The sequence below is a fragment of the Equus asinus genome, chromosome 6, assembly GCF_041296235.1.
Source record: "Equus asinus isolate D_3611 breed Donkey chromosome 6, EquAss-T2T_v2, whole genome shotgun sequence".
Classification (NCBI taxonomy): Eukaryota; Metazoa; Chordata; class Mammalia; order Perissodactyla; family Equidae; genus Equus; species Equus asinus.
In genome coordinates this window covers 94,243,108-94,526,378 of record NC_091795.1, presented here as the reverse complement: position 1 = coordinate 94,526,378, position 283,271 = coordinate 94,243,108, and the positions used below count along the sequence as shown (strand labels likewise).

Below are 283,271 nucleotides of genomic sequence, written 5' to 3'. Positions count from 1 at the left end.
ACGGCCAAGGCTGCAGAGGCTTGGCCACACTTGCTCAGAGGCCAGGGCTGTGGAGGGACGGATGCTCAGAGGAGACCTGAGGCGGCTGCTCGTGGAGCTGCCACTCAGAGGGCTCCTCTGGGTCCTGCTGGGCCCCTGGCCTGTCCTACCCATGGAGCCGCTGTGGGGCAGGCTCCAGGTTCGGCCTCCACCCCGCCCCATGTGCTCCTGAGCACACCTCCTCTGTCGTGGGTGTGGACCCCACCAACCACAGGCCCCAGCGGAGGATGAAGCCCGCCTCCCTCCCCAAGGCCCATTTCCTGTCTCACAGCCTGCCTCCTTCCCATGTGTGTCCATATATTCCCATATGTGAGTACACAGACTTCGGGGGACCCCCACCCGCAGGGGTGCGCCTGCAATGTCGTGATGTGGTCCAGGATCAGGGCCGTTCCCAACTTCCGGTCCTCCCGTCTTAACTGCCATCTTGTCCACAGTCAGCCCTGCGAAGCTGGCACTTAATTCTGCGTTCTGATCCAGAGAGAAACCCGAGTGGGCCCAGTGAGCTTTGCTCACATGTTCCTGGGTCTGAGGAGCTGAGTAGTCGGCGCCCCCTCAAAACGAAACAGCGCAGACGGTGGGAGACCTTGCCACAAAGTTGGGTCTCATCCTTCTGGCTCGTTTTCTGGGGCTGCGATCTCCCTTCCTGACTGTGCAAACGACACCGATTTTCCACCTCAGCTTGTGCTAAGCTTGCCTTTGGCTCTTGCCGCAAATGCTGGAAAGATCAGGGTGACCCTTCCGGGCTGCAGCTTGGCCAAAAGGCCAGCGAGGGAGAAGTAATTACCTCAACAATGACAGGTGTGCTGCCCCATCTTTGCCCCAGGAAATATCACCCGTCCATCAGGAAGAGCCAAACACTCGCCCACACCTGGCCCGGGAGGCAGGCCGCAGCAGAGAGCAGGCTGGCTGTCGGGAGAAGCCAGCTCATCTGAGTGCATTTACTAAGACATTCGCTCACTCGGTCAACACACATTTACTTATTATATAATCCGAGGGGCAGTGTGGCTTAGGGGAGGGTCTGGGGCCAGCCTGGATGTCTCATTTCCTGACGGCCACCCACTGGCTGTCAAGCAAGTTGCTTAACCTCCTCACGCCTATCTCCCCAACTGTGAAATGGGGGAGAGTAGTGGTGTCTGCTCACAGCTGGTGAGGAATGAATGAATTAATACCTATGAGGGTCTGTCAAACATGGAGTCCTGCTCAAGGTTGGTCGAGGGCATGGGGCACGTGGCCCACGTCAGACCAATCAGACCAGTTCTCCAAGGACACAAAGGCTCAAAACGGTGGATGCTCCCCCCGCCCCCAGGTGTGTCCCGAGAGACTGGGCATGGTGTCTCCATCTGGACCCCTGAGGCTGCCTGGCACACTCTGCTCTTTTCGAAGGCCGTCCACTCTTCGGTGATCCAGAGCACCCCTTAGTCTTCCAACACAGTCCTCTTTCCCCACTAAAATCAGCCAGAGTGGGTTTCTGTTGCTTGCGTCCCAAGAACCCTAACTGATGGAAGCCCCTGAGGTCGAGACAGGCCAGAGGCAGATGGCTTTCATCTGGGGTTTGGCCTCCTCCTCTGGCAACAGAGCCCAGCCCCTGGGGCAGACCCACCAGGGATGGCTGTGGGGACCCAAGAAGAGCCTTCATCTAGCCTGTGGGATCAGAGAAGACTTCCTGGAGGAGGTGACGCCTGGGGTGAGTGTTAAAGGATAAGTAGGCATCAGCCCAGTGAAGAGAACAGCGAAAGTGACTCCAGGTAGAGCGAACACAGAAGAAAATAGGACAAAATGAGATGAAATAGTGAGTGGGCAGCTGTCACTCTGCCCACCGGCAGGGTAATGAGCCGAGGCTCTGATGGAACACACCAGAACGGCCTGTAGGGCTCTCGCCAGCCCTGCTCAGCACCATTCCCCACCCCAGTCTGGGTGCCTAGGTTTGCTCTCCGAGGAGCCTCGGAGGCCATTAGGGACAGGATGCTAATGGATGGGCGCCCCATCGATTCCGCCCGGCTTTTGTGCACAGCCTGCGATGACTAATTTGTTTAATTACCCACTGCCGCACTGGTTCCGAGGTGTTCCACACAGACACTCGGTCTGTGGCTGCAAGCCAGACCTCAGGGTCCTCTTTCCTTCTCCCAGGCAGGCGGCACTGGAAACAGAGCCTACGGCCCTTGCTGATGAGCTCAGAGATGTCACCAGGTGCCACCAACGTTCACGGGCATCGCAGAGACCAACCAGGTGCAGACCTTGGGAGGCCCTGTGGGGTCCTAGAGACAGAGGCGTGGTCCGCGGGGAGGAGTCACAGCCTGAGCATGGCCAGCGGTCGTGGTCAGAAGCAGCCTGTGGGTCCGTGCACCGATAGTCCAGGGGCTTTCTCCTGCAAACCCCTTCTCCGGGGCTGCTTTGTTCTGCCTTCCCTCGTGGTCTCTCTGCTTCTCCTGAGTCTTGGCTCTTGTCCCGACAAGTTCAGGCTGGTAGTCTGGAGTAACAGCCCCGGGCGGGAGGGAGGGGAGCGAGCAGAGAGCAGGAGCAGGGGCTGGGGCTGAGCTGCGAGGAGGGGCTCCGAATCCGTGGCTATGGAAGAGTCTAAGCCAGGGGAGTGAGCACGGACTGGGGCTGGTGGCCTCTCCAGTCGCTGCCTCAGTACCTTCTGTCTGAGCTTCCCTTCCCAGCTCTGAACGGCACTTTGGGCAAACCCCAAGTTTTCTCACCACTTCAGACGCTCGAGTCCAGCTCACTCTCTGCAGTCTCCGTGGCCTTTAGTAATTATCTTTTCCCCTCCCCCCTGTGCCCGTGGACTTGGTCTGAGGGACGTGAGGGGGAGGGGAGGGGTCTTCATGTTTTGCTAACCTACTGCCACCAGCCTCCCAGCATCCGGATGTCCCCCTCCGATTGTTCCCCACTCTGCGGTTGGGTAATCTCTTTGAAATGCAAATCTGATGCTTCTCCGCTCTGTTTAAAATACAAAATGGCATGCCACGACTCTTGGGATAAAACCAAAACTTTTTAACAAATAAGAGTAGGTCTGCGTGGTCCAGTCCCTGCCTGCTTCTTGGACTCGCCTCTGCCTTCCTCTCCCACCCTTAGCCCCTCTGGGCTCTCTGGGTCCCTCACATGTGCCGTCTCCTTTGCCCACAGAGGTGGTTGTCCATGTGTTTTCACTTCATAGAGAGCCCATCCCTGCCTTCTTTGCCTAGTTAATGACACTCTTCCTTCAGATCTCAGTTCAACTGACACCTCCCCCGGGAAGTCTGCCTTGACCTGTCTGATGAGGTCAGCTCTCCCCCACTAAAGGCACACACAGTACCATGGCACCCTCATCTATGACACTTGTCACAGGAGCAATTCACATTTATTTGTGTAATTAATTGTGGTCTGGCTCCCCCACTGGACTTTAAGCTCCAGTAGATAATGGCCTCCCTTTTTTCAGCCCGCCAAGAGACCTCCAGGACTAATACGACAGTGGACACAGAGTAAACATCCATCAAATAATTGTCGAATCTATGAATTAGTGCGCAGTGCCTTCCATCCTGGAAGTCCCCATATGCGAAATTCTAGAATACAGGGATTCGCTTCTTTTTGACAGCCCTGAGAACTCGGGTTCCTGTATAAATGAGCTGTGAGTCAGCACTGTAGGAAATAACTGGAAAAAGAGGGAACCGGGAAAAGAAAGAGAAACGCAGCAGAGCTCGAGTTGTCCTTCTTGCAGCAAAGCCTGGGGGAGACGAAGGCGGTGGGGGTGAGCGAGTGAGGTGTTCGGGGCTTCAGGGTTGGGGCTTCAGGGTTGTGGGAGCAGCTCGGAGACCACCGCCCCGGTGGGGAGGGGCTGGGAAAGGGGCCGCTCAGCTCTGCCAAGCAGGTTAAATAAAGAATGACTCTCCCATTTCGAAAATGTGCAGTTCTTGCTGTTGCTGGAACCGTGGTGAGACCCAGGAGGCAGGAATAAACAATTCTGAGTCATAAAATCATTAAGGTGTCGAACATTTGCGTAGACGAACAGACACCGAAAAAGATGCTGCCTTTACGCAAGTTGTTTGCAACAAAAGCCTAATTCTCTACAGGAACCTCGCTGAACCTCCCGGGGGGGATTCTGAAACGGACAGTCACTGTGCTGTGCGCGTCTTTGTTAATTTAAGATGCACAGGGCCAGCCCTGATGGCCTGGTGGTTACAGCTGGGTGCTCTCACCGATTTTGTGGCCCGGGTTCGGTTCCTGGTTGCAGAACCACGCCACTCGTCTGTCAGTAGCCGTGCTGTGGCGGCTCACATAGAACTAGAAGCGCTCAAAACTAGGATATACAACTACGTACTGGGGCTTTGAGGAGAAGGAAAAAAAAGACGTACAAAGGGTTAGTGAGTCACTCTTTGTTTCATGAGCTACTTTAATATTTAACTTTGGTGAACAGAAATATATATATATACACATATTTTTTGAGGAAGAGTGGGTCTGAGCTAACATCCATGCTCATCTTCCTCTATTTTATACGTGGGATGCCGCCACAGCATGGCTTGCCAAGCGGTGTATAGGTCTGCGCCCAGGATCCAAACTGGTGAGCCCTGGGCTGCTGAAGTGGAACGCATGAACTTAACTGCCATACCACTGGGTCAGCTGCAACAAAAATATCTTTATAAGCATTTTCATGGGCTCACTGGCAAACTTAACCTCCCCTGAGCCACAGACCCATATAGCCAAGCGCCTGTTGGATGTCTGTGTGTCGTGTCCCACAGGCCCCTTACACTCAACTCACCCCCAGCCAACTGCTCCTCCTGCCGCGTCCCCATCTCAAGATCTAGCTGCCCAGAGCCAAGCCAGAACCCTGGACATGCTTCTTGATGCCTCTTCACCCCCGCCCCCATCTGACGGATGCCCCAGTCCCCAGCATTGGAACTCCCTAACACCTCTCCAACCGGAGACCTCCTCTCCCACCCACTGTATCCTGCCAGATCAGACCTGTCTCATCTCCTGCCTGGTTGCCAACCTGGTCTCCCCCACTCTGGTCTTGCCCCTCCAGGCCATCCTCCCCACTGGGGTTCCCGCTGGGGCAGGGGCTGTGGAGAGAGCTGCTCTGGGCAGGGGATCAGAGACCCAGGGAGTTGAGAGCAGGAGGTTAGTCTGGCATGCCCTGGGGCAGCCTGGTGCCCTTGACTGAGACCAGGCCTGCTCGGAGCTGCCTCCTCCTTCCGTCCACGCCTGGGTGAACCTGCTCTGTTTCATGGTATGGGGAAATCACAATATTTATTCATTCAACAAATATTTATCAAGCACCTGTTACATGTGCCAGGCCCTATTCTGGCCTCTGGGGACATAGAGACAAATGCCTTACAGGGGCATTACAGAAATTCTGCTCCTTGACGTAAATCTCAAAATTCTTACAGAGATCCTAAGGAACCATGTTTTTTGTTTGTTTCTTTTTGAGGAAGATTAGCCCTAAGCTAACATCTGCTGCCAATCCTCCTCTTTTTTTGCTGAGGAAGACTGGCCCTGAGCTAACATCTGTGCCCGTCTTCCTCTACTTTATATGTGGGACGCCTACCACAGCACGGCTTGCCAAGCGGTGCCATGTCCACACCTGGGGTCCAAACTGGAGAACCTGGCACCGCCAAAGCGGAACATGCAAACTTAACTGCTGCACCACCGGGCCAGCCCCCAAGGAACCATGCTGATGGAGGGTGTCCATCACAGAGTTGGTGGTGGCCGCCTGGCATCCGTCATAGGCGACACCTGCTGGATGCACGTGGGACTGGATATCCGTCTTTGCTCTTGGCCTTTATTCTCTTCTGTGCTGCAGCCTGGACGCCTGTCAACTGGATGTCCCAGGCTTCCTCGCTAGCTGGGTTCCAACTAGAGCTGGCCAGCAGAAGGCCCCGGCACCAGATTAGGTACCACAGACTGGAGAGCCCAAAAGACAGACCTCTATTGTCTCACAGCTCTGGAGGCTGGAAGTCTGGGCAGGGCTGGCTCCTCCTGAGGACCGTGAGGGAGAGTCTGTTCCAGGCCCCTCCCTGGGGATCTGTTGGTTTGCTGGCATCTTTGGCGGTCCTTGGCTTGTAGACGCATCACCCTGATCTCTGCCTCCATCTTTACATGGGGCTCTCCCTACGTGTGTGTCTGTGTCCAAGTTTCCGTCCTTCATGAAGACTCAGACATATTGGATTAGGGCCACCCTGCTCCAGTCTCACCTCGCCCTAACCAATCAATCTGCAAAGACCCTATGCCCAGATAAGGTCACATTCTCAGGCCCTGGGGGTTAGGATTTCAATGTACTGATTTTGAGGAGACACAATTAAGCCATAACAGTGGGCAAAGGTATGCCCCTGCTCCTGGTGGTGGCTCTGGGGTGGCAGTGGCCCCGGTCTAGCAGCAGTGGACCGAGCTCGGGCTGTGGCCCCAGCCCAGGGTGCTGACAGCTTCCTCACCTCTGCGTGGTACCCCGGCCCCCTCTGCACCTCCAGCCTGGAAGTGACAGCAGTTTCCTGATCTCTAGGTCACACCCCCCTCCCTTTGTCCCCTCCCACATCTTTGTCACAAGCTCCATGCATTAAATTCCTCTTTGCTTGACATATTTAGAGGGGTTTCCGTTTCCTGACTGGCCAGTGACTGACACTCAGACTATGCAGCAGTTAGAAGTTACAGACACAAAAGATGTTCACAAAACGGCACGAGGAGCTCTAGAAAGCAGCCCTGAGGACGTTGTGCGGATGTGCGTGCATGCATGTGTGTGTAAAAACAGAGAAGAGGATTCTAAAATGTGTATGGAAATGCAATAGGCCAAGAAAAATCAGATGACCTTGAAAAGGAAAAGCAAAACTGGAGGATTTATACTACCAGGTTCCAAGATTTATTATCATGCCGCAGCAATTAAGGCAGTGTGCTAATTGCCAAGGATAGACAAATAGATCAATGGAGCAGAACAGAGAATTTGGAAACAAACCCGCACATATAGTGTCGGTGATTTTTAGCAAAGGTGAAAGAGTAGTGTGGTGGGGGAAAGGATGACCTCTCAGAAAAAGGTGTTGGGTTAATTGGATATCCACGTGGAAAAAAGTGAATTTTAATCCCTGCTTCATGCCATTCACAAATGCCAATTCCAGGTGGACTGTAGGGATAAAATTTCAAAGAAAAACAATAAAAATTTTGGAAAGAAACATAGGAGGATATCTTCATGACCTCAGGGTAGGCAAATATTTCCTAAATAAGACACAAAAAGCACCAACCATGAAAGCAATAGTGACAACGTGGACTACATTAAAATTACATCTATTCAAAAAAAGACACCATTAGGAGAGTGAGAAGACAAACCACAGAGTGTGAGAAGAAGTCTGCCATATGTACATTTGACCTAAGACTTGAAATCAGAACATATGAAGAACTCCTTTAAATCAATAAGGCAGATGATCCAACAGACAGATTTGAACAGATACTTTACAAAAGAGCGTATCCACATGGCTAACAAACCTATGAGAGAACCCCACTTTATTAGTCACTGGGAGATATAAATGAAAGCCACAGTGAGATACCGCCACACACCCGCGAGAACAGCTAAAGTTAAAAAGTCGACAATTCCAAGTGCAGGCAGGATGTGGGGCAGCTGCAGCTCTCCCCCGTTGCCCGTGGGAGTTTCTGACAGCGTAAGTGTGAGCACCCCTTGAGAAGCAGCAAGACTATCCTGCACAGACACTCAAGAAAAATGCACACCTGAGTTCACCAAAGCACACGTGCAAGGTGTTCACAGGAACAGTGTGTGTCACAGCCCAGGAAGTGATCCAAATGCTCACCAACAGAGTGATAAGTACATCGTGGTGTGTTCATATGACGGAAAACTCCCTGTCACGTCTCACGTGGTGAGAACGCGTGAACTACAGCTGCAGAGGGGTGATTCCACTCAGGTCCAAGTCAGGCAGCACGGATCTGTCGTATTGGAAACAAGGACTGCATTCTCCCCTGGACGTGAGGGAGCTTCTGCGGGTTCTGACGATGTTTTATTTCTTGATCTGGCAAGTGGTTCTCAAGTGTGCTCACTTTGTGAAAATTCGTTGAGCTGAACTAAATTCTGTACTTTTCAAACAAAAACATTGCACTTTGCCATTTGTGCTCTGTTAAACTCTTAAATTTTATACACAGAATACAATCTAAGTGTTTTCATGAGTGACAGAATTGAAGTGACTCAAATTCATTTCTTGGTTTTGAAAATCACCCTGGTCCACCCCACACCAGGAGCCTCACCACACGTGTGGACCTGCAGCCAGCATGTCCAAGCTCTGCTCCCGCCCCTTCCTGCACAGCCCTACTGGGCAGGGGAGCCCCAGGCCCCGGGTGCCCAGGGGGCAGTCCAGAATGGGGTGGGGAGGCATGGCTCTGAGTGGGTGGTCCCCTAGGCCCTGCACAGCTGGCGGAGGCCCAGATCAGGAGGGCCCCAGTGGCCTGGGGCTAGGGGCAGAAGCAAGGGCCACCAAGGCTGGTGGTGTGGGATTGCTGCCTGGGAACAGCACAGGCACCAATTCCTCTTTCCCAGAGGGTGGGGCCCCCAAAGGAGGGTGTACGACAGGGAGGCAGTATCCCCCTGAAGGAATTCTGCTTGTGAGGTTGGCAGTGTGGGGTGGGAGGGCTGTGCATTTAAATGCAGGCGTGCTGGCCAGGCACATCCTGGCTCCTTCAGTCTCGGAAGCTGGTGACACTCTCAGCCAGTGCCGCGAAAGCTGGCGTTCTGGTCCAGTCCAGGCCTTCCGCATTGCTCCCCACAGCCTTTGCCTCTCACCACGTGGTCCATGCTAGGACACTTGCCTTTGGCTTCAGGTTCTTATCACTGATCACACAAAATTCTTAGTCCTTGCTGACATGTGTGGTCCAATCCAGAGTCCCGAGGACAGGCTGGGTCCCTGTGTGGCCTCTTTGCTGCGGGGCCCAGCAAACGCAATTCCTCTTGGCAGGAAGATGCACTTCCCTCCTGGGATGCAAGTGGAAAGGGGCCCCCTCACTGTGCAGGAACAGGCCAGGGCCCTTCTAGTGCATTCGGATATTATCCTCAGAGACATCACAAGTCTGCGAGAGGAGGAGGCGCACAGGGAATGGGAGGAGAGAGGAGGACAGAGACCGACACACTGACGGGCAGGACAATTCCACACAGCCGTCTGAGCCGGAGAACAATGTTGTGCTGGACAATCAATGTTGCATGCAATCGAAACCTCTCTTAAATTCTCTAGAAAGTCATCTATTTCTGTGTGACCTGGGATAGGACACTCACTTCCCTGAGCTCCGATTTCCTCACCTGTTAGAGGGGGCGCATGCGGCCTTGCCGCCTCCCTCGAGTGTTACTGGGAAAGTCCTCGCGGGGGAGGAACCCAAACCAGCCCATGGCAGGACACACGACTTTTCTTATCTACATGTGAGCTCTTCCAAGTGTGTTCTGTGAATGTCTCTTTATATTAATAGATCTTAATAATTTTTAAAAAGATTCCTTGGTTAATTAAGTTCATGAAACACTAGGTTATACAAAGCGAAGCAGATGTCTTTATTGCAGGACTTCTCAGGGCCTTTAAAACGTTCATATGCATGGTAAATTGCCAAGAGAGGGATATTCCACGTGGTATCTCAAGCGTACTTATCCAGAGAGGGGCGTGTGTGTGCGTGCCTGAGTGCGTGCATGTGTGGGTGCCACATCTCATAGGATTAGTTCTGAGAAATCTTGTGGTGGATTCGAACAGAAAGTGAAGAATGCTGTTCTTAGGGAGAATATCAATATTTCTTGCCCAACGCAGATTCCGCAGTGCTGAGTACAGCAAGGTCCCTCGGTGGGAACATGCTGGTCTGGTCTGACAGGTGCGGCGGCTCCCACTGCTGGGGGAGGGTGGGGCTGCAAGGCCTCCAGACACAGCTGCTGCAAGGATCCCTTCCCTCAGAGGACCTGGGGTGGGGGAGGGCACTTCATTGCTTCCACTGCTTGGAGCAGAACTGCAACATGGAGGCAAAAATGACAGAGGCTCCTCAGTGTGTGGCTTGAAAAGTGTAAATGATTAACAGGCCTGTCGTGGCGAGTTTCTTGGTTCGCTTTTGTTTTGGATGAGGACCAATAAGCACACTTTTTCTAGGATGCAACTTAAAAATGCATTCATAGAAAATATTTTAATTATTTAAATTCCTGCAGGGAAAGGACTGTGTTATTGCAAAGCTGAAATGCCCTAGGTCTTAACTCCTTATTTCCCAGAGCAACAGCTGTTGTCCCAACATGCATTTCAGTGACACGAGCTTTCTTCAGGGCACATCTGGGGTGACACCTTGTATTGTGGCAGAGCAGCTGGGACGGCCACCTCGCTGGGCTGTCCGGGAGACACGGGTCTTCATTCAGTGTCAGGGGGAGCGGGGGACCTGTGCTCCCTCCCTCGGCACATTCTGTCTGCTTCTTCATCCGAAGGAGTGCAGCCTTTCATCTAATTTTGTCACCAATACTAAATGGCCTTTCTATATTCTGACGCACTGAATCACCACGTCCGAATTCGTTTCATTATTTATGACGGCTCAGGCCCGAGATGATGAATCATGGCAGTTCTTCAAGCCCCTGCCTCCCGCAGCGCGCCCTCCCTCCTCCCCGTTCACCACTCTTTGAAGCTGGGCCCCTGGGCGTGGGATCGAGCTGGGAGGTGGGACTGCCCGCCAGGAGCCCGGCGAGGGGTGGAAATGAGATGAAGGGGGAAGTTCTGCGATTTCCCAGGCCTGCCGGCAGGCAGAACTCCACTCAGCAGACACACGATCCTGCGGGAAGGCAGAGCGCCCCTCTGCTCGGGTCTCCATGGCAGCTGGGACCAAGAGAAAATGAGCTGCTCTGCTCTGAGCCCAGTGACGCCGGGACTGCAGGCGTGCCAGAGAGCGGAGCCCAGCCAGCCTCTCCTCCCGCCACGTGCCTGGCCTATGACCGCCCAGTCCAGGGCCCAGAGCCGAGATGCCACTCTCCCGGGAAGACGTGACCTTACACAGCTCAATGCTGGTCTCCTCAACTTCTGTCCCCGCTGTGCTGGGGCAGCTTCCTGGGGATCCTAGACTTCCCTAGGCTTCCTCCGTCTGGTGACCTGGCCTGGGGACACGTGTCCGGGAGGCAGGGGAGGGCCCAGCAGTCTCTGAGCCTCTCCGAACCTCAGCTGGACACTGCCTGGGCCTGAGGAAAGCTCATCAGATGCCAGGCCCTGACCAGCCTGTGAGCTGCCCCTCGCCGTCCTGCCCCTCTTTGGACTCGGTAACCGGCTGCTTTACTTTTACTGCCTCCTCAGTCCTCCCCCAGGAAGCCTCCTGGGACCTCTAGGCTGCGGCACAGTCCTGCCTGTCCCCTCTGCTGCCCTGTCCCGTCAGATGCCGAAGTACCCGTCACTGTCACCGTCGGTCGGAGTCAGCCTCCCCCATTAGACTGGGAGCTCGCCGAGCGGGGGACCACATCTCACTCACTGTCACGCTTTGTGTGCCTCTGAGCACCTAATGAGTCAGCCCGTGTCTGAAGCCAGGCGTCCAAGTCGGCGTGGCTCTTCCAGGGCAGACCTGCCATCCCTGGGAGTGCCCAGACTGCGAGGCTCTGCCCAGGGTGCCCGCCACCCAACGCCACCTCCAGCCGGGTGGCGGGGGCCGGGCCTGCAGCGCAGGAGGCCATTCTGGTGGAAAGGGTGCCCTGGCTGTCCACCTGGAGCCTCGCGGCCACGCTGGCCCTTCTGCACAGGAGCTCAGCTCCCGCCTGCCCACGCCCAGGCAGCTTCTCCTCCAGCGGGCACTTCTCTCAGGACCTGGGCCTTGCGGCGATTTGCAGGGCTGTCATGCTGAGGAGCATGGGCACCGGGCGAGGTCTTGGGCACCCGGCCCCGGACGTCACCCCAAATGCCCCTGAGATCTTGGTGCTACCGCTCTGGATGATCATCCCAGGGGTGCGGCCTCTCACTCTGCAGGAACTCCTATTTAGGTCTGAGCTCTGCTGAGCACTGACCCCTCCTCTCTAAGTCTGCTGGGAGCAGGGACATCTCCCAGAACGACCCACCGTTTATGACCCTTTAGGCTACCATTTGCTTGGGTCTTCATAGGAGTCATCTCATGTGATCCTTGCAAAAATGTAGCGAAATGGGTCTTGTATTCCTGTTTCCAGAGGAGAAAACTGAGGCACAGAGAAGTTCAAGGCTCAGCATCCCAGAGGTAGTGAGCGGCAGAGCTGGGATTCAAACCCACATCCACCTGCCTCCTGACTCAGTGCACGAGTCAGACTCCAGCAGAAGCTTCGAGGGCATTATCTCTCTGATGAGACCTCACAAAACCTAGGAGAGCAGTACTATTACTGTCTTTGTTTCACAGGTGAGGAAATTGAAGCTCAGAGAGGTCAAGTAACTCATTCAAGGTCACACAGCTAGGAAGTGGCAGTGATAGATGTCCATCCCAGTCTTGCTGGCTGGAACTCTGACCACACTCCCTGCCGCCTCCTGCTGGTCCAGCAGCCTAGAGGCCTCATCCGCAGGGTGCCGGCCTTCAGGCCGCCTCGCCTCTGACCATTGGGTGGACTTGGCGCCACACAATGAGCTGCATTTTCCTACACAGGGAAACCTTGTCCTTCCCCGAAAGGAGCCAACCCTCTTCTTGGTGAATCTTGAGCACAGCCTCGCCCCTGCCCACAGCAGGGCTGCGGCCAGGCTGCGTCAGGCGTGGGCTTCCACAGAGAAGTGTGACGAGGCCTTGGAGCTGTTTGTGCTGATCTTCCGTGAAGCCATTGCTGCCATCAGAGCGAGGCGGCCGGGCTCCGGATAATTACTGGTTTTGCAGATCAGCAGAGTGTGAAGGAGATTCTGCTGTTGGTAAACAGTTTGGCAATTTGAAGAGTAAATTGCGGCTTGCAGGAGCCGGGAGAATGCCAGGCTGTTCCCCTGGAGACAGGGAGTGGGGGGAATAAGCGGTTGTCTGGAGTGGCGGGTGGGGGCTGGCAGGAAACAGGTGGTGGTGGCAGGCAGCGTTGAACTCAGCAGGGACACAGCCTCACTGCCACAAACGTCCGAGCCTGGGCAGGCGCCCTGCTGGGTGCGGAGGGGTCTTGTTCCTGGGATTTTGGTCCAACAGGAGACAGACATGTAAGCAGGTTCTTAAAACACAGCAGCACGGGGGCTGGCCCCGTGGCTGAGTGGTTAAGTTCGCGCGCTCCGCTGCAGGCGGCCCAGTGTTTCGTTAGTTCGAATCCTGGGCGTGGACATGGCACTGCTCATCAGACCACGCTGAGGCAGCGTCCCACATGCCACAACTAGAAGAACCCACAACGAAGAATACACAACTATGTACCGGGGGGCTTTGGGGAGAAAAAGGAAAAAAATAAAATCTTTAAAAAAAAAAAAAAAACACAGCAGCACGGGGGCTGGCCTGGTGGTATAGTGGTTAAGTTCATGTGCTCTGCTACACTGGCCCAGGGTTTGCCAGTTCGGATTCCGGGTGCAGACAGATACACTACTCATCAAGCCACGCTGTGGTGGTGTCCCGCATACAAAATAGAGAAAGATTGGCACAGATGTTAGCTCAGTGACAATTTTCCTCACCAAAAAAACCCACAAAAAACCCACAGCAGCACAACCACAGTGAGATACCATCTCTCATCCCCTAGGATGGGATCATCAAAAAAGGGAAAGTAGCAAGTGCTGGCCAGAGGTGGCAAAACTGGAACCTTTCTGCTGGTGGGAATGTAAACTGGTGCAGCTGCTGTGGAAAACAGGAGGATGGGACCCCAAAAAGTTAAATGTAGAGTTCCCATGTGATCCAGCATTCCACTTCTCGGGGCATACCCCAGAGAATGGAAAAGCTGGGACTCGAAGAGACATCTGTACAGCCCTGTTCACAGCAGCATCTTCGCAACAGCCAGAAGATGGGAGCAACCCAATTGTCCATCGAGGGGCGAATGGACAAACAAAATGCAGTCTGTCCACACAATGGAATATTATTCAGCCGTAGAAAGGGAGGAAGTTCTGGCACATGGCACAAGGTGGGTGAACCTTGAGGACATTGCGCTGAGTGAAATAAGCCAGTAACAAAAACCCCAATACTATATGATTCTGCTTAGGTGAGGCCCCTAGAGTGGTCAGATCATGGAGACGGAAAGTGGACGGTGGTTGTCAGGGGCCAGAGTGAGGGGGCATGGGGAGTTGTTGTTTAATGGGGACAGAGTTTCGGTTTGGGGAGGTGAAAAAGTTCTGGAAATGGATGGTGGTGATGGTTGCACAACAATGTGAAGGCACTTAAAGCCACTGAACTGTGCACTTAAAAATGATTGAAATGGTCGGTTTTACGTTGGATATATTTTACCAATAAAAAGGAATACAACAGTGCCTGGTGGGGACCTGGGAGCACAGAGCCTGCTGCAGGAGCACAGCAACTGGGCAGCGGCCAGGTCCCCCCCGGGGGGCGGGGGGAGCGGGCGACAGGGTACCAGTAAGGAGCATCTGCAGGGAGGGCTGGTTAGTTCATTCATAATCCAGCAAGAAGCGTGACCGGGGCTGGCCCCGTGGCCGAGTGGTTAAGTTCTCGCGCTCCGCTGCAGGCGGCCCAGTGTTTCGTTGGTTCGAATCCTGGGCGCGGACATGGCACTGCTCATCAAACCACGCTGAGGCAGCGTCCCACGTGCCACAACTAGAAGGACCCACAACGAAGAATATACAACTATGTACCTGGGGGCTTTGGGGAGAAAAAGAAAAAAAAAAAAAGAAGAAGCGTGACCACACCTATGGAGCACCTGCTGTCTGTGGGACCCTGGGACACGGCCCCCCTGGGCCCCCAGCCCCCAGGAGATGGTGCAGGCAGGGATGGAGGGAGGGGGAAGGAGGGGCCTCCCAGGCCGTGGGGGCCGCGGGCCCTGCCTGCCTTCAGGGCTCCCTGCGGGGGATTTGTGCCCTTCCCATCAGGCCCCCATCAATAGCGCAAGTAATTTCGGGTTTGGCTGAGAAGAACGCACTCCATCAGCGCAGCTGTCATTTCCAGTAATGACTGTGTTCTGATCTCACCATGAGATGCCCTGAAGCACTTATTTTCTTGAACTCCGGAACAGCTGCGGGCCCGGGCGGGGGCTCCTGTTCCAGGGGTCGCGTGGCTCAGGTCTCTGTTTCTCCTGCAGGAACTCAGCTGCCAGTGCTGGGCGGATGGGGGCCTGTGACGGTCGCTGCCTCCTGAGTCACCTGCTGGCTGCCACTTGTGGCCTCCCTCTGAGGAGAGGTGTTAATCAGAATGATGACGAAGATGACGATGACGCTCCCAGGTCACAGCTCTTTCTGGTTTATGCCGCACGTTCCCAATCGATGTCTCATTTCATCTTCACTGGCTGCCCTGGGGGTTCAAGGATTATCCTTATTTTCCACGTGAGGCTCAGAGAGGGTCAAGAAAAGCATCAGCCAATTGGTCACCAGTACAGATGACACTCCAACCCTGATGTAACTGATTCCAGGACAGAGCTCGCCCCACCACAATGGGGTTTAGGGACTTTGTGGCTCTATGACTTGCCTTTTGTCCTCCAGAAAATGGTGTGACAGGGCCAGTCCGGGGGTGTAGTGGTTAAGTTTGCGTGCACTGCTATGGTGACCTGGGGTTCACTGGTTTGGATCCCGGGCACAGACCTACACATCGCTCATCAAGCCATGCTGCGGAGGCATCCCACATACAAAATATGGGGAAAATTGGCACAGATGTTAGCTCAGGGCCAATCTTCCTCAGGAAAGAGAGAAAAAAGGTGTGACGAAGCCTTCCCTGCTTGCCTCACAGGCACAAGGAGAGGGACCAGAGATGTGGTGGACAGGCCTGGAGGGCTGTGAAGGGCTATGAGTATGGGAGATAAGGGACAGGTGGGCGCAGTTAGGGCTCACCTCATGGACGCACTCCACCTGCCTCAGGACAATCTTGGCTGCTGGGAGTCTGCCTCACACAGAGGAGCGGGCCGGGGCCCCAGGATTACAGCAGTCACAGGTCCATTCGCGTTAGTTATAAAGGGATGGAGACGAGTGGCCCTTCTAAGACACAATCAGGGGAGTTTCAATCAGAGGCCGTGTCCTCGCGGGGGTGAGCAGAGTTAACAGTGTGGACACTGATTGAGACTCTGGGGATGAGGCCGGATGAAGCGTGTTAACAAGCGCCCGCTGCCCGAGGCTGGTCGGCTGCTGGGCCGGCCTGCACCATCCGCCAGGGCTAGGGGTCCGCAGAGCTGACGACTGCATTTGCACAGACCACGGTGACCTGGAGTCAATTCATGAGCTCCTCTGGCTTCCGGGAAGTTGGCTAAGCATGACTAAGCTGTTGTATGTGACTCAGGCCTCAGATGGATCCAGGGTCTGGGTGAGCAGCGCAGGAGGGCTGCTGAGGGCTCCTCAAGGGCCCAGGGAAGGGCGCTTCCCAGCTTGAGCGCCGCAGAACCCGCTCCCTCTCACAGGGACCCACCCCTCCCCAACGTGAAGTCCCCCACCCTGTCCAGAGGGCACCCCGTGCTCCCTCGCCCTGAGGAGTTCCAGAAGTGGGCATGGACCCAGGTCTGACCAACCAGAGCCCCCATCCCGGGTCAGGATGGGAGGGACCCATGCTGGAGCCGTCCCCTGGGCTGGGGCTGGTGGGGACAAGGCCTGTCTCTCCCTGGGGTTGGTGGGTGGTGAGTGAAAGGCTGGAGGTGCAGGTGGGGCCCTTTGCCATCATAAAGAGTGAGCCCCCTCCCATCCAGGTGTGTCTGAATCCAATGCCCCCCGGACTTCTTCGCGTCACGAGCCAATAAATTCCCTTTTCTGCTTTAACTAGATGGAGCTGGGTTCCTCTCGTTAGCAACGAAAACATTCCAACTAAAAATACACCAGGTATTTTAACTTCTTTAAACCTTGCTCTAAATTATGTATTGCTCTTTAAATATAATCATTAGTGGCTGGTAATAATTTATCTTCAGGTCTGTTAATGAAATGTTCTGTTTCACAGAAAACCCTAATTGAGTGGAGAAGCGTTTAATGAAGGCAGCCTCCTGCGACCCGCCTCGGGAAGGCCTAGCCGTGGAGAAGCCTTCAGCCAGCCCCCTGTAGCCGTCTCAGCTCCAGCGCCCACGGGGAAATAAGCCACCCCTGGGGTGGCCGACCTCAAGGGTTGGTGATGGCGAATGAAGTGTCGAGAATGAGAGGAGCCCCTGCTGGGACTTTGGGGCTCCTTGGGGTGGATGGCCCCAGTCGAGGAGGAGGAAGGGAAGGGTTGAGCACAGCTCCGTGTCTCCAGCATCCCTAGGGTCAGGGTCCATGCTGGGCCCCTTAGAGTCTTGGGGTCCTTCATGCTCAACAGCTGGGCTGCAGGTAGATGTCATTGTCCCCGACTCGTTGCCGAGAACCAAAGACTCAGACCCTGCTGATGTCTTCAACTAGTCAGTGGCAAAGTGGGGACTCAAGCCCCATCCCTCTGCCCCCTTTCATGTCCCCTGTGGCTTAAAAGGACAGCTGTCATCTGCTCTGAGGCAGCAGGAGAGGGATTGTGCTCTCAGGCTACAGAGGGGCGAGCTGAGGACTGGAGGGTTAGGTGCCTTGTCCAGGGGACTCAGGACATCCCTGGCACCCAAGGCTCCCTGCCCCCCTGCCATGGGTTGAATTGGGTCCCCCAAAGATATGTTGAAGTTCTGATCACTGTGGCCCTATTGGAAATCGAGCTTTTGCAGATGTGATCAAGGTAAGATGAGGTCGTACTGGAATATGCTGGGCTCAATCCAGTATGGCTGGTGGAGAGACACAGACACACAGAGGGAAGACCGTGTGAAGACAGAGGCAGAGCCTGGAGTGATGCTGCCATAAGCCGAGGGATGCCTGAGGCTACCAGGAGCTGGACGGAGCAGGAGGGGTCCTCTCCTAGAGCCTTTGGAAGGACAACTCAACTTCAGACTTCTGGCTCCCAGAACTGGGAGACAAAGCACCTTGTCTGAAGCCACCCTGTTTGTGGTACTTTGTTAAGGCAGCCCTGGGAACGAACACGCTTGGTGGGCTCAGCGTGACCCGGCACCCAGGCCTGCAGCCGGGATCGCTGAGCAGAGCAGGGCCGGGGACCGAGGGCTGTCTGGGAGGGAGGAGAGCCGCCATTGCCCTCCCTCCTGGGCGCCTGGGCACCGGCACACGCAGTCGCGACGACAGAGCGCCTCCAGCTGCTGCGTGGCTGGGCGAGCTCTCGGCTGGTTGAGGGAGCAGCCACACCAGCTGCCCCTACCAGCTCCCGCTGCTGCCACCACAGAGCACGCATGGCATCTTGCCGAGCTGGCCCTTGAATTGGGAAATGCTGTTTCCCAGCCGCAGCACTGGGGAGCCGGGAGCACAGCATGCTTTCAGAGGCGGGAGCTTGCGACCCCGGACGTTCAGCATTAAGCAGACGTCCACGCACTGGGCAGCCAGGCAGGCTCACGGCGCCAGGAGCGGCCAGGCAGCAAGGACCTCATTCAAGGCTGGTTTGCATCCCAAGCAAAGGCACCAAGGGGCACAGGGCACTTGTCACGGAGACACAGGTCATCTCCCCACTGTGGTGGGGCTAAGATGACCTCTCTCTACAGCTCTGCGTTCAAGGGCTGTCGCAGGGTCACTGGGTGCTGTGCGAAATGCAGCACCTCGGGCCCCACCCCAGACCCGCTGAACCAGAACCTACATTTTAACCAGTTCTGCACATTTGGGAGGCCACGCATAGGGACCTGGTGAGAATGCATGAGGGCATTGGCGCACGACTGTATCAGCAACTCTGGATGTCCTGGATCATGGGAGGGGCAATGAGTAGTGGTCTTTGAAGGAATCCTCTGACGTAGGTACAGGCAGGGAATACTATCTTCAGTTCATAGATGAGCTCAGAAAGGTTAAGTGACATGCCCGATGTCCCACAGCCAGGAGGTGGTGGCACAGAGTCCCTTGGCTCCCAGGTCCAGGCTCTTCCCACTGTCCCCTCCGTGGCGACCGGCTCAGGAGCACCATGCATGAGAAATGGCTGGAAGTGGGCCCTTTGCTGAGGAGTTTGCACCTATCGGCTCACACACTGGAGGCGGGCCCGGTCAGCAGTCCTACCTCCCGGATGATGCTGTGGCCAGTTGGCAGGTGACTGAGTGAGATGCAGACCCAGCTGGGCCTGAGAGAGGCTGCACTGGGCTTGAAAAGCTCGGAGCAGACACAGCCTCTCAGGCCTGTGGGCACCGCTGGCAGCCTCCAGGGGTGGGGTCAGCCAGGCTGAGGAGAGGCCCAGGAGGCAGCAGGGGGATGAGGAAGCCACGGTTCTGGCCCCACATTGCTGTCCTTGCTCCTCCTTTCTTCCCTCTTCTCCTCTTCTCCTTCCTCCCCGCCTCTTCCCTTCCTTCGACGGACACTTTCTTTGCCTTCCCTGTGTGCCTAGCTCTGCGCCAGGTGCCCTGGACACTGCGATGGCAACTGTCCTCGGAGCCCTCGGGACACTGTGGGGACACAGGCGGTGTGTTACTGTCACAGGTTGCAGGCTGGGGGACAAAGACGGTCCAGGGAGGAGCTCTGACCCCAGACCAGGCGAGCAGCGGGCACATTGGAGCAGGCCACCCGAGTCACAAGACAAGTCGGACCTCGGCTCTGCCTGACCCACCAAAGAGGGAAGAACACTCAGGACGACTGGACAAATGGTGCCTAAAATCCAGATTATGTCTTGAATTAAAAGATAATTTTCCTTGGGGCCGGCCCGGTGCCACAATGGTTAAGGTCTCACATTCCGCTTTGGTGGCCTGAGGTTCGCAGGTTCGGATCCCAGGTGCAGACATGGCACCACTTGGCAAGCCATGCTGTGGCAGGTGTCCCACGTATAAAGTAGAGGAAGATGGGCAGGGACGTTAGCTCAGGGCCAGTCTTCCTCAGCAAAAAGAGGAGGACTGGCAGCAGTTAGCTCAGGGCTAATCTTCCTCAAAAAAAAAAAAGCTAATGTTCCTTAGATTTAAATGTCCAAAGTGGACTCCCACCGAGCAGTGAGTCCTTCACCTGGCCTGGGGCTGTGGTCGGCACTCACCCACACAGGGCCCATTCAGTTCTCACAGCTCTGACTGTAGGTGTTGCCCCCTCCCCCAAACGAGGAAACTGGACCCAGAGAGGTTAAATAACTGGGGCAAACTGAACAGTATTCAATGATGGAGTCCAGGCTTGCCTGACCCCAAAACTCAGTGCGCCCGGCCCCTCCTCCCCATCCCCCCGGCTCTTGGGCACTGTTAGGGCGCCCACAGTCCTTTCATGGTGACTGCTCTTGATCAAAGGAGCAGGAGTGAAGGAGGACACCAGAATCTTCCATCATCGCCTCCCACGATGCCCTGGGGGCCTGTCCAATTTGATTTCGTTGAGTCCTGTTCTCTTCCTCTCTCAATGCTCCATTAAGAGAGTTTTTTAGAAGTCCATTTTGCTACTCTACAGATTAGTGGTTACCAGAGGGAATGGGTTGGGAGCGGGCATAAGGACTAAAGGGGCACATGTGAACGGTGATGGACAAATAATAATGTACAACTGAAATTTCACAGTGTTATAAACTATTCTGACCTGAATAAAATAAGAAAATAAAAGCCAGTTTTGCCGGTCTTGAAGTGTGAGCCTTCGAACACGGCACAATCTGGGGGGGCCCGTTTTCCTGAGGACGCATCCAGCCATGGGCCCCGGGGACAGGCCGCCTCCCCTGCTCCCCTCGCCTCCTGCTGCGGCTACCGGCTGTTGCTCTGTTCCAGGGCCCTTGTCCCCAGCCTGGCTCCTGTCCTCTTGCTGAGAAGCCCTGGGCTGAGGCTGCAGTCCCTTTGCACCTCGAGCCCCCTCCCAACACCCTTGCTGACCTGGGTCCTTTTTTCGGCTCCTGGTGGGCACGCTCTATTCAGAGGTCTCCCTGAACCACTGCTCCACCCTCTGCGAGCATGGCCAGCACGTGGCAGCACCAGGACCCAACTAGGTTTGCCTGACCTTGTGTCACCCCCCAGGCGTCCCCAGCCCGTGAGGTTCAAGGGCACTAGAGGCCTGGGCGGGCTGCTCCCACGCCTGACCCCACGGCCTCATTTGTGCCTCTAGAATCTACAGTTGGGCAACATTGCGCACGGCCCTGAACTTCACGAACCTGGAAACACCAATTCAGGTACCACCCAGAAGCTTCTTTTCAGAAAAGTACCTAAATCGTAAGTGCGGGAGTAACCACTAGCCTAACTTCTAATGCGTTAGCTTAGTTTTGCCTGGTTTTTAAACTTAAGTGGAATCGCGCAGTGTGCATTCTTTCTGCGTGCATACCCCTTCTGTCTGCCTCCTTTCAGCACCATCGCGTGTGTGGGATTCATCCGCGTTGTTACGCGTGGTTCTCGTTTCTGTGCAGGATTCTGTTGTATGACTGTGCGACTGTGTATTTATTCATCCATTCTACTGTTCTCTTGTTGATGGGTGTTGGGTCATTTTGGGTTTGGTTATTACAAATAGTGCTGCTGAGAACGTTCCGGTGCGTGTTTTTGGTACACAGATACACACGTTTCTGGTGGGTACAAACACAGCAGCTGGCTGGGGCAGCAGGTAGGCATGCATTTCAGAAGGCTGTTGCAGGATCCTGTGGTCCTGGGGTGGCGGTGGGAGCCCCAGCAGTGGTGAGAGGGCGGGCAGAGCAGCCTGCTGGGCCACGCCCAAGACTCCCCTTCACCTTGACCCTGAGACGCTTCGGGGAAACACCGGCGCTTTGGCTCCTGGGCTGCCTGCTGCCCAGGGCCCCGGGCACTCACTGCTTGGGGGACGGCCTGGTCCTCTGGGGTGAGGGAGGAGTGGGGATTTTGATTGGAGATTACAACTAACTGTTGTCACATGAAAACAGAAGCTGCAGGAGAGCAGGGCCGAGATGCCAGAGGCTCCATTCCTCTGCCTCTGCCCAGTGAACCCAAGCTTGCGACTTTTCACTGAGGGGAGGGGTTCTCCCTTCCTGGGCTCAACCCAAACTTGTCTGCACATTGGAATCACCTGTGCAGCTTCAAAGATCCTGATGCCAGGCTCCCACTCCCAGAGATTGGCATTTGATTAGTCTGGCGTGTGGCCTAGGCTTGGAATTTTTGAAAGACCCCCCAGGTGATCAGTTAAGGTTGATGGGAGAAGCAGAACCACACACACATGTAGGAAGCATGCATGCATGTAGGTAGGGAAGCAGTGTGTGTGTCCGCAGTAGATATGCAGTACATATGCACGTGTGTAAGTACTGTGCAGGGAGGGTGTAGGTAGTGTGTAGTATGTATGCATGTGTGTATGTGGTGTGCATGGACGTGGTGTGTGCATGTGCATGTATGTATATTAAGAGATTTGTCATAGGATTCGACCTTATGTTAAGCAGTCTCTGTAAGGCTGATCCTGGAGCTTCAGGTCCCCAGGAGAGGCAGGTGGGAGGGAAGTTGGATGTCAGGTAGGGAGAGCAAGAATAAGCTGGACCCCTCAAGCATGAGCTGGAGCCCATGAAGATGGACTGAAACTCTCATCGGTTCCTGTTGCCTCTGACCTTGGGGTGTGGGTGTCCCCCAGAACCTGGGCCTTCATCATAGAGTTAAGCACACACATCTCTTTTCTTAATTTTCTTTTTTTTTTCGTTTCCTTAATTTCCTTTTCAAATCACTCATTGTTAGTGTATAGAAACATTACTGTTTTTATGTGTTGACTTTGTATCCTATTGTTTTGCTAAATGCCTTTGTTAGTTCTAATGGGTTTTTGTGAAAGGTTTAGGGTTTTCTACATATAAGACCCTATCATCTGCAAACAGAGATAATTTTACTACTTCCTTTCCAATTTGGATACCTTTCATTTCTTTTTCTTGACTAATTTTTCCAGCTAGAGCTTCCAGTACTGTGTTGAAGACGAGTGGTGAAAGCGGACATCCTTTCCTTTTTCCTAGTCTTAGAGGAAAAGCTTTCAGTCTTTCACCATTGTGTATGATGTTTGCTGTGGGTTTTCCATTTATGGCTTTTATTATGTTGAGGTAGTTTCCTTCTATTCCTAGTTTATTGAGTGCTTTTATCATGAAAGTGTGTTGAATTTTGTCAAGTCCTCATTTTGCTTCAATCGAGATTGTCATATGGATTTTTCCCCCTTCATTCTGTTAATGTGAGGTATCACATGGGTTGATTTTTGTGTTGAACCATCCTTGCATTCCAGGAATAAATCCCACTTGGTTATGGTATATAATCCTTTTAATATGCTGCTTAATTTGGTTTGCTAATATTTTGTTGAGGATTTTTGCATCAATATTCATCAGGGATATTGGTCTGCAATTTTCTTTTCTTGTAGTGTCTTTATCTGGCTTTGGTATCAGGGCAATGCTGGGCTCATAGAATGAGTTAGGAAGTGTTCCTTCCTCTTCAATTTTTTGGAAAAGTTTGAGAAGAATTGGTATTAAGCATTCTCTAAAAGTTTGGTCGAATTCATCAGTGACGACTTCAGGCCCTGGTCTTTGCTTTCTCGGGAGATTTTTGATTACTGACTCAATCTCCCTCCTGCTTATAGACCTGTTCAGATTTTCTATTTCTTCATGATTCAGCATTGGTAGGTTTTGCGTTTCTAGGAATTTGTCCATTTTGTCTGGGTTATCCAATTTGTTGATGTACAACTGTTCATAGTATTCTCTTTTAATATTTTTGCTTTCTTTTTTTTTTTAAGACAAGCAATCTTTTTTTTTTAAATATTGGCACCTGAGCTAACAACTGTTGCCAATCTTCTTTTTTTCCTTTTTTTTTCTGCTTTTTTTTTTTTTGTCCCCAAATCTCCCCAGTACACAGTTGTATATTTTAGTTGTGGGTCCTTCCAGCTGTGGCATGTGGGACGCCACCTCAACATGGCCTAATGAGCGGTGCCATGTCCGCGCCCAGGATCTGAACCGGTGAAACCCTGGGCCGCTGAAGCGGAGCACACGAACTTAACCCCTCAGCCATGGGGCCGGGCGCCTATTTTTTATTTCGGTAGAGTCAGTAGTAATGCCCTCAATTTCATTTATGATTTTAGTAATTTGAATTTTCTCTCTTTTCTTTTTAGTCAATCTAGCTAAAGGTTTGTCAGTTTTGTTGATAGTTCCAAAGAACATACTTTTGATTTCGTTGATTTTTCTCTATTGCTTTTCTATTCTCTATTTTGCTTATCTCTGCTCTGGTCTTTCTTATTTCTTCCCTCTGCTAGCTTGAGTTTAGTTTGTTCTTCTTTTTCTAGTTCACTAAGTTGTAACGTTAGGTCGTTGACTGGAGATCTTTCTTCTTTTTTAGTATAAGCATTTATAGCTACAAATTTCCCCCTTAGCACTGCTTTTGTTGTATTTTCTAATTTCCCTGTGGTTTCTTCTTTGACTCATTGTTTGTTTAAGAATGTGTTATTTAATTTCCACAAATTTGTGAATTTTCCAGTCTTCCTTCCATTACAGATTCCTGACTTCATCCAGTTGCGGTCAGAGAAGATAGTTTGTGAGATGTTTATCTTTTGAAATCTATTGGGATTTGATTTGTTAGCTGTGTCGTCTATCCCGGAGATGCCAGTATCAGCCTGAGAAGAGTATGTGTTCTGTTGTCGGGCTGAGCCTCCAGGAGGAACAAGTCCTGCTGACCCGCTTCAGACTTCTGCCTTCCAGAACTCTAAGAGGATAAATTTGTGTTATTTTAAGCCACTAAATTTGTAGTAATTTGTCACAGTAGCTTCTGGAAACTGGTGCAATGACCATGGCACTAAGGGCCTCTTGGACCTGGAGGTGCCAGAGCCTGGAAGAGGCCCGTGTTCTTGAACCCCAATTCCACACTGGGAGGTGTCCTCCCTGTGACCTTGAACAAGCTGCTCCCTCTTTGCTGCTCCTCAGTCATCCCACCTGTAAATGAGGGAGTCGAACCACATCCATCACTGTCAGATTCCGGGACTCCCAGACCGTAACATGCCCTCTCCCAGCTACGCAGGACCCACAGAAAGTCTCCAATTTCCCATTGTGTCAAGGGAGGACTGTTAAAAAAATAAGCAACTGCCATCCGCTCTCCCATAATTTCATAGGTGAAAGGACACGGTTATTCATCTCAGCACAAAGGCCAGTCCTTTACACTGGACACACTTTGCTGTCCAGTATAGTTGGTAGGAAAAACTCATCCCACCAGCGTTACTGTCATTTTGCTGCAGGCTACCCAAAGCTCCTCTCTCACAGGGTCGGAGCAGCTTCCTGACGGCATCACCCAACCAGCTCCCACCTGCAGGAAAGAGAGGTCTTACCTGTTTTGCTCCCTTGCTCTCAGGTTCAGTCCTTCCCTCCCAACCGTGAAATCCAGTCAAGGCCACCAATTTTAATAGATGGAAACCCATCAAGAACTGTTCACCTGAATATGGGGCAGGAAAGGGAGCTGAGGACACAGGGCCTGCATGCTGGGAATTTGGTCCCATGTCCTCTGCTGGCCTGAGAGCCCGCAGGCATGGCCAGTATCTTCCAGAACGTAGCTGTTTTGTCTCCCGAGACTCTTTGCTTATACTTGACTTCTTAAGTCTGCTGCTGCTCTCAGAGTCACTAATGGGCACGTCCCTGGCTGTGCCAAGCCTTCCGTCTGCTTCTCAGCTGAGCACTTTTTGCGCCTGCACTAAATGACCCTCTCCTGTGGTTTGTCCCCTTGTCATCCATTGTCAGGAAAGCTTTTATTTTCTGTCATCCTTTCCAAAAGTCATTTTTGTGACTCTCGGTTTTGACAGCCTGGAAGCGTCCCTTCTTGTGTTGTGCGCCAGCCAGGAGAGGTCATCCTGCAAGTGCCCTCTGGGTGATGAGATTGTGTGGTGAGAACCCGGTATGAAATTGGAGGAATTGTGCGAACTGGTTGTTCAAATGCGGCACTCGGTGGGAGTGCTCATGCCACTGAAATTGGAAAACACTAAGCACTGGTGTCTGGCCCCATTTACAGTGATGCGGCTCCTGTCACTCTGGGCCTTCCTAATTTAGCTCGGTGGGTTTCGGCTCTTGGGTCACATTGGAGTCAACTGAGGACTTTTAAATCACTTGCCTGGGCCCCACCACAAACCAACAAAATCTAAGTCTCTGGGACCGGGCCCGGGCAAAGGTATTTTGAATTCCCCGGTAATTTTAACCCACAGCTAAGGTTGAGAACAAGACTGGATCCACCTCTTCAGAAGGCTCATTCCCAGCAGCCTCGATGGATAGGCCGACCCCAACCAGGCCCTGCTGCCGGCTGCCCCAAGCAGGGCTGGGGTCAGTCCAGGGAGCAGGAAGCGGCTGCTCCCTAACCGAAGAAAGCATGTTTGTGCTGCAGACCAGCCTCTGCTTCCAAGTCCGGATATTTACCCAAGACTTAACCGCCCCTTTATCTCCAGTCAATAGAAAGCACCATGGAAACTGCCATCAGTGGGGTGGCCGGGCACACCTTTTTCCCAAGAACACAAACACGCTTGTTTGTTAACCTGTCTGGTGACCTTGGGAGAGTCCTGCCCTACCCCGGGCCTCTGCCCTTGGGTGTGAACCAGGACTCACGCTGGGAGATGAGAAGGCCCCTCCAAATTTACCACTGCAGGCTGCTCAGGCTGGACTTACTCGGTCTTTTTTCCTTTCAACAGATGCTCTCAGACAGGGGAGGCAATCCAGACAATGGGAAGCAGGGCTGGGCCTGCGGCCAGTGTCCTCTGGACACCATGTTGCTCTGAGCTGTGGGCTCCAGGGTCCCTGTCTCAGACGGGCCCTGCAAGGAAGCCCCACGGCTGTGACTGCAAGCCTGTCCAAGGGAGTATGGACAAGAAGGAAGGGTGGGGGACTTTGGGGGGGCTGAAGGATTAGGGGGCACATTCCAGAAGTCCACCATTTAGGATGTTTTCACTCCTCTCTCTGACAGAGCCTCAAAGGTTTGAGTGGGGCCATCTCCGTCTTCCTCTTTAAAATGCCCTGATAGAGGTGGGAGACCTTGCTTGGGAAACTGAGGCCCGACCACCGGCAGGCGCTCATTCCCCCCAGTTCGCTCCCGTACTGCTGTCAAGCCTGACCCTCTTTCTTACTTCCTGCCTCTGGAATCATCCAAAGACATACAACTGAGGTTCTCGCTGGAGTCCAGCTAGGGCCCCTGCTAGGTGCTTGTCATGCCCACCAGAGCATATGCCACCATCCCTCCTCCGTGTAGCACTGACTGACCAGCCCAGCCACAGCCACCCGCTTCTGACAGAGAGCCGCCCTCACTGCCTGGCACGTCCCTCTCTGTTCCGTTCCATGTGGACTCATTCTCCCAGTGTTTAGGGTTTTCCCTACGGTGTCTCCCCAGTCACCGATTCAGGCAGCATGCAGAAAAGGCGAGTGAGCTGGACTTGGGCTCAGACAGACTTGAGTCCAAATCCTCATTCAGTCCCTCATCAGTCACCCTCATCCCTCATCAGCAAGCCTCCCTTATTCGTCTCGGAGCAGATGACACCCTGCCGTAGGAGACACTGCACGCTGTGCCCTTTTCCTTGTCTTCCTGGGTGTACTTCCCGGCCCCCATGCAGTTCAGTGTGGCCACATAGGGGAGTTTTAGCCAATGGGATGTGAGTGGACGTGACATGCACAATTCCTGGGTCAAAGATTTTAAGAAGTAGGCACGCCCCCTTCAGGCTCTGTGGTCGTCCTGCCAGCTGAATGCAGATGACCTCAAGGCTCTGGGGCTGGTGGAGCCCCAGGATGGAAGGAAGTGGGGTCTCTGCACGTGCACTGTGAGCGGGTGTGAGTGAGAAGTCAGCCTCTGTTGTTGTCAAGCCTTATACAATTTGGGTCTTTTTGTTATCACAGCTGGAGTTATCCTGAGGGACACGCTGCCTCACAGCCTTGTTGGGAAGAAGAACTAAAGTGAGTGAAAGGGCCTAGCACGGTGCCCGGAATGCAGACAGTAGGCGTACTCACTACATGTTGGTTTCTTTCTTTCCTAATTAGCATGAATTGTTCTCAGGCACATGGACAGACATGGCCTCAGACCTTTCCTGTGACTCTGGATTGATGGCTTGGCTTATTTTATAATTATATTATTAATTAATATGAATTATGATATACATAATCATGATTGTTTTGTAACTACTATAAGCTTCAACTTTGTTAGGATCCCAGTCTTTAAGGCACAACTATTGGATACTTTGTGCTCACAAAGCTGTATCAGTCAAAGAGCTTTGGGTTGCAAGTGATAGAAAACCATTTCAAACTGGCTTAAGCAAAATAAACAGTTGAACAATAAGTAAATACACCAATAGGGACTTACAAGCTCACAATGTGCATGCAGGTCTGGCTGTATCCAGGCCCTCAGATGTTGCCTCAGAGCTCTCTCTCCACCTCTTAGCTCACTTTCCCTCTGCTGCAGGTTACTCTGCAAAAAGGTTCACACGTGAGGTTGGCAAGATGGTCCTGAGCAGTCCTACAGCCACACCCTGCCCATCCAGCTCCCAGCTCAAAGGAAAAGCTCTGTCCTCCAAATATTGCAGTTTGGGGGTGGATATTTAAATTGGAGTGTCATACTTTTGGCTCTGCCCCTGCTGTCATGAGGCAGCCTCACTGAAGTCTCCAGTCCCCTTCCTAAAAACCCAGACCAGAAACACCCTCTTATTCCTGTTCCCTGGGCCAGCCAGATGGGAAACCAGGTCCCAGGGAAAGGAGCTGAAGGAAGTGGGAAAGGCGGAGGCCAGAGAAGAGGAGGTCGTGAGAGCCGGCCTCCATCTGTGCAGAAACGGCCGGTTCCCGTGTGCTGTGCAGTTCCGGAAGGGAGCAGCAGGACCGGACACAAGGAAGCTGGTTTTCCTCAAACTGAGGAAGCCCATCTTGCAAGTCAGGGCACCCGGGTGCTGGGAAGGCGGCCCCGGGGTGGCGAGGGTTGTCAGGGCTGTGACGGGGAGCCGCTTGGAGCCTCCGCGGCAGGATCAGGAGCCTCAGGTGGAGTCCCAGTCGCGGCTCCACTGCGGACCTGCCAAGCCCAGAGTTTCCATCTGTCCAGAAGGGGCAACGACGCCCTCCTTGCAGGGAGATCGAATGAGGGTCATTGGATGGTGCTGGGCAAACAGTGCCACGCTAGACAAAGAGGACCCTACACAGCCCAGAAAGCTGCAAGGACAAAGGGCAACGCGAGCTTCAGGGTCAAGGTGTGAGAGCGGGGAGGGGTGCACACAGCGGGGGTGGGATCAAGGCCCAGGAGGCCAAGAAGGGGCCTGCTGATGGGGTGCCATTGGCTGGAGCTCTGCAGAGGTCTCAGACGAGTGTCTTTAGGTTCCTACAAGATACAGCGGCCGCCGCCCCGCCCTTTAGGAGCTTGCGTTGTGGTGGAGATGGGGGCAGACACTGAACAACGGACACAGTGAATGAGCAAGCTGTGTCGACGAAAGAAGGGGCTCAGCGCTCGGGGGAAGATGCGACAGGATGAAGGAGATTGGAGTGTGTGCACGGGGTCTCTGCAGTATGAAACACTCACGGGCTCGAGGAGAAGCTGGCGTTTCTGCAAGAACACGAGGATGTGAAGGGAGAGTCAGCATGGAAGCTTCTAGTTGGAGCTGGTAGCGCTGCCTGGAAGCCCCTGCTCCCAGCTGTGAGGTCCTTCCCCTAATGGAGCTGAGGTCGGGAGCTGCTGGAAGAGCGGAGATGGGGGCGGGCCGTGGGGCTCTTACTACAGGAGGGTCAAGACTGAAGCTGTGCCAGCAGGAGAGACGTCCTTCCCGTGATAAGTCCTACTGCGCCACACACATGCAGGCAGGAAGCAGGTCACCCCAGGTCACCCCGGGAAGGCGTGGATTCTCCACCCCACCAGCAGGGCCTGCAGACTTCATTTTATCAAAGGCTCAGGAAACACAAACCCGTGTAGGCGTCCCTCAGGCTGCATCCTGTTGGCTGGGCTCCAGGCCAGACCCTGCCTACTTTCCTGGGAACATCCTAGAAGGAGGCTATGGGCTGTAGGGTCGGGCAGAGGAGGGTTCTGGTCTCCACTTGACCCTGGAGCTGGGGATTCAACTTTGGGGTCTTCGATTCCTTCTCTGAAAATGGGGAACGTGATACTTCCTCTTAGGGTCAAATGGGGCGGTAACTAAGGCATTTCGCCCGTGCCTGGCTTGCGGGAATTCTCAGAAATTCCCATTGTCTGGGGATGTGGGCTGGAGGGAGCAGGCCTCCAAGTGGCTCCAGAGGTCTGGATTCTGGCCGTGTCACTGCAGGAACCCTTGTGATCCGCTGGGACTGAGTTTCCTAGTCTGCGGTGAGGAGGCGCCATGCCGATTCCAGCCAGCAGGACTGTTGGCAATGTCCGGGGAAATGATGATGGATGGGGGTCCTCTGGGAAACAAGAGGCGCTACCGAGCGTCCCTGTTCTGGTCTGACAGTCACAATTTTCCCAGAGGCTCCTCCCTAGCTCACTGTCCTCAGAAATGCCCTCTCCTGTCATCCCAGGGCCGTTCCTGAGAGGGTAGGAAAATCACCCGGTGACCGCCTCCCTATCCTTCCGTCCGGGTACACTTGGTTGTGAGGACTTGGCCGTGACTTGTGACTTCTGATCGGTGCTGTACAAGTCGAGTCACATCTGTTCTATCATCCTGCCCTCGGACACCCCATGGGTCATGTCGTACTGTACCCATTTCACACACGAGAGGACCAAGGTCCAGAGAGATGAGGTGCCGTGCTCAGCGGCACACAGCTGGTAGGTGCTGAGCCTGTGCTAGGCCAGGTCTTCCAGACCAGGGCGGGCACGTACCCAGTGTCTTGGATGTTCTGATGTACGCCTGTCACCCAGGACAACGATCGAGATCACCCTCTTTTGCTTTCAGAAGTACCTTGTTTGGATGCTGAATTACACGGCCTAAAGGAAAGCTTATGACGGTTTCTACTACATCGCAGCTGATTTGAAGGGTTCAGCCTAAATGGGGGACCACAGCCCCCCCGTAGACTTGGAGGGGAAGGGGAAGAGGGAGCCTGTTCCCAGATAGTCAACAACCCCCTGCCCTCTGCTTCAGGCAGACCTTTCTCAGTCTGGCCTTTTCCAGCACCCATGGGCAATTCCCTTCCCGCCATCATCCCCTTCACTCCTCCTGCTGCTGCTCCTCCTCCTCCGCAGGGCTCCCAGCAGCTCTGGCCACCTGCTTCCCACAGCTACCCAGGAGTCCACAGGCAGGCACCTCAGCAGATGCCCCTGACTGAGCATTCTCCAGGGACAGCTCCGTCTAAAGATATCAGCATGGTCCATCTGGTCCTAGCCTCCCTCCATCCTTGCCACTGGGGACCCATCTTCATCCAGTTGCAGAGCTCCAGAACCCCCAACCAAGTCAGCCAGATATCGCCAGATGCCATTCCCCTCCCTCCTTTCCAGCCATGCCCAACTAACTCATGGTCCCATAGCACCAATGGACCATCAGATGGATGCTCATGATCCAGGGGGCGGCTGGAGAAAGGAGGAAGGGAGCCCAAGCCTGTTTGGGGTGTAATGGAGCCTGGGGCCCAGTCTGTTGTGGAAGGTGGGTCCCAAACTCAAAGAGAACAATGTTCACAAACATCAGAAGGGTCCCATGGGGGGGCTGGCCCCGTGGCCGAGTGGTTAAGTTCGCGCGCTCCGCTGCAGGCGGCCCAGTGTTTGTCAGTTCGAATCCTGGGCGCGGACATGGCACTGCTCATCAAACCACGCTGAGGCAGCGTCCCACACGCCACAGCTAGAAGGACTCACAATGAAGAATATGCAACTATGTACCGGGGGGCTTTGGGGAGAAAAAGGAAAAAAAATAAAATCTTTAAAAAAAAAAAAAAAAAGGGTCCCAGGGGACGCATGGCTCCTGGCTGAGCTCAGGGAATGGGCTGACATGGGTGCTGGTGAGTCATGCATGCCTCTGGGACAGATCCCCAGGAGCGCCCTGGAAAAGTACAAAGCCGTTATTTACCGGGCAGCGTGACGCTGCGTCTTTGACATCGCTGGTTGTTGGGCTGCTGGTGCTGCATACATTTCTGAAAATGCCTCGGGTGCGTGACATTTATTAAATCAAGTGCTTTCTAGTTTTATTCCCCAAATGCATAGACAATTCTCTTTGTAGATAATGTTGCCAGCCTGCCCAGGCCTGCGCAGCTGAGCGATCTGATTGGAGAAGATGCTATAGCTCCTGCCAGCAGAAGGAAGGAAGCGGCAAGGGAGCTGGGGACTTTGCATGACGTCAGAGCTGGTTAGTCTGTCCTCTCCACCTTTCTCCATTCTAAAGGTAGCAGCATCTGTGGTGATGGGGGGAGAGGTTTGGAGGGTCCTATCCCATTGGCATTGCACACAGATCTGTGGAAACACTGGGGCCACCATGCGCCGTCCTGCATCCACCCCTGTGCACAGGCCACGCTGGGAGGAGCTGGCATGTGTGGGCGGCAGCTGCCCTGGGATAAAGTGCTGTCCAGCCTCCTCAGCTGACAGGGCTCCGCCTGTCCACAGCAGTGCGAGGAGCGTCAGCCCTGGAGCCAAGCACTTGACCTTGACATTATTGTATCTGCTCTTGCTCCACGTACACTGGGGCCACCCCGCTGACCACCCCCTAGGCTGGGCTTGTCCCGGGGCTGACCCTGCATCTCAGCACACGCTGAGGGGCCCCTGGAAGAACTTGGGATGGAGGAAACCAGCCTGTCTGAGACTCAGCTTTCAAACACCTGGCCACTGGCCTTCCAGAAGGCATCCCCTTCTCTGAGCCGCTCTCTAGGAAGGACACACAGAGGTCAAGATGGTCTCAGGTCCTGCGGGCTTCCACTCCTGCAGCTGTAGGGTCTCTCGATGTTCTGGGAGAGGCAGGAGGCCAGTGCTTAGAAGCAGGGTAGCTCTTCCAGAGCAGCCTCTGACAACACCAACAGCAAAGTGCTCCATCCCTTGGGGCAGCACCGCAGGACTGACAGAGCATGGCCACACACCCTCTCGTTCGTGGCTGCGCCTCACCTGCACCATCTGAGGCTGCCAGGGGGTAGAGCTGTGCCCGAATGCAGGAAAGGCAAAGCAGGCCAGATGTGAGACCATGCCCGCTGCCCCTTCCCCGGAAACGAGAGCTCCTCTCTCCTGCCTCTGTGTGGGCGTAGAGTGAGTGAGAGCTGTGGCATCTGAGACGTTTGAGGTCATCTAATTCCACCGCCTCTCTCTGGGGGTGAGACAACTGAGGCTCAGGTGGTGGTGACTTGCCCAGGGTCTCCCAGAACTGGTGGCAGAGCCTCCAGGTGTCCTGCGATCTTGGACAGGTCTCTCCTATCTCTTGTGCGTCTAGGGCTGGGTCAGTAATGGCGATGTGCTCTGGTCGGAGTTGCTGGCCCTGTCCGTCCTGGCGTCCTCTTACCACACACTGCATCGTCGGCCTTGGTCTTTCTAGGGCTGCACTTGGCCCTCTCCCTCAGCAGTCCTGAGTGTCTGGGCTACCTCAGAGCTCTGTGCCAGCCCCTTCCATCATGCGCCTTGCAGAGGGAGGTCAAAGGGCCCCGTGTTCTGGACCAGCCAGGCCTCAGGGCCAGTCTTCCTACAGCCCTCCACTGGGGGACAATTTGCTGGCTGGCAGGCTGCCTGATGAGATATCTTTGTCCCCAAAATGAGCTGTTCTTCTTGGTTGGTTCCCATAACACCGCCTTCCTCCACAGCCCAGCTCTGTGCAGGGTCTCCAGGTGACCCAGGCAGCAGGGGTCACCTCTCCCTGCTCCCTTCAGATGTGGGCCACACTGGTGGGGTGGGCATGTGCCTCCATGGGCTTCCACCCCACCCCCACCCCAAGGCACTCAGGTTGAATTTTCCACACCTACTTAATTCTCTTTCAAATGGAAGGGAAAAAATAGCAAAGGAAAGGTCCCAGAAGCTCTGAAAGGCTTTCACAGGCTCCGAGCAATTAGGCAGCTGAGCTGTGGGAAGTGGCCGGAGTGTTGGGAGGAGGTGAGTCAGGCAAGCAAAATCACAGGCAGAATTTTCCATTACGCCCTCCTCCCCAGAAGTGGGTGTGTCCATGTGAGGGGGGCCCTTGGGGCAGGGGTCACGCTGACCCCTCTGAAGGGGCCCTCAGTGTGGAAGACACACAAATGGCCCTCCCAGAAGGGAGAAGCACTGTCTTTGGGAGTCCCTGACCACCTACTGTGTGCCCTGCCCACTGCCTGCCCGGGGGAGCCAAGGGCCCCACACGGAGCAGAGTGTCCAAGGGAGGCCGGGCTCAAGGTGCTGGCAGGGAAGGCAGGCGTCACGTGCCTAGACCCACCCAGAGCTCGAGGGCCTACTGTGTGCCAGCTGCAGGCAGTGTTGGGGGTCAGAGGCTGCCTGCCCCAACCTGAGGATCCTTGCTTTCTTGGGAGGGAAATGGTTAAAGAGGCAGAGAGCCTACCCTTGAGGAGTAGCCCCTTGGGGGCCCCTCGACTCACTCGAGGGCCAGGTTTCACCGCCCTGCAGACAGGTGCAGGGGCCCCAGGCAGCACTGGACCTGACTAAGAACAGCACACACCCACACGACACACTAATCCTCATGACCCAACTGTACCCCACGGCGAGATGTCCCCAGGGCAGCAGGAGCAGGGCGATGCCTGGGGACCTGCAGTGGTTCCCAACTCCCCTGAGTCTCAGTGTCCTCCTGTCAACTAGGGCTGCTCAGACCACCTCCCTGGGAAGCCCATCGGTCTAGGTGTGCGCAGCCAGGGGCGTGCCCAGCTAGGAGCTGGAGAGGGCAACTGGTGCCATCACACACACACATCTACACCCACGTGCACACACACATTCACTCATGTGCGCACGCGCATCAAAAAATCTACGTCGGGAAGTGGAGGGCTGAGCAGAGGTTTTGCAGGGAAGAGCGAACTGAGCAGGCATGTGGGGACACGGCCCGGCATCTCCAGGTAGGAGGGAGCAGGGAGCCCAGGGGGCTGCTGGGCAGCCTGGAAAGAAAGGCTTGGAGCTCCCACCCTCCAGCTGTGTCCAGGTGAGAGGATTGGACCCGGAGGAGAAGTCAACAAACTGTTCCTGGCACCAGGCCCTCCCCACCTCCCAGCACCGGGTTCAGACAGGGCTCAGGTGAGGCCAGGCGAGCCAAGCGGGGGCTCACGGATGTACCTATAGGTGCCAGTCTGTTTCCAGGGAGCTGGGCCCTTCCACCCTGCCCTCTGGTCCCCAGGGTCTCTAAACACTGTGCTTGGGGGTGTCCTGCTCCCTAAGACCCCAGGGAGATCCCTACACACCCAGCACAGGGTGAGGGGGTGACAAGTCTCTCCAGGGGGTGGGGATCCCGAGCCGAGTGCTTCCCGGGAATGGCTGCCCCCTCCCTCTTACGCGTCTCCAGTAATTTAAAGCCGGGCCCGCGGGCTGCAGTCTTCCTTGTCCAGAGCCCCGGCCTTGGAGAGTAAGCCTCACGTGCAAACCGCCTCCGGTGAGGGGGCCACCGCTGCTGGCAGAGTGAGAGAAGGAGGAGGTGGGGGATCTGGTCTGGGCCGAGCGGGCCTCCTGTGGCCTCTGACGGTGCGGGAGCAGGCTGGGCGGAGGGCGAGGAAAGCCCAGCACCCAGGGGAGCCTGAGCTTTGGTGCTGGGAGGTGTGAGTCCTCACGGCCACCCAGGGGCAGGGCTCACAGAAGGACTTAGGTGGGGAGGCTGGATGGTAGGTGAGCAAATCCACGTTCAAGCCCAACTGGCCGCTTGATGACACCAGTGCCCTCAAAACTCTCCCTGACGACCAGCCCCCTAACCGCTGCCGGCGTCTTCGTGTCCACTCAGGTGGCCTCTTCTTTGGGCGCAGGGACCTTGCAAACCGGGTCAACCAGGGGCACTTCTACCCCACCTTGGGTTCCTAAGACACCCTCAGGTTCACGTGCAGCCTCACCAGTGACAGACTGGACCTGTCCCTCTGCCCTGAAGCCATTACCATGGATCTCCGTCCTGCGCTGCGAGCCAGCCACAGGTCTGAAGGAAATGAAGGGGTGCTACATCTCCTGATTATCAAATGGGGTGTACAGTTTGTTGTGGGTGTCGGGGTGTGCTCCATGCCACGATGTGTGTATGGGGAGGGACCTCACTGCCCTGTCATTCTTCTTGACACTGAATCGCGGGATTGGGGAACAGATTTTAGCTGAATCTTGGCCTGATTAGACAAGCCTCTCTCTGTGCCTCAGTTTCCCCCACTATAAGCAAGGTTGAAGCAGAGACCACTCAGGCCTCTCACAGCTCTGAGTGTCTCTAAAAGGCACAGCCAGGACTCAGGCTGGCGGTCGGCTGAGTAACTCCCTGCCAGGTGGGGAGCCCCCACCAGCCCCTGCCACACAGCCAGGCCACAGAGCCAGCCTGGAGCATGTGTCACTGCCCTGCTCTGCGAAGGTGGGTGTTGAGAAGGGGGGGCCCCGAGAAAACGCATTTGACCTTCACTAAAATTAGGTCCCAAGTCCCAGGGGGCAATTGAAATGAGGATGAAAATGAGAGAACAAATTGAGGGCATTGGAGGATGTTAAAAATATGTGTATATATTAATGGAAGCAATGAAAATGAGGGCTCCCATAGGCGGGCGAAGCACCCATGTGACTGCCATTATTTTAGCAGCAGAATCAGAGGGGGTGGGGTGAGAGGGGTCCCCAGGAGCACCTGCTCCCCGTTGTCCCTCGTCCTACAGACAGGAGAACTGCCCACGGAGGGCAGTGATGTTCCGAGGCCACAAAGAGTGATCCCAGAGCCGGGCACCCACCCTCCAGGAAGCCGGCTGTGGGAAGGACCTCGGGGCCCAGCCCATCTTCCCTGCCCTCTGAAGGGATGGCCCGGGGGGATGGGGGCCATGCCATGCTGGTCACAGTGCCTGACAGACCTGGTCACTGCTGTCATTCTGACTGTTGATCAGGAGTGGAGGGACGTGCGAACAGAGTTACAGGAAATGATCTCTGGAAAGGAGCAGGGTGAGAAAAGCGGCGCTGGCCTGGCCAGGGGAGGCCTATGTTTTGGGCCAGCAGGGACCCAAGGACGGGGTTTGGGGGCTGTGGAGGAGGAACAGAGAGGGTGGAGGGGCCGAATGTGGGCGAGGGAGTGAGGGAGCCGAGGCGATGGCAGGGTTCATAGCCGCCATGGCAGCCACGGTGTGACAGTGACCTCTGGCTGAGCCCCCACTGGGTGCCCACACTGTGCTGGGCCCTCCCTCCCCTGTCCCCTTCAGTCCTCACCGCCGCCCAGACACCATCAGGAGGGGAGCTGGAGTCTCTGTTCAAGCCACTCTCAGGTTCAGCAGCTCCCCCCATTCCTGGGCTCCCCTGAAGCCCCCTGCCCCCAACCCCACCTCTCAGCCCAGCCCTGCTCCTGCTGCCTCTGACCTGAGCCCAGGCTTTTCCTCCGAAGGCCTCGGCCACCCCCAGCGGAGCCTCTGGCTTCAGTCTTTCTCCTCCTGCTCGCCCGCAAAACCTCCCCAGAGCCAGCCAGTCTCCTGGGAGCCTGCAGGGGGCAGTGGCTGGACAGGTGGTACCCCTGCCGGTTCAGGGGCCTCAGGAGCAGGCTGGGGTCAGGCCGCCTCTGGGCCTCGGTTTCCTGATCTGTGAAATGAGCCAGCTGAATTCTCCCTGGATGCCTCCACAAAGAGCAAGGCCAGGACTCTCTCCCGGGTGGATTCCCCAGGTCTAGCGAAGGCTCTGGTGCCCAGGTCATGTCCTCCACTACCTGCTGGGGCCCTGCAGAAGGGAAAAGGGAAACTTTACCCTGCCCCCACTGACTTAACACGGGGAGAGACCAGGAGGGGAGTGGAGTGGAGTGGAGGGGACCCCAGTCGGCCCTAAGAGCCTGCCAGTGGTGGGAGAGCACCCAGGACCACAGCCCCTGCGGGCTCAGGCCCATCGGGGGAGCCGGGCCCCAGGACTCTGGGGAGGGGCAGAAGAGAAAAGAGGAGAAGACCCAAGGAGGGGGCTCTCTTCCCGCCTCTGGGCTCCAGCTGACTCGTCTATACCATCAGGAGGTGTATTGGGCGATTTTCACGCAAATAACAACACTCAGCACTAAGTGACTTACACGATGAGGTCAGTTTGCTGTGTTTGTCTCTCTGTGAAGTATTGCACAGCACAAATACAAACACAAAAGCGAACGCCAAAGGGGAGACCATTCCACAGAACAATCAAGGAGACGCACCGGCCCACAATGAGAGCCCAGCTGCAGCCATTTCCAGGCCTGGCTGGAGGGGTTCCAGCTGTGTCTCTGCAGGTCTCCGGGATCTGCCCTCCCCGTGTGCTGGAGCAAAGAGGCTGCTCTCAGCTGCTGGGGCGAATGCGTCCTCACCCTCTCTGGGGACAGAGGGACTTTCCCACACCCCTGATTTGGGGCAGAGCCCTCGTGAGGTGTCACATGGACAGCCCCCGGGGCATGAACAGGCTGATCTGAGTGGGCGAGGCTCCCGGCCCGGCTTTGCCCCCTTGGCTCCGCGGCACAGGAAGAAGTGGGCCTGTTGCTCCCTGGGGAAGACGGTCATTGCTGATGGTGACCCACGAGCTTGGGCACTCCTGGGCACCCAAAGCCCTTTCCCCCCGACCCCGGGACCTGGGGAGAGTGACGGACAAGCACTGGCAAGCTGGCGAAGGCTTGACCCACTTGTCCATCCCACAAGCATAGACGGAGCCTCTGACACCATGCTGGCAGCTCGGAGAGGCAGAAGCTAAACAGACCTGGGCCAGGGGTCACAGTCTGGTGGAGAAAGACAAGCGCACTAAGAGCCGTGACCCAAGGAAGAGTCAGGGAGGGAGAGGCCCCAGAAGAGGGAGGTCACTCCAGGGAAGGGCCCAGAGGGCTTCTCAGAGGAGATGGCGTTGGCCTCGGGCACACTATCCATATGTGTGCAGGCAGGACAGAGATTAGAACCCATTAGGTTCAGAGAGGTTGTCTGACTTTCACAAGACCACACAGGCAGTAGGAAGGTGGCAGATCGACAGCCAGCACCCTGCCCACAGAAACTTGGACATCATACGTGATCCTTTCATCTCTTTCACGGCCCCCACCCCCACTGCAATCAGTCGCTGAGTGGAGTCATGCTGGGACCACTGCCTAAAACTCAAAGCGATGGAACTCCCTCCCTCGCCCTCCTTAGCCCCGACCGGTCCCCTCACCTGGATTGTTGCCAGATGCTCCCCTGGCCTCCCTGCATCTGCTCCTGCCTCTCTACCACCCTTCATTCCAGCAGCAGCCAGCGTGCTATTTCAAAGTCCTAAATTAAATCACGTCTCTGCGTAAAACCCTCCAGTGGCTTCGATCAGAGTGAAAACCCAGACTCCTCGGTGCGTCCTGTAAAAGTCGGTCTGGGTGGGCTCTCCTCCCTCCACAGCTTCCTCTCCTGCCACCATCGCGTCTTCTTCCCTAAATACCCAAAGCTGCCTCTTCCTCAAGGCCTTTGTCCTAGCAGGTCCCTCTTTCCTCTGACTTTTTTTGCGTGTGAGGAAGATTGGCCCTGGGCTAACATCTGTTGCCAATCTTCCTCTTTCCCCCCCCACCAAAGCCCCAGTACACAGGTGTATATCCTGGTTGTAGGTCATTCTAGCTCTTCTGTATGGGACACTGCCACAGCAGGGCTTGATGAGCGGTGTATAGGTCTGCTCCCAGGATCTGAACCGGCGAAACCCGGGCCGCTGAAGCAGAGCAGGTGAACTTAACCGCTGTGCCACCGGGCCAGCCCCTCCTCCAACATTTGAAATCCAGGTTCTTCCTAACACTCAGGTCTCGATGTCACCTCCGTGAGAGGCCCCCCGTGATGGGAGTCACAGACCTGGAATGTACGGAAAGTTTGGGGTGACAGATGGGACTTGCACGAAGAGTGGCTCTTGAAAGAAAGTACGAGGATGTCTCACGTACCCTCCCCCACGTTCACCTGGCATTAACATCTTACACAACTATAGTGCAATATCAAGGGTAAGAAATTGGCATTGGTGCAATCCATAGAGCTTGTTCAGATTTTACCAATCACTACACACTCATTTGTGTGTGCATGCATGTCTGTGAGTGTGCGCATGTGTGTAGGTCCATGCAATTCTGTCTCACGTGTAGCCTTGCATAACCCCCGCCACAATCAAGATATCAACTGTGCCACCCCGCAAGGCTCCCGTGTGTCAGCTCTTTATAGCCACACGTGCCTGCTCCTCTCCCATCCTCACCCCCGCTGACTAGCCTCCTCTCCATCGCTGTAATTATGTTACTTCCTGGTTGCTACGGGGAATGGTGCAGTGTGTATCCTTTTGAGATTAGCTTTTTTCATTCAGCGTAATTTCCCTGAGTTGTGTGTATCAGTAATTCTTTTCTATTTATTTCTGAATACTATTCCACGGTGTGGATATGGCACAGCTTATTTAACCATTAACCTGTTGAAGAACATGGGGTTGTTTCCAGTTTGTGGCTACCATGAATAAAGGCAGGTTTTTTGGAAAAACCATATGTAGGCTACTAGGTGGAGAACTGATCGGAATGGAGCAAAAACAGAAGCAGAGAGAGCAGTGTCCTTCACCATGGTCCATGGAAAAGACGACGGCGGATTGAACCAGGCTGTCAATGGCGGGATGGAAAAACGGTCAGATCCAGGTGACGCTTTGCAGTGGAGTCGACGAGCCTTGCTGAGGTGGCAGGTGAAGAACAGAGAGGAACCCTGTGTTTTTGGCTTAAGAAATAGAGCAGGTGGAGACGCCCAGGAATTGTCCGTTTGTTCGAGCTCTTGGAGGGCCAGACGCAGCGCCACCTTTAACACGTGGAGGGTGCTCAGCACAGGTGTGCTGACTGAGCAGGGCTGGAAGGAGCTGAGGGCTCACGGCCTGTGCTCGTGGGTGGTGGAGCCACAAGTCCCAGAGATGATCCACTCCGTTCCCATCACCTCTGGCAGCTGTTCCCCCCGTGGAGGCTCTCAAAGGCGAGTGTGCGTGATGGTCACCTGGGACATTCCAGCCAGGCCCCAGGCACTCGGACGGGCAAGGTCTGCATGGGGCTCAGGACTCTGCGGGCGTCACTGGCTCACAAGGCGAGTCTGGTGCAGTGGGGCCTGAGCCGGGTAGGTCTTCCTGTCTTCCCACACTGTCCTGGCTGGTCACAGGGACCTGGGGGAGCTTGTGGGGGGCACACGTGTCCGAGAACCAGAGCCCTGAGCACGCGCGCTGGCTGCCCCAGACACAGAGAAGTCCCCTGGGGGTGGCTCTGGGAGGAAGCGCTGTCCAGCTGTCCGTCCGTATTGGAGAAGCACCTCACCTCGATGGCATGGAGATCTCAGGCCCTGGGGAGGGTGAGAGCAGAGAGAGAGTGGGGTGCGGGGTCTTTGACCAAAAGGAACTCGGCGCCAGCACGGCCACCGTGTCCTCCTTGCCTGGGGAGGAGGGCTGAGGGGTTGAATTCCAGCTTCCAGGATTTTCCTGCCAGTGGCTTCCTCAGACTCCAAGCTCACAGCCTCTGACTGAGCACGTTTTGTGTCCCACATTTCAGGCAGGGTGACAATGCTGGGGACAGCCGCAGGGCTGGCTGGGGGATACAAGCCTCCCAGGCAGTGGGGGAGAATGCTGTGAGGACCCCAGGCTGCGGAGAGCTGGCCCGACACAATGATTCCCAGCGCCTCGTCTGGGAGCCCCGCTCTTCTCGTGAGGTCACCTCAGGTGGGGAAATGCAGGTCTTCCCCAGAGGGTCACCAGCACAGCGGGTCAGGGGACAGGGAGGGAAAGGCAAGGAGGCAGAGGTCAGGCAGGGGCCACACAGGTCGGGGGGCCAGATAAAAGAGGGGAGGCCCAGTTAAATTTGAATTTCAGATAAACACCAAGTAATTTCTTTGTATATGTCCCAAACAATGCATGGACATCCTACATTTTTATTTGCTAAATCTGGCAACCTGATGTGCAGGACACCAGCCGGTGCATCTATGGAGCACCTTTTATATGCCCAGTACTCTGCTGAGTAGACACTTTGAACCAAGCTCTTTGTTCCCTTAATGAGTATTGACGGCGCACCTATTACATGCCAGGACTGTTCAGGGGAGATGGGGATTCAGCAGTGAGCAAAACAGACATAAACCCTGCCCTCTTCGCCCTCACGTTTGGCACTCACATTTGAGGATGGGGGCAAGAAGTAAATAGACAAATAAAAATATAATATGTCAGGTGGTAAAAGGGCTAAGTGGAAAATAGAGCAAGCCAATAGGGAGAAGAGGGGGGCTCTGTTGCTGACCTACATAGGGCAGAAGGAGGTCCTCTCTGAGCAGAGACAGGCAGGAGGTGAGCACACCCTGGGGAGGCACTGCAGGTAGAAAGAAGAGCACGTGCAAAGGCCCTGAGGAGGCCATGCTGGAAGAAGTCAAGGCACAGAAAGGCTGGAACAGAGTGAGCAGGGGGCAAGTGCTAGGGAACGAGGTCCAAGCAGGGGCCAGATTGTGTCAGATGGAGTCGGCCTCTGCAGGGAGTTTAGCTCTGAGCACGATGGAAGCCAGCGGAGGGTTTCAAGCAAAGGAGTAACAGGACTGCGGTCTGGTTAGAAAGCTCGCTCTGGCTTCTGATATTTGATCTCATTCAATCCTCACTGCACCCCTGCGCGAACTTTCCAGATGCCCGATGAGGGTCAGGCCCTCCCAGGGTGTTGCCTGCCCTCCCTCCTTGCTGAACTACAGAAGCCAGTAAAGGACAGGGACCTGGGGCAGTGCCTGCTGGTAGTGGGAAGAAAAATGCTTGTCTGAAAGCTGCTTTCTCATAGTGAGAAAATGTCACTGTCCTCCATAGCAAGGAATGGGGGCGCCCTCAGCCGGGCCCAGGCTCACCTCCGTTACAGCACCGGCCGCAGGGCCCTGTTCTCGGCACCAGCTCCCTGCTGAGAGCAGGCTGGGGCTCCTGAGGGACAAACAGCGGGATCAGCTCGGGGTGGCCAGCAAAGCCCAGCCTGCCCATCCGCCGTCCCCTCCAGGCACGCCGCTCTTCCTGTCCCCAGCTGCTTGGCTGGACTGTGACCCCGGCACCCCTCACCGCCCTCAGGTGACACACAAGGCCTGAAGGTCGCCCTGCTCCTCCCGCCCTGATGCCGGCTGCGCGGTTGGAACCGATCCCAAAGCCTTTGCTTTCCGGGCCCTTTCCCGGCTCAACACGGCCTCAGAGGAACCCCTGGCTGGCCCTGCCTGGTGTCGCCTCCCAGGCAGGGGTGCTGTCCCTCAGGGCAGGGGTGCGGGCTCACAGCGGGCCCTTGACACCCCCACCCCAAGTCCTGGCAAGGTGACTCTGCGGCCTCCAGGATGGCTGTCCTCTCCCTCAGCTGGCAGGGCTCCCGCCAACTGCAACGGGCTGAGCCGCAGCCTGGCGTGGTGGGAGCCCTGCGCCCCCAGCCACCCGCTGACAGCCCTAGAGCGCAAGGCCGGGCACCAAGCAGGCCCAGAAGGGAGACGCAGGGAGCTGCTCGGTTTCCCTCAAAAATTCTCCAGGGAGCTGTCTGCTGGCCTATGTGTGCATGTGTGTGGTGTGTGTGTGCGTGCGTGTGTGTGTGGTGTGGTGTGGGTGTGTGAGGTGTTTGTGGCATGTATGTGTGATGTGGGCATCTGTGGTGTGTGCATCTGTGGTGTGTGCATATGTGTGGTGTGTGTGTGTGGTATACATGTGTGGTGTGTGGTGTATGCATCTGTGGGGCATGTGTGTGGTGTACATGGTATGTGTCCACCTGCTGGTGGGCACTTTGCCTGCGGGGCCCACAGAGAAGACACAGCCTGAGCTGCTGTGTTGTGGGGCCCAGGGTTGGAGGTGGGGCCGCTGGTGGGAGAGGCCGGGCCTCCATCTGGGGCTGCAGGCTCGGGGCCCCTGCTCCAGCTCCCTCCATCGCTGCAGAATCCGGCTTCTGACTCCCCAACGACCCCTGCCACCCGTCGGCTCAGGGTGGGCTTTCACTAGCCAGACCCAGTTACTGTCAGCCTGCCCTGCGGATGAGAAAACGGAGGCGGAGGAAGTTAAGTGGGCAAGCAGGCTGGCTGGGGCTCCAGAGATGGCTGCGGGTGCTTGCTGGGACCTCATGGTTTGGGGCAGCCTGGGCAGGCACCCCGGGCCTGGCAGACGCAGAGGTGGACCCTTCCTGACCCTCACCTCCTCCTTGCCCCCAGCACCCCATCCTAGGGGGCTCTGCCATCTTCACCCCTGCGGGCTGTGCCCCAGCGTCCCATGCTACGGCTGGCGCCTCTCAGATGTGGGGGGCGAGGCCACCACGGAGACTGGCGGCCACAAGGGCGGCATTCTGAGTTACACAGACCCGACTTGCCTGATGGTGTGTCTCCTCCCAGAACGTGCTTTGTGACAGCTCGGCGCCCAGCCTGCTCTCCCCAAACACAGCTCCCCTAGGAGGGACACACCCTGTGTTCCAAGGAGAGGAGTCCTGGGGGGCCCCCTGCCTACGGGATGAGCCCTTACCAGAAACGAATGTGAGGAGGGTGTTCCGATAGGCCGTCTCTCCCAGGGGCAGGCTGTGCGTGCAGCCCGGCGTCCCTCCCCTCTGTGCCCACCTCCACTAGCCTGTCCCTGGCAACAAGCACCAGCAGCTGTTCTCTCCTCTCTCTGTCATTCCAGAAGCCCGGAGTGGAACGAGTTCTTCTCAAGTTTTGCATTTATGACAATGTAGTAGCATTTGACAGGGCTGGACCGAGCCAGGCCGTGGGTTGGAGAGTGACTGTGATTCCACAGCTGGGGTACGTAACGGTGCTGGAGTCTCCGAAGGACCTGTCATCGCAGGCCCAGACCTGCGAAGCCTAGAGCAGACCTGCCTGGCTCCATCCACACTCAGGCTAAGCACTGGAACTCCCTGCACGGAGAGCGCTATTGTCACCACCCCGCCACCTGCTCCATCCCTCTCCATGCTCACCACCCCGTGGTCATCACCAATGTCTCCACCATCATCCCCTTGTTATGTCCTGCACTTGCTGGGCATGGCTTTGCATCTCCTACCACCATATCTTGTCGGCTGTGACACCCCCCAACCAAAAAATTGCAAACAACAGTGACAGGATACTCAGCGACACAATACAACTGGAGCCTTACTCAATGCACATGGCACGGGGACATGATGGGGTGACTGTTCAGAGAAGGAAGGAGGGAGCGAAGGCCTGGCTACCCAAGGCCTGAAGGAGGTTGGCGGGGAGGATGCAGAACAGAAGGCAATTTTCCTGCAGCCCCTGTCATGGACCACTGTGTTCTCACCTCCTCTGGGTCCACCCTCCTCTTGCTTTTGAACCCCGTACAGAAACAGCCAGGGCCCCGCACTGTGTTTCTGTGCTGAGCCAGGGCCCCAGACACCCAGCAAATGTAGCTTCTTAGAAGCTTGTGATGGACTCACTGATCCTGATAGCCCACTGAGGATGTCCGGAATATTCCCCCCAGAGTTCAGAAAGGGATTTTACCCGCCTCCGTGTCCAGGAAAATGACGACCCTCTTGCTACCTGGTGCTGACTTCTCTGTGGACCAGGAAGGACTGACCTGTAGCTGGGGAGGGGTACCCTGCTCTTCTAGAAGAGAGTAAGACTACAATTACTGCCCTGATGGTTTCAGAATCACCAGCGAGGGAGTTCATAGTTTGGGGGGGAGCAGTTTAATGTCTGCTGAAAGCTGAGCTGGCCCTGCAGTACTTAGAACTCTCTGGACGTCAAAATCAGAGCTCGCTGCCCCCCAGTGCGGGAGTCTGCCTGGCTGGCCAAAGGTGTCCATGCCCACGCTTGTCAGATGGCGACCCTGCCTGCCTTCCTGGGCATCTTTGTACACCCTGTGGGCTCCCCTCCTGCATGCAGGGCTGCATATTTTCTGGGACCCCTTCTTGACTGCCCCTCGACCAACATGCTCTTGAGAAATGTCTGGGGGAAATGCAACTGATGTGCCTTCTTATTACAAAGGACACCCACCTCGAGAGCAGGCCCTAAAAGGAGCAGCTCCACATGAGGAGAGGAGAGAAGAGCACAGACAACCAGACTCATGTCTCACTCGAGGCCTTGCCCTCATCCTGGGCCACTACCACCAGGTTGACCCCAGGGAATTGCAGCCAGGGGAAGGCTCCTGTCCAGGAGTGATTCTTGACCTTTAGCTTCTCCGAGCTAGGACGTGGGCATCCACGACCTTGGCTCTTCCTCATGAGCAACACTTACCTCCCATCCCCGCAATGGCCTTCCAGGAGTGGGAGGCTCAGGTCAAGAGGGTTTATACAGGAGCTTTGCAGGAAACAGGCTGCGTTATTATGTATTTGTCCAATACGAGTCTGTTAAATTAGATGGTATTAAATTGAACTAAATGCAATTTATTTATTCATGAAACCAATATTTGTTTAGTGTCTACTATATGTGTGTCCTGGGCTGACCAAAGCCACCAACCATCCTGGTTTGCCCAGGACTGAGGGATTCTGCAGGACTCAGGACTCTTAGTACTAAAGTTGGGACAGTCCTGGGCAAACTGGGATGGTTGGTCACCCTTGACTAAGCAGACATCTCTATCCTACGGGATTTCCATGGGAGGGGAAAGGTGGGCAGGCGGAAAGTAACCCCGGCCTCCACCAGGCCCCTCTGTCAGCATCCCAGATCCTCTCTTTCAAATGTGACTGGTGAGAGGAAGGTGTCCCGGTTGTCCTTCCGGAATTCTCCAGCCCTGTGACCAGGTGGGAAGGTTCCTAATACCTCCACCCACTGTACTAGCACAGAAAGAAACAGGACTTCAATGGCTAACTTGGTCAGTAATTCCTGTTTCTTAAACCACCACAGCAAACAAACCTGGTCAGGCTTGAACCCGATGCGCCCTCCAGGGTCAAGCATCTGTGAGCCCAAAGCAAGCCCACAGGTGGATCTCTTCCCACCCCGAGTACTTGCAGAAACTGCCCAGCGAGGTCCAAGCTCATGCCCAATGACGCACACACTGTGCTGAGCGAGGTTATGGGGTTTTCTGGAACCCTGGAACCTTCCCGACCAAGGAGAGGCTAAGCCATCTTCAGTCTGGGTCTGGACACAGAGCCAGACCTTGGGGAGCCCAGTAGGGATCCAGCCACCACTTCCCCCTCCCCGTGGCCTCGAGGACAGGCCCCAGGCGTCCTGCTGAGGCCCCTGCCTCATCTCCTCAGCAGTCCACAAGGTCGACTTCTCTTCCTGGGTTCCCACTTTGAACACTGGAGGAGGCAGCCAGTGGGGAGTCCAGCAGGTGAGAGCGTGGCCCGAGGATGGCCTCTCTTGGGCTCAGGAACCTGTACAAGGAAGTCTCGGGGAACCTGAGGCCTCTGCTGGGGCCACTGTGTCCCTGGTGTTTGGGGGAGGGCTGGCGAGGTGCCTCATAGGACTGTCTCCCTGGACCCTCACAGCAGCACCCATGAAGGAGGCGTGGTCAGCACCATTTTGTAGAGGAAACAGTCTCAGTGTGACATTTGCCTGAGGTGACGCAGCTAGTAATGAGAGAGCTGGGATCTGAACTAGCTCGCTCTGAGTCCAAAGGGCCTTCTCGCCTGGGGCTGTCATTAAATCTTGGAGCCTGCGCAGGCTGGAGAGATGGCGCAAGAGGCATCTGAGAGCCATAGAGGAGCCAGGACCTCCCAGAATTCTTATGTCCTCCTAAGTACAATGGACTCTCTCTGCCTCAGTTTACCCAATCCAGGGACGTCCTCTTGAAGACGTATAGGAAAAATGAAAGCTAGCCTTCTGAGCTGCAGGGCACAGCTACTTACTAGAAGGGTGATTAATGCTCATTTTTTAGGGCACACCTTGACCATCTGGCACCCAGGGGTGGGGTGAAGAGTTTTGGGAGGGATGTCATTAAAGCTGTTATTGCTCTATTAAATTTCTCTAGGAACAAAGAGCTTCCATCAGCCAGAGACCTGCAATTACAGCAGAACAAATTATCGCCTTTTAAACAATCCTGCATTTCTGCAAAGGCTTGTGCAATGCTTTCCCTGCCAGTAAACCACACCGCGCCCGGCTTCCCCGTGTCCCAGCTCCCAGCTCCCAGTCTGCTCTCCTTTGCCATTTTTCACTGTGCCCCAATTGCATTTGGACATTTTTGTTGATTTTGTAATAAAGCCTTGATGAACTGAGATATGCTGAGAATGCAGGCTTTGGGTTTATTGATCGAAAACGGTAGCACCGTAGAAAGCAAATTGGACTGGAATGAGAATCAGGAGACCGGGGCCCGAGCCCTCCACCCCCTATTGTGTCCTGGGCTTTTACTAGAAAAATGCTGTTCCACCATCAATTGTAGGATCCTGTGACTTTCCTGGTTAAATCAGACGACACTGGACAATTATTCCTGACTGGACACTTATGGTGGGAGGTTTACAAACAGTGATTAAGCACAAGCACTGTGGGGCACCGTGTTGTGCTTTGGAGCTGAGCTAAGTCATTGCCCTTGAGAAGCTCGGTGTAGAGGGAGAAGAGCCAGAAGCTTTCAGTTGCCTGTGGAAGAAACGTAGACCAAAGAGGAATTGTCTTTGGCTCGCGTGATTGGGGAGCCCGGAGGCCGGACGCAGGCCTTTGGTGGACTTGTCTGGGCTCTCTCTGTCTCCTCCGTTCTCAGTTCTGCTCGTCTCTGCCGTCCTCTGTGTGTTGGCTTCACTCTCTCCTGCTTCAGACATGCTCTAGACTTAGAGGAAAAGATGGCTGCTCCCAGCCCTAGGCCAAACCCAAAAGAAAGAAGAAATTGTCATACCCGTTAGCTCTTGCTCCTAGGCAAACCTCCTCCAAATTCAGTGGCTGAAGGGGCGCTGGGTTCAGCTGGGCATCTCTTGCATCTTTGTCTCGGCTCCCCTCTGAGGTTTGGGCCCAGGCCTGCCCTCTGTGTGTGAACGCAGGGGCCCCAGCTGAGGGGCAGCAGCCACCTGGGGAAGCTGTTTCATGCTGATGGGGGGCTGGGGGAGGGCGGGGAGGTGGGTGGTGCAAGAGCTTGAATGGAGACATGCAAGGCCTCTCAAGCCAAGGCTCAGAGCTGGCGATGTCTTTCTCCCGCCCAGTTCCATGGGCTAAAGCATGTCACATGGTACTGTGGTCAGCATGTGTGCCCCCAAGTTCATGTTGAAATCCTAACCCTCAAGGTGACAGTATTTGGAGGTGGGCCTTTGGGAGGTGCTTAGGTCATGAAGGTGGGGCCCTCATGAATGGGATTAGCGGCCTTAATAAAGAGGCCCCAGGGAGCTCCCTTCCACCAGGTGAGGCTACAGAGAAAAGATGGCCGTCTAAGAACCAGGAAGCAGGTCCTTGCCAGACACCACATCTGCCTGCGCCTTGATCTTGGACTTCCCAGCCTGCAGTGTGAGAAATAAAGTTCTGTTGTATACAAACCACTCAGTCTATGGTATTTCTGTTATAGCAGCCTGAACAGACTAAGACGCATGGCCACCCAAAGGGTGAATATGACGTATGGTAGGAGAAACAGCAAAGTCACACGGCAAAAGGTGTGACTATAAGGAGAGGTGAAGAGTTGGGGCAATCAAGCGTGGATCACCGTCATGATTGAACATACGCCATCCCACTGTGATGGGTCAGGTCTGGGTCACCAACCCACCCCAAGGCCAGGGGGACGGCCCCCCAGAACCTCGTGGAATACAGGTAGGGGGACAGCTCCACAGCTGGAAAAAGGCGCTGCTCAGACAGAACCCCACAAACATCCTCCACAGACGGGAAGACAAGCAATGGGCTCCAGGGGACAAGGCTGCCAGCAGGCGTGAACTTGGGGCTCTGGGAACTCAGGGGAGACAATGCTGCCTAGAGTGGCCAAGAAGGCCTTTCCGGAGCAGGTCCCTCAAACCGAGCCTTGAGTGTCGGAGGAGGGGGCGTTTCAGGCCGAGGGACCCAAGTGTCCCCAAGCATGAAGGAGCCCTCCGTTCAGGGAAAGGGCCTGCTGCCTGGGGCCACAACAGGAAGTGAGAAAGGGGACAGCCCAAGAGGCAGGCCGCGGGCAGGTCACAGAAGGGCCAGGCATCAGGGGAAAGGGTTTGGGGTTTGTTCCGAAGGCGACGGAAATCCCTAAAGGCTTCTAGGAGGGGGTGTGACATCTCCCCCCGCCTGCCCCAGGGCTTGTAGGCAGGTGACCCTGGCAGCAACCTGGGGGATAGACAGGAGTGGGGGTGGCGAGACAAAGCCGGGAGACACCAGTCAGGAGCCTGGAGGTGCTGAGGCCAGAACCAGTAAAGAGGGGATGGGGACAGGGAGTAAATCAAGGGACATCTAATGCTTAAAAGGGACAAGAACTGGTTTCCCTCTGATGGGAGGTGAGTGAGAGGGAGAGTCCAGAAGGAAGCCAGGTGTGCGAGATAAGGGACGTTCTCTGCTGTAGCAGATGATCTCACGCAGCTCAGGAGCTCAACACAAAAAACCTGACTTCTTCTCCTGCAGTGGTTCTGTTCGGGTGTCCCCGGGGGGCAGCTCTGCTGGGCAGCTGGCCGCAGGCAGTGACACGGGGACCCAGGTTCCTTCCATCTTGCAGAACTACCCTTTTCAACAGGTGGCTCCCCAAGGTCACCCTGCAGGCTGCCTCCCCTCCAGCCCTTTAGAAGGAGAAAGGAGTGTGGAGGGCCAGGAGGAGGAGGTTTGTGTGGGCCGGGCCTAGAAGAGCCCAGAGTCACTTCTGCCTGATTCCTTGGGCTCCATCTCCTTCGAATGCCCGCACCTAACTGCAGGGGAGCCTGGGAAACGCAGTCCCAACCGCAAGTCCAGGAAGGGGAGGAAGTGTGCTAGTGGCCTCCTCACAGCGAGTGCCACCCCAGCTATCTGGCTTGGCAGAACCAAAGCAGGGAAGACAGAAGGAGCAGGAAGTTTGAGGGGGGACGAGTCTGAGGGTCATCTAAGTGAGCACCCAAGTGAGTGCATTGCGGGCACTGGGGCCACAGCGGTGCAAAGAGCAAAAGTGAGAGACCTGGGGCAGAAGACATCTCTGGAGGCTCCGAGCAGAGGAAGGAGCTCGTCCAGGGGCCTGAGAATTCAAAGCCAGGGAATGTGACCTTGATTCTGGGGACAATGGGGGCCATTGCAGATCTTTGAGCAGAGGAGTGACCTACACAGAGACCTTTGAAGGGAAGACCACCCCTGAGGCTCTGTGGGGAACAGAAGGAAGAGGGTCTGGAGGCCAGGGGGTGGGTCACGTGAGTGTCCTCTGAGCCCCCGACACAGGGAGGGGCTTGGTTCTTGTTAACCTTTCTGGGAAGCTTATTCCTTTCCTTGAAGCTATTTTCACTTCTTGGTTGAAGGCAAATCCACTGAAAGGTTTCTTGTTAAGAGAAAGCTTCAGACACTGGAACTGGGGGAGAGGAGGGTTGGTCTGGACTCGATGGAGGTTTTTCTATTTCAAGTTTCTTTGCCTCTTGTATTAATCTGTGACTGCTGATGTTTTAACTTTTGGTGAAAACAGAGGAGAAGGAATGAAAAAGTCAGGCAGTTGATCTTCTTTTTCCCTAATTGAGACCTAACCTATTTTCCTTTCATTTTCTTCCCTCATTTGTCATATATTTTCAGATCCTATTTTCAGATTCTCTTGTTTGTCCTTTACAAACCTTTCCCGAAGCCAGGCTGCACTCCTACGTTTGTGCTTCATTTTCTCCCTCATTTGACCTTGTTTGGTCCTCCCAAGATACCTGAAGGACCCACTAGACTGGGGAGGGGGAGCTTGTCGGACAAGCCAGGTGTGGGCTGCCCCAGTGTGGCCCTCTGAGGAAGCTTGGAGCCCTGTCAGCCCGGGGGCCTGCAGCTGCAGTCAGAGGAGTTTGTGGGATCATGGGACCCACAGGCCATTAAAGCTATGCTGGTCTGTTTTGAAGGAGTCTGGGGGGAGAAAAAGACTAGAGTTCCAGAAGTCACGGGATTTCCACAATCAGCAGGAAGGGAACTCATGTGCTCCAGGTCTGACCTGTTCCGAGGGTCCCCCTGGTTATGTCCTTTTGCTCTCCATTGTGATCTGATTCCGAAGCCTGACAGTTGTCACCTGCCTTCCAGGGTGCAGGGGGGAGGTCACAGCCTCGGAATGAACGAGGCCCCTGCCCTCCTCAGTCCCACCAGCACCACCAGCTCCAAATGCACGTGGACCCCCTCACCTTTGTTGGGGAGCCCTTGGCACCATCCTTGCCTGATCCTTGCTATGTCTTGCCTTCTGCCCGTCACCTTGGCCCATACGTCCTGAGCTCAGCAAAGTGTCCTAAGTGGGGACACTTGGGCTCTGGTTAATCATGGCTTATCAGACTTGAGGATACTTTCTCCACGGATAGTGTACTCATTTCTTATAGCAGCAGTAACAACCTATCACAAACTTAGTGGCTTAAAACAACACACTTTTAAGAGAATGAGAAGACAAGCCATTCTGGGAGAAAATATTTGCAAAAGACATATCTGATAAAGGACTGTTATCCAAAATGTAAAAAACACTGACTGAACACAAGCGCGGCGGGGCACCGTGCTGTGTGTCGGCAAGGACGTGGAGCAACAGGAACGCTTTGTACATTATTGGAGGGAATGCAAAATGGTGCAGCCGCGTGGAAGGCAGTTTGCTGGTTTCTTCCAAAACCAAACATGCTCTTACCATAGGATCCAGCAATCGTGCTCCTTGGTATTTACCCAAAGAAGTTGAAAATTTACGTCCACACAAAAACCTGCACACAGATGTCTATAGCAGATTTATTCATAATTGCCAAAACTTGGAGGCAACCCAGATGGCCTTCAGTAAGTGATGGATAAATAAACTGCCCTACACTCAGACAATGGAGTATTATTTGGCGCTAAAAAGAAATGAGCTATGAAGCCGTGAAAAGACATGGAGGAATTTAAATGCACATTACTAAGTGAAAGAAGCCAGTGTGAAAAGCCTGCACATGTATGATCCCAACTATATGACCTTCTGGAAAAGGCAAAACTATGGAGACAATAAAAAGATCAGTGGTTGCCAGGGGAATGGGGAGCGATGCCTCAGCAATGCACATAGGATTTTTAGAGCAGTGGAACTGCTCTGTATAATATTATAACGGTAGATACAAGTCATTATACATTTGTCTGAATCCATAGACTGTATCATACTAAGAATGTAAACTGTGGACTTTGGGCAGTAACGATGTGTCAATGTAAGTTCATCACTTGTAACAAACGTCCCCTCTGGTGGAGGATGTTGATAGCGGGGGAGCCTGCCCGCGTACAGGGATAGGGGTACATGGGAAGTCTCTGTACCTTCCTCTCAATTTTGCTGTGAAGGTAAAACTCCTCTAAAAAATAAAGTCTTTCAAAACCAAAAACACCCTACACTTATTCTCTTATAGCGCTGGAGGTCAGGAGTCTGAAATCAGTTTCACGGGCCTCTGGGGAGAATCCGTTTCCTCGCCTTTTCCGTTTTCTAGGGCTGCTTGGCTCACGGCTCCTTCCTCCATCGTCAAGGCAGCAGCACAGCATCTTCCAGTCTCTCTCTGCTCTGTCTCCACATCACCTTGTCCTCTCTGGGGAGAGCACCCTTGGCCTCCTTCTTACAAGGCCACTTGTGGTCGTGTTGAGAGCCCACCGGAGAACCCAGGATAATCTCCCCGTCAAGATCCTTGACTTGGCCACACCTGCAAAGACCATTTTTTCCTGTCAGGCAACATCCACTGTTCCAGGGACTGGGACGCGGTACCTTGGGGGGCCATTGCTCAGCCAACCACCGAGCCAGGGTTCCAGGTACTTTCACCACCAGCATCTCCCCTGCCAGCAGGTTCTCTGCAGACATTTTTCACCTGTACAACTAATTGGCCAGAAGGCAATTTTGCCCTAAAAGATAAAGTCACACACAAAAAAAGAGGGACATTAAAAAGGACACAATGAAACATGAAAAATTAACAACAAATTTTTAAAAAATTGCTGAAAAAATGAAAATACAAAATATTTGGATACAAATATTTGACTATCTAAATGTGTGTAGATTCATGGCAATACTTCATAAAGAACTGACTTTTTTATGGATTGTTACCTAAGCACTCATGTTCCAGGTCTTTCGTTCACAGCACTATACAGGTTTTGTTTTTTTTGCTTGTTGATTCATCTCGTTCAGCATCGCACTTTCTTCTTTTTTTTTTCTCAAATGTCTTCCTTCATTCAGTCCCTCAGCGGCGGGGCAGCCTTGACCCCAGGACCCACGCACCCACTCTGAGGTTCCCCGCTCACACCTGCAACTCCAGGTCCAAAGGGAGGCAGGGTTCAGACACGGCTCTGCCCCCCGCCTCCCCTAAGCTTCTGTGGGAGGCCGCCCTAGAGACCCCCGGGCTTTTGGAGTGTCCCAGGATGGGGGGAGGGCCTGGTTCTTCAATGCCAGTGGCAGTCTGTCCTGTAGCCAGGCTGGGACCTCAGGTTCAGGGTGGAATCAGCTGATCAAGCCCAAACTGTTTTCTCAGGCGAGTTGCCATGTCTCCTGGGGCTCAGTGTCCTCTCATAGCAGGAGGGTGGGCTCTGAGACCCTACCCAGGCCAGCCTCCGATGCCCCGTGGCTGGCCAGCTCTAAACGTGATCAAGCACTGGGCACTGATGAGTTCTTGGCTTTTTTGTGTGTGTGTGTGGGGAAGATTGGCCCTGACTGACATCTGTTGTCAGTCTTTCTCCTTTTGCTTGAGGAAGATTGTTGCTGAGCTAACATCTGTGCCAGTCTTCCTCTATTTTGTACGTGGGACGCCTGCCTCAGCATGGCTTGATGAGCAGTGTGTACGCACCCAGGATCCAACCTGTGAACCCCGGGCCACCGAAGTGGAGCACGTGAACTTAACCACCACACTACTGGGCTGGCCCTGAGTTCTTGGCTTTTAAGGACTCAATAAAGTGTCCTCTCAAACTCTTCACTCAAGAGCCCCTGGTGACACAAGTTTGAGACTGAGTGGGCCTGGAGGTGAGAGTGTCTTAGTGTGTCCCAGGGGGTCTGCCCACGAGCTGGAGATGCCCTTGAACATTTCTGGTTCTAATACGGAACAAACACACACAGTTTCCTTTTTTGCATTCACATCCATTAAATACTCATATTTGTTTTAACATAAAAGTCATGCTTTCCTTCCCAATCTGTGAGCAAAGGATGCCCCAGGAAGACACGACGCCTCTCAAGAGCCTTTGTGTCCTTGCTGGCACCCGCAGCCCCCCTCTAAGGCACTCACACCCCAATTTGAAGAGCCCAGGGTTCTCAGATATAGTGTTCTTTGCAAAAGAGACAAAGAAACAAACAGATCTTCACTGACTTAGGCCCAAAAAGTGTCATTAATATGTGCTTTTAGAAACTATTCCAGGATTGTATTGAAAAACATGCGTATACGGAGGTCTTTTCTGTGCTCCTCACATCACCTGCCTCGTCCACCATCCACACCCTGAGCCCTGCCAGGGAGGATGAAGACCCAGGCCCATCAGGCAGACCTCCCTTCTTTCCTAGGTTCCGAGCAGTGTAGGATGACCGAGGAGGCTACCCTGGTCTCTGGCCATGTTCCTTTTCACCTTTCTTGAAGGCATCTGAGCTTTCTAGAATTTTCCTACTCACAGCTGGCATCTCCACGAGGAAACCCCCTAGGGGCTGCCCCAAGCCCCCCCACACCGGAGGCGCTGGCCTCTGAGGTGCTTTGCCCTGGGGCTTGTCCCTCTGGGGTCCCAGGGCTTTCCACACGCAGTCACCTCCTCTGGAAGAAGGATCCAGTTCACCCCCTTTGAAGGCAGCCTGCCCAGACTCGCCGAGGATTCCTGAACATTCCAGCTGCCTTAGCTTAGAGTACCAAGTGGGCTCCACTTTAAGAAAACCTAACGTAGGAAAACCCACATGAGTCAGCGAAGGCGCCACTATTCTCAGTCCAGGTTCAAACCTCACCCGGCAGCTTTCAATGCACGTTTCCTGGTGCACTTAAAATATTCAGGTCTGCAAACCCTTATTAGGTGCCAAGCGCTGTGATGGGTACTGTGCTGGGGGCCCCAGTGACAACAAGCATGAGAAACTAGGAGAAAGCGGGGAGCTAGCTGGTCCAGGGCAGGGAGAGGCTAGTTGAGCACGAACTGAAAGGCATTGTGGGGGGAGGACATCCCCTGTGCTTCCCTGGGGCCATGATCTTCCCAGGCTGGCTTGCCGCACAAGGATTTCCATCCAACACCTCCGTGTGGAGCAAGGCTCCCCGCCTGCTGGCACCGCCAGCTTATCTGGAGAGGGTGAGGAGAGCTTCCCTCTGTATGGAGTTACAGCCAGCTCCGCTGCATGACAGCTGCCCTGCGTGAACTGCCCCTCCTCGCTCTGCCCTCCATCTGCTCCCGGAAGGGGTCTTTGGGAACTTTGGGTCTTTGGTTTCCTCAGCGGACAGGGCACAACCTGCCAGCCTCCTTTCTCCAACATCTGAGAGTCGGCTCTGTGCCAGGTCCTGAGTTTGGGGACAGGGCTGTAAGATGGAAATGACACTCTCCCCCGCCTCTGGGTGCCCACAGCCAGGTAGGTGGGGAGGCAGACCCATAGACAAACAATGCAGGAGCTTGTCCCTGGATGGTACACACGCAGTAGAAGGAAGGGAGGGTGGCGAAGGCTTCGCGGAAGACAGTGACCCGGGGCTGCAGGTCCGCAAGCTGGCCTGGTTGGGGCTCCGCCTCCACCCTGCCCAGTGCCTGCACCCCAGCCATGGCTCCACTGACATTCTGGTTAACGTGTGCCGGCCCTCGGGCTGAGGCAGCCTGCAGAGTCTCCCGTCAATGATTATTGCATTACAGCGGCCCTGACTCTAAGAGGCCGCCTACTAAAACATGCACCTGCAATTGCAAAAGAGCTTGGAGGGAGGGGACAAACCAAACGCAACTGGGTTAGGATTAGGATTTCACAAATATTGTTGTGTGCGTGTGTGGGGGGGTGCAGTTTAGAATCAAGGAGATGTGGTGAATGGAGACGAGGCAGGAAGCAGACCAGACCTCGGAGAGCGTAGTGCAGTGGTTCTCAAAGTTTGGTCCAAGGGCACCCACCACTGGGGAGCTCCAGGACCCTTTCAAGGGGTCTGCAGACCAAAACTATTTCCATAATAATAGTAAGACGTTATTTATTTTTCTTCTTCTCATTCTCTCTTGAATATAGAGTGGAATCTTCCAGGCGTGTGCACTACTGTAAGAGAGTAAACACGGAATCCTCTATCAAGCCAGACGCTAAAGGTGTTTGCAAAAATGTAAAAGAATGCCACTCTTCTCACTAAATTTGCTTTGCTTTGTTTTGGAAAATATAGGGTGGTGTGTTTTTTTTCATTTAAAATGTTATTATGCTAACATGTTATGGAGTTCTTACTTTTAAGTGAACTAATAGAAATATTTCTGAAATTTTTGTTTTGATTTCTAATACGGTAAATATCAATACATACAACCCCAATACACAAAGCATCTTTGGGGTCCTCAGTAATGTAAAGGGGTTCTGAGACCACCAAGTTTGAGAATGCTGGTCTAGAGCCAGCCCTGGCCACAGCATAAAGCCATTGAGATGTGACATGGGGACGCTGGCGACAACTCTGCACTCGGAGCAGGATAGGAGGGTTTGTGGGCTGTGCCACACCAGGCCCACGTGGCCCTGGCAAGTCGCTTCATCTTTCTGGGCCTCCATCTCCTCGTCCTCCGGGAGGAAGAGAAATTTCATCCAGAGGCATGGAGAGGACCTGAGAGAGGCCGAGCATGGGGACGGGGGGAGCGTAGCTTCAAAGCCGTAGCTCTGCAAATAAGGACTTTATCGCCTCTCCTGTTGCTCTTCCTGCTTCCCCAGGTATCAGCAGTGTGTCACCAACAAGAAGCCAAAACTAGGGAAGCTGTGTAAGTGGCAGACAAGGAGTGGTCTCTCTCTCAGACACACACACATCCCTGTGTGGGAGGTTGCTCAGGTGCTGGCCTGTTTCTGGCCCCCCCAACCCCTGACAAAGCCAGGTGAGCGAGGTTTTCTGCCTTTGAAAGGTGGGCAGGGAGTGAAGGCAGCAGGCAGGCACAGTGGAGGGAATGGTGGGGCGGCTGACAGGACGAGTGACCTTGGGCACGTCCTTCTTCTTCCAGGGCCACAGTCTGCCAATATGGAATGAGAAGCTCGGAGATCTGCTCCAGGGTCCAGAGCCTTCCACGACGCGCCTCGCTCAGTTTTCTATGGGTTTGTCTAGGAGGAAGGTACCCAGGGACCCAGCCTATAGGGCTGCCTGGCTCCAGCTGGCAGATGGGCCAAAGGTGTCAGCCAGGGCCCCCAGCATGCCAGCTGACCCCATCTGGAGCCAACGCCCTTCCTCAGGCCAGCACAGGAGCCTTATCAGGCCAGCCCTGCCCAAGACACCCCAACCCGGATCTTGCAAACCCTGCGTCTCAGACTCAGTGGGAAGCATGTGTGCATGTGTGTGTATCTGTGCACGAGTGTGCCATCTCTGTTTACACCAGAGGGACTTATCTAATGGCTCCTCCTTGACCTCAGGAAAAGGGCAGAGCCAGACGCCTCCCACAGCCTCATCTTCCCCGGGGGCTTGTCCTTGAGACCCAGCTTCTATCTGATGGGGAGAAGGAGGAGCGTCCTCAGAGCCCTGAGTGCCCAGCAGGGGTTCTGGGACCAGGCCCTGAGGCTGTGGGCTCTAGGTGGCGGCTGTGCTGCCAGGTGGTAAAGAGATTTTGAGCTGCACCCGCTGTGCACGTGTCCACCCACTTACATGTTATACACACATGTTCCTGTACTAATGTGTTGTATAAATCATGAAACATCCCCCAAATAGCAATTTTTAATGGATGAGTCACTACGTAGAGAGGAGCCGTATTTCCTAACAGTGGGCTGTCTCCTGACCCCACACCTCCAGCAGGTCCACACTCAGGAGACCCGTACTGTCTTGAGGGGTCCCTCTTTTTGGGGTCTGAGCCCAGTCTGTTTGCTGACTCAGGTTCTGCCCTCCTGGCAGCATCAGCCCTTCCCTGGCCCAGATCCTGGATGCCCCTGAGGTTGCTATGCTGCCAGGAACCCCCGGCCCCCGAAGGAGCCCCTGACCCCAGAGTCAGGCTCAGAGCTCGTAGCCCTGCATGATAGTCAAAGGCTTCCCCCGCCCACTTTAGAGGTGAGCAGACTGAGGCACAGCAAGTACCCGAATGAGCAGAGGCCTGACCAGGTCTGCAGGACTCTGAGCCCATTCTGTGTGTGTGTGTGTGTATGTTCTCTGTGTGTGTGAACACACACACTCTGCTTCCTGTGGGCGCTTCTGTGGCGAGGCTTAGATGGTGAGAAGGGTCACATTATAACCTGCCTTTTCCTTTCCAGGAACTGGAGTCAGACACATGCTACAAAGCTGGCAAGAGGAGACAACTGCCCTGACGTGCAAGGTTCCTTTCAAGAGGGACACGGTCCCACGGGGCCAGACCCCACATGTGCCCCCCCACACACACACACCTCCCCAGGCTGCACACACAAGCAGGAGGGGACTCAGTGCCTCCTGCTTTTCTCTGTTTCCTTCAGACTGTCTGGCCAATTCATATTTTCCAAAAGGCCCCATGACCTCACCACTCTTTATCACTCCTGCGGTTGTGACTGGGTTAAAATTTTTTTTCCAACTTCCTTTTACTCCTTCCAGCTGATTTAACTTTCCAGGCTCAAGGCCAAATTACACACCAGTCACTCCCTCCCCGTTAGCAGTGACAACTTTGGCTCAGGCCTTGGTGGGAGGTGTTGGGTCTGAACGTGGCACTCCCAAGCCCTCTTTCCAGTGAGGTGGGAGCTGAGCCCCTGGGAAGGGAGAAGGCAGGCCTGGGTGGAGGAGACCCAGGGGCCCGTTCTCAAGAAGGAGAGCTTCTCCTGCTGCACGCCAAATTCCACACGCTGAATGGCTGTGATCCCCCATTCATCTCCTACTGTTCACAAGGAGCTCTTCTTGTTGCTGAGTGGGGCCTGCTGCCTGACGCGTAGAAGTCAATACTATGGCACCGGCTTTTGAGAAAAAAAGAGCTTTATTGCAAGGTCAACCGGCAGGGAGACAGGAGGCAAAGCTCCCAAACTGTCTCCCCAATCCAAGGTTTGGGGTAAAATTTAAGGAGTTAGGGGCTGAGCTGCAGCTGGGCCCGTGTGAGCCAGTCTCAAATTAGTCCATATATGGTAATCAAGCTACTTGGGCTGCTGGAGCCGGATTTTCCTAATTGAAGGCCGAGGTCATCCTGGGGCCATGGGTTCCCGCCTGGTACCTGTGCAGTGCCATCTCTGCTGTTGAGCAAAGTTTGATTACTCAATTATCTGTTTTAAGGAAGCAAAGTGGTTTAAAGTGGGCAATGTTTTACGTGCTGTTTCGATCTCCCCACCTCATCACCTTGTTTCCAGGAAAACTCCTATGCATCTGTCATGACCCAGCTGAGGCGATGTCTGCTCCGGAAGCCCTCTTGGATCTCCCAGTTTGGAGTGGATGCCCTTCCCTCCCTGTTAGCGTTAAATTGTGTCCCCTCCAAATTCATGCAGTGAAGTCCTCGCCCCCAGGACCTCGGAACGTGACTGTGTTTGGAGATGGGGCCTTAACGAGGTAATTAGGGTAAAATGAGGGGATATGAGGCTCCATTTCACTGACGCCCCGAAGCCCCTGATGATGCCCACGAGTGCTTCCCCGTCCTGGCCGCAGCGTCTCCCTGGTACGCCCACGTCATTGGGCTGCTACGGCTGGTTGTACCTGCCCACCTGTCAGTCGGTCATGTTCCCAAATCCATTTATGTTAGTTCTGCTTGTTATAATGATGCTGTGTAATTAAATATACACAAAATGATAAAATATGGATTCAAAGAGAGCTGTTTCTATGAAGGCTAAATTAAATGCTTTGACAAAGGTTCACTAAAGATGAGTTGCTTTAAAAATATCGCTGTTGAATCAAGCTTGGCACAGTAGCCTGTCCCACCACGGCGCCTCTCAGTAGCACACCTCTGTGTGGTCGCCTCCCAGCGCCAGCCCTGCGAGGGAGCAGATCCATGTGAAAGCGGCTCCTGCAGCCCCAGCAACCCTTTGCTTGAGGGCAGCACGGGCGCCATCGAGCTGCAGCCTCTCAAGGAACCCCGCGCAGGCCTGTATGGTCCAGTGGCTCCCGAATTTCTGGCCACAGACCCCAGCAGGGACAGTGAAAGACTATTGTTGCTTCAAGGTACTAAGTGCTGAAATAATTTGTTACCCAGCAATAGATAAGTAGCATACACGGGAAAGATATCTGTAAGAGAGCCACAGAAAAAATGGTGAAAATCTATGCGGAGCCTGCCCTCGGCTGGTTTCACGCATGGCTCCAGCTCTCCTTAGACTCGAAAAAAGCAGAAAGTAGGAGTCACAGGGGTGCTGCTGATGCAAGGAAGTGATCCTCACTCATGCCACGTGACCCGTGCCCAGAGAAGGCTCTGCCACTGCGTCCAAGTCGACTGGAGAGGGTACTTCTGTATGATTCAAGTTAAAAATAAAAATTCTGAGATACGTTTGAATTTTTAAAAATAATTTTTCACTTGCATCAACTTTTGGTTGAACTAAACCAATACCAGTCCCAAAAGCTTGGGAAAGAGTGTTTCTGTGGGATTCTATAGATGCAAGTGGATGCCCTGTGTGCAATGACCTGCAAGGTTGAATGTCAGTCAAACTTGAAAACATTTGGATTATTCTGTAAATGTGTAATTAGAGAGCTTCACACAGTCAGGGCCCGCAATACGTCCTTTGACCTAATCTGGGTTCAGGTCCTTCAGAGGCTTAAAAGGGTGAACTTACAATCTGAGTAGGCTTGACCAGAAGCAAGAGAATTCTCCCTGAGAGCTGTCTTCTGCTGGTGCTGCTGTCCCCACCTGCCTTTTCGGCTTAGCTGTCTGCTTGAAGAGAACTGGATATTTCTCCCTTTAAGTTTTCAGGAGTCGAAAAAGTGTTGAGACACGGCCTGGCAGCAATGCCAGCCCCGCAGAGGCGGTGGTCACAGTTTCAGAGCCTCAAGTCTTTGCATGTTCCCTGACGCTTCTCCTCACAGCAGCTCAGCCACCTCCTCCTGGCTGCCAGCCCCAATCATCCCTGCCCGCAGACCCTGTCCTTGTGTATCCAGCCACCTGTGGGTGTCATGCGGATGCCCACAGCTCCTGCCAGGACCACCTTACCCTTACCCAAGCCTCACACCTCCAGTGCCCTCTCCCAGCAAATGGTGCCATCATCCACCCAAATCCTGAGCCAGGAACCTGGGTTTCTCGCCTCTTCTCTCCCCTGCTGGCCACACCTCCAATCAGAGACAGAGTCCTTTGGATCCCCCATCCACCCTCTCCTCTTCCTGCTCTCAGGGATGTGGAGGACTCACCAAGAGTGGCTGCCTTGGGTCCAGGAGACCTGGATCCCAATCACGGCTGTGCTGGGCGTGGACTCTGGGACCTCAGGCTGGTCCTTCCTCTCTCTGACCCTCAATTTTCCTATATTTAAGAATGCTTTCATGCATTCAGCAAGCACTTGCTAAGCACCTGCTGTGTGCCAGGCCTTGTCTAGGCATTGTCCCCACCCAAGGAAGCTCACACCTGGTGGGGGAGGTGGATATTAATCAGAAAATCACACACCTGGTGAATTGATCACAATTCCATGGGATGCTATTGACACATAATAGGCAGAATCTTACCTACTGGAATGAGGTTGTAGGCAGGCTGCCTGACAAGTGACATCTAAGTTGGGACGTAGAAGGAGCAGGGGCTAGGCAGGAGGACAGTGGGGGCCAGGGCACTTCAGCAGAGCCCGTGGTCATGTGGACAGCCTGAGGCTGAGTGTGGGGCGCTGGAGGAACAGGAAGAGCCTGACATGGGCTCTGCCTTGCAGAGAGGGAGGGGAGATGCAGCTGCTGAGGTCATGCCGGGCACCCAAGCAGCAGCCTGTAGGCCATATTTCTGAGAGCGATGGGAGGCTATGAGGGGTTCTAAGCAGGGGAGGGGCATGACCTGTTCATGAGTGAATAGCTGATTTGTTCTGCAGGGTAGTGAGAAAAGAGTGGACACCAGAACCTGAGAGAAGCACTTCCTGAAGGCCAAGTGTGAGATGCAGGCAGTGGTCATGGAGATGGAGAGAAGCAGATAGATGCGAGGAATATTCTGGAAGCTGGACTGTGCGACTTGGTGGCGGATTGGATGGAGGAGGTGAGAGAGAGGGTTGGATCACAGACGATGCTCACGTTCAGGCATGAGTCCTCAGGTGGAGGTCAATGCCAGCTTGGACCAGGAGCACGTGGAAGGTGTGCAGGTAGAGGCCATGAGTCCTTTCAATTTATAGGACATTTGAGAAAGAAATGGGAGAGAGAGACAGGGCAGTGAATGGAGAGCACACGGAGTTCTGGGAAGGATCCGTTGTGATCGTTGTTTCAGATGACAGATAATAAAGGGTGAGTACCCATTACAATTGGGTTTGGCTGTGGGCTGTTATGGGCTGAAGATTTGTGTCCCCCCAAAATTCACATGTTGAGACTTCAACCCCCAGTGTGAAAGGATTTGGAGGCGGGGCCTTTGGGAGTTGAGTAGGACGTGAAGAGGATTAGTGCCCTCATAAGAAGAGAAAGAGAGATCCAAGTTCCCGCTCTCTCTCTTCCCCTCTCCTTTTCCCTCCACCATGTGAGGACACTTGAGAAGGTAGCCTCTGCAAACCAGGAAGAGAGCCCTCACCAAGAAGCAAATCTGCTAGCACCTCGATCTTGGACTTCCCACCTTCCAGAACTGTGAGAAACAAAGATCTATTGTCTAAACCACCCAGTCTGGGATATTTCCTTATAGCAGTCTAAGCTGACAACTTCAGAGACGACCACAGAGTCTCAAACTCGTGTCACAAGGGGTTGTTCTGCCAGGAAAGAAGTTTAGAGGTTGGCCGTCCAGGGTGGGAATGGTGGCGACTCCCTCGTCAGGCACCCAAGCTCCTTCTTCGTTTCTGCCCATCATGCTAGCAACTTCTGCTCACATCTCACTGGCCAGATCTTAGTCCTTTGGCTTCATCCAGCTGCCCAGGTTTCTGTTGCTAAGGAGGAGAGGGGGTGGGAACCGGTGGGCCACTGGCAGCCTCTGTCTGTTACGCGTCAATCTTCTGGAGAAACGCCCTAGTCAGAGAGCAAGGAGGATAGTTTTTGGTGTCAGATTCCTGCGAGGGGGGTTGGGGGGAGGGAGCTGCCCAAAGCACAGCTGGAGGGCCAGCCTCTAGTGGAAGGACAGAGGGCTCCCAGGTCCTCTCCTCCAGCAGGGCTGGAGGAGAATGGGTCCAGGGGTGTAGATATGGCAGCAGGAGGTCAAAGTGCTTTTTGTCTGATGGCTTCTGTCTTGTGAAGACATTCGGAAGTTCATGTAGCAAGAACGTGAGGGATGCGAGGTAGCCTGGAAGAAGAGAGGGGGCTCCGGACGAGGGGCATCTAAACTGATATTTGGGAGGAGGAGCACTTAGAGGTGGTGCCTAGGGCCGTACCTGACCTTGGGAGGAGGGGCTGTGTAGAAGGATGGAGGAGCCATGGTTGAGAAGAGGGGTGGACCACCTGAGAACCCGAGGCCCTGAGTGCGTCGTCTATGTGGACATTCCACTGTCCAGGACAGGGCAGGACTCGGCTGGAGAGGAAGGGGCAGGCCAAGGATAAAGCGATGTCTTCACAGCTTTGCCCACCTCAGGGGGTGTTAGGAAGTGGAAATGAGAGAATTTGCTGTGTAACTCCCAGGTCTCTGCTCTGTGTGGGGTCCCAGAGGGTCTCTTTGGCCCCATGGCTCCCTTCACTGGTCCAGCAGGCCCAGAACTTCCAGTTCACCTACGGCCATCACTCCTCGTGCCCGGAGCCTCTGGCTCCCTGTTCTTGGCAAGATAAACCCCCGAACCCTCGCCTGCAGCGAGGCCCCCACAACTGTGGGGTGGGGTGGCGGAGGCTCCCGGACCAGACTCCTGGGTTCAACTCTTGAGCCTGCCACTGAGCAAATGTGTGGCCTTGGGAAGTTAATTAACCTCTTTGTGCCTCAGTCTCCCCCTTTGTAAAATGGAGATAATAGCAGCATGCACCTCACAGGACTGTGGGAAGGATTAAATGGGCTAACTTATGTAAAGTTCTTAGAACACTGCCTGCACAGAGTGAGCACTTCCGCACGTGTTGGCTTTTCTCATTACTCCTGCGTCCTCCCTGCACCCGGGCCTCCCTGACCTCCGGCCTCATTCGGAGCCCCGCCTCGCTCCCCGTGCCTTCCTTGGAGCGCTCTGAGCATCTTTATCTCCTGTGCCTTGCTCAGAGAGCTCTGTGCATTTTTATCTCCTGTGCTTTCCTTGGAGAGTTCTGTGCATCTTTATCTCCTCTCTCCCTTTCAGTACCACTGCCAGCTCTGCTTTGCTAGCCCCGCATGGCTGTCTACCCTCTCTCCTCCCACGGTCGTGCCTCGGCTCAGGCCAGCCTTATCTTACAGCTGGACTCACACGGACCGGCCTACCTGATCCACGTCCCCCAGCTCACCCCAAGTTAGTCTGTGCCCCTGAACATAGCTGTGGCCTCTGCCCTCTGGAGGTCCCCCATTTCCTTCAGGAAGACATTTCTGCTATGCTATGAGTGTCCAATGTTCCAGTTGGGCTAGACTTTCAAAGCCCCCCCAGTGCCCTTCCACACATCCTGCCTCTTCCTGCTCCCCCTTCCTAAACTCTTTCCTTGGCTCTCGTTGCACCCTGGCGGGGGCACCTTCCACCAGCTTTGTGTGAGAGATTTCGCGCCTTTGGTCCCCGCCTCCTCGCCTGACAGATGGAGTAGTCTGTCTCTCAGGGGCTTCCCTCTCTGATGCCTGAGTCAGTTTCCCCGCATTACTTTCTTTGTTTCATTTCCCCAAACGCCCCTAGACAAATCCTGACTTCCAAAGGAACGTGCTTTTTCCCGGCCGCTCTGTTTTCTCGTGTTCTTCCACCCGTGGAATGTCTGAGCCCTCCCCAAGCCTCCAGGCCTGGCACCATCCAATCTTCTCTGGTTCACACCCCAGCCTCCGTGACGCCGTCCGGCCCTCCTGTCCACGCATATCCCCCTCCACGTCTCTCCCCACATCGGCTGGTCCCCCGGAGCGCTTCTGGGCCACTCTCACACACACAGCCCGTGTTTTCACTGCCAGCCACTCCCCCCCTCCACCACACTGAACATCCCAGACCCATGCGTCTGAGCCACAGCCCTCTAGAAATCAGGGCGCCCGGTAAGATGAGAGAGCTGCCCCTTTGTTTGGGAAGTGAAAGCCTGGGGCTGTGAGGGTGAGGCAGCACCAGAAGCAGGCAAGGAGAGAGGGAAGCTGTGCTTTTCTGCACGACTGTGCTGGCTGCTGTCCTCAAGGGGCAGCCAGGAGACCAGTAGGCCGCTGGGCAGGCACCCCGCCTGGCATGGAGAGGAGGGAGGGAAATGCATCTGCACACCCCCCCCCAGTTGTCCTTGGTCCAGTTCGCCCCACAGGGAGCTCCCCTCACCAGGAGTGCAGCCTCTGGTCCCTCAGAAGGCCAGATGGCGCGTCCTGCAGTGAGAGGTATTTGAGCCAAGTCCTAAGGTGAGGGTGGATCCAGCATGGCTAGGGACGAGCTTGGGTGTGGGGTAGCGGGGGGCGGGGGGGGGGGATACAGGCGGGGGTGGGGTGGGGTGGGGCTGCAGAAGCACAGGTGGCCCTCGACCCTCAGAGTGCCCAGGTGTTATGGACTGAATGCTGGTGAACCACCCAAATTCATTTATTGAAGCCCAACCCCGAGGGTGACTATATTTGGAGATGAGGCCAGTATGGAGGTAATTAGGGTTAAATGAGGTCATAAGGGTGGGGCCTTGATCAATAGGACTGATGTACACGAAACACCAGAGCTCTCTCTGTGGGGACACGGCAGGAAGGCGGCCCCTGAGAGCCTGGGCGAGCTTCCTCACCGGACCGGATCTGCCAGCACCCTCATTTCAGACTTCCAGCCCCAGAACCGTGAGAAATAAATGTCTGTTGGTTAAGCCACCTAGTCTGTGGTATTTTGTTATGGCAACCTGTAATATTGTGATTTTTAATAAGAAATATGTTTTCATCTTCGTTTCCTCCACCCCGCCCCCCCCACCCCCACTTCCTGGCACAGGCTCCTAAAACCCTTGGAATTTCCTAAGTGATAAGAGAGATAAAGTGTCTTGTACTATTCATAACAATCCCCCTTCAACCACACGTGTGTTTGTGTTAATAAGGTGACTTTTGGAAAGCCCCTGTGGCAGGGGGCTGGTTGCCAGAGAAAACCGGCCAACAGATTTGGGGGTTGGAACTTTCAGTCCCACCGCCCTGACCTCCAGGAGGGGAGAGGACTGGAGATGCTGCTCAATCACCAATGGCCAGTGATCTAATCAATCGAAGGGTTCGGAGAGCTTCCAGGTGGCGGAGGCGCTGGGAGCCTGGAGACATCTAGGAGGCTCCACAGCCCTTCCCCGACCTTGCCCTAAGCATCATCTCGCTGTTTCCGAGTTGTATCCTTTTATAACGAACTAGTGATCTAGTAGGTAAAATGTTTTCCGTGAGCTCCCTCCCCCGCCATGAGGAGGGGATCATGGGAACCTCCAAACTATAGCCAGTAGGTCAGAAGCACGGGTGACAACCTGGACTTGTGACTGGTGTCTGAAGGGGATGGGGGTTTTCTGGTGGGACTGAGCCCTTAACCTGTGGGATCTGCTGTTACCTCCAGGTAGATACTGTCAGAATTGAGTTAAATCGTAGGCTCCCCAGCTGGGGTCATTGAATTGCTCGACGTGGGGAAAACCAATACATCTGGGGTACAGAGGATTCTGTGAGGAGACAGGACACAGGAGGAGGGTTTCCTAGACACAGCCCGAGCAGACTGGCACCGTTGTGCCCAGTACTGTGAGCAATGAGTCAAACTCACCTCTGCTTCCTGCACAGCCCCTGGCTAGGCGCCTGGCCCCAAAGCCCACAGTGTAGGCATCCTAAGGAGGGCCTGAGTCCTGGTCCTGGCTGCCTCCCGCAGGGACGGAGCACCCAGAGGAGGAGGAAGGCCATCCGTGTGCAGTGAGGGCTCGGGGCCTCCTTCTCTGGATTCTCAACCAGCACCCCCAGGTGGAAGAGGTCCATGGATCCAGAAATGGGTCTGGTGGGGGAGCTGGGAAAGGTAGAGAAAAGGCAAGGGTGTTAGCCATGGTCTTGAAGCAAATGGAACAGCAGGTTGCCCTGCAAGGGCCACCACGTCCACCTCTCTATGTCACCCTCCCCCACGGCCCCCGTTATTGTGGGATCATCAGCACTGCCAGCTCAGAAGCTTCTTCACACCATTGCCCCACTCCTGCTGCCCAAGAGGCCCCCTCTTTGGCTGCTGGTAACCTGGGCATCGCAGGGAGGTGTCCATAAGTGCCTGCCTGTGGGGAGGGGTTTGTTCAGTGAAGGTTGACTCCGTGGCGAGCTGCCGGAGCTCCGAGTTTTGCCCCTGGGTGTCCTTCTCAAGGTCCACTCACAGTACCCCCCACCCCCCGAGTGGCCCCTCATCCCCACTCACCCCTCCAAAGTGGAGCCTCTGGCAGGATCAGCTCCCAGGCTGGGGAGCTGGGGGCGTGGCACCTGTCTCCTCTTTCACCCTCATCCTCTTTATTTCTCCACCCAAAGCCCTGTTCTCACCTTTCCCATCATGTTAGATCCTGAGGGCCTAGGTTCCTCTTCTGCAAAGGCCAGGAGAGCTTAACTTCCAGACACTTCCTGGATATAAGGCAAAATATTTGCATTTTCTCCTGGGAAGTGTGTTCAACCCTGGAACGGGTTGCATCTTTCTTAAGCAACAAAGAAAACGAAGAGGAAAAAAACCTCATAGTTTCCACATCAAACCAGGTTGTACCTTTATTTCCTGTCTCACATCATTCAGACTGTTGTTGTCTGGGCCCTAACAATAAGCTGGGGTACAGAGAGGACTAAGACCAGCTCCTGCCCTTGGCTCTGCTTGGACAGAGTCTGAACAAAGACCGGCGTCCCAGGGCAGAGGCAGTGCTGGCTACAAGGGTGCTCAGGGCGACGGTGACTCCAGGGCTGGGGCGGCTGGCCCAGCATGGAAGGGAGGGCTTCCCAGGCAGTGCTCCATGACGTGGCCTTGAGGCATGGAAGCAGGGGCTGCTCCAGTGGTCCAGGGAGAAGGCAGAGCTTGGAGATATAAGGTGCCGCCTCCGCTACCCCTTCAGGAAGACCCGGGCTCCCACCCCTGGAGCTCTGAGACGTGGGGGCTGAATGGAGACCCACCACCCACTGCTCCAGGCCCCTATGCCATTAGGGGGCAGGGAGCTGAGGCCTTTGTGGGAGCCTGGTGCAGATGCGAGGCCGAGTACAAAGCCACATTGTGTCCTCTGGCAGGTGCTAACGGACCCGCGCAGCCAGCCGAGAACAAGGGCAGCTCTGAGGGGACCTGGCACCCTGTGGATGGATGCCCCCACAGGCTCCCTGAGGGCTGCGCAGCCTCCCCTCCCCCCAGATCTGAGCTCCCCTCCCGGCCTGCCCACCTGGCAGACACGCCCCCCAGCCCCGGGACTCAGAATCTCCAGGACCAGTATCCTTCTTGCCATCAGCCCTGGTGTCCCGAGTTTTGGTTTGGAAAATGCGACCATAGACCCCATGCCAGCTTGTACTCCAAGATGTCTTCAGGGAAGCAGATTGGGGTGACCTTCATGACCTGTCCCACACAGACGGCGCTAACCTTCCAAAGCTTCCATCTTACAGAGCGCTTCCCACCAGCGGACTCATCCATTCCCCGCAACACCTGTGTGATGAAGCCCACACACCTTCTGGAGCCGGAGCCGAGCTGAGCGTGCCCGGGAGCGAGGGGTACCTCCAGGCATGTGGTCCGTGACTGGCCATTGCTTTCCCTTCACTGCCACAGTGCCTCTCCTCTTGCAAGAAGAAAAACTCACCAACGTCACCCCTGGGCCCTCCACCGGGACACTGCGAGGACCTCGCAGGACAGCCACGGAACACACACACACAGTCACAGAGAGGGCGCCAAGTGCCACAGGCAAGACCTCCTCCTGCGGATGCGGAGAAAGACTGCCCCGCGGGACTTCTGAGCTGTGGAGGAGGCACTCGCTGTTCTCTGGGACAGGAGAGGGAGGGCTGCCTGGAAACGGAACAGCAGGGGCAACTCTGCAGAGATATGAGGGAGTGGAGCCTGAGGACAAGGGACAAGGTGTTCGTGGAGGGAGGTCGCTTCACTTCATTCTCAAGTCAGCTTCGGGAAGAATGCTGAGTCCCAATCCCTACTTCTCAGAGATGAGGAAACCCAGACTCAGAGAGGTTGTGCATCATGCCCAAGGCCACACAGCTGCAAATGGCTTATCAGAAGCTCAAGTCTGAAGGTCTGACCCCTGGTCCAGGGTGGCATCTCAGAAACGCAGGCCCCAGACGCTAGAAGGCACGAAGCTCCCTGCTGGCCGCAGAAGCGGCACCGCTCTCCGCAGGAAGCCTGTCCCCGGTGCTGAGTCACCCTGGCCCTGGCCAGCCAGTGTTGGGCAGGAGGAAGGTGGCTGCCCAGGCTGCAGTGACCCCTCAGCCCATCGCTCCTCAGGGCTCCCAGCAGCTGCATGGGTCCTGTCCAGCTGCGTACGGGCCAGCCTGTGACTACCACAGGGCCTGGCAGGCCTGTCGCTCCTCTCCCACTGCGTGCTGCTGGGCTGGGGTACCCGGGGCGATGACCACGCGCCCCCAGCCTGCCTCAGGATGAGGGTGCGGGTGCAGGCCGGTAACCGGGCGTTGCAAAGCCAGCCGCTGTGCTTCGAGGGAGGAATTCGGGAACTAGAGGCGCAGGGCGGAGGACAGGGGAGCTGGTGCTGGCTGCCAGAGAGCTGCTTGGAGGAGGCGATGGAGCAGTGAGATGAATTCCGACGGGTGAAAGGTGCTCCATAAGTGGAGGAAGGTGGGAAAGGCCTTTCAGCAGGGGGGAAGGTGGGGGAGGCCGGCACACGTGGATGCAGAAGGGGTTCCAGGGTCTGCAGTGCACACTGGCCTGCAGGGGTGGCCAGGGAGAGGGGAGGCCGACTTTCTGGCTTTTAGGGGTCTGCCAGCTTGCCGTGGGCCCTGATTTCTCAGCAGACTCCACTTTGATCAGGTTCTGGGTGAGCTCTTGGGTAGAGAAGGCCTGGGGGGAGCTGGCTGGGGAGGGGTCTTGCCCCAAGAGCAGCCAGGGGTAAGGATGCCTGCCAGGCTGGCGATGTCTTACTGTCTCTCCTGAGGTCAGAAGGTGGGTGTCGAGTGCAAACCCCATGGGAAGGGTCTTACCCAAATGTACAGCTCTGCCTGGCAGACCCTCTGGAGCGCAGGCCTCTCTGGGAGGGAGAGCGCAGGCAGGTCTGCATGGGGAGGGAGCTGGCATCACTGGGCTCCCCACAGGAGGCCCTGGCCTCCATGAGGGCCCTCCCCTGCCTCCGCCCTCATCTGGGGCAGCCAGGCCCAGGGCTGCAGGGGGTCCCTGGGCACAGGGCCCCGCTCCCTCTGAGCTGATGCCTTCTCTGGCAAATCAGGACAATAGGGACCTCCAGGAAGGTGGCAGAAGTGGGAGCAGGCCCTGAACCCAAACCAGCAAATAACCTCCCCACCGAAGCAGAGCCCAAGGCCCCTGCGGCCGACCCGGTGCTTGCAGTGTAGAGCCTACAAAGAGAAACTAGCGAGGGGCTCACTGCCTGCAAGACCCTTTCAGGTTCCTTTTCCTGCTGGTGTCCTGTCCACCCCCCCCGCCTGAAGACAGTGGTGGGGAGAGCTGCTGTCCCTGAGGCTTTGGGGCCAAGCAAAGGAAGGCGGGGGCAGGGTGGTGTGGGTGGGACCAGCAGTGGGCTGAGTGGGGTCAGGGGACCAGGGTTTTGGGCTGGGGCTGCCACTGGCTCACAGAGGGGCCCTGGGACACTCTCACGTCCCTCCAACCATAACTGACACAGTGGGATATTTCAGATGCCGACCCGCTGGAGCCTCCAGTGAGTCTCCAGACCATGCGCAGTGCCTGAGCAGCTGGGGATGAAACTTCAAGGCCAGGGGGTCTGCTGGCAGCAGGTCTGAACTCCAGGACCAGTGGCGAGGGGACCATCTTCTCTCTGAGTCAGCTCACATGCTGCCTGTTAGCCCAGGTTATCCCTGAAGATAAACCCGGGGCACCCAGCCTCAGTCCCCAAACAGCTTTCCCTGGGGGAGAGAACCATCTTAGGTAACGGCTCTGTTTTGCTCTCCAGGAGGGGGAGGGGGCAGGTAGGGACACTGGGTTCTCTGGGCTCTGTTTTTAGTGCAGAGGGAGAAGCCGCTCAGCATAGGGGTGGGAGCAGTTCCTTAATTCAGCAAGCGTCTGTGACAGCATGCCCTCCGTCGCAGCCTGCCCTGGCCTCTGGTATAGAGGTGTGTACATAGGACAAGTCCCCTCCCCCAGGGAGCTCGCATTTCCCAACACTGTGGGACCAGACTCCTCGACAAGCTCGCACAAGTACAGAGGGGGCTTCAGCAGAGGAGGACAGCGGGGCGCTGGCCTCACCCACGACATGTAAAGGGGCACCCAAAGCTCGGCCATCAAGATAAATTCTATTTTGAAGTTTTTTAAAAGTCAAAATTAATGTAAAAAATCCATGATGAACAGAATAGCAGAAATTTAAAGAGACAGGCTGTTTGTTGTGCGACCCTGTGTTATTGTGCAATGGGGACAAGTGTTTGCAATCTGCCCATAGTCACGGCCATGTCACCTTCAAGTCCCCTGGAAGCTTTGACAGTGGCACAGAGGGTCGACAATGGCCTGGAGCAGATCCGGGGCCTCAGGGCTTTCTGTATAGTCCTGGCTTCCGGTTGTAGAGCTTCCAGTCCCCTTTCTGCTGGGTTCAGATAGGGGAGGTGTTTTGATAAATGTCCAGGAGGGGCTCCTGCAGAGGGCACAGTGCGTGCAAAGGCCGGGAGGCAGGAGTGCTGCACAGCTGACTCAGAGAGAGGCTACAAGAAAATGAAATCTTGTTTTGGGCGGGGTGGGGTGGGGTGGATAATAGCTTTATTGAGACATAAGTCACATCCTATGCAATTTACTCATTTAAAGTGCATGATTCAGTGGTCTTTATTATATTCACAGTTGTACAACCATTGCCACCATCACTTTTACGACAATTATACCCCAAAAAGAAACCCTGTTCCCTTTAGCAAACACCCTCCATTTCCTCCAGTCACCACCCCTCAGCCCTAGGAAGCCATGAATCTAGGAAAATGGAGTGAGTTATACTTTGGATGGTAGCTCTTCACAGATCGCACCCTTGTCTCCACAGTGTAGATACAGATGTGGCTGACATTCTGATCCTGCGCCTTCACCGGGAAAGCCCTAAAGACCTCCACGGGGTCAGTTTTCCAGCTTGAAGCTTCCCTTTTAAGCATACGAAGTATATTTTATTTCAACCACTTTTTCATGGAAATCTTTCTAAGATATTGTGAGAATTGTCCCAACAGTCATTTTCCTCCTGTTCCTTAACAGGATTTGTTTTTATTTGTTTTTTGATGAAGATTAGCCCTGAGCTGACATCTGCTGCCAATCCTCCTCTTTTTGCTGAGGCAGACTGGCCCTGAGCTAACATCCGTGCCCATCTTCCTCTACTTTATATGTGGGACGCCTACCACAGCATGGCTTGACAAGCAGTGCCATGTCTGCACCTGGGATCTGAACCGGCGAACCCTGGGCTGCCGAAGTGGAACATGTGAACTTAAGCACTGTGCCACCGGGCCGGGCCCCCAGAACTACTTTTATATGAGAAAGATCTAAATGTCTATCTTGCTGAAGCCAATATTTTTCGGCCCTTTATTATTTGCAGCTGATTCTAATGTGGAACTGAATATAGATAAATTGCACATGGCCTCAAATAGATGCTCCCAAACACACTGTAATATTTCCCTGATAACTTCAGACTGTCGTTAGATACCCCGTGTCTTGGGTTGGTTCCCTGGGAAACAGATTTGGAGATGAGGCTTGTGGACAGGAGGTTTATTAGGGAGTGTCCTTGGAGATGTGCCTCTGCAGGAAATAAGGGACGCGGGATCAGGCAGCCATCACAGAGCCTCAGCCATCCCCACAGGGAGCTCCAAGGCTGGGATAGGCCTTCAGAGATGTCCTGGGCTGGGTCCCCAAGGTACCGGTTACTGAATGTGGGCTGTCCCTGAATGTGGGGAGGGGTGAACCTTGGGCTAGGTAGCTCTTTTCACTCAAAGGCTGATCCCAGGGAGGGATCAGCGAGAGCCATCAGCGGCCAACACTCCTAGCAGCTGAGGGGTGCGTGTCTTGGCTCTGATGGGGAATCTGGAAAGTACATCACAGCAGCGACGGGACCACCAGCTCTGCGTGGTATCCTCAGGGGCTACTTAGCTGTGTGGCAGCTTCTTGCACCCGCCTGGGAAGACCTCATGCCCGTGATGGGGCAGCTGCCTGCTCTGTGGGTCCTGAAGCTCTGAGAGCAGCAGAGTCCTGCTCTTGTGGGGGCGGGGGCATGATTGTGAAAAGAAGCTGCACTCCTCCAAAGCTGTCTGCTCAGCTTCGCTGGGCGTCCCATGCTCCTGATTCCCTCCAGACACGGCCCCTCACCCCTGGGAGGCTGCAGTGTCGGATGCTTTCTCTCCCTGTCTCTCCAGTCGACCCTTGCAGCGGAGTGTCTCTGGCTGTCTTTCCACATCCTGACTCTGGCAATGCCTCCCGGAGTCCTGGCCCTGCTTTATCTGGAGCTTCATGGGGACTTCACTGCCCTGCTTGAAAGACATGAAATTTAACATCCCTCTGAGCTACTTGCATTTCTCTGCCTAAGAGGGACTATTCATGTTACTTATTTATGAGAAATATTTTTAAATACAGGTAAGGTCAGAGAATAATTTATCAGACACATATGTACCTGAAACTGAGCTGCTATCAGCACATATCGGCTTCACAGTTTTAGAAACAATGCGGGTCTGGTGCAGCTGAAGCCCCTTTACCATCCGGTCCCTCCCTGCTACTCTGTCCTGGAAACAACTAATGTGAATTAGTGGTTTCTCTTCCTGTCCATTTTGATACTTTTGCTACATTTATACATATTTACACAAATATACATTGTATTGTTGTATGGTTTAAATGAACACAAACAATAACACCATACAGTTTCCATTCCTTGCCTTTTTTTAATCCAGTGCTGTCTTTGAGATCTATTTATGTTGATTCAGATCTAGTTAATTGATTTTAAGTGCTGTTTATAGTAGTCCATTGTATGAATATAACGTGTTTTATTTACTCCTCCTCCTAATGGTGGACGTTGAGGCTGCTTTCAATTTTCTCTCCTCCAGTGTTGCAATGATGCTGGTGCACATGGCTTTTCGGCTTACGCAAGGTTTTCTTGGGGTGTATAACTAGAGGGGGCAATTGCTGGCTTGAGGGTATTCGCCTCTTCAACTTTCCTAGACATCGTAGATATTGCCAAATTGCTTTCCGAAGTGGCTGTCGTCATTTACTCCCTCCCCCTCAGTGCATGCGGGTCCCCTCTCGCCGCATCTTCCTCCTTCCTTGGTCCTGCTGAGTGGGAAAGGCAGTGCCGCTGTTGCTGTATTTTGCCTTCTTAGCTCCTGACCAGGCTGAGTGTCTTTTGTGTTTATTGGCCAGTTGGTTTATTTCCTCCGTGAACTTCCCTTTTCACTTTATAAAAGGATTTTGCCCTTCAAGTTTCTTTTAATGTCATGTTTTTGTGGTACTTAAGAAAGTGCAGCCGCACAGGTCAGGTGAGGCTGTGGGGGAACTTAGGAGGCTACTCCGGGGTCTAGCTCCTACCTTGACATTTATTATCTATCTGATTTGGGATAAATATCTTCCTCTCTGATTCTGTAAATTTTGTTTATTTTTTAAGTGTACAATTCAGTGGTTTTTAGCACATTCACAAAGCTGTGCCACCGTCACCACTATCTAATTCCAAAAAGAAACCCCACCCTCAGCAGTGGTCACTCTCTACTTCCTTCTGGCCCCAACCCTGGCAACCACTAATCTACTGTCCACCTCTATAGATTTGCCTATTCTGGACATTTCATATAGATGGAATCATACAATCTGGGGCCTTCTGTGACTGGCTTCTTTCACTTAGCACAATGTTTTCAAAGTTCAACCTGTCGTAGCATGTATTCGTACTTCATCTCTTTTTATGGCTGAATAATAGTCCATTGGATGGATAGACCATGTTTTATTTATCTATTATTCAGTTGGTGGACTTTTGGGTTATTTCTACTTTGTAGCTATTACGAATAATGTCAATTTTAACATTAAGGCACAAGCTTTTGGGGGGACATGTATTTTCAATTCTCTGGGGTATAAACCTAGGAGTGGAATTGCTGGGGTATACGGTAACTCTAGGTTTGACTTTTTGAAGAACTGCCAAACTGTTCTCCATAGTGAAAGCACCATTTTATATTTCAACTAGCAATGTATGTGGGTTCCACTTTCTCCACATCCTCACCAATACTTGTTACTGTCCATGTTTTTAATTATAGCAACCTTAGTGGGTACGGAGTAATCTCACTGAGGTTTTGATTTGTATTTCCCTGATGACTAATGACACTGAGCATCTTTTCATGTGCTTATTGGCCCGATGTATATCTTCCTTGGAGAAATGCCTACTCAAATCCTTTTCCATTTTAAAATTGAGTTATTTGCCTTTTTTACTGTTGAGTTGTGAGAGTTCTCCATCTATTCCAAATAGAAGTTCCTTATCAGGTATATGATCTGCAAGTATTGTCTCCCATTCTGTGGTTGTCTTTTCAATTTCTTGATGGTGTTTTTTGAATTACAAAAGCATTTTGTGTGTCTTTTTGATGAAGATTAGCCCTGAGCGAACATCTGCCTCCAATCCTCCTCTTTTTTGCTGAGGAAGACTGGCCCTGAGCTAACATCTGTGCCCATCTTCCTCTACTTTACATGTGGGACTCCTACCACAGCATGGCTTGACAAGTGGTGCCATGTCCGCACCCAGGATCCAAACTGGCGAACCCCAGGCCAGCAAAGTGGAATGTGTGAACTTAACCACTGCGCTACCAGGCCAGCCCCCACAAAAGCTTTTAATTTTAATCAAGTCCAACCTGTCAACTTTTTCTTTGGTTCCTTGTGCTTTGCTGTCATATTTATGAAGCCATTGTCTAATCCGAGGTCACAAAGGTTTATTGTTATGTTTTCTTCTAGGAGTTTTGTAATTTTAGCTCTTACATTTAGGTCTTTAATCTATTTTGAGTTAAATTTTTGTAAATGGTAGGAGCCCAACTTGATTCTTTTACAAGTGGCTATCCCTTTGTTCAGCACTACTCGTTGAAAGACTATTCTTTCTCCTGTTGAATTGTCTTGGCACGCTGGTCAAAAACCAATTGACCATAAATGTTAGGGTTTATTTCTGGACTTTCAATTTTGTTCCATTCATCTATATGTCTATCCTTATGCCTGTACCACACTGTCTTGATTACTGTCATCGTGTAGTAACGATATAGGTTTCCCAGACGTAAATTAGAAAGCACACTTTTTGCTTGCTTAGGAGGACTGGTTAGGCCAGTGGTTCCCAGAGTGTGGCCCCCTGACCAGCAACATCAGCACCACCCAGGAGCTTGGTAGAAATGCAGATTCTTGGGGCTGACCCCGTGGCCGAGTGGTTAAGTTTGTGTGCTCTGCTTCAGCGGCCCAGGCTTTCACCAGTTCAAATCCTGGGCGCGGACATGGCTCTGCTCATCAAGCCATGCTGAAGCAGCGTCCCACATGCCACAACCAGAAGGACCCACAACTAAAAGTACACAACTATGTACCAGGGGGCTTTGGGGAGAAAAAGGAAAACATAAAATCTTAAAAAAAAAAAAAGAAAAAGAAAAAGAAGTGCAGATTCTCAAGCGACACCCCAGACTTTATGAGTCAGAAACTTTGCGAGTGGGAGCCAGCAGTCTGTGTTTTTACAAGCCCTTCGGGGGTTCTGATATACACTAAAGTTTGGGATCCACTGGTCTATATCTACACCATCCATGTGACAGCCACTGGCCACATACGGCTGTTAAGCACTTGAATTGCGGCTAGCCCAAACTGAGACGTGCTGCCAGTAGAGAACACACTGAATTTCAAAGACTCAGCATGAAAAAAAGAATGCAAAATACCTCATTCATAATTTTTAGATCAATTACACGCTGAAGTAATATCTTCTATATATTGGATTAAATAAAATACATCACTAAACTTAATTTCACCTGTGTCTTTTTGCTTTGAAAAGTGTGCCTCCTGGAAAATTTAAAATCACTACGTGGGCCTCATTCTCCTTCTGCTGGAATTTGGATGGCATTGGGCTGGAAGATGGAATGAGAGCCGTGTGGGCTGCGGGGGTGGTACTTCCACCCACATGAGCGGTGGAACTGTTTCAGGCAGACACTCACCTACCGTCCTGCTCAGGGCACGGACTGATTTCTCAGGCACCAGGAGCTCTGTTTCTGAGAAGAGAAGCCATCAGGAACAGAGCTGGAAAGGCAACCAGCCTTTTCCGGTTCGAACTGGTTTGAAACAGCAGTCAAAGCCTCTGTTTGTGTTTGGCTTTGGGTTCTGTGCTTTGGCATGAGCTTTACGCAGCCAAACAGACTCTGGGCTTCTCCCCTCATGGTCTGCGGACATGGAAAAGAGGTCAGGCCTGGCGTGCAGAGCCCTGGGCTGGGGGCTTCGGCCTCACATATGGGGGCCCAGCAGGCTGCTGCCGGGGCCCCTCCTGCCCTGGGTGACCATGTCATCCACGGATCTTGTAGGCCATGGACACAGGCCCCCCTCCATCCAGCTGCGCAAACCTGCCAACTACAGCTGCCCTGGGGACTCTAGTGCAGCCCACTCCCATCGCTCCTCGTGGAGCGGCTGCTTCAGGATCAACACTGGCAGTCCCTGGGGTGCACTTCAACAGCGTGCAAAGCCATTTCCCATTTCCCATCTGACCCCTCTTCCCCCAGTCACCCAAGGGCAGAGCACCCATGAGGAATCGAGCTCAGAGAGGTAGGTGTCTTGCTTAGGTGACACAGCAAAAATGTGTCTGAGCTGAGACCAGAACCCAGGTCTCCTGACTGGGGTTCACTGGGAGGGTTTTCTTTACGCATTTGTACCGAGCCAGGCAGCCTTCGATGATGATGATGACAACGATGATGAAGGTAATGGACTTATTTATTGAGTATCTCTCGAGCCATAGGCCCTTTACATATGTTGCCTCTTTTAGTCCAAGGGAGACTTTAACATCCACATTTCATAAACTAAGAAATCGGAACCCTGGATTAGAGATTGATCAGAGTTGCTGAAGAGAATGTTCTAGGCTTGCTACAGGAGAGGGAGGGAAGGGGGAGGGAACTATATACATATGTGTTTTTCAGACATCCACCGTTGCTCATTTCAGCCTCTCAACCCCCACAGGAGGCACGTCGAGGGGCTCAGTGAGTGTAAGGGACGTCCCAAGGTCCTGACGCGAGCTGCTGCGGGAGCTGGAGCCTGCAGTGGCTCCTGCTCCATCTCCTCTGCACCTCCGAGGCGCGCCTTTGGTGATGATGAAGGACCAGCCCAGCTCCCGAGCCCTTGCGACAAGCCAGGCTTCCTTCCACACACTCACCCTGGTCCCTAGGAGCCATGGCTGGGGAGACGGTCAGGGAGCAGGGGCACGAAGATCGTGCACAGCTCAAGGAATGGAACGAGGTCCTGAAAGCCCTCCTCCTGGGGACAGGGACCCCAGCCCTGGGACTAGAGGGGGCAGCAGGGCAGGTGGGTGGGAAATGGAAGACGAGAAGATACAGAGGGCGTGTCTCAGTCAGCTCGGGCTGCCTTAACGAAATACCTTAGACCGGGGGCTTAAACAACAGACATTTATTTCTCACAGCTCTGGAGGCAGGAAGTCTGAGATCAAGGTGTCGGCCGACTCGGATCCAGTGAGGACTCTCTTCCCGGCTTGCAGACGGCAGCCTTCTTGCTGTGTCCCCACGTGGCCTTTGTGGAGACAGGAAGAGATCTCATACTCTTCCTCTTCTTATAAGGGCACCAATCCTATTGGATTAGGATCCCACCCTTAGGACCTCATTTGACCTTAATTATCTCCTAAAAGTCCTATCTCCAAATACAGGCACATTGGGGGTGTTAGGGCTTCAATGTATGAGTTCTGGGGGCACACAATTCAGTCCACGGCAGGGCAGCTGCTCTAGGAGAAGGGACACTCTTTATTTTGATGCCCTGGAGCTTGTAGGGATGAAGGGGGAAGGAGGATCCAGCAGAATGTGCCTCTGAGTCACGTTTCCTGGGTGATCCATGGGCCACAGCATCTGCCTCAGGGACCATCGCGAGCACTGGTGGACCTAAGGGACAAGCAAGATGGCCTAATGATCCATTTCCCCACCTCTGACTCATCTGCTGACAGAAGGCAGGATCTGGTGATTCTTGCTGCTGGTCCTGCCAGAAAGTTCTCTGGCCGTTTCCTCTGCTTTGAGCTTCTGGGGCCAGGGGAAGGGTGTGCAGCCAGAGGGGCCACGTCAACCCTAAGGAGCATCACCCACTCTATTCGGAGCAGCCACACTTCTCTCCTCTGTAATTATAAGTGAAACAGAGTGACGGAATGAAAAGCGGACCTGGAAACAAGCTGGCCTCTACTTCCTCAAACATTTGGGAGCAGGGCTCTGACCTGGAACCACATTTATTTGAAAGAACATCCCTAGTGGGAAACACACTCAAGTTCAACCAAGAACTACAAATAATTTTTTTAAATAGTGTTTTTTCCAGAGCCTGTGTGGGCCCAGCACAGTGACACTGAGTCTGGCTTTTAGACTTGACTGTCACTGATTCTAATATGTGACCTTGGACATTTCATTTCTCCAAGCAAAGGTGTCCTCATCTGTAAAATGTGGGGATAATCTCCAGAATGTTGGAGATAGCATATGTAACAGCACCTCAAAAATAGTAACATCATAAAACTAAGTCAAATATTATTAAGAGTAATCAGACTTATTCCTGTCTAGGGCCGGCCCCATGGCCGAGTGGTTAAGTTCACGCACCCTGCTTTGGCGGTTTCACCAGGGTTTCACCGGTTCAGACCCTGGGCGTGGACCTAGCATTGCTCATCAGGCCATGCTGAGGCAGCATCCCACACAGCACAACCAGAAGGACCTACAACTAGAATGTACAACTATGCACTGGGGGCTTTGGGGAGAAGAAGGAAAGATAAAATCTTAAAAAAAAAAAAGAGTTATATCTATCTGTACAGGTTTGCAGCCGTCGTATGGAAGACAAATCATACATACAGCATAATACCTGTTGTGTGTTGCATTGTTCCCCATAAAGATGTTGAAGTCCTACCCCCAGTACCTGTGAAAGTGACCTTATTTGGAAATAGGGTCTTTGCATTTGATGCAGTTAAGATGAGGTTATTAGGGTGGACTCTAGTCCAACATGACTGGTGTCTTTATAAAAAGGGGAAATTTGGATACAGAGACAGACACACAGAGAGGGAATATGATGCAAAGACACAGGGACAAGACAGCCATCTACAAGCCAAGAACCCCTGGGGGTTACAGCAGCTAGCAGAGAGGCCAGATTCTCTCTCACAGCCTTCCGAAGGAACCAACCCTGCCGACACTTTAATCTCGGACTTCCAGCCTCCAGAACTCTAAGACAATAAATGTCTGTCATTTAAGCCCCTGTTTGTGGTGCTTTGTTAGGGCAGTCCCAGGAAACTACAGACGGTCCCCAACTTACAAGGTTCTTTGAGTTAACACTTTTCCAACTATGTGATAGTGTGAAAGTGATACGCATTCAGTAGAAACCGCACTTTGAGTTTTGGTCTCACCCAGGCTAGCCATATGCAGTGCGATCCTCTCTCCGGATGCTGGGCAGTGGCAGTGAGCTGCAGCTCCCTGTCAGCCCACGAGGCTGAACAACTGATACACTTAGGACCATTCTGCACCCACAGGGCCATGCTGTTTGTCACTTTTAGTACAGTATTCAATAAACTACATGAGATATTCAAGACTTTATTATGCAATAGGCTTTGTGTTAGATGATTTTGCCCAACTGCAGGCTAAGGTCAGTGTTCTGAGCACATTTAAGGGAGGCTAAGCTATGATGTTAGGCAGGTTAGACATATTAAATGCATTTTTGGCTTACAGTATTTTTGACTTACAATGGATTTGTCGGGATGTCACCCCATCATAGGTCGAAGAAGGTCTGTAATATAACACCCTACCCTGAATTTGCTTTCTTAGTTGCTTTAGTTTATTAAATCCCAAAGTACTTATTAAACGACTCCTGCATGCTTTCCCTCTGGTAAGCTTCAAAACAGGTAGGGAAGGAGCAGCAGACACAAAAGGAAGAGACTAGGTCGGATCTCCCCTGATGCAGACACGCACCTTCTTTAGAAGTTCAGAGCGGGGAGGACAGGTGAGCTGAGAGGTTGGAGGGCGAGGTGAGAGCTGAACTGAGCCTGAGGGAGAGAGGCTCCAGACTGGTGGGGAGAAGGGGGAGTCATGCTGGGTGAGAGAACAGCCGGGCAGAGGTGGAGGTCCATGTGAGAGGCGGGGTCCAGGAACTACCTCAGTCTGCCTTTGTGCTTTCTGGAACTTTCTCATCCTCCACCCTGCCTATTGCCTATGCCTACCAACAGCTCAGGCCTTGATGACGGTGATCTGCCAGGACATCTGCTGCCCTGTGACTGAGCTTGGCAAAACTGTGTTCTGATTCTGTGGCAGAGACCCTGTGATGCGCTCACCATGAAGCACTCATTTTCTCCTGGGTACACAGGAAGACGGTAATTTCCAAGGCCCTTGTATACTGGTGGGACTGTGTGACTAATTCTGGGCACTGAACGCAGGCAGGTGTGATGTGTGCCTCCTCCAGGCCTGGCTCCTAAAGACCCTGGGACCCCAGGCTAGCGTTCCCCCTCTCTTGTTGCTGGCTAGAAGTGGAGAGGCCAGTGGAGGCCTCCGAAGTGCTGAAGGACGGTGGTAGAATCTTGAGATGGAACAGGCCGGGGTTCCTGAACCCCTGGCTGAACTCCTCCCCATGGCCTCCAATTTGCATTGAACTGATTGCAACCCGAGTGAGAAGTGGGGTCGGATGTGTGACCCCAGCAGAAAAGAACCTGCCTGGAGTGGTCCAGTCTCTGCAGTCACCAGCTGATGGGCCTGGGCTGGGCCTCTGACAGAGGTCTCCTCAGCTGTAACCCTACCCTCTGCGTGGATATGCTGCAGGAAGCCGCTGCAATGATCCTGGCTGCTGGTCTCTGCTGAGGAGGAAAGATGGTGCCCCTAGGTCCCTGAGTGGCTCCGAGTGACAGCACCACAGCCCGGTACTGCTGATGGTCACACTCATTACCGCATTTAATCCTGGCAGCAGGGCCACTAGGAGACTGACTCCCTCTGGGTTTGCTTTTCCCATTCACCTGCAAGACAGGGGTCTGGGCTCAGATCACCTTGCTGGCCAGCCCCCAGCCAGTTCCGACCAAGCCGCCCACCACCAATTCTCCCCACAGCCTCCTGAGTGGTGGGAGTTCACTCACCGTGTTTTTGTGGAGGAGGATTTGAGTTCTCCCTAGAGACGCTCGGAAGACAGTTTGTCTCAGCCTAACACTAACGCCAGCTCCACATTTATGGCTGTTTCTGTGGTTACCTTTCTTCGGGGATGTTTAGGGTGGGTGGTGGAAGTGGTGGTGGGGGTGTGTATATACTCGCTCTTCTAGGGCCCAGATTTTCAGGACCTGCCGAGGAGAGGGGCCCCGCAGAGCACAGTCCCTGACTCCGCCCTCTCACGCAGGTGCCATCGCAGGGGGCGCAGGAAACACTGGTCTGCCTCTCCGAGACCCAGGCCACTGGACCCTAGGACCGAGATGTCAACCCACCAGCAGAGACAAGACCCACAGCATGTGAGGGAGGGAAGGGCTTGAAGAAGCCCGCTCCTCCTTCTGTCCATGTTTTAGGTGGGGAAACCGAGACCGAGGGGGTCTAAGGGACTCGCCCAAATGGCCGAGAGTTAGCAAAGGCAGCCAGAACTGGAAGCCGGGTCTCCCTCCTCCGCCCCCGGTTCCGTCCCTGGACCAGGCGCGGGAAGGCTGGCGTATCTGCTCTCGGGACGGGCGGCGCGGGCGCCCAAGGAGCCTGGCAGGAGGCCCGGGGCGACTCGGCCGCTTCCCGTTCTGGGCCACCCGGGCCGCACTTCCGGCCGAGGACGCGAGGCGGGGGGCGGGCACGGGGTCGGCTCCTCCCGGGCACCGCCTCCGGGCCTCTCTCACACCCGCAGGCCAGAGGCCAAGGGTTAGGGAGGCGGAATCAGCGCTCGGCTCCGCCCTGCCCCGAAGCTGCGCTGGGCGGGAGGGGGTCGGCTTCAGCCCGGTCGAGAGCGCGCTAAGGGGAGCTAGGGGCCCGCGTGGACACGGCCGAGGCCCGCGCCGCTGGCCAGCAGGGGGCGTGGCGGGGGCGGGACCCGAGCGGCGGCCGGGGGCGGGGCTAGGCCTGGGGGCGTGGTCGAGCGGGGGTGGGCCCGCAGGAGACTTGAGCGCCCGCCCCGGCCGCGCGCCCCGCCCCCGGCCCCCGCCTCCGGGTCCCGCCCTCGCGTCCCTTCCTTCTCCCGGCTGGCAGGCGGGCCGCGGCGGCTGCGGGCGCAGACCGGCGGACGGGCGGGCGCCTCCACCTCGCTCCTTCCCTTGCTGCCAGCTTCCTTTTGTCTTTCTGGGGGGCGATGAGCGCAGGGCCTGCGCGGCGGCTGCGGGCGGACGGAGGCCCGCGCTCCTAGCCACCCTTCCTGGCCTTGGCTCGCTCGTCCCGGACAGCGGCCCGCGCCCGCCTCAGCGTCGGCGGCGCCGAACTTGGGCTCGGGAAGCCGGCGGATCGCGTCCTGCGCCGGAGCAGGTAGCGAAGGGGCGGGCTGCGGGGCCGCAGGGAGTGCGGGCGTGTGCACCGGCGTGCGCTGCGATCGGGCTCTCGGCGTGTGTGTGTGTGTGTGCGTGTGCGTGTGGATGTGTTGGGGGGGTGCCTGTGTTTTTCTGCGCGGTGGAGTTGTGAGTGACCGAGGACGTGGTGTGTCCCTGGAATGGCAGCTCCTCGTGGGGATCGTGTGTGCGGTTGGGTGTGCACATTTTGGTCTGCGTTTGTGAAATTGTGTGTTGGGGCGCAGTTGCTTGTGGGGACCGGTGCGGGGCAGGTGTCGTGTGTGAGCGGCTGTGCGTGAGGCCGGGGCGCCGGGGTGGGCGTGGGCGGTCCAGTCCTGCGCGCGGAGCCTCCGGGCCCCGCCGGCCGGCGCAGTGCGGCGCTCCAGAGCCCCAGGGGACCGCTGGGATCCGAGGGGGCTGGCGCGAGCTTCGAGAGCAGCCTGGGTAAGCCCTGCGCGGGGCAGGTCCGCGAGGCCCATGTGGGTCGCTGTGCACTCTGGCCAGGGGAGGGGACCCCCACGGCGTCCATCGGCTCGCTCCTTCCCAGCCGAGGATCGACGGACAGAACACTGCTCCGGAGTTAGGAGCCCTGGCATCGCCGTGACCCGCACTGCGACCTGAGCCAGACACGCCGCCTTCCCGGGTTGCCGTTTGCTTCTCTATCAAATGGGGACAGTTCCTCCCTCGGGGTCTGTCGTGACAGTTAAAATGAGAACGCACTAAAGATAGTTCTTGGCCCAGTGCCTGGCACGTAGTAGGTGCTACATTAATTAATTAGCCTCTCTTTTTTTTCCTTTATCGTGGGTGGGGCTCTTATACCACCACACCCCACCCCGCGCGTGGTTTGTGCCTCTCTCACCGCCTTAACTTAACGGCGAAGCACCGAAATTCGAGAAAGTTTAGGCTGCCGGGTGCGCCGCCGCCTCGCCGCGCCTCCCGGGCGGCACCGCCTCGGGTGTGCAGGAGCGCGCAGCGCCGGGCGCCGGCCCTTCTGGGGGTCCCTCTCCTGGCCGGAGGCAGCGGCTGCGGGAGTCGGGAGCCCTTTTGTTCAACAAGTGGAGTCCGCGGGGTGTGCAGCTCGTGGAATCCGGCAGCCAAGGTGTGAAAGCGGCGCTCGCCGCAGAGAGGGAGCTCGGGCTCCCTGGGCATCCCGCCCGGGCCTGGTCACCCTGTTTCCTCCAGGCCGACACGGATTCCCCCTAGAGGAGAGTGTTTGCCAGGACGGCGAGTCTTGCCTTGGGCCTCAGCATTCGACACCCTCCCTCCCTCCCTCCGCCTCCCCCTCCCTTGCATCAGTCTTATGCAGGAGGCCGAGGGTCCGCGTGGGACCCTTCCTCCTAGTCCCACACTTTGGTTTTTAACATACTTAGTTTGAAACCTACCACTCGTAACATTGAACCGCAGTGAATGTGCACACAGCTGTCACCACGCACGATTCGCTCTCAGGGAGAGAGTCCTGCCAGCCGCATCGCGCCACTTGCTCACACCCAGCTGGGCCTGCTGGCTCGGGCTGCCCTGCTGCCTTCTGCCAAAGCCAGTGATTCCTTCCCTCCTTGCCTGTGGTTTCTGCCTCTCAGGACCCTTCCCCGTCGGAAAAACAAATGGCCTTCCACCAAGGGAGCCACCACCCTCGCGGTGCAGCAGGCTCTCAAAATGGAGCGCTGGCTGGGAACCGGCAAGGGCCTGGGGAGCATGGGCCGGGCTGTGTGTGGGTGTGGGATGCGTTTCCAGGTATCAGGTGCACCGTTGCTGTTCTCCGGGAAACTGGCATCCTTGCAGGCTCTTATGACACAGGAGCAGAAACCTCTGTTTTGGTTCCTTCTGTGTGTCTTGCGCTGGACCCGAGCCCTGAGATCTCGGCATGGATGGCAGGCCAGGGGAGCTAAGAAGGCTCATTTTTCGTCCTGATTTGGTGTCAGGGGCACACTTACAAGGCAGCCTGTTTTTTCTGTTTCATAAAATGATTTTCTATCCTAGAGGAGAAAAGGGCTTGTGAGCGGAATCCTCCTCTCTTCCCCATAATCAGATTCAATGATAATATTAAAAAAAAAAATCAGTCTGGCTTTCTCAGCTCAGAAGACAGACCAAAAGCTACTGGGTTTTTCTTTTTTTCCTAGTGAAAACCAGCCATTTGTCTCAAGCAGACCGATGTTTTGGCCCTGGATCTATTTCTGTTTCACTTCTGAAAGTGCCTGTAATTACGGAGCTCTTGAGGTTTTATTGAATAATGTGCCAGAGGGAAGGCCCGGGGGCCCTGCGTCTCGCCTGCAGGGGATGTGGGATGTGGTACCTCATTCCAGCCTTGCCTGCTTGCTTCGGGGTCCACTTTTACGCATTCTGTAAGGTGGAAAATAGACGTCAATATGCGATAAATTTAGAGATCATTTGACTTGTGGAGAATAACTCAAAACCCAAGAACAGAGATTTGCCCAACCTCTAGCAAACAATCCATTCATTTCCAACAAGCCCTCCTAGAGAGACGCTGAGAGAAAGAAAAGCGCCTGGACAAATTCCTTTAGAATTGATCCTAGCGCCCCTTTCTGGCCACAGGGCTGTGCGGAATAGGAAATAGAAGCTGCTGAAGGACAAGGAGTGGACTCCCCGTGCCCCACACTCCCCAGCCGGGGCCTCGTGCTCACCGAGCTCTGTTTCTGCCTGGAGCTGCTGTGGGGTTTCGTCCTGGCAGAGAGGTGGTGTTGTCTTCTGTGGCTTGCACCCACTGCCTGCAGGGCTCCGCGCGCATAGTCCACACACACAAAATACCATGTCGAGTGTTTGTGCGTCCAGGCAGCCTGTCTCCCCCTTACTCCTACAGTCCTTCCCCCAGACTTATTCTAAGACCCTGTCTTGTTACTCCTAAGTGGTCAAAGTGCCAAGGTCACTTAGGAACCAGTGATAGTCCAGGATACTAGTAAGGAGCCCCAGAATTTACTTGTCACCAAGGAGTAAGCTACTTGGCAGCTGAAATTTTATCTAGATTGGGATCAGGTTTGCATTAGAATTTAGCATTCCAGCAAGCCCTAAACGGTGCTTGTTTGTTGTGGGATAATGCTTCCAGTTTCTGAGCTGCCAGCCCAGACTTGATGGGGGATTCTGTGTATTTTGCTAGTTTGTCAGCCCCTCATGTCATTGTGTCTGGGGAAGGGCACTTGTGGACTTCAGTCACACTCTGCTGTGGGATTCCTCATTCTCCCACAGTCGCCTTGGGTTTCTTTAGGGTTTTCTTGCCCATTTGTAAGGCCGTGCATCTGGGCATCTCACGTGCTCTTGTCTTCTTCCCTTTGGTTTGGGTTTCTCATCAGGGTACAACAGGGTCGTTGTCCATGGAGGCTCTCGGTGCCACCTGCCCCATGGAAAAAATGTTTCTTTCAAATCACTTGCCACCAAAAAAAAAAAAAGTTGGAGTCTAGCGGCATGGGTTTTAATGTAACTTCAGGTAATCAGTAAAGTTTGACAGGTGGAACATTTCTTAGGCGCTGATGAGCAAGGTGCGAGTCTAAAGAAATTTTTTTTTAATCATCTGAAAAGCACTGTAAATCCTTTAAGAGAGCCCTCCCTTGGCCCTGTCATTTCAAGTATAATTGAATTTCAGAGGCAGCGCTTCATATCTGCATTTATGAGGCATGACTAACTAAGACACCTTCCAGGAGATCTGCCTGCCTTCCTTCTGCAGCCTTCCCTGCCTGCCTCAGGCAGCAGAGATGCCTTCTTGGGGCGCTTTTCATTTCCCTTTACGAGCCAAGTGCTAATCCAGCAGCTGTGCTTTCTGGGTATTTGTTTCTTTTCAGTGTTTGAGGTGCAACCCAGGCCGGCAGGAAGCCAGCAGACTGGGTTTGGGGAGACGAGGAGTCTCTGAGGAGCCAGTGATGGGTCTCTGACCCTTGGCTAGGAAACACTCAGGATTGTTAAATTCTTTCTCCCTGGATAAAGCTGCCATGATCTTGAAGACAGAAAGAAGGCTTTTGGGGGCGCGCGGTTCCTCTTTCGGAAGCCTTCCCTGACTGCCTTGATACACTGTTGCCCTCGCTGAAATCTTCCCTCGCTCTGTGTCCCCTTCAGCTGGGGTGGTGTCCCCTCAGTTAGGCACTATGGTGAGTGCTCTCCTGCCACCCGCGCTCACGGCTGTGCATTGGCAGGTGAGCAGACCTGAGCTCTCCCAGTGCTCAGACCCCACGCTGTCAAGGGGCTGGGTGCTGCTGCGCATCGGAGCAGAGCCCAGAGCCTGCCCTGAGCCCTGTTAGAGTGAATGTTAGAGTGAATGACTCGCCTGCTCGGTCGTTACAGCTACAAATCTCAGGTGTGTTTCTGGGCCCTTTCCCCTGTTTTCTCCACTCATCGAATCTGCTGCCCTGGCCCGCCACCCCCACCCCCCCACGCCTCCTCTTCCTGCCTAGCAAAGCCTTCTCATCCCTTAGCCTGGAGCCCAGCTTCCAGTTCCTTCACTGCGGTCGGTCGCTGTCATCAGGTCAATGTTTAAAACAGATTTCAACATCTCACCCTCCACCTCCGCCCCCCCCCGGCATCATTCTCTTCCTGGGTAAATGTTCTTCTGAACACCTCCTATGTGCCTTGCTCCCAGCTGGGCTCTGAAAGCTGGACACAGGCTTCGTCCCTGCCCGGCCGAGCTTGGTCTTGGGCTGCAGGTGGGGAGATGATCAAAAAAGCCTGTGGAACCTCGGAGGGGAGCACCTACCCTGTGGCCGAGGCCAGGGGCCTCCTGGAGAAGCTTCGTCTAAGCTGACTCCCGGGATGGGGTGCCGGCATGTGGGAGGGAGGTGGGGGCAGTGGAGCGGCTGGGGGTGGGACTGCGAGGGTGAGGCCAGGGCGGCTCCTTCCAGCACCTGCCTTTCTTCTCTCCTACCCAGACTTCTTCATCTACTAAACTCCTGCTCGTCCTTAAAAAAATTTTTTTAACTAACAGCTTTATGGAGTGTAATATATATACCATGAAGTGTGCCCGTTTTAAGTGTACAATTCATTACTTTTCAGTAAATTTACAGAGTTGTGCAACCGTCGCCGCAATCCACTTTTGGAACATTTCCATCACCCAGGAAAGCTCCCTTGTGCTCATTTGCTGTCACTCCCTGTTCCCACCCCCAGCCCCAGGCAACCAACCAATCAGCTTTCTGTCTGTCTAGATTTGCCTTTTCTTCCTCTGTCTCCTGTAAGAGATTTGGCTCAAGGGCCTCCTCCGGGAGGCCTTCCTGTAGTCTTCCATTTAGAATTGATTGCTGCCTCAGCGCTGATGAAGTGGCTGTGTCTCGTCTCTCTGTAGGATGGCGAGCTCTTTGGTGCAGTGAACGGGTCGTGGACCCCTCATCCCTGCACCTGGCTCAGCCCTGGACTCCTGTGGCACACCCAGGCACCCTGGCAGGGCCCCCCTGAGGTTCCTCCCTCCCGGGTCTTTTGTGAAGGCCTGAGTATCCAGTAGAGTGTTGGAGTTTTAAGTACAGAGTGTGTAATTGTGATGTGGGGCCGGTCCTGCTACAGACATTACCTTGTTTCAGCAAGAACGTGTGAGGCAAATGGGATCAAACCCATTATTTAAATGAAAAAGTCAAGGATGCCCAGAGCAACGTAAGTTGCCCAAAGCCATTGGCAGAAGGTAGAAGAACCAAGAATTAAACTAGATCCCTTTCTTTTCTGCCCCTCTTTGGTAGTAAGGATAATCCCTTTTGGCGCTTTTCCTCGGCTGAAGTTCAGTTTTTCTCATCAACACTTCCCAAGCAACCTAAACTCCTTTTAGGGCGTGAGCGGTTCATGACAGATCTTCAGTTGCCCCAGGACCTGGCTCACAACTGACCAGGTAAGGAGTGACTCAACTGAAGTGTGTGTGCCTGTAGAGAAGTCTCTTGGTAAACAGAAAGAGGAAGGCCCTTGGGAGGGGGTGAGTACATTTCCATGCCTTGTGCATGTCAGAAGTCTCTTCTTGCATCCTCTTTGTTCTTTGAAGGCGATAGTAGAGGAGGAGACCCCATTTTACAGATGCTCAATCTGAGACACAGAAATCATGTACCCAGTGCATACAGGTTGATATGGGTCTGCTGTGTTGACCACCAGATCACAGGTGGTCTCTCTCTGCCACTGATGTAGAGAACTTTCACGGTGGACCCTAAGAGCATCTTGTTTTTTATCAGGGTCGTTAGAGCCTATTTTGCAAAATATCTCAGGGAAAAGATCAGGGATATTGGGATCAGGCAGACCTGGGTTCAAGGGAGCCTGTGCAGTGTCATTTATTGGCTGGGTGACTCTTTCTGCGCCTGAGTTTGCTCAAGTCCAGAGGGGTCCTAGGCCCCCTCAGACAGTCACATGAGACCTGGATGCAGTGTCCTGGCTGCTCACGTGTCTGCAGTAAATGGTGGTGGCAGTGTTGCTACTTAAACATTCTTGGGTGGCAGTGCCTCCTCCGCCACTAAGTATTTCTTTTCAAATTCATGTTTCTTAGGCATGTTTTGACCTAGGCTGTAGTAACAAGGCATTCGATGTGTGAGCCTGTGAACACATGTGCGAAGGCTCCTGGGAGGGAACCGGTAACGGCCATGATCTGGAGTTTGGAGAGGTGCCATTTTGGATTGTCCCAGCTCATGTCTACCGAGAAGTGTCTCTCAGGGTCCCTGATGCAGCCACGGTGACCCTGAACTTGGGGGGCTGCACACAGTGATCTGCAGGTTACTCCTCAGACATAATAAGGCCTGGACCTCTTGATCCTCTCCCCGCTTGAGCGCTTGGAAAGCGTTTATTGAGTTTGGATGCGTTTGTGCTGGTGTGCCCGCGGGCTGAAGGGGGACTCCTGGGAATACTGTTGGAATTGCGATTCTGTGCAGTGGTGTGTATGGATCGTGGCGCTTTTTTCCCTCCAGCAGCAGAATGCTGGGGTCTCTGCTTCCTTCCTGTAAATTTAACAGACGTTTCCAGAAAACAGAATTAATGACAGCTCCCCACCCTTCCCTCTCACTCTCATCCTTTCTCTTTGCTGTGCTGTAATTAATTTTCGGAGGGAAACGAGAACCTCTCAAAATCAATCACCTGGGTTTTTAAAAAAAAATCATTTCCAACATCGTCACTTTTCTGTATCTACGTGTGTGAGTGGAGAGTCACTCCTTGCAGAGTGAGCATGGGGTGTTCAGAAAAGCCTGCCCCGACTGTGGGTGAGGCAGGGCCGTGGGCAGGCAGGGCTGTGGGCAGGCAGGGCTGGTGGCGCTCTCTCTGTCTCTCAGCCCTCGCCAGAGCGTGGGGCGGCCGTGGCAGGAATGAGGCTTTATTAGGCATCTTCAGTCATGTGGCGCCAATCCTATGCTTGGTGACGCAGCCTGGACAGTGGCTCGGCTTCCAGGAGTGGGAGACAAAATGTCACGGCCGCCTTGGCTTCTTTGGGTGTCTGTCCTCTTCCCAGTAAGTGAAGGTAGAAGCAGGCCTCGGACAGATGCTCAGGCCTGGCTTTCTCCTGCCGGACCTTTGGCACGGAGATCCATTCTTATTCTCTGGGGAGTGCTTTTGCCTCTCCTTTCTCTCTGAAGACAGGATAACAAATTGCTTTTATGAGCATATGTTATTGGTGATTGCTCTTACCTGACCTAGAAACACTATGGCCTAGCTGATTGTTCTCAGAGCTGGCTGTAAGGTGAAAGCATGTGCATTTGGGAATTATTTTCACCATTGTTGGTGGGAGTGGGAGGTGGGGAGGTGTAGCACAGGTAAGGAATTCCAGGTTCTCTCGGCCAGGGGGCCCCAGCACTGCAAAGCTGTCACTGTGGCCCATAGCTCCTTCCCTCTGTGTCTTGTCCTGGGCTAGTTGCTGGCTTCCCAGGACGACCACATCCTCATCCTCACCATCACCATCATCATCACCACCACCACCACCGTCATCACCATCACCATCATAGTCATCAAGTCTGAGTATTGCTTCCCAATATTGGGGCCATTGCATCACATAGCCCATTCGGCTGAATCAGCTGCTCTTTCCTCGGGGGCCGGGGTGGACGCTACCGTTAGGAGGGTAATGAGAGGAGTTAGGACAGGATGATGTTAGGCATAGAGATCCCAAATGGGTGGATGATGCAATGTTACTCTGAAAGTGGCCTCATGAGAATCACTGATCTTGAAGATTCTTGGAAAATCCCATCTGTGGTGGTTAATTTTATGTATCAATTTGTCTGGGCTAGGAGATGCTCAGATAGCTGGTAAAACATTATTTGTGGTTGTGTCTGGGGGAGAAATTAGCATTTGAGTCAGTAGACCGAATAAAGAAGATCCTCTCACCCATGCGAATGGACATCATCCAATCCCTTGAGCCCGGAACAGAACAGAAAAGCAGCGGAAGGAGGAATGCTCTCGGTCCCTTGAGCTGGGACGTCCTTGCTGACGGGTCTTGCTTTCCCGACCGGAATGTGTGATCGGGCAGTCGGTGCACTCGTGCTGTTTTCCGTGCTCCTCGCTGATTGGCGGGTGTTTTACACATTCATTGAAATTGTAGGGCAGTGGTCTGGAAGCTGTGAGAGTGACCCCCGTCCAGTTCTTAGTGTCTGGCTTTAACTGGGCGTGGGCAGCTTTTCCTCTCCAGATCTGTTTCCTCATTTGTCCAATGGGGCTCAGAGCTAGATAATCTCTGAATTCTCAGTCAGCTCTACAATTCAGGAACAATGTTTAAAAATGTAAGCTTGACTTGTAGGGCACATCCAATATAAAGCATAGTGAGAATTTTCATAGCTAAACTGACTGCAAAAAACAAAATGAACCTCTTAGAAAACACAGATACCTTAGCAACTGCCATCTTAAGAGCTGGCATCATAGTTCAGGAGAAACTGATAATATTGAACAAACTGGTGGAGCACAGATTAGCAGGAAGGGGCAGAGCCAGAGGGTACTGAAGTTAGGGAGAGGAGCTCTGTGTGTTTCACCCACCCATCGATCCGTTCAACGCTTTCTCATGCCTCCTGTGCCGGGAACCGGGCTCCATGTTAAAGAACCTGAGATTAAGAAGACGGGCTCATGGTATAGAGGAGGTGAGTGATTTCGGTGGGATGGTCGCTGGGGGAGCGCAGAAGAAGGTTGGCAGTTGAGCTGTGGGCTTAGGCTCTGGGTCCGGCGTCTTATCTGTTTCTTCTCTCTCTGAGAGAAGACTCTCCAAGAAAAACCAGCGCAGAGGACGTTGCCCCCCTCATTGTCACGGTGCCTTTCTCTTCTTTCTGGGTGGTCATACCCTGATTATGTAAGAAACTGATGGACTGAACTTGTTTTGAGTAATTGTGAATTAGAGAAAAGTCAGAATTAGGGAGTATTATAGCGGACAAGTAATTGTGTTATTTTCAGACAAAAATATATGTGTTAATGCAAACTCCTGAGCAGATTTCACCTCAAATTGGTCTTTTTAATGAGTTGCTAAGAATTCTTTGAAATGAGCACATTTGTGGTATTTGCTAGTAGGTATTTGCTAAAGGGGTTGAAAATAAGCAATCTGAACATTTCTCCTCAATATGAGACTGGGAAGCAAGATAGAGAACTACACAGTTTTATTTCAATTATGTTTGGAAGGGAAAAAAAGTCAGAGAAAATAGATGGGAAGGAAGAATACCAAACAGCTAATAGCAGTCGAGTCTGGGGCTATCATGTATTTCTCCACATTCTAAATTTTCACCAGTGGACATGTATTACTCTTGCAATTAGAAGAAAAACAGTTTTAAAAGGAACCCCAAGAATGCCTTCCTCTGATAACGTTGTTTGCCCTCTTAATTTGCTTAGCAATCTTTCTTTTTGTAGTCAGACTGGCTGGAACCCACAAATCCCATACTGGTGATAATTTGAATTAATGGAAATTTATCATTATATATCATTAGAATGTGTTGATCTCATCTAAATTCAATACTGAGTAACTCTGTTAACTGGGATATAAAAGAGAAACGTTCTGAGTCTTCCGAGGAATTCACCATCTCAGCCTGGCTGAGGGTCGAGTTTGTTTATGGTCTGGAACGGGTTTCTTCCCTTTTGCTTGCTTGAATTTGGGCGTCCACTTTGTTTCTTGACCTGGAAGAAGGCTTTGCGGCTCCTGCTGTGTTGACCTTGTTTTGATGAGGTGGTTTGACGTCCTGCACCCCCTGCCCCTGCCTTCGCTTTCCATTGTTCCTGCTTTTCCTTCTCTCTTCTCATCCCCAAGTGCTCATGCCTGGCCGTCTTCGGGAATAATCTTCTTAGTGTTTGTCTACAGACTAATGATTTTCAGCTCCCTTTTGGAAAATATCTTTCTTTTCCCCATCTCTGCCTTTCCTTCCTGACCCCCAAGAGTGAAACGGCTGGTCTTTAGCTCCTGTGAGCTGGAGGGCTCCTGCGGGTGATCCTTACCCCTCCCTCTGCTGCTCCTGCCTCCGACCTTGGGTTGACCCTGGGTTGACCCTGGGTGGATGTTGGGTTGGTGTTAGGTTGACCCTGGGTTGATCTTGGGTTGACTGTCTTTATTTACTCGCTGGTGGGCAGGGCCTTCTTGGCCCTTGTTAAGGCCATGCCTGACTTTCGGTGGCATTCCTCCAAAGGCTTCTTGGGCTGTTATTCCCGTCGTTTTTCAGAGGTTTAATCTGTCTGAGTCCAGGATATTGAGTCAGCAGTGGAAAGTTATGAAGACGAGGCCAGCCATCAGAAAAATTGGCTAATATGAAAGATTGATTTCAGGGTGAATGAAGGAGAGAGATGCTGGGGGCTGGGCCATGTCTCCAGGCAAATAATACTGCTATAAAATGTAAGAAGCCAGAGGTTGCCTTGCTGCCAGCTCAGTGTCTGCTTATAGTTTCTTGGATTAGAAATTTTAAAAAGTCACATTTTTATAGTTTGCTGTCTGTATTTATGATCGTGAGAAAGAAAATATAATTGCCAGCAAAATTCCATACACATCTGGTAAATTATTTCAGGATCTTCATCATAAGGAAACCATATTTTAAAAAAATTGAGTATGGCTCCAGTGTTTAGAAATTGTTATTTTTGACAGCTGGGTCCTCAGGTTGTTGCAGGATTCTGCGCAGGCAGGCAGGAAGCTCTCCTGTCACGGGAAACAGGTAGGTTCCCATGGAGACCGGGTGTGCCCCTCTGGTTTCCTGGGTATCCCCGTTATCTTAGAAAAGGAATATGGTATTTCTGAAATTATGTGTGTTATTAAGTTTTTCTAAACAAAGGTCATACATTTTATTGACTTACATAGTGATTTCTGACATAATTGTGCCCTCCCTTCTGTTTGCTTAATTATTAATGCTTCGTAACCCTACGTTTCCTGCCAAAACACCTCAGTGCATCGAGGGAACACCCATCTCGAAACAACAACCAGAACAAGATCTTTGAATAAAGCTAGGAATGCTCTCTTTAGTGTGAATGATGATTTCCATGGAAGATTCACCAAATTAGTTCAACAATTACATTTCGCACACCAAGCCTGGCTCTGGGCCCTGGGCATGTGACGCTGGGCACGGTGTTGGGGCCCTGCCTTGTGGCGCTTATATTATGCTTGTGACCCAAGATAGGGGGAAGCCAAGGAGGGGCCCTGGGCTGATCGGCTCCTGGCTCACACGCAGCCACTGCCCGGCCGTAGGCCCGGAACCCCTCTCGCTATCCCAGCGGGTGAGTGGGCCCGGGCCACATTGGAGGAATGGAGCAGCAACTGCTTCATTTGATCTGTTCTTATTCATAGGCATTTTCCAAATGTAGAACAGTGCTCTATCAGTCTGCTTCCCATAATTTTATACACTACAAAAAAATGCCTATTCATGCCTGTTCTGGGGTCCCTCCTCATCTAATCGTTTCTGAAGGCAATCACTTGATGGTTAACTGTGTGGAAAGCTCTTTGCCCTTCTGGGTCTTGTCCAATACCTGGCAGTTTCCTTTCTCCCTTCATCCAGTTTGGCTTCAGCATCCTCAGACTCCACGGAAACAGAGCCTCCCCCAGCATCAGCAGCTGGTGGCCCACGGTGGGCATCCCTGCCTCTCTCTCCCACCACGTACTTCTTTGCAGTCCTTTATCGGCAGAAGGCACGTCCACTCTCTCTCCTCCCTTCTGTGAGGTTGTAGTAAGCAAAGGCCGACTGCAGCCCCGCCACTGGCTGGCCAGTTTTGTACCAGCTTGTTAACTGTTAGGGGCCTCGGGAGGGCTCGTCACAGACTCAAGAGGCTGCACGTGGGCACAGAGTGGAGTTGGTGGCTGCACTGGACATCAGCTACTGTTAAGAAAGTGGCAGACTCCAGCCTCTGTGTACACTGTGATTGGATGGGCGAGTTTGGCCTTCCAGGCACAGAGGATGCCGTGATCTGAACAAGAAGATAGGCTTCAGGCCCCAGGGCCCTGGACTGAGAGACATCCTGCCTCGTTGAACTCCAGTGGAGGGTGACCGCTCCAAAAGAGACTCCAGAGGCCTCTTCTTGATGCTGGACTGACTTCCTTACAATCCAATGTGAACAGACCATTCTTTTTAAGGAAAAGAGCACCTCTGTGGACTCTGTCCCTACCCTTCTCCGCTCCCCGAGGCTCACACAGCACCCCCGAAAGCCTCCTCCAGGCAGGTCCCTTCGTCTGCCCTGGAGCATCTGTTTCCGCATCCGAGAGATGGGAATTATGAAACAAACCTCCCTCTGAGGATTGTTGTGAAAGTAGCCATGAGGCCTCTTGTGAACTCTAAAGTGCTGTGTAACTGTCAGGACCATCGCCACCATCACCATCATCATCATCAGTCTTTATATTCACACCCTTCCGTCCCTCACACGCGATTGTCCAAGACAGCAGGTTTCCTTGCTGGGTCTTTGGCTTCCCTTGTGGCAAGTGAGTTTCCAGTCTTCTGCCCTTTTCCTTTTCCCAGTCTGGGGTCAACCTGTGGTTTTCATTTTCCTCCTGCAAGATGTCAGCCCACAGAAGAGGCTGGGAGAACGTATTGTCTGAGCCTCACAAAGGTGGAAATTTGTATCCGCTCACCCATCCTGGAACGTAGGATCTGCTCCCTCTTCCTGTCTGCCGGGCAGCGGGGTAACTGGCTGTGTGCTGGGCAGCCTGGGAACTTACTGCTCAGATTAAAAACACGTGTTCAAATACGGACAGTCAGCTTGGCTCAAATCAGAGCCTATATTTAGCAAGCAGCTCCCCTTAAACCTGATCCCCTTAGAGCCAGCTCTGTGGTCCCCTTTGTGGGGCACCAGGGGGGCAGAGGGGCGGGGTTGGAGACCTGTCTTGTAGGAGTCTCAGAACTTTTTCACATCTGACTTCTCCTTGCTAAGGGACCTGGTCCTGGGCTGCATGGTGGCTGTGGGTTTTGAGTTTTGGGGGAAAGAGAACTCATCTTGGTTCTCGGCGCCCTTATTTGAGGAGAGGAACGTTTGCTTCACGCTAACCTCCTGCCTGAGTCACTCTCTTGTCCTTGCATCCTCCCAGATCACCCTCACGGCTCCCAGCCTTTCTCAGCCTCCTCCAAGAAGCCCCCTGGGCCAGGTGGGTCAGGTGCCCTGCTTTTCCTGGGCACTGCTGCTCCACCTCCCATGGCCCCACCGTTTGCAAGGCCTGGGTCCTGCCCTGTTATCTCCCAGATGTGAGTCTCATCTGTCCTCCCATCTAGGGTCTCCCAGGGGTGGGACCCATGTATTGAGGAGTCTCCCCTTAAGCCGAGCCTGGGCCTGGAGAGAGAATCCCTAGGTAGGGTGAGGTGCTCTCCTGCTAGCTGGCCCTGTGTCGGAGTTCTTCATTCGTTCATTCCCTCATTCATTCACATAGCTCTCACCGTGTGCTGGATTCTGCTGGGGGAATGATCCAGGCATAAATCTTGCCCTCTCAGGGCTTATGTTTCTACCTGGGAGCAACAGACAGTAAACTAAATAAGTTGATTCTGTAGTATAATGTCGTAATACTTGGAAGGTAAGACTGTGAAGGGGTGGGGGTGTTGGATAAGGGGTGGGTGACAAATGACATAGGATGGTCAGAAAGGTGGCATTTGAGCAAAGACTGGAAAGAAGTGAGGGGGCTGGCCATGTGGAAGCGGGGCAGGAGGACGGCAGGCACAGGGAACAGCCAGTTCCAGGGCTCCTCTACTCACAGGCTAGACAACTACGGCTTCTCCTTCCAGACCCTCCAGCCAGGAGAACCCAGTGGGTTTTGGCCAGGGAGATGTCAGTTCAAGGCTGCTGGCAGGCTCTCCTGTCCCAGCTCCCTTCCTGAATCAAAAGCCAAAGGCTCAAGACAGAAGGCTTTTGGCCCATCCATCTTCTTCCTGCCTGGAAAGCAGATGTAATGGAAGTAGGGCAGCCATCCTGCGACCACGAGGCTGAAATCCATGTGCTAAGGATAATAGAGCAGAAAAAGATTCTGGGTCCGTGACGGCATTCTTGAACCACTGCCCGAGCCCTGGACACAAAGAAAACCCTTTTTTTCTAAGTGACTGCTTGTTGGCTTTTCTGTTGTTTGATGGAATGTCCAAAACAGAATATACTATCCCCAGGTCTCCTAGGTAGACCACCGCCTGCTCAGACATGCAGACGAGCCTGGGAGACCTTCTAGTCCCTCTCAGCTTTCCTTTCCCTTGATCAAGTTGGTCTCTAAGTTAGTCATCAAGATCAAGATCCCCCAGATGGATCCCAGTCTCTCTCCAACTTCACCGACCCTGTGCTGCACTCACTGTCTCCTGCCTGCGTTATTGTCAGTTGCCATCCGGTCTCCTGAGCCAGCCTCTCCCCTCCCCATCTCCCCACAGACCCATTCTCCACACAGCCCCAGTGTGAGTCTGTCATGCTGCTCCACGCGCTCACAGCCTTGCTCACAGAGCTCAGTCCAAACCCAAAGCCTGGCGTGAGGAGCCCTGCACGCGACCCTGCCTTACCTCTGTTCCAGCCCTGCATCCCCCGTGCCCACATCTTGATTGATTGGCACTTCCTTGTCACGCTGTCACCTCTGGGCCTTGGCACATGCCATTCCCCCTGCTGGGAATCCCTGACCCCCACCTGGTGAGTACTCAGGCATCCTTCAAGAAGCAAGCAGGGCTTCTCATGCCGGTGATCTCTTTTCCTGTGCACCTGTGCGCTTCTGTTGGCGTTAGAGTGCCTCTGGGTGGGGAATGGCATTTAAAAAATATGTCTGTCTTCCCAGTAGACAGAATCCCCTGGAGAGTAGAGACCAAACGTGTCCCATTCATCTCTCTATCCCATGTTGGGCTTTGTATCAGGCCTGGAACTGGCCCTGGTGGTACATGCATGTTCAGTGGAATTTTTGGGGGTGGTGTGACTTGGGCAGTTATAGGTGTTGGCCTCCAGGTGAGGTCCCTGCCCTGCCCCCCTTATCCTTACAGGCCCAGAAGTGCACCACCGTCTCCAGGCACGAACTGCCCCTCACTTATGATGAAAACATCAAAGCTCAATTAATTGGCACTATCCTCCGTGCTGTGTACACTTCATCTCCGGCGATGAGAATGAACGCACACTCATTCATTCAACAAACAGTTACTGAACGCCTACTATAATTCTGGGATTCTTCTAGGCAGGATAGAGCAATGGAGGAAAATCCAGAAACCTCTGTCCTCCTGGAACTCAGATGCACTTCAGCGTTGCCACTTCACACACCTTGAGCTCATGCACCAAGAACCTTCTAATCTGTACTTTTTAAATGCGATGCAAGAACAGTCTAAAGGATGGACTTCAGCGTGCAAAAGGTCCTGCTGTCGTCTCAGGAAAAAAAGGAGAATTAGGCAAAAGGTTCTTCCAGAGAGTCCGAAGCATTTTTCCAAACACAAAAATTTAAAATTATTAGCTTTCGTCTTGCTGTTTGAGGGCTCCCACTGTTAAGAACTCAACCTGTTGTTATCAAGGGGGAAACTGAGACGTTTGGTTATATAAAAGCCAATTAAAATAAATTAAGTGCAAATACCGTTTCATTGTAATGTTAATTTTGAGAGCTGGATCAATCAAAGGTTGTGGAAATGCCAAAGTTGTTAAGACTTTGGTTGCCATGACTACAGTACTAAGATGCTGAGTGGTCTATTGAGAAATTCCTCCACGGCCTGGCTCTTGCAGCATCCGCATTGCTCCGGGCAGGGCTGGAGCTGTCTGGAGTCAGGTCCCGGGTCAGCCGGGCCACCTGTTTTGTGTCCTTGGGAAGAAAATCACTTCTCCTCTGCCTCAGTTTCCTCGCTTTAGGAACAGCCACTTTGTTACTGAACCAGGTTAGTTTTTGCCCACCACCCAGAAAGCCAAACACTGAGATGACGAGATTGCAGCAGAGAGAGAGTTTACTCACAAGGCAGCCGTGTGAGGAAGTGAGAGCATGGGTCTCAAATCCGCTTCCCCGAAAATAGGGACTCAGGGATATTTATGGGATGGGGGCAGGGTGGTCTCGAATGTGGAGAGAGGTGATTGGAGGTGAGGAGAGGTGAGGTGATTGACTGTCTGTGCAAGGGTAGTCAGACTTCACACCTCTTCATAGGACCCATGTTCACAAAATGGCGGTGTTAGCATGATCTGAGGGTGGAGTTTTTAGTCTCTTGACATCAAAAGGTTGCCTGTTGGACATCTGCGCAGGCCCAGTTGAATGGGGTTGGTGGTCTCAACTGACCTGGAGTGGACAAGGGGTCCTAATTCCTGAAAAATAGCTCACCCACCCATTACCATGGTGACCCAGGCCCCAGGGAGATGTTATCTATAGGAGGCTAGTGGAGTCAGGTGGCATATCTCCCAAACAGCACAGTTAACAATGGGTGGGTTAAACAGCTAAAAGCTATAATAAGTAATTGCAAAAAGGAAAAAACCTTTAGTTCCTAGCTACTTAATCCTCAGTGGCTAACTCTCTGCCGGTTTCAACTCCAGGGCTGGGAGCGTAACATAGCCATTCAGCACTTCTCAGAAATCCTGCATTAAGTCTTGGGATTTTTGATGGGCCTGCTGGTTTTCAGTCTGCATTTTGGGGAAATGTGAATAATAGAGAGGAGGGAAGGGAAAGAAACTGCTCCTGATCCTGCCTTACTTGTCTTAACAGACCTTGTGAAAATGGAGGTCTTTATCATCTTGGCTAGTGGCCAGTGAATAACCGCCTGGGTTGTGGGTTGGGTAGGGGTGTGTTGTGGAGGTTGTTGGGTGAATGCTGAGGGCCGTTCACCCATTAGGTGCCATAATCACATTTTCTCGGGTTTTTTTCTCTGGGGCCATAACTGTTTCACAGATGAGGACATTGGATTCAGAGGGCCACTCATCCGAGGTCTCAGGGCTCTAAGGTGGCTGTGCCAGGATTGGGGCCAGCTCCCAGGGGCTCGGCTGGGATGGGCTGTCTCCCCCGGAGCCCTGGGGGCCACGCTTCTCGGCCTTTCCTGCACCCACTTCCGCAGAGGGCTCCCTGAGCGGGTCCCAGCGACCGGCCATCGCCAGTGTCCAGCTGACTGGGCCCCAGTTCCCAAGGCCAGGCTCAGAGCCGCTGTGATGTCTCTTTTGAGGTGTCCCTGCAGGGACACTCACTCACACGGTGCCTGGTTTTGGAATGTCTTGAGCTGGAACTGCGAGTGTGCATTAAACATCTGCTCTCCTGCTGGGAGGAGGGCCCACGGGCGCTGCTCAGGGGCCACCTGGCGGACTCACCCCTGCCCCGGGGTCTGCTTTCCTGGCTACCTCGGGCTCATCAGTGCCCGTGCGGGGCCGAGTCCATCTGGTGCCTTGTTGAAGGCTATCCGACGGGGGTGGGAAATGATGAAGCCCTCGGGGGTTTTTAGACCGCGCAGGAAGTAGGTCATACGTTAGCACCTACTCCACTGTGGAGCGGCCTGAGTGTCCGCCGGAAAGTGAGGCCCTGGAGAATGCACAGGGCACAGGGCGTGAGAGCGAAGGCAGGAGCTTTGCCCCGGGCCCGTCGTCAGTCCTCTCTGCGCTGGCAAGTCTTGGTGCTGGCCACCTGCAGGTGCCCCAGAGGCAGTGGCAGGCTGCCCTGGTTGCTTCCAGTCTTGCTTGGGGGTGGGGTGGGGATGTAAAGGTTAATTAACTTAGCCATTTTCTCTTGGGATTTCTTCTCAAAGTAAGTACAGAGGGGGGTCTCCCTGCCCCAGGGGGCCACTGGCCAAGAGGCTGTGAGCGAACGCTGCCTGGGAAGCACGGCCCTGGGAAGGTGGGAGGTTGGTGTCCGTGTGTTGAAGGAGGCTGGCACATCATCCTCATCATCCTCGGGCTCTTAAAGCAGGTGCTGGGGACCCTGAGGTTGATCTTGGTTTCCAGACTTTCACTGGCTGCTCCTTGGGGGTGGGGGTTGGGGTCTGGTAGTGTAGGCTGGATGCTTGGGCCGGGAATTAGCCACCTGGGTGTGTGCTGGCCTGCCTTCTGCCTCTGTGTCCTCACCCGCGAGGTTAGGACAGGCCGCCCGCCCTGGCTAGCTCACCGGAGAACCAAGAGTGAGAGTCAAGGGGAGAACGTGGGAGAGGCCGGCTGAAGCCTGCCGAGCCCGAGTGAGGGACTCGCTGTCCTCCTTGGCGGCAGCAGCACTGATAAATCCGCGAGGCGTGTGCTTTCTCCCTTTGGGGAGAATTCGGGGCAGTGTCACTTGACACATATTCTGTCTTTCATGGAGCACCTGTCCCCCCGCCCATGCAGTCTGAAATTGGCTGGTGCTCGCTGACAGGTGCTCCAGGCTCCCAGCCTGGGCCGCTGGCCACCGTGGCCTCTCGCCCCACATCCACCCTGTGTTCCAGCTGGGTTGGGCTGTTGCCATCTCAAACGCATCAGCGTGGCCTTACGGCCTCCACCGCTTTGTCTTTGCTGTCCCTTCCACTCAGCCCCCACCGTCGGCTCCTCTGGGAGCCCTCTGGGAGGAGAGTGAGCTCCTCCGAGTGGCTGGAGCACACTGGGCTGGCCCCTGCTTTAGCCTGTGGACCCCATATCTTAGAGGGAGATAATGCTGAGCCTTTGTGCTGCTGCATCCCCCAAGGAGATGAGCCCGTCCAGGGTGTGAGCTGGGGCACGTCTTCGTGGTAGCCCCAGAACCTTGTCTAGCATACGGAAGGGCTTCTGTCACCTGGAACAGGGCTACCTGGAGTCTCCCTGGAATTCAGCTTCACCTTCTCCACTTCTCCTCTGATTCGCAGCCATGCATTGTTTCAGGTCGTGTTAGACAATTTCAAAACCTGCATTTCGTGGGTAGTAGTTCTGTCCCCCTCTGATGAGTGGAGCAGCTTCCCCGGTAGCTGTTCGGGGAGAGCTGCCCGAGGACCCGTGCCGGCTGCTTCTCTTGAGTCTCGTGCAGTGGCTGGTGGGGGGGGTTAGACCCTGGCTCTTTGCTTCATGGCCCTGTGAGCCCCAAACAAGTCACTTAACTGCTCTGAGCCTCAGTTTCCTCATCTGTAAATTATACTGACCTGGTAAGGCTGTCATGAGGATTACATGAGCTCGTGTGTATTAAAGCACTGTATTCATGTTAGTTATCTTATTAATGTCGGGGCTCAATTGGTTTTTTTCTGATTTATTCTTCTTTGAAGACTGAGCAGGACCTCATTTACCAGTCATCTGTGGATTTAAGTACTCTCACCTTCAGCCGGGACCTGATTTTGGCCAAGAGCCGTGTCCTATTCTGGTGAAGAATGGCGTTATTTGGAGCCCGAGTGCACGGGGTCAATCTGGGGTAGCGTTCCCTGCAGGTGGTGTTGAGGCTTATGACTTACTGTGTGTGTATTCACAAGCGTGTGGTTTATGGTTACACCAGACCTGTAACTTTTTGCTTCTTGACTATGTATCCGAAGCTTTGTTTGTAATGGCCTGTTAGATTTAGGAAGTGTAAAAAGACTCAAGTTGAGGCCATTTCTGTCCGTGAGTTAGCTGTGCCTGTAGTTCTGGAGCAGCCTGGTGTGACATGGAGGGACAGCCAAGGGACAACACCATGCACTTGGCCCTGTGCGTGGTCCCCTTTGTCTCCCCAGGAGCTCTCTGCAGTAGGCAGGTGATGGCGAAGGTCCCATATTACAGAGGAGGACACTGAGGCCCAGAGAGGTTAAGTGACTTCTCCAAGGGCTCCCAGCTCCAAAGTGACAAGAGTCTACACTGGAACTCAGGTGTGTCTCATTCCAGCCTGAAACAGTGCCTAGCACAGAGCAGGTGGTCAGTAAGATTTGTTGCCAAGATCCAGGTTACTCCCCCACCTAAACACCCTCGGCCCCAGATGTTTGGGCTGTGGGGAAGTTGTTGGTGAATATTATTTAAAATGCAGCTCCCTGGCCCCACCCCACACCTCCTATACCAGATACATTAGGGGCAGGCCTCAGAATACCTGTGAGCTGCCCTGGGGGTTTTATGTACCCAGAAGTTAGAGACACACTGCTCCAGCTTTGTTGAATCCATCTCCTTGACAGTCTTGTGGCAGATAGGGTACTGGCCCCTCAAGAGGGGTCTGCATCCTAATCCTCGGAGCCTGTGAGTGTGTTACCTTAGTGGTAAAGGACTTTGCTGTGTGATGAAGATTGGGGACCGTGACGTGGGGGGAGTATCCTGGGTCATCCGGGTGGACCCAGAGCCATCATGTGAGTCTTTAGGAGGGAGGACCTTCCCCAGCTATGGTCATTCTGGCGGCGATGTGATTTCAGAATGGGCAGAGAGAGGCTGGCCTGGTGGCGCAGTGGTTAAGTGTGCACGTTCCGCCTTGGCGGCCTGGATCTGCCAGTTACGGATCCCGGGTGCGGACATGGCAGCACTCAGAAGGCCATGCTGTGGCAGGCGTCCCTCATATAAAATAGAGGAAGGTGGGCATGGATGTTAGCTCAGGGCCAGTCTTCCTCAGCAAAAAAGAGGAGGATTGGCAGCAGATGTGAGCTCAAGGCTAATAACCTTCCTCCAAAAAAAAAAAAAGAAAAAGAATGGGCAGAGAGATGCAAGGCAGTGCTGCTGTTGGCTTTGCAGGTGGAGGAAGGGGCCATGAGCCAAGAGATGTGGCTGGCCGGTAGAAGCTGGAAAAGGCAAGGAAGCAGATTCTCCTTCCCACCTTCCTGGCCCATTGGTCCCAGCCAGGCCCAGGCCCAGATTCCTGGACTCCACGTGGGTCCTTGGCCAGCATGGTTCCCAACTGCAGGAGCTCCAGGTTAAAGATCCCACGAACAAAATGCATTTGAAGCCATGCTGGTCCCATCGACTCGGGCTCAGGTTTTCTGCCTTTTTTTTAAACGAAGTGGCGGCTGCAGGCCCTGTCTGACCGGTGTGCGTGGGCGTGTCGGCCGTGGCCACGTGGAGCGGTGCAAGGTTCCAGAGCCTGACCTGACGTTGGCCGAGCTGTACGGAAGGAGCTCGTGTTCTCCTTCCACCTGCACACGTGGGCTTCAGCCTTGCCTCAAAACATTTCCTGTTATTTAAATCTGGCCCTTTTGATTCTTTCCTTTTAAACCAGAGTCTCGACTTTGTGCAGTTTCTGTGGTGAGCTAGAGGTGTTTCCTTTTTCAGAGTGGCCCAGTGACCTCCGAGTGTGCTGAGGGTCTCGCACAGGGCACAGGGGTCAGTGAGGCCTGCCTGATGGTCCCAGTCTAGGTCCCTGTGACAGGAGGAAAGGTGATAGGTCCTGAACTTTTGGGTGGATACTTTCCATTTGCAGAATGCTTCCACAGGAATATTCCTCTTCAGTCCTTTGCGGGTCGTGGTTCAGAGCATTAGCGTTGGAGCGGGTGGGGCCTCGGGTCTGTCCCTGCTCACCTCTTGCTGGTAAGTTGCTTACCCACACCACTTTCAGTTTTTCCTCTGACCAGGTGGCTGAGTCAGCTCAGGCTGCCGTGACAAAGCACCATAGATTGGGCGGCTTAACAGAAATTTATTCTCTTACCGTTCTGGAGGCTGGACGTCCAAGATCAAGGTGTCAGCAGGGTTGGCTCCTTCTGAGGTCCCTCTCCTTGGCTTGTAGATGGCCACCTCCTTACCGTGTCCTCACAGGGTCTGCCTTCTGTGTGTGTCTGTGTCCTGATCTCTTCTTGTAAGGACCCCAGTCATATTGGATTAGGGCCCACCCTCATGACCTCATTTTAACTTTACCTCTTTAAGGAGCCTTTCTCCAAATGCAGCCTCATTCTGGGGTCCTGGGAATTAGGACATCAACATATGAATTTGAGGGGGACGCAACTCAGCTCTTAACGCATGGGAATGACAGTGCTCACCTTTTAAGGGATTAATTTAAGTGCTTGGCACACTCAAGAGATGGTAGCCAGCACGAACTATGGAAAGGGAAAAGGAATTTGTCTTGAGTGCCTCTTATGTGCCAGCTCTAGGTTCTTGCTAGACGTCAACACACTTAGTGCCCACAGCTGTCGCCCTCTGAGCCGTGTTTCTCGAAGTGTGGACCCTGCCCATCTATGTGAGAAGGCAGATTCCCGGGCCCCACCCCAGGCTTTTGGGGTCAGAAGCTTCTGGGTTGGCACCTGGGAATCTGCATTTTAAATAAGTATTCCAAGCTCACTGACTGCAGTCTGAGAACAAGCGCTCAAGGCCTGCTTGATTCTTGGTGCGCTCCCCTTGGTGCTGTCCTGTTGTTGTCTCGGCCCATTCCTGCTCCTCTCCCGTGGATGGCCTGTCCTGCTTCCCTGCTCAGCTCCACGGCCCTCTCCTCACCTCCCACCACCTCCTCTCAGCTGCGGGAGTGACTTCTCTAAGCCACAGCTGACTGCACTGCCCCCCTGCCGCTCGCCTCTGGGGCTCTCCCATAGTCTGCAGAGGGTGGCTCAAGCCCTGGGGTCTGCCTGGCATCCAGGTTTGTCCTGCCTGGGCTCCTGGCCACCTCTCTGTCGATCTCCAGGTGCCCTGCCCGGCCTTCGAGAACTGTCTGCCGCGTGCCGAGCACACAGGCTCTCCCTCAGCTGTCACATGCCCTTCCTGTGCCTGAGGACCCTGCCCGGCGCGCCTCCTGCTGCGTGTCCTCCTGCCAGGTTCTCCAGCACAGGGCTGGGCCTCCTTCCTGTCCTTCAGGGCGCCGAGCACCATTTCTGAAGGCAGGAGGCGCTCCAGGAATCTTTGCTGACCGAATGGATACAAGAGGTGATTTTCCAGTATAGGAAACGAACTCGCAGTCACTTTTTCAAGGCTGCACCGCGGCCAGTGCCAAAGTTGCGATGGCCGTCCTGCTTTTTCGGGTGTGTTCTTCAGGCCGGGATGTGCTCCGGCCCGAGACCGTTTGCCTTCACTGGATGCCCCCAGACTGGGAGTTCACTTTCTGGACTGTTGTCGGTCTCTTCCTTTGTTCAAGGCTCTGCGTTATCTCTGGTTGCTCCTTCCTCCGCCTCTGATGTGGTGTTTGCCATCTTCTCTGGATTTGGAAATAAATAAGCTGCCATTGATGGCTCGGCCACGTCAGCCACACCAGGGTGGCCCCTGGCTGAGCTTACGGCCCATGCTGTTGAAGTGCTCTTGGCGGTCACCTGTTGTCATTTCACAAGGGAGCATCGTGTCACCTGTTGTCACCTCACAAGGGGGCCCTGTGTCACTTATTTCACAAGGGAGCCCCACGTTACCTGGTGTCATTTCACTAGGGAGGCCTGTGTCACCTGTTGTCGTTTCAGGAGGCAGCCCTGTGTCACCTGTTGTCGTTTCAGGAGGCAGCCCTGTGTCACCTGTTGTCGTTTCGGGAGGCAGCCCTGTGTCACCTGTTGTCGTTTCGGGAGGCAGCCCTGTGTCACCTGTTGTCGTTTCGGGAGGCAGCCCTGTGTCACCTGTTGTCGTTTCGGGAGGCAGCCCTGTGTCACCTGTTGTCGTTTCGGGAGGCAGCCCTGTGTCACCTGTTGTCGTTTCGGGAGGCAGCCCTGTGTCACCTGTTGTCGTTTCGGGAGGCAGCCCTGTGTCACCTGTTGTCGTTTCGGGAGGCAGCCCTGTGTCACCTGTTGTCGTTTCGGGAGGCAGCCCTGTGTCACCTGTTGTCGTTTCAGGAGGCAGCCGTGTATCACCTGTTGTCATTTCAGGAGGAAGCCCTGTTACCTGTTGTCATTTCATGCCCTTAGATGTTTGGCTGTTCTGTGACATGCAGAATGCTGGGGCCGCCAGCCTCACGTGTCAGCGTGCACCACTCCAGGCAGGTGCCGGGCTGGCTGAGCTGTCCTCGTTACCTGCTCCGTGGCAGAGCTGCTGGGTGTGCAGAGGAAGGGGACTGGCTGAGTGGGTGAGCCGCCTCGCCTGCCCTGCCACAGTCCCCCACCCGCCATGTCTGCGTTTCAGGTTTTGGTTAAGGTTTCATTTTAGAATCCCTGGCCAAACGTTTGAAAACCCTAAGCTAGACGCTCTAAGCTCTTTGAGTGCTAACCTTTGGCTCATAAAACAAATCCCTTCATGACTGTAGGCGTGTTCACTAGAAGTCACTAAGGTCAGGTGGGCCTGTCCCGGCTGTCCCCAAGAGTGGTCGTGGCCCCCCCCAGAAAGGACGGGTGAGCAGGGCCGAGAGGAAAGGCAGCCTGGAATGGGACTGCCTGGGTGTGACAGGAGGACAGGGGTTTGTCCTGGCCTGGAGTGTCCAGAGCATTTCCCTGCTGGTCACTTTGCAGAGTGAGGTGGCAGGCAGGGAGCTTTGAGACTGGCTCCACCACGCACGGCCGAGCCTTGGGCTGCAGTTGTCCCCTCCCTGCAGCCAGGCAGGTATGGCCTACACGTTAGGGGATGACTGTGGCTTTGGGGAGCTGGGTGATGTGGTTGGGGGGTCCACTCCCGAGCTGATGAGGGATGGCAGGTGCTGAGGCTAAGGCCGGGTCCCATTGTCAGCAAGGTCGCCCAGTCGGGGAGAAGGACGCCGCTATCATCCCGTGGACGAAGCCTGAGAGAACTCGTGGCCTGCCAGTCGGCTGTAGTGGGCCCGTAAGTCTGAGAAAGCCTGTTGAACTCAGAGTTTAGTTTTGAGTGTTGATTTGCCCCCAGGTGCCTGGGCTGCGGCAGGTGGATTTTCCTTGTCACGAGATTAGCATCAAACCCAGAGTGTGTCCCACCCCTGAGGGCAGATGGAGGCCCCTCTCCCTGGATCAAGGAGCAGAATTGCTTGTTTTGTGGCCACCAGGGACACGGTTCCTTAACTCTGTTTTGTTTATCTCATCTCCCCTCCCTTCCTGCTTATGTAGAAGATGACAGAGGGTGGTTCCGAGGGGAAGTGACTTGCCAAGCTCACCCAGAGTTAGAGGCAGCGCTGGGACGAGACTTTTCACCGTGCATCATCCAGCTGACTGCCCTTTTCTTTTTTTTTCTTCTTCTTCTTCTTCTTTTTTTTTCGGTGAGGAAGATTGGCCCTGAGCTAACATCCATTGCTAGTCCTCCTCTTTTTCTTTTTTGCTTGAGGAAGATTTTCGCTGAGCTAACATCTGTGGCAATCTTCCTGTTTTGTCTGTGGGATGCCATTTGACAAGGGGTGTGTAGGTCCACACCCAGGATCCAAACCTGTGAACCCTGGACTGCTGAAGCAGAGTGCCACCAGGCCGGCCCCGTGACCTCCTTTTTCCTTCTTTTTTCTTCTGATTCCTAACCATCTCCTTCCATTTAAGACTTTGTTACCGTAGCATGAAGTTCATCCTGTTCTCTGTTTTCTTTTTTTAAAGATTGGCACCTGAGCTAACATCTGTTGCCAATCTTCTTTTTTTTTCCTTCTTCTTCTCCCCAAAGCCCCCCAGTACATAGTTGTATATTCTAGTTGTAGGTCCTTCTAGTTGTGACATCTGGGATGCCGCCTCAGCATGGCCTAATGAGCGGTGCCATGTCTACGCCCAGGATCCGAACTAGTGAAACTCTGGGCCGCTGAAGTGGAGCATGTGAGCTTACCCAGCCACAGGGCTGGCCCCTCTCTCACCTTTTTTTTTTAAACATGTGTTTGAGCCTCATCTACCCAACAGGTTTCTATTTTCTCTGGACTTGCCCTCGTTCCCTCCAGCCACTGTCCCGCCCCCACCACCCACCGGTTCTGGGAAATCCCTCTTTGATAGCCCTGTCCCTCTTTGGGTAGCTTCTGCCTGGGGTAGGTGGGTAGGGGGTCTCGGTGCCATGAGTGGTCCCTGTGCTCCCCAGCCGGGCTGCAGGCTGTGAAAGAAAGAGACTCGTGACCCTTGTCAGTCGGGCAGGAGAGGTTCCCCGGCACTGGTGCAGGCGGCGTGGACCCTGTTACAGCAAGGGGAGAATATAGCAGGGACAAGCGGGCGTTCGTAGCCCAGGAGCAGAATGATTGGCTGAATGGAAGGTTACTAACAGGGGACATGGGGGGCTGGGGATTCTTGCTGAATTGATCTAAAGGATTGTTGTCAAAGGCAGGTTCTGGGACTTAGACGTCAGAGGTGGGGGATGGGGAACGTCGTCAGGTCTCGAGGGTGATCAGATATGAAGGGCAGGGGGATTCTTGCTAAACCGACTGGGCTAGGCAGGCCCAAACCAGGAGGGCGGCCGCGATCAGGCCTAGTGGGGAGGAGGGCTCCGCGGGAGGGCAGAGCCGTCACTGCACACGTGGGCGCCAAGGTCCCTGCATGAGCTGAGTCACGCCAGGCTTGCTCTTTAACCAGATCTTGGGCATTGTGGATGTAGACAAAGATACTTCTGTTTTTAAAGTTTATTGGTTCCTGTATGATAAACGCAGTGTGTTTTCACTGTGGGGACTTGGGAAGTAGAGGGGAGCATCAATGATGCAGTCAGAATTCGTTGTAGCCGCTTGGGCCTGCGCTCAGGGACTGCGTTTGGTGGTTCTCCTTCTGACCCCTGCCCTCCGTGACCCCTCTGGGGGAAATGGGGCGTGTGCTGAGGTCAAGGGAGCCAGCAGGTTGGTCTCGGCCACCTCCTACCTTTAGCACCTGCAGCGGGAAGCGGTTCCCTCCAGGGACGGGGCCTGGCTGCAGCCTCCCAGGCGGCTCCCCGGGGTCCGGACGGCAGGCGCGCCTCCACCTGGCCGCGCACAGGGCCAGGGCACCGCCTGAGGTGAGCTTCCAGCGTCCTGTCTTCTCGAGAAGGCAGTGTTCTCCTCCCTCCGCCCCAAGCCTTCCCCTGTAAACTGGAACTGCTTTGTACTTTCAGAGCTGATGTGTCTCCATGTTCAACTGTGGCCATTTTGCTTGTGAACTTGACTCATTTGTTTATTTATTTTTTTGGTGAGGAAGATTGGCGCTGAGCTAACACCTGTGCCAGTCTTCCTCTATTTTGTATGTGGGTCGTCTCCACAGCATGGCTTGATGAGCGGTGTGTCGGTCCACGCCCGGGATCCCAACCCACGAACCCTGGGCCGCCAAAGTGAAGTACGTGAACTTAACCACTGCGCTGCCGGGCCAGCCCCAAGCTTGACTTAATTTTTGAAGAGATTAGTTATTATTTTTTACACAAAAATGATGCTTCCCTTTGATAAGGTTGAAAAACACAGAAAAATAAAGAAAAAGAAAAAATCCCCCGAAGGCACCCCATGCCCCATAGAACTCTTGCTCGCACGCTGCTGTATTTCCTTCTGCGTGAAGGGGTCCGGGGAGTCTGGAAACATAGGCAGATGGATGCAGCGTCATCAGGAGCATCTTCCATCTTTAAAGGAACAAAAGAATGTCCTCTTTATCCAGACTTGTTAGGTCCCCTATAGATACGTGTTGTAGAAGTGTGTATACTTAGCAAAAAGACGACCATATTTTTATTTTATTTTTATTGACTGTTCTCTGAAGACCTGTCGACATGACAGACGCAGCCGAAGCCCCGCCTCTCCCCCTCCTTGCTCTCCCCTTCCCCAGGGAGCCCCTCTGCCGAGGGAGTGGGGCTTTGGTCCATGCGTGTTCTGTTCTCTTACCACACGTGTGCACACCTTTAGCAGAACATTAATATTTCTGTGTTAGAAATACTTGTAAATTGTAATTATACTTACTGTTGTCGTTTTGTACTCTGCCTTTGACGACGTCTTCAACACTGTTTTCAGGCTTAATCGTGTTGGTGCATAGATGTGGTTCGTGGCTCCTTTTCCCTCTTCTGTTAACTGCTGTGTAGAGTTCCCTTGTCTCAGCAAGCCGCCGTTTCCCGAGGTGTATACAGTTAGGTCGTTTCCGTTTTTCCGCCATTACAAAGAATGCCGTCACGAACACTGGGTTCTCCTTGAGCGCGTGGAGGGCGGCCTCGGAGATGGCGCTCGGTGAGCCCTGCGTCCTAGTATTTACAGCCTCCTGTAATCTCCTCTCCTTGGGTGTGGCCTGGACCTGTTGACTTGATTCTAACAAACGGAAAACAGCAGAAGGATGGGCTATTGCCTCTGACGTTAGGTTGTGAAAAGACTGTGGCTCCTGTCTTGGGTGTGCCCTCTCGCTCTCTCTTGGGTCACTTGCCTTGGAGGAAAGCCAGTGCCGTGTCGTGAGTCAACCCACTGGGGAGGCTGCCAACCACCCCGTGTGAGCTTGGAAGCAGATCTCCACCCCCGGCTTAGCTGAGCTTTCCGGGGAGACCGCAGCCCTGGACAGCAGCCCGCCCTGAGCCTCCTGAGAGATCCTGAGCCAGAGGCACCCAGCTAGGCTGCACCCTCATCCGTGGCCCAGAGAAGCTGGGAGATGGTAATGCTTGTTGTTCTATGCTGTGACATTTTTGAGGCACTTTGTCACACGGCAGTAGATAACCAATACAGGCCACCTCGAGAGTTCCTGTAGCTCTCTGGAATATCTAGCAGTAGAATCGCTGGATCCTGTGGTTTGCTGATGCTCTGTTACTGTTTGTCACTATCTTGATCTCCAAGGTGTTGGTGGCTGTTTATCCCCTCCACAAGGGTAAGCGAGTTCCTTTTTCCCATGTCTCTCCAGCACTTGTATTGTCAGATGTTAGCATTTTAACCCATTTATCTGATGGGTGTAAAGCAGTATTTCGTGGTTGTTTTTTTTGCTGAGGAAGAGTGGCCCTTAGCTAACATCTCTACCACTCTTCCTCTATTTTGTACGTGGGATGCCTTCCACAGCATGGCTGATGAGTGGTGCATAGGTCTGCGGCCAGGATCTGAACCTGTGAACCCCGGGCCACTGAAGTGGAGCGTGCAAACTTAACCAGTATGCCTACGAGCCGGCCTCTCATGGTTTTTTAAATTTGTACTTTCCTGCGTTCTAGTGAGGCTGAATACCTTTTCAATATACTTACTGTCCTTTTTGGATTCTTCTCCTGTAAATTGCATGTTTGCTTCCTTTGCCCAATTTTTGGTCAGAGTCTTTTTCTTAATGATGTACAGATATTTTTATATTCTGGAGACTAATCCTTTGTCAGTAATACTATTTTATACTCTGCTTTTTTAAGGTAACATACTGAGAATGTTTTTCTATGCCAATGTATGCGTTATTTTATTGGTATTCCATTGTGGACATAGAAAGATGGATATAGACAGATATAATTTATTTTGCTGGGCATTGTGGTTCTTTGCAGTTTTGTATTAGGAAGAGCGCAGTGGTGTGTCAGTCAGCTAAGTTATGTTCTGGTAGCAAACATGACCCCCCCCCAAATCTCCATAGTTTGTAAAACACAGATTTCTTCCTCACTCAGGTTACATGGCCATTGACTGTTGGCTGTGGTTGTGGTCTATGCCCTCGGCCCTCGGGGATTCAGGCTGACAGAGCAGCCCCACATGAGACGTTGCTGGTCGCATGGCAGAGACAAAAAGATGGTAAAACAACGCGATGGTTCTTTAGGCTTCTGCTCAGAAGTGGAAATTGGCGTGTACTCCTTGTCAGTTCCGCTCACATTTCATTGGCTAAAGCAAGCCGGATGGCCAGGCCTGATGTCTGTGGGTGGGATGTGTAATCTCCCCATGGGGAGTGACAGTGAGTATTTTGAGCAGTTCAATTTATCACATGCTGTGATAAACATCCTATACCCTGTGCCCCCCCAATTCCCGTGTGCCTCAGGATTGATTCTTAGAAGTAGAATTGTTAGGTTAGGAATATACACATTTCTCAAGCTTTTGCTGTTTATTATGTTAGCTGGATTTTAACTGTTACTGCGTGTCTGCTGTGAAATTATAAGTAATTATTCGTCCTAATGACCATTTTTAAAGGAAAAAAATACTATTACATGGAAATACTCTGTTGCACCGCCGATGACTATAACCATTTGCCTAGCTTGATAGTTTTCAAATTGCTTTCATATTTTATTTACTTCTCACAGCCACCTTGTAAGGTTTAGCGTTGCAAATGTTTCCTTGCTGTTTTGCAGATGAAATGCTTGAGGCTCAGAGAGATTGAGAAATTTGCTCAGGGCTGCACAACTGGTGATGTGGAGAGGCCCTGACTCTTGTCCAGCCCTGGGCTCTTTCTCTGCCATTCCGGCCTTTGGAAGCTGTGACTAAAGTCTTGTGCCCTCCCCCTCTTGTTTCCCCCACCCCCGTCATGCTCCATTTCCAGTCGCCCCGGTGGTTGGTTGTGCGCTCCTCTGAGAGGCCTCTGACCCGGGCCCAGGGCTTAGGCAGGCCCCGTCGGCGTCCCTGCCACGGCTGCCTTGGCTTAATCTATATTAAGGTATCGCTGACCATCTTTGGCCTTGGGGCGGGGATTTACTATCTTTAGGCAAAGTTATGGGAGCATTATAAATCCTGTTAGTGTCAGAACTGCAGAGACGTGGTTCTTTTTGAGGAGGGCAGCTTTTTCTTAGGAGTGGCGCAGTTTAGACCAAGTAGACTGGTTTGAGCGATGTTTAAGTGCTGAAATCTGTGTAAACCTCTCAGCTGGGTCAAATTCAATGACAGCATTCCTTCCTCAGTCCCTGTCGAACTTCAAGTGCCTGGTCGGTCTCTAGAGCAGAGGAGAAACTGAGCTGGGAATAGTACCTTGTGCTCTTTATTTCTCTGAGATTGAGGTGACCTTCTTTCCTCTCTCAGTCAGGTTTTTCGTGTTCTCTGAGCCTGCAGTTTACTCGTCTGTAAATTGTGAACTTCTTCCCTGCCACCTTGACGTGTTCGCTGTGAGGAGCCCGTGCAATTTCACAGAGGTGCAGTGCGAGCCATAAATTCGTGTAGGCTGAATGGACACCCCCGCTGGGAGGGCTGGAATCGAAAAGCTGGATGCTAACAAGTGTTGGTGAAGATGTGGAGAAAGAGAACTCTTGTGCATTGCTGGTGGGAATGAAAAGTGGTGTAGGCGCTTTGGAAAAACAATTGGGAATTCCTCAAACAATTAAACGTAGAATTACCAGATGACCCAGCAATTTCGTTCCCAGGTATTTATTTACCCGAGAGAATAGAAAACACACGTTCACACAAAAACTTGCACACGAATGTTCATAGCAGCATGATTCATAATAGCCAACAAAGTGGAAATGACTCAGATGTCCATCACCTGATGAATGAGTAAGCAAAAGGTGGTCTATCCATGCTGTGGAATATTACTCAGCCATGAAAAGGAATGAAGCACTGGCACACGCTTCAACATGGGTGAACCTTGAAACTATTGTGCTAAGTGAAAGAAGCCAGTCACAAAAGACCACCTATTATATCATTCCATTTATATGAAGTGGCCAGAATAGGCAAATCTAAAGAGGCAGAAAATAGATGAGTGGTTGCCAGGGATGAGGTGAGGAGGGCTGGGGAGTGACTGCTGACGGGTGCGGGGTTTCCTTCAGAATGATGGAAGTGTTCTGAATTAGATGGTCGTGACGGGTGGACGACCGTGTGAGTATACTGGAAACCACTGAACTGGATGCTTTCAAAACAAAGCCAATATCAATGGACGGTATTTTGACAGATTATTGGGAGGCAACATAAGGGAGTGGAGTGTGAACTTTGGGATCAGACAGGCCTGGATGTTAGCTGTGTGATTTTTGTTAATAGAGTGCTTAATCTTTTTGAGCCTCAGACTCCCCGTGTGTAAAGTGGGGTGATTCCCCCTTCGTGGGGTTGGGGTGCAGACTCAGTGGGGTGGTGTTTGTGTCACTTGGCACTGGCAGGTGCTCACAGAGTGGTAACTGTGATTGTTCTGCCACCTTCTCTGTGCCCAGCTCAGTGTGGGCACCCGGTGTGTGAGGATGTGAGGCACAGTCTTGACCTGTGGGGCAGACCCAGGCGCCGAGTCCACTTGGCAAGGCTCCTTGACCCTGCGTGCTTGGTGGGTGCTATTTGAGAGCCCCCCGTGTCTCATAGAGCTTTGAAGCAGGCCCACGCAGTGGCTCAGGCAGGTGGCGTTGTCTCTGTCTGATGGAGGAGACAGCAGTGCGTAGTGATGGTAGCAGACGCTGCCTTTGGAGTGGCCGCGATGGTTAAGCCTCACGTAGGCTCATTTATTTAATAATAGCCAGGAATACGAGCTGATGTCGATTGCACAGTTACTACATGCCAGCCGCTGGTGTCCAAGTGCTTTACTTGTACCATCTTTTTAATTCTCAAAGCAACCCCATGGCATACTGAAACACAGCAATGGCTGAGGCCGTGTTTACCAGGCAACACGGGGGTGGGGGCAGTGGGTGTGGCACAGAAGGAACAAGATGTGTCATGGTGGGCATCTGAAGCTGGGTGATGGTACCCAACATTCATTATACTAGTCTCTGTTTTGTATATATTGGGAATTTTTTATAATAAAAAGTTTAAAAACCAACAACACTATGAGATAGGCACTGTCATTATCCATGTTTTACAGATGGGGAAATCGAGGTACAGAGCATGCAAGTTTACCCGGCAAGCCAGAGAGACAGCTCGGTACACTCATGGACGGTGGGGCTTAGTAACGGGGCTGGCGAGACGGGTCCCCTGGGTGGGGGCGCCCCTCAGGGTTACTTGAGACCAGTTCCTTCTCCTGCCAGAACAGTTGAAGGCCCACGGCTCCTGTGTCAGCAGCCGAGGCTGATAGCCTCCCGGCTTTCCCTGTCCTGAGAGATCCAGGCTTCGCAGGTGCAGGAGGGCCGGAGGTGAAAGAGGGAAGACATTTTCCTTCGGTCCCCAAATGCCGGGGATTCTCGGATAACCTGGGCTTTGTGACGTCGGCGTGAGCTTCTTTCACTTGACTATGTTGATCCGGCAGAATCTGTGGGCGTGTGCCATCACCTCGTTCCTCATACTGTGACCTTTCAAACATTTGGGAATCAGATGCCGGGAGGCGGGTGGGGGGTGTGCGTCTGCACCTTCTCCCCCCCGCCATCCGCTCCCCCAGAACAGCAGGATGACGTAGGGCTCAGTGTGAAATTCGGCCCCGGGACTGCTGTGGCTTTGCAGAAGGGGCTTCACCTCCGGGCCCAGTGTCCTCACTTGAACGGGAAGGATGTTCACACTGCCTTTTCTGGTTCCTGGAGCGCCTCGGCACGGGTCTCCAGACTGCTCTGACGGCTTGAGGCGCAGCTAGTATATTTGGGGGCCTGTTGCTAAAAACTGTGCCACCATCTTGATGAGGATAATGTTTTCCAGGGATTGGCAGAGAAATGGTCTAGTTATCAATGTGCCTTTAATATTGGATAACTCAGAATGTCACTTCCGTAGTGGAGGGGGTGACTTCCAGGGGCCGTCTGTAAGATGGGGCCGTCTATGGAAACGTGCCGTGTGTCCCACAGAGATGCCGGTCCAGAAGGGCCTGAATTTGCTGGGCCATGAAGTCCGTAAGTGGCGGAGCTGGGCTCCAGCCCCAAGCCTTGCCCCCAAAGCTTTGCCGTTCTGCTCACTTCAGACAGCAGGGACGGCTCCTCTGGGACTTGGTCTCTCTGAGGACCGTTGGAGGAGCAGCTCTGCAGCCTGCAGGGCCCTGCAGGTTTTCGAGGCCCTTCCCTAGCCGGCCATCAGGCTCCGATGCTAGAGCCCTTCTCCCCCCTGGCCGGCGTCCCTGGACTCTGTACTTGTCTCTGGGTGAGAAAGCTTGTATACTCATGGCGTTTCACTAAGTTAACCCACACTTCCCTTCTCTGGGCTAGATCACCCCTACCCCAAATATCCGTTTTCAATTCCAGATCCTGGATTGGATATGTAATAAATCCTGAATAAATTACATGTGGCAGCCCACTAAACTAAGCTCTGGATAACGCATCCAGTGGCAGCTTTTCAGTGGCGTTGTGCTTTAAATTGGCTGTCCCAGGCAGTTTTTCTTAAAGCCTGGTTGACTACCTAAGGGTCCAGATTGATAGTGGAAACTGGGGCAGAAACTGACTCCAGGGGTGCTTCTCCAGCAGGCTGGCTGTGACCGCAGGCTGGGGGCTGGGTCTTTGAGCAAAACTCTCTCCTAGAGGCATGGAAGCTGTTAGAAGACTCCAGAAATCTAAGTAGAGCTGTTGGCGTTTATAAAGTTGGGTTGTGATTCCCCCGGCTGCCTAGATTCTGTTGTAAGACCCCTGGGGGGGCGGGGGGAGAGGGCAGGCAGCACAGATCGCCACGGGCCCTGTGCTCCCTGAAGGCTGTGACTGTCTTAACGGCAGTGCCTTCCCGATTACCTGTGGGAAATTCAGATATTTTGAGAAGATGCAGAAGTTTGGAGTTTAAAGGTCTTTCATTTCAAAGTCGCACTGTCTGTTTCATTTAGATAGGGATTTTTTAAGATTTAAGACAGATTTTACAATGCTGGTGGGTAATCATTGACTCGTCATTGACTGAGCCGGGGGGTGGGGGCCATCGCTGCCCCTCTCCAGGGGGCATCTTGCATTCTCTGAGAAGGTGCCCCTGGAATGCCACGCCCTGCTTCCCATGTGCAAGGCCAGGCGGCTCAGGGTCCTGGGATGCCGCAATAGAAAGCTGCAGTTCCTGGCTTCCAGCCTGATGGGGGAGGAGGAACGTAAATAATACAGCCCAGAGGGACCAGTGCCCAGAGGGCTCCAGGAGGGACTAATTAACCCGGTCTGGGGGAGGGGTGGGGAGAGGCCTCCCAGGGAGGGGTGTTTGCGGGGTCTTTTAAGGATGCTGGACTTTTGGCATGGGAAGAAATCCGGGTGAGTGCATTCCAGGCAGACGGAACAGCATGTGCTAAGGCGTCTGGGCCGTAAAAAGCCAGATGTGCTCAAGCTACACTTTAAGCTCCTTTCTGTGGCTCTCATTCTCTCTCTAGTTGGGTTTTGTTTTGTCACTGGGTAAGGAGAGGCATGGTCTGTTCCCGGGCTGAGCCGGCCGCCCTCCTGGGGCTGGCTAGAACGTTCTGGCCCTGCCTTTGAGGATTCTCCCAGTCTGTCTGTCCCGTGGCCTGAATCCAAGGCTATGGCCTGTGAGTGGCCTTTTGCGTCTCTCCCCAGGCTCTTCCGCTGGACCCCTGATGGGAAGGCTGACTGACGCTCAAGCAGGGACATGGGGGGCCAAGCCGTCTGGCCATTTGCTGGCTTTGGACCCCCGGAAGGGAGGAAGAGGACCAATTTCCTTCTCCCTAACCAAGGCTGAGGTTGAGGGTGGCAGAGTTTTAGGACAAAGGAAACATTTGCTCCTTTTCATTCCTCCTTGCACCCCCGCCCTAGTGTGCCCACCCTGCCAGACCTTTCTTCCCCAAGGCACCCACTCCAGCACCCATGGAGGCCTGTCTCATCCCCCTAAGATGCACCACTCATTACGTATCCCGCCTTCCCCTGCCGCTCCGATGAGAAGACCCATCCTTGGAGTAGTGGCTCTCTTCTGGGGCAAGATGAATGCAACCTGGTGGAAATTCACACTAGTGTGTGAAGGACTGATGGCACTGTATCTCCCCCAGGACTCCTGGGTGGGGAGTGGGTATGTGGATGGTGGGCCACCAGGCACAGACTTCCATGGAAGCTATTCCTGCTATTCCTAGGGTCGTCCTTTCTTTTGCTTCTGAATTCGGAGGCTTCTTGAAGTCTGTAGCATTTTCAGGGTAAGGAGTGGCTTTGGGTGAAGCCTCTGGTGGATAGGTTTGCAAGCTGCAAGTGCCTTTGACTGCAGACCCTGGATTAAGCATGGCCAGTGCCAGGTCAGAGTGACCTGACTGGAGCCGAATACAACTAAGTTTGAAGACCAGAAACAAAGCACGTCCTTGCGAAGGGGCTTTTAGATTGGCCACTGATGGCACAGAAAGTCTGTCTCTTGTTCTCTTGTTGGTGGCGGCTAAGGGGTAGGAGGAGAGAGGAGTGACCAGAGAAGAGTGGTCAGCCTGCATCTCTCTGTGTCCAGTCGGGAGTGGACAGATGGCCCTCAGCTGCACTCTCCCTAAGCGAGTGACTGCAGGCGGCCTCCGCCGCCCTGTGCCTCCAGGGAGGCCCGTGTCCCCTGGGCTTGCTGGGAACGTGAGTGCACGGTTCTCTGAAGTGCAGACAGCGCGCAGATGGCTGTTTAGAGCGGCAGCGCCGAGCCCTGACCCGAGCCCTGACCGGTTGCTTTTTAAGTAGGTTGTGGGGCTGTTGAAGGACCAGGGATGAAGGGTCCTTTATTAAAAAGTAAACAAAAACAAGAAAGGCAGAGCAAGCCGCGCAGACCCAGCGCTGCGGGGAACTCATCAGCCCTGCGGCTTTGATCTCAGAGCACGAGGAAGCGTCGTCTTTGATGTTCGCTGTCTCTGGGCCGGCACTGCGACAAGCCGCCTGTGCGGGAGGGCCGCCTGCCCAGCCCGGGATTAATTATGTAACCGAGCCCAGAGCGCGGGCAGCCGCCCTGGAGGGCTCCTGCCCACTGTCCCCAGCTGCCTTAGGATTAGCCTGAGGCCCATTCGGCTGGGAGGCACGAAGGAACGCACATCTGTTAAACAGAGCCATTGAACGTGGTTCTTAACTCTACAGTTACTGTCTTTATGGAACTCCAGAATAGCTTCTTGGATATCACTCTTCAGGCCCCTGAAATGGAGCCCTGTGCACAGACGTTAAGAAAAGCTATTGGCATCTGCAACCGCTATTATACCATCTGGTGGCTCAGAAATATTTTATAATCAAATGAGTAAGACGGGTTTCTGGCACGCAGCACCCACCGCTCCCCCTACCTCCTCCCTGTGCACCCGCTCTCGCTCTGCTGTCTTTAGGAAACACCAGAGGAACTCTTCCCAGGAGTGAAGACACTGTATTCTCCGTTCGGGCCACGTGCTAGCTGGGTGACCTTGGGCAGCTCCGTGGGTTCTCACACCCTTGCTTGGTTCTTTGTAACATAGAGGAGGCACACTGCTCAGGGTGAGTGTGTGCATCAAAGTGAGATGAATATACGCGTGTGGCTACTAGCATGCTACTTAGTACTCATCTCAGAAAGACTTTTAAATATACTTGAACTTTTTCTGAATATAAATGTGATACATGCATGTTCACTGTAGAATATTTAGAAAATATAAAGAAACTGGAAAACAAATTAATCATATGTAATTCCCCCTCTCCCCAAAAGGGGCAACTGCTGAGAACATTTGGCCACGTTTGGGAAGATTTCCTAAGTAGCTTGAGCACACAGATGGTCTGTATACCCAAACCACAGGGAGTAATTATGGACGTAAATGGAAGCGTGAGTCTGTGGGCATGGACCGAGTGTGTGCTCCAGAGGGGGCGTGGATGTGTCTGTGGTGGGAGTGTGTGCACACGTGTGTGCAATGCCTTGGGGTCCTCAGATGTCCCATGGTCAGAGCAGGAGCCCACAGCCCCCCAGGCAGGGCACCAGCACGCACAGTTCCACTGTGCCTTTCTCCGAGAGGAAGTGGGGCTGCTGGTGGTGCAGGAGGACATGGGGACACAGCTGCTGCCTGCCCCTGGTGTTCGTTGTCAGCAGTGCTGCAGACGAGGTGGTCAGGCCCAGCAGAGGCCAGGCCAGGAAGTTCTGGGACAGGGCAGAGGAATCCTCGTCCCGGGATCACCAGGAGGTAGAAGGGGACAGAGCCAACTTGTCATCTACCCCATTACAGCCCACATGCCTCATTCAGGACCGGCCTTTGGAGTCTCAGAGGCCGTGTTTCCTTATCCCCAAATACTGACTTTGTCTGCCCGCCCCCCCCTCCTCACCCCTCTACCCCTCAGGGCTTTTCTCCTCTTTGAATCAGAGACAGTTTTGTCTTCTAGAGACACTTAAACCAAACAAGCCTCCACATAGCCTTGAGGGGGTTTGTGTCTTAAGTTGTGAGCCAGTCAGTGTAAATGATCAGTGAAGAGTGTCCCCATATTGTGATAACTGGGCAACTGATGTTGATGAGGTGCAGTGAGAGTGTTCAGCCTAATTGTCATCAGGCAGAACTAGATGTACTGTGTTTTTAACATGATAGTGTAAGAATGAGAATGTGACAGTGTATCGCTTTCCCTCCCCCTCCCTCCCCCTTCCCTCCCCTCCCTCCCCTTCCCTCCTCCTCCTCCAGCTTCCCTCCCTCTCCCTCCCCTCCCCTCCCCTTCTCCTCCCCCACCCTCCTTCCCTCCCCCTCCCTCCCCTTCCCTCCTCCTCCTCCAGCTTCCTTCCCTCCATCTTCCCTCTCCCTCCCCTCCCCTTCCCTCCCCCTCCCTCCCCTTCCCTCTCCCTCCCCTCCCCTTCACCTCCCCCACCCTCCTTCCCTCCCCCCTCCCCTTCCCTCCCCCTCCCTCCCCCTCCCTCCTTCTCCTCCAGCTTCCTTCCCTCCATCTTCCCTCTCCTTCCCCTCCCCTTCCCTTCTCCTCCCCCACCCTCCTTCCCTCCCCCTCCCTCCCCTTCCCTCCCCCCTCCCCTTCCCTCCCCCTCCCTCCCCCTCCCTCCTTCTCCTCCAGCTTCCTTCCCTCCATCTTCCCTCTCCTTCCCCTCCCCTTCCCTTCTCCTCCCCCACCCTCCTTCCCTCCCCCTCCCTCCCCTTCCCTCCCCACCCACCTTCCCTCCCCTTCCCTCCCCCTCCTCCCCCCACCTTCCCTCTCCCTCCCCCACCCTCCTCCCCTCCCCTTCCCTCCATTTTCCCTCCCCCTCCCCCTCCCTTCCCTTTCCCTCCCCCATCCACTTTTCCTCCCCCTCCCTCCACCCTCCCTCTCCCTCCTATTGGGGTCGGGATCACTGACGTTCGATTTTAAACCTTTGTCCCCCCCCACCACCACCCCACCCAGCCGCCCAGAGTAGTTTCTAAGGGATTTATATTTGCGCAGAGTGGTGCAAACTGTTTCCATCCTCAGAGGAACACAGTGCTCACAGATAAGCCTGCGTGTTGCATTACTGGAACTCACTTTCAGGCGTCTCTAGCACCGGTGCCCCAGGTGCTGGCCGGGGCTGGAAGCTGTTTACATGAGTCCAGTCTGAAGTGCAGGCCAGCCTCCGTGAGAGGGCTTGTGTCTGACCACCTGAGCTCTGGGCGACGAGCAGTGGGCCCTGATCTTTACGACCACGTGCTCATGCTTTCATTGGTTTGGTCTTTGAGCTATGAGCCCACCGCTCTGAGCACCTCCTTGGTGTTAGGGGCCAGGGGCCAGGGGCCAGGCTCAGCCGTGTCAGAACCAGAACCACATGGAGGTGGGGCGTTCAGGGACATTCCCCCTCCCCGGGCAGTGGCTGCCTCGATCACTCGATTTCACGTTAGGTATAAAATGTGCCTCCCAATGCCTGACGATGCCCACTCCCCAAGCTCCAGCCCCTGGCGTGGACCCAGCAGGGCAGAGGTGAGGGATGAAATGGTTTTCAAATGGCCACACCTACTGCCCCTCATTTGGAAGTGCCTCCTGCTAATCGAGGGTTCCAGGATCTGGTTTGGGGGTGTCAGTCCCAAACAACCGCACCCTCCCCTTCCTTCAAGCCAAGCTCAGACTCTCGGGGTCCTTCTGCCCGGCCCTGTTCCCTGACAGGTTTAAACACACCTTGGTTCGCCTCTTTCCGAGGCACTGTGGTCATTTATTCGTGTCGGGGGAGGGCCTGCTTCACACCCCTGGGGACCTCTGTGTGCCTGGCACGGAGCGCAGGCCAGATTGGCTTGCTTTCAGCTCCCCAGTCCTTTCACTTCTGTGTCCTCATTGATTCAGACAGGGTCCCGGCTTAGCAAACTGTATTTCAAACATAAGAAGACGTAATTATGAGAATGGGGGGAGGGGTGCAACAGAAGGACCTAAGACACATGTCGATTCCTCTGCCGCCTCAGAAGCCCTGGTCTGCGAGAGAAGGGCCAGTGTCCTGAGAAGCTGCTCTCAGGTGCATTATTTGTTCTTTCATTAGATGGATGCCTACAATAAACCTAGCACGGCGCTGGGATGTCGAGGCAAGATCGAGGCAAGATCAGCTGTGAGGAATTTAGGTACAGTGAAACAGATCTCTTAACGCACTTATTTTGCATGTGTCAAAGCAGAAACATTGTGTTGCTTTAAAAATACACTGAATTCAAGTCTCCTAAGAAATTCAGTGGCTGCACCAAGGAGCTCGGGAAGGGAACTATCTTAGTTGTGACCAAATTAAGGAATCTATTTCGGCCTTTATTCCTCTCCGTGAAAGTAGCTGCACATTTGAGTCAAGGAGTCCTAATTAGTTAGTTGTTTCATGGCGTTCCTTTTGCGTACTTTCTGCTTATTTACCTTTGCAGCATTGGGGCACTTTATTGGCTCCAAGGACAACGCTGGCCAGGGCAGTGTGACATTTCTGGATTCCTTCCCGTTGTTAGCAGAAAGTAGTGGAATCTGAATCTTAAAAAAGAAGAAATTTTATCACACATTTTCTCTACTATAGAAACAAGACATACTCATTAGAATGTCTTGAGAATACTGAATGGTAAAAAGGAGATAGAAAAAAATGACCTCTTGTCACACCTGCCCAGGTAACCACCACTACATTGTGTGCAGAGAAAGCCCTGTCTAGTACCACTAGCCCTGGCGGTGAGTCACTTAGTTGAACAACGTTATTAAAGAGGGCATCATAAAAATGATACGGGCATACCTTGAACATTTTATTGTGACTCTGGGGGATCAGAATTGGCCACCCCAAAATGTGTCTCTTTGGCATGAGGATTCTTTTGGGCTGGTTACTTTTAAGGACTGCAGACATGGGAGAAGCTCTGAAAAGTAGAATTTTACTCTTTGCAAGAGACATTTACATTTTTAAGGGTAATCTCCATCTGTAAAGATATCTCCCTCTGTACCAGGAAGAGGAGGGGATGACCTTTCTCTAGAAACTCTTATCAATGCTGAAGGCCAGGACGTAAATCTGCATAATAACCTTCCTCTTGTTTACTGTGCTTTTCTGGTAATCTCCCATAACTGACTCCCCCCACCCCCAACATCCTCCTGTGTCTTTAGCTGAGGAGGGTATTTAAGATGAGAGCTCCACTATTTTGGTGAGTTACTCAGTTTTCCTGAGTCTCTGCCATGTATACATGTTATAAAGCTTTGTTTGATTTTCTCTTGTTATTCTGTCTCTGTGAATTTAATTCATAGCCCAGCCAGAAGGACCCAGTGGGTAGAGGATATGTCTTCCTCCTCTATAGTTTGGCAACTTGGATGGGATAAAACTTCACTGGCTGGACACTGCTTGCTCCTGGACTGCTGCAGGTGAGAGATCCTGGACCCCTGATAAGAGCCAACGGGAGGTAAGAGTTCTTACCACGTCAGTCTCCCGGATCTCTGCCTACAGGGTCCAGTGGAAGCGAGAGCGGTGAGTTTTCTTTGCTTTTCTAAATTTAGATTAGCAGGGAAAAATACTGGTGAGGCTAGCTTTGTGGACTCAGCGACTCTAGGATTTGGTTGAGTACTCATTGGTTATAGATCCTTTTCCTCCCAGAGATAGTATTTTTCCCTGTCTCTGTCTTTTTTGTCGTTTGTCATAAGACACAGGCATCTCTATAAGCCTGTTGTCTGGGAGTATGTGCATAGGTGGAAGCTGTTGCTAAGGGCATCTTGAAAGCCAAAAAGCCCACATATTTGGTGGGCGTGGGTCCAGCAGTTAAGAGCCATTATGGCGCTCGCCACCTCAAGAAGTCTCCCGTGGAAGGATGAGTTGGTCACGGAACGGGGTAGATGACACAGATCTCCCCCCTGCCAACATCAAGAAAATGTCCCTGCCACAGCGGGGTACTCTGTGAAGCACATGTGACCCCCAACCCCCTGGCACCTCCCTCCTAGGTATTGTTCTGGCTCCAAGAGACCCAAGGCTTAGCTAAAGCTGTTAATGTGTGTGTTAGATGAGGTTTTTCTTTTGTCTTGTTCTATGTCTTGAGAGCTTGGCTTTGTGACCTTTCTGGTCTCTGTCATCCAGAGGATGCTTGTACCAGCACGCATTTCGGCAGCCAGTTGGGTAGACTGGGGCTCTGGGACACACTCTCTTTGTCTGCCTCTCTCAACTCTCAGCGGAGTTTGTCATAAGGGGTCCCAATTGCTTTCATAAGGGGCCTTTGTTGTCTCAACCTTTGTTGCTTGCTGTGCAATGAAGGCTTTTACTTTCTTAGACTATTTTTGGGAGTGAGCTTTCTGGATCTCTTTTGGGGATACCTCTTGCGTCCATGGTTAAGCTTATTGGTATGAGTCACTGTCAAGATCCTACTCCTCAATGTGGCCAGATGATGGATCATTTAAATTGGAAAAGCTTCTGAATTGGGGAAAAAAATTTGTGAGAGCTCTTGTCATAATTTTTATTGGTACCTATGAAAAGGCCAAATTAAAAAGGAAACAGAAAAAAAATAATGACTAGGCTTAAGACCCTGACTCAGGCTGCAATTGAATTGAGAAAATCTAAAAGTATAAGTGTTGATAAGATTATAAAGGCTGGAATGTTTGAGCTGATTTTATATAGAGAGGTTATATCAACTTTGCCTGACTGTGTTTTAAAATGTCTGGCTGGGAATACTTCCCCTATCCAATATTATAAGACCAGGGCCTATTGATAAAGTTCTAATGAAAGCTGTGATGGAATTTAGATGAAATTTTGTAAAAAAGTGGTATATTTACAGACTGTAGGTGAAGTGACTGCATCTCTGTTTGCCTGATTGTTATAGATTGTATTGCGAGGACAAACAGTGTCTCACTGGGGAATGTTTCTCCTGCCTGACTGTAGGACTTTTAACGGTGTGACATGTGGTCCTGGACGTTTTAGAACATACAAATCTTTGATTCATCTCCTAAGTTAAAAATTTCCCTGATGTAAAGAAGCAATTGCAAGGGAGTAGCTGGAGGGGTGGCTCAGCCTCATTTTGTCCTTCAGGCTGTAATCCAGTTCTTTGGGGAACTGGAAGCAACCATCTTTGTCCTGCAAATCTCTGCAAGGTGGAGGTAGGGTTCTAGAAGGCAGTTCAAAGTTCACGTGCCTTTTGCCAATCCCAGAACCTCTCCTGTTCCTCCCCAAATGCTCCTAGATATTGAGACATTAGAAACAGATAAGGTGAATATACCCCAGGAACTCCATCTTGAAGAACACTTGACTGCTTTCTCTGTGTCTTTATGATGGAGATTTTCTGTTCTCATCTTCTCTAGGACCCAAGAGCCATTCTTTGAAATGCAAATGTTTCTCAGAAACTAGGGAGTTTTGTATTGTACCTGATTCATAACAAAAATGTAACATGTCTGTGTGTGTCTACCCATGTGTTTGTGTGTCTCTGTGTATGTTGTATATGTGCATTATTTTACCTCCAGATGGTGTGGCCAAAATTAAGAGCTCTATTTAATTGGCTTAAAGTAAGTGCTTACATTATTTCTAAATGTAACAGAAACTAATCCAAATGGCATTCGAGTTAGCACGATAAAATTAATCTTTCATAACTGAAAGCTTATTTAAGTTTTTTGGTTTGATTAAGATGGGCATATCCTCAGAGTTATCAGCATTGGATATGATGCAGACATGCAGCCTATATTCTACATTTATTGGTCAAATAAGCTGATATTATCTCTATTACAAAACTAGTTAGGCAAAATAATAACTTAAAATGATGGCTAATTTTGCCAAATGTCTCATAAAGTTTCATAGGCAATCTAAATAATTATTGGGAACGCGCAAACTAAATAGATGTGAAGAGATAAAAGTGTTGGGTGAACTATTTAAAATAATCATGTGTTATGGCATGTATATTTAACATAATTTCCAAAATCTCATAACTGGAAACTTTGAAGTTTTGCTAGGTTAAATTAAATGATAAAAATTCGTTAAGTAGGGCCTGCCCCCTGGCCGAGTGGTTAAGTTCTCACGCTCTGCTTCAGTGGCCCAGGGTTTCGCTGGTTCAGATCCTGGGTGTGGACATGACACTGCTCGTCAGGCCACGTTGAGGCAGTGTCCCACATGCCACAACTAGAAGGACCCACAACTAAAAATACACAACTATGTACTGGGGGGCTTTGGGAGAAAAAGGAAAAATAAAATCTTAAAAAAAAATTTCATTAAGTATTTAGATCAATTTCAAGTAAGATAAGATAGTAGACATTAATTACTGAATATTGGTTTTCCTACTTTTGGATTCTTATCACACAGAAAATAAAAGGTTTATTTGGGTCTATTGGTTAAACACATTGTGTGTTTTATTAAAAGATTGTACTATTGGGGCTGGCCCGGTGGCGCAGCGGTTGAGTTCGTACGTTCTGCTTCTCGGCAGCCCGGGGTTCGCCGGTTTGGATCCTGGGTGTGGACATGGCACTGCTTGGCAAAAGCCATGCTGTGGCATGTGTCCCACATATAATGTAGAGGAAGATGGGCATGGATGTTAGCTCAAGGCCAGTCTTCCTCAGCAAAAAGAGGAGGATTGGCAGTAGTTAGCTCAGGGCTAATCTTCCTCAAAAAAAAAAAAAAAGATTCTACTATAAAGTAACATGTTTCTAAAAACTATAAAAAATATTTATCAACTTGCCAAGCCACAGACTGCGAATGTAAAAGACAGTTTATAAATGCTTACTTCTGAGTTTTAACTTAGAAATTAATATTTCTAAGGGTTGAAAATTCTCATATGTGATTAAAGCTACTAAAAGTTAAGAAAAAATATATTTGTGTTCAAGAAAAGTGAGACATGTTTTCAGTAAAGAAGGTATAAAGAATGGAAATATTTTTGTTTGGTTGGTTAAGAAAATTTGTCCTGAAGTACTAGGAGAAAAAAAAAAAGGCATGAGACAAATTCTGAATGTAAAAAAGAAAGTTATAGAAGGTATGTGAAAGAGAAATTCTGAAAAGAGTTTTGTACATGGTCAAATTGGCTAAACTTAAAATAAATTTAATTAAGTGAATAAGTTTTAATATCAAAAGTACTCAGGTACAAAATTAGAATTTGTTTTTTTTTCCTCTCAAAAGGATAGTTTTCCTGAACTTTTAGTCTGCTTTTGGTAAAGAGATTATGAAAGGTTTTTTCTTTGAGTAGTCTTCTGGAAGGATAAGGATTCTGTGTTTCATCAAAATAAATTTCCTATATTGTTTTAATCAGGTGTTTAATCACAGGTGCTAAGGTTTTTCTTACAGCTGTTTAATTCTCTGCATTTGCTGAAGAATCTTTGTCACCATGGTTAAAGGGATAACTAAGCATTGTTTCACAGGGACCTATGATATTGTGTGAGTAAATGTTATTGATATAAATGTTTTAAAAATTATATAACGTTCCGGGAAAATTCTAATCTGTCCTGGTTGTCAGTCATAATTCTAGTTATTATCTTAAAGTGTTGTATTTCACAGAAATAGCCAAATTTCTTTGTCATTTTTAAGTCTTGTCACTTACAGACAGTTTTGTTTTGCTGTAGTTTTACAAATATTTTTAACTTTAGAGATTTATGGAAAGGACTCTGACACTTATTCTAAAATACAGTTTTCTGACAAACGTTCAGATTATAAAACTGAACTGGGTAGGAAATTATGGAACTCTAACGGAGAAACTGATGACCCCATAAAACTGCTAAATGAAAGAGTAAGATCAGGAATTGATTACACAGGACTGAATGAACTGATGTGGATGATTTTTAAGTTTTATAACTTTTTGTTTAAAATATTGCTGATTTTTAAAAATGTTTTTTCCAGACTTAGGGAGAACTTTTTCTCTTAAGCTAACTATGACATGACAATTTGGTACATTATACTTTTGGAAACAGAATTGAGACATTTATCTTTTTCTCTCTACCTGATGGCTCCAGAATTTGGAAACTCTTAGTAAGTGAATATTATTTCATGACGATATGGTTATTTGCTCAAGTTCAATAGAAATCTGTTCTTAAAACAGAGCACAATTGGAAACATTGGTTATCTTACCAAAGCTTTGACTGGAATGTCATATTTGAGAGGAACAGTCATAGACTCAGATAGGACCAGAAAGCTTTTGAGAAACAAAGATTGAACTTATGGAATAAAGCCACTTGGAGATATTGGCCTGGTACCTTGTTTCCTAGCAACCTTATGGGTAAGTAAGGAAGGTCACCTATCTGGCAGGTGCCTGGAACCTCAAAATATTTTGGGACCTGGAGAGGAGAGAAATTCACCCAGATCTGAAGGTATTACAGGTTTTTCTGTTAAGTCCTTGGCTTTCCTGGCCTCAAGAGGCCTCTGAGGTTCAATCTGAGATTCCTTATAAAAAGTCCCAGCAAAGCAGATTTAAAAGAGCCTATGTGATCTTGTTGCACTTAGGTAAATAATTGGGCCAAATCTATCGAAACTAGACTTATTTTGCAAACCAGTTAGTCTTAATTTGGCTATCTTTGGTAAAATTGAGAGTGATTTTAGAGAGAAAAATTATGTTTCAGTAAAAACCATAATACACATTGTGGATCTAATGATCCTAGATCTGTTAATTGTCTTTGAGGTTTTTGTTTTCTATTTGTAAACTGGACTAGATCCTGAATTCTTCTAGTCTCCTGAAATATCTGGCTACAAATCCTCAAACTAATGTTTTCAGTTTTTCCCATAATTTCATTTGGAATTATTGAGAACTGAACCTGCCCTTTTTCCTGAAGGCTTACGAACTGATGCTGGACAACTTGATATAAACTTGAGAGATTCATGTCTATTGCTGTATAACTCACTCAGAAAGATACCTGAACACCTGATGACATCATCAGAGACATTTCAAACTGCAAAAGATGCTTTGACACTGACATCTAGAAATCTTCTCAGTTGGCTGTCTCCTGGGCTCAGAAACTAGTTTATAATTTGCTCCAATCATTAACCTTGTTTTTATTTTTATTTCCATAGAAATACTTCTTATTAAATAACTGATTGCTTACTTCCACAATATAGGCTTAACTTTGGGAACCCACCTGCATCACCACCTTCTAAAATAAATTTAACAGGACTGATTGTTATCAAGACTAAGAAATGTGTTCAGTGAGATGAAACAATCTACCATTCAGCTTCTGGGTTGTGAAACTTCTCAAAGTTTCAAAGGCGGTCTGTGGGACATCAGAATTGGTCACCCCAAATTGTGTCTGCTTGGCATGAGGATTCTTTTGGGCTGGTTACTTTTAAGGACTGCAGACATGGGAGAAGCTCTGAAAGTAGAATTTTACTCTTTGCAAGAGACATTTACCTTTTTAAGGGAAATCTCCATCTGTAAAGATATCACCCTCTGTACCAGGAAGAAGGAGGGGATGACCTTTCTCTAGAAACTCTCATCAGTGTGGAAGGCAAGGACTTAAATCCGCATAATAACCTTACACTTGTTTACTGTGCTTTTCTGGTAATCTCCCATAACTGACTCCCCCCACCCCCAACATCCTCGTGTGTCTTTAGGTGAAGATGGTGTGTAAGATGAGAACCTCTGCCATTTTGGCGAGTTACTCAGTTTTCCTGAGTCTCTGCCATGTATACATGTTATAAAGCTTTGTTTGATTTTCTCTTGTTATTCTGTCTCTGTGAATTTAATTCATAGCCCAGCCAGAAGGACCCAGTGGGTAGAGGATATGTCTTCCTCCCCTACAGGACAAAACATTTCACTGTAACATAAAAAATGCATTCATTCCCCCATCTCCTGGTTTGAGGCCAAGGCCTTTCTTGGGTTACGGGTCCACTGGATGATGTCCACATTATCTTTTTTGTATTGTCCTTTAACGCATTTTCTTTGATTCTCGTTTTCCGTTTTTATCAAGTAAAATAGGAACTGAGTGCCCAATGCTTGCAGATTTTCATACGCCCTTAATATTAGGCAGTTATTTTGTCCATGCCTAATTTAACAGCAATCTTCCCTAAATATTCAACTCTTGTTTCATAAAAACAGTTCCTTTTTAATTCCTATTCTAATGGTTTACATAAAATTTAATTAACCATTACATAAGGACAAACTGGAATAAGTAGGTTTGAGGACAAACACAACTTAGCCTTGATGAGCTCGGAGAGCAGCCTGCCCCTGTGGGTCTGGCAGGCCCTGTGCCTCACAGAGGGGGCTGAGCATGGCCCACAGTCCAGGGGCAATTCAGGGGACGCGGTTAAGGAAGCTCTGTTTCTTTCGGATCTATTTTTTTTCCTCCCCAGAGCCCCAGTACATAGTTGTATATCCTAGTTGTAAGTCCTTCTAGTTCTTCTGTTTTGGACGCTGCCACAGCATGGCCTGATGAGCGGTGGTAGGTCTGTGCCTGGGATCCGAACCTGTGAACCCCGGGCCGCCGAAATGGAGAGCGTGAAATTAACCACTATACCACCAGGCTGGCCCCTGGTCTTTTTTCTGTCTATGCTTATTTTCAATAGCGAGGATTATGTGTGATTTCTCTCTTAACTACATGGAGAAGTCTCATAATATTATCAATCCCAAGCTGAAGATTTTTAACTTGAACGTGCAACAGCTGACATTGTGCTTAGTGGTCAAAGACTGAAAGCCTTCTCTGAGATCATGAACAAGACAGGATGTCCAGCATTCCACTTCTGTTCAGCATCAGATCAGAAGTTCTAGCCACAGCAGTTAGGCAAGAAAAAGAAATAAAAAGCATCTAGGTTGTCAAGTAAGAAGTAAAACTATTTGCAGATGAGATGATTTTGAATATTGAAAATGCTAAGGAATTCACTAAAAAAGACTATCAGAACTTGAAAATGAGTTCAGTAAGGTGGGATAAAAGACCAGTATAGAAAAATGAATTGCATTTCTGTACACTCGTAATGAGCAATCGGAAAGTTAAATTAAGAAAATAATTCTGTTTACAATAGCATCGAAAAGAACAGAATGCTTAGAAATAAATTTAACAAAAGAAATGTAAGACATGCTCTGAAAACAACAAAATGTTTTGAAAGAAATTAAAGACCTAAGTAAACGGAAAGACATCCCATGTTTGTGGATCGGAAAGCTAAATGTTGTTCAAATGGCATTGCTCCCAAATTAATCTACAGATTCAGTGCAACCCTTATGAAAATTCCAGCTGGATTCTTTGCAGAAATTGACAAGGCGATTCTAAAATTTATATGGAAACTCAAGGGACCCAGAATAGCCAAAACAGCCTTGAAAAAGGAGAACTAAGGAGAGCTCACACTTCCTGATTTCAAAACTCATTACAAAGCAACGGTGATCAAGATAAGGTGGTACTGGCACAAGGATAGGCATATAGACCAATGGAATAGAATTGCAAGTCCCGAAATAAATCCTCAGATTTACAGTCAATTGATTTTTCAAAGGTAGCAAATAATTCAATAGGGAAGGAATTGTCTTTTCCACAGATGGTGCTGAAATAACTGGATAGCCGCATGTGAAAGAATGAAGTTGGATCTCTACCTCACACCATTCATAAATATTAACTCAATATGCATCAAAGACCTAACTATAAGAGCTAAAAAATAACACTCTTAGAAGAAAAAATAGGTAGACATCTTCTTGACCTTGAATTACACAATTTTTTCTTAAATATAATACCAAAAGCATGAGACCAAAGGAAAAAAATGGATTAATTGGACTTCATCAAAATTAAAAAAGAACTTTGGTGCTTCAAAAGACACCATCAAGAAAGTGAAAAGAGAACCCACAAAATGGAACAAAATATTTGCAAATCATATGTATTCTAGACCTGTATCTAGAGTATATAAAGAACTCTTACAACTTAATATACAAGACAAACATTAAAAAGGGGGCAAAGGCCTTGAATAGATATTTCTCCAAAGAAGATATACAAGGGGCCAATAAGCATGTGAAAAGATGCTCAGCATCGTTAGTCATCAGGGAATCAAAACCACAACGACATAGCACTTCGCACCTACTGAGATTTCTAGAATCAAAAGGTCAGATCAGTACGAGTGTTGGCAAGGATTCGGAGAAATTGGAACCCCCGTACGCTGCTGGTAGGGATGAAAATGGGGCAGCTGCTGTGGAAAACAGGCTGATGGTTCCTCACAAGATTGAACAGAGAGATTATATGACACGGCAGATCCACTCCCAGGTATGTGCCCCAAAGAAGGGAAAACTTAGATACACACGGAAACTTGTTCATAAGAGTGGATACAATCTGCTTCTCCATCAAGTGATGCACAAAATGTGGTCTTTGCATACAATGCAGAGTATTTGGCACTAAAAAGGAATGAAGGACTACGCATCCTACAGCTCGGATGAAGCTGGAAAACAATGCTGAGTGAGGGACGTGAGTCAGGAAAGACCGCCTGTTGTGTGATTTCATTTGTGTGAAATGTCCAGAATGGCTCCTCTATAGAGGCAGAAAGTGGATCCCTGGTTGCCCAGGGCTGGGGGTGTGGGATGGGGAGGGGTAGTGGGGAGTGACTGCTAATAGGTACGCGGTTTCTTTTGGGGGAGATGAAATGTTCTAAAATTGATTGTGCTGGTGACACAACTCTGTGCAACTATTGAGTTATACCCTTTAGATTTCTGAGTTGTGTGGTATATGAATTATAACTCAATCAAACTTATTTTAAAAACGAAACACCTGGAGTGCTGCTGCCTGACCACACCCCCTCCCGGACCCCCTCCCGCCCCCCCCCCCTCAGATTTCCAGTCGAGGGTGGTCCTTTTGTGTCCGTTCCTCTTGAAGTGTTTGGGACCCTCCTTTGTTCCCTCCTTAACCCCTTTAAGCATCTTCTTAGGATGTAAGATATACTTTGACCCCCACCCACATATTGCTGGAACTTTTCCATTCCAGTCTTGAATCTCTTTCTCTTTCTCTTTTTTGATGGGCTGATTTCCCAGTAGGTTTGTGTCTGGATCTAAATTAATTATCATGGAAGCAGCTGACTTCATCCCCTGTCATCTGGTCCCATGGGCACAGGTCATGCATGCTGGGGCAAGACCCAGGCCTGTGCCTGCCTCTGTGGCCCTCTGGAGACGTCTGGGATCCGATCTCCATGTGGAGGGGTCGGGAGAGCCGGAAACATCCGGCTCAGGCCTCCGTGGAGAGGTGAGGAGGGAGCTCGGGGCCTGGCGCTCCCAGCAGGAGGCACGTTAGAGTCTCTCAGTCCTGCCCAGGGCTTCTGCCCAGATGTGGAACGTTCCAGCCCTCTGCACTTTGTTGCACAATGAAAAGAATCTTCTCCTCTTTCTGATCAACTAGTAAGCTGTTTAAAGGCAGGTACCATTCTTGACATTAAAAAAATTCTGAGCAGGTTAGATATTCAATACTTTTCTGTTTGAACTGGTCACTGAAAACTGAGACTCTTAATGAAAGTGATGCTTTGTTGGTTTTGCAGAGGAAGGGTGGCTGGATTTGGTTGACCGGGTTAAGACGAGGGCAGAGGTAATCCCCACTGCCTTGCCGTTAATTTGCTGGGGACCTTGGGAGGACCGCTTTGCCTTTCTGTACCTCGATTTCCTCCTCTGTCAAATAGGGACTGTTTCTGCCCTGCTCACCTCAGAGGTTTGTTTGAGAACCAACACAGGCCTGTGCACATGTGTTGGGTGCGGGACCGTGGGGGCAGGGTGGCATGCCCCGCCGAGGCAGGTCCCCTGTAAACCCCATCTCCGCCACGGCCCCCCTGAGGTCGCATCCTCCTCACCTTCACCCCCAGGGCTGGCCGAGGGCCTGGGTGCATCCACAGGGGCCTCAGTGGGATCTTGGGTCTTGGAGGGGTGAGGCTGGGGGTGAAGAGAAGCCTGAAGGAAAGTCAGTTTTTAGGACCCAAGGAGGAAGCAGTGGTTCCCAGACTTTAGGATTCTGTGAACTGGTTATTATTGTTATTCTTTTGTAATAGAAGGGACATTTTAATCGCAACAATTGCTAGGAAAAGTGCAGTCTCAGAAGAAAAGAAATTTCTTTAATTCTAGAGAAACCCCTGACGTTGTCTTTGTTCCTCTCTTTGCTGTGTGCAGTCCTGGCACTGGTGTGCGGTGACCCTGGTGAGGACGCGCTGGTTCAGGCCCCGTGGCTCGTGGTGGTTTAGAGGGGGCAGCATTGAGATGGTCAGCTTTCCAAGTAGATCCAGATTCTGGGTAGGCTTCTTTTTTTCCCCCTTTGTAGAAAATTTCAAACATACATAAATGCAGCAAGAATAGTAAAATGAATGAATGATGGAAGCTTAAAGAAACTAGGGGGTGCCTAGGGTGGTTTAAATTGGGCCTGAAGGTAAAGCCATGGATTCCTCACCTGGTTGATGGAACACTAGCAATTCCCTGCAGTTTCACTCGATGAGACCATCACTCTCGAACTAGGGGCCCCTGGGCCAAATCTGGCTCCCTGCTTGTTTTTGCAAATAAAGTTTTATTGGAATACGTGCATTCATTCGTGATTTATGCCATTGTCTTTGGCTGCTCTGGCTTGGCAGGTAGAGTTGAGGCATTGGGACAGAGACCCTCTCGTCTGCAAAGCCCAAAATATTTAGTCCCTGGCTCTTTTAGAAGTTTGCTGACCCCTGGCCTAGAATGTGGAATGCTGGATCCCAGGTGGAAAGGGACTTTATGAGAGGGTTTTTACTCTAAGTGCCTATCAAATGCTTGTATCCTTTTTACTATAGTTTTGTGAAATAGTCCCTCATCTTCTCTGGGCTGACATCCCTCTAGTGACAGGGTGCTCACTCCCCAAGTGGCAGTGCGGTCCAACATCGTGCAATTCTATTGCTTATTCGTTTCTCAGCTTGCTCTCGCTGCCACTCCCACTCCCAGGTCTTCGTTTTCCGCCCCCGCAGGCCCAGCGGAAGTGTGCTCTCTCCTCCCCATGCACAGCCCTTCAGCCGTGTGTTCACCCCGTGCTCTTTCTTTATCCCACGAGGGATTTCTCACTGCTTCCTGCCCATCGGGCAGCTCCAGGGCCTCTTGGGAGCCTCCCAGAGCCTTGGTTCCCCCTCACTGAGCGGCCACTTTGTTCCACTGCTGCTTGGACAGAACCTTCTCTCTCTTCTCAGAAATTCTGGGCTGACACTGAGGCCACCCTCACCAAGCCAAGGCCAGGGTCAGGGTCAGCCACCTTCCTAGGCCACTTGCCAAGGGGTCCTGGAGGCATTGTCGTCGTCCTCGTGTGGAGCCACCCGAGGCTCCCAGGGCTCAGTGCACAGCCGGAGGCCAAGGCGTCTGGACTCAAAGTCAGGTCTCTTGGCTCCGAATGTCACATTCTTTCCCTCGTCCCACACTGCCAGGGTGGGGGCAGGCCTCCTAACTCCTCCCAGCTCCTTTTTGCTTCTTTCTGGGTTCTTGCATATGCTCCAGGGCTGGCGAATGTGGATGGAGCCTTACTGTGCAGGTGCCCCAGATTTTCCCAGAGCGTCTGATCCCAAACATGTGGCCCCGTGGGTGGGCCGAGTGTGAGAACTTGCGATGCAGACTACGGTCCCCTCCTCAGAGGTCCTTCAGTGGACAAGCCCAGTGAGCCGCCTCCATGCAGCGGGTGCTACGTTAGGTGCTGGGGAGACGACGATGAGGAAGACAGTGTCCTTGTGCCCCAGGAGCTCACAGACTAGCGGAAGCTCGGGAGGCAAAGCGGGCCGTGCACCCAGTGTTCTGAAGGCCCGAAGGAGCAGTGAGTGGGGCCTTCCTGGCAGTGGTGGCAAAGAGAGGACATTTGAATCAGGCTCTGAAGGCTGCGTAAGAGTTTACCAGGACAGCCACACAGCTAACTGATTGCTAAAAAGTAAGTGAGGGGCAGTCATGGGTGTTCAGTCACGACAGCTTTCCCAGAGACTGTCTGCAACTTGGGTAGTTCATGCGAGGAGACCCTAGGAATGGCTGGGAAATCAGTGGCTCCTCTCTTGTAACTTCCTTTGTTACCCGCTTACCGCCCAGGGCTCAGGGAGACTGAGAAGCTGGTTGTGCAGAGGCGTCGGAAGATGAAGCCCCATGTAGACCGGCACACTCTTTCCTAAATAGCTAAGAGGGGCCTTATGAAGGTTTCTTTTGCTTCCGTGTGGGCCCACGTGGGCTCTCAGAGATCAGTGCCTGCTCTGTCCTCTTTGGAGGCGGGAGTCCCCGGCTGAGACGCTGGGCTGTCCTGGAGAGTGTGTTCTCGTGCCCAGGGACGGTAGTCATGAAACAGTTAATTTACCTCGGGACTTTCACAGAGTGGGCTGGTATTGATTTGTGGGCCTCTCAGCCACACATGCATGTTCATAACTGGCAAGAGAACCGGCCTGAGACGGTCCACACGAAGCCGGCTCCGTGGTCACAGTTGGGGTGCTGTCCTTTCCAGATATGGGGGGGGGCGAGATGATGGCAGTGGGAGGGGGGAGATACAGAGAGAGACGAGCAGAGAGAGAAGGAAGGTGGGGAGAGACGGAGAGAGAGAGACCCAGAGAGACAGACACAGAGAGAGAGATCTGCAGAGAGAAGGGGGAGGGACACAGAGAGAAAGAAGTGGGGGAGAGATGGAGAGAGAGGGAGACACGTGCACACACGGACACAGAAAGAGAGACAGACAGATGTACAGTGGGAGAGAGACGTTTGGAGAGAGAAGAGGGGAAAGAGGGAGGCAGAAAAGAAGAGGAGCGGTGACAGACTCGGGGAGAGACAGAGACACACATAGAGAGGGAGACAGACAGGGAAGGAGAGGCACGGGGCGAAGACACAGACACAGACAGACAGATGCACAGAGAGAGGGAGGGAGAGAGGTGCCGGCAGAGAAGGGAACGGATGGAGAGAGAGGCCAGGGCCGCTGACCCACTCTCACTCCAGCCTTCTTCTCTCCCCTTCTTCTCTCCTTGGGAAGTACGAGTTTTGGCATCGGTGCTGGGCTGGGATCCTGAGGGCCCCGGACCATTTGCTTAGCCTGGTGTCCCTGCCCTGTATCTGTGAAGCGGACAGCGCCCTCCTGGGGAGGTAGTGGCCCTCCCTCTCTCTGAGGAGGGGCCACGGCGTGGAGGCCCCCTCCGCCCGCCCCTCTGCTTGGAGGCAGAAGTCCACGTGGGATCCACGGGCCAGCCGGGGGGCCGGGCCTGAGAAATGCCTGGGCCTGTGACGCCCACGGCGGTTCTCGGCTCTGACGCTCCAGGGCCTGTGGGACCCAGGAGTCTGCTCTCGACTGTGCCAGAGTTTGTTACATCCTGTGCGGTGGAGAGTTCCCTCCCTCGTTACTAAGTGTTTATTCTGCTCCCAACCCGCGATGGGTGCTGTGGAGGAAAACGCACGTTCTGCTCCCACGGCATCCACATGGCCGTCCATGTGCCAACCAGCTGCTGAGAGGTTCAAGTCCTGGGAGTGGCTCCCACTGCTAATGTGCTCGCTCCGAGCAGGCCCTTCATTTACTGTCCTTGTTTGTTTGTTTATTCCTTCACTCTGATTCCAGCAACAGCCCTGTGAGACAGGCATTATTATTGTCTCTGTTCTATACGTAAATTGACTTCCAGCAAGGTTAGGTAACTTGCCTAAGGACACACAGCTTGTAAATCCATGGTGGGAGATCCGGTCTAGCCTGAGGGGCCTGGGGGTGGCTTTGAACTAGGCCTCGAAGGATAGGCTGAGGACAAGCCTGAGTAGGACAGGTGTGCCCCGGGACAGTGGGGGGCGGAGGGAGGGCTGCTCTGTGCCCGGCACCCAGGTGGGGGTGTCATACATGCTGTGCCCTTCATCCTGCAGCCACTCAGAAAGGCTGAGTAACTGGTCCAAGGTGCAGAGGTAGGAGGGGGCCCCAGGTCTGTCGGGCTCCAGAGCAAGCCCGTACCCCAGATCCCACACCAACTGGGGCTTGGCCGGCAGGAAAGCGCACCCAGCGTTGGTGGCACAAGCGAGGGATGGATGGATGTACTGAGAAACCCTCCCCTTGGTTCTCTGGTGCCTCCGTGGGACCCTGGGCCTTCCCGCAGGGCTCAGCCCACCTGCTCCCTCCAGGCCGTGCACCTTCACTGGCTGCCCACATGCCACATGACGAAAGCCATACCCCCTGGCCTCGCCCAGGGTCGTAGACTGTATTAGATTTTGTTTCTTCTCGTATGTGCATTTTCCTCATTATTTTGCAGCGCTTATCTTCTTCATCTATAGTGTGAGCCAGGTGACATGAGGCCCGCGCTGTGGCTTCTGTGGTGCTGATGTGGCCAGAAGGCTGAGACCCCAGGTGGATGCGGGAGGGTGTGGGAGGGAGCGGACTTTTGTGGGGCCCAGCGCCGGCAGAATTATGCCCTGATTGGTTTCACAGCATCGCCTGTGATGCGTTTCCTCCAGGGAGTGTGTTAGATCACCGTAAATTGAGATCCAGCGTAGAAGCAGGATGTTCTTTTAAACATCACCACCTTCCCTCCCCACGAGGTGTTTGCAGAACAATGTTATTTATTCCTGTTCTTTTCCCTGCCCGCAGTTTAGAGAAGAAAATCAAGAAATCATATTTTTCTCCCCCACACAGTCCCATCCCCAACAGTAATAACAGCAAAACTGTCTTCCTGTTAGGAAATAGCAGCAACTTCTTTAGGAGAAAAAGTGTGTTGTTGTACTTGCCAGGAAAGAGAAAGCATAAGGAGCAGCTGGCGGCTGGAAGTGGCCGCGTCGTCCGGGTCTGCGTCCCCCAGGGCTTCTGCCCCTGTGGGAGTGTAGCTGTGACCTGTGGCTGTGGCTCCTGCCCATCGTCTCCCCAACCTGCTTCCTTTCATGTGTCAAACACAGGATGCTGTCAGGGGCTTGCCGTCCAGCCTCGATGAAAGGAGCCTTTCTCCCAGGCCACAAGGGCTTGCTGGGAGAAAGAAGAGTATTTGGCTCCGGTTTCTGGTTAAATGCCCCTGATTGTAACGACCCTGCTCCCACTTCGTAAATGGCGGACAGAGGTCAGGTTGTAAGGAGGGCGGGGTCAAGCCCTATTTTTTTAATAGAAAGTATGAGGAGAGAAGCAGGAAGAAATCAGCAGTGTAACCATCTGAAGAGCCTTCTCCCACTGTCTTCAGAGTTCCAGGTGACAGTGATGTTAGCCAGGCGGTGGGCAGAGGTGCAGGCTGGGCAGCGAGGGGCCCCAGGCAGCCGTCAGGATGGAGTCGAGCCTTGGAGGTGATCGGGGGCCCCTGGCCTGGTGCTTTCACCGGAGTCTGTGTGGCTGCTTTGACCTGGGTCCTGCCACATCTGTGTTCCTTCGTAGTCCCTGAGGGCAAGAGATTGCAGGCTAGCGGCTAAGAAGCTGAAATGAGACGCCTGTCTTCCTGCTCCGTCCTCATGGCCCGCATGGCAGGAGGGAGGTCAGAGAGGTGGCACTGGGGAACCTTTCTCTTGCCCTCTGCCCCTTGGGGAGCCACTGAGCCACGACGAATGGCGTCTGTCTCTCTGGCCCTCTCGCCAGGTGGAACCTCCCAGGAGAGCCCTGGGCATCTCAGGGAAGGAAGCGATGTCTGTGATCATGAACATGCCCCATCCTTCCAGGCCCGCCCGGTGGCTGCTGGCCTCACCCTCCAAATCCAGAGCAGCCACAGCCCCCGCTTCCCCTCCTCCTCTGACCTGACTTTGGTCGCATCGTTGCTCTGACCGATGGCAGCGGTCAGGCCAGCTCCGCTCCACTCTGAGTAAGGGGCCCTGAGTCCTGTGCTCCTGTCGGGAGTGGACGGTTTAATCTCTGTGTTTATAGATGCGTTCCTGCACGGGAACACCCCTTTTCACAGCCGGCTGGGTTACTCTGCCGTCTTCCCACAGCTTGGGAAACCCCGAGTTTATTCTTTGCCCCTTCTCTACCGCCCACTCATCTGGTATGTGGGCTGAGCAGCACCATCATTTGCTAGTTCATTTGTTCATTCATTCATTCATTCCTTATCTGACATTCCACCCATCTCGTGTCCAGGTGTTGGACACTAGCAAAGGCTCCCGGTCTTGCGAGGGCAGTGAGAGCCCTAAGGAGCACGTTGATGGAAGAAGCAGGGGCCGGAGCGAGGAGGCCCTGCCCCCGCACCACAGGGTAGAGGGTGTCGGGGAGGCATTCCTGGAGGGGCCCTGCGCAGAGCTCCGCGCTAGGAGCCAGCCAGGGAGAGCACGCTGCGCGGGGCGGGGACTCCAGGCCCGTGGAGCCTCACCCCGGGGACTGATAGGCCCCCAGACTCCAGGGCGGGCGAGCTGGGGGCTCTGGAGACTGTCCAACTGCCCCGCTGTGAGATACTTCGTTTACCAAGTCGGTGACTGGTCGGCTACGAAAGACTGAAAAGTGGAAAGCAAAACCGAAAATAAAATGGAATCTTACCAAGCGTTCCTTTGGAAGGCAAATCCATGCGACAGGAAGCCAGCCATCGTCCCAGTATGAGGGCTGAGCCCTGTGCACATTCCAGATGGTTCCTCGGGATTCCCTCCCCTCCCCTTCCCTCGGGATTCGCTCCCCTATCCTCTCCTCTCCTTCACTCTCCCTCCTACCTTCCTTCCTTCCTTCCCCAGACGGGGCCCTTGCTCTCACGCCCCACGTCATCCAGCCTGTTGGCTGGGGCTCTGTTTCTTTAATACTAAGTCAGGGTGGGCAAGACTCCCCTGGAAAACCAGGTGTGTATGGCCACCCCAGGGCGCTGTTTCATCTCTGGAATTTGAATCCTTATCCTAATTGCCTTAAAACTATTGGAAGGGAAGGCCCCCAACAAAGGATCTCCACCAGTCCCAGCTGTCTGGTCTTGATCCTGTCTCCTTGTTGGTGTGGAACCCGTCATGTTTGGAGACTTGAGATGATCGATTCACCAGTTATTTTAAACTGATGTCCTAGGCTGTGTACCTAATGTTCCGCGTTACGCTTACAGCCGTTTTCACGTGAAAATGATCACTGTTCCATCAGAAGGGTTGGGTTTCTCTTGTGTGACGATTATCTTTTGATAATAACGTTAGTAACATTTCTGTAGCTCTTGAAACGTTGCCAAATGTGTTCATATACATTAGCTCATCTGATTCTCACAATAACCCCACGAACTGGGGTATCATCTCTTTTATAATGAGGAAACCGAGGCTCAGAGATGTTAAGCAATGTGCTCCACGTTACACAGCCAGTGAGTGGTGGAGCAGGGCCCCGTGCTGGTTCAACTTGACTCTACTGTCATTGAATTTGGTTGCTCAACCAGCGAGTCTTTATTGAACACTTGCTATATGCTAGCGTTAAGAAGAGCAGGAGCTCATGCTGGAGGAGGCAGCAGTGAGTGGTGGCACGGCGGGAGAGTGGCGGCCGAGGGTTGGAGGACCCGGCAGGCCAGGTGGAGGAGCTGGGGGCCGGGGTGTGGGCAGGCACTTGGGCCTTGAGGTGGGGACAGCACCCGCGGGAGGGTAGTGTGACAGCTCTGGGTCCTGCTCCCAGCGAGGTCAGGCTGGAGGCCAGGGTTTACTTCTGCGGAGAGACGTCCTGGGGAGTGTGAAGAACCCAGCTTCTGGTGGTGGTGAGAGCAGGGGAGCACGGTTTCTGCTCGTCCCTCTGCTTCCTTATTTAGACGAACCTGAGCCTTCGTTCCTTCGGGAAAGAAAGGTGAGCCGTGGGGATGGAGGGAGGCCGCGGCCTTCACAATGAATGTCTTATTGTGATGTTCTGCTGGTTGGCAGCCTGATGAGGGACGGGCCAGGCGGGGGCTGACCCGCAGACGGGGGATCCCATTTCTGCTGCTGTGGGAGAGAAGGGAGGGCAGGCCCTGAGGGTGAGCACAATGCATGCTTGTGTATAGAGGGACTCACGTGGCCACTCCCTGGCCCAGACTCAAGGAAGAAACCGCCGTCTCTTGTGGTCCTGTGTGAGATAGAGCACCCAATAATGGGACTGGTTTGAATGGTACCTTTTGCACAACCATGGTCTGTATTAAAAACGAGGAGGTCTGACGGTTCCTGAGCAGAGAGGGATCTTAGAGGACAATGTAGCTGGGGAATCTCAGGCCCAGAGAGGGAAGGTGATTTGCCCAGAGTCACACAGCCTTGGAGTGCCATTCTCACGGTAACCCGTGCTGCGTCTGCTTGTTTTCTGCAGTAGGCTTGGAGATGGGAGGGTTTTTATTGTTTATTGATGCAGAGAAGTGCAGAGCTGCAGAGGAGTGGGTTCTCCTGTAGCTGTTCTCCTGACGTCACTGTGACACCACGTCAAGGGCAGTGTTTCTGCCTGTGGAGAGCTGAGCAGTGTGAAGTGGACACACGCCCTCCAGGCGGGGTGGGCGGAGACTTAGCCTCCAGCACCCCTGTTTCTGCTGCCCCACACCTTGGGTAGTGCTTGGGACTTTTCTGGCTGTTTATAGGAGCTTCTGGAATCGGCCTTTTAGGATGTGCCAACATGTATTCATACATGTAACTCTCCATGCGGCATTTCAGTTCTATGAGAGGTGCTGGGGCATCGCTGTGTTTCTGCAAGGTGTGACCCACGTTCTGTCAGAACCCCAGGGAGCTGGCGGGGAAGGTGCAGACTCCTGGGTGCTCCCAGACTTGCTGATCAGAAGCCCCAGGGCAGGGCTGGGAATCTGCATTTTAAACAAGCTGCACAGGTGGCACTCGGGTCAGCCAGGCTGTGAGCACCCCTGGCCCGGAGCCGGGATGTGGTTCAGCTCTCAGAGCCGGTCTCCGTGGGTTGCCCAACCTTGAGTGAGCCAGTTCCCATTCCCGGGCCTCAGGTTCTGGTCTGTAAGATGGAGACACCACACCTCCCGTTTAGGTTGCGATTGCCTAAGTGTAGAAATGTTTGGTGCCCGGTGAATGGTGGTCTTTATTGGGCCTGCTGAGCAGTAGGCAGGGCAGGTGCAGAGGGGGATGTGAGCGCCTGGGTGTCCCCGCTGGGAAGGGGCCTCCTGGAGGAGGGTGGACCCTTGGGAGCAGGACAGAAGCTGTACTCAGGGCCTCAGGGCCGCAGTTTGGGGAAAAGCGTGCAGTGACCCTTGGAGATGGTGTCCTTCTTCCCTTTGCCGGGTGCACAGGCTCCCAGAACTGGGTGCCCCAGAGGGTGCCCAGAGAGGGTGTCCTGCTTGGGGTGGTGGAGCTGGGCCCGGGGCCCGCACACTCACTCTTCAGCCAGGGCTCCCTCCACCCGCACGCATGACTGAGTGTCCGTGCCACGCGGGCCCCTGGAGGGACTCATGGCCAGGGCTGTCCCAAGTTCTGGACTAGAACTCAGGTCCCGCCCCACTCCTGCTCTTCTCAGATGGTGATATGCTAGGACGCCAGGAGCCTGGTTATCTGGTGGACGCCCTCGTCGTGCACCTGCCTCCAGGCCCTTCTGTGTGCGTGTCCAGGGTACTTGTGAGAGCCTGAGCCCCCATTCTGGGCCTGTTCTTGGAAACAAGTTCACCTTCCAGGGCCGAGGTGCGTGGGTGGGGGCGTCTGCTGTGTGAACAGACACCCGGGGTCCATGAGGGAGACAGGGTGGTGCTGCTGCTGGCCTGAGGGGGGACAGGCTGGTCTTCCAAGGACGGCTGTTTCTGCAGGTGGCAACCAGGAGCCATTGCTTCTCTTCCCCCATGAGCTGGGATCGTTCTCCTTTATCCTTTGTCATCACGATGTACCTTGCCCAACCCACAGTCTTCCGCTCCCTCCCCCTGAGCTGCAGAGCAAAAGTCATAACAGCGGCTAATAGGTGCCTGGGCCTCGCCACACATACCCACCCTCACTCTGGCCCCCACTCATCTGAGTGGCCTTTTTGTCCTTACCTCACAAACAAGGCTCCAAGAAGATGGAGTGTGAGGGGAGTACCAGGCGTCAGTCTGGACCAGACCTGGGTCTTCTGTTTTGTGGAGCCTGCGCCTCTCACTGTCTTTCTGGGGAAGATGCAAGTGTCCACCTTCTGTGTCCCCTGGGCCCTCCCACGGAGCTCAAGCCAGACTGGAACGTGGACCACAAGGGCTGCTTCATGGGCCAGAGGAGCTCCCTGCTGTGTTCCCATAAACAGCAAGGTCTCACAATTCGCTTAAAATGCAGATCTGGTTTTGCAAGAGCACATCTGTCTGGCACCAGGAGGACCACCGTGCCGGGCTCATGGCATCCAGCCGCTCCCGATCCGCTCCTCCCACGTCCCCAGCCCATCTGTAGCCCCAGCCTCTCGCCTCAGTGGCTCCAGCATCAACTCTGGCCCTGCCTGCCCCCAGGCTCCCTGCACCGTGTGCTGTCCTGGTTTCTGCTTCTTGAGGTGGACAGTCTGCTCTGTGCTTCTCTGAACCTCCAGCAATGGGCACAGGGAGCCCTCAGCACTCGGCGAAGGTGCCAACAGTTTGGCTGTTAGATGGAGGATGCTGGAGCTGTGGGAGCCCCGAGTTTGTCTCATATACTACCCTCCTTTCAGGGGGGCTGCATCTGCCCAGGACTTTGCTGGGGGGCAGTCAGCTGCAGGGTAAATGCTGGGTCCCACTGTGTGTGAGGTTGGTACATTCGGCCAGGCGAGGGGTGCCTGGAGCCACACAGAGTGGTTCTGCCTCTGCCTCTGCCGAGGGGATGATACAACGGGGAGCCTGGATGCAGTGGGAAGTCTGAGATGTTTTTGTCTAGCTGTTTCCATGTTGTTTCTCCAGTTTATTGTCATCTGCCTGCAACTCGAGAACTTCGTCCCCGCACATGCTGGCACTTACTATAGGAGATATTTAATCCACGGAGGGCGGGCGGATGGTGGTATTGTTCTCAGGGGGCACTTTGTTGGCATTCCTTAAAGCAAAATCTTCAATATCCCTATTGTAGACAATTCATAAATTTTAGAAAGAAATCAGTAAAGTAAAATAGTAGTAACAACAGTCACCACCATCCCCTGTGTTGGTTAGATGTACATTTTAGCCTTCCTGGCATAAATTTGTCGAAGTGCCAGAAGAGCCCTAGTCCCATACCACAGTCCCCTGACTGAAGCTCCCACACAAAACCGCGGAACTGTTGTCACAGTGAGCCCTGTGCTGGGTGGGGGCGGGGTGGCAGAGGGTGGCATCAGTGAAGCTTCCCTAGCGCAGCCTTCTGCCGGGAGCCCTGGCCCCATGCTGTGCGGGGTCCTCACGCCTCATGTGGTCCTCCCCCTGGCTGCCCTGGGGCTCTGTGTGTGCATGCATGTGTGTGCACATGTCTGTGTGCTGGTGCATGTGTGTGTGGATGCACACGTGCATGCAAGTGTGCCCACCTATGTGTGGCATGTACGTTATGTGCACGCTTGTCTGTGTGTGTGTTGCATGTGTGCACTGGTGTATGTGTGTCTGCATGTGCATGCTTGCATGTGTCAGTGTGCACACTTGCGTGTGTCAGTGTGTGCATGCCCACAGGCATGCATTCGGTTTCAGTAGACTGGAGCCTCTGAGGACAGGGCGGGTCCCTCTCCTCTGTGTCCCCGGCGCAGACTTGGCATGTAATCAAGGGGTCCGTAAGCTTGGGTGCCCACTGTGGCCCCCCTTGGGCTGCCCAGACGCGGTGAGCGCCCTGTGCCGGCGCTCAGTGCCCTCGTCTGCACCTCTGGCAGCACGCCTCCTGCGGACCTGTCAATATTTGCTTGTGGTCAGCCGCCGTTCCTGGGTGCGGCCAGGTGCCAGGGCTCGAGGTCAGCGGGGTGTGTTTGGGTTTCACGGTGATGTGTTTGCTGAGCTTCTCCTGCCTGCACCAGCGGCTCCAAATGACATTTCAGGAATTGAATTACGCTGTTTCGGTCCTCACAGAATCCAGGAAGAGATAATTTGATTATATCTGTTGGAAGTCATTGCCACAAGCGGCTTCGTTTCCTTAGCCAACAACATCTATCCTGCGTGGGGAGAGACGGCAGAGGGATGCTGAAATGACTGGAGTTTCCCAAAAGCGTGTCTCCAGGCTGGCGGTGGCCCAGGGCTCTTTCCCTGGAGTGGGGGAAGCCCAGGGCCTGAAGGCTGTCTCCAGGCGGGGCCCACACCAGCATCGCTTACCACTGGCACGTGGTTGCCCCGCTGTGCTGCGTGGCCCGACCTGCCTGGCACACCCGAGCAGCCCTCTCTTGCTGAAGCTGCCGCCCTGGGGTGGCGGCTGCAGCAGAGGGCTCTTCCCTCCGGCCCCGTGGGGCCAGGGCGAGGGAGCCGTCTCGTTCTGCCTTGGGATGTCACGGAAGGCCCGTGCCTGATTTCTGTGCCACATCTTGCCTTTTAGGGGTTGTCTCCTGGGGGGCTCACATTTCACCCCGGCCCCAATAGCCATCACGGCCGGCTGCTCTTTCCTCGACCCCTTGGGGAATTCACTGTGGGCCTTCCCAGCCTCAGGGTATCAGGAGAATCTATAGAGGTCTCAGGATGCCCTTTATGGTCCTGCAGGGGCATCTGCCTTCCTGCCTCCCGAGTCCAGGCAGTTGCAGGGCCTCCTGGGAGCTTATGGTTCAGCTTCCCGCTGGTGCCAGGAGCGAGTTCAAGAACTGCAGGACCCGCCCCTGCTCCCGGGCTCAGAGCAGAGGGAGGTGTTCTCGCAGCGGCCCTGCCAGTGTTCTGGGAGCACTGGGAGGGGATCCCTGAGGCCATCTTGGAAGAGGGGGTGGTTAAGCCAGCCAACTTTGTTGGGAGCTGTGACCCATTCCCTATTAGTCAAATAATAATGAATATGTTGTGTTTGGCTCGAGCAGAGAAGGCTGAAAGCAAGCTAACAGGAAGCCTGAATTCAGCCGGAGCCAAGTTAGTGATCCTTTAAGAAGTCTAACTTAGGGTTTTGAAAGAGGAAAAGGCTCTGGCCTCATTAGACCGCCTCCACTGCGTCCTTGAAACCTTTCACTCCTTGAAATGTGCTTCTTAACTTTTGGAAAAAACAACTTTCTCCTTCTGTATATAGCGCTTATCGCCGTGTGCAGGCACGTACCTGGTCCACTTATAGTCAAGAAACCACTGGGTGAGGCCCCCAGGGTGGGGCGACTCACGTATTGGGTCTGGCATTCCGTCCACGGGGAGCCCACGGGCTTGGCCTGTAGGGCCCGGTGGAGGGGCTGAGTCAATCTCGGAGCCCTTTTCTACTTGCATTCCCAAATTTCTCCCTCCCCTTGTAAGTGGCTACTTTCCCATTACAAAAAACACCTCTGGTTTTATTTTCTTCTGACCCGGCTCCCAGCAGTCCTGGAGCGCGGCAGGGCGTGGGGTGGGGGGGTGGAGAAGAATCGCGTGTGCACCTATGTGTATGCCTGCGTGTGCCCACAGGTGCACGCACGGAGCTTAGCAGGGGTCAGAGGGACTTCGGGGTTAGGATTTTGTCCTCGCTCGGCTCTGGGCTGTGTTGTGACCCTGTCCATGTCTCTGGAAGGTCCTTGTGTGTCTTTCTGAGGTACAGTTAGTTCGATGCGGGCAGGAAGAGGCTCCAAGGAGCAGAGGACGTGCTGGCTTCGGGGGGAGCTGCACTGTGTCTGACCCCGAGCAGGGTCCCGCACAGAGGACTGAGTGGCGGCTGTGAGCTGGCCCTTGGACAGGCTGCCCTGTGATGCCTGGACACTCAAGTCAGGCTCTGGACTGCAAGATGACCACTCGCCCTGGCCTTTGACAGGCCACGGGAGCCTGCTGGGGGTGTGATTCTGGGCACCCAAAAAGGTACCCCAGAACCCCTTAGCTGTGGAAGGGTCCCAGGGTGTGCTCCTCTGTCACGGGGCACCCTGCTCCTGGGGGTGCTGAGGGCTCACACACAGGCAGCAGCTGTGTCATGAGAGGACTTGGGTTCCAGTTCTCACTTCTGCCTTCATCCCTGTGGGCCTTGGTTTCCTCATCTGTAAGGCAGGGGCCCATCTGAGGCTGTCACTGAAAAGCTGTGTTGCGGGGCTGCCCCCCTTTGCCTGTGGGGAACCGAGGCAGAGCTGGCACCTGCGGGACGCAGGGCCAGGATGCAGCTGTGAGCCAACAAGCAGGGGCTGCGGGGTGGCCCACTGGCAGGGAGAGCTATTTGCCGGGCTCCTGGAAGGGCCGAGGTGGCTGAGGGAATGGGTAAGACAGTGGCATGTGGTGTGTGCGGCCCTGCTGTTTGCAGCATGGGGCTTTGTGAGGCTGGCTGACTGCTGGGCTGGAGGGGAAAGCCAGGCTGAGTTTCCATGCACCCCTGGAGCTGGGCAGACAGGCAGAGCTGGCATCCACATCTGCCCCGTGTCTGCCTGTTCTCCTCTGGGAAGAGCTTCTTTGAGCCCGTTCACCGTGTTCGCTGTGTGGCTCTGCGTCCTCTGAATGCAGAGTTTCTGCTGGCCCGTGAGGCTCATCTGGGTCTGGTGCAGGCGAGGGGCTGGGCTCTGGGCTGGATGGCCCTGCGTGGGGAGGCAGCCCCAGGGCCCCAGCCCACCAGCTGCACTCAGCCCCAGTCCAGGGGTCCTATTTTGGTGGAGAGAGGGGTCAGCGGGGAGAGGGGAGCATGGAAAGACCGCGCCCCTCCTCCTGTGGCTGGTCCACACTGCCCTGGGTCTCCTGGGGCAGGCTTCCCCAGGCCTCTTCATTCCCAACTCCTCGCTTTCCCTCCACGGCTTCTCTGTTCATCTCCTGGAGACCAGCTGAGCAGGCAGGTGAGACGCCTGGCCTGGCCCTGCCCGAGAAGCCCTGCGTGGTCTCCTCCTCTGGCTCTACTGTGACACTCCTTTGTGGCCCCTCGGCGCCAGGTCCAGGTTTGGTCCTGTTCCTGTTCAGGAAACCGCTGTGGGCGACATGGAGACGAGTCCGCTGGCCCGGCCGCCCCTCCTCAGGTCTTGCCTGGTCATCCTCAGAGGGCTGTTTCAGGCCCTGCGTTCCCTCTGCGCTGACGAGCGTGAGGATGCAGGGACGCACCACGCTCCTCATCTCTGCATTGCGTGGAAGTGTGAGAACCGCACCGCTTTACATCTAGCTGGTGAAGTGCGTGGAGGTCGGTCTGGTCTTCTTCCCCAGCTGGCTCTGATCTTTTGCTTTCCCTCTGTTCTGATCATTCTTCAACTGGGGCCAACGATCAGAAACATCACATTTCCATGGCGTGAGCCGCGCACGGGAGCCGCGTGGCACCCAGGGTGCACTGGCTGAGTGGGGGAGGAGAAATCTTCTGAAAGGCTCTTCTCTGGGGCACAGTTTGACTCCACCTGAGTGTGTTGAGCACTCACTGCATGCCCTTCATCAATTATTAAGCACTTGCTGTGTTCCAGACACCATGTTCAATGTGGAGGATACACATTGGGTAAGGCTGGATACCTGGGGAGCCCCCAGTTGGGTGGGGGTGGCAGACAGGTGAGCATATGGGTGTGACACAGTGTCATGAGCCCTGTCACCGGGCAGCAGGGGTCCCACAACTCCTTGGCTCGGAAGTCTAGGCCCATACTGGAGAAGGTGACCACCTTCAGGGACCCAGGACGGCTGGCTTCCCTCCATTTCCTCTGGAAGCCCCCTGGGGCCCCTCTCCCAGCCCCCATCCCTTCAGTGCCCTCCTGAGTGAGTGAATCAGGGATAAGGGGAACCCCCAGAAAGAGACCTTACACTCCAGGTAGGAAGGTCTTGGACAGGTGTGACACCAGGTGGCTCAGAGCAACAGCCACGTGCTGGGCCAGTGAGGACGACAGACCAGAGAAGCTGAGGATGGTCAGTGAGGAGAATGGCCTGTGGGCCAGTGGGGCCGGTGGGCAAGATCCCTGGATTGGAATGAGAGGCGAGGAAACTGAGGCCAGAGCAGAGGGCTTGTCCAGGAAGGGGCAGAACCAGGCTCCTAGCAACTTCTCCATTTGCAACACCATGCCACTGCTCCATGAATGAGACATGAGGTGGGTGGAGGTCTCGAACTATCATCATCATCATCTGACTTACTAATAAAAGAATTAAAATTTAAAGTGATCTAAAGTGACAAGTGACAGGCATGTTCCTAGAAACCGGAGATTGGGTACGGAGCAGGTCTCAGTGTAGATGACACCAGACACAAAGTCCCCTGGACTCGGTGGGTTTTTAAGGTTTCAGAATTCTGAAGGACAAAAGGCTCTTTATTCCAGGTGTGCTGGGGGTCTCTCAGTCTTCACTGCCCTGTATCCTGGGCTCAGGGCTGAGTCGCACAGCACAGCTTTGTTTCTGGGTGGAGCCTCCGCCGCCCGAGGACAGGCTCCTTCCCCTGCTGGGGACCGAGCTGGACACCCTAGGACCTGAGGCCCCTTCTCGCTCAGATGCCCCACCAGCCTTCAGAAGCCAGCGGCCCACCTGGCCCTCAGCCTTCTGGAACCGGGTAGGCCTCCCAGGCCCTGGGGCAGGCTGGGGGTCCTGGCCAGGCCCAGCAGCACCACCCCCAGGTTTGCGATGTCCTCTCTCCATGGGAGGCCCAGCGCCTGCACTCGGGACTTCTCTGTTTTGTCTGTTTTTTGACATTCTAGCCTCGAGGTCCGTGTTTCCTTCTTGGGCCTCTAGGAGGGTACAGCCTAGACAGGTCCTCAAGTCCCCGAGTCTCTGGGCTGGCCGTCCCAGGAGCTCAGGGCGAGCTGGCTGGGTAGCCAGCCCACTGGGCCACACGGTTCCACACTCTCCTTCCCTCAGGTGTCCGAGACCTTTCCCCTGAGCCGTTGGGCCACATCCTCCAGGTCAGTGTGGCGGAACACCATAGCCCAGGGGACAACAGACTGCATAAGACACCTACTTTAATTAGAAGAGTTACATGACAATATATCAGAAAGCTGGCAAAGTACAAGGAAAAACAAGTCACTGATGGTGGCCTTCTGGCACAGCCTCGCCCCTGTGTCTTCCTTCTGGTGCTTTGCTTGTCTTCATCGCAGTGTTGGCACCTGCATCGCATGTTGCAGGTTGACCCCACACCGGGGGGATAGTTCTTCCCATCCTTAGGGTTTGCAGCGAAGAGCGCTTCCCCCTGTCATTTTGATGGAGCTCAGGAGGCAGAGATGGAAGCCTGTCCTGGCCTCGGGGAGCTGGCCGTCCAGAAAGCAGGCGAGCTTTAAGCGGAGCTGTCTCTCTGGCGCCTGCTGCCCGCCGGGCTGTGCCGGGTATAGTTGAGGTGTGGCTTTGATCCAGACCTGCTCTTGAGGAGCGTACACAGGGCGACGCGGGTTACTTAATTCAGACAAAATGTGTGACAAGGTTGAAGTAGAGGCAGGAGCGGGGTGTTGGGTGGGAAGGGGGAACGCTTCTGACTGTGTGGCTCTGAGAAGGCTTCCCGGGAAGGCCTGTTGGGAGGGCCTGGGCACAGAGCTGGGTGTTGGCGCCAGGAGGATTTGGACAGAGAGGGGAGGTGTGCAGACGTTTCTCCCTGACGGCACAGAGGTGGTGTCCTCACCTGGTCCTCCTGGCGTGGTCCACAGTCTGCAGTGGCCTTGCTCGTTTGTGTGTGTTTGATGGTCTCTCTTGGGCTCTGGTGGACAACGTCCATGGGACAGAGACTTCGTTGGCCTTATTCACCCCACCGGATAGGTGCCTGAAAGTACTGAATGGAAGTATGGAGGAGACAGTGTCTGTGATGGAAGGACTCCACAGGCCGGCCACAGAAGGGTGGTCTTGGTGGGGGATCTGAGCCCGGAGGGAAATCTGAGGTCTCTTCCCTGGTTGGCTGTCTTTTGGGAAGGGGTAGAAAATCACACAAGAACAAAGAGGTGGGGGGAAGGAAGAGAAGAATTCCCACCCCTAATCCCAGCACGAGAGGTAACATTTGGTGCGTGTCCCACCGCAGGAGGCCCCTGCCCAGATGTGTATTCCTATAGATGTAATTTCGTACGTGGGACTACTCCTTCTCTACCGTGTGAAAACCTGTATTTTCACTGAGCGACGCTTTGTTCTTCCGGAGAATTCACCAGGCAGGACCGTATCGACAAGGCACGTCTCTACCTGAACCCTCTGCTGCTTGTCCTAGGCCGGGGTCCCCAGGGGCTTTTCTCAGGCCCGGGTCTGGTGGCAGAGCAAGAATACTAAGCTGGGGGGGCGGTGAGCGGGGCAGAGGGAGTGCGAACCAGCACCCTCCTGTTTCCTGTCGCTTAGGAGGCCCCCAGCCAAGCTGTCAGTCCTGCCGCAGAAGTGAGAACAGCGGTGTCAGTACTTGGGTTACAGCGTTAACTGTATCCTTACTGTTTGGGACAAACTCGAATTCAGACCCTCCTCTTAGCGGCTGTGTGACCTTGGGCGAGTCAGCTCACCTTGGACTGGCCCGTCCTCCTGTGGACAGGGGATGATCCCTCCCACAAGAGGTGTAGGACAAAGTCTGGGCCGTGCCTTCCGAGTGGTAGGCGCCCGGCAGATGGGGGCTCCCTTTCTGCCCTCCTTTTGCATTTGGAAAAAAAAACGGAAAAAAACCCGAAGGAATCTATGAAAAAACTATCAGTTAATAAAATAATCAGGTGAGTAGTTGGAGAAAAGATAAATATTCATATTAGCCATGATCACTTATTAAGATATATTTTCAGGGCTGGCCCCGTGGCCAAGTGGTTAAGTTCACGCCCTCCGCTGCAGGCGGCCCAGTGTTTCGTTGGTTCGAATCCTGGGTGCGGACATGGCACTGCTCATCAAACCACGCTGAGGCAGCGTCCCACGTGCCACAGCTAGAAGGACCCACAATGAAGAATATACAACTATGTACCAGGGGGCTTTGGGGAGAAAAAGGAAAAAAGTAAAATCTTTAAAAAAAAAAAAAGATATATTTTCAAAGATCCCACTCTTGTGCCTAAAATGTCGTGTTAGTGGTTACACATGCATATATGTTTGTCAGAAGTCAGTGAACTGTGTACCTAAAATAAGTGAATTTTATTGTATGTAAGTTATACCTTAAAGAACTTGACTTTACGTAAAAAAGCCTCCATTCTTAATGTCTACAGAGCATATGAAAATACCCAGGTCTAGCATTAAGGAAGAATGTGCCTGACTGAGATGAAGAAAAAGATGGCATTTAAATGTTTTGTTGTTATTTTTTCCTTATTACAGAAGTTACAAATAACAAAAGCTCCTCCTGCCTCTAGGAGCTCAGTTTCAGTGGGGGGTCCGATAGTAGACATGATAAGCGAGCAAATTATATCATGTGTTTGGTGCTACCCACCCTGGGAAGGAATTGACCTGGGTAATGGGGAGTAGGGGGTGTAAAGGAAGGGAGGGTCGTGCGATTTTAGATAAGCTATGGTGGCAGACTCATTGAGAAGGTGATATTTGAGCCAAGTGTGGGGACCACGGCCAGGGAGGGTGGTCCAGGCAGAGCTGGTGCGTGTCAAGGCGGGAGCAGGCCTGGCGTGCTCAGGGAGTGGCGGGGAGAGCTGTTGGGGAGTCTGCAAGTCTGCATGAGGACGTCAACCCTCCCAGTGGGCAGGGCAGCCCCGGATCACATGGTCTGCTCTTTCCTAGTCACCTAAATATCACAAAATACATGTTTTATTTAAGTTTACCATAATGAGACTATTTTTTACATACTGTGTTGTAACCTGTTTAACATAACAACTATTGAATACGTTTTTCCATTTTTCGAAAATCACCGTCTGTGGCCTGATTTTGCAGGCTTTGGCTGCACTTCCTTTCCGGGCGTGAGCTATAATTTGTTTAACTAACACCTGCTGTTCAGCACTTCGTCCTTCTGGAAGGCACCGTGGAGAGTTGCGGGACGAGCCAGACAGTGGAGGCTGTGCCCGCCTGCCCCAAATGTCTGGACGGGAGGTGGCCGAGCTGAGCCACAACGAAAGCGCAGTAGCTGGTGTGTCCAGACACACTGGATTCATTCCTTGTTTTTCCACTGCTTTAGATTTAGGGAGCTTCACCTGGAGAGGCATGTGGATAGGACTGGAAAATGTCACAGCCATACTGCCTGCAGATAAGTCGGTTTCCCAACCTTGTGGTTAAGTGGCCTGACCCGCTGGAGCCACCTGGCTGGCACTCGAGTGCCTGGCCACACTGGACTGCCCCACCCGCCTGGGCAGGTCTCTCTCTGGTCCTGTTCGTGCTCTTTACTCGCTCTGACTGCCCTCCCCGCCTCCTGTCAAGCTCCAAGCCCACCTGCAGCCTCTCCCTGGAAGCATCCCTCGCCCCTGCTCACATCTTCCTCCCTCCTGCCTGCATGTGGACTTAGAGTCTCCCTGGCAGGTTAGTGACTCCCAGGGCAGGGCAGGGCAGGGCCCAGGTTCCTCCCGTTCCATGTGAACCAAGCCTGCCTGCCTCTCTCCCTTCTTCCATTCAGCCCAAGCGCTGGGTTTGGCACGAGACACAAACGGTGGTTAGGAAGTTATGTTCTGCGGAACCGTCGGCCCAGCATGGAAAGTAAGCTGGTAAACGTACACGAGTGTCCAGAGTCATCCTGGGAACAGCGAGCGGCCAGAGCAGAGGGCATCTGAGCGGCATTCAGAGAAGGGAGCGCTGCGGAGGCCGGAGACGCCGGGCCTGGGCGGCGTCCTCACTTCAGGCTGAAGGCCTTAACTGAGCAAGGTGGTCATTTCCAGGCCTGCGGCCTCCCATCAGGTTGGATGTTGGTGGCCAGGATGACACTGGCCCTTTTGGGGTAACTTGTTTGGATTCAGGGCTCTGGATGGGATTTGTGACAAAGCACGATCCTGAGGATGAATTCAGCTGTCTGAAGTCTCTGCATTTGCAAGTGTCAAGACTCCGCAGCTGCCTTGCCCAAGGCGAAGTGGAGGAAGGTATAGCTTCATGTTTGGGGTTTTTCTAAGGCTGCTTCGAAGGGAGGTGTGGGACTCATTTCTGTGAACCATTAACATTCTCAGGACATGGGGCCCGAGAGATTTGGCTGGAGCTGTCGGTTTTACCTCCTGTCCCCAGAGGAGGGCTGCGTGTGCGGTCCAGGACGCAGGGCCTGGGCGAGGCTGCTGTCCAGTGGGTACGTGTGGTGGAGACACAGGTCCTTCGGAATGGTTTTGGTCTGGTTATATAAAATGCTCATTCTAAAAAAGATGGAAAAAGGAGAAAAGAAGAAAGCAAATATAATCCACAGTCCTACAGTTGAGAGAAGTCACAGCCAGCATCTGGGGCTGTTTGTCCTCGTCAGTATCTGTTTACGGAGAGATGAAGAGACAGGGATGTCGTAACTGACGCCATACTGCATACTCATTTCATGCCTCCCCTTTTCCGTTCAGGATCCTATCATCCCATTTCCCTCTGTCAGTAAAAAGTGTGTGTAATTGTAAGTTTTGGTGGCTGTCACAGAAAGTGTTGGACTTGGACGTGGTTCAGTCCAGCCTCCTTGTTCCATGGAAGGTGATCCTTGTGCCCCCAGCACCCTCCTTGGGGCATCAGGGCAGAGTGGGGAGTTGGGACCGGGCGCCACCCTTGTGTCCATCCCACCTGCCCACTGTCTCCACCGGCTGGAAGCGTGTTCTGGTCCACCTGAGCGAGCTTGTGCGATTGTCCACCTGAGCCAGTGTGGTGCAGAGCCCGGATTTGAGGTCCAGCATCGCTGCTTCCCAAGAACCCCACCTCCCTCTTTCTGTTTGTAAAATGCCTTTCACTGTGTGTTTCTCAGAAAAATTGTGATGATGAGCAAGGTGTGACTTGTGGGAGTTACTTTGAAGGGAAGGTGTTGGTGGTGCCGGGCGCTGGGTGGCAGGTCTGAGTGTGGCCACGTGTGAGAGCCCACAGACCCGGCCTCCGTCCTTGGTGCCTGGGCTGTCGGGGAGAGCGTGCGCCTGGCCCCTCAAATTCAGCGGGGTGTGGCTGAGCCTCTCATGGAGCTGAGCAGTGGCAGTTAGATGGCCTCATGGACATCAAATGACCCAACCAGAAAGGTCTTGAGTGATGGGTTGGCGGTTGCCCCCACATCTGTCCACAGGTGCCGTGTGGCTTTGCCCTGACATGGCGTGAATGCCAGATTGGCTGAGGATGAAAAGCCGGAGAGCTGTTAAATTCCAGAAGCTCGAGTGGGTTGAAAGGATGAGCTGAAAATAAGATGGAATTGAACAGAGTGAAGGCAAGCTTTGCACTCTGGCTTAAGTATAGATTCGTTCATTCATGAGGGTGCAGGTCTGAGAAAAAAGAAACGACGTTAGATGCTTGCATGCACACTCGAATCTGTGGCTCTCGCTCAGCTGCTCCGTGCAGGCTGCCCTGCCGCCCCTGAGCTGCCATCAGGAGCGGCCCGGCTCGGGGTCCTTCGGGCAAAGCGTCAGGAGCCAGGTGTGCCCTCATGCCAGCAGGGTGGACTGGCTGCCCAGGTCCACCTGGACGTCCAGAAGTCACCCGAAAGAGCTCTGTGCAGCGTGTGGAGAGCTGGCTGTGCGGTTCTGGGGCGGTTCTTCCCTCTGCCAACGTGAATTTGCAACTAAACAAACTCCAGCTCTCAGCCAGGAAATGCAGGGGGTGTGCTTGGTCTGGAGACCCGGGCTCCTGTGCTCTGGCCGTGGTGAGAATGGGGGAGGGCAGGCCGGCAGGAAGCCTTGGGCACATGGGCGTGAGAACCCGAGGGCGTGGACGTAGGGGCACTGCTGTGGGCAGGGTGGGGCGGCTGGGTGTTTGTGGTGTGCATCGTTAGGGTGACCAGCCCCTGGGCTTTTTCCGGCTCGGCCCAACCAGGCCTATTGGAATGAGCCTGCCGGCACCCGGCTGAAGGCCTCCGTAGCTGTGATCCACCAGGCCCCTTTCCCACAAGAGCTGGAGGTACTGACCCACTGACCTCTTTGGTATGTCACTGTTGTGCCTGGCCCCCCAGAGGCTGAGCTGCCTCTGCCTGGGTGAGGGAGCTTCCTGGGAAGTCCTTGGCGAGGCTGCTCTCCACCCCTCGGCATTGCCTCTCTCTCTCTGTCTCTTTCATGGCTAACTCTTATTCATCCTTCAGGTCTCTGTTTAGATGTCACCTCCTCTTGGAAGCCTTCCCAGATCCTTAGGTAGGGCTGTAGGCCTCTCAGTGGCCTCCCCAGCATCCTGCACTCATCTTTCTCGTGGACGTGTCACTTTCCCCTTAATCTCCTGGGCACTTGTGGGAGCTCCTTGAAAGCAGGGATTTTCCTGTTCACTGTTGCGTCTGCAGCACCTAGGACAGTGCCTGGCACATTCTAAGAGTTCAGTTGAGTGTATTTTGAATAAGTAAAAGAATGCATAAATGAGACTTCGATTCCAGCTCAAAGACCAGCCCGTTACCCCGACGAGCAGGGTCAAATGTGGGAACCACTGGGCGTCGGGGTTGGCCTGGGTCACCTGAGTCACGGCTTGTGCAGGACAGAGGCAGTCCAAGTCCGCCTGGGGGCTCAAGGGCAGAACGGGAGGGCCAGGCAGGGGGCTGCTGCCCCCGTCCGAGGTGTCTAGGTGCCCTGTGTTGCCACACCTGGGAGGTGCATGTCGCTGTGGTGTACCAGGTGGGAGCCACCTAAGGGCCCCTGAAAGGATTCCTTAAGGCTTTAATGTTGACTTTGAACAGCAGCGCAGCAGGAGTGAGCTGAGCCGCAGCACAAGTCTTGCCCAGGGGCCTAGAGTCTCCCCTCCACTCGTGGCTTCCTCAAACCTCCTACCTTCTCGGGCCTGGGTTTTGTGCAGGGGGGATTAAGTGACAAAGTGGCTGTGACGCTCCCTCTAGACTGTAATGCACACTGTGTGGAGTGGATTATTCCTCCCCCTCGTGGTTTGGCATCGGGTGTAGACTCTGACATGTGGGGCCGGACTGACGTACTGCATTTGTCAGGCTGCTTTTCCCCTAACATCTTGGGGTGTCCTGACACCCTTTGTGTAGACTCCTGCCGAGGTTCCCCGGGCCACCAAAACCTGATTTCAGTGCAGCTCTCCGATAGGACCTTCAAGACTTTGGTCTGCAGAAAAGACCCCGTCCTGTGTGATCTTAAAGAAAATAGGGCTCAGGAGTAAATGGCCACACGCAAAATGCTGCACTGAGGCTGGGCTTCCTAAAACATCGCCTGCTGCTGTGCACGACGCGTGTAAACGCGTGTGGACCTGCTGAGGCTGCCAAGTGTGGTTGCCACAACAAACCAGCCACAAAGGCTGCACATCTTCCTGTTTCTGCTCAGCCCCTCGACACTCTTCCTGCACACGACACTCGGTTTCCTAGAGCCCTTCCCTGTGGAGGAGAAGCGTGGGAGTGTGCGACTGGCCTGAGCAGGACTTTCCAGAGCACTGGGTGTGCAGGGGGCTCTGTGCCCTGAAGGACCTTTGACCCTTTATTTGGGAATGAGGGGTGAGGATCCATCAGCGTACCCCTTGCCACTAGATTCTGTCAGCAGTTGGGGGTAGACCAAAAGATGACCATCAGGGGAATGTATGTACGTCGGGGTCTCTCACCCTCCCCACTGGACATTTTGGGCTGCATAGTGCTTTGTTGGGGTGGGGAGGGTGCCTGTGCACTGTAGGATGTTTAGCAGCATCTTTGGCCACCACCCAATAGATGACAGTGGATGTCCCCCACACCCCAGTTGTGGTAACCAAAAATGTCTCCAGACATTGCCAAATGTGCCAGGGGGACAAAATCGCCCCCAGCTGAGAACCACTAAATTTCTGTGTGTGTGTGCATGCACACATATACACACACACGCACACGCACCTTTTTGCTGGTATTTCTAGACTGGCAAGCTTGCTCTATGGCCAGAATCCGTTTCCTGCTGCTTACCCACGCCCAAAAATCAATTTCCCAGTCACAGGCTGACAGCTGAGCACCTGCCGACCTCCGCTCCCAGGGGCGAGTAGGGGAGATGGGGAGACACAGGCTGAAAGGTCATTCTTTTTCCAGTCTGATCAGAAAGCCACTTCTTCCCCCAAGGAACAGGGCGAGAGGCTGGAAGCCAGCAATGTTGTTCGTGCAGAGGACTCCTGGTGGAAGGACAGAGACAGAGGGACACAGCCCATGCCTCACGTCACACAGGACAGCTCTGCAAAGAGAAGGTTTTCAGTCAAACACCCAGCAGCACGAGTCACACACTCACTGTTTCAGCCCCACACCGACCACGTGGCTCTGTGCCAGGTGGGGTGCTGGGCCCTGGAGTAAGTCCTTGTCCCCTCCCACGGTCCCTGTGGGGCTACAGACTCTAAGCAGCCGATCCCAGGAAAGTGCAATGAAGGTAGGGGAGCTGCGTGGTGCTATGAAAGTGAGCAGCCGGAAGCCTGGGGGCATCCTGAGGGAGGGACCGTGAGCTGCCATCTGAAGGGAGAGTGGTTCTCTGGGCACTTAGGGGGTGTCCTTGGCAGAGGAAATAGCTCTTTGGTGGGCCAGGGCTTGGCACTCTTAAAAACTCCTCACACGCTTTTCTTCCCAGTTGTGAAATGAGCTGAGCAGACTGGAATCAAAGATAGAAAAATGGAGATGAGAGGCTGTGCAGAGACCCAGCTGTGAGTGGCATCTGCTGAGCGCTAGTGCATGAAAGTAGCTTTGCCAGTGTTCTTTCTTGTCATCCTCCCAACAACCCGTTGGAGCTCCTGGGGCACCAGAGGCCGAGAACCTGACCTAGGGCTGCCCAGCCGTGTGAGGCCAGCTGAGCCATGATTGATCCTGGGGGGGGGGGGGTGACTCCAGGACCCGAGCGCTTCCTCCTGGTGGCCTCAGCTCTGGGCACTTGTTAGAAATGCAGTGTCCTGGGCCTAGCTCTGGAGGTTGTCCGGACCCGGGAATCTGCATTCTAGAAAGCACCGACTCCAGGCTTGTGTCCCTGATGGGGAGGATGACTTGGCTCCTGGAGGGGAGCACTCCAGCAGCAGCTCCTTGGAACCAAGTCCTTTGGTGCAGACGTGCTCTGCACAAGAGCCCTGGGTCTCCCAGGCCGGGCCGAGCTGGGCTGTGACTTCCCATCTGATGCTGGGCTCATTTCACTCGTGGATGCAGATGGAAAGCAGCGTGGGCAGATCACAAGCGGGAGCTGTCTGCGCGGGGCGCCGGCGGAATCCGGTGTCTGCTCGCCTGAGCGCTGTCGCTAATGGGATTTGCTGAGCCTTTTGGGTGTTTGTGGCATGGCGGCTGTTGCAGGAACCCAGCGGCTGCTCATTTGTGGGGAATGAATAATTTATTTGTCTTTTCAGATGGCTTATTCCTTCCTCGCAGACACGGCAGCCGCGCTCCGCACGCTCTGTCGGCTGCTGAGTAAGTGGCTTCGGCGGGAGGACTCGCCTTGATCCTCCTTGGTGCTGGACGCCTGTTTCCAGGATGTTGGTTTGCAGGCTGCGTTTTAGGGGGGTCCAGATCCTTCCACTTGGGGTGCCTTCCTTTCTCTCTCTTTGTGGGGAAATCATGCTTTCCCTCCTCGTTGCCTGCTTTGGGAAGCACAGCTCCAGAGTGCTAGCTGGCCCTGGGCGTTTTAGGGCTGTCTGGCAGCTAGGACATTGATAACAACAATGCTGTAGAGTTCTGGCTCTGGGAGGGCTTTGTTTCTGATTTCTGCTGTGACCAGCTGAAAGCCACACATGGTTGCAGTCACCCTTGAGAATCCCCCATTTGCACAAGTATCAGTGCCCAAGTTGCCTCTCTGCTTCTGGCCTCCACCCTCCCGTCCTTTCTGCTCAGGCTGCCAGCAATCTTCCTCCAAGTGCCTCACTCAAGAGTCTGCCATGGCTCCCTGTTGCCGAAGGCGACCTGAACCCCAGTGTCAGAAGCCCTGCGCGACCTGGCTCTTGTCCTGCTCTGCAGCCTCATCTCCTATCTCTTCTTCCTCTGAGCTGCCTGCTCCCTGTTCATTGATTGAAGGCTGACTGAGACTCTGCCACGCTCCAGGCGCTGTGCGGGGGCTGGGAGACCAGGGAGCGAGACCCTGCCCTCCCAGCACTCCATCTGGAGGGGTCTGGGGCCCCAGTAGATGGGTTACAGGCAGCCTCACAGACCCCCAGGCCCGGGAACGGGGGCAGGCAGCGCAGGAGGGAGTCTCAGAATTTTCAGCATCTTTAACCTGCCATTTTGGTGGGATTGAGGCCCCAGCAGGTGCCTGGATGAGGGCCTGATTGTCAGGGCCTCGAATGCTACACCACAAGGGACCGCCAGGGGCTGCAGGTGGGCTGAGAGTGGGTACCTGGAACCTGGCCTGAGGGGACCACTGGTCAGGCACCCTGGCCAGGAGCCCTCTGCCCGCCGCCCAGCCTTCGCGCTCTGCACAGACCCCACCTCAGGCCCGCCCTGTGCACTGCGTTGCATTCTTGCTTAATTATGCTTAGATGCTTAATTAGTGTCCCTTTCCTTGCTCCTTTATCACTCACCTTGAGGGCAAGAAGGTTTGTCTCTGGCATCCCCTCTGGGCAGGTCCTGTGGCCTCTAGGGGAAGCACGGCCTACAGGGTCAGGTGCACTCAGCTGGCATGATACTGCCCAGCTGTGTGGCCTTGGGAAAGAGGCTTGATGTCTCTGAGCCTCTGTTTCCCCATCTGTAGGTGGAAACAGAGAGAGTAATGATCCCATGAGTGGCACCGTATGTGAATGTGCCCATTGTCCAGGCCGAGCCTTAAAGGCTGCATTCAGACTCCAAGTTTAGGCCTAGGAGCTCAAAGAGCTTCCACGTGAGTCCATCGCCTCCTGTCAGGGTCCAGTCCAACGTGCTTTGGGCCTCTTCCACACGAGGGGCGGGGGTCGGTGCTTGGTCCGTTCACCCACACCATTCCTGACTCTCTGAGTGCCTGCTGCCCAGGATCATCCAGGGCAGGCACAGGGGCACCCTCCTCAGGAGCAGCCTCCTATCCTCAGCTGCCCAGCTGTGGCCAGGGGAGGGCATGTGGGGGCGGCAGTGCAGTCAGGGTACTCCTCACGCCTTCCCCCCCCCCCCACCACCCCGCCGTGACTTACCTGAGTCCTCTAAGGCGAGGGGCTCACCTGGGCCCACAGCCAGAGAGCAGAGAGCCAGGGGCGCCTGTTCTCCACGGCTTGGGCCACTGTCACCTGGTGGCGCCCTCCTTGGTCCTGTATAGAATTACACGCCCCCTCCCAACAGTGTGTGGTTTGGATGGTACATGAGGGCGCTGGGCCATTGTGGGTGGCGGAGGAGGCTGTGCGGAGAGGCAGGTGGACGGCCACTGCATCCTGGACCAGCCCGGGGGCACCTGGGCCGCCAGGGTGCCTCCGTCCTCTGAGGAACAGCAGCTCTGAGCAGGAAGCGCTGGTCGGACACCAAGAAGTCTCCTTGGGGAGCCATGACACCTCACCTGAGTGACCGGGGTTGGCGTCTGAAGCCCATGGTCTCCTCTTTCTGGCCCTGTGGCTCCAGGCAGGACCCTCAACTTCTCTGGGCTGTGTCCTCCTCCACGAAGCTGGGGGGAACCTGACTCCTGTGTGCCCACCCCATGGGCTGTGGAGGAGGCGGGCTGGGGTTGTGGGTGTGGACTCTGGCTGCCATCCCGGCTGCCTGATTCCTGTGCTCTCCTGTCCCACGGGCTTTCTAGGAAAAGGGCAGTGTGGATGGCTCGTTCCCAGCCCTCGCTCGCTCTCCTCCAACATCGTTATTAATAAAACTCTCAGAACATTTAAGAGAGAGGCCCGTGGCCCAGCTCAGGTGACAAGTGACCAGCAGGTGACAGGTGACACGCAGCCTGAACACCTGGGAGACGCACTTGTATGAGTGTCCGAATCTTTGCGTCTCTGCCCGGCACATGACAGCGCCTCCATCACTCGGGGAGTGTGGCCTGGCTCCACCTGGCTCTGCGATCTTGCCTGAGAGCCTTCTCTCGCCTCCATTTGTGCAACTGCGAAATGAAAAGATTGGACGAGGTGGGGGGTTTTCCTTTTTCTTTGTTTTTCTTCTTTGCAGCTGAAACTTTTCCTTCCAAGTGAAATCACGGTGGCGTCAGTGTATCCAGCAGGCAAGGTGGCCCTGCGGGCGGGGCAAGGCCTGGCTGCGTCGTTGCCCTTGAGCACCCCCTCCGGCCCTGGGCCCCCAGAGATGGTTGGAGGCTTCCGGCCTCGGGTTTCTAGGGTCCCCTTAGCCGCAAAAGGGTGCAGCTCCTTCTCCAGCTGAGATAGACAGCTGACAATGGGCTGAATGTGGACAGAGTGCACCCCAAATAGAAATTGCTGTATCAGGTTTGGATTGCTTGCTCTCCACCTCCCCGGGGACCACCCATGGTTCCCCTGTGGCTGCCTCATTGTTCCGATGTTGGCAAAGGTTCGCTTTTTCTTCCTCTGTCTGGAACAGGAGGTGCCTCAGACACTGCCTGGGAAGAAGGCCAGAGCAGGGTTTTTATGGCCCCCGGTCCAGAGGTCGGTGACCTGGGGGAGCCGTGGTGGGGCGGCAGTGGCCGGGGCTCCAGAGGTTCCAAGGGTCCTGCTAAGGGCAGTGAGCCGCTGATACTCTTTCCTGTCCATGGAGTCAGCACCGCTCCATGTGACCTGCCTCCCTCAAAGCCACAGTCAGACGCCACCTCCCGCCTCTCAGCGTGGCCATCATCCAAAGACAGCCCATAGCCAGTGCGGGCGAAGATGTGGAGGGGAGGGAAGCCTCGTATGCTGCTGGTGGGGCTGTAACTCGGTGCGGCGGTTTCTCAAAAAATTAAAAATAGAACTACCCTATGATCCAGCAGTCCCGCTTCTGGGTGTTTATCCGAAGAAAGCAAACACTGATTTGAAACAATACATTTGCCCCTGTGTTCGTTGCAGTATTATTTTCAATAACCAAGATATGGGAGCAGCCTAAGTGTCCATTGGCAGAAGAATGGATAAAGAAGATGTGGTGTATGCACATGGAATACTACTCAGCCGTAAAAAAGAGTGAAATCCTCCCCTTTGTGACAGCGTGGAGGGACCCAGAGGGTATTATGCTAAGTGAAATAAGAGGGACAGAGACATAGGAATACTGTATGATTTCACTTATATCTGGAACCAAAAAAAAAAACCCCAAAATCAAAACAAATGAACAAACAAGACAAAACAGAAACAGGCTCATAGATACAGAGAACTGGTGGCTGCCAGAGGAGTGGAGGGTGGGGGGAAGGGCAAAATGGGTGAAGGGGGTAAGAGGTCAAACTTCCAGTCATAAAATAAATCAGTCATGGGGTGTAACGTCCAGCGTAGGGAACGTAGTCAACAATATTGTAATAACTTTGGTGACAGATGGTAACTAGTCTTATCAGGGTGATCATTTTGTAATGTAAATAAATGTCGAGTCACTATGTTGTACACCTGAAGATAATACAATATTGTGTGTCAACTAACCCTCTACCTGGAGCCCTCATCATAAGTCTGTCCCTTCCTGCATGTCCCTGACTCAGGACTTTCCTGAGCATTAAAGGTAGAGTCTCCCCCTGTCCCCTTGTCCCCTAGTAATTCTGTCAGGTCACTTCATTTTGTTCTTTTCCTGGCAGTTATCACAATCTATGCTTACTCCCTCCATTTGTTTCTTTTCTTTTTTTTTCTTAAAGATCAAAAGGCCCAGGTGGGAAAGTCAAAAGACCCCTAAATGCTGAGTGGTTTGAAATAGAACAAAGTCTGGAATTCCAGCTGGAGCCCCATTTTCTGAAATGCGTTTCGTGTAATCTTGCTGCATAGTTACTCTGTGAAAATAAGCTTTCACAGCCACACACATGGGCGAGTTAGGCCACTGTTGTTGCTCTCCCTGGGAGCCTTAGCACAGAAATCTTTAGCCATAAGGGTTTAAGTTAGATAAGTCAGTCGTGTGTTAAAGACTCTGAGAAGTCCTGCAGGAAAGAAACCAATTGAACTTTGTGGAAGGAAATAATGTCCACATTTCCGTGACCGTGGAGCATCTCCCACCTTTTAACATTTGTATGGCACAACACCCCAAACTAGTTTTCCTTGGAACACATTTTTGGGAATATGTGTACAAACGGAAGGAGGAAGATGAGGACATTTCAGGTTCCTTTAGCAAAGGAGAAGCCTAGAAAAAGATGAGATTCTACTCATATTTACTTTCTAAAAAATACAAGGTGTCTTCTGTCAGTTGGGATTCTCTGTTGAAAGGGATAGAAAAACTTTCAAAATGGCTTAAAGCCAAAAAGGGAATTTAATATTTCACAATGCTAAAAAATCCAGGGTAGGCTTGGCTCCAGACCCTGCTGAATTCAGGGAGCGGGCAAGGTTTTACTCCATTTACTCCACCTCCAGTGCTCCGCCGTTCTCACAGTCCTCGTCGTCTCTGGAAGCCCATCCCCTCTCCCTTTGGCTGCCCAACAGCTGCAGAATCCCCAGCCGTTCCTGTCTTCAGAGTAGAGTGCAATGGGAGAGAGACCCCGTCTTTGGGGGAACCAGCGATGGAGACCCTTTCAGGTCAAATACATTGAGAACAGAGGCGGCGTGGACCCTTAAAAGGAAACCGAAGATTGTTGCTGTAAGAAGAGGGAGTGGATGCTGGAGGAAGCCACAGTCAAAATGTCAGAACAATAATCCAGTGCATCTCCCTGGTCTATTTTTCTATTGTGCTCACAGGAAAAAAAACAAAACAAAAAACCCCCACAATGCTTAGAACATACTCGAAAGGTGTGTGTGTGCCTTGAGTGACGGGAGAAGGGAAGAAGCTCGGAGCATCGACTGGATCCCTGTCCTGCGCTGGAGCAAACTGGAAAGAGATCCTGGTTGGAAGTGATCATTGGTGGAGCGGAAAGGAGAGCAGAAGCTCTTAGAAGAAAAGGATGTGTGTGACCATTGAAGCGCCCTAGCCTAGAGATGTGACCCGAGCAGTGAGCACCAGCAGGAGCCCCCTGGGACACAGAAAGAAGCAGCTGAAGACAGAAGGAAAAGGGAAGCCCACGATTGGCCCTTATTCAGTCTCATCCCTCTGTTCTCCACCATTTCTCTTCGTCCCAGCGTCTGGTACCTTGCAGTTTTCCATCCTTAGAGCTTAGCCCAGCTCTTCACTGTGCCCGCCTTCTTTCTCTTCCAGGTCTCCCAGAATCTCTGCACAGATGATCACAGAGCCCTGGACCTCTGTGTCCTGGTCCCAGGAGTCTCTCTTTTGTGGTGCCTGGTATGGGGTGGGATGTGAGTTATTGTTGATTGTAAACAGGGCAGGCACTTTCCTGTTTCCATTCTTGCACATGTCTTTGGTGGATATATGTCCATCTTTCTGCTGGGAAGCTATCCAGGGTTGAATTCCTGGTTCCTGGGCCAGGGGGCGTATGTGGGCATCTTTAGTAAATACGCCAGATGGTTTTTCGAAGTGGTCGGAGATAGTCGGTTCCTTTGGTGGCGAGGTCTCAGGTGCACTGGTAACGGGCGTGGACATGGGGCCTAGAGGAGGACGTTGAGTGCGCCGCCTAGAAGTTGGGAATGCGGTCAGCGGTGCCCAGTGCCCAGACTGGCCATGGGCTGGTGCTGGGCGCTGGGCATGGCCACATGGGGCTCAGGGTTTAGTTCATTGTCACATTAGGGGTCCTTTCCAGCCCTGCCCCCTTCTGTGAAGCTTGCAACTTGCCATAGTCTGTTCTGTGGCTGTTCCCAGAGCGGGCCCCAGCCCCAGTGACCCCTGCAGGACACACAGCCTCCTCTAACTCAGTTCTTGACTTGAGCAGTGGAAGAAAATGCCTCTACAAGGGGCAGTCATTGTGCAAAACCGCTGTGTGAAAGTATTCTAGGAGCAGCTGCCCTTATCACCTGGGGGCCATGTGCAGTTAGTCCTGCTAAAACCACTGTCACCTCAGAAATAGTCATAATCCAAAAACCATCCATCTTTGACTCCAGACCGCACTATATTTTTCTCCCTCAGTGACTTTGCTTCCTCATTAAGTTGGATTTCAGGATATATTAAAATAATTTGTCATCTCTCGGGCACACACCCGCCCCTGGTGTGAGCGGGCTGGAGAGGCCGTTGGGTTTCATGCAGATCAGAGTTAGTGCGGGAAGCATGGAGGTGCCGAGCACGGGAAGGGAGATGCTTTTCCAGCTGCCCTTCCCGAGGACTGGCCTGCAAGGACGATGGGCCGTGAGCCCCTCCAGGCCTGGGCCACGAGGGCGACTGACCCCAGAACCGTAACTTCTTACGTGGTGACCACAGTGCCCTGGGGAGGCTGCCTGTGCCGGTTCAGGAACAGCTCAGAGTTCGAGGGAACCTCCTTACGGACTGGACCAGGGATGTGTCTTGAGGAACTGGGCCCCCATCCACCGTGGATTGGATCACCCCTTTAAATGCAGAGAGGTCCCAGGAGCTTGTGTCTGGCAGCCCACCCCCGACATCAGGCACGCACCTGCGTGTACCCCCCTGGGCTGTGGGCCCCTCAAAAGTGAGGCCGGTGACCCGACCCGCTCAGCATGTTGGGCACTCAGCACGCGTGTGGAGCGCATGCTGGGGCGGGCGTGGGGGTGTCCCCAGTGCAGTTTTGCAGCTCAGCCTGCAGCACCTTCCTGGGGCCACGCTCCGGGTTTCAGGCTGCCAGGTCCTCGTGGTCTCGTGACAAGAGCTGAGGCCTGTATGTCCCCTGGCTGCAGGGCTGGGAAGCTCTGCAGTGCCTCCTGCTCCTGTGAGCCTGCTCCTTGCTCTTCTGTCTCCTGAGGTAGAGAAGTGCGTGGGCTGGGCTTAGGTCCTTTCTTTAAAACAGTTTTATTGAGATGTAATTCACTTCCCAGTACAGCCCACCCATTTAAAGTGTACAGTGCTGTGGTTTTTTTGTACATTCAACATGTGTGCGGCCATCACTACAGTCAGTTTTAGAATATTTCCATCACCCCAGAAGGAAACCCATACCCTTGAGCTACCACCTCCTATTCCTCAAGCACCCGGGCCCCCAGCCCTAAGAAACCTCTCATCTACTTTCTGTCTCTGTAGAGTTCCCTTTCTGGACATTTGATATAGTGGAATCACACAGTATTTGCCCTTTCGTGTCTGGATGCTTCACTTAGCATAAGGTTTTCAAGGTACATTTATGTTGTAGCATGTGTCAGCACTTCTCTTCTTCTTTATGGCTGAGTGGTATTCCATTGTATGAAGATAACCACATTTTGTTTATCCATTCATCTGTTGATGAATGTTGAGGTTGTTTCCACCCTTTGATTATTATGAATAATGCTGCTATGAACATTGTGTACAAGTTTTAGTGTGGACATATGTTCTCATTTCTCTCGGGTATATACCTAGGAGTGGAGTTTCTGGGTTATGTGATAACTGTGTGTTTAATCATTCGAGGAGCTGCCAGGTTGTTTTCCAAAGTGGCTGCCCCATTTCCATTCCCAACAGTGGTGTATGAGGGTTCCGATTTCTCCAAATGGTTGTCAGCACTTGTATTCATCTGACTTTTTGATTCTAGAAATGTTAGTGGCTGTGAAGCAGTACCCCACTGTGCTTTTGGTCTGCATTTCTCTAATAACCAGTGATGCTGACCATCACATCTTATTGACCTTTTATGTATCTTCTTTGGAGAAATGTCTGTTCAAGTCTTTGCCTATTTTAATAGTTATTTGTCTTTCCTTTGAATTGTAAGAGTTCTTTATATATTCTAGATACAAGTCTCTTATCAGGTATATAATTTGCAAATATTTTCACTCATTTTGTGGATTGTCTTTTTGTTTTCTTGATTGTGTCCTTTGAAGTGCAAGTTTTAAATTTTGATGAAGTCCAATTTATCTATCTTTTCTCTGGTGGTTTGGGCTTTCGGTGTCATATCTAAGAATCCTTTGCCAAATTCAAGATCATGAAGATTTACCCCTGTGTTTTCTTCCAAAAGTTTTATAATTTTAGCTTTTATTTACATTTAGGTCTCTGATCCATTTTGAGTTAATTTCCATATATGGTGTGAGGTGAGGGTCTAACTTTACTATTTTGCATGTGGTTATCCAGTTGTACCAGGACCATTTGTTGAGAAGATATTCTTTCTCTGTGGGATGGTCTTGGCACTCTTGTTGAATATCAGTTGACCATAGATGTGAGAGTTTATTTCTAGATTCTCAATTCTATTTCATTGATCTATATCTCTGTCCTTGTGCCACTACCACATTGTCCTGATTATTATTATTGCTTTGTAGTAAGTTTTGAAATTGAGAGGTGTGAGTCCTACTTTTTCTTCTTTTTCAGGATTTTTTGGACTATTTTGGGTCCTTTGCAATTCCTTATGAAGTTTAGAATCAGCTTGTCAATTTCTACAGAGGAGTGAGCTGGGATTCTGACAGGGAATGCGTTGGATCTGTGGATTCGTTTGGGGAATATCGCCGTCTTAACAATGTTAAGTCTTCTGATCCATGGACATGGGATATTTTCCCAGTTATTTAAATATTCTTTAATTTTTTTCAACAAAGTTTTGTAGTTTTCCGAGTGTAAGTTTTGCCTTTCTTTTGTTAAATTTATTCCTAAGTATTTTTTCTTTTTGATGCTATCTAATGGAATTGTTTTCTTAATTTCAACTTTCAAATTATTCATTGCAATTGTATAGAAATACAATTGATTTTTGTATATTGATCTTGTATCCAGCAACCTTGCTGGACTTGTTTATTAGTTCTCTTAGTTTTTCTAATGGATTCCTTGATTTTTCTATGTATTAGATCATGTCATCTGCAAATACAGATAGTTTTGCTTCTTCTTTCCCAATCTAGATGCCTTGAATTTATTTTTCTTGCTTAATTGCCCTGGTTAGAACCTGCAGTGTAATGTTGAATAAAAGGGGTGAAAGCAGGCATGCTTGTGTCGTTGTTGATCTTAAAGAGAAAGCCTCCAGGCTTTCACCATTGAGTATGATGCTAGCTGTGTTTTTCACAGATACCCAATGTCAGATTGAAGAAACTCCCTTCTATTCCTAGTTGAGTGCTTTTATCAGGAACGGGTGTTGGATTTTGTCAAATGCTTTTTCTGCATCTATTGCGATGAGCGTGTGATTTTTGCTTTGTATTTTATTGATAGGATGTATACATTAATTGATTTTCAGGTGGGAAACCAACCTTGCATTCCTGAGATAAATCCCACTTGGTCATAATATATAATTATTCTTTCTATTCTTTATGTTGCTGGGTTTGGTTTGCTAGTATTTTGTTGAGTTTTTTTTTTTTTTTCATTCATGTCCATTAGGGACATTGGTCTGTAGCTTTCTTCTCTTGTGAAGACTTTGTCTGGTTTTGGTATCAGGGTAGTACTGGCCTCATAGAATGAGTTGAGAACGGTTCCCTCCTGTTCTAGTTTTTGGAAGAGTTTGTGAAGAATTGGTATACATTCTTTAAATGTTGGTAGACTTAGGTGAAGCCGTCTGGGCCTGGGCTTTTCTTAGTGAGTAATTTCTTGATTGCTCATTCAGTCTCTGGCTTTGTCATAGGCATTTCAGTTTGCCTCTTTCTTTCAGGGTGTCTGCTTCTTCTTGAGTCAGTTTCAGTAGTTTGCGTCTTTCTAGTTGGCTTAGACTCTTACAAGCATGTTTTTAAGGCCTCTCTGCTCTTTCAGTCACTGTTGACATCTATTGAGTTCTTCCTATGTACCAGGCATTTTTTTGTGTGCATTAGCTCAATCTTTACAAGAACTTGATGAACTAGGTAGGATTGTGATCATCTCCATTTTACATACTGGGAAACTGAGGCAGAGAGAAGTTAAATCATGGGTCACACAGCTGGGAAATAATAGAGCTGGGATTTGAGCCCGGGCTGACTGGTCACACAGCCCTCCATGCTGTCCTCTCCTTGCTATCCTGAGGCCCTCCTCTGTGCTAGGAGCTGGGAGTACGGGAATAGGTCAGACCTGTCACTGTCTAAGCCACTCCCCGGAGACCCCAAACCTGAGAGAGGGAGGTGGTTTGGGCCTGACCTGAACAAAAGACTCGGGAGGTCTGGGTGTCAGGAAGGGCCCCACGGAGAAGGTGAAGTGGGCCTGGAAGGAGGGTCCAGTGCAGGGGTGCATGTGGGTGTGCCGCTCCCGGGGGCCTTTGTCGGCTGCATCTCCTCTCCCAAGTGCTCAGTGGAAGGATGTCACAGAGGACCTTCCCCTAGGATGCCGATGCCCACCTGGCAGGAGCAGTTTGGATGGCAGAACTGTGCCCAGTAGGTCTGCTTGAACCAGCTAGGCCTCTGCAGTTTGCTCTCCTGGAGAGGAAGGGGCACGACCATTTGTAAGACAATTGCTAGGCAGGAGTCAGGAGCAACCAGACATAACTCAACATAATTATTTCTGCATAATGGCTTCTGCTACTTGATTCCACCTCGAGCAATGACTTAATCTTTATCTGTCACGGGAAAGCTGGTGGCCAGGGAGTCCCTGTGGCTTAGCGATAGAGCCGGGAGGAAATCTGTAATTCGAGTTAATGGAGTGTTCCCAAGCAGCCGGCTCCATCCCCTTCTAGGCCTCTGGCATGATGCATCCTTCTTCTGCTAGGAAGCCTGGTATGGGAGCTGGCCCAGCCTACACGGGGATGCGGCCCACCCGCTTTGTCACAGATGGGGAAACTGATGATGGCGCAGATCACAGTCTGTCTCTAAGCCACGGGGCCGCTCAGCGGCAGAGGCGCATCCAGGACCAGAGCTTCTCCTCCTCTGCTCTCCCCACCAGCCGGCACTTTCCCGTAAGAGCTGGTGTGTGTTCATGGTGAGGCGGGAAGGGCTACGATAGAAGGTGTCCCTGTGCACTAGACATGCTTTCACCTGTCACTGAGCTGGTCACTGAGCATGCAAGGCTGCCCCCAAGAGGCTGGAAATGGTGGGGCCTTTGTAGCTGGACAGCCGACTGACTTGCAACCAGGGGGCCTGGTGGCATTAATCCTGCATTGTAGTAGAAAAATGTGTCCTGGTGGGCAGGGTCCCACCAAGAGGGCCACAGGTTGGGGGCGCACCTGCTCTCCAGTCCAAGGAAAGCAGATCCCCCCGCCCTGACCTGAGGGGGCGCTTGCTCTTTGCGTTCCCACGGCCTCCCATAAGCCCCGTAATTACCCAGGGCGTCTGGAGAGAGCACAGCACAGGCTTAGGGATTTGCGTTTTGGCCGTCCCACTTAGCTGCGTGTGACCTTGGCAAGTGTCCCTGAGTCTGTTTGCTCCTCTGTAAACTGGGGATTAGAGTGGGCTTTCCCTGCCAGGGCCATGTGGAGGGTGGGATGATAAAATGACGACTGACTCAAGGCTTCTAGCCCATTCTGCGGCTGGCTCTGTTACTAGTTTTCACAAAGGTGACCTTGGGGAGGGCCTTCGACCTTCTGGGCCTTGACTTTGCTACATGTCAAAGCAGGGCTCACAGAGCTGTGAGATCACCTGGCTGAGATGGCTGCCCTGAAAGCACCTTTGGAAAGTAAGGGGTGAGGCGTGCACAGAGGGGTTAGGCAGTGAAACCCTCTGTGTGACCCTGCGATGGTGGACACCCGTCGTCAGACATTCGTCCAAACCCACAGAACATGCAGCACCAGAGTGAACCCTAAGCGAGCTGTGGATTTGGGGTGATGATTTGTATCAGTGTAGGCTTCGACTGTGACCAATGTCCCCGTCTGTGGCGCGGGACATCGATAGCAGGAAGGCTGTGCACGTGGGGGGCAGGGGGCTCGTGGGAACCCCCTGTACTTTCTTCTCAATTTTGCCATGAACATAAAATTGCTCTAACAAATAAAGTCTATTTAAAAAGTATATCTGTATAGTGCTGTCTAAAAGCGCAGGGACGTTTGAGTGAGTTTCTGGTAGGAGGGGGCGTGGCTTTTCTACTCAGGTCTTCAATCCCAGCAGTGAGTTTAAATGATATAATTGACAGGTGAAGTTCTGTCCTAGTGAAACAGGGGAGCACTTTAACCCTGAGCAGAGTGCGCCCTGCTTCCAGGAATGTCCACGTGATGCTTTTTGGGGCATTCATTTGTCAAACATCGATTATTTATTGAGCACCTGCTGCATACAGGCTCTGGGCCAGGACCAGCTGCACAGAGGTGAAGACCCCTCCCCCTGTCGTGGAGCTCGCAGTCAATTGCAGGGAGATGCAGCCCCTCATTCTGCAGGAGCGAGGGGAGCCCCATTGCACCCGAACCCTGCGGGGCTGGGTTTTCCAGGGTGGGCAGACTACTTGGTTCCTGTCCTCAGGACCACTCCAGCGAGTGCATATAAACCAAGATTGTTGTGCGGGGGCAGAGAACCGTGTATTACGAGGAAGAAACTGGGAAATGTGTCTAGATTAGGAAGAAAAGCGAGCTCTCAGGTGAAGACACTGCATTTAAGAGAAGAGAGGTCAAGAAGGAGCCAGCCAGCTGGGGAAGGCAGGATAACCCAGGGCGTAAGAGCCTGGGACTGTCTGGGTTCCATCCTGGCTCTGCCACTTAGAAGATATGTGACCTTGAGCAAGTACTTAGCTTCTCTACGCATCTGTTTCCCTGTCTGTAAAATGGGGTTAATAATTATGCCTACCTCTTAGGGCTGTCGGGAGGCTTAAATTGGATAATGCAAGTAAATGCATAGGAAGCTTTTAGCAGGGCACCCAGCCAAGCAGGGACGGTAGCCATGAGAATATTGTAGTTACATCTCAGGTACAGGGTGCTGCCAGTCCACAGAAGGAGGTCAAGGAGGAGCTTGGCCCGTCCGTTAGCCATGCACATGGTGCGTCTGGAATGTTTGTGCCAGAAGCCGGTAGTGATGGTTGAAGGTGGGGAGTGATCGGGGCCCACGGTGTATGAGTTTCTCTTCTCATAGTGACTGTGTGACTCTGAGTGGTTGGCTGGAGGTCGGTGATGCCTTCTGACCACCCGCTGCATGCAGGGCCCAGAGCTTGGCTGTGGGAGCTCCTGTGAGGCCACTCTGTGCCAGGTCTTGGTGCACACAACCCACTGGGCCCCACAATTACCCCGAGGATCAGAGCGTCAGGTATGGCCACAGGCCATGTAGTGATGGGCTGCACTGACTCAGTGATGCTGCCAGCTCTTGAACCTGGGTTTGCAGACCACAGAGGCCATAGGCCATGCCCAGCTTTGTGATAGCCGGTGACCATCACCCAAGGGGTGGCCAGCATCTCACCGGAGGTTCTCCGATCAGGGTGTGTGGGCTTCCTTCCCTCCTGGTGCAGGAGGTACACATGCCCATGACCCTGCCCTACGCTGCTAGACGGGGACCAGGAGCCAGGGTTTTTCTGTACTTGGTGTGGGGCTTGAAAAGGCTGTGGATACCCCCCACAGGCACGCAGAAGCAACTGGAGAGAAAGGCAGCGGGTTCTGGGCCGGGGTGTGCACACCCGTGTGACCTGGCCACCCTCTCTTCCAGGGCATGGTCTAGCAGACCGCACAAGGACACGGAACCGGCCCCAGAGGTTCTGATCCCTGCTCTGTCTCCACCTCCGCTTGGCCTTGGGTAAGTCACTCTGGGAGGCCGGATGGACTAGGGGGTGGGGGGCCTCTGTCCCTCCTTGGGGTCCTGCCCGCGTGCCGGTGTGCCGGGGCTTGACCCAGCTCGGTGGAAAGAGCAGGGGGGACCGCCTGCCCAGCACCCCCGTGAGGCAGGTCAGGAGACTGAAGCTCGCGGAGAAAGAGCCCACCCAGGCCCCACAGTCATCTCGGTTCTTGTCTGAAATCGGCCGGTTGTTCTGGGTAAATCCTTCGGCCTTGGGCGCTTTGGTGTGGGGATGTGTCCACTGGGGCGACTTAGGGCCTCAGAGTGTGAAGAGTGACTTTGAAGAGGATGCGCGGTGGGAGGGCAGAGGGCATTTCTGTCTTCGTGTTTCTCTTCCATTCCCCTCACAGTCCCATGCACCTGAAAGCCCCTGTCTGTCCAGGCCCCCAGTGCTCCCAAGCCCTCATCCCCATGCCCTGGGCTCCTCCCACAGGACGCCTAGGGCCGCCCTCCTGGGTAGATGGCCTCTCCGTCATCCGCAGAAGCTGGGTCTGCAAGGGCGCAGAGCCCTGCTGCAGCCTGCCCCCCGTGACCCCAGACTGCAGGGTGGACGTGGTGGGCCTCTGCCTCAAGGGCCCCTGATCACTGAGGCGCTTGCCTCAGAGCTGTCCCCCACCTGCCACCCGCATCTCTGTCGTCCTCCCCTCTGCCCCCTCCACCCAGACCCACCCACCCCCCTAGAGGTGACGGGGTCCCAGGACTGAGCCTCCCCCACCCCCCTTCTCAGCCTGACCCCCTCTCCCATGGCCACACCAGGGACCTCAGCCACACTGTCCACTCTGGGAGCTGGGGTTCAAATGCCCCCTTCTCTTGTGCACCCACCCCGCTTCCAGTCTCGGCCACTCATGCACTTCTCCCTCACATTGCTGCCCTTCCCACCTCCCCAAAAGACTGCCCACGCGAGCCTCTTTCTCGCCCACAGCACCATCTCCCTCCTGCCCTCTACCTGGCCAGGCCCTAACCAGGCCTGGTCCCCCTACCTGGAGCCCTGCTGCCCACTGCCCTTCTCACACGGGGGAAAGTCCAGAGTAATTACAGGGCTTCCTGGCCCTTGGTCTGTTGAATCTGCCAGCCTCCTAGTCCATCTCAACCACTGACTGCTGTGGGTTCGAGGGAGCCTCTCGTGAAAGCGACGTGCATAGACGTCTGAATGTGCCCCCGGGCCTTTGCTCAGCTGCTGCACTCTGCCTGGACCCCTTTTCCCCCTCACTAGCCTGGACCACTCCTGTCTGTCTCATACGACTGAACTTGGGGGTTTCATCCCTTCTCGAAGCCTGCCCGGCCCAGGGCTGAACTGACTGCTGCCCTCTGTCCTCCAGGGGGCTCTGGGCTCCTCTGGGACCCTTACCGTCCTGCTGGCTGCACTGAGCCTGCTGGCTTTGCGATAGGGTCTGTCCCTCTCCTTGAGCTGAGTGTTCAGTTCTGTTCCCAAGTAGGGCAGCAGGTGACGGGGGAGAAAGGCCTCTGACTCTGGATTCGTGCACTCCAGATCCTGCCGGGCTGCTTGGCGCCTCCCCGAGTTCCCATCTGTAGGAGGGTTAGTCACCCTCCCTCTCTGGGGTCTTGCAAGATTAAAGCTAAGAATAAAGTGTCCAGGGTGGTGCCTGGGGCTGGAGAAGCCTCAGTGGCCCCCAACCTCCTCTCCTCCTCCCAGCCCAGTAACTATCAGAGTGTTGTTATTAGCCATCAGCCTGCCCTCCTGGTACTGTGAGCGTCAGTTGAGGCCAAGGACGTGGGTCCATTGCTGAAGGTGGGAGGAGGCAGCTATGGGGGAGGAGCCATACCCAGCCCAGGAGAGCCTGCCTTAGAGCCCCCACAGAAAGTTTGGAATTCTAGACCCTCAAGGCAGAGGACAGCTCTTTGTAAATCTCATCTCCTAGCAAGGAGTCGCCTTTGAGCTCAGCCATGCGGCTAAGATCTAGACCAAAACCTGTTTAAGCCTTACCTCCTTAATTTCAGAGGTTGCTGGGGGCCCAGCATGACAGCCAGTGTGTCTGGGGGGAGACAAGGGACTCAAGACAGATGCCAAGTTGCCGATACCATTTGAGGCTCCTCAACAGATCCAACAGCCTCCCAGCAGACCCGGAGCGTGGTTGCTCTCATGCCAGCACAGATGCCGTGGCACGACTTCCGGGGCCGAGCCCGGCTCTCCAGCTCGCATCCCTGGGCGGGGTTCCCACCTCCCTAGCTTGGACGTCAGGGCTGCGCCGCCTGCCTTGGTCCTCCTGAGGGAGGGGAGTTTCTCCCACTGCCTGGTGCTTCTCCCTCTCCTGCTCATCCTTGTGAAAGCACTCGCTGGATTGGGAGGAGGGACCCAGGCGGGGGCCTCTGCCTCAGAGCACAGGTTGGCGAATGGGTCTCTGGGCTTTTCTCCCCAAAGGAAACAGACATAACTACGTGTGGAAGGCGCTGCTTTCACTAATTCTGTCTCCTTCCACCAGCCCTCCTGAGCTGGGAATCGGGACGGAGAAAATCTGGTTCTGCGTTCGTTCCCTGGGCATTGCCTGCAGACAGCTGTTCCAGCTGGGAGCTCGTGGGTTGGCATAGGCGTGGCAGGTGGGGGGTGGAGGCGCCTGGCCAGGTCGGTCCCGCTGAGGCTGGCCGCCAGGTATCAGGATGCTAGAGCAGGCAAAGGGGTCACAAGGCGGGACAGGAAGTGGTCCATGGTGTCTCTTCCCACCCTGAGACCCCCTGGGTATTTCAGTGCAAACCCAGCAAATACTCAGTAACCCCCACCCCACCACCAAGAGATGAGGAACTCGGGGAGTCAGACGGTACTTCTCACATGTGAACATCCTTGCCCGTGGATATCCTGGGTCAGGTGACCGTAAACAGGAGGACTCCTGCTCTCTGCCTTGCCCCTCTTGTGATAGACAGTGGGGTGTGCTCCCCACGTCCTCCACCTCTGCCTGCCCTGTCCCCAGGCCCCGGAGAAGAGGCATCTGCGTGCTCAGCCCATGAATCCCAGCCTCCCAGCAGCAGTCATCCATCCATTCACTCAACACACATACTCTGATCACACACTCTGTGCTAGGAAGCTTCCAGGCCGGGGCTGCCAGTGGACACCCTACCAGAATAAAGCCTGGACCCAGGAACCTTACGTTCCAGTCGGTGGGAGAGGAACGATGAACTCAATAAAGAGAGGAAAAATAAAGAAGGGAAGAGGGATAAAGATGGTGTGTTGGGGCTTCAGTTCTGGAGACTGTGCTGGGGGGAGGCGTCGCTGAGGCACGCCTTGGGCGAAGCCTGAGGGAGGTGAAGGAGCAGTGTTACCTCTGAGGAAGCCCGTGCACAGGGCTGCAGGAGAGCGTGCCGGAGCCTTCCAGAGCAGCAAGGAGATCGGTGCCGCTGGAGGGGTGAGCAGATGGGGGTGCAGATCCTCCCCGAGGGGCAGGACCCGCGCAACACTACCCAGCGAGGAACGGAGGTGATAGGCGCATCCCAGCATGGCTGCGATCGCTCTGTACGATGGGCCCTCTGGGTCCTTTACATAGTGACCTTCCCAAACGTTTCAAAAGTAATTCTTGCTCACAGAAGTTTCTTTAACCACAGTTCTTCTGGAAGAGGTGATTACCAGGGGCATGGAGATTTGGGGTTCTGCAGGAGAGGGGGCTGGGAGAGCGTGACCCCAGGCAACCTCTCCTCTCGGTGTTGGGCTTGTGGCCCCCAGAGCGTTGACTACTCTGCAGATCCCAGGTGGACCTCTCAGAGAACCGTCCACCTGGCTTCCTGAAGTGGCCTGCTCTGTGGAAACGGCTGTGGTTTTGAGGCAGGGCACCAGAAAAAGGAAACCCTTCCGTGTTGTACGTGAGGGTTATTTTTAGAGTGACTTGGGGTGACGACTTAGCAGTAGCACTTCCTGTGGGTGTCCCTTTCAGCCCTCAACCGCAGGGGCAGATCCGGCATGATGAGCATTGTGGGCAAACGCGCGCACACACAGACACACACACACACTGTGGGTACGCACGACTTGGCTTGGCATTCTCACTGCTGTGGAGTCAATGAAGGGTCTGGGACCGTGGTTCTGGCCCTTCTGCAGGACTGCCAGCACTGGGCGAGGGAATCAGTGCCTTGGCTTCTGCTCCAGGTATGTTCCCACATGAGGCACTGTGTGGGGTCCTGAGTGAGCGAGACCCAGCCCCAGCTCACCACCTGCTGGGGAGTTGAAAGGTCAGAGGAAGGACACCTTAACTGCCAGTCAGTCTTTGCTCAGGGCCCAGTGGGTGGGCCAGAGAGGGAGGCTCACATTGAATGACTGGTCAAGCAATGTCCCCGAGATCTTGCTGCCTGTTGGCACCTGGGCTGGGCCCCTGCCCAAACCAGGTCTGCGCCCCCTCGGGCTCTGCCTGTCCACATCACCAAGCCCACACTGACCCTCCTCACTTGCCCAGGCGTCCAGCACAGTCCCAGGCACAGGGCCCAGATTTCACATTTTGTGTCCTGTTGAGTGCTTGAGTCTTCTTGGACTTGTCAGACCCCGTCTGCAAATTTTTAGCTCAGACATGCTCCCTGGGAACATGCTGGGCAAGTGTTTGCTCTGTTGGCTGTTCCTGGGATGTCAGAGGGGCTCCAGGAAGCTGGCTCTTCCACTGAAGTCAGAGACTCCGGGTCAGAAGGTCTCTGCTGGGGGCGCGAGGAGGGTGGGCTCTCAAGGGCACACTGGACGGTGCTCATCGGGCCACAGGTCCACTGCAAAACTGCTGGAGCTGTGGAGGAGTTTGGTGTCTGGAGGGAGCACCCACATCAGCTGGACCTTCTCTCCTGGCCGCCATCCTCTCACCAGTGACCGCGTGCTCCTTCTGTTTCAAGCGCTGTGCTAATTGGTTATGTGATTATTCCTGGCCGTGCCCTGGGTGAATGGAACTCAGCTCTGCGTCCTTGGGGGAAAAGGGTCAGGAAAGGGCCTGGACCCCAGCCTGAAAGCTGGAGTCTGTGGGTTCCTCTTGGCTTGCCACCTTCCTTCGCTCCCCCTCCTGCCTCCCGGCACCCAAGCACGGTGCCTGGCTCACAGTAGGAAGTAACTGGTGTGGAGGTGGAAAGAAGGAATTCATGCCTTCCTTCCCAACAGGACCGTGAGAGCACCTCGTGCTCTGTGTATCCCAAACACTCAGCGCTGTGATTTTCACTTAGTAGGTGCTCACTTAATGTGTGTTGACCGACCCTTTCTGTGTGAGTCTGTGTGTTGACCCCAACTCTCCCTGCAGAATCTATGGCTTCTGGTGTTGTGATTTAAAGAATAAAAATGGCAAAGGGCAGCTTTTATGAGCTGTCTCCACTCCTGATTAGAAACACACTCTCTAATGACAAGTCAAGACGGTAGCCACTGGGGCCACCAAGGGGCAGCTGGCACGTCACCGTCTGTGAGAGCCTGGCTGATGCCGTTTTTATTGAGAATGACTTACTGTTTTTATTTCTTCCCAGAGGCATTAAACATGAATCAAATGGCATATGAGATGATTCACTGGAAGTTTTCTTCCAAGTTTTAAAAAAACACACACACAAACTTTGGCTTGGTGTACTGAACCATAAGTAAGCGATGCCAGGCTGGCGTTTGGCTGGAGCCCTCCCTCTGGAGCTTTGCCATGGGCAGTCCTCACCGAGTGGGCCTCCCCCCGAGGCTGGAGCCGGTCGTCAGGGTGCGCAAACCCCAGGGGGCCACCCTGTCTTGAAAACACCTCTCAAGTCTAACATTTACGACATTTCTTCTCGCCGTTTCTACCCAAGGGATCTTAGAATGTGGCCAAGCCTCATTCATCTGGAGGCCATGGATTCAAAGTTTGGAAATGGTTTGTTTGGGGCCCATGAGTTGAGAATTTTGGCCATCACGCAAGCAGGAAGCTGGCCGAAATATAGCTTTCTGCCATCTCCTGGGAAAAGCGCTAAATGGATGGCGCTGCCCGAGATCCTGGGGAGAGGGCCGTCAGTTCCGGCTGAGCCAGTGCACGTCTTGGGTGCTGGGAGCCTCCCCCGGCGATAGACACAAAGACATTCTTTAGACCTCAGATGTGCCCCGGGGACCACGTTGTTTCACAGATGGGACTTCCCAAGGCCTCCGGCTCTGTCTGAAGGTGGGTGACAAATGTGATAGTAACTAGTTCTTATCTGTTCCTTGCAAACGCCCACACATCTACCTCATAGTGCTCTGTCGTTCCAGTCTTTACCCTTTGCCTGAAAAAGAATTCAGAGGTACTTCTTCAGATATTTTTTGACTCACTTTACAAATTTGGACTGCCCTTTGAGTAATTAGTCTGAATTCCCGGGATTTGATGGTATCTTTTGTTCTTTCCCCTAGCCGGCCCCTCCTCCCCACACCCTGCATTTGTTAATCTATCCACTTGTTTCATATTGTCCTGTACTGTTCTATATTGTTCTATACTATTCTGTTCTGTTCAGTACTGTCGTATTGTTAGTCCAGTCATTGCCCAGGAAGGTGCCAGAGAGGTAACAGGCCCAGAGGTGTGTAGCAGGCCGACGTACTTACTGGTGGGAAGCTCCCCAGAAGTTTAGGTCTATGAGTCATTGAAACTGAGATGCTGTTTGGAGCTCCTTGTACCCCAGGATAAAGTCCACAGGCTGGCCCTGCCCGCCTTGCCAGCTGTGTCCCTTCAGGGCAGCCTCTCTCCAGCCATGGCAAGCATGTTCACACCTTCACACACCATGCCTCCTCGTGGAGGGTGCTTTTGGCCGTTCTCCGCTGGGTGAGTGTTTTCCCAGACAGCAGCTCCAATGGCCCCCCCACACCTGCCCCAGCAGGGCCCGGGCCCGGCACACTTTTCTCCGTGTCGGGCCCGCAGGGGGCCTTTCACATCGCAGGTCCTGGTGCATGATAGATCTGTGTGAGCCTAGGAAGTTCTAAAACGCTGTGGAAGGAAGGAAGGAAGGAAGGAAGGAATGAATGGTAAGCATGCCCTGCACTATTTTCTCCAAGGTAAGAAAATTCCCAGAAGTGAAATCCTGGTCATTCCATATGCTGACGTGTTGGAAAGGCCCTAACCCTGAGAACACCCCCAACCAGGCCCGGGTTCCTCTGCTGGGAGCCTGAGAGTCGAGTGAAGCTGCCAAACAGTCATGGGGGGGATCGTACCAGTGTAAAGGCAGGGGGATGGCGTGCGTATGTGTGGGGGGTGTGTATGTGTGTGTGGTGTGTGATGTGTGTATGTCGTGTGTGGTTTGTGCTATGTGGTGTGTGATTTGTGTGTGGGATGTGTGTGTGTGCTATGTGAGATGTGTGTATTGTATGTGGTGTGTGTGGGGTATGTGTCTGTGCTGTGTGAGGGGTGTGTGTGGTATGTGGTATGTGTGTGCTATGTGAAGTGTGTGTGTGTGTGGTGTGTGTGTCTGTGCTATGTGAGGGGTGTGTGTGTCGTATGTGGTGGGGGGATATATGTGTGTCTGTGCTATGTGAGGTGTGTGGTGTGCTGTGCATTGCGTGTGCACATGTGTGTCACAGGCCCACCAGGAGCTGCCCTGTCCTGCACCAGTCTGGGCTGCCCAGCTCCTCAGAATGCCAGGGTTGCCCTGGGCGAGTCCAGACCTCTCCTCCGTGCCTGTGAAGTGCCCTGTCCTTCAGGGAGCCTGTCTTGTGCACGAGCAGGATCCTACGTGTCCATTTAAATGAGCCAGTTAGAAGTCACAGACTCCCCAGGAGACATCTTCCCCTTAGAGAGCCCTGCATCTCCCTCAGGGTTCCCTCCGCCTCCCCCGGGGTTCATGGTGTCCTGCAGCCAGCAAGCCTAGCAAGCGAGGGACAGCACCCCGGATCCTCAGGTCACCGTGCCAGACCCGCGCCTGGGGCAGTGTGAGCGCACTGCAGGCTCCGCCCTGCCACTGTAGGACGCCGCCCTTTTCTCTCGTTTTCTCTTTGAAGAACAGGAGTTAGAATTTCACGGACCCTGTCCTGCACTGACGTATCTGGGCCGCCGGGACCCCAGGCGCTCTGCCCACCCGTGGGCAGGGCATGGGAGCCAGAGGGTCTGTGAGGAAGCGCATCAGAGCCCCCGCGCCCGGGCGCAGCCTCGGGCTCCCCAGCCTGGCTCTGCTGGGTGCTGTGATTAGCTTCATTCAGCGCGGCCCGCGTTTCTTTTATCAGAAACTCTGACATCACCTCCGTATGTTTGTCTGATGCTTTAGATCTGTCAGAGCCCTCTTACAGCCTTCACTTCCCCCCATCCTCACGGCTGTGCTGTAAAATCAACAGGGAGGGACCATTATTCCCATTTACAGTCGAGGAAACTGAGGCCCAGAGAAGTTGAGAGGCAGCCATACTGTAAGGCTGGGGGCTGGGGGGAGGCCCGGGTTGGCCACCTACTGTGCTCCTGCTGCCAGTGTGAAGCCCTTATGTACTCGGCCACTGTTCCCACTGCTGGCGTTCGGTCCCATTTTACAGAGGAGCAAACAGAGGCTTGATCTGGGCTGCCCGACTCCATGGCCCGGCCCAGTGCCCCCGACAGCTGCCCGTCCACTGTGTCCCCCCCAGGGTGTGTTGGGCACTGGCCTGTAGTCTCAGTTTCCACCTGCTGGGGAGGACGTCGTCCTTGGGGAAGGACGTCATCCTTGCGGAGGGACTGCGGCGCACGTGCCGGCCAGGAGCGTCAGAGCACAATCGCAGGCTCGCTCTGCCATCTCCTCTGTGAGTCTTTCCCCGTCTTGGCTAGTAGTCATCTTGGCTAGTAGTTGAGTTGTTCCCCAGCGGGCACGTAGCCTGGAGTTCTTCGCTCCGAGATGTGCAGGGGGCGTCAGATCCACGGAGGGGCTGGTGAGGGGTGTCTGAGATCGCGGTCCGGCTCCAGCCTTGGGTCAGCAGTGCCCAGCCTGCGGGCCCTCTTAGATTTCCTCCAAAAGAGTAGTTGGCTTGTGGTCGGCTCCGGGTCCCTGAGCGGGAGAAGTCGGGTGACTCAGACGTTTATTTGTCTCAGCTTCAGAGTTTTTGTGGTACAATTGAACAGGGATGGAGTTCCGAGCCCTCAACTGGTCGCTTCATTCTGAGTGTTTACGAGGCTTGGGCTGGTGGGCAGAGTGGAGGGACCTTACAGACCCCCACCTTCCAGTCCCCTCCCGTGTGTCTCCTTGACTGGCTTCTCCTGCGATCAGCACTGCGTTCTTCTACAGTCGTGCTTGAAGCTAATGTCCCGGCCCCCTCACCCTGCCACACACTGTTCCTTTTGTCCGTCCCCCTGAAGAACTCCTGGGGCCTTTAAGTGGCTGGACCTCACATGTCAGACCTCCCAACCATCACACGAGGGACAGGCCGGCTCCGCTCCGCTCCTGGGCCCTCGTAAGGGAGCCTCCTTACGCACATCACCCCTTGTCTCACGGGGGTGCTGGGGAGGCACTCCGGGCACCTGGAAAGGCTCGCCGTGTCCCCACACCTGGCACAGAGAAGGCCTCGGAAACCTTTGCAGGCATAAGGGAACGAATTCAGAGGCCTCACTTCCCGCGCCAGCCTGGCGTTTGAGAGTCTGACCCCTGAGCCCCAGATTCACCTTCAGACAAGGCCCGAAGGCCCCGGGTGGGTAGAGGAGCCCCTGTCTGCGACCAGGACTCCACACTTGGCTTCTACCTGCTCACTCAGGCCCGCCTCCACCCCATATGGCGGGCCCTCCTCCTCCCTGGCATCCGGCACCTTCTGCAGGGACGTGGAGCCCACCTGTCGGGCGACAGACATGGAGACGTGGTCCTGTGTTTGGTCCTGCCTAGAGCCCGTTTCCTGTTGCGTCAGCAGGTCCTGGAAGGGAGAGGATCATGCTCTTGGGTGTTTCCTCTTCCTCTCCCCGTCACGGCCCTCCCCAGAGGCTCATTTGTGTCTGTCCACTAACCTGCCTTCCTCCTCTGGGGTGGCAGCTCAGAGGCTCCTCCCAAGAGACTCCAGCCGTGCTGACCGCAGAGTGGGAGATCCCAGCGGGAGGGCAGCACTGAGCCCCTCTGCTGGGGCACATTCGTCGGGGGAGAGGGGAGCTGGCACCCCCCATCTGACACACCCCAGGCCCTCTACTCTGCTGCATCTGTTCCTTTGCTGGTAAAATGGTAAAAGGAGCTTTCCAGAATACCAAGCCCGAATCAAACCCGGGCAAGTGAGCACTTTACCTCCTAATCCGTGATGTTTCTTCCCGCAGCCCTAATCCTGGAAGAGTCACACTGTTAGGGAGGAGGGTCCGAGAAGAAACCCATTCACTCATTGATCTTTTCGTTCATTCAGGTGCTGTGCTGGGCCCTGGGAACCCAACTGTTATTTCGGATAGATTGACTGAGCACTAACCATGGGCCAGGCCCTGTTCTCCCGGGATACAGTGGTGAACAAAAGGAGGCAGACAGTCAGCAAGTCCATCAGTGTGGTGCTGAGTAGGAGGAAATGCTGTGGAAGGGGCAGAGTGAGGGTCTAGGGCCTGAGGGCCGATGGCCTGAGACGGTTCCTCGGAGGAGGCCCCAAGGAGCCTCGAGCGAAGACGCGAAGGGCGAGGGAGTGCACCTTGCTGATGCTGAGGGGAAGGAAGAGCAGGCCAGGTGGAGGAACTGCAAATGAAAAGTCCTTGAGGCCAGAGCAAGCTTAGCAGTTTCTCCTACTGGCGTGAATGAGCTGTTCTCTTTCCTGGAGGAGCTCAAAGTCTAATGAGGGAAAAACACAAGTAAGTGATGTAATAAAAGTTGAGATCATAATAGAAACAGGTAAAAAAAAAAAGATGCTACTGGAATGCAAAGGGAAGAGCAGTTGTAGAAAGGCTGGCAAACACACCCCTGGGGAGGTGACGTTTGAGTTGGGCTTTGGTGAATGAGTAGGAGTTTGCTGGGCGGCTGAGGCGAGCGGCCGTGTGGATGATCCAGTGTTTGCAGAAGTCCAGGGTGCACAGGGAGAGCCACCCACAGTTCCTCTTTCTGTTGCATTAGCAGTTTCTGCAAAGGACAGAACATTCTCTTGGGCATTTTCCTTTCCTTTTCTCTACCTCTTCTTTCCCCCCAGCCTCACTGAGGGCGTTTCAACCTCAGGAGAGTGGGAAGGGAGGATGCCTTAAGATAGGGAGAGGATTTCTGTGTCTTGCTCAGCCTGCCTTCCTCTCTCCCTCCTTCCTTTTATTTTTTTAAAGCCCTGGGGAGTCGTGGGGGTTTTAAGCTGCTGGGGATGGGTACGGAAGTCAGGAGGGTGTTCAGTTGGATTTCTCAACCACAGGGCACTGGCCTGGAGCCAGTAAAACTGTGGTGCAACAGGTTTTCAGGAAGCCCTCCAGAAATGGGCTCCCGGAGGTCAGGGGGCTGAATTTGCATCTAGCATACCCTGTAACTGTCGCTCCAGAGGTGTCACTAACCTCCTCTGTCCCTGGATCTCATTCAGGGGCCTTGGCTGTCCCTCCTCGGAAGAGGAGCAGGACACCCCGTTTCTGCAGCCCCTCCCCCCCAGCCTACGCCTTATCCAGGACCAGACGGGTCCTGGCCTCTAGCAGAGTTCTCAGAGCTACTGGAAATAGAAATTGTGGGACTCGCATGTCATTGTGAAATGCAAACACCATTATCTTTCACTCAGGGGCACCAAGGAGTGAAATATACCAAGGACACCTCTCCCAGCTGGGTTACAGTCAGCAGTGGGCCTGCAGACAGGGTGCTCATGAACTAAAGAGTCCCTTTTTCGTGGCCCCAGATCCACAGTGTCCCAAGGGTCTACCCAGCACGCTGAGCAGCCACTGAAAATACAGTGCGAGCCACATACATATGTAATTTTAATTTTTCTAGTGGCCACATTAAAAATGTTAAGAAACAGATGAGATTAATGTTACCAGTATGATTAGTGTAACCCATTATATCTCAAATGGTATCATTTATCATTTCACATGTAATCAGGATTCAAAAATTATTGAGATACTTTATTTTTTCATATCAAGTCATCAAAATCCAATGCATATGTTACTCTTCGGGTACATATACGAATTCAGACCCGCCACATTTTAAGTGCTCAATAACCACATGTGGTTGGTGGTTGCTGTGTTGGACAAACCTGGCTTGTAGATAGAGAAACAGGCACCACGTGGTGGAGGAGGCGAGGCAGGGGGTGGGGTCAGGGAGCCGGGAGGCGGGGTCTCAGCTCAGGCCTGGGGAGCCTGCCCGACCACGCCCTCTAGCGTCAGCCCAGCAGTGCAGCAGCCTGCGCCACCCGAGGCGAGGCTGCCTCCTGCACTGGGTCCTGGGAGCTGTCACAGACCCCCTGGAATAGGACTGGCCCCTCCTCTGAGCAGCTGCCTGGAAGCCAAGGCTGCAGGCGCCTTGCCTCTTACTTAGAGGAAAGGAGGACACATATATGGTCAGCCCCTTGTCTCTGTAGGACAGGGGCTCAGCCCCAGGAGGGGCGTTTGGCGATGGATCCCCAGGAGAAAGAACCCGGTGTGATTCCTGCATGAGACACAGCACAAACCGCCTATCTCCCACCCGCCCCTCTGCCCCCACGTCCTGTTCTACCCCGGACAGAACGAGCCCTCATCTCAAACCAGCCCTCTGGTCCCTGGAAGTTCCCAGTCACGGCAGATGCCTCTCCAGCCTCATCCTGAGCTTTGGCCTTTTATGAAGAGCTGGTTCCCCCCACCTGTCCCATCATCTTCCCTCCAAGTGTTTCTGAGTCTGGTTTGCCCAGCGAGCTTCGGAGCTCTGACTTGAAAGCGTTTGGGGGGCGGGGGGCGGCGTGCAATGCCGGCCATCAGCATGTGCTGAGCTGTACCAGGACATTGGAGCATGTGGTTCCCAGGAGCCTCACCAGCAGCTGATACAACTACACCATTAAAGAGGCTTTAATTGGCAAGCAATACCAACTTTGGGTTAAATATTTTTATAGGGCTCCCCAGCTTCATGTTTACTTTTTTTTAAATACAATTTAGTACATTAAGAACAATAACAGAGTAACTGAGAACCAGAGAGATGGATATAAGCGCTACATTAACTCCCCTGTTTTTCCATTACCGAGAATTAAAATGTTGTCTTTGATGCTCTCAGAGGCTGTTACTTGTCTAATCCAAGCGCTGCTTGGTTGTAAAGCTTTTTAAGCCAAGTAAGAGATGGCTCGGGCCCTGAATTGATCGCCCTCTCCTGGCACGCCCGTTCTTCACTCCTCTTTCACTGGAGATGAAAGGAAGATTTCCCGATAGATGAAGGCTAGAGTGTTTGCCTAACGACCAGGGCCAGGGCCGGCTTCTGCTGGGAAATGGGAGTGGTGCTTTCTGTTTTTGCAGAAAGGATTGCTTTTTGTCTGCCGTCTCCCCAGCCAGCAAGCTGTCAATAAGGTTGGTTCAGTAGCTTAATTAATAACCGAGGGGTCACCGTGTATGCAGTGATCCACCGTGCCGTTCCCTGCGAAGCTGCCTGCTTCGGGCCGGGCCCCTTCGCGAGAGAGCTAAAATGAGGTTGTTCGTGTGAGATGTTTCATGTGGGCCTTTGGTAAGCACACGCAGGTGAGTACTGGGCGTATCTGAGGCTTTATTTGGCATTCGTGGGCTCCACTTTAAGGCTTTGTGCAAGTCACAGTCGGATGGCCATCTCGTGAAACCGCCCTAGAGAGCGAGTTTAATGGCGAGGGAGCAAGGATGAACACCAGCTGGGAGCATTTCGGTGGCTTCCGTTACTGCCCACAGACCTTGACACTGGAAGGGCCCGGGAATCGTAGCCCTGCCTGCTGCAGACAAGCACGGGCCCCACAGAAGCCTCAGTTCCTTCTCTAAGACGGCGATGACGTTGCTGCCCCCCAGCCCGGCCAAGCGTGACCCCCACCTTCCCAGCACCTGGAATATTCCCCATGCTCCCTAGAGGTGACCTGTGGGGTTGAGCCTCCAACAGCCTCTGAAGTCCTCATCATTTGGTTTTGATTCCACATGCTGTGTTTCTAGGCAGCTTGCTTGGTCTCCCCATTGGGATGAATGCTTCCTTCTTGGAGCCCCCCCCTTCATGTCACTTTTTATTGCCATCCGTATGCACCTGTGCCATAAGCAGCCTGGAGCCTGACAACAGGGACCTGCCTCCCTAGGCATCCAGAAGGCCCCATGGACTGGAATACTGTGCGCCCAGCCTGGTGCCAGGCCTTGAGGACATGCCGAGGGCAAGCATGGCCTGCGCTCCTGGGTTCAGGCTTCTGGGGAGCAAAGCACTGGCTTGTGGACACATGTGCACAAATATTCGCACAATTAAATGGCTCAGGACATGATGCACACGGGATCTGCAGACAGTGAGTTTCCGGATTCTTCCAGGAAATGTGGTGCTGCCTTCCTGGACTCGATGGCCTTTGTTGGAGCTGTGGCGGGGGGGGGGGGGGGGTCACCTTTGGAATGAGAGGCTCCAGGGACTCAAGAATCTTCGACCTGGAACCTCCAGACCCAGGGGTCCCAGGCTATCAGACCGGACTGTGGACACTGTGATCCTGGAGGGAGGCCCTCTTACATGGCCTGGCCCTCCCAGGAATATGCTCCCTTTAAAAAATATACTTAACATTCAATTTACCATCTTAGCCATCTTTGTTTTTTGGGTTTTTTTTTTTTGAGGAAGATTAGCCCTGAGCTAACATCTGCTGCCAATCCTCCTCTTTTTGCTGAGGAAGACTGGCCCTGAGCTAACGTCCATGCCCATCTTCCTCCACTTTATATGTGGGATGCCTACCACAGCATGGCTTGCCCAGCAGTGCCATGTCCACACCCGGGATCTGAAGCGGCGAACCCTGGGCCACCGAAGCGGAACGTGCGCACTTAACCGCTGCGCCACCGGGCCGGCCCCTTAGCCATCTTTAAGTGCAGGGTTCGGGGATGTTAAGTACATTCACACTGTCGTACAGCCAACCTCCAGAGCTCTTTTCATCTGAATTCGGCTCGCCCTCTTAGGGAAGTTCTGCAGACGTGAGCCCCTCAGCTCTGGATTTCCACCTGCTCTAGCAGGTGGCCTTCTGGTCGACTTGAACTTCCTACAACAAAATTAGTATTACCGGCTTTTAAAATGGTTATGCTTCAGTTCAGCCGTCTGAGCGCGGTCAAGAGCTGAAACAAGCGGAGGTGGGTGCCCCACTTCAGGGCAGTGGGGTCTCCGTAAATCAGCGACGTGTTCCTACAACGTCATTCTCTAAAAGGTGGTCTCCTGGCAGCCGTGACTTTGACAGCCTCGGATTTGACTAATTCAACCTTCAAGATAATGGCAAGAAAGCATGTTTTTCTATCCATGATTTCTTGATACTTTTTCCCTTGAAGTAAAGTTTATCTTTTTTGTTTCCTGGACACTCAGTTTCTCCCAGTCTTGCTTTTCTTCTCTGTACAGCTGGGCATGCCAGGCCTGTCCTGCTCACCTCCCAGGGTTCAGGGTCCACTGTAGAGCTGTGTGGTCAAGATCAAGACAGACTAATGTTCACATCCCAGCTCCGTTAGCCGTGGACCCTGGGCCTGAGTTTCACCATATGTAAAATCGTCTGCATGGCGCCTGGCATGGCGGGAATGCTTGGCGGACTGTAGCTGTGGTCAGGATTACTGATGTTGGTTTATTTGCTGCTAAAATGGGCCAGTGTGAGGGACTGCCTTCATTCCACATGCTTGGGCCTTGATAAGCTCTCTGAAGGCGGGACCCGTGCCCAGTACCTCTGTCCCCCCGATGCAACCAGGATGGTGGTAGATACGTAATGTGCTCTTACTAAATACTTGCTCAGAGTTAATTCAGGATTTCCAAAGATGATCAACACTGGATTATACTCATTCTCTCTGACTATACCGTATCGCTTTTTCATAACAAAAACAGCAGCAGCTGATAGAGCGGCCCCCTTTTTGAGGAGCCCCCCAGATGTTAGTGGTTTTAGGTCTTTTCTTGTTGGGGGAGGAAGGGCAGTTCTGTCTCTCTGGGGAAAGACCCTCTGGTTCTCTGGTTGAGCCGGCCCAGCCCCATGCTGGTGAGGGGCAGGGGCCGGCCAAGGTCTCTCCATGTGGTGTGTGGACTTCTCCTCTCTCCTTACACTTAACTTCTGTGTCGGTGCCTCGCCCAGTACCTCAGGGCCTGTTGCTCACTACCCAGGGTCTCTGCAGAGGCTCCCCGTGTGGAGGTGGTGGCCCCCTGACTGTGCCACTTTGAGGGGCAGGATGCGAGGCTCTGCTGGTCAGGGTTGCTGACTGCAGGAGCAAACAGCCCCCAAATCTCAGTGCTAAGCACGAGAAAGAAGCATTTCCCGTTACAATGTGACATGACTCTGGGGACAGGAGGACTCTGCTCCATGCAGCCATTCGGGGACTCAGACTTCTTCCATTCAGCAGGGCTGCCATCCCACCTCCTGTGTCTGCGGGGGTTCAGGACAGGACAAGTCCTGATACCCTGAAGCATCCGCTGTGTGCGGTGAATGCCTTCTCTCCTGTGCACCACCCTCAGGAGCACTGAGAGATGGGCGCTCCAGGCATCTACTGTGGGCGCAGTCGCATGGGGAAGCCCTGCTATGAAGGCCTATGGGGTCTGCGCCCTCTGGGGCCTCTGAGTCCTCCCCTGGGTAGTCCGTGTCACGGTAGGAAAGGGAGGTGCTGAGGGCCAGGCCTGGAAGTGGTAGACAGTGCTCCGTCCACGTTGCGTTGACCAGCACGCGGTCCATGCCCACCGGACTGCAAGGGGTGCTGGGAAGTGTAGTCTGGCCATGCCCCCGGGAGGGAGGGATTGGAGTGGGCGGGACGAGGCTCTGTTTCCCACTCGGACTTCCACGGTTCTCCACCCGCCCCTGCTCTCAGCTTGTCGCCTCCTCTCCCCTTCGGCCACTGGTCAGCCTGCTTCCCCCCTCTCTGCAGCCCTGAGGCCTGACCTCCCTCTGCCCTGCTCTGTCGTTTGCCATCTTTCCACCTGAGCGTGTTGGGGTCCTAGACATGGCCTCATGGATGTGGTCAAGGTCACAGACAGGGTCACAGGCATGGCATTTGTTCTCTGTTTCTTGTCCTTTTTGTTGGGGGGCGGTTGAGAGAAAGGGGCAAAAATATTCTACCGTCTTGGGATCCCTGGACGCTTCTGCCTCCGTGTTCTCTCGTGTTTAGGCTCTTGGGCTCGGGACCCTAAGATGAGCGGGTCTTGGCATCAGGCTGGTGCTATCAACAGAACCCTTTCTCTGAAGGAGACCAGATGTGGAAACAGATCACAGGGTTGCCGCTCTGGCCGGTGCTGGGCCGGAGCCCAGTGCCCTTCCTTCTCATCTTCCTCCCCATCCCACAGGCCCCCGAAGCCCCTTCTATTGTCCCCTCCATTGCCTCCCTGAAAGGGGGTCACCCAGGCCCTAACTGGAAGGCCAGCTTTGCTGAAAACCTCCCTACCTCCAAAGTCAGCAAAACGTTTGTGCCTGTGCGTGTCCACACAGCAAGGACGCCCATTCGGCCAGCAGGTGCTTGCTCTGTGCCAGGTCCAGCGAGACGTGGGAGCACCCTGAGGAGGAGTTGCTGGGAGCTGGGGCCCTGCAGTCTCCTGGGTCTGTCCCAGGACGCACACCCGAGGGGAGGGGCTGGGATGGAGGAAGCCCCTTCCCAGGCTGACAGTAGTGCCCCCCGTCCTCTTCTCGTGGCTGTGTGGCTGCACTCGTCACTCTCCCTCATCTGGTCCCCTCCTTTCCATAAACGGTTGTCATTTCAGGCAGAGGAGGTGCTAGGAGCTGGCATTTCTGTGGGATCTGAAAGGACGGAACTCGGATGCGTTTTGAGGCAAACTGGTGCTATCATTCGGGTGGGAATTTAGTTTTCTGGGAGGTGAGTGGACCTGAAAGGACTGATCCTGGCCTCTCAGAGCCTAGAACTTCGCAGAACGAGGCCTGTTTCCACGATGAAAGGGCAGCAGTGCTAATTGAGAAAGGTGGTGCCTGTCGAAGACGCCTGGGGAAGGCCACGTTCCCAACGCCGTTGCTCTCCCCGGGACCAGCCTCCCCTGGCTGCCCGCGGCAAGATGCGGGACGGGGCCGTCGGACCTGGTCCAAGTGCTGGCTCTGCCTCGAGAGGGGCTGTTTCCTCGTTGGTAATGTGGGACTGATGTGCGTGAAGTGTCTGACCAAACCAAGCCCACAGTCCAGGAACCTTCTTCGGATGGTCCCCCCACCGGGTGCCCTGGAGTTAAGGCTGGGGAGCCTCACGGGGCTGACTTGGGGTTCGCCCCATAGATACCGATGGCACATGCTGATCAGGTCAGTTCCCACGGGCAGCTGTCTTAGTGTCCCAGGGCTGCCTAACAGAGTGCCACAGACCGGGCACCTTCAAAGACAGAAATTTATTTTACCCTTCTGGAAGCTGGAAGTCTGAGATCAAGGCGTCGCCAGGGGTGGCAGATCTAGGCTACTTTCCCCTGTGTCTTCCCATGGTTGACCCTGTTTGCATGTCTGTGTCCTAATCACTACTTATAAGGACCCCAGTCAGAGTGGATCAGGGCCCACCGCATGACCTCATTTTTACTTAGTCACCTCTTGAAAGGCCCTTCTCCATAATCACACTCCAAGGTACAGTCACATTCCGGGGCACAGTCACATTCCTGGGTACAGTCATTCCGAGGTACGGTCACATTCCGGGGTATAGTCATTCCGAGGTACAGTCACATTCCAGGGTACTGAGGCTAGGACATCAACATGAATCTTGGGGGACACAGTTCAGCCCCCAACAACAGCTGTCCCGTTCTGCTCGTGGCTGGGCCTTTCTGGCCACATACTGCAAGGTTCGGTGCCGCCCCTCGAAGGACACGTGGACACCTTCAAAGGTAGGAGCAGCAGCAGTTCTCAGCTGGACAAAGTGAAGAACGAGGCTGACCAAGTTCAGAAGGAGAGCACCTGGGGTCTGGACCCTCTGCGCTTGGGTTTGCTGCCCTGAAGGCCTCAGATGGGAGGTTGGGTGACTGATGGCTCTGCCCTCCAGCTGCTGCCCAGACGACTGGCACCATCCAGGAGTGTGGAAAATACAAAGCCAGGAGAGCAGCGGAACTGATGAAAGGACTGGGAAGTGAGCACAGGAATTACCGAGGTGGACATGTGCAAAGTCTGCAGGGCGTCTTAAGTCGAGTGGGACCCCCGAGGAGGGGGTCTTCTGCACAGAGCAGAAGACTTGATGGGCCATTGCTCACCTCCTCCTTCTACCAACACAGAGAGGTGGGACTGCTGGCCCAAAGCCACGCAGCAAGTCTAGGCTAAAAGTTTTGCAGTCCAAAAGTCCTAAGTGAGGGAGCTAGAGGAGGCCAAGAGGTTGTTTAAAAAAGAGCTAATGGACAGAAGCAGAGATGGGGTGAAAAGGTTAATAAAAGGATCCTAACGAGGGGACATTAACCAGAGCGGGGAGAGCATTTGGAAATTTGGTCGGAGGAGAGAGTTCAGCTGGAGAGGTGGAGTTTGGAAAGGCATTCATTTCAGGCGTAGAGGTGTGTGTCTACCTTGCCCACAGTCCACCGTCCTGTTCTCAAGACTGGTCTCACATACTCCTGATGCGTCCCCTAGGGGCTCCATCCACAGCCGAGACTTCCCTCTCACCCTTTCTCCAAACTGCGCCCCGTGATTCTTAGCAAGGGCCTGATGTTGCCCGCTCCCCTCCCAAACCTCTCGTGCCTCCAGCCCCACAGTGGGCCCAGCCCGGCTCGCCTCGCCCCAACTGTGCTCTGGCCCCCTCCCCTCCTGTGTTTTGCACGTGTCGGGTCTCCAGACTGTTGGCCCCACTGGGCGCCCTTGCCGTCCACCAGCCAGGTGCCTGTTCACCCTGCAGGGCTCAGCTCTAGTGTCCTCGTCCCCGAGTTCTTCCCAGCTGCGCCCGCCCTTCCTTTTGTGGACAACGGCTTGCTCCTCATCCTCATTCCTGAAGCACCATGGACAGGTTGTCGTGTCCTATCAGTTGGGGGTTCTCTGGGCCCCCACTCCCACCTGTGAGCACCCATCCAGCTTTGCCCAGAGGGCAGGGGCCGGAGGGGTTTTGCTGGTGGCTTTGGGCTCGCTCCAGTACACAGCGCACAGTGGGTGCTCAGTAAAGCTGCCTCTTTGTCTTCACAATGCCCACAGTTCCCCTCATTCAGAGGGGGAACCAGAGCTCCAACAAGTTCCTGACCTGCCCCGGGTCACCCAGAGCGGGCGGTGGAGCCGGCTCTGAGCCCCCACTGCACCAGTGGCCTCTCCCCTAACCCCCGGGGCCGTTCAGTGCCTGTACTGTGCTGTCTGTTGAAAGGACTCGTGCTATTCCTGAGCTCCGCGGGCCCAGTGTGTGTTCCTCTCTGCCTGCCGTCTGGCTTGCCGGCTCAGTGGCGTGCGTAGCTTTTGGAGAGTCAGCCTCGGGAGCCCACCCAGTGCTCGGGGCCTCCTGGACTCTGAGTTTCCCGTGTGCGTGAGAACTCGCACTCAGGAGGCTGGGTGCGGGCAGGAGGAGGGCGGGCGGGAGGGGCCACTCCGAGGGGCAGGCCTCGGGGTGACGCCCGGGGAGGCCTGCTCAGAGCAGCTGCTGGCTGGATCTGGCCCCTCCTCGGAGTGCCTGCGGGAGAGCCTAGGACAGATGGACAGACAGGAGGACAGACACCAGCCTGAGACCCCAGCCGCGCCCAGCTGGCTTCTCCCTGTGCTCGTTGTACTGGTCCTCATCTCGAGTCCTTGGATTTGCCGGGTTAGGGGCTTCCGCCTCGGGGCTGGGAGGCGCCTGGCTTAGCGGAGCCTGTGTCTCCCTTGGTGGCCTATCGGTGGCCTAGATCTCGTGTGATCCCTCAACCCCTCAGAGGAATAGGGGCCAGTTTGTCCTCGTTCTAGTGCAAGCCGCAGTTGGAGAGGGGGCCTCCCGGGCTGCAGGATCAGAGCTAGACTGGGTCGGGCGGGGCGTGTCCTCTGCCTGGCCCCGCCCCCTCCGCGCTGGCTCCACCCCCTGACTGGCCCCGCCCTTGATCTGCCTTCTCACTCACGCTGCTCCCTCCCTGGGAGACGGATGCCCAGGTTACTCAGAGATTTGCTGGTTTCCGGTTTTTAGGATCAAACTATAGGAAAAGCAGAAAGTCGGGATTGTAAACCCTACCAATGTAAAAACGGTGGTTTCCGTGACTGAAGCTGACGTAGAAGGAAGGAGAGGTGACGCTGGGAGAGGGGAATAGAATAGTGTGATCTTACAGAAAGAATCGAGTTGCTAGATCAAGAAATAGAGGTCTGGTTATTTTTATTTTTGTGTATTTATTTTTTGAGTAGAAAATATATAGTGAGAATTCAACGTTTTGAAATTTCAAAAGGATTTACAGTAAAAACTCTCCAATTAACCCTTGTCCATCAGCCAGCTCTCTCTCCAGCTAATGCTGTCATTCCCTAGTAAGTCCTTCCAGACACATAAACACACACACATTGTTTTCTCTTATTTCCACAAATGGTAGCAAACTCTGCACCTTCTCTTTTTACAGTGTGTGATGGTGGATTTCTGGGTTGTTTATTATTACAGACAACAGGTGGCCGCGCACACAGGTTGTTGGCACAGGTGGGAGTATCTTTAGATAAGTTCCTACAAGTGGGATTGCTGGGTCAAAGTGAATGTGTGTTTGTAATTTTGAAAGATATTGCCAACCTGCCCTATGTAGAAATTTAGAAAAGGAACCTCAAGTATATAATTGAAGTCATAAAGATAACAAGTAAAAACAGTGATATGTGTGTATAAAACTAATAAAACCCGGGAGGGGGCAAGGAAAGAGGAAGTGCCAGGGAGAGCAGGTGACCTGCATTTATTATCTTTCATAACAGGGATTCTGTACACGCTGTTTAGAGTTCATAAATGTGGAAGCAGTTTAAAGTGGTTGCCTCTGGGACTAGGGTGGGAAACATTTTATTGTCCGTTTTTCTATATGCATCAAAATGATGAAGCCGTGTTCTCGTGTTATAGTTAAACTGAGAAGGGAAGATGCGGTGGTGAGGGGAGCGCTGTGGAATGTCTGCGGGTCATGTCACCCAGGATCAGTCTGGGATCCAGGCCTCTTGGGCAGCTGTGGGGAGCACGCTTCTGCACGCCCACAGGGGCCTGACACTTACTGTGAACACTTGAGACCTCACCACACTCTTAGCGCTAATTCTGGATCCACCCCCCACCGCCAGAGGTGTTTCTCAGAGGGAAAATAGAGAGGGGACTCCCTGAGAGTTTCTGAACCTATTCTAAGGATCAAAACATTGTGGTGCCCAAAATAGAAAAGAACTTCTCATAACACAGGGTCTGGGGGTGCGCTCAGCCTGGCACCTTAGCCTGGAGCTGAGGAGGGTGATAAAGGAGGATTTAACCCTCACATCTTGGACACCCCCCCAGTGGGCACCTGATAAACACCTCATTCCACTGATTTTAAGTTGCCTTTTTTCCCTGCATTTCCACGTTATTGGAGTCAGAATGGGTCTTGCAGTGCGAGGGTGCAGCGTCTCAGTTTCCTAGTGGTGGGTCGCAGATTAATGGCCCGCCTTCCCGCAGGGGTCCAGATGGGCTGAGACTTCTCAGGCACAGCAACGGCCCTGTTTGGGCCTCTCCGGCCCTTGGTGCAGGACATGAAAGGGATGTTCCTCAGCCCCACTCAGTGGCTGTAGGCTGTGGGGAGCCAGACCCTGGGCCAGCCCAGTGTCCCCAGCTGAGCCCCTGTCTTGCAGGTGTAGCTGCCAGCCACCATGGGCAAGCAGAACAGCAAGCTGCGGCCCGAGGTGCTGCAGGACCTGCGGGAGAACACGGAGTTCACAGACCACGAGCTGCAGGAGTGGTACAAGGGCTTCCTCAAGGATTGCCCCACTGGCCACCTGACCGTGGATGAGTTCAAGAAGATCTACGCCAACTTCTTCCCTTACGGTGACGCGTCTAAGTTCGCCGAGCATGTCTTCCGCACCTTCGACACCAACGGTGACGGCACCATCGACTTCCGGGAGTTCATCATCGCGCTGAGCGTGACCTCGCGGGGCAAGCTGGAGCAGAAACTCAAGTGGGCCTTCAGCATGTACGACCTGGACGGCAATGGCTATATCAGCCGCAGCGAGATGTTGGAGATCGTGCAGGTACGGCTCCCGGCAGGCTGGCCAGGCATGAGTGGCTGGAGGCCTGTGGGTCCCACCGCATGCCAGGGTCCCCCCAAGGTGGGCCACCCCCAGACAGTGCTCTCTGTGTTCACTGTGGCATCCGGTCATTCTCGGCCAGGCCACTATCTGCCCCTCTTCTGTGCACTTTTGAAAGTGAGCAGTTGTCACCTGACCAGCGGGTCCTTGCAAATAGTGATGATCAGAGCCTGTTTATTCATCACTTGCTATCCATCAGGCCTGGACCACGCGCTTTGATCAGTTTTCATCTTCACAACCCTATGAAGGGGGGTCGTTCTCTACATTTCACAAAATCTGAGGCTCAGGGAGGTGATTTCCTAAGAATGAACAGAGCGGGAATTATAGTGATTAAGCAGTCTCTTGACCCTTGCAGAAGGCCCCTGCCAAGATCTTTGCAAGCCCCCATGTTTGGGAATGCACCAAGCAGCTTGTGTTATCCCCAGGAACGTGCAATTGTAAAGTAAAGTGGAAACATTAGTGATGACAGAATGAGCTCAAGCATAGAAAGAACACCATTTTTTGAGACCTATTTGCCTTCCTGCCTGTCGACAGCTGTGGCAGGTGGAGCTGGTTTCCAGAAAGAAAGCGAGTTTTGTCCACTTCAGCAGGTGCCTGGGTGTGTGATAGAGAGCAGAGAGCCACAGGGCTGCCACTCCCTGGCACCCCCCAGGTCCCCACTCCTGGAGACTGGGGGATTTGGTTCTGGAACTCCTCAGAAGAGGCGTTCTCTACATGCAAGATCTTCAGCGCTAAGTCTCAAGCAAGGGGCGTCAGAGCCACAGGAACTCGCAGACCACTCCCTGAGGAGTGACCAAGCCATTTCCCAAATAGGCGGTTTTCATGCAGTGAGAATAAATGACCGCAGTTTTGGGGCCTCTGCAGTCCACTTGTCACTCCTGGCTCTTTGCTCTGTGCGGTGGTGGAAGTCAGAATTCTGCGTCCTGGGACTCGCTTATCCTAGGACCACAGGTTCGTCCTGAGCTGTTTGCAGGTGGGCATGCCTGCCCCTGGCTGAGCAGACTGGCCTGCCCCAAATCTAGAGACACAAGTAGGATCGTTCAGAGCAGTGAGGGGTGGCTGCCTGTCCAGGTGGGATCTGGCTGCTAGGCCCCCAACCGAGTTCCCCAACCCTGAGAGCCCCCTGGCCCTTTGGATGTCTCAGCCTGCCAGGCGGGATGCCGGCTGCTACACCCTTCTCAAAACGGACAGGTGTTCTAGGTCGTGCAGAGCCTCGGAGGGCTTGACTGGCTTTGGCTGTCATTCTGCAGGCTGCCTGGCCCAGTCCAGGAGGAAGGCCCATCCCAGGAAGATGCACGCCCCGGCAGACAGGCCCCACCCCACAGGTGGAGATGGGTGAGGGGCGAGGGTGTGGTAAATATTGGAAACCTCCCTCGGGATCATTCTGTTTTGGTCTTTTGGGCTTTTTTTAATGCCCTGCTTTTAAGGTATAACAACTCTCAGGCTTTTGCTGTTCTTGGTCTGTTGGGTCAGGTACAAGAATCTCAGTCAAGCTGTCTCTGAACAGAATCCCCCAGTGGCACTGCCCCTTCCCCCTCGCATGTTACTCTGATGAGCTGCTGGTCACTGGCCTCATCACGGCCCCTCAGCATACACACGTACGCCCCCCACCACACAGGGCACCTGCTCGGCCGGCCGCTCAGACAGACACACAGAGACGGCTGGCAGTGGTACTGAGCCCACAGATGGCACGGCCCTAAGACAAGGCTCTCTGTCTTGCTGGAGACACTGGGCCGCCCAGTGCCTGTCCTGTCTGGGGTTCTTAAGTGGTTCTCCCTGTGGGTTTCAGGGGCTAAGTCTTCTGTGTTTTTAACTGAGGTATAACAATTGCATAGTCAGATGCTCACAGCTGAGTGTGCAGCGTGAGGGGCTGCACGTTTGTGTCCCCACCACCCTCGGTGAGTTTCAGAGCATTCCCATCCCCCCAGAAGGCTCCCTCAAGTGCCTTCCTGGGCACTGTCCCACCTCCCACCCCCAGATGGCCCCCAGTCTTATGACTATCACAGTGGAGTCGTTTTGCCTTCTCTTGAACCTCGCATAGTGTGTCTGCCTTGCCCAACATGGCATCTCTGGTATTCATCCGCGTTACTGGGAGTAGCCCGGAACCTTCTTCTAGCTGGGGAAGGGTCCTGAAGGCCAGTGAGCATCCTCTCCATGCCCTGCTGTGGGCTGGCCGGAAGCTCACAGCTGCCTCGTCCTCCCAGGAACATCCTGGAACCTCTCAGCACACGCTTCTGTCTGCCCCTTTGCAGGCTATATACAAAATGGTGTCCTCTGTGATGAAGATGCCCGAGGACGAGTCCACTCCAGAGAAACGAACGGATAAGATCTTCAGGCAGATGGACACGAACAATGATGGTAGGCTTGCCGTGTGTCTGTGCAACGCTGCTGGGAGCAAAGAAGTGTTTGGGGCACTTCCCTCTCCTCTGCAGCTTCTGAGGCCTCGCCCAGTCCACCCCTGGCCTTGCCCATCCGTGCAGCTGGGCTGAGGGAAGAACCGGGACTCAGAGTCAGAGAGACCTGGGCCTGTGTCCTGGCTCTGTCCTCGTGGCATGTCGATGCCCCTGGAGCCATAGTCCCCTCGGTTCTACACTGGGGGGGACTATTAGCCCTGTGAGCATGTCTAGGGGAGGGGAGGCAGGGGTGCTGCTGGCGCCCGGGCCCTGGAGGGGTGGGACCAAGGGTCCTGAGTGGTGGGGAGCTGGGAAGTGGGCTGTGCTTTGCTCGCTGCCGTCACTGAGATGGGGGCCCCGGGGCTCTGGTAGGATGTACTGGCCTGCAGCAGCAGAGATGGTGGGTCCAGGAGGGGTGGCAGTGGCTGCGGTACAGGGAAGACATGCCCCAAGCCCCCTGCTCCACAGTAGCCCTGAGCTTCCGTGGGATCCACGCGAGGGGCTGTAGCTGTGAAACGGGACGGATCTGCGCCTCTCGCGGGCTTTGTCAAGTGCGGTCCAGAGCCAGTCCTGGTTTGCTGTTGAACGTTAGAGAAACGTGAGGTTTAGAAAAGAAAAGAAAATACCCCCAGGGTTGTGCTGGAGATGAAGAAGAAGCTAATGCCCGAGAAAGTGCTCTGTAAACTCTGAAGTGCTGTCCCCAAGTGAGTGAAAGGGCTGAGCCGGCAGGGCTGCGGTTTGCACTGTGACTGCAGGCAGCAGAAAGCACATCAGACGCGTCAGACAGCGAGGTGACAGTTTTCAGAACACGTTTGCACACACAGCGAGGCAGCCTGGTGCCTGGCATGGCCTTCGGGCTGATAGAAGCGTGGCCTCTGCCCTCCTGGTGACAATTCCCGCAGACCTGTGCCGAGTCTGGCTCCCCTGGGCCGCGGTTTCCTGCTCTCTGGACTAGGGATAGTAGGTTCTGTCTCTCAGGGCTGTGAGGGTTCAGTGAGACGATGCCCATAAAGCTTAGCACAGACCCAGTGTGCACTCCACCCAGGACCCCTCTGCCCTGACCGCTCCCCTTCTGAGGGCTGGTGGGCTGCACCGTGCTCCCTCCCGGGTTGTTGTGAACCTGGGTCAGCACTCCCTGGACAGCCCTCCTCCTCTGAGCCCCGGGGAACACCCATCCCTGGAGCTCCGGGAGGGGATGGAGGAGGCGATGTTGGGGAGGAGAAGAGTGAAGGCAGGGCCCTTCTCAGGGGCTGCTCAGGAGTGGGCAGCCCCCACACTTAGTCCCACCTTCCCTGCCACCCTAGGGAAGCACAGGGCTCTGCCCCCTGTGTTGGGTGGCTAGCGGGTTTTCTCCAGGGCACAGGTATTGTGGAAGCAACCGTCTCCTATTAACTTTCATCCTGGCCGTACACGTGTGGCCGTACACATGGACGGAGCCTGGCCGAGCACCAGGGACACCCTGACCATGCGGACAGACTGTGCTCAGGGACCCCCTCAGCAGCCCTGCTCCCTGCCAGGAGGAGGGGGCGGTGCCTTCAGAAGTTCCTTGCCCAGAGTGGTCAGAGGCCAGAGGGTGGGGGAGTAGCCGGTGAAAGTTCCATCTCTGTAAGGGGAGTCCCAGCAGAGGGCCCCAGAACTTCTCCTCTGCTGAGGGCGTGGTTGTCCCCTCCCTTCCCAATCCGTCCCTTAGCCTAGGCATTCTTTAGTCACCCAGGGGACCAGCCTGCCTGTCCCCCTGCTGGGGACCCATAGGAGGGGGTGTCCCTCTCCGGCAGTGGGCAGGTGGGAGGGGCCTGGCAAGCTGTGCCCCTGTCTGGTGCCTGGTCCTGGCTTCCTGGTGGCCACTTGCTAACTGAGTGCGTCCTCCAAGCCAGGCCTGGGCCGAACCCCCAAACACATCCTTCCACTCATCCTCCCAGTGGCTCTTGGAAATGGGCATTCCCAGGGCCCCCTGTACAGATGAAGCCCCTGAGACAGGGAAAGGGTGGGCACGTGCCCACGGCAGCAGAGCTGTGTCTCTTCACACACGTCAAGCCTGCTCCTTCCTCATGGGCTGGACACACGCCATGAGCGCCCATCCCACGGGGTCAACGTTGCTGTCCAGTTATAGCTGCAGAGCCTCCCACGCAAAGGTGGAAGCAGGCTCCCCGAGGTACGAGCCAGCAGAACAGAGTCTGCTGCAGACCCCGTCCTTTCCCTCATCTGTGTCCTGGGGGAGGGACCGCCAGGGCGGGCGTGTGTCTGTCTACGGCGTCAGTTCCTCTGGAACTCACCTTTCTCCAGCAGCTTCGTTTTAAAAATCGCTTTCCTATGTCCTGATCCTAGAAGTAACAGGGTCTGCGGCGAAGGAGGGACCGAGGATGAGGGAGGCACCAGCTGGACCTTCAGTGTAGCCCATCCCTCTTTCTAGTCGCCCCTCCCATCCCGCAGGGCAGATAGTACAGAAGCAGAGAGCGATCCCCAGCCCGAGCAGGCCTGTGCCGCCCCAGTGGACGGCCGAGCTGGCTGGGCAGGAAACCGTGCTCTGGGCAATGCCTCTGGGGGACCCGGACTGCCCACCCGCCCACCCATGACCCGCTCAGCCTTGGAGGCTTGGATTAGTCATGGATTGGAGGCAGAGGCACGTTCTCTCTGGACGTCACATCTTTCTTAAGAAAAGCGTGCGGTGATTTTTAAAAGGTCTTACATTGCCCCACCAGCCACAACCTGCTGTCATACTGGGTATGTCCTGCCCGATGCTTTGCAGTGAGCAGTGAAAGCAAAAAGGTTTTTCCAGAAATGCCCACGAAGTGAATGGGGCCTGGACAACCCCCAGTTCAGGAAGCCTCAAGACTTGGACCAAGACGGGCGTTCCTGACGTGGGAGCTGCCCCCATGCTCTCTGGAAGGGTCAAGAACAACGAGCATGGGCTAACTCTCCTTTCTCCCACGCCCCCCCCCCCCCACCACAGGCAAACTGTCCCTGGAAGAATTCATTAAAGGTGCCAAGAGCGACCCCTCCATCGTCCGGTTGTTGCAGTGCGACCCCAGCAGCGCGAGTCAGTTCTGAGGGACCCGGTGATGGACAGCTGCAGAGAAACAGGCTCGTCTTGCCGTTTAAGCTTTGCTTGCAGAAGTGGATGCCTCCTCAGTCATTCCTGCTCTCCCGGCCCGGGCCAGCGGCACGTGCACCTGCCCGGCTGGCGGCTGTGCCCCCACCTCCGCCTGGTCTCCCCCCGCCCCGGCCCCGGCCCCTTCCAGGGCAACTCCTCGGGCTGTGTTTACACGCAGGGCTCCCAGTGTCCTCGCTGCCAGGGCATCTCTCCATCCACAAGGAGCCCGGAGGACACCACCGAGGATCCTGGTGGCACTTTCTAAGATCGCGCCAAGGCCAGCTGATGTATTTTGTGATGGCAGGTGACTGTGGGAAAGTTGAGGACAAGAGCGGAGGGAAGTCGACAGCAAGCCCTCCCCGTGCATGGCTCCACCCAGCTCGTTCGTTATCTCTGACCAAAGCCGCTTGCTCGTATATATACTGTGGTCCCCTTTCTTTTAATATATAAATTATACGTATGGTGAAGTGAATTGTACCGTGTAGGTCCTGTATTTAATGCCTCGATTGCCTTTGAAGCGTGGTTCCCTCGTGGCCTGTGACCCCTCTGAGCGTGGTCATTTTGTGGTATTTATGCGCTCTCCACCTGCCCGTTTCTAAAGGAAATGCATGCACGCCCACAGCCGTGGAGCCCCTCCCGTCCACGTAGTGAACGCAGGCGTCTGTGAAAGGTCTGTGCTCCCTGTTGATTGGTCTGGCATTTCCTGTATTAAAATGATCCAATAAACAGAATTCTCTGAGTCTTGTGTCGGCCCATGAGAGCCTGCATTCCGCTGCCTGGGGCCCTCTGCAATCTCCGGTTGAGGTGGACTCAGCTGCCTCCTGTGTCCTTGTGGCCATCCCTGTGTCTGTAAATCGTGTGCAGCGTGTTCTTCACTGTCTGCCTGATGCCAAGAAATATTCGTGGAAGTAAAAGATGAGTGTTCTCGGCAGGTTTGACTGTCACAGTTCTGCCTGCCTCCCCTTCCCCACTCCCCACCCTGCGGTCGGTCAGCAAGGGAACAGGACAGCACGTACCAAGCAAGGGCAGAGCGGGGACCAGGGGCACCTTCGTGGCCCAGAAGGCAGACCTGGATCCTCAGCCAGAGGCCATCGGGATGCTTCTGGTCCCAGCAGCCGAGGACCCAGCAGCAGGTGCTTCGGCCACAAGGATGTTTGTCTCACGTGCCAATGAGTACAAGGCCGCGCATCATAGGCGTGGCTGATTCAGCAGCTGGAGAGCATCACTGAGGACCCCCGGCTTCCTTCCACCTCCCCACTGCCCCGCCCCCAGCCTCACAGTCAGCTGTGTCCCCACACTTGTCTTCTTGGGGTCCCCTCAGGGCTGTTGCCATTCTGGGCAGGACAGCTGACAGGGGAGCTGTCCATAGGCAGGAAGAGATGCAGCCTATCCTCTGTCCTCCCTCCGAGAGGGAGGAGAACTTTCCAGAATTCTCTCTACCACCCCCCTCCCCACCAGCCTGACTTCTCATTGGCTGAAACCCGGGCCAGTGCCTTGGCCAGGGGCATGAAATGACCACGACTAGCCAGTGAAGATGCAGCCTCAGCTGAGGAGGGCCCACCTCCCCAAAGGGCATGGCCCTGGGAACGGGGAGCAGAATTGGGATTCTCTTCCCCAGATGAGTACCAGCAGGGCCTGTCACACCTGCCCCCCGGGCCACGGGACATCTCAGCCTGTCACGGGGAGGAGGCGACCACGGTGGGTGGGCAGATGCTCCAAGCCTAACTCACGGCCGGCTGTTGGGCCTGGGATTGGATTGTTCATTTTAGTAATCTTAATGTCCTTGAGGCCTCCATGCCTCAGAATAGAAACAACGAGCCGTCTGCCAGTGCCTTCCGGGCCAGAGGCTGGTCCTGGTGAAGCTCCTGCCGTGCCACAGCCCCAGACCTCGATGGGCAGTGCCATCCGATGGGGTGGGAGGGCGAGGCCAGCAGACCTGGGCGGGGGTCCCGCCTGCCACAAAGAGGCAGAAGGGTGCCTTTGATTTCTGAAGCAGGGCTGCAGGAAAATGGCTCTGGTTTGGTCTGCGTTCCTTGTGCTCCACCCAGGACCCCTGTGATCCTGCCCAGAAAATACACCATCTGAATGTGCCCAGGGAGGCCGCTCAAGGAGTGGGGTTCAGCCCTTCTTACTTCCCATGGACTGAGCCCCTGCCTGGGATGGCGGCTCCATGGACCCTTCCAGCTGTTCTGACACTGCCGCTCACTGTGCAGTGCTCACTGAGAAAACAGCAATGCGGACAATTCCAGAAACAGGAAAACACATAGAATCTAAGGGCGGAAGCCCTGGGAAAGGAAGGGTGGAAGTGTCAGGTGTTATGTCTGAGACTGTTCATCTGGGCAGGCTGTGATCAATCTCCATGAGAGCAGGACTCTCCCCTCCATTATTCTGAACCCTGGACCTTCATTAATGCAACCACAGGCATTTTCTCCTTGCGTAGACTGGCCTCCCCTGTGGGAAGCAGTATTTAGCTAGCATAACAGTGTCCATTTGTTGAGGGCTTCCTAGGACATACCCTGATGAACGCCTGAAATGCGTTGTCTGATTTAAACCTGCCGTCAACCCTACAAGTACTGCCAACATGGTACAGGTGGCTACATGGGTGTAGAGAGGTAACTTGCCACGGATCCTTAGAAAAGGGTGGCAGAACCAGGATTTGAACTCAAGATAAGCTCCGAGACCCCAAATTGCATGCGACTCCTCCCAATTACAGAATGGTCTTCCGCTAGCTGACCCCAGATCATCTGGGGTTGATGCTTCCTTGCCAGCCCTCTGCAGCCGCCCGCAGGGCCCCGAGTGTCTTGGGAAATGAAGGAGCTTGTCCCTGCGTCCCTGAGCAAGTCTTAGAGGGGGCTGCATTTGTGGCACCCAGGCCTGTCCTTACAACCATTCGCTCCCGTAGTGAAGGGGTCACGCCTCCCCACCGCCACCCGAGGTGCGTCCTCCGAGGGGCAGGCCACAGCTGTCCCCCGCACTGGACACCGGCTGGATGGGGGTGGGGCCGGGCCATCAGCTGTGCTTCTCTGCTCCCCGCCTCCCGAGACCTGGGTGGCCGTGAGCCGCACCGCCACCCCTGGGCTCCCCCTCAGGATCACAGCTCCTCAGGAGGGGGCAGAGCCACCAGGGGCTTCAGACTTGCCAGGGGGAGACGGCGGCCCGGGAGAAGATTCGGGGAAACAAGAGAGTTCGTCCAGGAATTCGGCCCTTCCCCTTTCCTGAGCCGCCCTGCCCTGAGCAGGGGCCAGCCTCGAGCCAAGTCTCTGCCCCCAGGGACCTCGCGGCGGGGGGAGACTTAGGTGCCCAGGGAGAGAGAGGCTGCTCAGGGCTGGGCCTGACTGCCCTTAAGGGCACAAGGAGAAACGGGATGCTCTGGGGCAGTGGGCTGGGCTCAGCCCCTGAGGCAAATCGCCCCCTCCAGGGGCCACCAGCCTCGACTGTCCTGACTCCGCCACAGACAGCCCCGTGGCCTGGTCACGCTGGTTCTGGGCTCTGGGCAGAGAGGGCCAGCCTGGGGCCCCCACCAGTTCCCCTCAAAATGAGTGCCCCGGGGGGCCGGCAGGGAGTCGCAGTCCTGTGGCCCGCCCCTCTCCTTGGCCTGGGGGCATCCGGAGGTTCCTCAGAGGAGAAGGGGTGAAGGGTGAAGACAGAGTAGATGTTGGAGACGCAGTGGTGAAGGGACACTGTGAGCCTGGGCAAGGAGGGAATGTGTTCATGGAGCAGACGTTCCCGAGGGCCAGCGTGGGGCACTGCCCCAGCTGGAGGAGCCCTGGGGGAGGGCAGCCGCCTGGGAGGGCAAAGAGTGGGGTCCCCCTCCCTATCACCTGCGGGCTCCTTCCAGCAGCTTCCGGGACCTCCTGGGGGTGGGCCTTGCAGGGGCCCAGACCCGAAGGAGGCCATCTCCCAGGCCGTCCACCCCCTGCCGTCCATGAACTGGCACACCGGAGCCCATCCCGGCCAGGTCCCGGGAGGAGGCTGTCTCTCCTGCCTGTGAGCCGGGTGTGCCCATGGCTCGCACACACACTCTGTGCCTCCCTGCCCGTTGCACACACATCCCCCAGCATTGCCTCCTGCTCTTACAATACTGTACAGTTTACAAGGCCTTCATGGTGCGCCTGCGCCACCTGCAGGCGAAGAGCAAACAGGAGCAGGGGAGGGAAGGCACCGGCCCCACGGCCCTGTCACCTGCTCCCAGGACTCCAGCAGCAAGTGGCCAGGCCCCTGGGGCTAGCGCGGGGCCAGGAAGTCAGTGGCAGAGTCAGGACTGGCCAGATCATGACCCCCAGACAGGGCCCCTTTCACTGTGTGTGTGCGTTGTGTGTCTGGGTGTCTGCCTGTGTGTGCGGTCAGGTGTGTGCTGTGTGTGTCTCTGTGGGTGTGGTCGGGGTGTGTGTTTGTGTCTCTGTGAGCGTGATCGGGGTGTGTGTTGTGCACATCTCTGTGGTGTGGTCAGGCATGTTGTGTGTGTCTCTGGGTGTGGTCAGGCATGTTGTGTGTCTCTGTGGTGTGGTCGTCATGTGTTTGGAGGGACAGTCTGTGCCTGACTGCCGACGGGGCTCTGTGAGACGTGTGATCCACTCTGGAGTGTGTCTGTGCTGGGTGGCAGTGTCATGGATGCACACCCAGCCATCCACGGGGAGCCCAGGCGTCCGGGGTCCAAGACTCTGGCCTGGGCCTGGGTCGGCAGGTGGGGGGTGGCCGTGTGGAGGGCAGCCCTGGCTGCGCACTGCAGGTGGGCGAGGAGGGGCCCTGGGCCATCCTGCCCCGGATGTCTGCCCGCTGACTCTGCCCCTCCTGCAGGTGGCCCAGCATGCCCACATAGCCAGGGTGGCGGGTGCAGGTGAACAGAGCCCAGGGCAAGAGGGATGGCAGAGGGTCACAAGGCACCGCGTGGGCACCTCAAAGGGTGGCTGGGGGGGCGTGACCCCCTCCCTACAGGCAGGGCAGCAAGAACATGGGCTGCAGGGACCCACCCGTGGTTCACTGGGCATGAGGCAGGAAGGCAAGGGGTGGGCTTCATGTGTGAGGGCTCAGGGAGAGTTTCATGGGGAGCAGCCTCTTTGGGGACAAGCCTGCCTGGAGCCCCTTCCTCAAAGCCCTGGGTACCCTGATGTGGCCAGCCCTGGATCTCCCTCTGAGCCGGGCCACACTCCTGTTCCCACCACCCTCTGGTCATAGTCGGCTCTGTCAGCGTTTGTTGAGCGACTGAGCGACTTGTTCACAGTGCCGAACTGGCTGAGGAGCCTCAAGCACGAAGTGCTGCTGCCCCCTGGTGGCTGTGGCCAGGAGGGCCATCCTGTAAGGCCTCCCAGACCCTGGTTCAGAGGCCCTCAGCCTTCCGTGCTCCCAGCCCTCACCCACCAAGACCACAGCCTGGGAAGGTCTCCCCGACTAGGGCTCCCCCTCGTCACCACTTTGTCCAGAGGCAGAGCAGGTCCTGTCACGAGGCTTCTCGTTCTGGAGCCAGCAGTCAGGATGGAAAAGGCCCTCCTTCTCCCCAGAACAGCAGCAAGGATTTCCTGCTGTTGCACTCAGCACACCAAGTTCTGGGCTTTCTCATCCTCCGTCCTAAGACCCTGCCAGGCAGGCATGAGCCTCCTTCCGGGAGGAGCAGGCTGCGGGGGCCCGGTCGCCGGTAGGGCCGGGTCCGCCGGATCAGTGCAGCTCCAGGCTCGTGCATGGCCGCGGCTCGAGGTGCCACCTCTGCAGGGCTCTGGGGCCAACCCTGCTGCTGCCGCCCTGGGCAGGAAATGCATGAGGCTGGGGGAGAGCAACGACCAGGAGGCGTGGCCCGGCCCCCCGGGTGCGACAGAGGGAGGCTCATTCCAGTCCTGGTCCTTTTTCCCCAGGAAGCGGCCAGGAGCAGAGGCTGGCCAGGGAAGGGAGGCCTGTTTACTCTCCGCTCCTCCTCTTGCTGGCTGGCTTACCCTGCATGAGTCCCTTGGCCTCTCTGGGCTTCAATCCATCTGTGACAAAGGAGTCTGGGAGATGCAGCAAAGCCCTTCTTCAAGTGATATCCTGCCTTGAAACCCGACGCATTAAACTGGGTGAAGCAGCGAGGACAGAGCTCCCACCCGCCCTCCGCCCAACACCCCAGGTGCCGAGGCTCCTCGGGACCCTCGGTTTGGAAAAGGTTGATCTCACATCCAGGGAGCAGTCCCTCCGGTGGGTCCAGAGATGACTCGAAGCCAGCCCCAGACCCAGCAAGGGGGAGGGCCCACACTGAAGAAGGTACAGAGCTATGGCCAGAAAAGCCCCCAACAGAGGACGAGACCAGCCAGGAGGTGGAATAACCTAAGAAAAACTGAAAAGTAAGGATGGAAGCTGCATAGTGATGCAGGGTCACCATCCTAGGGGGCCCTGTCGGGTGTGGGAAGCGCAAGACTACAGAAGACGAGCCAAGTGAGACCCGGGTAGGCCGGGGGTCCCACCCGTGAGGTGGTACAAAGGATGGTCAGCCAGGAGGCTGGAGAGGCAGCTGCCGAAGCTGTGGACAGTGTCTGTCCGTAGGCTGCTGGCCTGCCCCTTGGTGCCGACTGGTCCGTGAGGCACAGTGCCACAGCCAGGAGCTCCGGCACTCAGGGCTGACCCCCAGCCCAGGCGACCCTGACAGGGCAGACAGCCCCACCTCTGGAGGAGGGAGGGGTTGTGCTGATGACATCCCGGAGTGCGCGAACATTCTCATCCAGCGTTCTTGTCTCGGGCTCCGAGACCAGTGGGTCTGCTGCCTCCATCAGCCTCCCGAGCAGCCCTGCGGTCCCCGTGGAGTGGAGGAGCAGGCCGCAGCCCGGCCGCCCAGGCCCCCTGACCCAGCCTCCCAGCCTGTGTCCAGCAGCACGCTCGTGGGCTGGGCAAACACTCGGGCGTCTCGTCACGTGAGGACTTTCTGAGCCTCTCTTTCCTCCCCTGGGAGCTTATTTTATGATTCCTTTAAAATCAGTAATACAGACACATGTTAAAGTGCATGTGAGGTCAGTCTCCACTCCTCTCCTTGGGCCTCGATTCTCCTGCTACCGGTTTGTCAGTCTTTCCAGAAATGTTCTGTGCGTGTGCAAATATATGTGTATACCCCCCCAAAGTTTGGTTTGCTTTTTACACAGATAGCGGGTCACTTCTCACAGCACACCTACCCTGCTCTCTCTCACTGTGGCTTGGACAGGCGCCTGCCCCAGTTCCTACAGGTGCGTCCGTTCTGATCATCAGCGCCTTCTTCACTGAATACAGACAGATTCTAACACGTGCTGTTATGAACACCACCACAATGAAAAGCCTTGTGAGTGGGTTTCGGTCAGACAATTCTTACAAGTAGAGTTGCTGGGTCAAGGATAATGTGGATTATTTTTGCTATTGGTGAATTCCCTCCAGAAGAGATGATTCTGACAACTAGCCTTCACCCTGCCGTGTGTGAGCAGGGCTGCTTGTCCAGCAAGCTGGGACCCCTTTCCCCTTCTGCCTGTCTGACAGGCGATAGACAGATTCTCATAGTTTTAACATGCGTTTCTGTGGAGTTTGGAAATCTTATCATAGTTTCCTTTTCTGTGAACCCGTGTTCCTTTTTTTTTTTTTTTTTTTGAGGAAGATTATCCCTGAGCTAACATCTGTTGCCAATCCTCTTTTTGCTGAGGAAGGCTGGCCCTGAGCTAATATCCATGCCCATCTTCCTCTACTTTATATGTGGGATGCCTACCACAGCATGGCTTGCCAAGCAGTGCCATGTCTGCACCTGGGATCTGAACCAGTGAACCCCGGGCCACCAAAGCAGAACGTGTGAACTTAACCACTGCACCACCGGGCCAGCCTGGTATTCTGCTTTTTACTGATTTGTTGGAGCTCTTTTCATATGAAGGACACTAACCCCTTTCACATGTATTAGTTCCTCGATTTGTCTCTAGCTTTTTAGACTTACAGTTCCTTCTAAATTTTGTGGTCTAATCTGTTACATTGAAAACTCTCACCCAGTTGATTGTGCTGTAAGGAGGGAATTGGGGTAATTTTACTTTTTCCAGGTGGTCTCCCAGTCACCCTGCAGTCCCCATCCTAAGTTGGGTGGGCCAAGCAATCTGTACTTTAAGCTGCTCCCCAAGTGATTTGAATGTAGACCCTGTCATGTTTGGAGACCACTGCCTTTTACCTTGGACCAACAGCTTGAGTCCCCTGGGTCCCCTCCCATGGGGGTGTGTGTGGAAAGTCCAGCACCCTCAGGAAGAAAAGTTCACCCACCACCTCGGTGGAGCTCCAGAGCTATGTTCTCATCAAACCACAGGTCTAGAAACGTCCAATTTCTGCAAATGAGCAGATAGTATCATCTTTGATGACATGGAAATATGTAACCACACACTGCAAACCGGGTGTGCACTGACACACAGCCAGCTGTCCAAGTCACAATCGTCTCCAGCCAAACCCACTCACCCACTCCCAGGAGTAATGGCCCAGCCTTGGCAGAGCCCAGAAACTCAGAGGTTCACAAGCGGCTTCACCAGGCTGTCAGGAGCCAGGCCCAGAGGCTGTTGTGTGGGTGGCATGAGACTACCAAGGGCTCTGTCCCCACTGGCACTAGCCAGTTGGTTGGACTGCACTTTAACTGCCCGAGAGCAGATTCCAAGCCCTCCGGACCTGTCAGATTTTAACACCTCTGCTCCCCCGCCTTCCAATCTGAGGCTCAGTGCTGCCGCTAGGAGACCTTGTTCATTCCTTCCCTCTTTAAGTGGAAGGCCTAATTTATCAAGACTTTAGGCTCAGCATCTAGTCCACACTTCTCAGTACATACTCAACACCAACTCCTTTTTTTTTTTTTTAAAAGATTTTATTTTTTCCTTTTTCTCCCCAAAGCCCCCCGGTACATAGTTGTGTATTCTTTGTTGTGGGTTCTTCTAGTTGTGGCATGTGGGACGCTGCCTCAGCGTGGTCTGATGAGCACTGCCATGTCCGCGCCCAGGATTCGAACTAACGAAACACTGGGCCGCCTGCAGCAGAGCGCGCGAACTTAACCGCTCGGCCACGGGGCCAGCCCCCCAACTCCTTTATTTTGAACATCAGCAGTGGCATCAGACCTGAGGAACCAGAAAAGGGTGTGCTCACAGGAAGCACATCAGACTGTGATGGAAGTGTTCTTTCCTCCCGTCTGCCCTGACTAGTCAGACCTTACTTTGTGATTCTTGACAAGTCTTATTCATATTCTGGCATCTGAAGCCACCTGCTCGGGTCCAGGAAGGGTGACCACAGCTGGTGACAAGCCAAATTCTAGTCTGGTTGAGCAGCCGAGGAAGGTTAACTGTAGCAATCACAGAAATGTGGGAAGGCAGCTCGTGCTAGGAAAATCAGGAGTCACCCACCTTGGTAAATGTACCAAGAGCATCAGTGGGCCAGTTGAATTTACTCCCCTGAGATGAAGGGAGCCGCAGCATTCCCATCTGCACCATTGTTCCCAGCTCCCTCTAAGCCCACCAGTAAGATACTCAATGCTGCTCCCAGTGACCGGTGGCGACCAGCAGCTTCCTAGGGCGACATCTGGCAGCTGCACGGCCTGCCTTCCTCTGCACTGTGCAGCTACAGCAGGGATTCAAAATTCCCATTGTGGGGTTTAGTATGAAAACCTGCCATCCTTTTTTAGGGAGTGGGGGGTACAAGCTGATTAAGGAACGTAAAAGGCCAGTGCTGAAGGTCAGAGAGGAAGGTAGAGAGCCACAACACGTAAAATCATCGAGATTTATTAAAATCAGGTGGCTGCCAAATGTGCACCTTTCCTGACTTGTTCGGAACCACGCGACTCATCCTGGGAGCGAAGGCAAGCTGTAGAGGCAATGGCTGTGGCCTCTGTGGGCAAGAATCAGAGGGCCTCGTGTGCCTTCTTCCCTGGGCACTGGCCGTGGCAGGAACAGGTCAGTGAACAAGGGGCTCTCTGTGGGCATTCCAAGTTCACAGCCACCTCTGCAGACATTCGGGTGGGCTGAGCTGGCAGCAGAGGGTCTGGACGCTGTCTCATCCATCCTTCTCCTCCTACCTGCATGTGGGCTACATCTACTATTGGTAAGAATCCACAGGAAACTTTATACAGGACTCATGCATTTGAATTAAAAATGCCAAACAGGAAGAAGGCATTTCCATGGATTTTCAAAATTTTGAAAATATTTTGAAGCCCTTTGGGACAATTTCCTCAGCCTGTAGGAAAAAAGATCAAGTCCTATTTGTAAAACACATTCAAGGTAAGCTGTCTGGAATGGACACACTAAAAATTTCCCAATGCCCAATTATTTCAAGATACTTTATTTTTAAAACAGGTCACCACACTAAGCTTTTGGCTCCTTCTGCCAATGTACAAGCTACAAACGCTTGCTTGGCAGCTGAGGGGCACTCTTTAGTAGCATGTTTGAAAAGTGAATAAAAATCCATATAAAACAATTATTCAAATAGTTTCCATAGGAACACAGATAAGTGTGACCCCATTTCCTAGTCTTCCATATTGTTGCATCTGTGCCAACCCTACTTACAAAGACATTTCAAAACTACTGGGAATTAAGTTCAATGGTCCCCCCAAACCCCTACTTCAAGCTAAACTCGCAGTTAACAGCTCCAAGAATGGTATCTACACGTTAATGCTGGCCGAAGCACAGGCTGCTGGGTGCCGCTTCATCCCACTCTCCCAAGCACAGGACACAGGCAGAGTGCTGACGTCCTGCTCCTCCACTTCAGGCGGGAAGTCGTGGTTCTGGATTTGCTGCATCAGTTGCCTGAGACAGAAGCGGCATAATCAGAAACCCTGAGTCACCCATGGGGAGAACTTCCGAAGCCTATCTACTTCCTGGTTATTATGTCATCAGGAAGTAAATTCAATGCATTTCTAAAGCAAGCACTTCTTCAGAACCATCTTTTTGGTAGTAAGGAAACCACAAATCACATGCATTAATAAAACATTCTAGGCACACAGAAATATCTTAATTGGTCTTTTCTAAAATGGTTAAACTTTAGAAAAAATCTGAAGAGAAATACAGATCAGTATTATTTGAGGGATTTTCCTTCCATTTGCCTGTATTTTCCAAATTTTCTAGAGCATATATTCTTAATATGGGAAAGAAAATAAACTACTTTAAAAAACACTGGTAGTATCTAACCCTAAGCAAAATAATTTATTATCCAACTAGATAAGAGAAGCATAAATCCAAGAAGGTATGTATTCTTATCAGAACCATGAACATGCACTGCCATCACTAACCATGTTGGCCCTGACATGACATAGTAGATAGTTGGCCTCTGGAATCCGTTGAAAGTCGAAGCAGCAGCAACAGTATAAGCACCCATGTTTTCAAAGAGCATCCAATCGCCCACCTGCATCTCGGGCAAGTTACAGCGCTCAACAATGCGATCGAGGCCGTCACACGTCGGTCCCCATATGCTGGATGAATAATACTTCTCATCTGGTTTGGGTCTCTACATTTGAGAGAGAGAAACACCCACAGTTGTTATGACCTTGTTATGACCCATCATCTTAACCGTTCCGTACAGCATGTTCAGAAGATACCTTTTGCAGAAGAGGCTTCACGTGTGCATGATCATAAAGGATGCAATTAAATGATCCATATACTCCATCGTTCACGTAATACATAAAGGTCTGTTCACTCGACTCATCTTCATCTAGAAAGGCACATTAGTCTCAATTACCACTTTGTCTACCAACTTTCAGTTACACATGCAATGACTCGTTCTTTATACATACCATCAGATCCTGTTTGTTCCTTTAATACGAGTTTTTTCGCAATGATATTAACTGCGAGCGTGAAAGCTGATGCAACGTAGTATCTGCCTGGCTCAGCTATGACTCTCACTCCCGAGTCTGACGGAAAATACTTATCCAGCGCTGGGTTGATCACACTGGTGACCTATGAGAGTGAGACAGACAAGCAGAGTTAGTCATCAGGGATCACACGCAGGAGAGCACAAAGTCCTCTGATAGGACCCAATGAAAGCGTGTGAGCGCAGCCATCAGTGGGAGGATTATCATTAAGCAACAGCAGCAACAAAATAAACCTCTCACCAAACATTAGACCGCATATCTCTCTGGTTTCATTTTGATTCCCCTCTGGACACCCCTTCTATCCTTTAAAGATGTTATGGGTATGATTTTTATCAAACCATAGTACAAAATAAATTCATTACCACTGACTGAGGCATCAGGGAGCCTACATTTTACCTGGCAAATACACGCCAACAGGACAGAACTCTTTCCACTCTGCCTAGATTTTAACACGTAATGCTAACAAATAAGAATGTGCATCTGTTTTATAAAGTCGAGCACCACAGAACGGCTCATTAAGCACTTGGCATGTTTTATGAGGAAGGACAAACCCTAGCACGGCTCATTCAGGCAACGATACACTCCAGTCAGTGTGCTCTCTAGTCCCACAGTTCTTAATGTAATCAACTGTTTCCCAAAACTTTTGGGAAAACTGACTCATATTTTAGTTTAGAAAACCAAAGGATAGTAAATGCAATTTTAAATTGCACAGAAGTCAAAATATCACACCAAGATGTTTATTTTCATGTTCCTACACTCCCTTTTAAATTTTTCCTTTTTCTCCCCAAAGCCCCCCAAGTACATAGCTGTATATTTTTAGTTGTGGCACGTGGAACACCGCCTCAGCATGGCTTGATGAGCAGTGCCATGTCCACACTCAGGATCCAAACAGAAGAAACCCTGGGCCGCTGAAGAGGAGTACGCAAACTTAACCACTTGGCCACGGGGCTGGCCCCATGTACACTCCCTTTAGTATTAGCTAAAACATTTAAGTTTTGAAATATTCCAAAAAGGAACTTGCTAAAATAGCTCTAGGATAGTAGAGTTGTTATAAATTACCTCTTCAAATTTAAGCTTTACATCCTCAGATCCAGGAAAGCCACCACCAATATCAAGCAGATACATGTTGAAACCAATCTCAGCCTGGAATCAAGAAAATTAACAGAACAGTCAGATTCATAACAAATCAGGACAAATGTATGCAGCAGATGGGGCCAAGCCTCTGTAATACAGGATGCTTCTAAAAAGGTTAATTCTAGAACTGAGAATAGCTGCTGTCAGCCCCACCCCCACCTTGCACTTGGGGTTTCCATGAACTCACCCCCATGTCAAAGACACAGCGGGCATCAGAGATGGCCTGCACGAAGGTCTCCGGGTCAGTGCAGCCACTTCCCACATGGAAGCTGGGGCAATAAGAAATGAGAATGTTCTATTTCTTTTTATTTCATTATTTATTAATCAATTATTGAGGTAACATTGTTTACATTATACAAATTTAAGGTGTACATCCTCCTCCGATTTGTGCAGACTACATTGTGTTCACCATCTAAAGTCCAACTGCCATCTATCACCATACACATGCGTCCTTTTACCCTACCCCCACCTCCCCGTTTCTTACTATTTCTGAAAAGATCTACAGTGGGAGAAAATCTGTAAAACTTGCATTACCTAATATTAATATCTTAGCCTCTAACTATGCCACCACTGAGATCTCACCTGACACCAATGACGTCAATATTTAGCTCTTTCGCCCGTTCCAAAAGAAGCCTGCTGGTTTTGAGTGTGGCACCAAATTTAACACTGAGGCGACAGACTGCTTTGGAATCATCGGTAGCAATCCGCAAAACCAACCTGGAAGCGAGAAAAAGTGCACTGCACTGCATTTCCCACAACAGAAAATCGCTTACAGACGATTAAAACAAACAGAAAATCTTCGGGTGACAGTCTGATTTGAGTCTCATACGGTTTTATTAATCAAGAGAGTGTATGCTATTTTCTACTTTGTGTGATGCAGCAGAGATAATTATGAGGACAGAACTCTCTCAAACTGCACATCTGAGTCCGAGCGACGGCGCACACTCACAGCCGACCCGCCCCCAGACACGCAGCCACTCACTTTGCCTTTGGATGTGCCCGGGCAACTTTCATCAACTCGACCTCACTATCAAAAGTCATCATCTGGACTCCGTTATTGGCAGCATACTTAATCTGGGACACTTGTTTACAAGGATTTGCGTAGATAATCCTCTCCGGAGGCACCCCGAGACTCTGCACCAGTTGTATTTCAGTCTGGAAAAGAGGAGGTGTCACACTATACACATGTAGCTGATAGAAGAAAACAGAAAAACATGGGAAGTCGTCATGGTCCCCCAATTCTTTCACTAGCATCTATTGCCCAAGAAACACAACTTTGGGGGCCGGCTCCGTGGCCAAGTGGTTAAGTTTGCGCACTCCACTGTGGCGGCCCAGGGTTCAGATCCTGGGCGCGGACATGGCACCGCTCATCAGGCCACGTTGAGGCAGCGTCCCACATCCCACAACTAGAAGGACCTGCAACTAGGATATACAACTGTGTACGGGGGGTGGGGGGGAGGGTGGGGGTGGGGTTGGGGAGATAAAGCAGAAAGAAAAAAAAACCAGGAAGATTGGCAACAGTTGTTAGCCCAGGTGCCAATCTTTAACAAGAAAAGAAAAGAAAAAAAAAGAAACACAACTTTGATGTGCCCGCCATTTTATATCATCATTTTCAAGTCCTGCTACTTCGCTTACCTTGCTGGCACAGTCAAACCCGGTCCCGATGGCAGCCAGGGTCTTCACGATGGTTCTGCTGTCATTGCACTTGACTGCATAGAAGGGGGTGACCCGAGGAAGAGCTTTTAACCACCTCAGGTGCTTCTTTAGAATGTCTCCCAGGTCCGCAACATAGAAGGCATCCTTATCATCCTACAGCGAGAGCGGTTACAGGGGGCTCGTGAGCAGTAAGTCCAACAGGAAGCTTTCCTTTTCTTCCCCAGCATTCTCAGGAATCCTAGGCTTTTTCGTCCAGTCACTGATATGAATACCACTACTCTCACTGGACAATTCACAGCCAATTAAATTCTCAATTCCCTAGCAAGACATGCAAGTTCCATCAGATTTCCTTAAGACCCCACTGAAGTTCCCAGTTATCTGCCCAGCAATCTCAACGCTGCACTGACAGCACGGACTTAACATACTTACAGAAGAAGAAACTTCATTAATTTTTTGGTCCAGAATGTCCTTGGCAGTAAAGCCTTCATCGAGAAAATGGCAGTCAAACTCTCCATTACTAAAGTTGTTCATGGTTCCTTGATGCTCCTCTGAAACACAACTGCAAACAGGGTGGAAAAATTAACTCAGAAGCCATAACACTACTTAGTAAATCTTAACAAGATTAACCTGCAGCAAGGATGAATACTTACGTGGAAAACTAAGAGATGGAATTCAAAGGAAGTATTGCCAGCTTTTCACAAAGGCAATTCTCCAGAAATTCCAAGTCCTGCTGAAGATACGTTGCCCTCGGAGCAGCAGTTGAAATGTTCTGATCAACAAACACAGAATTTGCTGTTCACCCTCAGGAACACATCAAATTGAAAGGTCAGGCACTGACCTCCTCAGCACACACAGGAAAGAGAGCTCCTGGAGCACCCCCACAGACAGCTCACTCGCTGGGAGTGGGAATCCCACTCTTCCGAGGTCTAAGTCACATGACTCCCTAAACCTCGACAGAATCCGAGGACATCACAGATTCAACACTTAAGATCTTTTCAAAGCAGCATACTAAAATTCCATATACGGTACTGTACATCTCAACATACGCATTTCAAACATTCATGCTCAAAAACGAAAATGCAGGTTTCAGAAGCTTTTCTGCAGTAGGTTCACTGACAGGAAAAAAGTTTTATAACGGTCAGCTTACTTTCTTTCAGAACTGTTTCAGCTCTTTAGAAGCCTAAAATAGCATTACAGGAATTACTGAGAATTGCCATATAAACATCCAGCTACTTCCTACTTTCAGTAAGTCTTATACAAACTAATTTTTAATGTCTAATAAGCATCATGGAAATGCCTAGTCCTCTCAACTCAGTGATTGCCCTTAAGTTTTCCTAAATTTTATGAGCTAATTTTATGAGTTAATTTTCATACTAAGCATGTATTTTTAAAAACTCCAATATTCAGGTCAACATAAAGTATGACAGTTGCTGAATCTGATGAGGAATCAGCATTCCTGAACCAGTGCTACCTACTAAATTAGCAGTTCTGGGAACCCCAACTGTCCTTACAGGCACTAACATTTGCTTAGCTATGAATGATAATCATATGGAAATAATTTTCGGCTAAGTCTATGAATAATAAAAACAAGCACAATTATGAATAAGCAAAAATAAAGCTTGAAGCCATCAGAGCCTCTGTCCTTAGCCTTCGTGAAATGTGACACTGGTGAGTATCTTCAAATTATTGATTTTAACCCATCTAATTTGAGCCAGATAGGGCTTTCTTCTTTCTCACTGTGCAACCCGCTTCAGTGCCTGCAGCCTACAGGCAAAGGCCAGGCAATGGTTCAGGGCCACAGTTTGCTCTGGCATGGGGCACTATGAGAGGCCCAGGGGGACGAGCCTGCCATAAATCCAAACCCATGCACGTTGGAACTTGATCTAAGGTGACTTTTTGGCATTGTCAACCTCCTACATTGCCTTACTCACCCTTAAGGAAAGGCAAGAGACCAATACCAGGAAACCCATTTTGTCTATTTAAATAACATTTAAATAGGCTCAACGGTGAGATTGGGTTGTTTAGGGTTTGATAAGTATCTTTAAGGCAACATACAGGCTTAAACTCGGGAAGTTTTTATTTCTTTGAAATATACCCTTATCAAACATTTCATTTTCTTATATCTTTTAAAAGCTTTATTCTAATAACTTGTGACATAGAGAAATTTCACCCAAGAACATCTTTTGGTGTTCTATATAGCTAAGCTACTTAAAATGATGGTTCGGATGAATCTATCAGTACAAAACAGCACTTTTCTGCTAGGAAATTCTTTACTGCCAACTGGGTAATGTTAAAAGAGATCAGGATTAAACAGAAACCGAAAAACTTTCCTAACTAAGTTATACCCAATTTTAGGTTTGAATAAAATCAACACAATCTTTGTCCTCCTTAGACACGTCTAAGTGGTTCTGCTCCCCACACTTTAGCAATCTTTTAGGATTCTCAAACGACACAATTCATCCTTTTTTGAAAACCCTGGGGCTGGCTCCTACATGTTGGTCTGTTCGCCTTAACTGGGATCTTAATATACCAGGCTTTTCTAAAATCACTAAGTCATTCAAAGATTCCTTAAATAGACAACTTCGAGCCACGGCTGGCCGAGCGTTTATCATCATAGCTTCTACAAGGCTATCTTAGCTCTAACAACGCCGGCGGGTTTCTATATCGGGTCATTTGCTCTGTACACACAGCGAAAATAAGAACTAAAAAAAAGAAACAAGAAAGAAAATTGTAGGGCAACGGGGCAGAATGATATGTCTCATCCTTATAAAACTGAGATGAGCGATGGGAACCCCGGGACCTGCAGTGGCTTGCTTCATTCCTCTCCTGCACCTGCTACCAGGCTTGCCACATGGCTAAAAAAAAAAAAAAAATAGCGGTTGCAGGAACGACCGGGCCTTCCCAGCGGCTTCCGGCTCCGAAGCCTTCACGGCGTGGTTCGGAGGAGGCGCAACGCGGCCCCTCCGGCCGGGCAGCCCCGAGCCGGGGCAAGCAGGCCGGGAGGGCGGCCGCCGGGAGCGCACAGGGCCGGTGTCGGGCCCCGCTTGTCGGGGGAAACTGGGGCCGGAGGGCAGTGCCTCTCCAAGGTCAGGGCCGGCGGCCGGCTGTGCGACCACGTGTCCCTTGCGGCTCCGGGCGCGGGGTCTGAGCGCGGCCCCGTCCGGACGCGCGGGGACACGTGGCCGTCCCCCCCAGCCCCCCAACCGCCGGGACGCCCCTCTCACCTAGAGCGCGCGGGCGCCGCGGGCCGGCCCCATGGAGACGCCGCGAGCGCGCAGGACCGCCGGCCGCCCCGCCGCTGTCGCCGTCGGCCGCCTGCCCGCCCGCCCGCCGCTCGCTCCCTCCCGCGGAGGACCGCCGGCCCGAGGCGGCGCCGGAGTGCTGGCAGAGGGGCGGCGGCGGCGGAGGCTGAGCCGACTGACAAAGCCGCCGCGCCGCCGCACCGCCTCTTATAGCGCCGCGCGTGTCGTCATGGAGACGCACCAGCTCAAACCAGCCGCGATCGGTTCCGTCCGGGCGTCCTCGGAGGGAGGGGGCGGGGCGCGGCTGCGGCCAACCCGGGGCCGGGCGCAGGCGCGGGGGGCGCGGGCGACTCGACGTCAGCGCCTCCAGCGCCGCGCCCCTCCCGGCCCTGCGGCAGGCACGCGCACGCGCACGACGCCGAAGCCCCGGGCCGTCTCGCGCCGCTCCAGGCCCGCGCACGCGCACGATGCCGAGACTCCGGGGCCCGCGGGCGCTGCGTCCGGCGTCGGGGCTCGCCGCTCGCTCGCCTTCAGCCTTGGGCCAAGAGGTGCCGCCGCAGAATTGCAAAACCTGCTGCTGACCGCCGCCGAATTTCAGCATCCGCGACACGCGGAACTGTTCTTGCACTTGGCATTAGGTGCATCGTGCCCTCGGGCAGAGAAAGGAAATCGCCGGCGCGAGCGGGCCACGTGGACCCGGCCGGGCGGCCTCTGGCCTCTTCTGCCCGCGCCTCCATCCCTACGAAAAGGGACTGGGAAGTGATTCTGGCGCCACTCCACCAAGAAGGGGGCAGAGACGCTGTCAGTGGAAGGGGCGTGCCGAGGGGCACCTGGCAAGTTGGCGGCGCCAGTAAACCGTGTCTGACATATGCAGGTGTCTTCCAGCTAGATGGCAGACAGCAGCGGACCCGCGGAGATACACGTTCCTCTTTGCAAGCCAGAGACTCGGCTGAGGGCGTTAGGGGAAGGGGTGGGAGGTAACGGGTCCCCACTGCCCTTTACCGTATTGGATGGCTCTCATCAATGACTGGACATCTTTAAGGGCAACTGCATTTGGCACGCTTTGAGAGAGTTATGTAAGTCCTAACACACCAACAGTGTCTACGCAATTCAATACAAATGGTCAAAGTCGCGTAGGAACTTGGTTGTCCCTAAGAGGGCGCAGCCAACGCCTACGGTGGAGGACTTGCCTCTGGAGGGGCGGGCCAGGCCACCCTCCACTGCCAGCCCCAAGGAGGGCAGTTTTTTTCTTTCATTCTCACCGTTCGTTCCCTTGAAGACAAAATACAACAGTTATGTCCCATCCTAGCATGTGGGTTTTGTGACCAACCTGAGGCTGCCGGTAGGAGTTAGAGAACATGTGAAACGCCCTGGCCACGCAGTGGGTGCAGGGGACCCTGGAGGAGCTCAGTGCTGGCGCATGTCCCTGGCCCCAACTTGCTGTGTGATCTTGGGTAAATCTCTGGGACTAGATGACGCAAGGATCTTCAGAGCTACAAAACCCTGTGAGGTTTTGGAAAACCTTTGTATTGGCCCTCAGGCCTGGGGCATAGTCAGCGAATACTTTTTTAATGAATGCATGAGTGAATGAATGACCTGACTCTCCCTGGAGCGTGCCTGACTTACACAGAATCAAGAGGGGTAAAACAGCGGTGTCTTCCTACATGAAGGGCAGAGCTCCCTTCTCTCTTGGGCACCCTGATCAGTTTTATTTTTACGTAGTCCTGGAGCAACCACTGGGTGCTAGGTACCATGGACCCGGGGGAAGCGGATGGGCGTTATCTCCATCCTAACAAACTTAATCCCTAAGGAGGAATGAGATTAACAATCCCATCAGGAACATTATAGCCTCAGGCGCTAAATGGGACAGTTTTGATTCCGTGGTGAGCACGTGGTATTTGTCCCCCTCTGTGCAGAAACATTTTGTTCCAGTGACACACAGAGTTTTCCTCACACTCTGGAAGTCTCCTGTGTCCAGTGCCGAGACCACAAGGGGAACACTGTCCGCACTGTCCAGCTTTCAGTGGCACATCAATCAACCAGTCATTGCGAGGTGAAGGCTGTCCCAGCTCTGCAGCCTCCTTTCGGCAGAGGGGACGGGATGTCTCAGCGTGTGGGATCCTGGTAGCAGCCTGGCCTGGAGGGAAGGACAGCCAGCCCCTATCCTGCCAGCAACTTGCCGCTGTGCGACCTCAGCCACTTCCCTGACCCTCTGTGAGCCTGTTTCTCCAGCAATCAAGGGAAAGGGGTGGGCCAGATCTAGGGGCCCTTTCAACTCAGTTCTGTGGTTAATATTTTAGATTTAGAAGTATTAGCTGAAGGTAGAGGCGAGTTCTTGATTCCGGAAGCCAGGTGGTCTGTCCCTCTGCTGCACGCTTGTGCCACTTACAGCCTGGTCACCCCCACAACTGCCTTTCCTACTAGCCCACCCCAAACACATAAACTCCTGCCCACACACTTCACTCTCCTCTGGGGAGGCCAGGCCTTGCCCAGATGAGCCATCTGGCCCAGATGGGGTAACAGAAGCAAGGGGAGTGGACAGTACTGCTTCCTGGAGCACTGGCCCTGCAAGCTGCAGGCGAGGCCCTTGGCTTTGGGTCTGGGAGTCAGCGAGGCCTGAGTCATTAAACCAGGCTACTAATCTGGATTTGTGAAGATAAACCAGCCATGACTACACCTGGCCTTATTCAAATGCATGCCTTTAGTGTCTTTCTGCATATTTTCAATACACTTTGTCCTCTCCCTTACTATTTTTTTTTCCTTAGAGAAAAGCAACACATCCTTGTGAATGTGGGATGCCCGACACCAAGAAGTCACCCTTACGTGGAGATGAGGTTTTTGTGTTTGGTGCAGAGGCAGTAAAGGAAGTGAACAAAAACATCAAAAAAACACATTGGACATGCCATCAAGGTCTGTGTCCTTAATCATCACTCCTGAGTTCTGGGACCAGCTCCAGTTGTGTATCTTCCCTCGGCCCAGAGCCTGTCTTGAAGCCCGGGGCATCACTTCCACGTTCTGGCTCTCAGACTTTTTCTGTAAAATGCTCCCTGGCTGGATTGGACTGGAGGAAAACTCGGACTCGTATTCTCTGATGTTCTAAGAACCTCTGACTTTTTTTACAAAGAGAGCTCCACATAAATCCGCTCACCACATTTTCTGAAACGAAAATGAGGACACATCTGATGAAAAAGGTGTTGTTTTCTTAATTATTTACATGAAAGGGCTTGTAAAGGTAAACAGTGGTTATAAATCTAAGGAGTCACCTTTACTGGAAAGAATTAAATAACATAAGAGACAATAGTCAGCGAGCATTTATGTGTCCATGTACTCAGTATTGGAATATTCGACATTGAGAACTCTGGAAAATGAGTTTGTGTTCTGTCCACATGTTCGTGGTCATATTCTGCACCAGATTTCTTCCCAGAAGTATGGTAAGAATTGACTATGGAATGAGACTCAAGACATCCAGCCACATGAGGACTTTGGGAGGTTAGGACCTGTCCTGCGAGGGTGCCATAATTCAGGACACCTAGGTAATGGGAACCAGTCATGGGACACTAGAAACAAGTCACATGCGGATGTTTGACCAAAAATAGTTGTTCCGAGGCTCACTCACTCACCAACACTGTAGCCTTGCCCTTGAATTGTTTTAGGTGTTTCCAAAAACCTAATCCACCCTCCAACACGTGAAGTGTGCCATCTTCGCCGATATCCAGATGATGAGCCCCAGACGCAGAGAGCTTCCGGGGAGGCCCTCCATGCTCTGAGCAACAAAGGTGTCATCGGAGAAGTGGAGCGCCTCCAAAAGTATCTGTTGGAAGCCAAAGACACGCATGTGTAAGTGGAAGTCCCAGGACGTTTGTTTTATAAAGTGTTGTTGCATCACCGCCCCACCCTGCCCCTGCCCTGCTGTGGCTCCCCGGGAAGTTGCTGGGACACGGGCCATCTGGCAGGAGCTGGGCCCCAGCCTCCTAGAGCCCAGCAGGGCCCTGCGGCAGGTCAGGGGTCACACAATACATTGCAGAGAAGAGGTGACGTCTGTCCAGAGGTTGCGAAGCAGGAATTCGTTTAACTTGAGCAATGTATTGCTTCCCACAGACTGCCTTTCCAGTGGACTGAAGGGAGAGTCCCAGTAAATGTGTGCCAAGCCAGCCTTCAGACATGCCAGCTTCCTAACACGTGGGCGGACAGCGGACAGAAAGTTTCAGATCTGACCATTTTTACTCATTCTTTTTTTTTTAGAGTAAAATTTTTTTTTGTTTTAAAGATTGGTTGGTGCCTGAGCTAACATCTGCCGCCAGTCTTCCTGTTTTTAGTTTTTTTCTTCTTCTTCTCCCTAAAGCTCCCCAGTACATTGTTGTATATTGTAGCTGCATGTCCTTCTAGTTGTGTTATGTGGGACGCCACCTCATCATGGCTTGATGAGCGGTGCCACGTCCCTGCCCAGGATCCAAACCGGCGAAAACCTTGGCCGCCGAAGCGGAGCATGTGAACTTAACCACTCAGCCACAGGGCCGGCCCTACTCGTTTATTTAAAACCCTTCGCTAGTGGTCCTTGGCCCAAGGTAAAGTCCAAACGCCTTAGCCTGGCACCCGGGACCGTCTGAGGTCTGCCCTGATCACCTGCCCAGCCTCATCACCTCCACTTCAGCCCTCCTGAACCACTCTGTCCTGCAGACCCAGCCCACCGGCCATCACAGCGTGGATTGCACAGTATGAGCACCTTGGGTCTCATCCCTCCCTCCCCTCCCCTCCCCTCCCTTTGAATTCAGGGCCACAATCTCCTTATCTTCAGACATCTGGTTTCTAGCCCAGTGCCTGGCACATAAAAGTCACTCAATATTGTTAAACTGAAACCAGAGCTGTCCTGAAAGATCTGTGATTTGCGGCTGCTGCGTGACTGATTAGCTCATAGGAATCCCTCCCCATGTGCAATCTACAATTAGAGGGAGAAAACATTCTGAATGTTCCTCCTTTGGTTATTTACTCATTTATTCGTTCAATACATGTTTATATTGAGGGCTGCCTATGTGCGAGTGATGTGCGGGGCAAAGGAGGACCCTTTCTGGCTGCAGCTATGGGCTGGGTTCTTGGGGACCAGCAGGGAACTGATGAGGGTGAAAAGAAGCCTCCCCTTCTACCCAAGGCTTAAAGAAAATTGCCTCTTTTGTTTTATTTTCTTCTGAGCTCCTGGCAACTGCCTCTGACCCAACATGTTGCAGCACCTCTGCTGGATTTTCCACTGCTCCATTTTTGCTGGTGCCCCACCTGGTGGGGCCCCACCTCTGGGAAGCCTCAGACCTGCAAGCGTTCTTCCTCTTGTGGCGGGGATCAGTAGTGGAGGCCCTTGCACAACCCAGGCCTTCTGGACAGTGTGTGCTCTGCCGGGGGCCATCTGAGCCCCATATTTCTGCCAAGTCAGAACCCCGGGCTTGCAGCATCACGCTGGACCGCGCCACACGGGCCCTGGCACAAGGCAGACCTGTGTCTGAACCCCCAAGGAGAGGCTGCATGAGCATCTGATGGGGGTGCTTGCTGTCTCCCTTCAAGCAGCCTGTGAGCCCTTATTCTGGGCCCAGGTCCTTCCAGCTGCCAAGGAGAGGGAGATGAGCCAAGGAGGTCCCTGCACTTGAGGAGCTCACAGTTCTGAGGGGACGTCGACCCCAGGCTTGTGCTCTCTTATGTTCTGGTCACCAGGACAGTGGCCACACAGGGCACCACCATGGGGGCCCTAGGGAAAAGGTGCGAGCTCCGCTCTGGGTATTAGAAACAGCTCATGGAGGGGTCAGCCCAGTGGCACAGAGGTTGAGTTCCCATGTTCCGCTTCAGTGGCCCAGGGTTCGCCGGTTTGGATCCCTGGTGCGGACATGGCACCTCTTGACAAGCCATGCTGTGGTATGCGTCCCACATAGAACGTAGAGGAAGATGGGCACGGATGTTAGCTCAGGGCCAGTCTTCCCCAGCAAAAAGAGGAAGATTGGCAGCAGATGTTAGCTCAGGGCTAATCTTCCTCAAAAAAAAAAAAGAAAAGAAAAAAGAAACAGCTCATGGAGAAGCCTGGGTTTGGAAAGGCTCATGGAGGGCTGGCGTGAGCTGGGGAGGGCCCCAGGGCACCCAGGGCAAGAACAAGACTGGTGAGTGCATAGAGAGAGAACCGTCCTTAGGTCCAGCTTCACTGTGAGAGGGCTGACTCTGGGGGCAGCACCCCACCCCCAGGGGCTGCTCCTTTGTCATGCAGACAATTCCGCTCTGCCTCAACCTGCATTTCCCATCAGCCCAACCAAATCCTTGTTGACGACAGCACCTTAGAGGGCAGGTTAGTCACCATACCAGGTACCAACCGTTCTCCTGTGGCATATCATGCCCTGTGTCACTCAGGGCCTGAGCAGGTGGTTCGGTAGAGGGTATTTAATGTGGGAACTAGTTACAGAGATAACAGAGTATCTAGCAGCTGCAGGAAGCCACTACCACCCATGGGACTGGGCCTAAAAGGGAGTGAAGGCCACCAGCAAAGCACTTGGGGGCCGTCCAGTGGGAACTGGAACCACAGAAAGGGGTGCTGACTGGAGGGGCTGGAACCACTGAAGGGAAGCAGTCAATGCTGGAGACACTGCTCAAAGCAGAGACCGGAGAACAGGACCCATCTCCCATCCTCCAATCTCCTACCAGGACCTCCCGATTGGAACCTGTTGGCAAGAGAGCTGACAAGTGTGATTTTCAGGGGTCAGCCCCTATCTCCACCCCACTCCAAGAAACAGAGCAGGGCCCTGGTGGGGTGGGGAATGGGAGTGAGATCAAGGAGGCCCATGACAGGCACAGCTCCCTTTGCAAAGACTTGTCAAAATCTTCTTCCTGCCCATTTGCCAGACACTTCCTAAGGAGTGTTCTGGTAAGCACCGTGTTCTGTTTCGTATTGGCTTAAGCAATAGGGAAAATTAATCATCTCATGTAATGAGACGTCTCAAGGAAGGGAGGCTCCAATTTTGTTCATTAGGAGCCTCAAGAACAACACCAAAGACCTGTGTCTTTTCATCTTTCTCTTTTCCATGCCCACGGTGTGGGCCTGCTCCTCTCCTGGTTCCAAGATGGCCCCAGCTCTGGGCATCAGATACAGACAAAATGAAGGCTCATGGACAGGGAGAGGGCATCTCTATTTCTGCGTCTCTTTTTGTCCAAGAAAGAGCTTTTCCTGGCAGACTTCCTTTCCTGTCTCATTGGGCAGAATGTATCATGTCCCCTTGCCTTCTCCATCTCTAGAAAGGAGAGCGGGACCTCCACGGTTGACCTAAACTGATCACGATTCGCGCCTTAGCACCAGAATGGGCTGAGGCCTCCCGTGAAGAGCATGCTACTTGGAAGATGCTATCTGTCATGGGTTGAATTGTCCCCCTCCCAAGCTCACGTGGTGAAGTCCTAGCCCCCAGGACCTCAGAAAGTGGTCTTATTTGGAGAGAGGGTCTTTACAGAGGGCATCGAGTTGGATGAAGTCATTAGGGTGGGACCTGGTCCAACATGACTGGTGTCCTTAGGAAAAGGGGGAATTGGGACAGAGACAGACACGCGCAGAGGGAAGATGACGTGGAGAGATGGGGGAAGGCCAAGTGACGAAGGGTAAGGCAGACATTAAGATGATACTTCTACATGCCAGGGACCACCAAAGATTGCCAGAAAACCACCGGGAACCAGGCGAGAGGCTGGAACAGATTCTCGTCACAGCCTCAGAAGGAACCAACCCTGATGACCCTTTATCTCAGGCTTCCAGCTTCCAGAATGGTGAGAGAATATTTCTGTTGTTTAAGCCACACAGTCTGTGTTACTTCGTTATGGCAGCCCGAGTTGACTAAGACACTGTCTGAAAGAAGTCAGCGTTTGACTGCCGGAAGAAAGAGGAAGAGAATGGCGCAGGGTAAGGGACCTGGAAACCTCTATTTCTCAGGACTCCCGAGGAGGTTGTGGTGAAGGGTAGAGAGCGTGTGGGTGCAAGGACTCACTGTCGAAACTCAACGCAAGTTCCCATAATGTTTATAAGGCAGGGCTGCCCAGAGCTCAGCCCTTGAGTAGAGTTGCATTTAAAGACAGTGCAAACAGAATGCCACCTGCCCTTGCTTCTCAAACGTCGAAGGAGGGGTCCAGTGCATCATTAAACGCCCTTTCCCCTCTGCCTCCAGCAAGCGAAACTCCCGGGAGCTGCTCGCCCTCATCCCTGGAAGATCTTTCTCTCCCTTCCTCAGCAAGCTGTCGTACCTGTGTTCCCGTGATGACCTCTCCCCTCTGGGCCTCTCACCCCCACAGCCCCTGCTTCCCACATTTCGCTCCTGCCCTCGGTACGTAGCCTCTGGGGGCAGCTGGTCTTCCCAACTCTGCCAGCTTTTTTTGCACCAGAGCGTGAGGGCTGGGCGGGGGCCAGGGGGAGCAAGCAGGCAGTGCCTTCGTGGAGGAAGGGAAAGGGTGGGTATTGGGATGCGATAAAATTGTCCAAAGATAATTCAGCGAATCAGTTAGGTAGGGGCTTACTTAAAAAATGTAAGAGTCTGAAATTTCAGGGTTGAATAAATGTTTTCATCAATAGTCCAGGGGGTGGGTACACCTGGCTGTTTGTGCGTGCCTTCAGAACTCAGCAGACATCCTGTATGCCAAAGGTCTGCTCTTATCTGCTGCCTCTCCCAGGGCCGCACCCAGAAATGTTTTCTGGGTCGGGGCTGCCTGACAGACCTGTGATAGGCCCGGGTGTGGAGGAGGCCGAAATTCCTAGGAAGAGCCCAGCTGCGAGCCAAGGCTGGAGGAGTCAGGACCAGCTGGACAAGGAAACAGAGAAGCAGAACAAATTTGATTTTACTGACAGCTGCCACACCACGTCTGGGCACCCCATCAAGAGGTGAAGTGCAATCGGGGCAGGCTGTGACTCATTTAAACATATAGAACGTGGCTAAGGCGGTCCAGCTTCTACCATCCTGGCTGGGACGCTTGCCTTTGGAGCCTTGAGTCATCCTGTAAGATGGAAAGCTGCCCTGAGGCCATCACGCTGACAGAAACCTCAGGCCACGCGGAGAGCTCGTGTTCAGGGTTTGGCTCACAGGTGAGCACCAGCTCAGGTGGCGAGGACATCCATTAACAGATAAGATCCAGCCCCAAGCCCTGGAGTCAGGGAGCTGCCAGATCTTCCCAGCTGAGGCCCCAGAGGTCATGGAGCAGAGACAAACCTGGCCCCTCTGTTCCTGACCCACAGAATCTGTGCACGTAATAGATGGGGGTTTCACCCCACTGAAGTTTGGGGTAATTTGTTACACAGCCATATAAAACTGGAAGAAGCAGCTACAGTATTCTGACAAAACAATTCTTAGCCTGGGTCCTCACACCCCAGGGAGCAGCCCTCTCTAGGAGAGCCCAGGTTTGGGGTTAAGTATGGCATGGCACAGTGGTCAGGAAAGCAGACCCCGGAGACAGATTGGCATGGATTTGCATCCCGACCCTCTCTGGCAGGTTAGTTTACTTCCTCGAGAGTCTCAGTTTCTTCCTCTCGAAATGGGGAAAGTAACAGAAGCTGTCTCACAGATTACCATGGGGATTAAATGAGATAATTTATGCACAACGCCAGTGTCAGATCGACTGTATTTAACACCTGAAACACCAAACTTTTGAACACTCCCTCCTCAATCAATACAAGACTGTTTTCTGTAATAACATATGTAAAAACCAGCAGTAATCATTATTTTCTTGATTTGCTTTTTAGTTTTAGAACAAAAAGTAATTTTAAAAGAAGAAACTTCAATTTTAAAGATATTATTCAAATTAAGTTAAACATTTCAGGGGCTGGCCTGGTGGCGCAGCGATTAAGTTCGCATGTTCCGATTCTCGGTGGCCCGGGGTTCGCCGGTTCGGATCCCAGGTGTGGACACGGCACCACTTGTTAAACCATGCTGTGGCAGGCGTCCCACGTATAAAGTAGAGGAAGATGGGCACAGATGTTAGCTCAGGGCCAGTCTTCCTCAGCAAAAAGAGGAGGATTAGCAGCAGATGTCAGCTCAGGGCTAATATTCCTAAAAAAAAAACCCCAAAAAAACAAAAAAAAAAAAACCCCAACATTTCACGTATGAACTAAAATTTGTATTTACCAAAGATTTTACATCTTGCAGGTAGCGCTTTCATTGTTTAAATTGTCACCATCGAAACTGCACATGGAGTGAGAGAACTGAAATAATTCAAGCCCCACTCCTTTGCTTTCGCAACCCCTGTGATAGTGTTCTTTATTTCAAATCTGTCAGGAGGGTTGAAGACATGAATTGTTCCGGGCGGAGCTCAGAGCCAAGGTGGCCAACCGTCTGGGACTTTCAGTGCTAAAAACAGAAAAGTCCTAGGTGAACCGAGACAAGCTGGTCAGCCTACCGAACGATAGCGGATCATGAGAAACTTACTCTCAAAACGAGCACATGTGGCCACGTCCCTGTGAATCAACGACCAACTGTGGAACTGGGAGTTCTCTGAATTAATTTAGGTGCAGAATACAACGTTTATGAAAGGACCAGTAATGAAAATGTGAAGTTCACATATATGTTATTAAAACACAATCATCACCACAGCAATTGTTAGAACAAAGGAATCTTTTTCGGGAAGGAGTATTTTATCAGTGACACTGCTTAGAATTGATGGGCACAGTGATAATAACAAGCAGAGCAGCTTTTAGTCAGTTTTATTATCGTTTTTAAAATTATCTACAGACAATGCATGTCCTCACCACCTGCACCCGGGGCAGACGCTCCTCTGTCCCGCCCTTCTTGAACCACAGCACCCAGTGAGCACAAATATCAGCTCTCATCACAGTAGCATGGGCTCTCAGAAAGTCTGTCCGCCTCTGTGAGTCTGGGCATCTTACTGTTATCTCGTAGGGTTGTGGGATGTAGGATTTTGTAGGGCTGCTGGCTGTAGGATTATTCAGTAAACTATAAGGTGCCTAGCTCAGGCCCTGCCATTTGAATGGCCCTCAACGATCATCAGTTCTCATATCTACTTCTATATCCCCCCAGGCAGCCTGGGTCCCTCACCTGGAATACCTTACCCTTAGGTCTTTGCTGATTGACAGGTGCCTCATCTCAAATCAGTGGAGCCTCAGTGACTGCATTCCTACAGATCCTGGGCTTCTGGCGTCTCCAGGATATCTTGATCATATCTGGTCTTGTCTGGTCTCTGCTTCCTCGACAAAGTGGAGTACTAGCTTTCAGGCGTGTGCTGTCTTGTCACCTCATGAGAGGGCGCAGTCCTTGGTTGAGGGGCCCGTGCTTTCCCTTCTCTGCACCCTCATAGAGACTAAACATCTGCAGTCTCCAATAAGGCCCGCATTTTGGATATTTGGGGTCCCATTCCATACAGTCTCGTGGTGCTGACTTTAGACATGTGGGTGTGAATCCTGGTCTGCCTGGTACGGTCACCCTAGTTTATGCTGTGTTCTAGTGTCATGATTAATAGTGTCACTTTCCCTCCCAACATGTCCTGGTTTGGCTGAGAGCTTTCATGGTCCCATCGCTCTGGGGGACACTCGCCTTTTGTCTCCCAGCCCTCTCGTGGCCTCATCTACACTCACCTCCTCTCACAGCCTCTCTCGGGAACGCACCTGCCTGACCCATAGGGCCGTGCCGCCCACCCGCCTCTGTGGTTCTGGGAGGCCTGCCGCCGGCCTTCCTTCAGAGGCGATGAGCTGATGGCCATGCACAGATACTGGACTTTCCAGCAAAAGCAGCACTTTGAGAGCTGTGAGGATAGACACCTAGCAGGAAGAAGGGGAGAAACTTGGGGAGAAAAGTTACCTAAGACTTTTGAGAAGGTACATGTTGAGGCTGTGGGGCTGTGACAATGGCTGTCTCCCGTGTAGCAAGGAGAAGTATAAATCAGTACAATATTTACTGAATGCAATCTGGCAATAAGTATCAGAAGCCTTAAAAATGCCATGCCCTTTAAGCTGCTAATCCCGCGTTTAGGGCTCTATCCTAAGGATGTACTCAAAAAAGCACATGAAATTTTATGCACAAAAGTGTTCACGAAAATATCATTTATAATAACCAAAAATTGGAAACACTCCAAATATCCAACATGACCGAAATGGTAATAAATTATGCTGCAGCCACTGGATGAAACAGTGTCAGTCTTTACAATTATATTTAGGAATGTTTTCTAATGATAATGGAGAAATGTGCTATATTGTAAAAGGAACACTTAGATTTATAAAATGGTGTATCCAGTGTGAATTTTTTTGTGGTAAAATAAACGTATCATAAAATAGACCATTGTAACCATTCTTAAGTGTACAATTCAGTGGCATTGAGTGCATTCACAATGCTGTGCAGCCATTACTATCATCTGTTTCCAAAGCTTTTTCATCATCTCAAACAGTGTGCCTTCATATAAACGCATGTGAATAGATGGAATTTTTATTCTCTTTTTAATGCTGTTCTGTATTGTCTAACTTTTAATCAACCAGGAAATTACTTTGTTGGTTTAAAACACTTAATATGCTGTCTGATGGGAGAAACACCTTCTTTATCTTCAAAAATAACATTGTTCAGTGATGCCTACACTCTCCTGGAATGATGTTAGATACTTGTACTTGCTACGGTGACATTTATCAAGTGAGTAAAGAAGGGTAAATTCGGTTTTCCTGCCTCATCTTCATCCTCTAACATACCGCGGTTACTTGTGTCTTCCCCCCCTGACCGAGCTCGGAGACTGAGCTCCGAGAGGGCTGTGTGCCTGTCTCTTTCGCTGCTCTGTTCCCAGCGTGGCGTGCAGGCCCAGGTTTTCAGTAAATGCTGACAGAAAGGTATTGGAAACTTGGTGTCCATTTTGGGCACAGAAGGAAGGGTTTTTTTCCTTTTGAATCAAGTATGTGATGTGAAAGCCCCTCACTCTGGGACCCTCCTGGAGTTCAGTGGGTCATTTCGTTCCTTCCTTACGCAAATACACACTGAGCCCTTCACGTTGCAGGTCCTCTTCTGGACACTTGGACGCTGAAAACGTAGGTTCACATCTTGAATTTCCAGCTGAATTTGATCTCTGGAAGTAACCATAGAGATTTTCATTGTCGTGTTTTCTCTTTCCTGACCACGCTACTGAGGACATTCTGATGTATTCGTGCCAAGTTGTACCAGACAGACAGCCCTTCTCTCCTCTGGTGTCCCTTCTAGAGGACCTGTGCTCTCCAGAGTCTGCAAATAACTCGACCCTCAGGCGCAAGTGACTGGATGTGGCGGAGAGACTGGACTCAAACCTGCCAGGCCGGATTCCGTCTGCCCGGATTGCTGACATGAGTGCTGGCGCACTGGAGCGATAAGGCCTGGAACCTGCTCAGCCGGGATCATCCTGTGCAGGCAGCTTGGGAACCACATAAGCCCGTGTGCATGGAGAAGCACCACACCCGTGGCCAAGAAAGCAGTGAAACGGGATCCTGGGAGGCAGAGGGGGACCACCCGGGCTTGTGAGGGGCCTCTTCCATCTCTGTCAGGGCAGAACCAGCTCCCTCACGTTTCATACGACTTCCCCAGCTCCTTAGAAGAAATCTCCCTCTGCCTAATCCTGGCCTAACCTTTCAAGGTCACTTTGCTTCCTTGGAAATGAACGTGGCCTAGGAATAATAAACAGGAACACTTTCCTGGAAGAATGTGATTTGATTTATAATAATCTCTTCATGATGGGATTTCCAGGATCAAAAATACATGCAAAGTACAAAATAAGAGACTGCCTGTAATTCCTCTGTGTCTCCGGCATGTCCCACTAAGCAAGGTTTATACTAGGACTCGTTCTGGGCACAGCTGATGTGACACGAGGGTGCAGCTAGTGAATTCCTCCCCATAGGACGGGGCTCATTGTCCCCACGTCTGGGTTTCCTGACCACTTCTAGACTTACAGACGTACTCCGGGGCTCAAGTGGCACGGGCCTTCTGATTGCTTCCTGGGTCTCTATGAAATACCCCTTTCACCCGCTCCCGCCATGGGGCTCACTTCTAGGCCAGCGCCTCCTGACTCTGCAATGATGGAAGTGTTCTATATTGTCGCTAGCCACAAGTGGCTCCTGAGCGCTTGAAACACAGCTTGAGTGACTGAGAAACCGAATTTGTAATTGTATTTAATTTGAATTAGTTCAAACTTAAATGTCAGTAGCTGCCTGGCTGCTGGATTCCGTGTTGGAGGCTGCCTCTCTGGGCCTCTAAATGTTGATGTTAAATGCACAAATAGCAACACACACATCCATACCCACACCTGCGTTTTGAAGATAACCTGAACTTACCAGGACCATGGTCCCCTTCAACCTGGCCCTGCAAGGACCGTGCCCTCAGGGCAGGACTCTGGCCTGGGACAGCACATTCTGGGACAGTCAAACTCAGTGGTTCAGAAGCAAGTGGGAACGGCTCCCTGAGCCACAGACCGTGCGTGCGTGCTCAGCTGGCCTCCTTTGGAAGAAAGCACCTCTGTAACTCTCTAGTGAGCTGTCATACCTTGCCAGAGTCGGAGAGCCATCCCATGACATAGTTTTAACTTTAAATTCACTTTTTCATGCTACTGGACAAAGGCAATTCTTCCTGCTCATAAAACCAAACCCGTTATTACACTAAATGGACTCTCATCTACCATTTCCTTTTGTGAAGCACACACTGGCCTGTATGAAGGTTCTGGAAAGATGCTGAGCTGCAGATTTGAAGCACTGGGGGAGGTGAGTGCGACACTATCACACCTTCGTGAAGTCACACGTAGACAACTCCCAGTGACATCACCAAACCCAGCTCACAGAGCGGCCTTGTGGCCCGCTGACCGCAGCGGGAGACGGCTCCTGACAGCTCGATTGCATGTGTGCACTTGGCCAAGGGAGTGTGAGCTGCCTGCCCCGAGCTGGCCCTGCCAGGAGCAGCAGGGTGAGCCCCCGCCCCGCCGCCCTCGGGGGAGCAGCACGGCGGCCGGGGGTCGGAAAGCCTGGTGTCCAGCCTTGGCTCTGCCGTGTTCTGGCTGTGTGCCTTTGGCTGGGTGGTTTCCCTATTCTGAGCCTCCCTTTTCCCATCTGTAAAGCAGGAGGGCGGAAGACTGAGCCGATGAGCTCTCAGGGTCCGTACAGCGCGGACCTCCTCCAGATCCAACACTGAGCGGAGGAGGGAGAAGACCAGCCTGGCAAGGTGAGTGGCCGGCGGGAGCTCTAGTCAGTGTGTGAGCAGAGCTGCCCTCTGGGCTCTTTGCAAATGCCAGCGTCAGGACCCACCAGCAGGGAGAAGTCAACTGCACGGTCAGCCGGTCACAGGCACTCTCAGCCGGAAGAGCTTCCTCCTCTGAGAGGAGCCTGGGTTTTGAGGCTGGCACGCTGGGGTTCAGGCCCCAGCTACTCCGTCGAACAGCTGTGGGACTTCGGGCAAATCACAACTTCTCTGAGCCTCAGTTTCTTCGTGTGTAAGGCGGGGATGACAACATCTATCTTATAGGTTATCAGTTCTCCGCTGCCTTCAGTTCTGCCTTAAACTCAGTGATAACATGAGTATTAGAGCTGATAGTGGGGGGCCACGCCAGTTGTTTACACATTGAAATAATTCCACAGCCCTGGGCTCCGACCGCTGCCCCCTCCTCTCTGGGGCCTCTTCCTCCAGCACGAGTCGGCCAAGAAAGAGCTGCTGCCGGTGCCCCCAGGGCCCGTGGGCTCTGCTCCCGTCTGCTTGGCCAGAGTCTGTATGTTACCAGTTATTCATTTTGTTAAGTTAAAAGACTTTGTTTTTTAAATCTTTAAATTTTTTTTTATCTTATTCAGGTCATATTTGTTTATAACATTGTGTATAAGTTAAGAGACTTCATTTTTCAGCACAGTTTTTGGTTTACCGAAAAATCGAGCAGAAAATACAGAGCTCTGGTACAACTGCCCTCCACCGCCCGCTGGCCCCTCTTATGACTGCCCTCCGTGAGTGTGGTCCGTTTGTTGGAATGGATGAACCAGTGCTGGAATCTGAGTACGCTATTGTTAACTAAAGTCTGCTGCCTACACTGGGGCTCACTTTCTGTGCGGTGCAGTTGCTAACCACCTTCAGTTTCTCCCTTGGTGCTACTCGTGGCCAACGCTTCCCGAGTGGCCGTGTGCCAGACACCCACTGTCCTGGGTGCTCTCGCACCTCCTCATTTAATCCTCATGTGGTCTATTTTAGTCAAAAAGAGAATCTGAAAATTTTGGGGGCCGGCCTGGTGGTACAGTGGTTAATTTCACACGTTCCGCTTTGGCAGCCCGGGGTTCGCCGTTTAGGATCCCGGGTGTAGACCTACGCACCGCTTATCAAGCCACGCTGTGGCAGGCGTCCCACATATAAAGTAAAGGAGTATGGGCAGGGATGTTAGCTCAGGGCCACTTTTCTTCAGCAAAAAGAAGAGGATTGGCGACAGATGCTAGCGAGGGGCCAAAATTCCTCAAAAAAAAAAAAAAAAAGAGAGAATCTGAAAATTGACAAGTCTGCTGCGCTGGAATGGAATGTTGTAGTTGAACGTTAGGATCATCTGTGAAACTTTTTAAAATATGCCAACGCCCAGGCCCCAAGCATTGTCTGCTCCCGGCCCTGCCCTTCGAATGGAGGCCTAGGGTCCAGCAGTAGCGCTGGGGGTTTGGTAGAAATGCAGACTCTCAGGCCCCACCCCAGACCCCGTGAACTAGAACCTGCGTTTTAATAGGTGATGTGGGTGCGTGTGGACGTTGGAGAAGTGAGCATCTGGAGCAGAATTCTCGCTCTCCTGAGGTTAGGGCTCCCGTGCGAATGTGACGAGGGCTGCCACATGGACTCTTCCTGCAAGCTCAGGGCCTTCCCACCCCTCGGCGTCCACCCATATGACGAGTGATGGGCCCTGCTCTAGGTCTAGATTTTGGACATCAAAGAGTTTGTCCAGGGTCTAAATGAAAAAAAAAAGTCACACGTGCCGTGTAGCGTCTCTGTATGCCCCGCATGTCTATGTTCACAGAAGGGGTTTTCTTTTTACATTTCTGAATTTAAAAAAATCACGAGACGTTTGTCTTACTTTTCTTTTTCGGGGCTCTTCTTTTTGAGTTCACCTCGTATGGGTGGGGAGGGTTCTATTCTGAGCTGGTAGTGGGTCTAAGTATATGCATGATTATTAATTTTGTTGTAAAGAAAACAACAATAAAACCGCAGAAGAACCTTTGCCCGAGGCCATCTGGCTGCACTCTCCATGTTTACTTCCTTGCTTGGCATTTACCGGGTACTTCCAGTTCCCAGCTGCCTTGATGGGCTTGAGCTTCTTCAACTCTTGCCACAGCTTGGTGAAGCAAGAACTGTGTCAGGGGTAAGGAAATCGAAGCTCAGAGAGATTTCATGTGTCAAGTTAAATGTAGGAGGCGAATCCAGACCTGATGATTCTAGATAACAGCCAACAGGTACACTTCTTTAGATCCACAACCGAAGGGCAAACACATAGTTGATACTCGATAAATATCTACAGGCTGAAGGAACAAATTTAGGATAGGGAAAGTTGCTCTCTGGTTCACCACACCCTGACTTCTGGAAAGTTCTTGGGATGGCATCAGCAGAAATGACCAGGCACCAAGTTATCATCTGCCTCCAGTGATGCTCAACTCTATCTACTCCTTTCCGGAAGCAGGCCAACTTTCCGATCTGACTCAAGTCTGCTGTGGTGAGTTCCGAATGGGCTTCATCGCACTTGCCTCCCCCCCACCCTCACCCCTTAAGGCCAAGAGTGCGGGTGGGCCCAGAAGGCTGAGGGGCCACGAGGTTCAAGATGGTGGCGCCAGGGGAAGGCTGCTTGAGGACCCTCAGCCATCTTGCAGGTAAGAACAATGGAGTGGGTCTCCCAGGGAGAGATGTGGGCACGAGTCGCTCTTGGGGGCCTGAGGTCCTGTGTGAACAGATGGGGTAAGAGCTATTGAGGTCTAGAAGGCACTTGTCATTCTAGACCCACCTGGACCACAGTGGGGAGGTTAGGAAAAACCAAGATGTCATTAGTATTCTAGGGCCATTGTTTTCTATTCTTTTTATAGACAAGTGTGTAGTATTTCAAACATATGAACTGACTTGGTTTTGTGGGCTGTGTTGGGCAACTGGTTACCTTTCACAGCGGAGTTTCTACAGCAAAGTACTCCCCAAATTCCCAGTAACTAGCTTCCCAGTAACCAGCTCCCCAAGTTCCCAGTAACTAGCTTCCCAGTAACTAACTCCCCAAGTTCCCAGTAACTAGCTTCCAAATAAAATCTTAGAACACAGCCCACTCTCTTAGTTCCAGAGGTGGGGAGCTGCAGGGTGCTGCATAGGAGGGAAATGCAACAGACGGGCTGCCCTAGCTGCAAATAACACCGGCTGTCCTCTGAAAATGGCGGTAGGGACCCCATTTCCAACCAACCAATATCAACGATGTATCTCCTTAGCAGGGGTCTGCTGGTCTCTCCTGGCGGTGGACTAACCACACAGCGCTGAAGTCGTCTGCACAGCCAACTGGAAGGAACCTTCCTCTCTGTGGGGAGGAGCCGGTCCGCTGCCGTGTCCTCAGCACCAGGCAGGTATTTCCCCATCACGTGAAAAGGGACGAGGCCTGCGCAGGAGTTGAGGGGTGGGGCAAGAGTAGGGGTGTCCAAGTGAACAGTAAATGTTTCTGCTTCGAAAGTGTGTGCCATCTGGTAGGGGGATCAGCTCCGCACACAAATAATTGCAACCTGTGGTGGAAAGGGAAGAGGATGGAAATGGAAGAACAGAGGGCTCTGTGGCTTTGGCTCCAGTGGCAGGTGTCCAGAAGTCTTTATGAAGGAGGAGGCACCTGGGCTGGGATGTGGACCAAAGTCCCTTGATAACAACAACAATAAATAACACGCCTTATTATGTGCCAAGATGTCACCGCTGACCTGGCAACAGGGGTTTTGTTTTCAGAAATCACTGGTTACCAGCTGGGGAATGCCAAGACGGGAGGGGTGTGAGGCGGGCAGAGTCCCAGTGTCGGGTGTGCTGTGGATGAGACACCGCCATCAGATGGAGGCGGGGCTCTGAATTCGCCGAACATTGACAGTTCTAGTTTGACAGTTTCTCATGAAAATGGTGGTAAAATACACATAACATAAAATTCCTATTTTGAAGTATGCAATCCAGCGGCGTTCAGTGCGTTCGCAGTGCTGGGCAGCCGGCACCACTGTCTGCCTCCAGAGCCCTTCGGTCTCCCCAGAGAGAAAGGTCATAACCACTGGGCAGCCTGGCATTTTAATGAGGAGAATTCTCTTTGATGAGAAGGAACAGGGGAGTCCTGGACTCGTGGCTGAACACTCCATCCAGCCAGTCACAGCCTGTGCTCTGTCTTACCAGCCAGAGGCATGAAACCCGGCTCAGGCCCCTGGAAGGGGTAGCCTGTGCAGGTCAGTTTCTCACGAGGCACAGAACCCTCCATCTTTTATGTGGCCTGCCCCAAAAGTCTAACAGATGGGACGATTAAATAGATTATGGGAGAGGTTTTCATAGGCTGGAATCATACACAGTGTCTGAAACGATGTTTGCAAAGAATGCTTTGTGGCCAGGGACAATGTTTACAATACAGGGTTTAAAGGCAGAAGGCAGAATACAAGCGAATGCAATTTGGGCCCTATTTTGTTGAAGAGAGGAGCAGGGGAGAAGGTTCCATTGGAAGGAAGAACATACAACGTAAACCGTGCTGGAGGTGTCTCTGGCCCGCCTGGGTTGGTGGCTGCCTCACTGAAGCCGCCACGTAACCCCCGAGTGTTCTAGTCCCTCCGCTCTAAACTGCCGGGCGTCTGCTCACAGGGACGTGTGTCCACCAGCCCTGAGAGCTCAGTCAACGTTACTCCTCATTATTATTACCCTGGGATGGTGAGATTTCAGACGACCTTAATTTTTCTCTTCAATTTGTCACCAGACCAAACGTGAGTCCCCTTCTTGGCGAGTTAAATCAAACGACACCAGAAGTAGTTATTACACAAAGCAGAGATTTTATTTGCGGCATGCAGCAAAGCAAAGGGAGGCCATAGGGAATAGTTTCACAGAGCCCTGGCTCCCCAAGCACGGGGAGCAGGTGCCTTCTATTAGGGGTGGGGGGTGAATATGCAAGAAGGAAGTTGCGTCCTCCCTTGTAGAGGAGGATAGAGGCTGGCACACGCACAGTTCAGATACACGCCTCCACATACATCGCATGTGATGTTAACAGGCCTTTATCTCCTCCCGGGGAGGCGTTTTGCATATTATAACGAAGTCCCGGTTACTTTTACCCTTTTCCATCCTTCTGCGCAGGCATCCTTACTACAGCGTGGTTTGGACTGGTCTGAGCTGGTTCAAGCCAGTGGGCAGCTGCTCATTCTCCTGAAAAACAACTTTGGGGAGCTATTGGACGCTGATGGACCCGTGAAGCAGCTCTTTAAGCTGCTAAGCAACAAGCAACTCTTTAAGCCTAAGTAACTCCTTAAGCAACTCGAGGCAGGTGGCTGGTGACAAAATTTCTCTGTATTTTCCAAATTTTCTGGAACAAGCAAGTTTTAACTTTTATAATCGTAAATAATAAATGTGTTTTTTTTAAAATGAGAGGGAACAGCATTGTTTTTCAGTCTGCCCTTCTAAGCTGGATCAAGGATGAGCCCATCTCTCAGCTGACTCACTTCATCGGAGAGGAGAGGCCTGGCAGCTGGGCTGAGCTGTGGTCTTTCGGGGTTATTTCTATCATCTGGCTTGAATGTGATACCTCACATTGCGCCCCAGGGGCCACACATAGGTGTGCACACACAAACACACACGCACATGCACAATCACCATCGTCATTCTTTTACAGTTGTGCTCTTTGTGATGGTCCAGAAACTTCTAAAAGGAGCCATTACAGTGAGGAAGTCTGGTTCCCTTGAGTGGAAGGATTATGTGACATGAGTGTGGGCAGTCTTGTGGCCATCTAGGCACATGACTTAGCAAATATTCATTTGGTTTTGCTAGTGTTTAAATAAGAAAGGCAGTCTCAGAGGGCTGCCAGCCCAGAGAACAGGGGAAGACAGGGCCCTCAGGGGTGGCCTTGGGTGGGGTTGGCCAAGGCCAGTCCCTTGACTTTGCAGGCCCCAAAACTCCCCTCTGGTCAAGGCTGGAGTGACTGGCTCAGGCCAACCCAGGTTGGGAGGCTGAGAGGACAGCAGACTCACTGGGGAGCTGAAGACCAGAGGCAGCTGTGGGTGTGCTGGGGTGCCGGGTGGGTGGCCAGCCCTAGCTCTTGGGCTGGGGGCATTGCCCTGTCAGAAGCTGCCCAGGGAACCCATGGGCAAAGCTGGAGGTCGGCATGAGAGCTGTATATGCCTTTTTCCTCTGAGGGGTAGGTCATCAGGAGACCCGATGGTTCTGTTGCTGGACTGGCCACCCGTGGGCAAGGTTGGGTGCACAAGGACACGCCCTCCACGTCCCTGACCTTGTCGCACCCACTGTCTGCTGAGGGGGAGACAGGGCCCCAGGACTCTCAGTCTGAGAGGCTCCAACGCCCCTGGCTAATGTTGTTTCAAGGCAGTGTTTGGTGGCCTGCTCTCCGGCCTCAATGTTGGGGGGCTTTCTTGGGGCGCCTCTGGCTGTGCTGGCCCAGAACAGGAACCAGGGGCCTCCCAGGACTCTCTCATCTCCTCACAGGCCTCCTTGCTGTTGCTGCCAGACCCTCCTCCCCAGCCCACCAACCCCTCCGCCTCCTTGACACACCTCACAGGCTCAATGCTGCCTCGCCCTCTCCGGCTGCTGGGGACCTGGGCTGGAGGCTCTGGATACAGACTGGCTTTGCTCTGCGTGGTGGCAGGCAGGCCAGGCCACCCAGCCTGCTTGTGGCTGGAGCAGAAAAGAGCAAGTCTCTCAGACTTGCCATGTTGTTCAGAAGCCTGAGGGGTCAGGATACGTTACCATACACACGTGCCTGCCCCTCACTTGGTGGTATGGGGGAGGGGACTCCTCGTTTCCCAAGGCTGAGCTTGCAGCCCTAACACAGTCAGGGCAGAATGCAACCCTGGGACTCAGGGCTCAAAGGCTGAAGGCCTGGAGCACGTTAAGTCCACCACTCCTCTTTAGTGAGGAGGGGTCTGCGTCTCAAGATCTGACAAAGACAAGAGTGACATCCACGCTTGGTGAGAGGCAGGGCTGGGTGACCCCAAGCTAGTCCTCTGGCCTTGCAAGTGGTCACACAGGCCTGAGGAGATCAGCTGTGGTGACCACTCCTGGGTGCTACAATGACCTGGGTGAGGTGTGGTAGGGCCTCAAGAGGCTGAGCCATGATGTCAGCAAAAGCAACAAAGAAAGGAACTGCAGGGGCTGGCCCCGGGGCCGATTCATTAAGTTCACACGCTCTGCTTCAGTGGCCCAGGGTTCACTGGTTCAGATCCTGAGTGCGGACCTAAGCACCGTTCATCAGCCATGCTGTGGTGGTGTCCCACATAGAAGAGCTAGAAGGACCTACAACTAGGATATACAACTATGCACTGGGGCTTTGGGGGGAAAAAAAACAAAAAGAGGAAGACTGGCAACAGATGTTAGCTCAGGGCCAATCTTCCTCACCAAAAAACCCTGACAAAAACGCAAAACCCTTTTTTTTTTAAAAAAAAAAAAAAGAAGGAACAGCACACACTGGTGTGAGCCATTCAGCTCTGCGTGGATAGAATGTGGACAATGATCAGGCCAGAAGAGGAGGCAGAATATTGACATTTACTGAGCACTTACTGTATGCCAGACCCTGTGCCATGGGCGTTTGTATCCATTAACTCATTTAATCCTTGCAAGAACTCCTTCTACAAATGAGGAAACTGAGGCATGGAGAGGTTGGGACTTGCCCAAGATTAACCATCCGTGAGTACAGAACCGGAATCAAATCCAGGCTTGTCCGACTTCAACAGTCAGTTGGAGGAAGGACAATGAAGCATCCTGAGCCATTCCAAGGTCTCATGCCCGAGGGAAGGAATTTTGCTGCCCGTGATGAGAGGCTGTTGAGTAAGGAAAGATGGGGTGGGGTGGCAGACAATGCTGGGCCTCCTTTGGGAAAGATTTCTGGAGGAACTATGCCCCTTTCTGAAAACTTGCCTTCAATCAGACCTTCCCAGGAGAGTTCCTGATTAATTCATGCAGTCAAGAACAGAAGCTATTAGCTTGGCCTGGCTCACGATAACAATAAAAACTCTGTAGTCACCTACCGTGGAAATGCCACTGTAGGATCAATAACCCTGCCTGTGATGTAATTGGACACCAGGTGTCAGCTGGTTGAGTGACCAGATTGCCCATCTTTGAGCCAGAACTTGGTTGGAATCCTGGTTCTATTGGATGACTCGGACACACCACTTCACTTTCTGAGCCTCAGTTGTCCTCCTCTGTAAAATGGGATAACGTAGTCGCACATAGGGTTGCCATAAGAATTAATTTAGAGGGGATGACACAGGCAAAAAGTTGCCAACAGTGCTTGGCACAGAGTGGAGGCTTGATTGAGCCCCAGTAGGAGAGAAATGGGAGCCCACTGGCTGAGACAGTCCTGTGGCAGGAGCATCCTGATCTGAGAAGTGGGTTGGCAGACTCTGCCCGGCTCACCTGAAGATAGGCCAGTAACCAGGGGCAAAGCATCTGAGTCAGCCTAATAATTCCCCACAACGCCTGTAACCCATGCAACATGTACTTAACACGGGTGCTGCCATTGATTGAGGTGCCCCTCAGTGGTGCCCTGGGGCTGGGGAGACCAGAAGGGCAGCCCCAGTGGGCCAAGTGAGGCTGGGACCGGCGTTCTGCGGTCTTGTTCAGACTTAGCTGCTAACTGCTTTGGGGCCTTCGGCAAATTACTTAACTTCTCAGTGTCTCGGTCTCCTTATCTGTGAAGTGGGGATAATAACACTTACCTACCTCACGGGGCTTGTTGCAAGAATTAATTAAAGTTTATGAAGTGCTTTGAGATTCCCGGATAAAAGGCCCTGCTAAAGTACAAAGTATTATTACCATAATCCAGGAGGCTATAAAAGATAATTTTGCAGGAAAAGGCAAAAGTTAATTTCCATACAAGCAGAAACAAAGGCAGATATAGTCATAGAAAGTTAAAAAAAAAAAGTCTAGAAGATAATTTATATAATTTTTAAAAATTATAACGTTTTCTCCCTACCAATAATCAATGCAGCATGATAATTATAGATTTTAGTCATAGACCAGCAAATAATAATAATGTGTCCCTAAACGGTGTGCCAGGCCCCTGGGTTAGGGACTCTCCGTGAGTTATCTCCTGGAATCCCACGACAGCCCCACGAGGGGAATGTCATCGCCCTGGCGTGACACACGAGGAGAGGACTCCAGGATCCTCTCTGGGTCTCAGCCATTGCTGTGGTGTTTGAGCTCTGAGGAGGGCTTGGTGACATTCTAATTCCTCTCGACAGGTGGCCTTTAAGCAGGTGTGAGATGTAACCACAAGGGGAAACTGAGGCATAGGCCGGGATCAGGTTGTTTGCAGGAAAAAGGAGCTGTTGCCATCCTGCCTTCTAGTTCGAGTTCAAACACCCATCCCCCAAGAAAGCCCGCCAGCCCACACCCCTATGCTTCTTTCTTCCTAAGAAAAAAGCAGCGACTGTCTCCGCTTGCCTCTGAGCTGTGTTGGGAGAGTCAATTACTTTCTTTAAAAAAACCTGAAAGATGATAGATAGATAGATAGAGCTTTCAGACGAGAGGCCTGTGTGTGGAAAAGTTCCGTATTGCTAATCCCTTTCATCTCTCCTTGAAGCCTTTCCACACGTGTAATTAAATCCCAGGCTGGGGGGCCCTGGGAGGGGGCTGGGCAGGGCAAACTCAGGCCTTTGGGACGGTTCTTTCCTGGGGGAGCAGCGGCAGAGTGGAATAACCGTGGGCTTGGAGTCCCGGGGAGACCTGGATGGGTTCTGGCACTGCCCCCATTAGCTGTGAGAGTTGGTGTGAATGCTGTAAACCCTGGGCCCCTTAGTCCATGAGTGCAAAGCACCTGACACTGAAAAAAAAAAGGCTTTTTATTGTTCTTTTGTATATTAGATGCACAGAGAAATGGGAGAATGCAGCGCAGGCAGAACAGTCATATAATGTCACAACTTATCTGGCAAATTAAAAAAATATATTTAGACTTGAAAATCATAACATGAAATGAAGGGACATCCATGGAAAAGAGAAGGGGGGATCTGCCCTGTTCGTTCCAGGATCCTGTGCATCTGGGGAGGGGTCCCTGCTTGAGGGGAGCTGTCTGGTGGAGGAGAAGGGGGACCTGCAAAAGCAACCCTGAAGGTGGGGCCTGGGCAAGTGGGCCCCTGAAGCAGGCACTGGGGTCCCCATCTACCCAAGCTGCTTCCTCTGGGCCATAGACGGTGAAGGGCCAACAATTTCTAGTCCATTCTTTCAAGTCTCAGCTTTGCCACTCGCTGTCTGTACTCCAGGAGCATTTTAATTTCCTTAGGTGGTTCATTTGGAAAAAGAGGACCCTCCCCAACAGTGTTTCGTGTACACTCAAGGGGTCGGCGTGTGGCTAAGTCCCATGGGGAGGTCCCTGGCCCTGGGAGGGCCTGCCATGCCCTGGTCTGGCCACCTCCTTGCTAAATGCACATTTCCTTTTTTCATAAGGAATCTAGGAGGTGAAGTTGAGGATCTTAATTTTACCTTCAAGAATAATTTCCCACTAAATTCCCTTCTTATGAAAAAGGAGAGAACGAGAAAATCTGTGACACCATAGAACACGGAGAGGAAATCCCTCATGCGGTGTCTGAAGTGCACGGAGCAGCCCCTGGCAAGGATTTGGGCAGGAAGCACGAGCTTCGAGAACACCTGGGAGGCTCTTGTCAGCTCCCACGAGCGCCAGCATTCCTGGGCGGGTGACTAAGAACTAGGGAGGGGTGAACACCTGGAGACCCGGCCCGTGGGGCCTCGATCCCACCAAATATGGGCCCCGGGAGTCAGCCCACAATTCTCTGCAGGGACAGACTCCCCCTGACCCCCCCAACCCAGAGTGTGATTCTTGGAATTTGAGGTGTTGACTGAGCACTGGAAGGGACTTCTGAGAGGGTCTAATTTTACGGATAAGAAAAGCTGAGACTCTGAGAGGCCTGGGGACTTTCCTAAGGTCGTACCAAAGCGGGGGAACACGCTCTCCCTGGAGAGGGAAGGTCAAGGTCCTCCTTCAGCATCTCCCACCGACTCCCTGATTGTGATGGCCTCTCCAGCCGGGTTTTCCCATCAGCAAAGCCGGGGTAACAGCAGCTCCCTTGCCTGTCCCACAGGATCGTTGAGAGGCTGAAGTGACCAGAAGAATAGAAATTGCGTCCGGGGAAGCTGCAAGGGCCACTGGGAATTATCTATCAATAGGATGAGGGGGCTGGGGGGCAGGGCCTCCAGGGCTCCAGCACTTCTGGGCCTGCTGTTGGAGAAACAACCAGAGAAGGGCTGCTGGGGCCCTGGCAGGCCTTGTGCTGGTCACCCAGATCTGGCAGGTCCCCGGAGCCTCTGTCACCTGTCTTCCACCTCCTCCACTGGAGGGTCTGGGCGGAATCGGGGTGGGCTCCCAGCCCTGAGCAGAGGCAGGCCCTGTTCAGGGATGAGGAAGCAGGCTGGAGGGGTAGCGCCTGCTCCCTGACCCGCACTCACACCCCCCCACCCCTACACTGGCTGTCGATTGCCTGGTGTTGCACCTTTGTGTGGCTGCATCCCAAATGTGTCATGTTGGAAGACAGCGTGGCTGCCATTTATAGCGCATCCACTGTGGGCGGGAAATGCTCGTCTCCGATTCTCACACTACCTCCCCTGGTCCTGCAATGAAATCTGCAGAATGGGATCCTTGCTTGACAGATGAGGCACAGAGGCTCAGCGCTGTTATGTGGCTTGCCTAAGGCCACACAGCAAGGGGTGGTAGAGCCACAATTTCCAGCCGGTTCTCCTGGGCTCCACGCCACTCCCCTCTGGGAAAAGATTCTGCTGCCTGCCCACTGAAGGCAGAGGCTGAGACGGGATTTGTGCCTGCTTCGGGAGGCTGGGGCCACAACTCTGCACTTCCCTCTCCCTGCCTCAGGCTGCTTGTCTGGGCAGGGGACTGTCAGATTTACAGATTGCCTAAGCTACTTCCAGCTCCCATTCTGGTGCCCTGAGGCTGGGCCACGGGGCCGTGGTCTGGATGAGGTCCCCAGGGCCTCTGACCCTCTGCCTGGGGCAGGGGAGAGGGCTGCACAGACGCGACCCCAGGCTGCAACCTTGGAGAGACGGCTCATCTCTGTGGGCCCTGGAGACTCGGGTCCACTGTGACTAGTAGAAAGAGGCCTGGGCTGGACCGGTGGCCTCTCAGATCCCCACGTACTGGGCACAGCGGCCACACAACATTCTCTGTGTCTCAGTGTCCTTACGTGTCCCAATGAAAGGGCTGTAGGTGCTGATTTTAGGGATGAGGGCAATCCCCATATCCTGCCATGGAAGCCATCTCCAAGACTCATCGAGAGAAAAGCACAGTGCACACACAGTGTGCCACCTTAAAAAGTGTATACACGCGTTATGTCTATATTATACATGTACATATTACATAATATGGATATGTACACATATGTGATACACACACATTCAATATATAAATAGACCCAAAAGATACATTTGCTTATTTTTCACAAAGAAGTAATGCAAGAGTAAAGCACACTTTCGTTTTAAAAGGGTTGCCTGCCGGAGGGCGAGGGCAGGGCTGGGAGGGCCCAGGCCTGGGGGCCGCCTCTAAAGGAGCCTGCTTTCCTGTGCTAATTTTGGAACTATGGACTTATTTTTAAAAAAACACAGGTAAGTAAAAAAGAACAACAAATCCATCCATAAAAAATGAAAACACACTGATTATCTAAATGTTTGTACGTCAACTTGGCGACATAAACGCCCGGGGAGAATGGTTTCCATCGGTGGTGTATAGATGCTACAAGCCCCAGTGACACCAGCGTCCTAGGGACACGCCCAGGAGTTTTGAAAGCACCCTGTGGCCGTCCTCGTGGTGTTCACGTGGATCTCGCTGTTCCGAAACGATTACATAGGTGAGCATGAACAGAAGGGTGAGTGTTGATGTTGAGAACCAGAGTTCTCAGAGCAAGAGAAGGGAGAAGAGAATTGGATGCCAATCTAAGATGGCGAAGTAAATGCTCCTGGACTCGTGTGTCTCTCTGAGCCCGAGGGTCCCCTGGGGAGACTCCAGGAGGTTCGACCAAACTCTGCTCCCCACCTGCCCCTAGCTCTTTGCCACCACCTTTGCTAGTTTCATAGTCTCAGGGGAACCAATGGCTTGGTTCGGAAGAGCGTCTTCTCGCTTGATGGAAGCCAACAGCCTGGAATACCTCAAGGAGATGATCCTTGACCGTCCCTTCAGCGCTGACATTTCATGGTTCTGGAAGCTGAGGGTGCTCGGCTGGCAGACTCACACCGAGTTTGTGCCTAGTTTAATGCTGCAGAGATGCCGCATCTGAGGCGAAACTTCTGGCGCATTCCAGCAAAGCTCTGCCTGGTCGCCTCTCCCTGGGGAAGGACTTGTACTCGTGGTCTGAGCTCTGCTTCTGGGGCTTGGGCTTGTCCCTCCGATGGAACCAGACGTGATCACTTACCACGTCCGTGACCCTGCTGTGTTGGGGACTTTGACATATGTCACCCCACTTCATTCTCGCCAAGACCTTGTGAAGTGGGGATTATTAACCCCGTTTCCTCAGGGGAGGAGAGGGAAGTGTGGGCACACTAAGTGACTCAGCTTGGGACCGAGCTGGGCAAGGTGGGGCCAACGGTTGAGTCTGGCCCGACTGACTCCAAGACCCACGCTCTGCCCCGAGCCCTGTGTTCCTGTCACGGAGGGAACGGCCTCCCAGTTCTTTCCACATGTGTGAGACAGGCTGTGAATGAGGTAAGCCAACGGCAAAGGCTTTCGTAGCAGGTTGGACTCTCATGGCCTGAGAACGGCCCCATCCTGCCTGGGTGAGGAGAGAAGTGTAGGCACAGTAAGACGGGCTCCTGTTTGTGCAGCCCTACTGAGTGCTGGGCACCAAGCACGTTAGCTCGGTGAGGCTCCATCATCCTAAAGGGAGAGGTGTTCTCTGTACCTCCCGGGACAGGAGACCAAGAGTCTGAGGGATGCAACAGCTTTCCTAAGGTCACAGGAAAGAGGAACATAGCTCCGAATTAGGCTGCAATACTGCCAATTAGTCATTGAGAATTGCGCTTTAAATCTCCGTCTCAACACTACAGGGTAGGAAGAGGACAGCAATCAGCTAGCAGAGGAAACATCCTCCGACAAAGGAAGTGTCTGAGTTGATGCTACAGGTACCAAATGTTGTTGAGAGCCAAAGAACAGATTTTAATGCTCCAACTCAGTGATTCTCAACCGGGGGTGGTTTGCGCCTCCCAGGGGACATTCAGCAATGTCTGGAGACATTCTTAGCTGTCATGATGGGGAGGGGGTATGTGTTCCCGGGATCTTGTGGGTAGAGGCCAGGGATGCTGCCACACATCTCACAATGGAAAGGGCAGCCCCCGTGACAGAGAATGATCTGGCCCCAAAAGGCAATAGTACTGCGGCTGAGAACCCTGCGGGGGTCCAGACCCGGGAGAAGGCCTCCTCCTCCAAACGCATTTCTCGTGCTCCTCCTCGAACGCTTGGTTTTCAAGGGAAGGTCTAAGCCACGTGTTCTTAAAGGTTTCCAGAGTGTCTCCGTTGGCAGTGGAGCCGGAGGAGTTATAGGAAAAGCGTCTCTTTCATCTCTCCAGGAGGGTCGGATGTCGGGAGACGGTGTTTGGGAACACCACACGGTGCCAATTATTCAAATGGGCTTCTCTGAGAATCCGCTCTCCTCTGAACTTCAAACATCTTGATGAATACTAACTGAGCAGCCGAGCATCCCGGGGAGATTCCATCTGCTCCCAAACCAATTAGTTTAACTCCGGGCGAGTTTACCAAACATTCTTCTTTGATCAAAGAATTTACTTTTTTCAAAGGGTGTGGTGTTCTATCCATATGTCTTCCTTTGACATTAATTTATAGACCAAAAGGAGAAGCGCATCCTATTTTTGGAGATGGCATTGGTGTTTCGGGGTCAGGTTTAAAATACTCCATTTTTCGCTGTTGTTTCTGTATCTTGGTTCAGAGAGAGGAAGAATCTTGGGATTTCAAGGGACCCAGCAAGCACTCAGAGACCAGAATCCCGAGTCCCAGGCTCTGCCAAAGGAGGAAGGATGCCAAGTCCCTCTGGGCCAGGACAAAATGGCGCCCATGGCTGGATCAGTTGAGTGACGGCCTTTGTTTGAATCACTCTCCAGTCACTGAGTGGCCCCACCTGTATCAAGCCCATTGTGAGATGCTGGGGCAGCCAAGGAGGAATGAAATGCCAACTGTGCCCTGAAGTTCACAGTCCAGTGGGCAAGATACACAACCCACCAAACATTATGGTGTTTTTGTGTGCCATGTGCTGCAGGCCTGCCCCACTGCTGGAAGGGTCAGAACCTGCTGCCTTCTCTGCGCTTCTGAATGGTTGCACCTGCTGAGTGATTCTTTTCCTGCTGAGGTCTACTCATCCTTCCAGATCCAATGGCAGTATCAACTCACCCGGGAAGCCTCCCCAGTCCCAAGCTGAGCTGGTGGCCTGTCTGTCCACTGAGTTGCCAGGGCTCCCTGAACTCTCCTCCAAGGATGGGGCACCGGCCCTTTTACTTGTTCTCTCCGCACTTCCCACCCCCAAATGTGAGTTCCTTAAGGTGGAACCCTGGGTCCTTTGTCCGTGTATCCCCAGCACATGGAAGATGTTGGCTAAGTATCGAATGAACAGATGAAATTTGCGTGTACACACATGAGGGCAACAGGAAGCCATGGCGAGGCACGCCAAGGCAGATAAAGGAGCCCCGTGCAGCTGATGCTTTGTCCTGACGCTGTTTGCTGGTGCAGTTCTGGCATTTTTCCCCCTAGAACAATGCTGACAGGCATCCAATCAAACAAATTAATATTCCCTTCCCGCCATGAAAGACTCATTTCGTGGGAACAACAAGTCCACACAGCGGTGTGTGGGTGTGTGCCCCACACATCAACCCCACCGGGAACCACAATGTGTTTGCCCTTGTCTCCCTGTCAGCAGAGATGAGGATCGCTCAGCTTCCCCTTCTCATCATAGCCGTTGACCCCCATCTGACCCTCTGGCTTTGTAATGGCGGAAAAATGAAGAGGTGAGAGCGCAGAGAGGGGAGATAGAGGGAAAATGCTTATCAAACGTGAATACAGGCACTCCTATTATAAGGGGAAAAAAACTAGTTGCCACTAGTTAAAGGTCATAAGCTTCGTGTCTGTGGAACGTTCCCTTGGAAGTTTCAATGAAAAGAAATCACTAAAATTTTTACAAACAGAAAAATGGAGATTCTCTTCTGCTCAAGATGGTAGAAATAAATTTCTCTGGTTTTAGGCAAGATGGATTTAGAGCTAATAGCAATCATCACATAAACTCTTTCCTATAGAGTTTAAGCCACCTCTTGGTCAAGTTGATATTTGAATTTTTGAATAAATACAACAATAATTCAGTAATTCTGGGGCCTCTAACCCCACTCAACTCAGCCTCGTTAGATACTCATTGAAAACATTTATCAAGATGGCAGATGACCCACAAATTCACCCTGTGGCATACCCGTTAGTAGCATAGAGTGATCCAGTCTGTCACCTCCTCTGCAGGTTCCTGGGGAGCAGAGAAAGAGCGTGAAACACAAACATGTGGCGTTGCTGAACCCACTTCATCGCCCTGTTTGGTTAACCATGAGCACTGACTTGGTCTTCTACAGCAAGAATGTCTATCCAGCACCTGCTGAGTGCCAGACCCAGTGCCAAGTACCAGAGACACCTCTTCCGCTGGGCCCCACGAGGGGTGGATTGGCATCACCAGCTCACACAGGAGAAAGTGAAAGCAAGCACTGCCCGGGGCTCAGAGCTCGTAAGCCACAAAGCTAAGGTGGGGACCCGGTGGCCCACGTCCCTAAGTGCTGCCCTCCAGGAAAAGCACCTGGAGCAGTGCCTGGCACAGAGGGAGCTCCGTCCAGGCGTCTGTGTCCTCATGGCTGTGATTCAACCCCAGGAGGAATCTGTGCATGCACCAGGTGCTCTTCGAAGATGGAGACGCAGAGGTAGGTGGCTCTTGCTCTTCCAGAACCCACAGGGGGCTGGAGTCAGGTTCTTGCTCATTAGCCCAAACAGGAAGGGGGCCAAGAGATCTCAGGGCGCACGGCACTCCTCATACACCGTCCTCCGCAGCCTCGGCTAGGGAAGAGCTGCTGCCCAGGCCTTTCGCTCGCCCGCGCGCGTTGGCCCCTGATGCTGCGATTCCCTCGCACGCACTCCTGGCCCCTCGTTTCAGCTGGGAGGACTCCTGCCTGTCCTTCCAGGCCCTGCCCAATCACTACGCAGCCTTCTGAGAGTCTCCTCGCTGTCACTGCCTGCTCCCTCCTGTGACCGACAAATGGGAACTATCATCATTTTTCTGTGTTCAAGATGTAGAGAGAGGAAGGACTTGATCTCCAAGTGCTCTGTGTCTGTATCCACATTTTAGCCAAACCTGTGTGGCTTCAGGGGTCAGAAATTTATTCACATAATGGGGTGAAGGTAGACGCTTAAATGATCCAGGGTTTGCAGAAAGGGCCGCAGCTCTTCGCAGCTCCTTCTGTGCAGAGGGGGAGCTTCTTCCCCACGTCTTGAATCTGGGCTGGCCGGGGCAGAAGTGACGTTGTGAGTTCTGTGCCTACACATTAAGAGGCTTTGCAGCTTCGCTCTTGGGCTGAGAAGCCCTCTGCCACCAAGTCTGAGCTAGTCTGCTGAAGGACGAGAGACGTGTGGACAGAGGCGCAGACATGTGAGGGACCCCAAGCCTAGAACAGCCAACCTCAGCTCAGCCCAGAAGGACAACCTCACTGAGCCCAGCTCAAATCACGGACACGCAGAGTCGTGAGCTAAATAAAATGGTTGTTTTAAGCCACTACACCTTGGGGCCATTTGTTATACAGCAACAGATAATTGGTGCACGAGGGGGCTCGTAGAAACAAAGCCCAGTTCATGGGAACTGAAGCTGGGGGCCGGGAAGCCTCTGAGGGCTTGGCAGTCATTCCCTCGATTTCTCTCTGGGCTGTGTGGTGGGGATTCTGCACATCTGCCTGCTCTGCTCCATCCCTCTCGGTGATCCTGCTTCCTCAGCCCCTGGTGGTCACCCCAGCCCCAACTCAACATGATCTTTCAGTTGAAGAGCTCACAGTCACCGAATGACTGGTCCTGGTGTCTTCTCGACTCACACATACCCTGAATCCAGTCGACCCAGCTCAGCTGCCAATGGATGAGGTACCTGAGTCAGGTGGTCCCTGTGGGTAGCGGGCATTGTGGGAAGGGAGGTTGTCCAAGAAAGGGCTTGTGGTGGGGCGGGCAGTACAATACTGCATTTCACCCCCCATATGAGAGAGGGACAAGTGAGATTTTTTTTTATTACCATATTATTGCTAAAGATGCTACAGTAGGAATAGTTTTACTGTCTAGCTCTGAGTCATATTAAGCACAGCTGATAAGTTTTTGTCTCTGAGCTCCCACTTCTAAATATTAGAGAAAAAGCATCTGCACTGCATCTTTATTACCAGATACAGCAAATCTCACTGGACTTCCCCTGGGTCTGGGCCACGGGAAGAGGTCCAGAACACCCCCTCGCCCCCTGCCCCCTGCCCTCCCCTTTGGTCTAGTTCTCTTTTGCGGGTGGTAATATTGTTTTCCTTTTCTTGTTTCCTGCTGGTGCTTCACACCCCTTCCCACTCCACCTGTAGCAACTCCCAGGACACCTATGCTGACGACCTAATACATGTTCTCCATGCTCATATAAGAACTACAAACGTTACGAGGTTTTAGTAACATTGTTCACAAAAACAAGGTCATACTTCATACAAGTTTTTGCATCCTAGTTTTCTCAGCAAAGTCAACAATCATAGCTCTAATTTGTTCTTATTAATGGGTACATAATATTCTAAGGTGAATATTACTATACTTTATTCAACCCTCTCCTACTGATAGGTATTTGCTTTGTTCTCACAGTTTTCCAGGGCTGCAGTTCTTGAACACAAAGCCTGGTGTTCTGATGCTTTGGTTTCTATGCGTTAGATTCCCAGGTGTGGGGTTATGGCTGGGCTGAAGGACACACATATATTACTTGAATGGATGTTGCCAGATTGCCTCTCAATTAAGCTGTAGCCAGCAATTGAGCTCATATCCCCAAGAGCAAAAGGTGTCATTGCTGTTTTGTAAATTTTGTTAGTTTTATAGTCATGAAGAGTTATCTCCCTGTTAATATGAATTACATTTCCTGTATTACTAGAGTTTTGAGAATCTTAAAAAAAATTGTCGATTGGATTTGAATTCTGTGAATTGTTTCTCAATATCCCTGGTCCATTTTTATTGGGTGATTTTCTCTCGTCAATCTGTAAGAACTCTTTGTCTATAGTAGATACTAAGCCACTGTCCTCTGAGTTGTAAATATATATAACTGGCACCTTGTCTGAGGTGTCTCTTGCCATAAACAATTTTAAATGGTTTAATATTGACAAATGTGTCTTTATAGTAACAGCTTCTGAGTTTCCATTTTTGGGTAAAAGGATTTTCCTACTGTTAAATTATTACGTAGCCTCCTAAAAAAAAAAGAAAGAAAAAATATTTCTTGTGAGATTCTCATTGTCTTGCTTTTTATATTTAAGTCTTTATCTGGAATCGATTATTGTATAAGTTGTAAGATTGAAGACCAATTAATCTATCTTTTCTCATTAGCGAAAGAAATGTTTCATGTCTTAGATTTTTAAATACACCGGGATCTATTTCTACGTTCTCTGTTTGTTTCCAGATCTAGTTTTCTTTTCCTATGCCAATACCATATTTATTTGAATAGAGTGGCTTTTCGGTATGTCTTGATTTGGTAATGCAAATTCCTTTAACTATTCTTTTCCAAAAAGTTGGTATTCTTGGGAATTTATTTTTCCAAATAAGCTTTATAATTATTTTATCCAATTATCTGTCCCTTAAAAAAAACTCTGTTATTTTAGGAGGGGTGAGTTTAAATAAATATTATATCTTCCCATCCAAGAGTAGCCTATGGCTTGCCCTTTATTCAGGTCTTGGTTTATGTCATTTGATAAGATTTTATTGTTTTTTGGCAAGACCTTTTTCTTTCTTGTTACATTTTATTCCTAAATATTCAACATTTTTAGTTGCTATTGTGAATTATTTTTTTCCATTTCTAGTTACACAAGGCTGGAGAGAAGCTGTCAATATTTGTATATTTATCTTGTATCCAGCTGTGTCACCAAATACTCCTTAATTCTAGTCAGTTTCACTCATTTCTTGCGTTTTTAAGTATATAGTCACATCATCAACAAAAACAGACAAATTTATCTCTCATTTTCTGAGGTTCAAACCAGTTTTATAGTTTTTTGATCTTATCGCATTTACTGAAACCTCCAAGACCATGTTCAATCATAATAATGGTGATAGTCATCGTTGGTTAGTTCCTGATTTAAGTGAATATGGTTCTAGAGATTCCCTAGTTAGAAAAACATTCTCTGTTGGTTCTTGGTGAATAGTCTTTATTTCTAAAGTTTCCATGGTCTATTGCTTAGAATTTTTTAGGAAAGGATGCTAAATTTTTGTCAAATGCCTTTTAGGCTCAATTGATGTATTTGTGTGTTCGTGTGTGTATAATTTTTCTTTGAATTGCCCTAACTTTGTTTTTCAAGAAGAGACTTTCATGCCTGGATATTTACACAGGTATATGGTCTGTCCCTCATTCTTTCTTATTTTAATTCATTTCTACGGTTTTTCAAAGACAAAAATCAAGCAAAAAGTTGTTTGCATGTAATGAAATACTGTATCATTTAAAAGATCATATTTTCAAAGACTAATGTCATGGGAAGAGAATCGTGAATAAGTTAAAGTGGAAAAAAAAACTAGGATGCAAAATCATATATAATGTGATTCTAATTCTTTAAAAAAATACCCATCTATACATGAGGAACCTCAGGAAGGAAATACGTGATGTTAATAGAGACACAGGTGATTTTTATATTGTTCCTCAGAGTTCTCTATATTTTCAAGGTTTTCTACAATAAATTGTCATGCTGTTATAATCAGTAGAAAAATCACATTTTAATTTTGAAATATTGATGACGAGAATCTCGTGCCTCTTCCAGATGTGAACAGCACCCGGGGCGCTCGCAGCATAGCTGGTTGGAGCTCAGCTCACAGGTTTTGCATGGCTCAGCGGCCCTGCTACCACCCACCATTATGGTGTTTTACTTTATCCAAAGTCTCTGCTCTTTCCAGCACCCATTGCCCCTCTAACCCAGGGCAGTGCCACCTGATAGGAGCGTCTCTGCAACCCAGCCGGGGGTGGTGGAGAAAAGTCTGAAACGGGGACCAAGAGACCAGCCCAGCCCTGACTCTGTCCTTTTCCTGCTGTGTGACCTTGGGCAAGTCACTTGGCCTCTCTGAGCCATAAAATACCTCCCTGCTCATAAAACGGGGGAAATCATGACTGTCTTCTTCATACAGTTGGTTGTATGGATCAACATCTAAGAGACCGTACAGGTGTGGCTGCTTTAGGAACCACCCAGTGTGGTACAAAGCTGAGGGATTGTTCTTGCCTCCAGAGAGAGAGCTCTTGGCCACCATCTGAATAACCCAATTGCAAAACGATTCTTATTTAATTGGACTCTTCTGAGTAGGTAATAATAATAATAATTACTGAGAGTGGCAATCATATCAAGGACAGCTCACCGTGCTTCTATTACATAACCTGAGCTTCCGTCCAACGCCTGGATTTGAAAGCCTCTCCCATTCGCCTGCTTGTGACTCAGGGATCACGGATCAATCCTGAGCTTGGAGAAAGGCCCCTGGCTCCTCCTCCCATGAGGCAAGCAAGCAGCCTGGATGTCATCCTCGCCTTGCTCTCTTCATGCCCAACCACAGAGTAAACACGAAAGGATTGCTCAACCTGCCTTGAGACACACACTGTCACTACTCCACCTGCCGGCATGCCATCGGACCAGGCTTTCAGAAAGGCCGGGGGGAACGATGCGGGGGCATCTGCTGTTGTCTCAGCCAACATGCTTTTAAAGCACCTCTCCCCACCAACACAGATTCACCCTGTGGCAGCCATCAAAGTTCCCTTTCTGCCATCAGGCCCTGATGTCCCTGTTCTTGAAACTGGTTCTTTTTTCCAGCTCCCAGGGAGAGTCAGTGGGGGGCCTGGACCCTAACTGCTTTCCTGCCCTCAGGCTGGGCCTCACTCCCCATCAGGAGCCTCTCCACTGGTCACACACCCCCTCGGTCCCACGTTTCATCCCATGAAATCTGGTTCCGAGGAAAACCTCAGAGGGTCCCCAAGGGGGTAAGGAGGGAGCATGCTTCGAGGAGTGTTGGGGGCCAACAGAGTGAAGACCCTGATGCTGCGGTGGGCAGGAGGCCGGGCATGCTAACCACCTTGTAGTTCCTTCTGCAAAGCCTTCTCACCCGCCAGAACCAGGAATGAGCCTTAGAGGCCCCTCTTCTCCCACATTTCAGGGGAAAAGTGCCTGCTTATGACTTTTCAGAGAAATAAAATCAAGCCACCTTCCAGGATGGCCTTGTCACTGGTCCATCTTCATCTGTTGTGCTGGGACTCAGGGGCCCTGTCATTCTGGACACTCAGGCCCTCAGTTTGGGGAACTTTTCTTGAATTATTTTGTTGATTATTTCGTCTCCTGTTTTCTCCGCTCCTCTTCCTGGAATGCTTTTTTTTACTGGGCCTCCTGCACCAGACCTTCAGTTTTCTTGTCTTTCTTCTCCTATTCCTTCACTTCCCCTTTTTGCTTTGCCTCCTAGGGGGGTTCTTCAGCTTCATCTTCCAGTCCTTCTATTGAGTACGTCATCAATGCTATCAGTATATTTTGTGTGTGTGTGAGCAAGATTGGCCCTAAGCTAACATCTGTTGCCAATCTTCCTCTTTTTTTTTTCTCCCCAAAGCCCCAGTACGTAGCTGTATATCCTAGTTATAGGTCATTCTGGTTCTGTCATGTGGGACACTGCCACAGCATGGCCTGATGAGCGGTGCCATGTCAGCACCTGGGATCTGAACCATCGAATCCCGGGCTGCTGAAGTGGAGCACTCGAACTTAACCACTTGGCCATGGGGCCAGCCCTCTGCTATCAAATTTTTAATTCTCCAGAAGTGTTTGTTGTTTTCTGCACATTCCTTTTGTCTACCATCTGTTTCTTGTTTCATGGGTGGAATTAATATGCCTTTCAGGATTTCAATAAGAATGATTTTTTTCTTGCCCCTGCATAGACTGTTCCTCCGGCTTGTTTGTTTGGGTCTCTGTATTTCAAGATCCTGGCTCCTTGACCGCCTGCTCCTATTGAAGAGTGAGGAGGTGCTGAAATGGGGGTTGGAAGTCCTGGGCATGTAGGCAGGGCTATAGGGTCATTTCCTGAGGCTCTTTTTTGGGGGGAGCCGCCTACCACATCTGTATCTTTTGGTCTTTATTTTGGAGCTAGTGGGAATTCCAAAAGGCAGCTTGGTATGAAGATACAATGGGGATTTTTCACTGACTTCTTCCGCTTCAGAGCCTGGCCGCAGACCCAAATACTGTTGATAACATTCGAAAGCAGATGCACACGGAACATGATCAGGGTATAAAAATCAGATTTCTATAGTGCCCTCTCTAAGAAGGAAAGATGCCCCAGCACGTAGGACCGGACCAGAAAGTTCCAGTTGCACCTACTTCGGAATTTCTGGTGGGTGAGCACCATCACTCCAGCCGCGCAGGGTGAGGATCTCAGTCAGGAGAGAAGTGTGGTACCCACCTGCTATCTGGACACCAGTGGCGTGTCGGCGGCTCAGCCCACGGGGTTTCCCTAGACCGCCTGACTCAGTGAGCGCCTCCCGAGGGAGGGGCATGGGCAGAGCCTCAGGGGTTCATGGCTTTCTTCCCGAGGAAGCTCTCATTCCCTTCAGGCTCTGGCTCTAGTTTACAACCCAGGGTCTTCTGTTCTAACTGGTCTTGTCTCGGCCCTACTGGGAAACTCCTGATTCCTCCGTCCCCTGAGATGCTGCATCTCAGAAACAGCACCCTTAACGTTCTCCGGAGTCTCTCCTGCGACTGAGTCACGGCCTCGCCGTTTGCAGTTCCTATCTGAAAGTGTGGCAAGCTGCCTGCGGGTGTTGGAAGGCGCCACCCAAACCAAGCATTTAATTTAAAGGCTCAGCCCCCAGGAGAAGAGAGTATTATTATTATTATTATTTATCACATTTAAAGTGTTCCATCTCTCAGCCTCTGGGTACTCATAAAGTGAACAATGCTCCCATTTAAAGCTAAAAGTCCCTAGCTGTCAGTTTGAAGCAGGCTGTGGAACTAGAGAGGAGAGATGGGAATCTCCAGTAATGCCCAGAATGCTTGGTTTACAAAGAGAGAGGGATTTTAAGTCACAGGAGGTGCCAGGGGGTCACTGAGTCCTGGGGCATCCCCAAGGATACTCTTCTGAGGAGTGAATAGTTGCCTAGACCCAGGACAGGAGAGCCACCTTGTTATGCAAACATTTACAGGAGCCCTGGAGTCAGACCCTGGAGACACACAGCTGGCCGAGCCTGGGTGACACTGCTGTGAACGAGTTCACAGTGTCCTGGGGAAGGCCGACAAGTCAACACAGGATCAGCGCGCTGGGGTCGAGGGGCAAGCAGGTTCCTGGAGGTCAGTGTGGTGTCCTAGGTGCTGTGGGGCCACCAAAGGGACAATCCTCCTCCTTTGCCATACAGGCCAGACTGGGATCACTGTGCTCAGGGGTTCTTGGGCCCACACTGTCAGAGGGACCCGGACAAACAAGAGACATTCAGAGGGCCAGCCGGGAGGCTGAGGGGCTTGTAACCATGTCTTATGTGTAACCTCGGGGCACTGCGTTTATTTTGGCTGGAAGGAAAAGGTCGGGAGGGGCAAAAAGGAGAGGGAGAATGTCATTGAAAGAAATGAAAGAAAACCTAAGTAAATCAAAAGACACGCCCAGTTTATGGCTTGGAAGACTTAACATTGTTAAGATGGCAATACTTCCCACAGTGAGGTGCAGATTCAGTGTGATCCCTATCAAAGTTCCAGATGGCTATTTTGCAGAAATTGACAAGCTGATCCTTAAATTCATATGGAAATTCAAGGGACCCAGAATACTCAGAACGATACTGATAAAGAAGGACAAAGTTGGAGGACTCACACTTCCCAGTTGCAAAACTTACTACGAAGCAACTATAATCAAGGTGTGTGTGGTACTAGTGTAAGGACAGACATATAGATCAATGGAATAGAATTGAGAACCTAGAAATAAACCCATACACATACGGATGATTGATTTCAACTGTGGTGCCAAGACAATTCAGGGGGAAAGAATAGTTTTTTCAACAAATGGTGCCGGGACAGCTGGCTAGCTCCACATGAAAGAATGAAGTTAGGCCCCTACCTCACACCATATACAAAAAATAATTCAAAATGGATCAAAGATTTCTAAATGTAAAAGCTAAAACTATAAAACTCTTAGAAGAAAACTTTTAGACATAAATCTCCATGACCTTGGATTTGGCAATGATTTCTTAAATGTGACACCAAAAGCACAGGAGGCAAAAGAAAAAAGAGATAAATTAAACTTCATCAAAATTAAAAATTTTTTAAATCATCATGTGATACACTTTAAATATCTTACAATTTTATTTGTCAGTTATACCTCAATAGAGCTGGGGAAAAAATTAAAATTTTTGTGTGTCAAAGGACACTATCAAGAAAGTGAAAAGACAGCCCGCAGAATTAGAGAAAATGTTTGCAAATCCTATAGTTTATGAATCTAGTATCCAGAATATATAAAGAGCTCTTATAACTCAATAATAAAAGACAGCCCAATTTAAAAAATTGGCCAAGTCTTTGAGTAGACATTTCTCCCAAGAAGATATACAAATGGCTAGTAAGCACATGAAAAGATGTTTAACATCATTAGCCACTGGGTAAATGGAATTGAAACAACAATGAGATACCACTTCACTCTTTTTGATTATGGATGGCCATAACAACAAGTATTGAAGTGAACGTGGGAAAATTGGAACCCTCACGCATTGCTATTAGGAAGATAAAATGGTGTGGCCACTTTGGAAAACAGTTTGGCAGGACTTCAAAACTTAAAAACAGAATTACCATGTGACTCAGCAATCCCATTCTTAGGTATATACCCCAAATAATTGAAACGTGTATTCGTATAAGAACTTGTTCACAAATGTTCATAGCAGTGTTATTCATAACAGTCAAAAAGAGGAAACAGCCCAAATGTCCACCAACTGATGAATGGACAAACAAAATGTGGTCTATCTGTCTAATGGAATATTATTTAGCAAATAAAAAGGAATGAACTACTGAGACATGCTTCAACATGGATGAACGTTGTGCTAAGTGAAAGAAGCCAGACACAAAAGGCCACATATTGTGTAATTCCATTTGTATGAAATGTCCAAAATAGGTAAATCAATAGAAATAGAATGTAGATTAGTGGTTGTCAGAAGCTGGGGGTGGGGGAATGGAGAGTGACTGCTAACGGATATGGAGTTTCTATTTGGGGTGATGAAAATACTCTGGAATTAGACGGTAGCAATGATTACACAGTCTTGTGAATATACTAAAACCACTGAATTGTACACATTAAAAGGCCAATTTCATGATGTGTGTATTCTATCTCAATTAACAAAACAATAAAATGTGAGAGGGAGGAGCTGCAGCCATGGGGGTTTGTGTTTCGATACCTGGAGGGCTGGCAGGTGGATGAGGGCCCTGGGGCTCTGCAGAGACCAATCAGACCTCCCGCGGGACAGAAAATCCTCATAGTAAGAAAACCTATCAGGTGAGTTGCTACAAGACAGTGCTGACCACGTTGTACGGCAGTGAGTTCTGTGGCTCTGGAAGTATTTAACAAAGCAGGGGTTGAACCACTGTCTGGCAGATTTGCTAGAGAGATTGTTCACACATAGGGTTGGGAAGGCAGGGTTGGACTAGATGACTATAAAAGTTCTTTCTGACCCTAAAATCCTATACTTTTATGATAGGTTAAGAGAACCTCTCACAAGCATATAGTAGGTGTTTGGTGGAATGTTGGCTGGATCCAGCTGATCCTGAATTCCCCTCCTAGGCTCTAAGTTTGGTGCTGCCTTCAAGGTACTAAATCTTTAACTGCAACGAAGCAGGTGTCTCCTCCTGGAATGACCCGATTTTGTAGGTTAGAAGACAGGGTCTGTTGTTCCCCTGGGCTGACCCTTTGATACCCAAATAACAATAAAATCATGAGAATCGGCCCTTGGAGAACGTGGACCTGGGTGAGAACCAGCAGGGGTGGTTTCAGGAGCCTGGATCCTACTTGCCCCGGGCCTATGTCACTTTTCCCTGGCAGCACCCACCTGGGCAGGCTGGCCTTTGTTCCCACTCCTCACACGCAGGCTGATGATTTGCGCAACCCTGGCAATGATGCTGGCCGGGGAGCATCTCGAGGCGGCAGGCTTTCCGCAGATCACTTCCTGGAAAGCAGGGAATCCCCAGGAGAGAGGATGATTACCTAACAGGATGTGTGAACTGTCCCATTGATTCACCCAGAAACCATGCAGGGAACCAGCGATGCTGAGCGGTGTTTACCTTTGCAGAACCTGGGAGGGTGCTGGGGACGCGACCGAGCTCTGGAAACACCCCCACAGCAAATGCAGCCCCTGGAGTTGGAGATGTGCTACAACCGAGAGCCCGCCGCAGCTTTTCACAAACCTCAGGCTGCCACAGTCGGAACAGTGGAGACTGACCCTTGACACACTAAGGTTTACCCGAGGGTGGCAGCACACGGAACAGCCTATGGACCGCGGCCAGCGCCGTCTAGTGAGAATTGCCCTCCCCTTACGCATGTGTGCGTTTCACCATGTGCCAAGAAGTTCCACGTGCATGACCTTGCCCGAGCTTGGTAATAACCTGACACGTTTGTGCCCGTTTCATCGATGAGGAAACTGAGGGCTCGTGGGCTGGCATCAGAACCCACGTCTTCAGGTACTTGGCCCAGAACTCCTCCTGGGACCTGTGACACTTCATTTGAGTCATGCAGTGTCCACGGCGTGAACGGCCCGATGCTGTGGGATTGGGTCCGGGCTGGCTTCATCCTTTCCTCTCACCGGGTTCTTTCCCCTCTACCTGGAAATTCGGCCCACCAGAAATAGACCCTGCCTTGGTCTCACCCCCTCCAGCTCCCTCCCCTTCGGCCTTCTTTGAAGGATTCGTCACACTTGTTCCATCTGGGCATCCATGACCCGGCCTCTCGCTTGTTTCTCACCTGTGGTGTTTCGGCTGCAGCCCTTACCCAGCTCCAGCAGGTCTCCAGTGATGGACGTGTCGCCAAATCCAATGAGCGATGTCACCCCTTTATCCATCCCCGTCCTACATCGATGCTGCTTCTGACCCTCTCTTCTGTCTTGGTTTCCACGACGTTGCTCTCTCCTTTCTGCCCCTCTCATCCTTTATGTTGAGGATGACTGCTGCCCTTCTCACTCTACAGGTTCCTCTTGAGTGACCCACCCGCTCTCCTGCTGTCACCTCCAAGCTCACGACACCAACCTGAATTTCCAGCCACGGCTGAACGTTAAGCATCTTCCTCCTGGAACGTTCCAACAGCTTCACTTTTAGCAAAAGACCCCACATGACTTCCTTCCCAATATTCACATACCACAAATCACCCCAGCCAGGAATCGGGGGCCGCCCATGTCCGGCTCCCACCTCCTCTGATTAAATCCTAGTCCTGCTGATTCTAAATTTCACCAGCCGCGGTTTGGGTCTTAATGCCCCTCGAGGGAGCTTCCGGGCTGGTCTTAGGCTGTCTCAGATCTTCTCCCCACAGCTGTGAAACGAACTTTCTAGAACATATGTCTTACTGCGGCCATTCTTTCACCTGGTGAGGCCCCGGGCTCTTCCTCAGTCTCCAGATGAATGCCTCGCTACGCAGCCTGGCCGCAGCTGCCACTTGCCACCTGCCCAGCTTCATCCCCTGCCACCTCTGGCCTCACAAGTCACCCTGGTCCGGAAGAGCTTGGGGCTCTGCACATTTTCTCACACTGTTCTCGCTGCTGAAAGGCCGTTGGGTGCCTTGAGCCTGGCTTCAGATGTAGGGCCGGCCTCACCTCCTTTGAGGCCCCCTCTGTGCTCGTCTCTCAAAGGATCTGTTCACATGTCTTTCTCCTATTCAACCAGAAGCACTGAGAACCCATCCCGTTTTCATCAGTAAATTAATGCAAGTGTCCTCAATCAGCCAAGGTTGGCCTGGCTTACAGACTACGATTTCTATTTCTCTGTTTTATTATGAAAGATTTCAAACATACACAAAGTAAACAGAATAGTATAATGAACCCCGTCACCGAGCTTTAATAATTATCAACATTTTGCCATTTTTGTCTCATTCCTCTCGCTGCCCATTGCCTCCTAAATCAATTATTATTTTTTTATAATTCAAAGTTGCTGGGTTTTTTTCTTTCTATTCTCCACACCACCATATATCATAGAAAAGAGCATTTGCATTTGGCTATTTGACTTGAATAAGGATAAAGCCAGCCCTGGTGCCCCAGTGGGTAAGATTCAGGGCTCTCATCACCCCAGCCTGGGTTCATGTCCCTGTCGGGGAACCACACCACCCACCGGTGGCTTGTCATACCGTGGTGGCCGTGTATTGCCGTAATGCTGGAGGCCATGCCATCAGGATTTCAAATACCAGCAGGTCTCCCCTGGCGGACAGGTTTCAGCAGTTTCCAGACTAAGACAGACAAGGGAGAAGGACCTGGACACCCACTTCCGAAAAAATTGCCCACGAAAACCCCGTGAACAGCAGCGGAGCATTGTCTAATACAGCGCCGGAAGGTGAGAGGATGGCGCGAAAGACGGGGCAGGGTTCCGTTCTGCTGTGCACAGGGGCACTGGGAGTCAGCGTTGACTTGACAACATGAACGACAACAGTAAAGGAAAAGAACAGTCAAGCATCATTACGGCAATGAGTGGTAGTCACTTTGTGATTAAGTCCTGACTCTGCATCAAGCACATGGTGCTTACGGCTTCATAAGCATTATCTCATTTAACTTAAAATGCTGTGTACAGCAGGTGCCATTATTATCCTCCTTTTACAGCTGATGAAACTGAGGCTCAGAGATGCTAGAAACATCCCCAGAGTCACAGCTAGTCAGTGGCAGAGCTAACGCCCAAACCGACACCCAACCCCTCACAGTCTATTTGCATAATTTAAACCAAGAACCATCTGAAGTTGTCCCCTGGGCCTCTGGTGGCTGGTCCCAGAGGCCAGTTGGGAGGGAACCCCAGACCCCACGGAGCCCTGTGCAAGCACTCGGAGCCACCGCCCCTCAGGAGACAGAGAGGCTGCTCACGCCTCCCTGCCCATAATGGTCTCGGGGAGTACAGGAGCCCATGGTGTCCAGGCAAGACGGGGCCCGCCAGCTGTTTGGGGAGGCAGCGGGGAATTACAGTCACGATGCATCACTGGCCGGGCTGGGCCCGGCCGGGCCGGGGCGTCGTCCAGTGTGTTTGGTGGGTGACAGGCAGCCGGGTGTGTGGGCTGTGATGCAACAGGGCTGCTGCAGCTGCTGGGTGGCAGGGCGACTGCCTAACTTTCCTCCTCTGTCAACAGCCAATAATCACCTCCACTGCGGGAGAGGGCGGGGGTGGCAGCGCCCATCGCCAAGACAGCCAGCCTGGCGCAAAGTCAACCATGCTGCCATCAGCGATCACATGCAGCTGCCGTTCGCCTTAGCCACGGACCCAAGGGACTACTGGGTCGGTCCTGGCACAGAGCAGGGTGCGGAAAGAGAAAGAAATGCAAGGGGAACCCACGTGGCAGATGTCTGTGCGTGAAGAGGGATTGACAGCAGGTTTTCCTCCTTTGACTTGGAGAAGGAGGTGAAGAAAGGAAGTGATCATTTATTGAGTACCTGTGGGGTGCCAGGTGCAGGGGAAGCACCTGTATTATCTCACTGAGTCCGCACAACAGCCCAGTAAGATAGGTACGATTCATTCGTTCATTCATTCATTCAAATATCTCCAAGCACCTCCTCGGTGCCACCACTCATATCATTGTTTACAGATAAGGAAACGGAGGCTCAGAGATGCCCTGACACCCCCAGGAGGCTGGAGCCAGGCCTCACAGCCGCCTTCATGTGGATTAGAAGAGGGGGGGCCCCTGGGAAGACGCAGCCTCCCACCAGGACACACGGCTTGGCGAGTGGCGTGCCCGTGGCCAGGCACCCCTCGCTCTGCCCTCAAGAACACATGGCAGTGGGGGGTACAGCTGGGCTCATGGGATCCATGCCACTTCACTCCCTCCACCAGCACAGGTCTCATTGGCTGCGGTCACCTCGCTGGACTCTTCGGCAAACTCTGTGAACTAAAATAGATGTTTCTGGTCTTAGAAAGGAGACCAGAAGAGCTCTTACGGAACAGGGAGCAAGCTGAGAGCCCAGGAGGCTGAAGGCAGGAGCCTGATCACACCGGCCTGAAGGCACAGGCTAGACCTGGTCCAGCACCGGTGAGGTGTGGACGTGTGAGCGGCACTCAACGTAGAAGTGACTGCAGCTTTGGTTGGCCCACGTGAGTCCTGTTTGCTAGCATTTGAAATGTTCTATGGAAAAGGATAAAGGTTGTTCTGGGCTGCCCTAAGGATGTACGGGCGTAAACCACTAGGGAAAAAATTTAAGAGAAAGTTTCCAAGAAGAACCATTGAGAAGTGGAAGAGACCGCCTTCAATGTAGTGAGGTCCCATTCACGGGAGGCATTCAAGCAAGGACTGGCTAGCCACCTGCTCAGGTCACATTAGTGTGGATTTCAGGGGACTTTCCAATGGTGATACTCAAGGATTCAGGTATGTCTGACAAACCCACTTAGATGACAGTATGAAGGCATTGTATCAGAATTCCTTGACATGCAAATGAGAACCACCGCATTGAGGTGTCGAGCAAAGCCCAGAGACCAGGGCCCGGTGAAGGATGGCTGGAGGGAGGCGTGTCTGCAGGTGCACCTGGGGAAGCTAGCATTCCAGGAGCTGCTGCCGGCTGTCACCCCAAGCTGGCTGGTTTGCACGCTGCTCCGGGAGCCTGGGCAGGTCCTTGGTGTGGCTGGACTGTCTCTCAGCAGCTTCCCAGCCACCTGGGGGCCCCAGGGAAGTGGGGGGGGCAGAGCCTAAGATAGAAGTAGAAGAGCAGGGGGGCCTAAGCCCTTCTGCACCAGCTGGCAGAGCTTCTGCCTCCCTAGCTCCCCAAGATTCTGAGCTCCCAGCACAGGGCTGGCGCAGAAAGCGCCCAGTGCATGCGGGTTGAATTCATACACATAAATACCACGGATGAAAAAAAAGTATGTACAGCACTGCTATGCCACGGGGCTCCTCAGGGCTCCTCAATCCTGAAGGCGCTCAAAGTCGCCAGGCCCACCCCTGACGTCTCCTGCCACAGGCGCTGGGAGCTGGGCCCCCCGACTTCACGGGGGACCCACTGGATTAAATATTTGTCAGAAATCCTGCTGGGGTTTTTTTCGACGAAGCGGCTTCAGTTTCAATTCACGTTTTGGGAGAGGCTGCAAAATGATAAGGAAAAAACTCACTGTCTTATGATTATTTAACTTGTATGTCTTTATATTGCAAATAAAGTTAACTTTCTGTGCTGGGGCTATTTCTATGTAGTTTGCGGGTGTGTGACCTGCTTACACACAACTCTATACCGCATTGCTTTTTCTTTCTGACTCGTAAGCCTTCTTTCTGTTTAAAGATGGCAACCCTTAGTCCCAGACGGCACTTATTTCTCAGCAGTAGCCGGGGGCTTGGAGTCAAAGACAGGTAGCGTGCAGGGGCCCTTTGCAGCCCTCGGCCCCTTCCTGGGTGTCTAAGGTCATCTGGGGGCCCAGAGAAGAAGTCCCGTCAACTCTGGCCCGACCTGGAGCACTCCTTTTTTATCTGCTTTATATCTTGGGGATTCCAGGTAAGATTTCCACTAAGAGTTTGTGGTTAAAAGGGTTAGACCAGTCACTTCCGGTCCAAAGTGCTCACTTTGCTAGGGAGGAAGCCCACGACTGGGTGAGGAGTAAGTTGTTCTGGACTCACAAACACACACATCACACAACCACACGTACACACATACACACAACCACACACACTCACCATACAACCACAGACATACACATAACCACACACGCACATACACACAACCACACACACACTCCATACAACCACACACTTACACACAACCACACACACACTCCATACAACCACACACCTACACACAACCACACACACACTCCATACAACCACACACCTACACACAACCACACACACACTCCATACAACCACACACCTACACACAACCACACACACACTCCATACAACCACACACCTACACACAACCACACACACTCCATACAACCACACACTTACACACAACCACACACACACTCCATACAACCACACACTTACACACAACCACACACACACTCCATACAACCACACACCTACACACAACCACACACACACTCCATACAACCACACACACAACCACACACACACTCCATACAACCACACACACACAACCACACACACACTCCATACAACCACACACACACCACACACACACTCCATACAACCACACACCTACACACAACCACACACACACTCCATACAACCACACACCTACACACAACCACACACACACTCCATACAACCACACACACAACCACACACACACTCCATACAACCACACACACACAACCACACACACACTCCATACAACCACACACACACCACACACACACTCCATACAACCACACACCTACACACAACCACACACACACTCCATACAACCACACACCTACACACAACCACACACACACTCCATACAACCACACACACACCACACACACACTCCATACAACCACACACCTACACACAACCACACACACACTCCATACAACCACACACCTACACACAACCACACACACACTCTCCATACAACCACACACATACACACGACCACACACACACTCCATACAACCACACACACACCACACACACACTCCATACAACCACACACTTACACACAACCACACACACACTCCATACAACCACACACTTACACACAACCACACACACACTCCATACAACCACACACTTACACACAACCACACACACACTCCATACAACCACACACCTACACACGACCACACACACACTCCATACAACCACACACCTACACACGACCACACACACACTCTATACAACCACACACTTACACACAACCACACACACACTCCATACAACCACACACTTACACACGACCACACACACACTCCATACAACCACACACTTACACACGACCACACACACACTCCATACAACCACACACTTACACACAACCACACACGCACTCCATACAACCACACACTTACACACAACCACACACACACTCCATACAACCACACACTTACACACAACCACACACACTCTATACAACCACACACTTACACACAACCACACACACACTCCATACAACCACACACTTACACACAACCACACACACACTCCATACAACCACACACACACCACACACACTCTCCATACAACCACACACATACACACAACCACACACACACTCTATACAACCACACACTTACACACAACCACACACACACTCTATACAACCACACACCTACACACGACCACACACACACTCTATACAACCACACACTTACACACAACCACACACACACTCTATACAACCACACACCTACACACGACCACACACACACTCCATACAACCACACACTTACACACAACCACACACACACTCTATACAACCACACACTTACACACAACCACACACACACTCCATACAACCACACACTTACACACAACCACACACACACTCCATACAACCACACACCTACACACAACCACACACACACTCTATACAACCACACACCTACACACGACCACACACACACTCCATACAACCACACACTTACACACGACCACACACACACTCCATACAACCACACACCTACACACAACCACACACACACTCCATACAACCACCCTCTTACACACAACCACACACACACTCTATACAACCACACACTTACACACAACCACACACACACTCTATACAACCACACACTTACACACAACCACACACACACTCCATACAACCACACACACACCACACACACTCTCCATACAACCACACACATACACACAACCACACACACACTCTATACAACCACACACTTACACACAACCACACACACACTCTATACAACCACACACCTACACACGACCACACACACACTCTATACAACCACACACTTACACACAACCACACACACACTCCATACAACCACACACTTACACACAACCACACACACACTCTATACAACCACACACTTACACACAACCACACACACTATACAACCACACACTTACACACAACCACACACACACTCCATACAACCACACACACACCACACACACTCTCCATACAACCACACACATACACACAACCACACACACACACTCCACCACCCCTACAGCCCCCCCGCATGCCCCAAGTGTTCTGAGTCTTGGCGCCCATCAGCACGGGGATGACAGCATCCACAGTGCAGCACTGGTGAGAGGGCCACGCAGCACTGTGCTCGGTGCTGGCCTCAGTCCTGGTGCCGTGGCTTTGGACATTGCTGACCTTCAGCCTGCCTCAGTTTCCCCATCTGTGGAGTGGGAACGGCACTATTGGCACCTCTCTCCTAGGGCTGCGGTGAACCTTAAATGAGATAATTCATGCGCAGAGCTCAGGGGAGTGCCAAGCACAGTGCTCCATAAAAGTTCATTAGTATTATTTGGCTTGGGGCCTGTCACCGATTAGCTGTTCAATTAACTTTCCTCTCCTTCCCAGCCCCGGGGACTCCCGAGCTGGCAGGCTGCTGGGCCTGGGCGCTGAGCAGCCCCTTAGTCAGAGCCTCGAGTGGAGCCTGAGAACCAGCGTGCTCCTCCCTCCCTCGGGGGCAGCAACGTCTCCCGGTCCCGCAGACCTGGCAGCGCCCCAGCCCGCAGGAGTCAGCGCCTCCTTCCCTGACCCACTTTGTTGTCGTCCAGGACAATCAGACAGGGCCCTGCCTCTGCCCCTTCTCCTCCAGGCGCCTTCCTCTCCTCCCCCTCCGATCCTTTATCCTTCCCACATCCTCAGTGTCCCCTGGTTGCAAGGTGGAGTGGCTGGCACTGCCAGTGTCCTGGCCAGGGCAGAGCTGCAGGGGATCCAGCCTCTGGCTCCTGGGCCCTGCTGCTCCACCTGCCCTCATGCTTCTCTGCTGTCCCCTCCAGTCTCCCCAGACCAGAGGCATGATATGGCTTCAGGTTGGGGTGTATCCAGCTGTGGGTGCATCTGGTCAGTGGGAAGAGGGATCTGATGGCCTGCACCCCTCTGGACCCACAGACTTGGGTTTCAAGCCTAGTCTGAACCCTTTCACTGGAGGTTGGGTGGGGTAATCAGGAATTAGGGCAGGCTACCTGACCCCTGTCGCTCGTCCCACTCAAAGGGTTGACTGGGAGGAGGGCTGAGTCTGCATTCCTCAAGGACCCTTTGTTCAGTCTGGGATGGAATAGGAGCAAACGGCTGAGTCCCATCTTCGTGGGAGCCTCTGGGAGGGCAGGGAGCCCCAGCTGGACCAACAGGGCCCCCAAGAGGAGGTGAGAAGAACATCAGAGGGCTCTGCTGTCCCTGAGATGCAGACCACGAGCCTCTGCTCCGCAGCAAACCTGCTCTCCACCCACGGCCCCTGAGTTCTCCAGGCTCTGCGGGAGGAGGACCTGGGTGGGCCCAGGGCAGGCTCACAGCCTCCCATGCCAGGCCGGGTCCTTCTGCCACACCGGACTCACTTCTTCCTCCCCAGAGACAACCCTCATCCACAGGCAGGAGCTCCCTGCGTTCCAGCCAGCCCGCCTGCCCGCTGTGCGGCCTCATGCAGCCCAGCAGGGAAGACGCTTGCTGGGCTCTTCGGCATCCCCCTCCAGTCAGCCTGCTTCCTCTTCTCTGCTTACCTCCGTTCTCTCTTCTGGACACAGTCATGCGTGAGTTTCTCTTGATTTCTGAAACCTCCCTTTGCCTGCTCCTCTACCAGCCACTGCCCGACCGCCTCTCCCATTACCGGCCCCAGGTGCACCCCAGCTGGCCCTTCCTCGCCCGTGCGCTCTGCCCTCCAACACTGGTCTCCCAATTCCCTGGACTCCAGGAGGCCAGAGGCAGCAGACGCTTCCCAGGCCTCCTTTCCTGGCCTTACCGCACTGTTCCTGTCCTGAAATTCTCCTCCTTCGGCTTCAGTGACACCATCCTGCGGAGATGACGTTGCCCTGACCTCACCCCACTCTGCCCACCTCAGCTCAGCCGCCTACACCAGCCCCTTTCCCTGACCCACCCCTTAAATACTGCTATTCCCAGCGCGCCCAGACACTCCCAGGTCTCAGACGCGACATGGACCCTGTGACTTCCAAGTCCAGCTCTCTCCGGACCTCCGCCCAGAACCTCCTCCAGGCTCTGGACCCACAGATCCATCCACAGTCATTCAGTGGCTGTCTCTCTGCGGTTCCCCTGGACGTCCACCATTGCCACCATCCCAGCGTCCCCTTAATGACTTGGGGAGCTCCGGCTGCCCCACTGTGACACTCCCCTCCATTCCCACCTGCCAGGTTGCTGAGTCCTGTTCCTCTCCACACATGTCACGCTTGGGTCTGTCCTTCTCTCCACCTGCCCCAGTTCAGGCCTTCCCATTTTGCTCCTGCCCTCAGCTCAGCCTGGACACTGCCTGCAGAATAACCTTGAATGAGCGGAACCACACCGAGAGCCCCATTATCTATGCATAAGACCACGGCTCCTGAGGGGCCTCTCAGCCCACTGCAGCCTGGCCCCGGCCTCTGTCCCCGTCACTCCTCCCCTCCTCATTTCAGTGCTGAACTCCTGCTTCTCAGTGCCACCACTCTGCATAAGCCGTTCCCTCTGCCTCGCCTGCCCGGAAAGCTCCTCTTCACTCCTCAAATCCCCTCCTCCAGGGAGCCCGCTCTGGGCTGCCCAGAGGATCCCCACGTCCTTTGTGCATTCCCCCTCCCACATCCCCTGGCTTTTTTCCCCCATGGCGTCCACGCCAGCACTAGGGTCATCTGCACGTGGTCTGTCTCCCTCACAGCTCAGAGGGCTCCCAGATGTGGCAGCCTGTCTGGCCCAGCTCCGTGTCCCCAGCCCTGGGCATGGCTCAGCATACGGGGCCAAGCCATGACCGATGGCCCAGAGTCTCCGCTGCGGACAGAAACAGGGGTCCAGAGCGGGAACCGGGGGTCGGGCAGCAGGAAGACTCACATCCCTCACTATTAGGAGCCTGAGAACTTGGTCAAGCCTGCCCAGGGAGGCAGTTAGGGCTCCGACTAATTAGTGAACTCTGTACAGCACTTTGAACATGAAACGCACTATATAAATGCCAAGTATTATTATTAAAAAGCAAGAAGTTCTCTAATACGCCAGGCTGGAGGGCCCCCCGGCTAGTCTAAATAAACGAACGAATGCAGAAAATTAAGTAATTAAAAGGTGATATTTCAGGATTTGCAAAAAGCTGAAAGTACCAAATGGCGGTGTTCTGCGGGGTGCTTGTGGACACCCCCTTCCCGTCTCTGCTGGGCCTGCTTCCCACGGCTGGCAGGGGGACCTGAGGTGGCCTCGCGTCGTGCGTGTCAGCGAGGGGGTCTGGAAATGCTGGACGAAGGTTGAGAACGGGATTGGAAGGGGGCAGGGTCTGGGAAAAACTGCTGGGCTTGTGTGACAGGCTGGCTGGAGCCTTTGTGCCATCTGTGTGACCTTCAGCAAGTCAGTCGGCCCCTCGGAGCCTCAGTTTCCCCGCATGTGAAGTGGAAGGGCACATGCAGCTCCAGCACCGGAACCGCTCTCACCCCCACTTACTCGCCAGGGGGTTCTGAATGGAGCCAGAGAAAGGGGGTGTCAGACGGCACCAGGCTTCAATTCTGCCTCCATCCTTACTAGCCAGGTGACCCCAAGCAGGACACGTGCTGCTCCGAGCCTCAGTTTCCTCGTCTGCAAATGGGGATAGTAACAGTCCCCCCCCCCCAGATTGTTGTGGTTAGGAAACAAAAATCAGGCACAGAAACACATGGAGAACGGTCAGCTACAACGTGCCTACTAGGTGTGCTTGACATTTCGTCCTCCCAGCCAGAGGGGCTGAAGCCATCGTGGACTTCTCTCTCCCCTTTCCAGAGCTCTCTCCTGGACTTGAAGGGACTGGGTTCAAATCCCAGACCTCGAGGGGCAGGCTGTGTGACTTCGGGGCTCTGCCTGCCTTTGTGAAAAGGAGATAAAAATTCCCACCTCCAAGCCTTGCTGTCCCCGAGGGAGAAGCCCTCAGTCCAAAATCAGCCTCACGGTAAATACATCACTCTCCTTCCCTCGAGGCTGGCAGGGCTGAACCAGGGTGCTCACGCAGTTGCTCCCGGCCAAGCTGGGTGGTGGGAGAGAAGAGAAACCCCTCTCACAGCCCCTCGCCCAGAACCCCCTTCCAGGCGTCGAGTCTCAAGGTAAACACCCAGGAGGATCCAGGCACGGGCCGGCCTAAGCGGCATGAAAGCCACTGGGCGTCAGGGCTCCTGGGCCTCGATGATAGCTGAGTAGGAACGGGTCCCTCATCAGGGAACCCGGATTTCATGCTCAGTGGGTTCGCCTGTTTGCTCATCTGTAAGACGAACACTTCAGTCTACCTGATGCTCAGGGCCACCTAGTGCTCTGACCTCACTTGCAGTTTACATGTCTCCAGCCCAGACAGATGGAGCTGGCCAGAGTCCTGGGTCAGCCTTGTTGGTTTTGGCCTCCGTTTCTGGCCACAGTGGGTTTCCTGAGGTGAGGCAGCCACAGCCTCGCCCCCAGGTTCTCCATCTCTGCGGAAGAGGGAAGAAACCTGGTCTGGAGCAGCACCCACCCGGGGTCGGCCTCGGGCCTCTAACAGGGGGTGTTGTGTTCACCCAGGGCCGGTGTCAGCGAGGGGCACCGGGGGCCCGCTGCTCCCAGCCCAATTCCTGCACGCCTGCCACTCAGCCTTTGCCTCACGGCTATCTGGGAGTCCAGCTTCTGCTTGGCTCCCACCTGAGTCGTGTCCTTTCTTCTCTTGCCTTCCCCCCTGGAGGCTCAGCACCAGACTGATGTGGGGCCAGGCCTGGGCATTGCTCCCACAGGGAGTGGCTCAGGCCCTCACATCAGCACCACCTGTGAGGCGGGCCAGCAGGGGTCCCCCATGGAACAGATGAGGAAACTGAGGCTCAGGGAGGGAGCAGACCCTCCCCAGTTAGTGCACCTGCCCCTTGTTGCCCCGCTGGGCCTGGCAGCTCCTCATCACCCACTCCTGCAGGATACCTGTGGCTGGTAGGCCTCCTGGGAGAGCAGAGGGGGCCACCTCTGAAGGGACTCCCAGGCTGGGACTTGGGGCATGACTGGGCGTCGTGGGACAATGGTCATACACATGGCCACCAAACCTCGCAGCTTAGTGCTCATTGAAAAGACAGATCAGACCCTCCTGGGCCAGGACCAGGAGTCTGACTTGTAATGAAATCCCTGGAGGTGGACTGTTTGGGTCACTGGTTTCTAGGGACTCAATCTAGTCTGAGCCCTTTGTCATGCAGAGCAGCATCCCAAAGCCCAAGAGGGTGCACAGCCTGCCAGGGGCACCCAGCTGGTGTCCAGCGAGGCTTCTGCCATCCCACACTGGCCCACTGTGACACATCCCCTTGCACCCCCGTCCGCCTGCACCCCTCCTGCTGGCTATCTTCAGATGGTAGGGAGGGAACCAGGAGGGGGCGGGACCGAAGCAGCCCTGTGTGTGGGAGATCCAGGCATCGCCGGGAGCTGGCCCTCGGCCCAGCACACTTCAATCCAACCAGCACTGCTGATGGCCTGCTGTGAGCAGGGCCTGTACCCTGGCCCGATGGGGCATGGGGAGCTTCTTTAAGAGGTAACCTCTGAAGGGTCCTGTTGGCCGGGCAGAAGTTTACAACCAGCCGGCAGCGGCAGATGTTCCAGGAAGGTGGGGCCAAACTGCTGAGAGAGAAAGATGCTTCTCGATGCTCTGTGTTCGCAGGAGGCTGGCACGGTTACAGCACAGGTGTGTGTGGGAGAGCGGGGTGCTGAGAGGGCTGGGTGCCCTGGAAGCTTCCTGAAGGCGAGGATTCCCGTCTTCACCATTGCTGTATCCCAGTACCTAGAAAGTGCCTGGCACATAGTGGGTCCTCATATTTGTTGCATCAGTGAAAGAACGAACAAAGCTGGAAGGTTGCGGGACACCAAGCTAAAGAGCTTGCCCTTCCTTCCTTGCAGACGATGGAGCGCTTTGAGTATGGGGTGAGCCAAACTAATCTGTGCTTTGGAAAGATCACTCTGGTGGCCGATGTGTGGCGCTTTAACAAGTGTGTGAGGAACTGAATGAGTGACACAGACCCTTGACCCTGAGGGAAGTAGGCGGCTCCCAGGAGCCCGTGAACCAGCCACCAGGTTCCCACTTGCAGAGGCCGAGGGAGGTAATCACGGGCCTCAAAGCTGCGAATTACCAAGGCCAGCAAGCACTGGTCCCCAGCCTTGAGACCGACCTGGGAGAGAGCATCGTCCACCTTCTCCCCACCTGCCCTCAACCAAAGGCAGCTCGAGGGGCCATGTTCACGGTCAGCCTGACTGCAGCCCTCAGGGGCCCCACTGTCACTGAGCCCCAGAAAACCTGGGCCAGCACTTCTACTTAAACATCTGTAACGGGAGTGCCATCAAATGAACACTCTCACACCAACCAGCGAGGGCGTAACTCGGGACACCCTTCAGGGAGGCATTAATGTTCTCACCTTTGACCCAGGAAGCCTGCTTTTAAGGAACTACCCTAAAGAAATAATTAGATGTAAGTAGAAGGATGTTCATCTAGGCATTGTTCATGACACGAGAAATGAGGAAACCATTCAAATGTTTACCAACAGGGCAATGGCTAAGTGATGCAATGGAATATTTTTAAAAAGCCACAAAAACTGGGTGTTAAGGAATATTTAGTGATGGGAAAAGATTTATGAGAATTTTAAGGAAAAGAACAGCATATAAAGCTATATGAATCGTTACATTTAAAATATATACATTGAATAAAGATTAAATGGGAATCAATAAAATAGGAAAAGGAGAAACAAAAGAGGAAATCAATGAAACTAACATTTGCCCAACAACGACCACCTTTAGGGAGACTGACCGAGCGAAAAAGAGAGAAGTCACCAATTACCAAAATCGGGAATGAAAGAGGGGACATCACTGCTAATCTATCAAAATTAAAGGATCATAAGGGAATACTACGAAAAATTTATGCCAACAAATAGATGACTAAGATGAAAAGGATAAATTTCTAGACACAAGTGACCAAAACTGATTCAGGAAGAAACAGATAATCTGAATATACTTGGAGCATGTAAAGAAACTGAACTAGTAATTTTAAAACTTCCCACAAAGAAAAGTCCAGGCCCAGCTGGCTTCACTGGTGAATTCCATCAAATATTTAAAGAAGAAATAACACCCATCCTTCACGATCTCTTCCAGAAAATAGAAGAAGGGGGAATATTTACCAACTCATTCTATGAGGTCAGAATTACCCTGATACCAAAACCAGATAAGGACATCTCAAGAAAATAAAACTACAGACCAATGCTTCTTGTGAGCATAGATACAAAAATTCTCAAAAGAAAAAAAATACTAGCAAGCCAAATCCAACAAAGAATTATATACCATGACTTAGTGGGATTGATCCCAAGAATGCAAGGAAACAAATTAATATGATACATCATATGAATGGAATAAAGATAAAAAACCACATGATCAAGAGACGCAGAAAAATGCATTTGACAAAATCTAACACTCATTCATGATAAACTCTCAACAAATTAGTAATAGAAGGAAACTTCCTCAACCTAATAAAACGCATTTAACAAAAATCTACAGCTAAAATCATAACGCATGGTAAAAGACAATGATTTCTAAGACTGGTAACAAAGAAAGGATGCTCACTCTCCCTCTCTCTTCAGTATCCTACTGGAGGTGCTGGCCAGTGCAATTGGGCAAGAAAAGAAATAAAAGGCACCCAGATAGGAAAGAGAGAGGCAAAACTGTCTTTACTGGCAGACGGCATGATCCTGTAGACAGGACATCCTGAGGAAAACACACACACACACACACACACTACTAGAAGTAATGAACAAGTTCAGTAAGGTCACAGTTTAAAGATCAATGTAAAAAATAAGCTGACAATCCAACATTGAAATTAAGAGAGCAATTCCACTCACAATGGCACCAAAGAGAATAAAATACTTAGAAATAAATTCGACAAAAGATGTACAGGTCTTGCACACCGAAAACTACGAAACATCCCTGACAGAAACGAAGATTTAAATAAATGGGACAATGTTCCATGTTCATATCTTGGAAGACTCAGTACTGGTAAGAGGGTAATTCTCTTTAAAGTGAACTAGAGATTCAGTGCTATATTCAGAACTAGGGATTCAATCTATATGAAAACCTCAGCAGGCGTTTTTGCAGAAATTGAGAAGCTAATCCTCAAATTTAGATGGAAATACAAAGATCTGAGAATAGTGAAAACAATTTTGAATAAGAATAAGAGGATCCAGCCCGGTGGCCTAGTGGTTAAGTTCACACGCTCTGATTCGACAGCTCAGAGTGTGCAAGTTCAGATCTTGGTTACGGACCTACACACCGCTCATCAAGGTATGTGTGGCAGCGTCCCACATGCAAAAAATAGAGGAAGATTGGCACATATGTTAGCTCAGGGACAATCTTCCTCAAGCAAAAAGAAGAAGATTGGCAACAGATGTTAGCTCAGTGCCAATCTTCTTCACCAAAAAAAAAAAAAAAAGAGGAAGAACAAAGTTGGAGGACTCATGCTTCCTGATGTCAAAACTTGTAAAGCTACAATATAGTATAGTATTGGCATAAAGTTATTTATATCTATAGACAGATCAATGAAACAGAAGCGAAAGTCTAGAAATAAACCCTTACATTTATAGTCAACTGATTTTCAACAAAGGTGGCAAGGCAAATCAATGATGGGAAATAACATTTTTTCAACAAACGGTGCTGGAATAATTATATATCTACATGCAAAAAGATGAATTTAGACCCTTAACTCACACTTAAACAAAAGTTAACTCAAAACAGATCCTAGACATAAGCAAAAGACTTAAGCTATAAGATTTTTAGGGAAACACATAGGGCAAAATCTTTGTGACCTTGGGCTAGGCAAAGAGTTCTCAGATACAACACCAAGAATACAAGTGATAAAAGAAAAAAATTGATAAAGTGGACTTCATCAAAATTAAAAGCTTTTGTGCTACAAAAGACACCACTAGGAAAATGAAAACACAAGCCATCCACTGGTAGAAAATATTTGTTAATCATATATTCAATAAAGGACTTGGATCCAGAATATATAAAGAACTGTTACAACCCAATAAAAAGACAAACAACCCAATTTTAAAAATAGGGAAAATATTGGAATAGACACGTCATCAAAAGTGATATACAAATGGCTATAAACATATAGTAGATGCTCAGTTCATTAGTCATTAGGGAACTGCAAATTAAACTGCAAATTAAAACCACAGTCAGATACCACTTCCCACTGACTAGAATGGCTATAATTTTAAAAATTTGCAACACTAAGTGTCAACTTGGCTGATGGGAATGAAAAATGATAGAGCCGCCCCCAAAAAACAGTTTGTTAGTTCTTAAAAAGTCAACCCTAATTTTACCATACAACCCAGGAATTCCCCCATGGGAACCCACCCGAGAGAAAGGAAAAGAAATGGCCATACAAAAAGTTACACACAAATTTTCACAGCAGCGTTACTCATAATAGCCCCAAAGGGAAAAAAATCCAAATGTTCATCAACTGATAAATGGATAAACAAAATGTGGTATAGCTGTCCCTTAGAATAATATTCAAGAATAAAAAGGAATAAATTACACATGCTGTAACATGGATGAACCTCAGAAGCATTATGGTAAGTGCAGTAAGCCAGATACAGAAGACGTCATGTTGTGTGATTCCATTTATATGAAATGTCCAGAAAGGACAAATTTATAGAGGCAGCAAGCAGATCAGTGGCTGCCTGGCGCTGGGCTGGGAGTGGGGACCGGCGGCAGATGGGCGTAAGGGGTCCTTTGAGAGAGATGGAAATGTTCTAAAACTGGATTGTGGCGATGGCTGCACAGCCGTGGAAATTTACTAAAAGTCTTTGAGTCGTACTCTTAAAACAGGTGACTTTTATTGTATTTAAATTAGACCTCAATGAAGCAGTTAAAAAATGTATTCATGCAATACACGTTTAAAAAAAAGACTGGACGAAAACATGCCAAAAAGGTAACTTCTTTTGTCTTTGGGCAATAGGATCGTGGAGGATTTCTATGTTCTCCTTTATTGTTTTTTGTATTTTCTCAGCGTTCTACAATGGGCCCGCAGTTCTCAGATAATCAGAAAAACAGCAA

At 52.9% G+C, this 283,271-nt stretch overlaps 2 protein-coding genes, 2 long non-coding RNA genes and 1 other non-coding gene across 16 annotated transcripts; 2 read left to right on the top strand and 3 right to left on the bottom strand.

The window, feature by feature from the left end:
• Positions 1 to 23,727: 23,727 nt before the first annotated feature.
• On the bottom strand, positions 23,728 to 29,663 carry LOC139045565 (uncharacterized). The gene is made up of 3 exons (XR_011504211.1): positions 29,399 to 29,663; positions 28,202 to 28,306; positions 23,728 to 24,592 (listed from the first exon to the last, which is right to left on the bottom strand). It is a non-coding gene; the product is annotated as an uncharacterized lncRNA (long non-coding RNA).
• Positions 29,664 to 84,185: 54,522 nt separating this feature from the next.
• Positions 84,186 to 205,556, top strand: HPCAL1 (hippocalcin like 1). 8 transcript variants are annotated; one of them, XM_044771943.2, is made up of 5 exons: positions 84,186 to 84,573; positions 176,212 to 176,298; positions 198,881 to 199,276; positions 201,586 to 201,691; positions 204,677 to 205,556. In XM_044771943.2, exons 3-5 carry the CDS (start codon positions 198,899 to 198,901, stop codon positions 204,772 to 204,774), a joined length of 582 nt encoding a protein of 193 aa, XP_044627878.1. In that variant the 5' UTR covers positions 84,186 to 84,573; positions 176,212 to 176,298; positions 198,881 to 198,898; the 3' UTR covers positions 204,775 to 205,556. The 8 variants fall into 8 exon arrangements, with proteins under 8 accessions (XP_044627878.1, XP_044627879.1, XP_070368722.1 ...); XM_070512621.1 differs by lacking the exon at positions 84,186 to 84,573 and adding an exon at positions 84,712 to 85,037; XM_070512623.1 differs by lacking the exon at positions 84,186 to 84,573 and adding an exon at positions 89,742 to 90,399.
• A 9,505-nt stretch (positions 205,557 to 215,061) lies between these two features.
• Positions 215,062 to 222,860, bottom strand: ODC1 (ornithine decarboxylase 1). 2 transcript variants are annotated; one of them, XM_044771946.2, is made up of 12 exons: positions 222,617 to 222,860; positions 220,043 to 220,161; positions 219,822 to 219,951; positions 219,372 to 219,545; positions 218,719 to 218,891; positions 218,319 to 218,453; positions 217,924 to 218,005; positions 217,662 to 217,745; positions 216,525 to 216,687; positions 216,330 to 216,442; positions 216,024 to 216,238; positions 215,062 to 215,541 (listed from the first exon to the last, which is right to left on the bottom strand). In XM_044771946.2, exons 3-12 carry the CDS (start codon positions 219,921 to 219,923, stop codon positions 215,397 to 215,399), a joined length of 1,386 nt encoding a protein of 461 aa, XP_044627881.1. In that variant the 5' UTR covers positions 219,924 to 219,951; positions 220,043 to 220,161; positions 222,617 to 222,860; the 3' UTR covers positions 215,062 to 215,396. The 2 variants fall into 2 exon arrangements, with proteins under 2 accessions (XP_044627881.1, XP_070368719.1); XM_070512618.1 differs by lacking the exon at positions 220,043 to 220,161 and having other exon boundaries at positions 222,617 to 222,791.
• Positions 221,127 to 221,260, bottom strand: LOC123286783 (small nucleolar RNA SNORA42/SNORA80 family). The gene has a single exon (XR_006529586.1). It is a non-coding gene; the product is annotated as a small nucleolar RNA SNORA42/SNORA80 family (small nucleolar RNA).
• A 14,522-nt stretch (positions 222,861 to 237,382) lies between the features above and the next one.
• LOC139045564 (uncharacterized) lies at positions 237,383 to 243,172 on the top strand. 4 transcript variants are annotated; one of them, XR_011504207.1, is made up of 5 exons: positions 237,383 to 237,528; positions 237,683 to 237,783; positions 240,089 to 240,280; positions 241,032 to 241,156; positions 242,887 to 243,172. It is a non-coding gene; the product is annotated as an uncharacterized lncRNA (long non-coding RNA). The 4 variants fall into 4 exon arrangements; XR_011504210.1 differs by having other exon boundaries at positions 237,436 to 237,528; positions 241,029 to 241,156; XR_011504208.1 differs by lacking the exon at positions 237,383 to 237,528 and having other exon boundaries at positions 237,652 to 237,783.
• The last annotated feature ends 40,099 nt before the right edge of the window (positions 243,173 to 283,271 follow it).

Bases quoted from the DNA above. Each gene is read 5' to 3' on its own strand.
- ODC1 (XM_044771946.2), bottom strand. From the start codon at position 219,923: ATGAACAACTTTAGTAATGGAGAGTTTGACTGCCATTTTCTCGATGAA. The intron at 218,006-218,318 runs GTGAGATCTCAG...TTATTGCCCCAG, and splicing joins ATTGACGTCATTGGTGTCAG to CTTCCATGTGGGAAGTGGCT. The intron at 216,688-217,661 runs GTAATTTATAAC...TCACTCTCATAG, and splicing joins TAAAGCTTAAATTTGAAGAG to GTCACCAGTGTGATCAACCC.
- HPCAL1 (XM_044771943.2), top strand. From the start codon at position 198,899: ATGGGCAAGCAGAACAGCAAGCTGCGGCCCGAGGTGCTGCAGGACCTG. The intron at 199,277-201,585 runs GTACGGCTCCCG...GCCCCTTTGCAG, and splicing joins AGATGTTGGAGATCGTGCAG to GCTATATACAAAATGGTGTC. The intron at 201,692-204,676 runs GTAGGCTTGCCG...CCCCCACCACAG, and splicing joins GATGGACACGAACAATGATG to GCAAACTGTCCCTGGAAGAA.